Source organism: Gigantopelta aegis, chromosome 14 (genome assembly GCF_016097555.1).
Source record: "Gigantopelta aegis isolate Gae_Host chromosome 14, Gae_host_genome, whole genome shotgun sequence".
NCBI lineage: Eukaryota > Metazoa > Mollusca > Gastropoda > Neomphalida > Peltospiridae > Gigantopelta > Gigantopelta aegis.
Window position 1 is genome coordinate 47770930 of NC_054712.1, and position 279044 is coordinate 48049973.

Here is a 279044-nt window from a genome sequence, read left to right on the forward strand (position 1 = left end):
TAAACACCATAAGCGTCGGATACACATACACTTGATAGGTGAATTAGTATATACCTGGGGCCTAATTCACAAAGATCTCTTAGGTTCTGCTTAACAAAGCATCCTCTTTGTAAGTCTTTTAGCATTGCACTGCGAGATCGCATAGTTGCGAGAGTTTAGTGAATTGGACGTCTGGCCCCTCCAGTTACTGACATCTTCCGACGCCTATTAAAACCTGTATTGGTTTATTGCCTATATCATAAATCATATATTATATGACATTGGTTATCTACCGATCAACATTGAGAGGCGACCTGTATGAGAGTGTGTCTTTGAATAAGTTCACGCTGCTCACATGGGGATGTATGTGCGCTTCGGATGTGATACTTTAATCAGTGTGTTTGGAGCCCAGTGCAACAGTGCAAGTAAAACAAAATTTAACATCAAAAGAATAATAACATACCAAAACGAGAGCGGGAAATACACGGTTCTAAGGAAGGGGTGTATCGCTTAAATAGGGCGCCTACTAAGACGGGGGCTACTGTACTCAAAAGTATACCAGCATGCTTACCATATTCCTAAGAAATACCATGCCTACTAGGATATCATTCTTAGTCCCACTAAAACCAAATAAAATAATGCATTTTATTAATCTGCCTAACCTTGGATTTTTCAGAGCACTTCGAAATTTGGGGTAGGGGTGTGGGGGTCGGGGTGTGGATGCACATCCAGCATCATTCCATAGACCGCGCTGTTTAATTAACTTCCACTGAAGTTTTAAAGGTGTTTTATTCACTAATGATTTTCGACACTTCTAATTCACAATTATGTTCAGTGTTATGTTATAATATGCATAAACAATTTATCAATTTACTGGTCAAGGCAATTTATAATAGCCAAGTGTCAGCAAAAAAACCCCACAAAAAACTATTATTATTAGTAGTAGTAGTAGTAGTAGTAGTAGTAGTAGTAGTAGTAGTAGTATATACACTACATATATACTCTTCAAAAAAAAAGTAGGGGAACCTGAAATATTAATGTTAATATCAACTATTAGACCGGACATACGTTTTGACCACAGACATCCTAGTAAAGAACGTTCAGGTCTGTTTATCAACACACCGAAACACATTCCATAGTTTGCACATGCATCACGCAGTTGCCCCGTACACGTGCGTGGGGTGTCATTCTCGATTTTGACAATTTCCAGGAAGGTCCATTAATCACTGTGGAACATTATTTCTGTCAATCTTTTTCATTGATCATACAGTTGTTATTGTGTTGTTTGTGACTTACTGATAAAAAAAAAACACGTCAATTTTAAATTTCACTTCTGACCCCAATCGTCCTTCAAGATCTTTGGTGGTCATAAAACCTACTGTAATACTGAACTACCGGTTGTAATGTTTGCCCAGTTAATTCACTATTATCATATAACCATTCTCCACAGCTAATATACCTTACAATTTTGGCAACTGTAAATTCTTATTAGAGTTCCCCTACTTTTTTGAAGAGTATATATTATCTCAATACATATACTAAAATTGTTACAGAACCTAAAAATTCAAAGAACATCCCGAATATATGAATGATATGTGAAAGGAGAGATGGGGTGGGGGTGGGGGGAAGGGGCACGTTATATTGTGAGGGATACACCCATATAAAGTGGCAAAAAAGTAAATATTTGTGCTTCAAGTACCCCAATACCCCCCCCCCCCCCCCCCACCACCACCACCACCACACACACACGCGCGCACGCACCGATCCCATCATCACAGAAAGAGGTAGGTAATGCTGCAGTAATGGAGTCGGACAGCATGATGTAAGGTTACCTTAACTTACACACTATATAATTAGTTAACTTGTATCACTTACACCTGTTTTGTTTAACGACACCACTAGAGAACATTGATTTATTAATCATCAGCTAATACATTTTACAGTTATTGCAAAATTTAACAATGTTTGCGATTTCTGTTACAACACAGAAACAAATAGCCACACAAACATGACTAGTCAAACCTGAGAATGTGGTCATCTCTACTAAGCAGTCACCTGTATTGAGAGGCCACTTTACTGTTCGTTCACAGTATTTAATATTCAGTGAAACACCTCAAAACCGGACACTCAGTAAACCAGAAGTCTCTCTCTATCTCTATCTCTATCTCTCTCTCTATATATATATATATTAAAAATTCATGGTCCTTTTTCAAATATCAGTACATAAAAGAACCTCTTTAAACCACACACCTTACTTTTTACTTCGTAGAGAGTTTCACTGTACAGGCCCGTAGGAACGACTTTGGGGGGGGGGGGGGGGGGGGCACTGACGGATCGGGTACAAACTACATCAGATTTTGGTTACAATAGCAAACATTAATGTAATAATAAAATAAAAATAATTTTTTTTTTTTTAAAAGGCTAACAAGTGTGCGTGTGTGGGGGGGGGGGGGGGGCACTTTGTCCCACCCTCCACCACCCCAGTTCCCACGGGCCTGCTGTATTACAATTTGTAACTACCTGGGTTTTTTTAAGACAACTTACCTTTGGTCCATCAAATTTAATGTATTACAATTTAACCTGTATTGAGAAGCCACCTGTCTTCAGAGGCCACCTGACTATTGGTCCAGTATTCAACATAGCAGCCACTTGTCTGTCTACTGTTTGATACACTCAAGGATTGCTGCCCAACACTAGTTTGACTATACATGTTGATACTTGCGATCTAACTAATCACTCAGTTATACATACAATAAAACCCCTCTAAACTGGACAAGAATTCCATTAAAACCTGACATTTTTCATGATCCCTTTTTAAATATCAGTAGAAAACAGAACCTCTTTAAACCAGATATCCCTTAAAACGAGACGTTTTGTTAGGTCTCATGGGTGACTGGTTTAGAGGTGTTTCACTGTATAACATTTCACAAGCATTAAATGCCATATTGCACTGCATATTAGGCTCTATACTTTTAGCAGGGGTTGAAATACTGCCATTCCAACCAATTTTTGCCTGTCAATATCACAGGTACACCCATACAGAAACCCCTAATACAAATACCATAGTTACATATATAAATATACTCTTTATTATATAACGTTACTATAACATATCTGACGTTATTGTTTGGGAATACCGGTGGTCAACATCAGGAGACTTTTTTCCTTTTTTCAATTATTTTACGTTTACATTCGCACATTAGTTTGAGTTAATCACGTTTGGTCGGGCATGTTTTCATTCAGGCCAGCAGAATTTGTAGTTTTCCAGACCAAATATCAAACAAGAATTTCAGATAATTTCGATCCCTGACTTTTAGTCTTTTATTTCATTGATATGTTTTTAAAATTTACCCTTTTCAATGATCTAACAAACAGGGCAAGAACTTAATATTATCTTCCTTACAAAACAAATCTACATCCACACACAGGTCCAAAACACGCCAAAGCTGGCTCTGGGTCTGGGGAGTATGGTACCATGGGTTGAAAACGAAACACACTGAATCAAACTGGACAAAACATACAGCAGCTTGGCTGCTGCCAACTACAGATCTGGCCTGGTGTTTTAATTTTTTTTAGAGTCTGGACTCAAGATACTAATGGGGTCCGAGAAAATGTCATGATAACGCCATACAAATTGTATGCGTGTGACGTCATTAAAGATTGAGTCTGGACTCTAAAAAAGTTTTATAAGCATGGGCCCAGACAGGAAATGACAGAATATGTGCTATATTTTAACAGCTGACGCCATATAACCGTACATAAAATGTGTTGAGTGCATCGTTAAATAAAACATTTCCTTCCTTCCTAATATTTTAACAGTGCCAGATTCACAAAAAGTTTGTTTTGTTTAATGACACCACTTGAGTCACACTGATTTATTAATCATCAGCTATTGGATGTCAAACATTTGGTAATGTTTTACTATAGTCTTAGTGAGGAAACCTGTTACATTTTTCCATTAGTAGCAAGGGATCTTTCATATGCACCATCCTACAAACAGGATAGCACATACCACGGCCTTTGATATATCAATCATAGTGCACTGGCTGGAACGGTAAATAATCCCAGCAGGCTCACCGAAGGGGATCTATCCCAGATTGACCGTGCATTAAGCAAACGCTTTACCACTGGGCTACGTCCTGCTCCCCAAAACCAAGACCTAAACTTGCTGTGTTTTGTGTCTAACATGTAAAAACAAATAAAACACACACACACACACACACACACACACACACACACACACACACAGACCTAGACTTGCTGTGTTTTGTGTCTAACATGTAAAAACAAACAAAACACACACACACACACAGACCTAGACTTGCTGTTTTGTGTCTAACATGTAAAAACAAACAAAACACACACACACACACACACACACAGACCTAGACTTGCTGTGTTTTGTGTCTAACATGTAAAAACAAACAAAACCAAGACCTAGACTTGCTGTGTTTTGTGTCTAACATGTAAAAACAAACAAAACCAAGACCTAGACTTACTGTGTTTTGTGTCTAACATGTAAAAACAAACAAAACACACACACACACACACAGACCTAGACTTGCTGTGTTTTGTGTCTAACATGTAAAAACAAACAAAACCAAGACCTAGACTTGCTGTGTTTTGTGTCCAACATGTAAAAACAAACAAAACACACACACACACACACACACAGACCTAGACTTGCTGTGTTTTGTGTCTAACATGTAAAAACAAACAAAACCAAGACCTAGACTTGCTGTGTTTTGTGTCTAACATGTAAAAACAAACAAAACACACACACACACACACACAGACCTAGACTTGCTGTGTTTTGTGTCCAACATGTAAAAACAAACAAAACCAAGACCTAGACTTGCTGTGTTTTGTGTCTAACATGTAAAAACAAAACACACACACAGACCTAGACTTGCTGTGTTTTGTGTCTAACATGTAAAAACAAACAAAACCAAGACCTAGACTTGCTGTGTTTTGTGTCTAACATGTAAAAACAAACAAAAACACACACACACACACACACACACACACACACACACACACACACACACACACACACAGACCTAGACTTGCTGTGTTTTGTGTCTAACATGTAAAAACAAAACACACACACAGACCTAGACTTGCTGTGTTTTGTGTCTAACATGTAAAAACAAACAAAACCAAGACCTAGACTTGCTGTGTTTTGTGTCTAACATGTAAAAACAAACAAAACCAAGACCTAGACTTCCTGTGTTTTGTGTCTAACATGTAAAAACAAAACACACACACAGACCTAGACTTGCTGTGTTTTGTGTCTAACATGTAAAAACAAAACACACACACAGACCTAGACTTGCTGTGTTTTGTGTCTAACATGTAAAAACAAACAAAACCAAGACCTAGACTTGCTGTGTTTTGTGTCTAACATGTAAAAACAAAACACACACACAGACCTAGACTTGCTGTGTTTTGTGTCTAACATGTAAAAACAAACAAAACCAAGACCTAGACACATGTAAAAACAAACAAAACACACACACACACACACACACAGACCTAGACTTGCTGTGTTTTGTGTCTAACATGTAAAAACAAACAAAACACACACACACACACACACACACACAGACCTAGACTTGCTGTTTTTTGTGTCTAACATGTAAAAACAAACAAAACCAAGACCTAGACTTGCTGTGTTTTGTGTCTAACATGTAAAAACAAACAAAACACACACACACACACAGACCTAGACTTGCTGTGTTTTGTGTCTAACATGTAAAAACAAACAAAACCAAGACCTAGACTTGCTGTGTTTTGTGTCTAACATGTAAAAACAAAAACACACACACAGACCTAGACTTGCTGTGTTTTGTGTCTAACATGTAAAAACAAACAAAACACACACACACACACACACACACAGACCTAGACTTGCTGTGTTTTGTGTCTAACATGTAAAAACAAACAAAACCAAGACCTAGACTTGCTGTGTTTTGTGTCTAACATGTAAAAAACAAAACACACACACAGACCTAGACTTGCTGTGTTTTGTGTCTAACATGTAAAAACAAACAAAACACACACACACACACACACACAGACCTAGACTTGCTGTGTTTTGTGTCTAACATGTAAAAACAAACAAAACCAAGACCTAGACTTGCTGTGTTTTGTGTCTAACATGTAAAAACAAACAAAACACACACACACACACACACACAGACCTAGACTTGCTGTGTTTTGTGTCTAACATGTAAAAACAAACAAAACCAAGACCTAGACTTGCTGTGTTTTGTGTCTAACATGTAAAAACAAACAAAACCAAGACCTAGACTTGCTGTGTTTTGTGTCCAACATGTAAAAACAAACAAAACCAAGACCTAGACTTGCTGTGTTTTGTGTCTAACATGTAAAAACAAACAAAACCAAGACCTAGACTTACTGTGTTTTGTGTCTAACATGTAAAAACAAACAAAACACACACACACACACACAGACCTAGACTTGCTGTGTTTTGTGTCTAACATGTAAAAACAAACAAAACCAAGACCTAGACTTCCTGTGTTTTGTGTCTAACATGTAAAAACAAAACACACACACAGACCTAGACTTCCTGTGTTTTGTGTCTAACATGTAAAAACAAAACACACACACAGACCTAGACTTGCTGTGTTTTGTGTCTAACATGTAAAAACAAACAAAACCAAGACCTAGACTTGCTGTGTTTTGTGTCTAACATGTAAAAACAAACAAAACACACACACACACACACACAGACCTAGACTTGCTGTGTTTTGTGTCTAACATGTAAAAACAAACAAAACCAAGACCTAGACTTGCTGTGTTTTGTGTCTAACATGTAAAAACAAAACACACACACAGACCTAGACTTGCTGTGTTTTGTGTCTAACATGTAAAAACAAACAAAACACACACACACACACACACACACAGACCTAGACTTGCTGTGTTTTGTGTCTAACATGTAAAAACAAACAAAACACACACACACACACACACACACAGACCTAGACTTCCTGTGTTTTGTGTCCAACATGTAAAAACAAACAAAACACACACACACACACACACACAGACCTAGACTTGCTGTGTTTTGTGTCTAACATGTAAAAACAAACAAAACCAAGACCTAGACTTGCTGTGTTTTGTGTCTAACATGTAAAAACAAACAAAACCAAGACCTAGACAACATGTAAAAACACACAAAACAAGACCTAGACTTGCTGTGTTTTGTGTCTAACATGTAAAAACAAACAAAACCAAGACCTAGACTTACTGTGTTTTGTGTCTAACATGTAAAAACAAACAAAACACACACACAGACCTAGACTTGCTGTGTTTTGTGTCTAACATGTAAAAACAAACAAAACCAAGACCTAGACTTACTGTGTTTTGTGTCTAACATGTAAAAACAAACACACACACACACACACACACACAGACCTAGACTTGCTGTGTTTTGTGTCTAACATGTAAAAACAAACAAAACACACACACACACACACACAGACCTAGACTTGCTGTTTTTTGTGTCTAACATGTAAAAACAAACAAAACCAAGACCTAGACTTGCTGTGTTTTGTGTCTAACATGTAAAAACAAACAAAACACACACACACACACACACAGACCTAGACTTGCTGTGTTTTGTGTCTAACATGTAAAAACAAACAAAACCTAGACTTGCTGTGTTTTGTGTCTAACATGTAAAAACAAACAAAACACACACACACACACACACAGACCTAGACTTGCTGTGTTTTGTGTCTAACATGTAAAAACAAACAAAACACACACACACACACACACACAGACCTAGACTTGCTGTGTTTTGTGTCTAACATGTAAAAACAAACAAAACCAAGACCTAGACTTGCTGTGTTTTGTGTCTAACATGTAAAAACAAAACAAACAAACACACACACACAGACTTGCTGTGTTTTGTGTCTAACACACAAACAAGACCTAGACTTGCTGTGTTTTGTGTCTAACATGTAAAAACAAACAAAACCAAGACCTAGACATGTAAAAACAAACAAAACCAAGACCTAGACTTGCTGTGTTTTGTGTCTAACATGTAAAAACAAACAAACACACAAAAACAAACCTAGACTTGCTGTGTTTTGTGTCTAAAACAAAACCAAGACCTAGACTTGCTGTGTTTTGTGTCTAACATGTAAAAACAACACAACACACCACAGACCTAGACTTGCTGTGTTTTGTGTCTAACATGTAAAAACAAACAAAACCAAGACCTAGACTTGCTGTGTTTTATGACCTAGACTTGCTGTGTTTTGTGTCTAACATGTAAAACATGTAAAAAAAAACACACACACACACACACCACAGACCTAGACTTGCTGTGTTTTGTGTCTAACATGTAAAAACAAACAAAACCAAGACCTAGACTTGCTGTGTTTTGTGTCTAACATGTAAAAACAAACAAAACCAAACTAGACTAACATGTAAAAACAAACAAAACCAAGAAACTAACATGTAAAAACAAAACACACACAAACAACATGTAAAACCTAGACCTTGCTGTGTTTTGTGTCTAACATGTAAAAAAAACAAAACAAACCAAGACCTAGACTTGCTGTGTTTTGTGTCTAACATGTAAAAAAAACAAAACAAAAAACAAACCTAGACTTGCTGTGTTTTGTGTCTAACATGTAAAAACAAACAAAACCAAGACCTAGACTTGCTGTGTTTTGTGTCTAACATGTCTAACAAACAAAAACAACAAAACCACAGACCTAGACTTGCTGTGTTTTGTGTCTAACATGTAAAAACAAACAAAACCAAGACCTAGACTTGCTGTGTTTTGTGTCTAACAACACAACACACACACACACACACAGACCTAGACTTGCTGTGTTTTGTGTCTAACATGTAAAAACAAACAAAACCAAGACCTAGACTTGCTGTGTTTTATGTCTAACATGTAAAAACAAACAAAACCAAGACCTAGACTTGCTGTGTTTTGTGTCTAACATGTAAAAACAAACAAAACACAAATAAAACACACACACACACACACACACACACACACACAGAGAGACACACACACACACACACACACACACACACACAGACACACACACACACACACACTACCCATATACAATCATGTTTATTGTAATACAGCAAGTGATATATTCATCCAGACACACACACACACACACTACTCATGTGCTCACAATCATCTTTAGAGAGTGATATATTCACACACACACACATGCACACTACTACATGCACGCAATCATCTTTACAAAGAGTGATATATTTACACTGACATACACTACTCACATGCACACAATCATCTTTACAGTAAGTGATATTTTATTATTAATGTAATGCACTGAACATACTAGGCACAGGAACATTTGCCTAGTAGGCACTGAGGGTTAAAACAAACGGGGTTACTGGAAACCTTTTATCAAAGAACTTTTGGGGTGGTTCTATGTCCAGAATTCCCCCAAAAATCTGTCCCCCTATATCACTGCACCTGTATTGTACGCATAATCTATTAAAAGGTATCTCACTAACATGAACACTGTAGGCAAACAATTTACTTAAATGGTGTTCTATTTATGCGATTTGTCGCACTGACTTGTCATATCTGATTTGTTGTGAGAAATAGGACATATGACTACTTGTTTTTCTCACAGTACGATTAGATTGCCTGCAACAAGTCAGTGTGACTAATCACTTAATGAGAATGCCCCTTTAACCACACTACTGCTTATAAATTTTAATGGAATGCCGAAGTGAGGATGAGTAAACTAATTTACATGTAACTGGATGTCTGAATCCGCGAAATATCATCTGTGTCCGTTCTGTGATGAAGAAACGAGGCTAGTCACTTCATCGACATCATCCGACAGCGTTTCTGAATCGGCGTCCGTGCTGTTGTGGAAAACAAACTTTTTGATCGTCTTTTTGACTGCGTCGCGTGTCACAGCAGCCTGCTTCTTACGAACGTTCACATAGGCACACGTCAAATACATGTTGAGAATGAGACTCAGACATGACACGATGCTCAACACCACCACACCAACCAAACACTTGCTGAAATTTTATGGAGCAAAACAAAGTAAATTAAATATTTTACGTTTTTAAATTATCATCGAAGAGACAGAAAATGAGAGTGAACAAGACAGGGTAACCGAGACAGAGTGACAGAGAGAGTGTGTGTGTGAGAGAGAGAGAGTGTGAGTTTGACGAATGCAAATTAGCCAAGATCCCAAAGGAGCGAGGTTTGTAGGAGTAGTTTCCTGGGGTATGCTTCCCGGAACATTTTAAAATAAAGATGCTCAGAGACACCTTTTCAGGGCAGTTTAGTGTTACTAATTATGAATTCACGAGAGGAAAAAAATCTAGAGAGAGAGAGAGAGATATGCACAAAGAGGTGATGGGAGTAAAATCAAGGTGAGATGAAGACCATTCCTGAAACGGTGCTAGGTGCACAGTCATATGTGGATTCAAATAAAATGTATTAAATATTTGTATTGCAAGGTGATAAATTTCTAGCTCTCCTAAAACTTTCCAGGTGGAGGGGTAATCACTAGCCTTTCCTGGCAAAGACTGAGTGGGTAAAATGACGGGCGGTGGGATGGATAGATTGATGGATGGATGGATAGACAGATGGATGGACAGATGTATGGATGGAAGGACGTATGGTTGGATAGTAAATACATAGCAGGAGACAGAGATTATTGTACTTACTTGTACTGGTCAGCCTGATCGACAACAAGATTCCTCTTCTTAATCACCTGTCGAGTGACACACTCACTGGCTGTGTACAAAAAAATATCAATCATCAGTACTAAATATAACCTTATGTTTATTACATGTTATTCTTTGAGTAATTCTTTTGTTTGGGTTTTGATTTTGTTTCTTTATTTTAAAATTAAAAAAAAAATCCACTGGTAATGTTAGGACTTACTCACATACTTATGCCCGTCATCTCTTCTGGGGCATAGGCCATTGACTACAGTTTTCTAGAGTTGTCTGTCCTGGACTCCAGGTGTATCCTGTAATGTTAGGACTGTGGATTCCTAATTCACTACCTTACAAAACAGGTGCTCAAACACCTTTTCAGGATCCTGTAATATTTTCTGGATTCTTTGCACAATGTCTTTGTATACACCCATCTTTCACAGATCTTATTTAATATTATGGTATGGCGTTGTCCATCTATCCATCTGTCCTTACATCTGTACGTCCATCTGTAAACATTTTGTTTCTGTAGCATATCTTCCTTATATAATTATATAATTTAATTTCTGTTACAGTCATTACAACATACCGTCATCCCATTCGTCTAGACGTACATGTAGCTATGGTTTGTTCATTTTTCAATGAACGTAAAAATTAAGTCGTCAGGGAATGTCATATCTATTGACATCATTTTATATGGGCAAGTTGTCTTATTGAGCGTTATTGTTTATGAATAAAAAAATAATTCAACATTAAGTATGATGTTTTAGTGTTATTATTAGCCTGTATGATTCAAATTTAATTATAAGTACTGTCTGTTATTTCTTTTACGTTCATCTGAGTATGTTCATATGAGAATTACTTCGCCGATTCATACAGTTTGCAGATGATTTGTTTTGTTCATACCCCGATGAACATAAAAGAAATAACAGACAATCCGTAAATAATTTAACATTTAATAACAACATATCCAATACTTATTTACTGTTTAATAGTTTTATCCCAAGCATGCAATCTTATGCCACAATGGCAATACAAACACAGCCATATGACCAATTCTAACCTACAATTCGAGATCATAAGTACAAATTGTATTACATTCTATTGTAAAAAAAAATTCCACTGTGAGGAGTAAGAAGCAGAGGTGATATTATGATTTGCAATGACTTTTAATAAAAAAAATCATAGTTTTCCAGATTTTCCAGATATAAGTTTTTAAATCTCAAATTCCATGACTTTCCAAGTTTTCCAAGATGCATGCTAAAAAATCTGACAGACGTGTCTGAATGTTCAATGGCTGTCAAATGGTTGACTGATGAACCACAATGTCAAGTCAATGAAAAACTGCACTGAACTGAGTTAATTATGCTGCATATGGTAAATCTTTGAACAGAAGCTGACATAATTTGATGTAAAAGTGACATGCATATATTAGTGGAATAATTACCTTGTTTTAAAACAGCATAATGTGTACCATTGTCACATGACCCATTGACATGATCACAAAAACAGCTCTCTTCACATAAACACACACTTTTACATCTAGCGCCAAAGAAACCATATGGACAAACTGAAAGGGAACAATTACAAACAGATATTAAAATCTGAAAACAAAAATTCAATAATTCATGCCAACCAATCTACTACTACTATTAAAGGGACTATCTTTCTTTTGCTGTCATTAAAACAGACCAAGGGGTTGGACGTAACACAGTGGTAAAGCGTTCGCTCGATGCCACGTCGGTGTGGGATCGATCCTCGTCGGTGTGCCCACTGGGCTATTTCTTGTTCTAGCCAGTGCACCACAACTGGTATATCAAAGGCCGTGGTATGTACTACCCTGTCTGTTGGATGGTGCATATAAAAGATCCCTTGCTGCTAATCGAAAAGAGTAGCCCATGAAGTGGAGACAGCTGGTTTCCTCTCTCAATATCTGTGTGGTCCGTAACCATATATCTGACACCATATAACCGAAAATAAAATGTTTTGAGTGCGTCGTTAAATAAAATAGTTCCTTCTTCTTTTAAAACAGGGATAAATATACTCAAATGCAATTCATCTGGGCAATAATAATAAAATAAAAGAGTAAAAGTTTCAAATAAAAAGTATTATGTGGAATTGCCTTTGACTCATTTAAAAATTTTGTTCGACAGTTAATAAATTTGTTTATTGTTACACATAAAAGTGCAGGTAAAAATCCATATTGAGCTACAAGCATTAGGCCTTTGACATCCCTGTTATGGGGTATTGGATGGGTTGGAAAAGTTCCTTCAAGCATGTAAATCATTCCAAACATCTATTTGGTCCACAAAGGAAATGACGCCCAGTTTAACAACACCTCAGTACATTTTAAACTAAGGCCACTTGGTGTCTTAACATATTGTTATGTTGACACTTGATCAATAGAAAGAGACAAAACCTGCTGCCTCCTCAAAGGCTACTGCTATTAAAAAAGAAATAAGGCATATGTTGTTTTTGCTGATACATACATGGCCTTTGATGTACCAAGGGCTGGGAGTTAGCTCTGTCGGTCGAGTGCTTGCTTGAGTTGCTTGTGTCGCATGTTGGAACCGCCTCCATGGATCCATTCAACCAATATGATTTTTTTCTCGTTCCAACCAGTGCACAACAACTGGTCAAAGGCTGTGGTATGTGCTTTCCTGTCTTTGGAAAAGTGCATTAAAAAACATGTAGCGGGTTTCCTCTGATGACTATGTGTCAGAATTACCAAATGTTTGACATCCAATCAATAGCCGATGATCAATTAATCATTGTGGTCTAGTGGTGTTGTTGAACAAAACAAACCTTTTTTTTATATATATACCAGAAAATAAGTTCACTAAGGGTAATCAAGCCTACAATTCATCGCACTCCTGTCAACGGTTGTTACCACTGAGCTATGACCTTTAGAGATTATTATACAAGCTTGTGTGTTGTACCAATTTTACGAAACGAGTGTCAGGATTTTTGCGAGGGTAATATGTGAATCCCGGCACAAGTTTTCAGGGCTCGAACTTAAGAATTTGTCTCCCATGGCAATTTTTTTTAAAGAATTGCCATGGGTGAAACAGTCCACCGATAGCAATTTTGAGCTTGCCTATGGCAATTTTTTTAAAAGTGACATTGCAGAAAATAAACCTGACTGAAAGGCTATCTTGTTATTTGTAGACATCTTTTAAATGTGCAAATGTTAAATATTGGCAGATAATGTCCACCAGTTGTACACATTTCACCATTGTTCAGGAGCTTTATCGACGGCACAAAAGTGCTATTGGTGATACTCTCTACCCACGGCAATTTGTATCTCAACGACGGCAATTGCCGTCGGTGCCGCCGTTAAGTTCGAGCCCTGAGTTTTGTCAAATCAGTACGACTCACACACTAGTGTAATAATTTCTTTATTATCCATATTTCTATAGTTATTTTTTTATGAATAAAAAAAAAGACCATCTCAAAATGTTTCCACCACAACTAGAAGGAGACAACGAAAAGACATCATATTTCACATGAACAGTCTGAGCTAGGACAGAAGCAACGTCTCTTGCCAAAATGATGTCATTACACTTGTTATTACATGTGTGCTTTGTATGATTTTATTGACTTGGTTATGTTGAACCATGTGGGTAATAAGCCACTTTATAAAAATATCTTGGTACATAACAAAGTGATACGTCCCACTTGGCGTTATGCCAAGTGGGACATTACACTTGGACATCATCGATTGGCACACTACAACCTTACAGGAACGACAACCAAATGAATTGAGTGATATAAATTAAGATCGATTATGGGTAATAAATGGGATATTAAATGCGCTACCATTTCATATCATGTTTATGTCCCTCGTGAAATAATTTCCATTGTCACTCACTAAAACTCGTGACAACTGAAAATTATTTCACTCAGGACATAAACATGAGACTAAATGGAAGCTTGTTTAATATCCTATAAATATGGTGCACAGAGGCCAGAATGGTTTCAAAGCGCTGTATTTCCTTACTTGACTGACAGAACTGCCCCGTGTATCCCGCCCTGCACGTGCAGCTTCCACTGACAGTGTCACAGACACCTCCGTTCTGACATGCACACTGCTGGGAACAATCCTGACCGAACCTCAACACGGGACACGCGAGGGAACAGTTGTTACCATGCCAACCAGGATCACATAAACACCCATCTGAAATAAATATAAGTAAACATAAATATAACACAATCAGGGTTCATACACTTAAAGGAAGTCAAAATTCAAGGGTTTTTCAAGCACTTTCCAGGTCAACTTTACCAAAATTCCAGGACCTTACCGAGTTTCCACAGGTCGTTAAACACGCAAGTGCCAACCATCTTTGTGGGTTTACAATAGATTCATTAACTTAACACACTCCCTGAACTTGCTAAATACCCAGCGGCAAAAAGTGACAAACTTTCTTTTCCAATATGGCGACGCTGTCGCTTGGATCTCGTGGCCGCGTGATCATCGCATCGCAAGATAAAAAACAACAAACATTCACACGTCAACTGAGCCGGTAAACATTGGCATTTGATTGTGCCGCGGAAATGAAACAAATAATTTAATTACATGTTAAATAAAGTAAATAAAGCCTCCGTTTTAGGCGTTTATATTTTATTTGACATCAAATTATCATTTTCAAGGGTTTTCCAGACCGCAAGATGATTTTCAAGGGTATTCAAGCACTGGAATACATTAGTTTATTTTTAAGGGTTTTCAAGGGTTTTCCAGGCGCGTACGAACCCTGCACAATGCTGGATTACACAAAAAACAACTATTCTTTCACAGGGTTTGTATATACAAGAACACACAAAAATACAAGAATATTCAGAACTTTTAAAATTGCAAGAAAGACGGTTTGTTTCGCACATTGCTTGCACATGTCTAATTTTGCATAATCAATTTTTTGTTCTGGCATTAAATTTCGAACATCAATGACAGGTTATGGCAAATTTGTTTTTGACTTGATGGTTTACTCAGATTTTGAATTCTCAGAGGCCTGCTATTCAAGACTCTCACAATCATAAAATTCCAAACTATTTTAAGAATCCATCTCTGTGGCAGCCTCATTTAGACAGTGAACCGGCAATACTTTTCCCTTATTCCGGCAATACTTTTCACTTATTCCGGCAATACTTATCCCTTATTCAGGCAATACTTTTCCTCTATTCCGGAAATACGTTTAATTTTTAAGTGTCCTCTTGACAATGTGTCAAGTCACAAAGTTCTATTACCTAGGCTCGATAAACGTGTTTAAGTTGAACTACTTAAAATATCTAAACACTGTGTACCAAGGCCTAATTATTCATCAGTGGTTCAAATATGAGAGCCTTGAACTACACTCAAATAAACTAGGTTTACAAAGAACCATCGATCATGTCAGAAACCACGCAAAATCATTCACTTCAAAACAATTTTGAGCAGAGGTGGGGTGGGGGGTGGGTAACTATTTCACCCTCTACTGTGATAAATAGAAAACAGAAAGCTATTATAATTTTTTTAATGATTTCTGATGTGTGATGTTCAGTATATGTACAAACACACAAACAGATGAACACATGACTGACTGACTGACTGACTGACTGACTGACTGACTGAATGAATGAATGAATAAAAACAGTTAATGAAAGAATGATGAATAAATGAATACAAGAATGAGTAATTATTGGATGAATGTCAAACTATGGTTGCAACATATAGAAAAGGCAATCTATGTTTTACCAGAACAATTGAATGAACAAGAAGAAGAAAAAACAATATTATTAATTTTCTTGTGATATTTGAATAAATCATTGTCCCTGTGTGTCACAATTAACAAGGTCTCACCTTTCTTGCAGTGTCCACGTCTACTACAGTTATCAGGACAAGACAGGACATTACATTCCGGCCCCGACCAGTACCCCGAACAGACGCACTGTCCCCGCTGGCAGACGCCATGATGTGAGCAGTGTGGGGGTTCACATGCCGGTTCATGGACACACACGATGGTCGACACGTTGCGCGCACAGTTAAACATCTTGTCTTCACTAGAACAGAGTTCATGAATGAATGAATGAATGAATGAATACATTAATACAAGAGTGGTTAATTATTGGGTGTATGTTAAACTATTATGGTTGCAACATTTAAAAAGGCTATCTATGTTTTACCAGAACAATATACATGTAATGAACAAGATTTGTATAGAGCCATAGGCGGAAAAAATTACTGTTATTTGTATGTAATAATTCACAACACTGCGTAATCTTTCATGTATTCTTATCTGGGTTGATTTTCACTTGTAACAATTTTACATCTTTCTTCATTTATTACAAAAAACCCACCAAAACACTTTAAATTGCAAATGTTTACCCTCTATGATACAGCAATATTATGGTATTATTAAATTATGCAACCTTACATTAAAGAAAAAAAAGAGAGAAAGAAATGAAGAAAAAATAAATGAAATGAAGAAGGAAAGAAAAAAGTGATATTAAATTTATAATGTTTGGCACACACCTACCAATTAAAGCTGACTCAAATGTCTAGTCAGGGCAAAACTGGAGATTACACGCGATTGTCGCATCTTTGCCCTGCAAACATGTACCGATTAACGCTGACTCAACTGTTGAGTCAGCGTTAATTGGTAGGTGTGAGCCAAGCATAAATAGCTTATATAAAGAAAGAGAAAAAAAAAGAGAAAAGAAAGAAAAAAAGAAAAAAGGAAAGAAACAAAGAAATAAAAAAAAGAATGAAACAAAGAAAAAAAGAAGAAAGAAAAAAGAAAGAAAGAAAAACAAATGGAAGTTATGTGGCTGGACCCACCACTTGTCTGTGGGGTAGTTGATCACAGTCTGGTTGACGACCATGGTGGACGAACCTCCCCCATCCAGGTTGATCGCATTCACTAAACCATAGTCAAGAAGAATATCGGCAAACTCCCACAGACTGACACTGGAATAAACATAAGAGATTACTTACACTAACTTAACAAATAAAATATGAATTAAAATAGACTAGTATGACAAATAATGTAAAATCATGATGATAGACTGACACGAAAATAAAAATAAAATATTAATTAAAATAGACTAGTATGACAAATAATGTAAAATCATGATGATAGACTGACACGAAAATAAAATATATATATCAATTAAAATAGACTAGTATTATCGACAAATAATGTAAAATCGTGATTATCAACCGACACAAAAATTTAAATAAAATATTAATTAAAATAGACTAGAAGCTCAAATATGTTTTGAATTCCAATGATGCCACTTTGATTCTTCCACTTTTAGAATTACGAAAAATGTTCAAAGTAAAATTGCTATTGGAATTTTATTTCTTTAATGCATCCGACTGTGTTTAAAAACATGATGTAATTTAAAAAGTTGTAAAGTGAAATTATAGTAAGATATTTAATATTTATTGCATACAAAGTTGAAACAATAGTGTCCTGTCAATATTTATGGTTTTCATTTTGGTATTTTCACTCATACATGTACCTACAATTACATTCATGTTCATACCAACTCGGTTAATTCCACTCCATGAAATAAACATTTTATTTGACAACAATACATAAATATCTTCCATATACCATGCAGTGTTATATTTACACTGCATTAGTTACAATCTTGCCTTCAACCTGGATAATGAAAACATATCTGTATTTGTCATGACCAATGAATACAGTTTTTATTGGACAACAACACATAAATATCTTCCATATACCATGCAGTGTTATATTTACCCTGCATTAGTTCCAGTCTTGCCTTCAACCTGGATAATCAAAACATGTCCGTGTTTGTCGTGACCAATGGCAGTCCGGGATGACCTCACGTCCACAAATTGTTTCAAAGTTCCTAAAAGAACAACAAATTACATCAGTTAGACGACTGAGAGGAAAATTATATAAGTGAAAAATCTATAGTTGAATACACAATCACAAACATGCATGTATAAATAATGTGAGCATGAAAAATGTTTAAAATTTAGACTAGTTACATATTTCTATGACCGATTTGTCCTAGCACAAGGTCTTTTCACCATTAACAAGAACATTGTTACTTGATTAGGATATCACTTTATGCTAATCAGCTATATTAACAACAGTGAACAAAGCAGTATTCAACAAATGTTTTAAAATGTCACTAGACCTCACAAAAGCTTTGGCTAGTGCCCTGTGTCTTAAAGTTTGTTTTGTTTAACGACACCTCTAGAGAACATTGATTAATTAATCATTGGCTATGGAATGTCAAACTGTGATTCGTATTCATCAGAGAAAACCTCAGCAAGGGATCTTTTTATATGCACTTTCCCACAGATAGAAAAGCACATACCACAGCCTTTGGCCAGTTGTGGTGCACTGGTTGGAATGAGAAAAACTTCAATCAGTTGAATGGATCCACCGATGTGGTTCAATCCTATGATGAGAGCAACTCAAGTGAGCACTCAACTGACTGAGCTAAATCCTGCCCGCCCTATGTCTTAAAGTCATACAGTTAATAGTTTCCACTAGCCCAGAACAATCATTCACTATCCACGACCGAGGGCTATTGGACTTGTCAAACCCTGCAACCCTGTCTACACTGGATTCAAGGTGGATTGATGAAAAGTACTGGAGTACATACGGAGTTCCAGATTAGACAGAAGTCATCTAAGCTATTGTCACTGAACGGTACATTGAGATAGGGCCAGTTTACACAGAAATCCAGATTATACAGAAAGAAAGAAAGAAATGTTTTATTTAATGACGCACTCAACACATTGTATTTACAGTTATATGGCATCAGACAAATGGTTACGGACCACACAGATATTGAGAGAGGAACCCTGCTGTCGCCACTTCATGGGCTACTCTTTTCGATTAGCAGCAAGGGATCTTTTATATGTACCATCCCACAGACAGGGTAGTACATACCACAGCCTTTGATATACCAGTCATGGTGTACTGGCTGGAACGAGAAATAGCCCAATGGGCCCACCAATGGGGATCGATCCCAGACCGAATATTGTCTGTTAACATAAACAAATTAATGTTTCACGATTAGTGTAGAGAAACTATTAAAATTGTATCACCAGTCAACCATTATTCATCAATCAACGTATACAGATGGCAAGAATATATATGTATTTTAAACTTAGGAAGGATTTGAATTATTGTAACCACTGAAAGGAGCAGACCCTAGTTTCAGCCAGTAAAAATGGACACTAAGTTTAGTTAATCTACAAACCTGCAACACACATTTGGATACGGTTATAACAGAAAGAAGCTAAAGTCTGTGATGTTTAAACAGGGAAATACCATCTAGAAATAACTAGAACTCGTCTCGATAACCATTACTTCTCAGACAAACGTTCGTTATTAGAATTACGAAAAATGCATTTTTTGGCATTACAAAAACCTGGATGACCAGAACGACTTCAGGTGTATGAAAATGAAAATTCTAAATAATAAAATATAAGAACATCTAATTTAAATTATTAAAAACAGCTTTAATAGTGAAAAATAAATTGTGGTGTTTAAAAACTAGGGTCTGTCACTTTTAACTAACATGATCACTGGAAACGAACATACAAATTTCACTACTCATGCCCTGAAATCACAAGATCTATGAATGTGTTATTTAGTGTATTAAAAGTTTCTCAAACTGAAGGTAGTTGTCACTCAAAGATATAAATATCAATAAAATTACAAATCAAGTATTTCTTACCCGTCTCCTCTGTATCTGAACACTCAAACTTCAGACTCTCTTTGACATATTTCTCCCCGTCTCTTAGCAACCAGATCACTCCACCCACCAGCTGAGTAAAGTGCTGAGTCAGCAGATCTATCTCTGATAAATATCTTTAAAAATAAAATAATAATAAGCCTAATGTCGATGACAGTCACTTTTCGGACCCTTGTTTTGGCTTTGTACACAATAAATAAAACATATCCAAAGGTAATTTTTTGATATGATATATCTGATAAAAGGTACTTTTTATTTCTTTCATCTTTTAAAACTCAAATTAATATTTTGTCCAGAATTATGAAAAATAAAAAAATACCGACCTGTAAACAGCATTGTTTGCTTGTTCTAGAAATTTGCCAGGGGTCAAGGTTAATAGACCAGTTTTTATTTACATGTGGCGAAGCATTGTAATAATACAGCTAATTTGAATGACTTCAGTATTCCAATGATGTCACTTTGCATTTCCTTACAATAACCATAACTGGGTTCATGATGTTTCCATTTTAAAAATGTTGAAAAAATTTCAATGCATAATAGCTATTGAACCTTTTTTTGTTTGAACATTACTAATGCACCTGAATGTCTTTGAAGAAATCTTGTGATTAAAAAATTGTACCTTTTACAAGTGAAATTACAGTAAGATATGCTATATTTATTGTGTATGAAGCCAAAACAAGGATGTGAAAAGTGACAGCTGTCGACCTTAGTTCAGAATCTCTAGTGTTTAGAGATAAATTTACAGTTAAAGTTTGTCTTGTTTAACAACACTACTACTAGAACAGATTGGTTTATTAATCATCATCTATTGAATGTCAGTAGCAAGGGATCTTTTATATGCACTATCCAACAGACAGGATAGCACATACCATGGCCTTTGATATATCAGTTGTGGTGCACTGGATGGAATGAGAAATAGCCCAATGGGGCCACCGATAGGTTCTGATTCCAAATGGACCACGCATCAAGCGAGCGCCTTTACCACTGGGCTACATCCCGCCCCTCGTGTTTAGAGACGTGCAGTATACTGACATATGAATGAGAAGGTAAATAAAACATATTTCGATACACATTACCTATGCTTGTTGATTTCTATTATAGTCAGTTGTTAGTAGTAAACATTGCTCTCTTGGTTTCAATTAGTTTGATTTCTTTATCTATATTTGTAAGAATAAAAAATGCTTTGGTTGACATCACTTATACTTTTAGTATACTGAGGTAATTAAATAAATTTCTACAAATTATCACAATATAGATCCCTACACTAGCAACATTGAAAACTGAGCTACAATAGTATAACAGACACAACTGAACCTTCAGGTAAAAAGCATGTTAAAATAGTTTATATAAATAAAATATACTTAATCAATGTACAAGATTTAATGATATCGGATAACATATGAGAGAATTTGTTCAATACTGACGCCCAATTTGCTATCACAGTTCCATAGATTGCTACACAATATTAAAATATTTAAATTAATCAGCAACTGTCACTAATAATGCAAAATTTTAGCAAAAACATGTTCCCCTATAACATACATACGAAACTCTGTACACAATGTTTTAATAGAAACATACCCAACAAATATGTAACCATCTCTGGTAATTCCAAAATGAGCATTCTGAATTCCTCCCGAATCCTGGATGAGATGGCCGTTACTGAAGATGTTACCTGTAAATAAAAATACCTCAGTGTTATAGGTGTGTATGTGGAGGTGTAGATGAGTGGATGGATGGAGATGAGTGGATGGATGGATGGATGGATAGATGGATGGGTGGGTTGCTGGGTTTGGTTGGATGGATGGATGGCTGGCTGGCTGACTGGCTGGCTGGCTGGCTGGCTGGCTGGCTGAATCAGGTTTGAATGGCTGGCTGGCTGGCTCGCTGGATGATAGCTCGCTCGCTCGCTGGCTGGCTGGCTGGCTGGCTGGGTGGGTGGATGAATGGACGGTTTGGTGGGTTTCGATGGATGGATGAATGGCATAGATGGGTGGGTGGATGGGCGAATGGACAAATGGACAGATGGATGGATGGATGGGTGGATGGATGGGTGGGTGGATGGGTGGGTGGATGGATGGGTGGGTTGGGTTTGGATGGATGGATGGATGGATGGGTGGGTTGGGTTTTAATGGATGGATGGACGGACGGACGGACGGATGGATGGAAGGATGGAAGGATGGAAGGAAGTATGGATGGATGGATGGATGGATGGATGGATGGATGGGTGGGTTGGGTTTGAATGGATGGATGGATGGGTGGGTTGGGTTTGAATGGATGGATGGGTGGGTGGGTTGGGTTTGAATAGGTGGATGGATGGATGGATGGATGGGTGGGTTGGGTTTGAATGGATGGATGGAAGGATGGATGGATGCATGAGTTGTTGGATGGTTGAATGGAAGGATGATGGGCAGATAGATGGGTGGATAGATGGGTGGGTCGATGGGTGGATGGGCTAATGAACAATGGACAAATGGATGGATGGATGGATGGGTGGGTGGGGTTGGGTTTGAATGGATGGATGGATGGATAAGTGGGTGGGTGAGTTGGGTTTGAATGGATGGATGGATGGATGGATGGATGCGTGAGTTGTTGGATGGATGAATGGAAGGATGATGGGCAGATAGATGGGTGGATAGATGGGTGGGTGGATGGGCTAATGAACAATGGGCGAATGGACAAATGGATGGATGGATGGATGGATGGATGGATGGATGGATGGACGGACGGATGGACAGATAGACAGGTGGACAGATGGATGGATAGATGGGTGGATGAATGGATAAATTGATCAATGGATGAATGGATAAATTATATAAATGGATTGATGGATGGCTAGATGGATGGCTAGATGGATGGTTCAGGGTTTGAAATAGAAAGTAAAATATGGCCTGCTGTTATTTTGTAAAACAGCCAGTGAAACGAAAAATGTCTTGCTAATAAAAAATATGGCCTTCTGGAAATAAGGCAGCATGTGGTGAGTGGAGGGCTTGAGCCAAGAGTGTAGAAAATAAGGATCTCTGAGAGTGTTATAAAATTAAAATGTAACAGAATCACGTGCTCAGCCTCAGCTAAACAGAAGATGAGATAACCATACATGGAAAAATTACTTGCAATTTTTGGTACTTTTTGAAGGAGAATTTTGATTTCACCCGCTAGGTCCAAAAATGGCTTGTGTTTCACTTTTCACAGGCCCTATTTCGGACCACGTGGTTGGATCCAGGATGCACCAATAGATGAAAGAGAATAACAATTCAGCATTATAATGTGCAGCATCTGCTATCCCTTTCAGATTTATACTAACACGTACTACATATTTTAATAACACTTCACCAATCAATCCAACAAAAACGTATCAAGTGACAGAATCAGCTTGACAATCACAGATGTTTCAAATCCACCATTTGAAGCTCGGCACCAGCTGTGACTAAACAAATGCAGTATGAGTAAATGTAGGTAGAAACAACCAAGTGGTAGCAGTAAACCATAATGCATGAGCTGCAGTGATTAACACTCCTGTGCTGAGAACACCACTGTTGTGTAGTTCTTATGGAATTCAGACCAATTTACCTGAAATTTCATATTCTCATATTCCAGTGAATAAAGCTGTATTAAAAAAAAAAAAATATGACACCAGTTTGGAAGTATATTTATCATAACGTTTCATTTTTACTTTTCTCCTTTCAATCTTGTTTTATTTCCACTTTTGTCGCTGCTCCCTTTTTTATATATTAGTATGTAGAGTATTTGTAGATTAACATTTTGTAATGATTGTTTACAATGTACTTTGTAAGGCAGTTAATTCAGGGCCCCAACCCTGACACTATCATAACATTTCTGGGGCAATAAACTATTTATTTAAAAAAAAGATGAAGAAAAGTGTAGACATGTAAAATAATTATCACTAAATAGTTAAACACTGAAAACCGATACCAGGAATTTCTTTCTACTTGAGGAAAAAGCTTTGGTTCTCTCAAATTTTATTTGAATGCTTATTTGTTTAAAGTTGTTTGGTCTTTTGTCGAAAGTTGGTAGTTTTAGAAAAACAAACACACACATTTCATTAACATCTTGACACCAAAAATGGTGAAATTAACTAATATAATTTTGCAGGTGGTGGGTATAGTTTTCACCATGAACAAAATCCATTGCAAACTGAAGATGACTATAGTGAATATGGTGGAGAGCGGAAGTGATCACTCACCTTTCCCGGTGAATATGGTGGAGAGTGGAAGTGATCACTCACCTTTCCCAGTGAATATGGTGGAGAGCGGAAGTAATCACTCACCTTTTCAGGTGAATATGGTGGAGAGCGGAAGTGATCACTCACCTTTTCAGGTGAATATGGTGGAGAGCGGAAGTGATCACTCACCTTTTCAGGTGAATATGGTGGAGAGCGGAAGTGATCACTCACCTTTTCAGGTGAATATGGTGGAGAGCGGAAGTGATCACTCACCTTTTCAGGTGAATATGGTGGAGAGGGGAAGTGATCACTCACCTTTCCTGGTGAATATGGTGGAGAGCGGAAGTGATCACTCACCTTTTCAGGTGAATATGGTGGAGAGCAGAAGTGATCACTCACCTTTCCTGGTGAATATGATGGAGAGCGGAAGTGATCACTCACCTTTTCAGGTGAATATGGTGGAGAAAGTGGAAGTGATCACTCACCTTTCCTGGTGAATATGGTGGAGAGCGGAAGTGATCACTCACCTTTCCTGGTGAAGACTGGTACAGTGAAACCTCTCAAAACCGGACCCTCTGTAAACTGGAATTCCCTCAAAACCAGACGTTTTTCATGGTCCCATTTTAAATATCTGTACAGAAGAGAACCTCTCTAAACTGGATACCTCTTACAACCAGACTTTTTACTTGGTCCAGAGGGTGTCCGGTCTAGAGGAGTTTCACTGTATATGTTAAAAACATTACCTCCCATCTCACCTTCCCCTTGATGTGTGATCATTTCTGGAAGAGTTCTTACTGAACCCACTATGTCATTTTTGTATTACCTTGTCTCAAATTGTCTTACCATGACATTCTCCGGTGTGCGTGTTGAAAAATCCAGCATTGATAGCCAGCAGACAGTTTGCTTGTCGACTGCTCTGTTTCACAGTCGCTCTCAGCCCTTCCCCCTTTCTACACGAGCCTGGGGCCAGTGGCTCTAACACCGACAACGTCCTCAGTGGGTTCCCCACCAACTCATAATGAAGGTTCACTACCCTCTTGTTCCAGGCATCACCTATGTCATGAAGTGCGTGTTTTGAGACGATGAGTGGAAAATCAATTTTGTCCGATTTGTGCGCCGGGTGCTTGGAATGTGTCACATTGCCGTATTTAAAACTCTGACACTCTCTGATATGTCGGTTTCTTCTCAATCGTGGTCCGTGATGGCCACTGTATGGAACTAGTATGTCCATACCATCAAACGAATTATATCTGTAACAAACAACAAGAATTACAATACACTGAATTAAATGTCTTGCCTACCATAAGCATATTAGGTGTTGCTGACATTTGCCTGAATTATAGATGCATGTTTAAAAAAAAATAATAATAATAATTACACCCTTTTTTAATATTAAGAAGAAAACGGAATGAAGGTTTTATTTAACAACACACTCAACACCTTTTTAATTATGGTCATATGGTGTCGGATATATGGTTATGGATCATACCCATAATGAGAGAGGAAACCTACTGCTACTACATAACAATCTTTCCTAACTGTGATATGCAGCATCCCATAGACAGGACAGTGCATATCATGGCCTTTGTTACACAAACGTGTCAGAAACACTGTTAACTTCCTGACACAATAGGATGAGTGTTTTACTTGCAGTCATTCTTATTTACGCGATCCTTTATTTCATATTTATACTTATTTTCATGCTTAGATCCAATTAGGGTTCAAGCAGATTATCCTGGAAACATACCTCAACTATCTGAGCTGTCTGACCAAAACACAAAGCTAAAATTTGTTTAACAACATCACTAGAGCACATTGATTTATTAATCATTACCTATTGGATGTCAAACATTTAGTAATTTTGACAAATAGTCTTAGAAAGGAAACCTGCTACATTTTTCCATTAGTAGCAAGGGATATTTTATATCCACCATCCCAGACAAGATAACACATACCAATTGTGATGCACTGGCTTGAATGAGAAACTGTCGGACCACAACAGTGGGTTAGTGGTTAACTAGTGCGAGAGAAGTTGGTGTAGTGGCCTTTCACCTATAGGGAACACCTATACTTTGGAAATGACTACAAGTTATTTATTTCTGAGCCGATTGTTTTCTAAATTGGACACAAAAATATTATTATTTTGTATTATTTCCAAAAAACGTTTACTTTTTTTCTTACGTCAAACAAAACTGATATTATTTACAAAAAAAACATTTTTGTAGGAGGATGGGATGGACTAAACCTATCCATTGGAGTCAATAACTTCACTCAACTTATCATGTTATGTCTGTACCAGGTTGCGAACCCAGTATCTACCTGTCTTAAGTCTAATGGCTTAACCACTACACCAACAAGACTGGTGATGCTTATTTCTTCCATTCAGTATATTATTATTATTATTATTAATATATCATGTGAGCATTACAGTCTAATACACTCACTATAATACAGTACCTGTTTTGAATGCTGTGTACTTCGCCAGTTGCCATGGTAATTCCTATCATCAAAACTATTATTGCATTCATCTCTCCAGTAAGCTTCAACAATATACATACTAGTAGTCCTGGGTTATTCAGCGTCAAAAAAAAAAAAAAAACGTCGTTCAGTATAAAACCCAGTTATCGTCTACGTTGACATCATAATGATGATCAGACGAGAAGCAAACCAGCAAGAGGCTATTGAACAGCAGCACTATTTTAGTATTTAACTTTTAAGTTTAACATAACACTGCTTAAACCTTCAAATATGGGAACTATGTCGAACGAATATTAATAAATTGACAGTTAAATTGGCAGCTGTGATAATAAAGACAATAACTCAACCGACATCGATAAGGGTATCATGACGTGACAGCTGCATAACCCGCACGCTATTTTCAACCTGACATTTTGAGGTCATCACGAGTTATCACGCCTGTCACACATCACTTCCTGGATGGGTTGTTATAAAAGTAGTATTTTATTTTGGAACGAAAGAAAGAAAGAAGTGTTTTATTTAACGACGCACTCAACACATTTTTATTTACGGTTATATGGCGTCAGACATATGGTTAAGGACCACACAGATTTTTTTAGAGGAAACCCGCTGTCGCCACATAGGCTACTCTTTTACGACAGGCAGCAAGGGATCTTTTATTTGCGCTTCCCACAGGCAGGATAGCACAAACCATGGCCTTTGTTGAACCAGTTATGGATCACTGGTCGGTGCAAGTGGTTTACACCTACCCATTGAGCCTTGCGGAGCACTCACTCAGGGTTTGGAGTCGGTATCTGGATTAAAAATTCCATGCCTCGACTGGGATCCGAACCCAGTACCTACCAGCCTGTAGACCGATGGCCTGCCACGACGCCACCGAGGCCGGTATTTTGGAACGAAACCAAGCGTAAAAGACTGAACCAATGTAGATTCTAATAGACCAAATCAATTCCTATTGCCGATAATGTTGACGTTTACTAATAAAACTGATATAAGCAGCGTATCAACACACCTAGGAAGTACAGCTAAAAAAGTGTGGCACCTCACATCTAATCTACCTTCAAGAAAATGGGGAGGGTCACATACCATTTTAGGGGTGTGGGACGTAGCCCAGTGGTAAAGCGCTCGCTTGATGCGCGGTCGGTCTAGGATACTTAAGGGGCGAGACGTAGCAAAGTGGCACAGCGCTCGCTCGATGCGTGGTCGGTGTGGGATCAATCCCCGTCGGTGGGCCCATTGGGCTATTTCTCGTTCCAGCCAGTGCTCCACAGCTGGTGTAACAAGGGCCGTGGTATGTGCTATCCTATCTGTGGGATGGTGCATATAAAAGATCCCTTGCTGCTAATCGAAAAGAGTAGCCCATGAAGTGGCGACAGCGGGTTTCCTCTCTCAATATCTATGTGGTCTTACGCCATATAATCGTAAATAAAATGTGTTGAGTGCGTCGTTAAATAAAACATTTCCTTCCTTCCATACCATTTAAAAGATTTAATTAATGTTTTTAAAGGGACATTCCCGAGTTTGCTGCAATTTTTAAGATGATATCGACTAACAGAGACGTTTTAACAATTGTAATTACATATTAAATATATTTTTCTGCATCAAATGTTATTGGCTGTATATTAAATGTGTTTCTGATCGTTCTAATATTTGTAGTAGGTTAAATTTCATTTTATTTCCTAAAATATTGTTTTTTCGTACGTACGAAATTATTTGAAGACAAATTCCAGTTTGGGCTTCTTGCAAATATTAAGATGACCAGAAAAACATTGAATATACAGACACTAATATTCTAAACAAGAAAATATATTTAATATGTAAGTTTAATCGTAGAAATATTTTATTAGTCGGAAACATCTTACAATGCAGCAAACTCAGGAATGTCCCTTTAATAGCAACCGTCACTTTTGCTGAAAATTGCAGTTCCATATTTGGGGGTACCCCGCATTAGTTTCAACCTCTGGTATATACTGCATAACAACTGTATAACAAATAAAAGTGCATTTATTTATTGTCAGTGAATAATAGTGTTTGCACAAATAATCAATGTCATATATTACTACCAATCACACCCACAGCTGACACGGAACTCTCTTCTTTGGTACTATGCAACCAATTTAGCGTGATACTTTTAATCTATAGTCCGTCCCACAGGAAACACCCTTTTTCATACTATGAAATTTACTACAAGTTATTTATTTCTGAACAGATTGATTTGTAAATTGCACACAAAAATAATATTTATTAGTTATTTACAAAACTTTTTTACATTTCTTCTTATGTCAAACCAAACTGAAGTTATTTACAAAACACATTTTATAAAATGATGGGACAGACTATAGATAGTCCGTTCCACAGGGAACGCCTTCTTTTTTTTTTTCATACTATGGAATTTACTGCAAGTTGTTTATTTCTAAGCTGATTGTTTTCTAAATTGCACACAGAAATAGTATTTGTTTGTCATTTCCAAAACACTTTTACTTTTCTTTCTACGTCAAACCAAACTGAAATTTAAAAAAAAATTAAAAAAAATTGTAGGAGGATGGGACAGACCTTTTTGTTTAGATGAAGAATACTTTAAGCTCTTGCCTGAGAACTCAATGTACATTGTCACGCCCCTGTGTGATATGTTGTTGAACCTTGCTGCGCACCGCCTACGCTGTAGCATAGGCCACAATGCCAGAACACTAGCCACTAATCCATGCACCCACTGCTCTGGATACACAACGCATATATATATACATACATATATATATTGAGTATCCTGTGAATAACGTGTTGGAACCTTGATTGAATATAGCCACGGGGGGGGGGGGGGGGGGGGGGGGGGGGGGGGTGGGTGGGGGGGGGGTGGGGGGGGGGGGGGGGGTCGAATAGTAAAATTTTATGTCTACTATAAACTAACAGTGCATATATTTACATACATAAATAACACGTGTTACATTTTATACATATCACACGCAAATAAGGTTAGGTATCTTTTGGCTTTCTTTCTAGTGGTTTGTTTGATTGTTGTTGGGTTTTGTTGTTGTTGTTGTTGTTGTTGTTGTTTTTTAAATACATTTTTACTGTTTTTAGCTACATATTATTGTTTAAAAATCGGAAAACAAAAATATGTTTGAAAAACAAATGTATGGTCGTCCCTTGTTTCTAGGTAGGGTCGGGTTACTGGAAACACATCTTTACTCCCTATTAATATAATTATGTTTTTTACACACCCGTTGGTGAAAACACCATGTGTTATTGATGATAATACAAACCCTGTTTACATATGTACGTTTGTTAGACATACGACTGGCTGCTCCTAAGTGATGACCAAGTCACCAGTGAAACAACACGATGGAAATCGATTACAGTTAACCTGACAATCATGTGTCTGTGACACGTAAGTCAGCTACAAGTGCAAAGGGTTGTCAAAAAAGATGTAATTTTTTTCTTAAAACCGGGTTTTTGAGGATATGTAAGAAATAGAATAATACATTCGTGTCCGTTAGATATCATTTATCTCACAACTCGTGAGATAAATGGTAGCTAACGACCACTCGTGTATTATTCTCTATTTAATACGCACACTAGAACACATAAACACGCTTGATAAACTCACATAATTTTGTTTAGCATCATATTTCCAGGCGCGTGTGCGGAATATTGTGCAAGGTGTCTTGACTGGCGAGTACGAAGGAAGGAAGGAAATGTTTTATTTAACGACGCACTCAACACATTTTATTTACGGTTATATGGCGTCGGTCATATGGTTAAGGACCACACAGAATTTGAGAGAGGAAACCCACTGTCGCCACTTCATGGGCAAAGCGGTCGGTTTGGGATCGATCCCCGTCGGTGGGCTCATTGGGCTATTTCTTGCTCCAGCCAGTGCACCACGACTGGTACATCAAAGGCAGTGGCATGTGCTATTCTGTCTGTGGGATGGTGCATATAAAAGCTCCCTTGCTGCTAATCGAAAAGAGTAACCCATGAAGTGGCGACAGTGGGTTTCCTCCCTTAATATCTGTGTGGTCCTTAAACATATGTCCGACGCCATATAACCGTAAATAAAAATGTGTTGAGTGCGTCGTTAAATAAAACATTTTCTTCTTCTTTCGCTATCTAGGGGTGAGCGGGTATGGTCACTGGTGGGTGTCTGGGGTGGCTCAATATGGTCATTAACACCTCCCTTCGAATCCGCCACCGCGAGGTGTTCTATGCGGGTCGTAAAAAGAAAGTGATTTATGCCCAGAACGGTATCGACTTTGCCACTCTCAATAAGTGATGTGAAAATAATGAATAACTTAACGTGTCGGCTCTCTCCTGTTCCATTCATGGTTGATAAAAGAACCGTGACATGTTCCACAGGAGATCGAACTGTTTTTCAAATTCAAATAAAGAGTCAAAGTAGTCACAAATAGTTACTTTAGAAAACCGCGTGCACGTTGGAAACTACGGCGATAAACGTCGTTGTCATGCTTTACACCTAGTACGTCTGGGTGGGTTTTTTCTCTACCTGTCGTGTGAAAAGATTAAAGAAAAGCCGTCATACTGCTTATCTTCGAAGTCTACAATGTTGTTACGCTGGATTTAGATTTTCTCTAAGAACTTAATTTTTCAATGTATAAACGTCGTCAGTTTTTATTGTAGTTTCAGGTAAGTGTCAATAAGACTTGTTTCATTCTTCGATATATAATTGTTTAATTTTAATGTTAATATTTAATTAATTTATGTTATTTTATATTTATAATAGTTTGGGGAAAAGGTCTAAGTATAACCCGAGCAATGGTTGTGAGGTATGTTTTATTAATATTATAAACAAACAAAAGCAACTAAAAATAACCCTGTTTAGTGTTATGGTTAATGGACCGGGAGATAAAGAGAGGAAACGGAAAGTATATTATATAACAGATTTTTTCTTTGCCAAATCCCCAAATCACTCAGAAATATGCAATTATGTTTGTATATTAAATTATTAATTTGGTAATAAAATATTATTAGAAATACTAATTTAATCGTAAAGCCATGGAATCAAAGTTCCCTAACCTTGACTTTATCATATTGTGCTAATAATAATTGTTATTGGGTTGTTTTGTGGGGGGTTTTGTTGTTGGGTTGGGGGTTTTGTTGGGGGGGGGGGGGGGGGGGGGGGGGGTTGTTGGGTTGTTGTTTTTTTTTTGGGGGGGGGGGGGGAGAGATAAAAATTGCTAACCTTTCTGTTTAAACACATTTTTTGTTTTTGTTGCAGAATTTGAGAATCCATAAATAAATAGAGAATAATAAACGAGTTAGCAGGTATAATCAAATTTATGTCCCTCGTAAAATATTGTTCAGTTGTCACGAGCTTTCACGAACTGAAAAAACATTTCATGAGGGACATAAATTTGATAATAACTGGAACTGAATTTATATTATATTTATTTGCATTAACAACCTTACACACTATTCTGAGTATTGCTATGATGTTGTATTTTATCCATGGTCACAGTTAATTTCTCTTAGCATTCCGCCTCATGTCATAGGGGTCACCCCCTAAATGGATTTTCTGGATTCGCCACTGAATGCAAATGCAAACCTTTAAAGTACGTGACGTCATTGTGTATGTTTGCAAAATCGATGACATCATATTTAGTACCGGCAAAATCATTCGTTTGTAAGCATCAAATCGTCCAATAATATTGTACGTTATCACTGTGTGTCTGTGTGTGGGGGACCCATATTTGGGGGAAGGGGACCCACACTATGTATGTGTGTGTATATGTTTGTATGTATGTAGGGTAAACTGACTATATCTCGACCAATTCCTAATTACGACCACAATTTGAAGGGATGATATGGTGAGAATATATTAGAAATCATAATTCAAATCCGCCACTGTCAAAACTACACGATTGGTGGTTTGTTTTGATATGCTCGTTCAACTGACAAACTGGTCTAATACTGGAAGAGATGCCTGCATTTTAGTCAGCTGAATAATGTGGTAAATTTGCTTACAAAATCGGTTTTATGTTTACTGTGGTATCCTATAACCCATGGTTTTAATCATAGAATAGCCGTTCAATTAACTTTCACTCATAAAACGATAAACACACACACAGTGACACACGCACGCACAAAACGCACGCGCACGCACACACACAGTGACACACACACACAGTGACACACACACACACACACACACCTGTATCGTACGCTTATGAAATATAAATATACCAAGTATTTTGGTCAAGTAGGCTACCTGTGATAAACAGCTAGTCGGGATTAGTTTGAAGTAGTCAGGATTAGGCCAATGTGGTCGGGAAATGGTCGAACTGACATCTTTAATAAAAGGCATTCATTACACCTAGTTATATCAACATGTCTTATTTTTAACCACTAAAGGCCCTGGTTGTGTTGTGGGTAGCAATAGTAGAGACATCATTACGTTTATAACGTTTGCATACGTCACAGACTACTTTGAAAAAAAAAGATGTCGAAATATGGTAAGTTTGCCCTATGTATATATGTATGTTTGTATACATGTATGTATCGTGTGTGTGTGTGTGTGTGTGTGTGTGTGTGTGTGTGTGTGTGTGTGTGTGTGTGTGTGTGTGCGTGTGTGTGCGTGTGTGTGTGTGTGTGATGTTATTAAAAAAAAAAAGTTTAAAAAAAAAAAAAGTTTGATTGGGGGATGGCCCCTGTCCCTCCCTCCCCCTGGTTACGCCACTGTATGTTACACCGGTGAGCAAATTATAATTTAGGTTTTCCCGGTTATGAGTGCCTGTTGGCGTAATAAATTATATTATAGTATACATTTAGTGGATTGTGTCAATATTACGTACCTGGTTTGTTATACATAACTTGACATCCAATAGCCGATGGGTTAATTAATCAATGTGCTCTAGTGGTGTCGTTAAACAAAAGAATTTTTGTTTTTATACATAACATTTTGTTTCCATTTTCGCAGAGCATGTCATCTAGGAAGAACAAGATTGCTTCTGGGGCTCAAACTAAGGTCAACGCATATAGTAAGTTAACAATATAATATTCCATCATAGTTGTTAGTCCAAACGAAATTTCATCACTTCTCCTTGCACATCTATACCTCATCAAGTTGCCCTACTATTACAAGACAGTTCATAATAACAGTATATATATATATATATATATATATATATATATATTGAAATCATAGTTGCTTAGTTTTTGGAATGCGGGAAATTCTTAATTGTTTTGAAAAAAATCTTTAAAGATGTGTAGCCTATAATACTCTGTTTTACTTTAAAACATGATAGTAATGTAAACGAACGCTTGTCATTATAAATAGCAATAGGCAAAACATTGATGCGAATTTTATAGACGAAGACATTGCACTTGTGAACTTACGAAATGTATGCATGCGCGTTTCTTTACGAACTGCACATCTTACGAAAACAGTGCGCCTGAAGTGGACCCAAATATTTTTGCCAAAATAAACGAAAATGGAGTCTCGCGAGAGTCTGTTGCTAGGAAGCAACATGGCTGCTTTTTAGGAATGTTTTTGATTTATCAACGATTAAAAAACAAATAATAGTTACTGCAAGGTTTATTGTCTAACGACAGTATACAGATATTAAAATGAGTAGTAAGCTGAATCCAAAAGCATCAAAAAAGGATCGCCCACGATCCACTGGTTAGTATTAAACCGATAAATTAACCGTTGTAACCTAAGCCTTAGGTCGACGATAGTCACTTTTCCGTTTTCAGACTCTTGTTTTGGCTTCGTACACAATAAATAAAACATATCCAACGGTAATTTTTTTTATATGATATATTTGACAAAAGGTACTTTTTAATCCTTTCATCTTTTAAAACATAAAATTAATATTTTGTCCAGAATTATGACCCCCCCCCCCCAAAAAAAAAAAACCCAAAAAAACAAACACCACCCAGCATTGTCTGCTTGTTATAGAAATTTGACAGGGGTCAAGGTTAGTAGACCAGTTTTTATTTAAGAATTGAACGTGAAATATTTTTAGTTTCATGCTAGTATGAAACGCAAAACCACTTTACACACTGTATGAATGGCGTGATTCTTGTGATTAAAAAATGGTACTTTTTGCGAAATATGGATTTCAAGTGAAATGTCAGGAAGATATGCTATATATATTATTTATCGTTTACAAAGCCAAAACAAGGGTGCGAAAAGTGACTGTTGTCGACCTTAGTGCAGGGCACATATTGTCAATACTTTTCTTAATGTGCAGGGCGAGTTGCTTCGCTCTATTTAGCAAATTTAAAAGAATCCATGACGTTTTGCCCCCAGCCAGTTTGCCCCCAGTCAATTCGCCCCCAGTCAGTTCGCCCCCAAATAGGATGTCAGTTTGCCCCCAAGTACATAACCAGTTTGCCCCCACAAAGGTACCAGTTCGGGTCATGGAAATCCTGGAAAGTCATGAAATATGTATGTACCTCTTACGCCTGAGTGTAATAAAGTTCTGTTCTGATATACGTGTTTGTTCTGTGTTACACTAAACACTGTTAGAACAAAAGACCAATCAGAAAGCACATGACTTGTTCAAGTCGGTGAGACATTTCCGGTAGAACAATATCAAGAGTTTACTGTTAAAACATTTAATCAGTACTAGCGAAAGTTTTCAAAATGACGGTAATAAAACATATTTTGTTACAATGCTAGGAAAGTGTAAAGATGGTTGGATTCAACATGAAAATTATGTATAAAAATATTTACTCCCAAGTACTTCGTTTCGGCCTGAGCCATGTTTTCTATCAACAGACGACATGTGTTGTTTTAGCGGCAATTAATGTTTCTGTCTAAATCCGTTCGTGTATCATTGTTTTTACATGATAGATTCAAAACAATAAAAGGGTTACTACAAAACACGCCTGCATAAAATATTAATCAACTAGTTTATTACACTGTAACGTGAGCGTGGGACTGTTACTTTATGTCGCACATGCGTTGATGTGACTATGTGAAATGGAGTACAGGTATTTAATTTTTTCGTGTGACAAAAAGTGTTTTTCTTTCTTTTTTCTCACTTCCACCCTGTGTTGAATAGTTAGAAATCACTACCATGGGATGATAATACAAATCAAGTAATTACATTTTGCTTTTGGAAGGCAGTTTATTCTTTTTTAGTCATAACAATTTCCTGCTGGCATAAACCTAAAATAAACACACACACACACACACACACACTTTAACATCCCTCTAAAGAAACAGTACAATAATTGTTTAAAAGTAACAAATCATTGGGGGCAAACTGACTAAAAGTTGGGGTGAACTGACAAATATTTGGGGGTGAACTGACAAATATTTGGGGGTGAACAGGCAAACAGTTGGGGGCGAATCATCTTGGAGGCGAACTGGTACACGGGACGAACAGGTCAAACTGGGGGCGAACTGGCTGGGGGGAGAAATGCCTGGTACCCATTTAAAATGGCGGGGAAATGTTTTATGTTGTTGGAAGATTTATTTTGTTAATAATGATGCAATTACTTCAATCGGGATTTAGTGAGTATACTCTTACCCTGTTGAGTAGTTGTCTCTGTTATCATCTGTGAACCTGTTTCAGTGAGGGACCTATTTCAGTGGTTGTGTTGTTTGTACGCAACAGTACGTATATTTGAAGATTTCTGATGTCATTGACTTTTGCATGGGGAAAGTAACAAATTTATGTCACATTCACAGACATGTTCGTAAAAATAAAGTTAAAACGAGCAAAGAATGCAAGAGTGGACTTTACCCACTCATAAACACGATACATTTCTTAATACCTTTTTTCTGTGATTTTCAAAGACTGTCATTTGAAAGAAAACTTAATTTTAAAAACTATTTTTGTCTATTTTCAACTGTACTGATATCTAGGTATTGAAGTTATATGACTGTCTGCTGGCAAAACTATTTTTACAGATACTTGCCCAAAATATATGGTCCTTATATGTTTTAAAATAAATATCTTTCTGGATGTCTGTTTATATATTTGATATATATACTTTAGAACCGAATGCTTATGTTCACATACATATACATCAATTGTTTTTCTATGGAAGTAAATAAGGGCACTAAAATTTGAAAATGTTAACTAAGGATGTAGATCAATAGCGTTTTACTTTTAAAATATGACTATTAACTACAATATATATAGTCAGTATTATATTTGAATAAATATTAAAATAAAATTTCAATAAAAAATAAAAATAGAAATAACCAAAGCTATTTTTTTTAAAAAGAAGAAGTTTTTCCCACCTCATGTTCCGAGAAGTATTTTAAACACCATGCAGCAATCTGTTGACCGATGAATCAATAAAAATAATTATAAAAACAGTTTCTGTTTTATTGATTGCTTCAAGACATAAATTCAACCAGTTACAGTTATATACTTTGTTTTTATGACACTTTGTGCTTCTATATTTGAAAATAGTCAATAACATGACTCAGTAGAGTTACATTTTTTGGTTCAGTGAGTGGGGGTAGGACGATTGTAAGTTCGTGTTACTTTTGATTGCATGAAATATGTAGATTTTCTGCATTCTTGGTTCAAGTAACAATTAAAACGTTTCTTCAACTAATACATGTGTAATTATAATAAAATTACAAAGCAGTTTTAAAATATACAAATACAATTATTAAAAGCAGAGTAAACTCAAACATGAGCTTTATGTGTTAGAAAGATGCATATCCGGACCACCAACACATACAGACACTTTAGCAAATGAAAAACGCGTAATTTTAGAGTTAATAAAAACCGTGATTATTCCTGCTAACTGGGGGCAGCCATTTTCTTTTTGTTTTCAATGAGTCCGGAATTCTAGCTTGGGGCGAAGTGACGTCAGCTTCAACCAACTCCTGTATGCACAGTATAAACAAAGGCAGTCATTTACGACAAGACGCTTCGCTTTTATCAACCTGACTTGTAAAACAACATAAATGACTTGATAGTATAATAAACTATTTAACTAAATGTATTTCAGTTTGCATTAATAGAATGAAATGGGGTTATAATATTTTTCTCTCTTAAAAAATCTAAAGAAAAAATGCATATTATTAGGCCTATTGGTAGGGTACGCTGGAGAAAAAAACAACCACTCATGATACCCAAGTGATAATTTTCTTTTCTTTGGGACTACATAATTGGTCAGTTTTGTGATTTTAGCTGGGAAAGTCTAATGAATCAAGGGTTTTATAGAATTATTTACAGTAATAAAACAGGACAGCTGATAATGTCCATTACGATTTATGGGGTGTCCACACGGTTATCCCACAATACCCTGTGATCTTAATAAAACAGTCATTTATTTGTTGTGTCTAGACACCTTGACTAGTGACCATCCAAATTATAAACCTGCCAGTCCGGAACCACAGGTACAGGCCACGGAAAAAAACCACCCAGTTAACGAAAAAACCCACTCTGATTATCATTTCAGTACGTGGGTTAATGTATGGACAAAACATAATACAGTTATTTCGACACTTTGACAATGGTGGTTTATTTTGTATTGAAAAATAATATATACTTATTGCTGGCTTACTAGGATGGATATGATTACAGAACATTGCGATGCATCTGTGAAAATCAGGTACGTTTTGTTTCATCAGTTCTAAGACTAATTCCAGATGTGACAAGTTAAGTATTACGTAACCACTGGCTCGCCAGAGGGTGTATTTACTGGGATGGTACAAAATGACTACACCTGTTATATATAATAGCCATCACATTTAACTGTTTTATTAATTAACTATACAGTTATGCTTGTTGATATTAAGCAATAATGTGCATCATATATTGTTGAATATGCATACAAGTCCAAAAGCCTTGGGCGAGCATTCCTTTAAGTACCTCGAATTACCAGGGTCCCATGCTATGGTAGGTCATACATTTTTGGTTTGTTTGTCCATTTGTTGTACTATTTCGGTTGAGAAACGGTTGAAACATGGTGCCACAAGTTTTGAATATCAGCTGTATATAGGGTATGTAACATTATCCGGACATAAAAAGAACCACACTTTCTATGTCCCTTCGGACTAGTTGTAACCCACTCAGGGCCACCCATTAGCCCACCGTGTCAGTCATCAATGGTCAAGATGAAATTAATGGCTCACTGTCCTAATTTACATAGTCAGATTATGTACTGTTTCATACACCGTTTTTTGGCATAAATATTTATGTCATGTCAAGGGCGAATGCAGACATTTTCTAGGGAGGGGATGCAACATTTAAAAAGGGCACCTACAGTATTGAAAAGTATGCCAACATGCATTATGTGTTTTATACAAATATTATATAAAACACCACGACCAACAGTTCAGTAGTTTAATAACATGTTTCGTAATTTTTGCCTTTTTCAAATTGACACTAAGATAATAATATGGCAATCTTTCTTTTAAAAACCTAGCCAACCAAAATATTACATATCCACCAATTAAAAATAGATTCAATGTATTCTTTTGATAAATTCTGGAAATTAGGGGTAGGGGTGCACTCTCTGGAATGCTGGATCCATGCCTGTATTTTGCATTAATTTTAAATAAAAGTGATGACACATTTGGTAAATTACAGTCGTGTCTGGTGTATTAGCACACCCAGTGATTTGGTACTCAGTATTTCACATTTAGAAGGTTAATTTCTCGCTCCAGCGCACCACAACTGGTATATAAAATTTTGAAGTATGTGCTATCCTGTCTGTAGGATAATGCATATAAAAGATCCCTTGCTACTAATGGAAAAATGTAGCAGGTTTCCTGAGACAATATGTCAAAATTACCAACTGTAAAAGCCGATGATTAATAAATCAGTGTGCTCTAGTAGTGTCGATAAACAAAACAAACTTTTAACTTTAGAAAGTTATGTCACTGGGAAGCCTTTTATAGCAAATTAAAAGCTCCATTCATTTTAGTGTTTAATCTCAAGACGACAATTAAGCACAACCCAGTGCACCTTTTTTTATCCAACAAGGCCATAAAAGTACTCTCTTTACATATACAGGACTTTAGATTGCATCAAAGCTGAGGTGATAACGAGTGTTCCCAAAATAAGTATGTCTAAAATAATCACGTCTTAATTAAGTACAGACATGCTGACCTCAAAACATTTCACCTCAAAATCAAGCTGTAATTAGATTAGAATAACTTCAAAATGCATTTGTGAATATGTACAACTGGACCAAAAACTTATGGTGCCCAAATTAGTGAGATCTAAAGCCCTGATATATAGTGAGACCAGTGTAACAGCCCAAAATATACTCCCTGCCAAACTATACCCGGGGTTAAAGTGGGCTAGCCTGTTTTATATCCCTAACCCTAACCCTCATTTTTTATTACTAAACTGTATACAAAATAAATAAATAAATAATAATAATAAACGCTTTAAAAGAAAAGCAACTATTGCTTTCATAAAAATAAAACTATCACAGATTAGTCATTTTAGAAGATATTTCGATATTCTCCAGCCCAAAATATATCAATTATGATGGAAAAAACCATCTGGACATCGAAATACAGACGAGAGGTATATTCTGGGCTAGTCCAGTTTATACCCCAGGTATAGTCTGGTGGGGGGTATATTTTGGGCACCAATCCGTTGAGACCTAAAAACATGCAACATATAAAAAATACTGGTAATGGTTTACATTTTAATTTTAGCTTGCAACCTTTGACAATTAGTTTCATAAGAACGATTGAATAAAAATGCATATTATAATGGAAAAAATGCCATTCCTTTATACATTTAGCTCACTGAACTGTTGTTGGTATTTTATATTGGTATAGAACATGTTTTCTTTGATGATGACGAATGTTCCTTTTATTAACACTGGATCTGTAGTGAAATTACATTGCGATATTGAATATTTACTGTAAAAACTAATATTTACATACAAATCAGAAACATTGGTGCCAAAAAGGGCTGTTGTTGACATAGGAGGTCCAACTTGGGAAATATACAACTATTTTGATTGATGTTTTACAGTTCTGTATGTTAGTGTTTTGCATTCATCAGGATCCGTATACAGAGAAAGTGGTCAAGGTTATGCGAGGAGCATCATGCAATCTGATTGACAAAACCGTTATTAGTGATCAAGACCACATCTCTGCATAAAGCAGAGTCAAATGGGCATTTGGCAAAATAGTGATTGATTCCATGAATCTTTATCCAGTGCCTTGTCAATAGGCAGACAGGAAGGAAATTCTTTACTGGACAATACATCCTTCCTGTACTGCCACAAAGAGGACTGCCACTTCAAACTAGTTTACTAAATCAGAACTAGCTCACTGAAATATTAATGTTTTTAGCTATGGGAACTCCTTAACCATTCCTCTTTGAGTTTTTAGTCCCATACTGGTCCAACCATAGGGTGACTATAAGTTTCATATTTATCCTTTCTGTCTGTCCACCTGTCCATCTGTCTATCTGTTCCACATATAGTTTTCCAGATGTTTTTTCTACAATGCCTTAAGATATTGATCTGAATGTTTGTGTATAGCTTTATCAAGTACTGTTACAGATCAAGTTTGACTTTCATGGCGATTTACCAATTTTTAATAGTTATTGCCCTTGAATTTTGGAGATACAAAAGTTTGTTTTCCACAAATAGTTTTCAAAAGGCCTTAAGATATTGAGCTCAAGTTTTATCATGTACTGGGACAGATCAAGTTTGAATTTTTATGCTAATATCCTCATTTTGGCAGAGTTATGGCCCTTGAACTTATAAGATACGGGGGAAAAAATTGGGACTGATATGGGACATACTTGTATTGCTTAAGTAGTATACTTAGAATGCTTGTTGAATTCTTAAATACATTAGGTCTCACAACACGGTTCACTTTTGGGTGAGAGTTTATTCATCACGGTCCACTATTGTTACTATTTGTGACATATGTTATGGTTCACATATTCAGTTAACAAATGGAAAACTTGCGTCTTGTTATCATTTGTTTTATTTTGGACAAAGGACTAAGGATATAATTCACCAAAGACACTTGAGAAAACATCTTGGCTTTTTCAGTGGACAACATAATTTGACAACACTACAAAAATATTCTCAGTTTTATTTATTTATTATTATTTTTTAAATATTTTTGTTTGTACTTTGAACAATAAAACAGGTATGTACAATATTATTTTTAATTAATATTTATATACCTTTTTATAATAAATAAAAATTTTATGCGATTCGTTTTTCCTTGAGGATCTCTACATTTTCAGTTATTTGTAAATGCAACAAACCTATTTAGCCTGAGTCATAGGGTGACAAATTACATTTACTCTATAATACCGGTAAGAAGTTTGTAGAAGAATTGTTTATTATATTATATACTTATATGAGCTGAATTACAATACTATATAGGAAATGTACATGAAAGACACAAATGAATGAAACAGGTATTATAATGGTTTATATCATTAGTGACTAACAATAAACTTATTTGTACATCTCTCATCAATATTAATTACAACTTTTACATATTACTGCTATTATATTAATAGAAGGCAAAATATATTTTTATTCCAGTTGGTTTTGTTAGAATTTTGTTGTTGAGGTAGTAAAATATTCTCTCATTTCTACTATTAAAATCTACAAGTTTTTGTGGAGTTTTAATCTGGTTTAAAATAATTATAAAACATTAATTGTGCTATACATAGTTTTGAAGTCTTTTTGTTTTAATAAGAAAGAAAGAAATGTTTTATTTATCGATGCACTCAACACATTTTACTTACGGTTATATGGTGTCAGACATATGGTTAAGGACCACACAGATTTTGAGAGGAAACCCGCTGTCGCCACTACATGGGCTACTCTTTCCGATTAGCAGCAAGGGATCTTTTATTTGCACTTCCCACAGGCAGGATAGCACAAACCATGGCCTTTGTTGAACCAGTTATGGATCACTGGTTGGTGCAAGTTGTTTACACCTACCCATTGAGCCTTGCGGAGCACTCAGGGTTTGGAGTCGGTATCTGGATTAAAAATCCCATGCCTCGACTGGGATCCGAACCCAGTACCTACCAGCCTGTAGACTGATTGCCTAACCATGATGCCACCGAGGCCGGTTTGTTTTAATAGTGCATCTGTAAAGAAAGCATCATGGATTCAAATATTATGTGACATTCGAGGGAGTGGGTGGGTATAGGTCCAACCATTATGTAGTGTTACATGGGGTGGGTGGGATTGTACTATTTAGCAGCGTTATGTAACACACTTTTTTTATCAGTAAAAACTGGTTTTTTCCTTCTTGTTTTTTTTTCATTTTTTTTTTTCATAAACACTTTTAATGTCACAGCAACAGTATTTAATGTAGATAAGACTTATAAATCAAGTTGAAATGCATATCTGTGCTCTCCCAAATCACAGTTTCTGATTGGTGAAAAACAGCTGAAACTCAACATCTTATAAAAAAAACAAAAAAACAAGACAGAAGAAACCAAAAGTAACTCAGTTCCTTTTGGGGTTTTTCTGTCTTTGGTTTTTTCTTCTACATTTACTCTTTGCGAACTCAGATCTTGTACATTGTACATGTATATGATACACCCATTAGCCTAAGTTTGTTTTGTTTAACGATACCACTAGAGCCACATCGGTGGGCCCATTGAGCTATTTCTTGTTCCAACCAGTATTCCATAACTGGTGTAACAAAGGCCATGGTACTAACTTGCTTGTGGAGTAGAGACTTCACATACGTTGTTTTCGCTTCCTATTTATTGCACACGGTTGGGGTTTTTTTGTTGTGTTTTTTAAATTTTTTGTCCCAAAGTTTATTTTTCACAAAAATATATACTACGAGACTGCATAGTGGTCGAGTGGTATGTTCTTGCACAAAATAAACAAGTACAATAAATAGGAGCCGAAAAAACATATGTGAACTTCTGTATTTATTACATACCTTCTTTTATGCTTTACCAAAACAGTGTTTAATTTAACGTCATGCATAACAACACTTTCTTAAATCTATGATTAATACTTCTTTCAGGGGTGTAACAATTCGTCCACTCGATGACTGCATTTTTGTCAAACATATTAATAGTTATTTCTTTGACATTGTAATCGTTTCTTAACATTACTTTGTGCTATACTATAACCAAAAAAGTAAAATAGAGTTAGAATTCTACATTACTATCCAGTTTTTATTAACTGTTTGTATTCATTATCATGTGGATGATTCGTCCACGGACGATTCGTCCACTCTCTCGTACACGATGTGGTAAATAGGTAATGCAAGCCTCCGCGTCGGAAGACTTTATTACCCCCCCCCCCCCCCTGTTCTCCTTCAATGGCGTAAATTCTATCCACTGTACCCTCCCTCGTCACATTATCCCCATATGCCTAATAACCTCGAAATAAAATAAAAACTTGTCTTCAATTCCAATTTAATTAAATGTACATTAAAAAACAATTCAACAAAACAACAAATGTCATTCAAAAGTTAACATATTTGACAGTAGTAGAAATGCACAAGTGAATGTTTTTGGTCAATTAAATCAGTGTAGAATCGATGAATGGTATTTTGTCGTTGTTAACTGCACAAATCACTGTAGGAGATTATCCATTCAAATATCACTGGAAGAGAAATGCCCAACAGTCAGCCGACTAATGAATGAATAATCTCGCAACAGCACGAATCAATTCTTTGGCAGTAATTTCGTCATTGGTGTAGCGTCTTCAAATGGCAAAGAATTCTCCCTCCCGGGTCCTATGCTTTAGCCGTTGCATCCGTCCATATACCCCTGAGCGTGCTGTAACCTCACCGTGGTGCAGGGGTGTAACATTCTCTTTGAGAATGGTCAATACAGCACAAATTGAAATTTTGAGTAAAAGTCAGTATATATCTGTGATATTTGTATTTTTGCACAATTCTTTACACTGTTTTTATTTAAATCTTGAATTTTTATATTGATGTTGGTCATCACCTTATTTGTTTTTATTACCATAGTTTGACACCCAATAGCCGATGTATTTTTCGTGCTGGGGTGTCGTTAAACATTCATTCATTCATTCATTCATTCATTCCGTCCATACAGGTAGTTAGCGGTGCAGCTTTGAAATAAGGCGTGTTGTTTTAGACGCTACTGGATCCAACTTGGTGAAACAAGCTTAAGCAGTAATGAGCCTGCATTGCTAATTACTTCACGATATCACAATAGAGTACACCTGTACACTTAATTGGTAAAGCAAACAGAAACCAAACAAGTTGAAAGGGAAGGGCTAAAGATTATCTTTACTGGGCATAATTGTACTAAAAACATCCTACGACATGTAGCGTGAAAGGCGTACATTATAGAAACAAATAATAACCGAATAAATAGAAACACCAAAGAATTATGTCTGCAGAGCATTGTTACAAAAACATCTACCAAGCGTAATCTAATGCAATATAATTTATTTTCACCTTTGTAAATTTATGACACAGCAAAAAAAATATGGGGTAAAATATATCTAATAATTTATTTAGCCCCCATGTACATGTAGTACACATTATTTAGGCTATGGACGAAATGTACTGGGGAAATAAAAACCCAGTGGACGAATCGTCCGGAACTGATTTTGTGTAGTGGACAAATCGTCTCGAGTTCCTCAATGGACGAATTTTCAGTAGACAAATCGTCTGTGGACGAATTGTCCAATGGACGAATCGACTGCATCCCGATTTACGTAACGTGAAAATCACACTCTGCACCAGTCTTGTGTAATGTTTCAAATACGATGTGACGTAATTTGTAAATCATATATGATGTTTGTAACAAAAAGGCGCTAACTCCAGTAAAGATATAAAGGGAATTCACCATTTAAAAGTTCTGGTCAAGATCGCAAATACATGTTTGTGTGATACAAGGTAAATTTATTACATGGTTTGAAAATGTCTTTATCACTATAGTAAGATTGAATAGGTATGTAATAAAAAAATATCCCTTGCTGCTAATGAAAAGAATAGCTCATGGTAGGAAGGAAATGTTTTATTTATTTAACGACACACTCAACGCATTTTATTTACAGTTATATGGCGTCGAACATATGATTAAGGACCACACAGATATTAAGAAAGGAATCCCACTGTTGCCATTTCACGGGCTACTCTTTTCAGTTAGCAGCAAGGGATCTTTTATATGCACCATCCCACAGACAGGATAGCACATACCACAGCCTTTGATATACCAGTCATGGTGCACTACCTGAAAAGAGAAATAGCCCAATGGGCCGGCCCACCAACGGGGATCAATCCCACACCGACTGCGAATCAAGCGAGTGCATTACCACTGGGCTACATCTCACCCCAGATAGCTCATGGAGTGACAACAGCAGGTTTCCTTTCTCATTATCTGTATTGTAGATGAACGTTACATAATTTTAGAGGGGTTGAGAGTCATCTAAGCATTACAAAACATTACATGGGGCTGTAAATAGGTCATTTATAAAGTTAAAAGCTAAAGTTGATTTATTAATCATCAGCTATTGGATGTCAAACATTTGGTAATTCGGACATATTGTCTTAGAGAAGAAACCAACTACATTTTTTCCATTAGTAGCAAGAGATCTTTTGTATACAACATCCCAGACAGGATAGCACATACCATGGCCTTTGATATACCAGTTGTGGTACACTGGCTGGAATGAGAAATAACCCAATGGGGATCAATCCTAGATCAAGCATGCATCAAGCGAGCGCTTTACCACTGGGCTATGTCATAACCATTTTATTATGAACTATGTGAACCCAATTGAACTTCAGTTTGTAGTTTTTGATTGGTGCAAAACAGCTGAAACTCAGCTTCTTATGCATTGTTTGATGCTGACAACTGCTGCTAAATTGCTCAGAACAGTCAACAATCCATATCATTATAAGACCATTTTATTATCGCAATAAAATCTTATTGGACTTTCTAGTGGTAATCTGCATATTTACTTTGTGGTCTTAGGGCAAAATGCAATTACACTTTCCTTTGATTTAGTTTCACTGATTATAAGCACTCGGTTTATCCGGTGTATGGCCAGCTAGGTGTAAGTTAAGTCCTGACTATGAGAGTTGCGTGTCACGACTGATACCCAGTATAGTAGAGGATTATGTACTGTCCTTTTTATCGGAATGTGCATATATATAACAGGGCTAACTCTGGGTGAACACAAAGTTTCACCAAATTATCTATTAAACTTCAAAAATGGCAGAAAACCAGTTATTTTCTAATAAAATGTAGTAAAATTATTTTGCCAACTCAAAATAAAATTTGGTAGTTGTTTTCAAAATTCGCAATTGGTAAATTTGGCGACTGCCAGAGCTAGCCCTGTATAAAAACACAACCTTGCTGCTAATTTAAAGGAATAGCTTATGTTGTGCCTGCTGTTTTCTTCTTTCATTCTCTAGATAATATGTCATAGTTATTATATAGTTAATAATTAATGGGGGTTTTTAAAAATATACTGTGGTACACATCTTAAACAAATTCATTCTCTTCTTTCGAAGATTTTAATCTTATTTAATTTTAAATACTTGCTTTTCTGTAATCTGACCTTCAGCCATATACAGGTACTGGTAGGTTATTTCGTCAGATGCTTCCCACCCCTTCTTCCCTTCCATTCTCTTACTTTCCGTTCTCTTCCTTTCCGTTCTCTTCCTTTCCATTCTCTTCCATTCCATTCTCTTCTCTCCCTTTCCTTCCTTTTTCTTTCATTGTTTCTTGCAATTTTCATGATCCTCTGGCCCCTGCGCGTGCTGTATCCTCACCGTGGTGCAGGGGTGTAACATTCTCTTTGAGAATGGCCAATACAGCACAAATTGAAGTTTAGAGTAAAATTCTGTGATATTTGTATTTGTATTTTTGGCACAGTTCTTTACACTGTTTTTGTTTAAACCTTGAATTTTTATATTGATGTTGATCATCACTTTATTTATTTGCATTACCATAGTTTGACACCCAATAGCCGATGTATTTTTCGTGCTGGGGTGTCGTTAAACATTCATTCATTCATTCATTCATTTGATCCTCTGGTTACAATAAAGAACACTTGTTTAATGATGGCCTGAGGTACACCCATTTGTTCTATACACTATACCATTACATTCAACACCAAATCCATTCATATGTTGTTGTTTTTTCTTTTCTCAGTGTCTTGCATGCTTTGTATCAAATGTTGGTTTGTTTATTGTGATTTTATGGACATAAATTATAGAAAGTAAAAGAGTATCAAGTTGAAAACGACCGTGTCAAGAACACTTGAGTATTTCAGTGATGTCCACATTATTGTTTTAGTGGTCGTTTCCTACCATGTTGTCAGGCAATAAATTTGTCCAAACATGTTATATCTTACTAGAGTTACTTTCATTGTCCACACGACCTTTTATTCGCTGAAATGAGTGTTTAAGTGTTGCTGTGTATGCAGATATAACAAGTCTTTTGATGCTGAGGACGTTTTGTAATGAATAGGCTACAGATTCATTAGATTTGAGTTTTCTGAACATAGCCGCAGTTTGATTGTTTCTTTGTTTGTTTTTGTATTGCATCAGCAGCTGTGAGGTAATAAAGAGTGGTTTTATATGTTGATTTGTCTGCCAAATGTATTATGTTCCAGCCTGCAATGAAACATGTCATGGAATAATAATACTGCTTTCGTTTGGCCGTGATGAATTACTTTTATAAGGTTTTTTAATTGGTTACTTTTGACAGATTCATAATTTTACTTCTGTTTTGTATATTGTGGTTAGTTTGTATTTATGGTTGTTGTTGTTGTTGTTTTCAAAGGTTATTCAAAGTTCACGGATACTAGTAAAAATAGTTCTAATGCTTTTGTGAAGATTTATTCATGTTTCTGTTGGTTTTTGAAATCTGGACCATTCTTTTGTTTCAACTTTTCCATGACACTCCGTTGTAGAGAGCTATATAAGGTGGAATATATTAATGGTTTTGAAGTTTTGTTTTGTATAGAAGTTTTAAGGTTTCGTTCATTTGGAAGAGACCTTAAGAAAGGTTATAGAGTTTGAAAAAAAAAAAAACTTCAAGAGGAAAGGGTTTCTTACATGTTATTGGATTTGTGGATCTTTTCACATGAAATGGAATTCTTTTCATGATACTGTAACACTTCCTTCAATGTCAATTGAATCTTGGTAAGTAATAATGAAATTGTGAGGCAGATTGACATGTCTAGTCAAAAAAAAAGTAATCTAAAATTGCATAGCAAAGGATTTGCTTTCATAAAATGCAGTATATATGAACAGAAATATTTATCTGTGCAATACAGAATTGAAACATTTGCCTTTCTTTGTCAAATATGTCATCTTCATGAAACAGTGTCATTATCTACTTGTTGACAGTAGAAGGTGGTCATGAAAAGGTATAGGAGTTTGTATTAAACCTCTTAGTTGGTGATCTTTGCCAGCGATTGCTATGGGAAAGACCTATTGGATTGGCTGTATTGTATAAATAATAAACTCTACTCCGTGTTTATGTTCTGTTGACAAATGTTTGATCAAATCACTCCTCATATCATGTGTATTATGGGCATAGTCTGTAACTTGGTTTCCATGGATTTTTACATGCATGAAGTGATTAATAATATTGTGTAAACTTGATTTCATGGAATATGATAAATTGGTAATTATTTGAATTGTTGTGTTGTCATGCTTAAGTTGAGCATTGGATGAAGAATGATGTATTATAACTGTTTTAAAAACCCAGTTTCATTCCAATTGGTTTTGAGGATCATTCATATATTATAGTGTTGCATTTATTATTCCGTCTCTGCAGGAATGTGATTCTTGGAGCTAGTTTATGAGATTTTACTTGTTGTAACTATCATTATATGATTCAGAAACAAATGTGAGTGTTTTTGTTTTCTGGTTGTAATGTTTATTTCAACGACTTAACATTTATTGTTAATCATGGAATCCAGTAACTACTCACAAAATACGAAGAATAAAACCAGTGAGAAGCAGTTAAAACATTCCAAAAGCCTGAGTGTTAAAAAACCAGGATCTAGTGCAAAACACAAGTGTGACACAATGACTTCAAAATCCAGTGATGCTTCGAATCGCAGTCGATCACACTCTAAGCCGAGAGCGGTGTTGCGACTGAAGAAATCAGTCAGAATTCTGACTGTTTTACGTACGTACCTTGTTGTATTTTAACATGATTGTTTTGTCTTTTTATATTAAAAATAAACCCTTTCCTTTTAGTTTTATTAGTCATACATACATATCCGGGACATGTGTATACTCCAGGGAACATTTTGGGCTGAATTTACAAAGCCTGTTTTTCTTAAATGCAGATGTTTAAAGGGACATTCCCGAGTTTGCTGCATTGTAAGATGTTTCCAACTAATAAAATATTTTTTACAATTAAACTTACATATTAAATATATTTTCTTGTTTAGAATATCAGTGTCTGTGTATTCAATGTGTTTCTGGTCGTCTTAATATTTGTAAGAAGCTCAAAATGGATTTTGTCTTCAAATAAGTTTGTACGTACGAAAAAAAAAATGTTTTAAGGAAATAAAATGAAAATTAACCTAGTACAACTGTTAGAATGATCAGAAACATGTTTAATATACAGCCACTAATATTTTATGCAGAAAAATATATTTTATATTTAATTGGTCCTCAAAAAGTCTTTGTTGGTCAATAATATCTTAAAAATTGCAGCAAACTCAGGAATGTCCCTTTAAACATTGTATTTGTATGTAGTTACACACGTGTAAGGCTTGAACAGGCATCGTAAATTTGGACCTTTGTTTTCAAAATTTTGACAAGCAACTTATCTGGTCATTTGAATATTTATTAGCAACTACTGTTTAATGTTTTATGTTTAAACCAAGCAGCATACCCCACTTTTTTTTCTGATTTACTTTAAAGATTAGAGGTTGTAGAATTTATATTCAGTGATATTAAAATGCTGTATATCAGTTTTACAGCCACATTTTACTATTGTTGTCTATAGATTTTGAGTTGATGGTGTACAGCCTATATAAAGAAGTAAATAAAGTTTGTGTTATGTTTAAAGACACCTCTAGAGCAAATAGATTAATTAATCACTAGCTATTGGATGTTAAACATTTGGTAATACTAACACAGTCTTCAGAGGAAACCCAGTACATTTTTTTTCCATCGACAGAAAATGATATTTTATATCATACAGAAGAGCACATAACATGGGCTTTGATATGCAAGTTGTGGGGCACTGGTTCCCTATATAAAGATGCTGTTGATATCTTGTTGCCAGTTGAACAGTAGTGCCAGGATTCGATATAGCGGCCTGCGAAAAGCAGTCTGTTTTTTAGACCTAGCAGTTGAAAAAGACATTTATCTGCTTTAGAGCTACCAAAATATTGCAGGTAGTTTTTCAAGAGAGAGGTGTATGTACGATAATATCATCTGCCTAATTTGGCTTGTAAATCGGTTATATTTGAATTCCATAATGCACTAAAATATAGGTCCTAATTTTCCACACACTGTCCCAAACCCTCCCCTCACCCCATATTGTCTTCTCTTTCTTTTCTTTTTCTTAACAGGACATTTTTCTTTTGGCCCACCACTTTTGAAAAACAACAGCAGGACATGTTTTCCTTCCTATTTCCATGGGTTTCTTTTGTAGGACATCAAACTATAGGTGTTATTGAATTCTGGTGTGCAGAGATATATATTGTTGAACATTCCTTTGCCTTATGGATGTTAAGAGTTATTAATAACTGACTGTACTTAAATATATTGTCTACTTGAACGTGTCCCCAGCTCTTTTCAAACTGAAGAGGAATGATAAACATTTACTAAATGATTTAGGTTGAAGTCGAGATGTTGTATAAATCACTTTCTAATTTAACTGTAACAGAGTTCATTTGTTATTAAGGGACGGGATTTAGCTCAGTCGGTTGAGTGCTTGCTTGAGGTGCTTGCATCACAGGATCGAACCACCACTGTGGTATGTGCTTTCATGTCTGGGAAAGTGCATATAAAAGATACCTTGCTGCTAATGGAAAAATGTAGCATGTTTCCTCTGATGACTGTGTCAGAATTACCATATGTCTGACATCCAATAGCTGATGATTAATTAATCAATATGCTCTACTGGTGTTGTTAAACAATACAAACTGTATTTCCAGTTGAGAAAGAGGATCTGAGATAGCAGAATCAAAAAGTCAACCCAGACTGAATTACCAATAACAAAGAAAAACAATTGCTTTGTTTAATGATACCACTAGAATACATTAACTTACAAATCCTCAGCTATTGGATGTCAAACATTTGGTAATTTCCACATTAAGTCTTAGAGAGGAAATCCACTACATTTTTCAATAATTAGCAAGGGATCTTTTATATGCACCATCCCACAGAGAAGATAGCACACACCACAATCAGTCGTAGCGCACTGGTTGAAATGAGAAATAGCCCAATGGGCCCACCGACAGGGATCAATCCCAAACTGACTGCGCATCAAACTACGTCCAGCCCCGCAATAACAAAGAATATCAAATAAAGATACTTGCACACAAGAAAGAAAAGTGTAAAATATACTAATTGCAATGAGTAACCTATAGAAATAGAAATGTTTCTTTTAACGACACTCAGTACATTTTAATTATGATTACCAGGTATATGGCATCAGACATATGGCTAAATATATAACAACACAACTAGAGCATCGATTTATTAATAATCACTGGCATAAGAAGTGGGGGGTCCCCCCCCCCCCCACACTTTTCAGATATTTTGCTTTATAAAATTTTTAAAATTTTGATGAACCGCTCCAAATTATGCGTCAAATTTACCTCACAAAATTTCATAACGTTTTCTTTTTGGACCTAATACCAAGGGACATTTGCAAATTCAATAACACCAAAACCAAAACTTACCCTCTACCAACCCTGGTCGGGCTGCTTGTGCTTCCTTGCACATGCCAGCGTGGTCAACCCCATCTAAAACCCCACCCCCAAACCCATTCCTGTCCTGGAAGGAGCTGGCAAAAGTTGACACCTGCGCCCATGACAGACATGTGCTACAACCTGCTTGCTATGAATGTGCATGTTAAACCATGAACTCAGTTGATGGACGAAGGAAGGAAATATTTTATTTAACAATGCACTCAACACATTTTATTTATGGACATATGGTTAAGGACCACACAGATATTGAGGGAGGAAACCCACTGTCGCCACTTCATGGGCTACTCTTTTCGATTAGCAGCAAGGGATCTTTTATATGTACCATCCCATAGACAGGATAACACATACCACAGTCTTTGATATTCCAGTCGTGGTGCACTGGCTGGAGCGAGAAATAGCCCACTGGGCCCACTGACGGGGATCGATCCTAGACCGACAGTGCATTAAGCGAACGCTTTACCACAGGGCTACGTCCCACCCCTGGTTATCAAATATGAATACAGATGGTTGTAGGTTTCTGTCCCAATCTGGGCACTGAAAATTTACAAATCCAGTCAGCAAAGTGACTTTAAAAAAAAAAAAAAAATTATATAACACACTAACTTCACAACTGGGAAAAGAAATGCTGGTCTGAAAAGAACACACACACACACACACAAAAAGAGGATAAATTTCATGTGTCAGCTTGACACTGTATGTTGATTGTTACGGGCAATTGTTGACTATATGCATTGAAATCTTAAGCCTGAATGTAGGTAAAAATTTAAATTTCAATGTGTTGTCTGTACAGTATTCATGGTCCATTGTTCACAATACTAAATTCAAATCCTGAACCTAACATATATATTAAATTCCAATGTGCAGTGTGTGTATAGTGACATTCATGGCACATTGTTCGCAGTCGTGAATATGTGAAAAATAATTCCCAGTCAATACAATAGGTGACAGCACAGGAATGGACTGATGTATAGAAGCAGAGTAAAACTTGATTTAATACAATTAACCAACGGTTCACTCACTCACTACCCAGAGGACAAAGCTGTCTTTCAACATATTGTACTGTGTGTCAGGGTTAATGAAGTAGCTTTCAGTATCTGCGTATTAACAATGATATAACAGACTCTATTTCTAGGCTGTGTGGCATGGTGAACTCTACAAGGAGACTTCATATCAGTTAATATACTTTATAGCTCATTGAAAATGTCACCACTAATTAACTACACAGACTCTGGAGCATTTTGAAAGAGGAGGTTGTTTATTCCACCGGTGCTGTTATTCAGTGGGGTAAATATTTATCTCCGCTGTCATGGATACAAGACTCGTTGTTGGTATGATAATAAAAGCATAAAAGAATGAACACCTACACCCATTAAAGGATGGTGCTTATTGTAGAACTGTCACTGTGTGGACATTATTTCAATTTGTGTATGCTTTCAGCATTAGGATTATCTCAAAGAAGATGGTCGTAAAAATCTTTTCATCAGAATATTGTGATTTTTTTTTTTTATTTGCTGCTCATTTTATTGAAGTGTGTTGCTGAACCCCAAGAGCTTTCTACACCACACTCCTACCAACACCTTATTATTATGATGGAACTCACCAATTTATTTTATGGATGTATCCAATTACATTTTTAATTACTGCGGATAAAGTTGTGTTCGTTTGTAGTGTTCTGTCAAGCATCAGTTGAGTAGTACAGTACAAAAACGTTAATTATAGGAACATGTCATGTTTTAACAGGTAACACTGCACACTTCTAGTATATAATATCACAAGGAGAACTGTTTAAATTTATGATCTATTTGTACCATGTGATTGTACCTCAACACTATTAATACAATCAACAGTTTCACAATGCCAGGCTTGCATATTATGGAAACGAGAGAAAACAAGTGAATAGAGTCTAAGACAGGATGAATATCAAGGCTAAAGCTCTAGTTACTAGTCTTCTTCTTATTATATTAACCAGCTATTAACTTTTATTCAGATTGGCTAAGTCAGAAATGTATTAATTAGCCAATTGCTATATGTAAATAATTAAAATGACCAAATCGTCTTCAGCAATAAAATTTTGAATTAACCATCAACTTCAACAGTTTGCTAAGAAGGTAATTATCAGTTTGGTTCCTGTGTGTGAAACAACTACACTGCAGTTTGTAACTGTTCACCCCCCCCCCCCCCCCCCCCCCCCCCCCCCCCCCCCAGTATCAGTCTACCAGTAATTGACTTGCTTCATGCCCTGTGGCAGCTGACTGAACAGTGTTCAGAGGTGTCACTCCTTCCTTTCCCTTGCCCACTGTCAACAAAGTGAAGAATGAAGTACTACAATGAGGAGACTTCCTCGGACCAGGAAAGAGGATTACACTGAAAAGCTGATTAACAGCTGGACCTCCATCTTTGTTGTGGGCAGACGTCGGTGTCAGGAGAGTTTTGTTTGATTTGGTCAGTCTGTGATGCTTGCTACAGAGAAGTGCTGCAGCCCAGGTAACAGAGAAGAGGAGATTCATGTGTGAAGGACATTTATACTGCTACACAAAACAACCAAATGCATGACGGCCGCGAGGAAATGAGAAAATCTCTTTATGTCGATATATCTAGTTGGTCCATTGAAATGGAAAGCATTCTGTGAAATACCCACTGGCAAGCTATTCAGCAAAGGATAATGTTTGTACACTAAAAGTATCTTTAAAAAAAAAAAAAAAACATTTATGATATACATATACATATATATATAGAGAGAGATGACTGTAAATTGGTGAAATGAGGAAAATTAATTAACAGACCTGGCGTGTTTACTCATGGTTGCAGGTGCTTGGGATAATTGGTCTCAAGGGAGCTGATTGTAGACTGGGTGTACATATTTTATCAGCTCCTTTACATATGCAGAGGTTTTTTTCTGCTTGAAATCTTTTAGGAAAGAAAAAACCATTAGGGGGTCATTATTCTGAAGAGGCTGAAGAGGATAGGCCGAGTTGCAAATGACTTTGTTGAGAGTTGGATGGAGTTACTAATTGCAGGAAAAAGTTGTTTTAGATTGGATCATTTCAAATGAATATTGGGAGGTAGATGAAGTTACGGTTACTAATTGCTAATGTGTTGGATTTTAGATCACTTAACATGAATGTGTGAAACGGCACTGGAATATTTCTAACATCTTATGCAACTTACTTTGCAATAAGACTATGTAAAGTTAGTTGAAACAATTTTTTTTGTTTTTAAAAGGACACACTTTGTCAACAGTAAATCCAAGTACTGGGCACTAAAATTAAACATTTCCAAGGACACAAGTGATACGACATCTTTGGATGTTCTAAATTTATCTTCTCAAAACATACAGTTAGTGATAATGGCAGATAAAAGTTCTAAGAGAAGTATGTCTGTACAGCTGTGTCCAGAAATTCTTATGGCGGCAACTGCTTCTCGCTTGAAGACCAACTTGGAGGCACCATCGAAAAGACATTCACTTTTTCCAGGATCAGTGAGCCGCAAACCTTCTCTGACCAATTCTCACATTGATGCAGATTATAATCCTGGCCGGAGAAAGTCAACACGTAGGTTCTGTTTGTATTATTTCTGTTATCATTTAATAGGAGCCATTAGCTGCAAAATGTAGTTGACAGAAAATGTACTATCACCATTTCAATGCTAAAAAGGTGGCATAATACACTTCTACACTATGTAGTGGTGCGTCGACCATGTGTTGAACTAAACCATATAATTATTAGACTCCAAATAGATTGAAATGTGCTTTAGTGTCATTAAACAAATATTCATATCCTTGGTAGTGCACTATATTATTTTACAGTCAACATATGCTCAGTCAGTAGAGAGATCATCTGAGGTGAACCACATATTGCTTTTTCCCTGTCCCAATCAGTACCTCATGACTGGTACATCAAAGGTCATGTAATGTGCTGTCCTGTCTTTGGGAAAATAAAAAGATTGCTTTTTGCTAATGGAAAAATATAATGTCTTTTCTTTAAGACATACTCTATATTAGAATTACCCAATGTTTCACATCCAATAGCCAAAGATTTTATTAGTATGAATCATAATGGTAGCAAATTCAGGACAGTCGCTTTAATATTATTTTTACAATTGCAACAGATTTGCTGGCTGTATCAAAGCAGTTGACTATATCCAGTAATTGATGTTTTGCTTCTGTGGAAAGTGCATATAAAAGATCTTTTGCTGCTTATAGAAAAATGTAACAGGTTTCCTCAGAGCTCTAATAACAGTCAGAACATTTTATGACATGTATGACATCCAATAGCTAATGGTTGATAATCATTGTGCTCTAGTGGTGTCGTTAAAAAAAAAAAAAAAAAAACTTTCAACATTGTTTCATTAACAGGCTTTCTATCAGAAAATAATTTGATGTTATGTAATATATGTACTTCAACAAATTGTAAACAGTTCTTTTACAATAATCTGTCTAAAAATTATAAAAATATAAAAATTAATTTCAAAGAATTTAGCATACATTATTTTATCCTCTGTACCCTCTGGCAGAAATCCTAATTAGTGGTCATTATAGGGTCTAACATGCTAAATGTGACCATTCCACAAACAGCACAGTATGTATTAGTTGGAATGGGATATAACCCAGTGGGCTGTTTCACTGAGTGTTGTATTATGTGATTATGGTGGTGTGTGGTATGTGATAAAGTTATTCTATGATCAGCTATCATCAAAGAAATTGATTGGTTGGGTTCCAGTGATGTGATGTTTGATTGTAAAATACATAAAGTAGGCATAACTAATTATTCATATATTTTATTTGATGAAACGTGAACTTTTCTGGTATTAAGGTTCGTTTTCATGCATACATAAATATTTATTAATAATTAATTTTACTCAAATTTGTAGGGTGCATCCTGGTGAAAATATAATATAGTCCTAATTCAAATCCTTCTTTAAGTAAGTTCATACATGTATATATTCTGATTGTGTAATCAAAAGTTGATTGGTTGGTGCAAACTGACTATAACTAATGAAGTTGCAACCTATGACTAACTATAGTGAATGATGATGTTCAGGTGATGTTTTGTTGTTGTTTTGGTTTTTGATAAAACTACCGTATTTGTATTTATATTGCATATTAAATTTTCATTTAAATATTATTCACACAGAAATGTTTCCATTGTTTGGTAATGCTGTGGATGTTGTTAGTTTCCATCAACAAGGGACAGCCATTCTGCTTGAATAAACAAGGCTTAAAATGCACCACAGTTTCAAATAAGCCTATTTGTTCTGTCAGTGGCACTTGTTAATTAAGTGGAAAACCATGAACAAGATTTCTACTAAGATCAATATGTCTAACAGTGTTATTGTTACTCCTGATGGCTGTGGACAGTATCTGTTGTTTGTTGGTAATATAACTAATATTGATCAGATCGTGGCATGAAAATAAATCACTAGCATCAACATCAGTTGTGATCATTAGTAACTGCTCTTGACATCATCAATGGCAGCTTTGTAAATAATTAATAACTGCTTTAATATAACTTTAAAGGGACATACCATAGTTTTTAAACACTAAGACATATTTTTGACTATTAAAGCCATTTTTGTCAACTGAAATCATACTTTACTTCGATTTTATTGTTTAGATTATCCATTTCCGTATATTCGAAGTGTTTTTGGTCATCCTGGTGTTTTTAATATCACAAAATATATTTCTATTTTTAAAAACGCACGTGCGTCTGAGAAGCAACAGTTATAGAGTTGAGTTTTAGTTTATTTTTAGAGGGTATTTCACCATTTCAAAGTCACAGACTCGGGTTTCACTCAATTGTAACTTTATTCAAATGTATTACAGGTTTCTAGATTAACTAAACTTACTGTTAATTTTCATGGACTGAAACTATGGTCTGTCCCTTTAAAATAAAATAGAGGATAATAAACGAGTTACCAGTTATTATCAAATTTATGTCCCGAGTGAAATAATTTTCAGTTGTCAAGAGCTTTAGCGAGTGACAAATGAAAATTATTTCATGAGTTATTTTTGACTGAGTTATGGCCCTTGAACTTAGTAGATGTACAAATTTGTTTTCCCGACATTCTTTTTTCCTTGCAATGCCACAAGATATTGAGCTGAAATTTTGTGTATAGCTTTATCACATTCTATTACAAAACAAGTTTGTGTGTCATGACGATTTACACATTTTGACAGAGTTATGGCCCTTGAACTTGTATGTATACAAAAATGTGTTTTCCAGACTTATTTTACAATGTCAACTCACTTTATGTATAGGTTTATCACATTCCGTTACAGATCAAGTTTGACTTTCATGGCGATTTACTCATTTTTGACAGTTATGGCACTTGAACTTAAGATATATGAAAATTTGTTTTCCAGATTTATTTTTGGGAATGCCTCAACATATTGAACAAAAATTGTGTATAGCCATCTCACAACTCGTTTAAAAATGTATCAAACTCGCTTTCGCTTGTTAAATACATTTTAAAACAACTTGAGATAAATGATATCTAACGGCCACTCATTTATTATTCTCTATTTATCAAGTATAACTGCCATGGCAATTTACGCATTTTTCACAGTTATGGCCCTTCAGTTTAGGAGATATGACAATTTGTTGGGCCGAGTAGGGGACATGTATTGCTTTAGCAGTACTCTCAGAATGCATGTTTTAATGTGTACGGGTTTTCTACATCTCACTATAAGTCGTGTTAACATCCACAAACTTAATGGATGTTAAAAACGCTTTAGCACCAAATCCCTGCATGGTCTTTGTTGCACACCTGAATCAGATGAGGGTTGGTAATGTTGACAGCATTTACTGGGACCAAGTTGTCACGGACAGTGCTATATGTCATTGCACCAGTATCTAATGTAATAAAAAAAAAAGTCAAATAAAACCCTGCCCCATCTTGGTTAAAACATAAAATTTATCATCCAGTTCATGGGCGTAGGAAGGTGCCAAAAAGTGGGGCACACACATGGCCAAGTATAAATATATGTCCCACAAAGGGCACATGCCGCCCTTGTCACTGCCCCCCCCTCCCCCCCCTCCCCCCCCACAAAGGGCACATGCCGCCCTTGTCACTGCCCCCCCCCCCCCCCCCCCCCCCCCCCCCCCCCCACACACACACACACACACACACACACTTCCTACGCCAGTGCAGTTCACAGACGTTAGCGAAAAACGGCTTGTTTTTGCGAACTATTTGGACTGGTTCCAAGAGCGGCCATTCATAAATAAATGTATAGTGTAAAAATCAGTCTAGCAAACAGCGACAAACGGCTGCCAGAACTTGCAGACAGAACGTAAAAACGTGTGCATGACAGGTTCAAGCGCGCTGAGCTTTAAATGGAATGACCAAATCGGTAACCAATAAAATATTTCACGTTAGCATCGCTCTGTCACTAAAAACTGGGCAGGTATTCAGTACTATTCATCAGAGTCTGTATGACGTTGTTCAGGGGGACGTGCGATCACGTTTCTCGTTAGACTTGGTCCATATTTTTGAAGCAATCTTAATCTACGAAATTGTAAAACAGTCGTAAGCTATGACGTCACTATATCGTGTGGTGTAGTAATGTCACAACCTACGATGGTTTTTCGATTTCGTAGCGCTAAGATATCTTTGAAAATCCCTAGTCAGGTTTCTGCGCCTAACGTTAGATGAATAATGCTAGAACATAAAAGATGTGTCTTCTGGTCTGCGTTCAGCCAAATAGAGCGAAAAATATTCGCTAGACTGGTTTATGCGCTTCATGTTAAACCAAATGACCACATAAGACACCAGTTATATATTTTGCGAACGTTAGCGTCGCGCGATCATTGTTGAACACACTACAGTCTGTCGATCATCTTGAATATTTTTAAGGATCTTCTTTTTTTTTGGGGGGGGGGGGGGTATATATATTTATCTACCCTGTGTAATGTTACATTAAGACCAATCGATCCTCCCTGTAAGCCAACAAAATAAAAATTTCCGACGGCAACTCGATGGTGCGTTATTACAGTAGCGGAACGATATAAAGAAGAAAGCAGTAGCAGACGATTTTGAGTTGAGAGGGTTTAATTTATGCTAAAAAAAATTAAGTTTTACGAATCCGCTGTATACGAACTATTATGCGTATTGTTAAATTTAAAATTTTAGATTTATATAAGTATTGATTCGTGGTTAGTTGTATTTTGGGCCATCCAACTGTGAACGATATCGTAACGCAATCGTAGGCCCCTAACGCTTATTCAAGTTTTTGACAATGTGACATTGAATGTCATATTTTGAAAAGTTAGTTTGTTTTGTTTGATGACATCATTAGAGAATATTGATTTATTGATCAATGATTTTTGGTAAAACGATTTGCTTGACGTCTCAAGCCCGTTTTGCCGGGAGGGCAGCGCCCAGTGGTGTAGGGGGTGGGAGGGAATGGGGCCATTGTCCCCAATGAAACTTGGTTAAACAATTTTTTTTTACAGAATCATTCATACATACATACATACATACATAGTGTGGGTTGCCCCCCCCCCCCCCCAAAAAAAAAAAAAAAAAAAATTATATGGGTTGATCCCAATATAAAATCCTGCCAAAAATAATTTTTGGGGTATGATGCTATGGAATTGAATGCAACCAGTTACGGGTGTATGGGGGTCCTCCACCAGAAAGAAAATGAATTACGGTTAGGGTTGAGAAAAATCATACACTTAGGGTGGGGGGACAATATGAACTCACATTTAATAAGTCCTCCCCCCCCCCCCCCCCCCCCCCCCCCCCCAGTTACTGCCATCTTCTGACACCTATGATACAGTAATGATAAGAGTCATTAATTTTGTCAAAAGGTTAACTTAAAATAATAAAATATGCAAAAAAAATAGTGTATGACGCCATACCCATTTTACCCTCTGGCAGAAACCTTTCCACTTCATTTTTCCATTAGCAGTAGCTGCAAGGGATCTTTTATATGCATTTTCCTGCACACAAGCCAGCACAAACTACAGCCTTTGATGTACCAGTCATGTGGCATTGGTTGTGGTATGGGGGAAAAATTTGAGAATTGGCCAACTGAGGTGGTTTGTTCCAATGAACCAAGCACCTTACCGGTAGTTGAGTGCTCTGCCAACTGAGTTCGTATCCACCCGTCATGTTTTGAATGCAAACAATACACCCCAAATTATGTATTTGTTTTTGGTTTATAAAAAATTAATATTTCTGTATACCTGGTACTAAATACACGATCAAACACTTTTAACATAAAGATATGGTTTACCTAAGAAATCTTGGCTGAAAATAGTTAAAAAATAAATTACCATGTCACTTTTTTTTCACTTTTTTGTGGTAGAATCCTTATGCTTGATAGTGTTTCCTCTCCAATGCAAAAACCAGCCAAAAGTTATTGATGACTAATACACTGGGTGAGCTCAAACCATGCTATAATGTATACAAATTAAATAACTATAGGTCTACAGTTAATGATTGTTATGCTTGACTTGTGATGCATAACAGAAACAGTTGCCTAGTTATAGACCTTTTTTACTGAAATCCACAAATCTCGACTGGAACCCACATCTGGTATATATCAAATGTCATTGTATGTACTGTCCTGTATGGGAAGTGCATATAAAATATCCTTGCTGCTTTGGTAGTAGGAGTAGCCTATGTGGAGATTGTAGGTTTTCTCTTTCTCTTGACAGTACTGTTCAAAAGAAGCATTTGGTAGGTATCAAATAAGCCATACATGTAGTTTAAAATTTGCTGATAAAAGAAATATTCTTTACCTTTTTTTGTGGAGAGTTAACATGGATGTTTCATGCCAAAAACATTAGTTATGAGAAAATTATCTACAGTAAAACGCCATAGCCACTCTCATTCTGAACTGTTACATGTGGACCGCAAGAAGAGTGCGAAGACAGTAGGAGGAATACGTATGTACCTGCATGAGTTCTTGTCTCTTTAGCATATACATTTTTATCATTTGGCAGCTTCATCTTACAATCAAATTCTGTTGTAATGCACCCTGTCCCCCCTCACACGTCCCCTTCATACAGACAAGGAAATAATTATTTAACATGGTTATTTAGAGCAAGCTGTTGTAGCATATGCCTGTCTTGAAGGCAGGTTCTGTTGTAAGGCAGTTCCTTCATCTGAGAATTGTCAGGAGGAAAATAGGGGGTTGCCACACTCAAAGCAACAAGTGCAAGGGAGCACCGGCAGCCTGATCTGAGGACCAGAAGAGCATGTAAGGACTTTGGTGGAGTGGAATTGGGAACGTTTCCCTTAGTGGGTTAGGTCAAATATAATGTGATGCGGGTGACTGGGTATTTAATTTGGAACGGTCCCATCTAATGCAGGGAGTATTTTATTCAGTATCTCGTCGCAATTTTGCTACACACTTTTCAGATATCACTACACAATACTAAAACATTAAACTAGTTGTTAAATCAATTTTCAATTGACTAGAAATATCTAGATCTGCATTTCATTGCAGACTACCCATGTGGCTTACTTTTCTTGGTGTCAAAGTACAATCCTTTTGTATTTCTGTCTGAATGTAACAAAGTCAAAAGGTGAACTTGGGCATTACTTTTCGGACAGTGGTGATGGCATCAATGTTTGCATTTAACTCATCATGTTTTCTACATTTAACTCCGTATCTTGAATACTGCAAGTCCTAGAACACTGAATCCTGGTTTGTAATTTCATTTATAAATGTTCATTTCAATGCATGTTAATTTTCTTTTTTTACTTTCGTTTTTTTTTTTTTTTTCGGGGGGGGGGGGTTAATTAAACAGAATTTCTTTTTTTTTCTTTTTTTTAAAGAGTTATTTTAATCATGAAATTGTGAATGTTCATGTTACATCACAAATTGTTTCTTTTATAAAATTAATAAAATATTTAATGAATTATGTTGTCTTTTTTTAGCATACATTAAGATGAACATCTAAGAATGCAACTACATATATGCATGTAGAAACTTGACCGAATCAGTTTATTGTAGAATAATTCTTGGTATGTTTCTAAATCTTTGTTGTGAGAGAATGCTCCAAATTCAGTCCACTGGTAATATTGATATTCACTATACTTTGTCAATTATCATCAAACAATCATATATTCTGACTAGAGAATAATCATTCTCAACTTTACGTGATATATGATCTTAATAATCACACAAAAATCAATTGGTCAATTACTGCTTAAGAAGATTGCTGGTCAGGTAATATGCTTTCTGCCCAGGTAAAGATTAATGGTCACATTTAAAATCTCTTGGCAAAATCAATAATACATCATTAAGTTAGAAATTATTCTAACTTGAAGGTCAAATTGTACCCATAGTAATCCATGTTCTTCAATAGAAACCTGTTAATTAGGTACTGTATTCTGGACATGGGTTTTTTCTTAAATGTTTTGAGGTATATGCATTAAAAAGAAATAATTGTGTACTTGTCTGCATTAAATGGGGAAAACATTACTTTCCATCCTATGCATAACATACAGAACATTATTGGTACTGCTTGAAAATGTTTAGCTATCTCTTCACATTTGAGATAGGTATACACAATGTGGCAAATGTGATGACACATCCAAAAAGTCTGACAACTATAGTTACTCATTATTACAGGTTTATAAAAGGGGTTTTTTTGGGGGGAGGGGGGGGGTGTTTTTGTTTTTACTTTCAGATCAAAATCAGGAAATATGATGGCACACTTGAAATGTCTTGCATCCTTTTACTTATTTGTTATTACTAGTGTCTTACTACAGCTTTTTCAATATGCAGATCGACTGCGGAAAGGTAAACGTGATGGTACACCTGAAAAGTCTCGTACCCCGTCCCAAGAGGCTGCACTGGATGAAAATAGATCACCATCAAGAACCTATATATGGAATGAAGAGATTGAGAAATTGCAGATCAAAGAAGATGAACTTAAAAAGGTTTAACTTTATGGTTGTACTTAGATGTTCAGTGGAATTTTATTGCTGATTCAGATAGGTCTTAAAAAAGTTTTCTGAGATAAATTTAACAAATTAAAGACTTGTATTTAAGACCAGGAATCTACTTTGAGTTACGTATCTTTACTCTTTAATATTATATTTGTCCATTCAACTCTCTTTCTACCTTTTTGTGTTATTTTTGCAAGATTGTCAGCCTTTTATGTTTACAAATAATATTCTGTCTTAAGTTTCTTTTCTCAGATATTATTTGTTCTTGGATAAGCAAACTTCATGTAGTTAGTGACTACATATAATAGTACACAGACCTAACAACCTTTAGTAAAGAGAAAGCAGGAGGTGCATTGAAAAAGCAGGAGATTTTTTAAATGTACATGATTTGACACAAAATCGCAAGTTTAAAAAAATTATTACAATAAGTTATATGAAAACTACATAATGGCGTGTACCAACCTAATATTTGACATCATTTTTTTTTCAATTAATTTATTCATTTTTTTAAAATTAAAAAAATATGTGTGTGTGTGTGTGTGTATGTATGTGTATATATATATATATATATATATATATTATTTGTTAAAGTTTAAATATTATGATTTAATACATATTTTAAAAAATAACTCTTTTATTCAAAAATGTTAAGAACATGAACAAGAAATTTAAACATTAATTAGTATATTTACGGTATTACACTTACAGACTGCATTACATCATCGTTTGTGTACCTAAGTATATAAGACAAATTTATATAAATCTTATAAATTAATGTTCAGTTTTTACTAAAATGATGAACAGTGGTGTGGTACTTATTGAAAATCATCATATTGATGCAATAAACTTTGTATTTCCACTAATCATATCCCACAATTCTCACTTCGGCAAACATTAAGCAGTCAGGACAGTTCAGCCTGTTACATTGTCGGAAACTGAAATTAACCGAAGGTTTCCGAATTTAAAAAAAAAAAGATACTTTCCTTATGTTAATTTAGCGAAAGTAGATCTTTTTCTCTTTTTTTTATGCTTCCAAAAATGTTATTTACTGGGAGGATTTTTCTCCCGCGCAGGGTTTCAGGAGGTTTGATCAAATACCGGGGAATCCGGGAGGGTTGACAGGTCTGTAGATCATAACTAATCACATCCATTTATATATTTTAATTTTTCTGTCAAAGTTTGTCCTTGAGTTTTCAGTCCTATGACATGTATATGACAGACAAGACATGTATGTTGTTATGGATTGTTTTGAAATTTTATGCAACAAATTGTTTTGGTAGTACATGATCCTGTTAGGTGACCTTTCACTTTTATGCTTTGTATTTTTTTTTTCATTTGTAGTCAAACAATCAACAAGATTTTCTTCAGTTTGAGGTGGTATAGCACATCAAACAGAAATAGCTGAATAGTGTTATATTTATTAATGTACGTTTGATAGCCAAATTAATTGGCATGTCTTTGCATATTTGGATTTGTTGTACCTTTATTTACCTGTCTTGCAAATGAAATGCCTGAGATTGTTTGCTAATGTAGTATTTAATTTAGCTGTTCAGTTGATAGTTTTTGCTACAATAATATAAGAACAAAAGGCATATATTCTGTACATTTAGAAAATGACTTCTCTTGTTATTTATATTTCAGCTGTATGATCCAAAGCCTCCATCTGAGAGCCGGAAGACTCCAGTTGTTGCCAGTGTCGTGGTGCGAAAAATGAAGCCAGCCACAGAGTGGGACAAACCTAAACCAAAAATGTAAGAATAGTCCTGTCATTTTGTATCAACATAATTTTGTAAACTTGGATATTGCACAAAAAGCATTCAGAAATGATGTTTGTTTTTGTTTTCATTTTTATTGTTTAAATTTTTTTATAACTTTAAAAATCTTATCAAACTATGCCATACCTATTACAATGGTGTTTTAATATGATGCCAAATTAGTAGGTTTTCTAATTTATTATTCCCTAATGATTTTTAAACAAGCAAAAACAATGTGGAGATCACTAAATAAATGATAAATCACTTCTATTTTTCAGAGTAACAGTTGCCAAACCTGCTCCTCCTAATGCCCCTGTAAAACCTCTGGATTATTCTGGTATGTTTCTGAGCTTTATATTTTGTTTTCACATCAATAATTTAAATAAGTTTCACTGTTTTCATGGCATTAACTGATCACAGTTTTAACATTTTAAAAAACATTAAAAATTTTCCCATAAATCAGACTGGAATTGTTTATCATTCTTCAAAGGAACAGTCTGCAAAGTGTTCGTTGGTTGGTAGCAATTTTTGGCACTTATTATTGCTTCCACTGTGTCATACATTTTATGGCTCCACTGTGTCATACATTTTATGGCTCCACTGTGTCATACATTTTATGGCTCCACTGTGTCATACATTTTATGGCTTCAGTTATAAATATCATTGAATCTTGGTAGATATAGCTACCTAGTTTCTTAAACAGCCACCTACTTCTAAATACAATGAACTACCTGTACCACCTAGATGGATTCTATTACACCAAAAATGTGTGATGTTTTGTGTTTAGATTACTAGTTGGAATACATCTGGTTGATTCTGATTGGAAACATCCAGTGTCTTGTTTATGTATTTCTTTGTATTCCAGGTTATGCTGGGCCGCGATACCACCACGATGGTTCTGTTGTTCCACACAGTATTTTAGGTTCATACAAAGACTTTCACAGAGAAGCTGTTAAACGTGGAGATTTGATGGTAAGGCTGATATATTTAGAATGTTTATGTTTGGGTTGTTTTTGCTAAACCTTTTTTTGGGTGGATGTCGATTTTTTTTTTTTTAGCAATTGGTGCCTGCAGACTAATAGAATGACTACAAATGCCCTATTTTCTAAGTAAGACATGATTCATTTCTTTTCTCAAGTATTTGTGGCCTGTTCTGTCTGAATTATTCTCAGTTACACTTGATTGAACCAATTCTGTTTTCATCTCGCTTTTACAAAGTAAAAAGGCAAGATATACTATTACTTTTCCAACTGCAGAAATGGTCTCAACTTGTGTGGCGAACTTCCACAAACTATAAGACCTAGGACAATGAAACTTGGTTTAGGCCACACAAAAAAATAGGTGTGTTTCCGGTCGACCGACCATCCCTAGTTTTACCCCCCGGACCCTAATTTTTTTCTTCTCTTAAACTGAAAAAAAAAAATGAAAAAAAAAAGTAAAAATAAAAGAGGACAACATCACCAAACAAGAGTATTTCTTTCCTTGTACATTGTTTACGTACTATTATACGATACATTTTGCACATGTAATTCCCTTCCGAAAAACATCGAGAAATTATGGAAAAGCTTTTGTAATAGAGTTCCTTCCCCTGATTAGCTACCACCGAACAGCTTGGTCGGTCATGGAAGTAACCGAATGTACGAACATAGCCTTGGTACAGGTTATTTCGATTAAATATAATCGTATCAATTCAGCTTAATTCTCGTCTTCACTTAAATCAACAGGTCTTATTATTAATGCATCTCAAATGTTTGCATAAAGTATTTAAATTAAGAACAACGAAATTAATACAAATGTCCTATTTTTTTAAGGAAATACACAAACAGTGCATACCAATACTACTACTACTACTACTACAACAATGACAACAACAATAACAATAATGATAATGATGATAAATAATAATAATAATTATTATTATTATTATTATGATAGTATTCAATTTAAAAAAAAAAACCCCACCTACCTACCTACCCTAATTTTTTGGAGGATGCAATCGGAAACACACCTATTTTTTGGGGGGGCCTTACAGTTGCACCTATGGATGTTCATCACAGTACACCGAAAACGTTTATGGTAGGCAAGACATCTTAATTCCACAGAATTCTTGTTTGTTGTTTATTTCCTGCAGTAATATCTTCCAACATTTTTACAGATTTAAGTTCCCCAAAGGGCCATGTTCATTGATCAGGAGTGGGAATTCTCTTCAGATCCGTGGTTTTCCATTCATGGAACATTGCGTTTCCTCGCATTTTAATTATTTTTGCCTCCAAAATGTGTCCGATGGCACGGATTTTAACCTAGGATTTCAAGAATTTCCCGGACCCCTATAGATTTCCTTTTTTTTTTTTACAGTTCACCAATTCCCACCCCTGACTGATTAGTTATTGATTGATCACTGACTGGTGATCTGTAACAAAATGTCATCTCAGGCCTCTGAAAATTGTGAGAACAGTTTAGTTTTATTCATGCAACATTTGTACACGTCCAGTTTTGCATAACCCATTTTTCATTCTTGCATTATATGTAAGACATCATTTACATAGTCATAATGGGTTAAGCAGAAACAAAATGGGTTGTCTGAATGTGTTCCAGTTTGCAGTTCTCAGAGGCCTCTATCTGATCCTCATCACTACATGTCACGACACAGAGAGGTACTCGACCATCGGAAAACACTGCTCTTTTTGATAGCAGGATCAGTGTTACACATTTTATAGCCATTCAGTAGGAATAGGCTGTAAAGTCCCCTAACTGAAGCGACATTTATTGTTTTTTTAGGATTTGCCATTTCCAAGACCTGATGATGCTGAAGATGAGGTTCCCACTGTTAAATACGAGAAGAAACCGAAACAGCAGAAAACTGGTCAAATGAAGGCAAATGAAAACAATGCCTTAATAAACTGGCAGATGAAAATGAGGGAGAGAAAACAGGGATATATATCCAGTTTAGTATGGTTAAAGTTAAACATAGAAACTTATAACATATAATGTGTACTAAATTTGCATTGTGTTTTGTCAACACATGCTCCTTGAATAGAGTGATTTAGATCCTAATGCAATCAACATGAACCTCTTTTTTTTCTACTGATACCTATTTTCAGTTAAGAACCTGCAAATAAAAAATTATATATTATTCAGTGTTCTCGTTGCTCCATTTAAGCGAGGCGGCCCGCCCTGCTATTGCATTTTGCCGCCCTCCTTTCACGTTATCCGCCCTCCTTTATTTTCCTGAGCCATCTTTATTTTCCAGCACCTATCTCTGCTATTTCCAAATGCACACTTTTTTCTGCACATAAAACCCCCCCACAACGATCAGTCTGCACACTGGACATCAAAGGAAACAAGCCGCGTTGTGTACGAAAAAGCAACTGACGAAACATTTTGACAGTTACCGTAATGTGATTTAATAGTATTTTTAACAGCGTCTATTTTGTCCCATACTTTTATCCATTTGTATGTTTAATACACACAATAAAAGTTATATTTTATTTGAGCAATGAAATCATTTTAATTTTTTATGGATTCGGCAATCTCCGACTGAAAAAAACCCCTTATTTGGCGCCAAATTTGTCACGTGATCAGAACGGTCACTCTATCTTTTGTTTCCACTAACTGTCGTCTGATATTTTGTCCTCGGTTACAAATATAATTGATTGTAACTGACAATTTTTACTTTCTGCCATTTCCGTCATTCTGTTTATTCAGCAGTTCTTATGACATATTGTAAACTTTTCATTTTGGGGGGATATCACCGCTTATAAAATCAACGGAAGTGGTAGTTTTTAGCATTAAAATCATTCATCTTGGGTGCCAAATAATATATACACTGCCACTACAAAAACGAAACAGCGATCGATTCATTTGATGAAGATGGGAATAACAAAACATGTTTTCGACATTAGGGGATCACACAAACATCTTTTTAGTTTTTTGGTATGTCTTGAAATCTTTATTAAAATAATAATATTAAAACTTTGATCGGTTCAGCAAAACCGGAACTGCCAGTGAATATCAGACCGATAACATCTTCGGTTCAATTAAAAGACGAGTTTGCTTGTATTTCGTATAAACTTTTTGTAATTAAAATAAGGAGTATGTATTTCCACAAAGTTTATCAACACACAACAACATGGTAACCACCAAGCTCCTCCCCCCCCCCCCCCCCCCTTTTTTTTTTTTTTTTTTTTTTTACTTTTTTTTTTTTTTTTTAAGGGTGTGGTGCTGCGTGGCTGCCCTCCTTTAATTTTCACCCAGCGAGAACACTGTTATTGAAAATCAAATTAACCTGAAACGTTATATTTCGGAAAGTAATTGAAATTATAAATAGCAGCAAAACATTGTGAAGGCAACATTACAGTGTTACTTTTTAACAGGATTTTTTTTTAGTGTCTTCATGAGCTATAGTAGGTAAACAAAGTTAAAACATGTACTAACTATGGATTAAAAACGGAAAAAAGACATCAGTATTTAAAGTAATGTGACAGATGGGTGACAGGTGAGAGCTATTGCTGCATAGTGCACTTACAATTTTATTTCATTGTTTTTTTCTCTCATTTCAGAACTTTTACAAAAGAACCCAGAAGACCTTGCCATGAACCAAGCAGACAACTTCCGCAACATTCAAGAGAAAAGATACATCATAGACCGAACCATTCCCTTGATGGATTATGGAAAAGGATGTTAGTATTTATTTTAATAAACTGTTAATTAACTTTCTAGTCAACTGATTTTGCATGGAATTAATGGGTGGGTGGGTGGGGGGGGGGGGGGGGGGGGGAGTAATGTTTTGTTAACGACAACCCAGTGAATATTTTAATCAGGTTCATTTAAGTGTCTAACAAATGGTAATTATAACACTTGAATAAATTATGACTATTGTGTTTTTTATTTATGGAATTTTGTGTAATAAAAACAATGTTAAACATATTGACAGATCGTGTTGGCAGTGAGTTTTGGAATCAACAAGAACAGTTTGGTGATGACATCAAAGGAATACAGTGAGTATTGAAATGTTTATTTTGCAATCATGTACTAAGGAGGGAGAAATTATTTTGTTAACAAATATGTAGCCAATTATTATTTTTTAAAACAGAATACAACAAAATAATAGTGCTACTTTTTGAACTAAATCTTTAACAAATATATTCACCAACTTGCATTTCATTGAGTAATTAAATAATTTTGTTCTCAAGTATTCATAATCACGTCACATGTCTCAAAGTTTTACCTGACACTTAAACCTGTACCAGCTCAACAGTATACTTAATATTACCACATAAACTAATTATCTTAATGGTTATTGTGGACAAAAAAGAGCCTTTGTAGACCTCACCATTTATGGGGAGCTATCACTCTTGCTCTCCATCCACTCCCCTAAGACTAGTTCAAGGAGATAAATTTTAGCTCCCCTTAGGATGTGAATTTATATGATAATATGTCAAATGGCTTTCCATAAGTTAGAGGAGCAGTTAACCACTTCCCTCAATTTTTTCTCATGGCGAGGTTTGCCTTTGAAATGGATAAAGGACTTGCTTATTTATTTATTGTTTTTAAATTTTTGCAGCATGACCCTTTCACAAACACAGAGAGGTTATCCACCACCTGTTGAGCATGTTGGCATTCCCCAGTCAGTCAGAAAGGAAAAAGGTAACCTATTTTTTTCTTTAATAAAATAGGTTTTCGTAGTGCTTGCCTGCAGACTTAACCTTACCCACCATTTGATTGACATTGAAGTTTATTTACAGTTTCTCTTTGTTGGATTAATTTGAATGTAAAATCTTGTAAAATCAAATTTGGTGTTAAATGTTCTCTGTTTTATATCCTATACATCCCATTTAAGACTTTTGTGTTTGATTCTTCTAACAGGTTTCAGTAGATAGTTTTGTACTTTAACCTTTTGACTACTGCAGGCGAAATATCTTGCCCGACGTCATGCAAGTAGACATACTATACACTGTATACAGTGCATTCCCAAATTCATATTTCCTGTCGTAAATTCTGGTCAAAAAACCAGTTATTGGGGATAATAGACATAAATACTGGACAGCTGGCCACAAATGCCTGTAAATAAACGTGACTTTTTCAAATTTTTTACCTAACTTTAATATAAATTAACTGATCTAAAATATAGAAATAAAAAAAAGCCATGAAAATAATACTTACCGATTCATTATATGTGAGTAAAAATTATAAACTTGTACCCACTCGACAGGTCAAAAATTAATCCAGTAGTCTAAAGGTTAATTAGCTAATTCAGTAGCTGTCCCATCTTTGCAAGCCAAGGGTCCTCCTCCGTACTTTAATTTTAAAGACACAGGAAGCTGAGTTGTCTTTTGTTTCCTGTTAATAAATCGCTTCCGGTGAGTGTTGTGTGCAAAACGGCAGGAAATATGAATTGAGGAATGCACTGTATACAGTGTACAGTATGTAGACTGGCGTGACGTTGGGCGAGATATCTCGCCTGCAGTAGTCAGAAGGTTAACTGCAGTTTTTTCTTCTAATTTTTTTAATGTTTTGATATTTTAACCATTTCTTAAAGTATGCCAACAGTCAGGATAAGTTGAGAAATGTTGTTTAACACTAGTTATAAATAAGATCAGTTATTTATGACGCTTTACTTAAATGTTTTGCCATTGTAGGATGGACTTGGTCTCCTAACTACTCGGCACCTGTTCACTATCCTTGGCACAAAGCTCCCTATTATGAAACACGAAGGAAACAGCTTCAGAAAGTCATTGATGACCTGGACAACCACGAGCCAGTGAGTGAGCTTTCTTCCACTGTATAAATAGTCACTGAGCAATATACATTTATGTTGTCATCATTGAAACTTATAATGACTTTAAAAGTTATATATTAATTTTTTATTTTTGTATAAAAATTATCATCACATAAAAGCATAAATAAATATCAGTTACTAAAATTTGCATTACTATTCTATGACTTGCAGTATTAGTTAATTACTTTGTGGAAAACTGTACAATGAATAATGGTCTTTAGATGATGAACATTTATCATTCAGGATTTTGATGGACTGGAAGTTATTGGGCAGAATCCCTCCAGAGATGTCTGTTCCGAAAGTTTTAACTCCCAGTTTGGAGAAGAAAAAAGGATGCAAGGAACACCACCAGCTGAACAGTATGTATTCATTTATTCTCCCACCCCTAGATATGTAAGACTGACATTCCATGTTCAGAGTTCAAGTGGATAAATCTGTCGTGTTTAACCACATGACCAAGTCCAGCGAAACCGAGTTATGACTTCACTGTAGATTAATCAAACAGATTTGTTTCAATGATCTTGAATGTCTAGACATAATAATATTTCGAATCAAGGTTTACACTATTCTTGTACATGTAATATAAACCATACCAAATGCTATGGTTCATGGGCTGTCCTGTCTGTGGGAAAGTGCATACAAAAGATCTCTTGCTGCTAATTAAAAAAGTGTAGCTGGTTTCCTCTGAAGACTATGTCTGAATTACCAAATGTTTAAAATGTGCATGTTTTAGAGAATTGTTTGGTACCATTACATTTGATAATTAGTGTTCTTTAATTATTAATTATCAATAGTGATAAATGTATTTGGGTTTCTGTCTTGAATTTTTTTTTTTCCTGCATTGAATGAAACTGAATTTTATTTATATTGCAGAGACCCATTACGCGACTACCCTGATGTTCACACACCTCCAATTTTCGGTCCCTCTCTTCTGTTTGCTGGACAGCCAGCCCGATGGGTAGGAAACAGCCATAGTTTCCGTGGTGAGATTGGGATCGAGGCTAGAGTGACATTCGAGTCGTATACAGGTGACAGAGTGATGTCGTACCTGGAAATCGTCAACGATGGAACCACATCTGTGTATTATGATTGGAAGGTATGTACATAAAGACCGAATACAGTTACTTTTACTGTAATGCTTTTTAAATGTGATACAACTGTATTCATAAACTCTTTGATCATGTCTAATGTGTGAAGTCTCCTGAGGAGTGGGATTAGTTTTGGTTTTATTTTGCAGGGAAGTGAAGAAACTGATTGTGAATAGCAATTTAAGTTAAAATTTGCAAAAGATTTAGATTTAATTTAGTAAAAATGTATTTATTGATTTCAGCAAATACCAAGAGAAAATCCCTTTGATTTGGTGCAGGCTAGAATTCAAAGGTTTTACTTCAATAACAGCAGTGGTGAGTACATAAGTATCATTGTACAAGGTTGTAACAAATGACATTAACAAATTTTGATACTCCATATTATTACAAAATGATCAAATATATTTATTTATTTATTTTATTATATAGATATTTTTTTTAATTATTAAACTAAATACAAAATAAATAGTAGTCAATACTGTCTCAACATAAGAATAAATATTTAAAAAAAAATAAACTACAGATTTGGGATCTCGTAGGTCTGGGGTAGATAAGATATTTAATACTAACAGGTTTACAAGACAAGGGGGTCTGTGAAATGCAAATAACCTGCAAATCCCCCTCTTCCTAACAATTCCCCAAAATACAGGATACTATTCTTTTACATAGCTGGTTATGTAATAATAATTGAGGAAAACGATAGTAAAACATCATCCCTAAAAATTGTTCCAAAAATGTTTTTGCACCTCAACCCCCAAACCTCCCTCCAAAAAAAAAAAACCCTGACAAAAACAAAACCCACAAACGAACTCAATATGGATATGAATTGATTAAGCTAGTTTGTTGCAGGTGTCATTCTACCTGGTGAGACAATGAAGTTTCCATTCGTATTCAAGTCTCCCAATGCTGGTGTCTTCACCGAGCAATGGAAGTTTGAGACCCGCCCCGTCATTATTGGTGGAGCTGACCTGATCGTGACACTGAGGGGGGTGGCCCTGCAGGAGGACGTATACCAGCCAGACAGGATCCTACTCGAGGTACCCAACTGATCGATTAGTAGCAACATGTGTCAATAGATTTTTTAAAAGCATTTAGGGCCGAATTTACAAAGCATGTTTACATCTTACATGCATGTAACTACATACATTTACAATGCTTAAACATCTGCGCTTACGATAAACAGGTTCATTAAATTCAGCTCTTAATGTTTCAATTGTAAAATTTATTATTTTCAATAATATTTTTTGAATATTTCTTGACCAGTTCACCCAATCAATAGCTGATGTGTAATTTTGTGCTGGGTGTCGTTAAATATTCATTCATTCTTGACCAGTCAAATCACTGATGTTTCGTGAGTTTTAATACAATAAATGTTATCCATTCCTTCTTCCGCCTTTGTGAACTCATAATCTTAGTGCAATTAGTTTTGGTTGTTGTGTCAGATATTTGTAATTGTATTGCTTTTCAAGCAGTACAGACATGATAATTATCTGGATTTTTTCTGAATTTCAGAATTTAGTGTTGCACCAAAACTGTTCTTGTCTTTTATTCTTTGTCGAAAAGTTCACAGTAACAGTAATATATTTTTCAAGACTGCAAAAGTTTTCCAATTTTTAGCACTGGCATTAATTTAGTGTCAATTTGAATACTATTAATTTTGGAAGTGTAAAGGGTTATATTACACCCTTTTTTACTAAACCAGAAGTAATTCTGATCACTTGTTTTAACATTTATCTTTGCAGCAAGAACTATTTAAAAAGCAGGCATATCAAATTTCTCAAGAGATTCTCATGGAATTGGTGAACAGCATTCAGATACCAGTGAGACCGCCTTCTCCCATTGACGCATACATCACAGAGGAAGAGATATTTACGAGAAATAATTACGGGGTGTGTATTTAATAACAATTTGTATTTTACAGTGTCAAATTTATGTTGTGAATTTATGCTAGCCAGATTCATTGTGGTTTATTCGAATAAAATGAAACAAAATAAAGTTATTTAATTAAATATGCTTAACATATTCAGAGGAGGGAATACAAAGATGATTATTTCTTCAGTTAGGTAATTACTGAACAGCCGTTAATCTAAAAATGTCAATACTGAGTTTATTGGTTACGTTTGTCAATCTGTTATGTAGCTGTACTACCACCACGAGACTGTGGAGAGTCTGAAGGAGATGTACATACAGCTGTATCCGGAAGAGGAGAGGGATGGCAAGTTCTGGGATCTGTGTATACAAGACTTGAAAGAAGTAAGTCCTGTGATAGCCCTTTAGTTAGACCCACTTTATAATGTTTTTTTGTATTTAGCAACCAGACAGATCTAATGTTTCAAGAGGTACTTATTATCAGTTTACAAAGCTCATAGCACAATGTTTTAAAAATATGCTCTAATATGATTGTCTGATTCTTAATGATGAATATATTTTTGTCTATATTTTTTTATTACGGTACGTTATAATGGTGTAATAAACAAGTCATTTTATCTTTAAAATTTCTTCTACATGATTGCAACATACTAATTGTGGTTCAGCTTTATACAACATGTTTTAGTTGCACTGTAGAATTTTAATATAAATTGTCCATTCTTTGATTTACTTACTAGATCTGTGCTATAGTTTGTGCTAGGGTATTGTTAAACATTCATTTATTCAAACAATCATTCATTGATTCATTTTATTCTAAAAAATTTCTCAGCTTGTGGGAGAACTGGATGAAGATGATGAAAGAAAAGAAGCTTTCATCACCAAAATTAATGAGTCTGTTGCCAAAATGTCTTTCAGTCCTAAAGAACCTATCAAAGACCGGCTTTACAGTGTAGGGTGAGTATTGAAAAATATTTTTTGCTGAATGCTTGGTTGTGGTATGTGTTAGCTTGTCTGTGGGATGGTGCATATGAGAGACTCCTTGCTGCTAATCATGTGCCCATAGTTTTCCGGCAGTGGGTTTCCTCTCATTATTAGTGTGGTCCATGACCATATGTCTGACGCCATATAACCGTAATTAAAATTTGTTGTCTTATTAAACAAAACATTTCTTCCTTCTTACAAGCAGCTTGACAGGACTGTTAAAACAGGGAACACAGGATGCACCATAACTATTCTTTCGTACTTTCTCCCTCCTCAGGTTCTTTTTTCTTTTAACCAGTAAAACAGTTTTAATGCAAGATTTTCACTAATCTTTATAAAATTGAAATAGTGTTTATTGAAAAAGAAAACAGACTTCATGTTATCTGATTTTTTACTAAAACTTGTCAAAATCTTTAATTTTCTTCAGGTTTTCACTTTATGATAAATTTAACCTTTAACATTTGTGTTACTGATTGAACTTGCAGGTACCAGTTGCTGGTGGAAACAGTTGATGAGATTGTTGGACAGTCCATGTTACTTCGTCAAGTGCTGGGATTACCAGAGAAGGAATGGGACGATATGCTAGAGAGTGATTTAAGTAAGGACATTATCTGTCACAGTGTACATTCCAGTTTATTGTGGAATCCGATGTTGGCCACGGCACTCTAAAACCTGAGTTGAATTGAATAGTATTTTAGTGTGTTAAAAACACAATAATACCTTAATAATTATAATAATAATAATTTTATTTGAAGAGCTTTTGGATAGAAAGAAAAGTCAGTGATTAAGGTTAGTAATAATTCAGCTGATTCTCTAGTTTTAATCCTATCTTTTTTTAAATATTTGTGTTCTTAATGTTGTTTCTGAGATTTGAGAGGGAGAGAGTATCTTTAATATGCCCATGTACCACTAAGGTTTCATGCATGTCTGTTATGGGCCACGTCTCTGGATAGCCAGTGGCTTGGTCCGGGACAGAATACTAGTGGACAATTTAAATCAAAAATGGGGAGGGGACTTTAGTTTAGTTTAGCGCAGGTCCTAAAAACATAACATTAATTTCTACCATAATACAGCCCTACATTAATTTATTTATTAATTATCTTTAGAAGCAGTTTTTGACAGGCAGTTCAAAACCACATTTTAATAACTCAAGACTTGAACTGACAGTCATGAATGGATAACGCTCAGGGAAATAACGTCTGCTAGGACATGTTTGGTGTTTTCAAAAGTTATATCCCCATGAGATATAATATTGTAATCACTGGCAGTGAGTTTTGAACATTACATACTTACATATTTGAGTAAATAACATCTTTTTTCGTTCATTATGTTACATTTACATACTAGCTTTGAAGTGGATAGGTTTCATATCCATGTATCAGTTTGTACAACCAGTTAAAACTTTCCGAACTACCGTGCACTGAAACAATAATAACACTTGTGCCAGGCTTTTTGTTTCAGTGACAGTATAATTTTTCCTTTTTGTCGGTAGATGTACGTTTTACAGCTTTGTTATAACTATATTTGACTGCAGAGTATATATTAATAAATAATTACATTTACCAGGTTCGACAGATACGTTATCTGTAACGTCAGACTCATCACAACCAGCCGGTAATCATGACATATTCATGGGATATTTTCTGCTGCAATATTTTTAGATTGTTAATTGTTGTTTTCAGTTGAGGTTTTTTTTTTACGTTTTCCAATCAGTGTTTACTCAGTGTTCGAGATCAAAAATTTGGGGCAGTATCTCAGTTGGATACTAACATTTCAAAATCTGGTATCCCACCTGAGAATTTAGTATCCCACTTAAATGAAATTCATAAATAACATTGTAACAAACATGGACGACACTGTCCTCGTTCCCAATCTATTGCTACGTCACAATTGAAATCGTGAAATTCGCAATCAAACAGATTTTTGAGTAATACTGACATAAATTAATATTTAGCAGTAATCTATAAGTGTTTCTGACATTACTAATGATGAACCTACCTGTATCAATTTTCTGTAGATGTGGAATCAATATTTAAAATAAAATTTGAAGGGAGAAAACATACAACAAAAACGATAGTGACTTAGGGGTTCCCATTCTATTGCTACATGTATGCTGCTATTGCTCCAGTGTAGCATTAGACTGGGTATGAGTTGGGGAGATATTGTTACAGCATAGCATTAGACTGGGTACGAGCTTGAAAATGCTGTTACCTAACTTCACCAGTAAATGACGACTTTCATTGTTTCAGCAAAAAATAAAAACGCAGGATTAAAACAAAACAAAAAAACATTATATGGTATTCAGGTGGGATACTGGGTTCTTGAATTCTGGTATCCAAAATTAAATTCTGGTATCCCCAGGATGTTGGGATACCGTTAATCTCGAACACTGTTACTATATATACTCTTCAAAAGAAGAAACGCAAAACCACATTGTCGTAACATTTGGAGAATTGATTTAATTATTGAATGGTGAGTCCGATAATTACCAAATGTTGCAGGATTGTTCACAATTCACTCTAGTCCATTGTGAGTAAGTGATAGGACACGCCACCAAGGTCAAGGTCATCTGGAGTCAATACCGGGTGTGGCCTCCGCGTGTGTTGACAACTGCCTGGCACCGCCTGCCCATTGAAGCAACCAGAGTACGGATGACGTCCCGGGGGATGGTGGCCACTCGGCCTGCAAGGCTGCTGCCAGCTCGGGCAGGGTCTGGGGCTGTGGTTGTCGCTGTCGGAGGCGTCGGTCCAACTCGTCCCATAGATGCTCAATTGGGTTCAAATCCGGTGATATCGATGGCCAAGGAAGGACATTAATGTTGTTGTTCTGTAGGAAAGCCATTGTGAGACGTGCTGTGTGAGGCCTGGCGTTGTCATGTTGGAACACTGCGTTGGCGTTGGCCATAACTGGAACGATGTGTGGCCGGAGGATCTGGTCAATGTAGCCCTGTGCATTCAGGTTGCCCTGCACGTGGACCAGGTCAGTTCTGCCAGTGTGTGAGATGGCTGCCCACACCATGACACTACCCCCGCCGAATCTGTCCACTTCCTGCACGCAGTTTGCCGCATAACGTTCACCACGACGCCTATACACGCGACATCTTCCATCATGACGTCGGAGCAGAAATCGGGACTCGTCACTGAACCACACCTGTCTCCATCGCAGTTGAGGCCATTGTCGATGAATCTGGCACCACTGCAGTCGGAGTCGACGGTGTTGTGGTGTTAAGATGACACCTCGAACTGGACGTCTGGCACGAATTCCTACCTCACGTAGGCGGTTCCGTACGGTCTGGTCGGATATCCTGCGCAAACCTGGTATTGCTGCGGCTGTGGAGGTGGCAGTAGTCAATCGTTCCCGAAGGTGGCGTACCCGGATGTAGCCGTCCTGCCCGGGGGTAGTGACCCGTGGTCGACCGGATCTAGGGAGGTCACGTGTTGATCCATGTTGTTGGTAACGGTCCCACAGTCTGGAGATGGTGCTTGGGGACACATGGAATGCCCTGGCAACGGCCGTTCTGGATTCGCCTGAGTCTAGTCGGCCGATGGCATTGTTTCTCTGCGGTTCACTGAGACGTGGCATGTCCTGGATTGTCAACTGTCGGCCAGATACAGAGGCCAGGCAAGCGAACACCCTGCACTTTTATACTGTCGGTGTTCATGTTGCACGTGCAGACAACGCACGTGCAGTGGTGACATGGTTTGCACGTGGCTGCGTTTTTGCAAATATTCACATTTTGGAACTTTATTGTACAGTAGCTGCGTTTTATCGAATGTAACCGTGGGAATGTGTTTGGGACATGCAATGACCTTATATTCACAAAGCATGAACCGGTAGGAAACATAAAACGGAGTTATAACCCATTTGTACCCTTTTGCGTTTCTTTTTTTGAAGAGTATATGTTTGCCTATAAGTTGGGGTTGATTTTGTTTTTTATCAAATTTTATGAACTGGATTTTCTTTAGTACAGTAGTTCTCAGTTGATGTGCCATGATGCCAACCACAGTAAACCATGATGTAACCCACGTTTTGTTTATGCAGTATACTCGGACTAGAGTAGCTTTGAGTGCCGTAATGAACAGTATGCAGTATTCGACCAGATGACCCAGTATTTGACCACTTTCTAATTAACTAATAAACTGAAGTTTATTTTATGGTAAATGCAACATATATACCAAATAACTAAATCCAAAAACAACTGTAACACATATTCATGCATTTACGCATGCACACATGCATACACATGCTTGTATATATATTCATACACACACACATACTTTCTGATGAACAGTCTCTTTGGTCCTATCTCAATTTATAGATAATGATATTAGACTGAAAATAAAGAAAATATAATTCTATATGTCCTGATAAACAGCACCAAAAGACATAAAGGTAGTACATTTGTGGTTCTTGGGAATTTATTTTGGGAATGTGTCCTCAAGCTTTTCTATTGGTCAGCTTGGCATGATGGGTCACCTAATTCGTTATGGAGTAACACAGATGGAGACCAATAAGTAAAGTAGATATGTCAGAAGCAGCAACCTAAACAATGTACACCCATTCATACTACAAAAAAAAAAAAAAAAAAAAAATTGGAAAAAAGTACTCGTAGAGGTGTCCGTTGAGATGAGAAAATCATCATGCATGTACACATGAGTAAGCATCGCATCATCAATGGATGTGTGTGCAGGATATTCGTTATCTCCTGATTGCAGTGAGAACTGTAAGCACGACAGGTAGGCGGCGGAGGCAGCAGCAGTTAGCACAGAAAATACCCACCTGCTGTCTACTATTAGTGTTTCTGCTAGAAAGACATTTTTGGGTATGGCGCTATGGAATTGAATGCAACCACAGTCAACGGTGTATGTGGGGCCTTCCCCAGAAAACAAAATGGGTTACGTTTAGGGTGGCGGTTATGAAAATCATACAGTATTGATAACAGTAATTAATTTTGTCAAAACGTTAACTTAGAAAAATAAAGTATGCACAAATATTTGGGTATGGCGCTATACCCATGTTATCCTCTGGCAGAAACCCAGACTAATGAACATGCTGAGTGTGACTTTCATATGTTAAGATCCTACAACATCATGTGGTCCAGTTCACACAAAATTACCAAAATTCATGTCTACTTCCAAGGATTTATCCAGGATATTTTTTCAGGATCCTATGACTGATGGGGTTGGGAAACTTAGTGCAATGTAATCATAATTGAGATTTTAATTTTTTTTGTTTTTTTTTGTTTTTTTTAGGCCATTGAATAATTCAGTGCACCATTATTAAATTAATGTTTTAGATCAGACATAATTTAAAAAATATTTACACTTGCTTTTTGGAAGGGGCCTATGTTCTGTACTGCAGAATGTCTGGATAAATCCCTGACTTTCCAAAGAGTTTGGCATGATTCACTAAAATTATGTTTGTGTTATCATTTCATTTTGTTGGAGGGTTTTTTTCTGTTTACTACATTTTTTTCGTTGACCTGTTTTACATTCTAGTTAAAAAAAACTAATGATTTCGATCTTTAGGTTTACAAATAAGTTGAATTTTCCAACAGTCTCAATCTATGCATTAAAAATTACTTGTTATTGTTACTCAATTTGATTTCATTGAGTTTTTTGCCTTTCATTATTTTAAATGCATGATTGATCCACTTAGCAAAAAGATACCCAAAACCCATTCAATTTGACATGATGGTGAGGTAAAGATTCATTAGCTGAACCTTATTATTATTTTAATTTACCTCTCGACTACATTTTGTGTTATCAAATTGTGGTTAATGTAAGAAGTAAATCTGCAGAAGAATCGGATAGAACAAAAGAGCAAACAGTCAGAATGTGGCACATTTGATTCTTCATAATAATTTATATATTTTGTAGAAAATTAAAATTAGTAAAATTCGAGAATTAAATAGTTTTTATTTATGTGAAATAATTAAACATGACTATTCAAGAAACAAAATATTAATAATTTAATTAACAATATGTTACTGTTTTCTATTATACATCTATATAATCGATTTCAATCAAATTGGTTCAATTGTAACACTTGATCAAACAATAGTTACCAATCTTGTACCCAAAAATCTCCAAAAAGTGTTATTGGATGTTCCATATTGAATGGTAAAAGCTCTATTGGACACACATGCTCATTACCAAAACAAAGGGACATCACTTTCGTTTGTCTGTGATTTAACACTGCCTGAGCTACTGAGTCACAATGTTATCCGATGAAACAATACAGGAATTTATTGAAAATCAAGTGCCAGAAAATGCAAAGAAAAAACCTAAGTCAGATAATTAGTAGTGGAGTATTCCTCATTTTTCTCCATTACGTTGCATCAGTTTAATATGACGTCATGCAATTCAAGATGACGTCAAAGTTGATGCGTTGTCAAGATAAATAACATATTAAGAGTAACTGACATAAAAATGTCAGCTAAGTGACACAATGTGATATTTCAGTTACTATTTTAAAATGAATAAATTACCGTAACTGAACAATGAATAATAATAAGGTTATTATACAATTTTGTTTACAATATGGAATTTCATTGCACTCGTCCAATACGAATTTTCACCACAACGTGAACTCATACAAAAAAGTTCCATATTGTAAACAATTGTATAATAACCTTATAATACTACCATTTAATAATACTTTAAGTTTGGCTATTTCTCTTTACAAATAGTTAATAAATTCATTTAGTTTGTATTAAAGTTCACAATATAAAATGGTCACAACAGAATGTACATGTAGTGTATAATTATATTCAGGATTATATTGTAAAATTATTGTATTGGCATATATCGTCCATATTTAAATAATTTTCATCTGACGCAGACACTAGAGCTTCCAAGGGAGCCACGGCTCCTCGCAAGCAGATTCCCAGTGTTGGGGAAAGTGACAGTGAGTGAAGTATTTCCTAGGACACATTTTCCTTTTAGGACGGCTACCAACGTAACTTCGCTGCTGCAGCTAGACTTATTAATGTTTTTTAAACATCTAATCTATATAGGGTTTTACAACATTGTAGTTTTTAGGATTTATGCTAGAAGCTTCTTGCTGAAGCTAGAAGGTACTAGTGTTCTAAAGACTTGATATATTTCCTGAGAGAAACTTTTATTTTATGAGGCATATAAGTTAGGAAATAATGTATTGTTGAAGCTACATGTAGAAGGTTGTATTATTGTAAAGATTAACTAGTGTTTTAAAAGCTTAATGGATTCCATAAGATACACTAGTAAATAACATGAATGATAAAGCTAGACAGTACTGGTAACATACTAGCTTCTAAAGACTTTTTTTCCCACACATATTGCATAACTTTTAGAACCTATTTGCTAGAAATAATTTTCTTGCAGTTCTAAGCTATTCCCTAGGACAAATTAAGATGCATGTGTTATGAACTAACTTGTTGCTGAGGTTAAAAGATATTATTAGCTAGTTATTATAAATGGTTGCTTGTGACAGAAACTTAGGAGACTGACAGAAAAAGAAGCATCTGGCAAAAGCCATGGAAATATTTGTTCCATACTATATTAGAGTTGATAGAAGCAAGCTGGAACAGCTTCTCATGTTTTTCACAGTTTAGTATGATACTAACATTATTTTTATTTATTTTTAAATCATTATTTTTGCAGCTTATACACTTTACGTTAGTAAGACTACTAGTAAGTAATTTGGTCTTTAATGAAACAGTCCTGGGTTCTGGATTGATTGATTGGAAACATATTTTATTGTATAAACAACAAAAGGATTGGGCACAAGTTTGTTCAACTTACAAGGCCCTCTCCTATAGACATACAATATAATGGCGACAATTACTTAATTATAATATAATAGTAATGTATACATATAAAATTTGTATACAAATGTATTTTAATAACAATCAAGTTGAGGAATAGAGGGTCTTATGTACAACAGGATTTTGAAAGAAACTAGAAAAAACCCCCAAAGAAATGCATGTGCCTTTAAACCATTCAGGTCATGTATATGCATTGCCACACATCCTAAATTGAGCATACAAATTTCCAATTTATTTGCATCTTACTGTAATGTATGTTCATAAAGAAAATATTTTGATGTAATTTTAACATATTAAATGTTTTTCCTGACCCACCCGTTGGTGAGAACATGTTATTTTGATAGCACATAACACTTTAAAGACATACGACTGACTGTTCCTAGGTGATGACCAGGCTAGGCATTTTTGAAGCTATCTTAGTACTTTGAAATCGTAAAACCATCGTATGCTATGACATCACTACAGCATACACCATAGTGACATTATAGCTTACAATTTCGATAGCTTCGAAAATATAGGCCCAGGTTGCCAATGTCATATCATCCAATCAAAAAAAGTACAAACCAAATGGATCACTCAATGACATACAAGTTCACCTGAAATTGACTTTCACTTGTTAGATGTTTTAAAACAAGTTGTAAGATAAATGGTATCTATCGGCCACTCCTATAGTATTCTATTTCTTACATATCCTAAAACAAAACAAAAACAGTTTTAAAATAAATTGAAACACCTTTGTATTGTATTTTTTCACCATTTGTTGTGGTGGTGGGGGGGGGGGGGGGGGGGGGTGAGCTGTTATTTCTTTAATACTTGGCTTTAATTAGTTACCAGTAGGCAAGCAAATCCTGTTTTTATTTTAATTTATGATTTTCATACAGAGGTTAAAAAACCCAAACCAGAACCTGTTCCTGCACCCAGTAAGTGTTATTAGTTTGATATATATATATAAATACCAGTTTGAACATTCGAGTTGTTTAATTTGCTTCTGATTATCATGTTACGGCCAACCTTTAAAAATAGACATTATATTTGGAAACCCAACTGACTCATAAATACTTTTATTTCCTTTTATTCCTAGCCATAAGTTTTCTTCTTCTTTTTTTTCCGTTTTATTTTTCCTTTATGTTCATGGTTACGGTAATTTTAAAAACATTGTTTGCTTTAATCGAAGCCCTAAATACTCCTTTATTCCTTTATTTCATCAACATCAAAATAAAATAAAAAATATATATATATATATATATATATATATAGTACCTGATGACCTACAAAAATGCTGAGTCCATTTACAGAAAACTTTCTTTTTTAAAGGATGGCATAATCCAAATTTGATTATGATGCAAGGTTCACACAGACGTTAAAAAAGAACTTGAATTTCCGAGTAGTGCTTAAAATGGACTTGGATTTTGTAAATATGAATTTTACTCTTAATAAATGCATGGATTTTATTTTAAAGCATTTGATTTTTGTGGAAACTTGAATTTATAAAAATGAAAAGAGATCAACTACATTTAACACATTTCTGTCAAATAGACAAACGTTGGGTTTTAAATTTAAATTATTTGTTTTATAAACTATGTCTGAGTCAAATAAAAAATTTATACGGTGGCATTTTATTTGAACATGTGATATGTCACATTTAGTTTTTCTTGTCAGTGAATCATTGAATACATATGACAGAATTAGTCCTTGAAACTATTGTAAATGTGCTCTAAAAGTCCTTGAAATTATTTTAATCTGATTGAACCTTGTAATGTAAAAGCTAGTTTGAATTTGGGACTTGTTTTATTTGCTTCTGATCATCATGTTAATGCTAGTTTGAAAATGAGAGTGGTTCAATCTGCTTCTGGTTGTCATGTTCACTCTTGTTTGAAAATGAAAGCCGTTTAATTTGCTTCTGATTGTGATTTGTTAATGCTAGTTTGAAATAGGGAGTTATTAATCAACTTGCTGTTTGTTTAACTGGTAATGTGATGATAATGCCAGGTTAGTACATATGCCTAATACGAGAGAACTAAAACCGTTTGTGATCAGGATTTAAACCACAATGGTTTGAAGTTTATTAACAGTTTTGCTGAATGGTTTTGAGTTTGGTGGTGGTTTTTGGTAGGTTTTCTAATGCTTTGGTTTGATGGTTAAGGTAAATATGAATAATTGTTTTCTAGTTTAATGACACCACTACAGCACATTGATTTATTTTTGATTGGCTATTGAATGTCAAACATTTGATAATTCTGACATTTTCTAATAGAAAACTAGCTACATTTTTACATTAGTAGCAAGGGATATTTTATATGCACTTTCCCATAAACAGGACAGCACATACCAAAGCCTAGTTGTGAATAAATATCATTTAGAAAACAAAGTCGTATTCTTCTTCTTAAAGTTATTCTTTTAAAAAAAGAAGTTTTATTTATAAAAGGTTTGAAATAAAAAGTTTCATTGTGTTACATTGATTGATTGCAATCATTTTATTGCATATACTTTACAAATGTAAATTATCACAAGGTAATTTTAAAGTAAACAGGAACGATGGTACATTGTTAGAAATAACCTGGCTTATTAAAGAAAATATGAAATCTTTAATTTTGTAATTTTCTGTGTGTCTGTCCGTGTGTGTTTTGTATAATTCAATGGTATTTAAGCGAATGATACTAAATGCTGATCAGTCACATACATCTGTCTGTTAGAACAGGTAACCGATATATTGTAGGCTAAAACATGAAACAACTCGATGGTTTTTCAGTTGCTTTTCTATCTTTTTCTATTTTGAGTTTTTATGTTATTTTAGTATATCTGACATAGAAAGGTTTACATGGCTTATATTTTATTACACTAATATTATAACACTAATATTGTAATTGTTTTGTGTGTGTCTTGCAAAGGTGAGAGTAAACGTGGAAAGCCACTTGACAAATCAAAGCCAGACCCTAAGGATAAAAAAGGAGCACCAGGCAAAGACCCTAAGGCAGCTAAAGGTGGAAAGGAGGTATTAATATTTTATACAGTTTCTTACCTGGGCATGTGCTGTACAATCCTTAGAGAATTTCATACAGTCTTTATTACCATTATGATAGGTGGATTATTTTTTATTAGATACATGTTTTCAAGCTTCAGGTGAGTAATTGTTAAGAAGAAAGAGAAATGCTGTTATGTTGGCTTCACTTAAAAAAATGCTTGCAAAGAATTTATTCTTAATAATATTTCATCAAGTTTGAATACAATAATAATAAAAAATAGTGCAATTACGACAACGTATCTAAGACTAATGATGACACAATGTCCTGTCGTTAAGTGTACATTTTTAAACTTGCCAGTCGATTAATTTTGTATTTGTGGATTTTTTGGGAGGATAATTTTATCAGGTATGTTTGCACAGCAGTATTATCAAGTAATTATTAATTAAATAAAGATACTTTTTATTTGTATTTCTTTCAAAAATACCATGGTCAAGTAAATTTTAAACTAAAGTTTAACCAGAAGAAATTTATCATGGTGTTACATGTTTTCGATAGGATCAGTGAAAGACATTAACAAAAAAAGCAAAAGATATTGCCAAACACTAGGAAACATGTATATAATAAATAGACCATTTCATGGTGTTTTTTTCGAATACAATTTTTATGTCAACTCGTTGACATAAAAATCTATTTGAACCCCCCCCATGAAATAGCCTCTATTTATTTTTTATTTATAATACTGATGATACTGAAACACTAGTATAACGATCTCCATATGTTATATTCAGAGATTGGTCAGTGTTAGATGATGCTGGGCACTGTATCAAATTTAGTGTTATTCACTGGCACTCTTTGTTTTCAATGGTGATTCTTTAACTTAGTTTAAGTTACCACAGTTAGCCCAGTTTGATACTGAAGAGGTCCTCCACCTTTTTAAAACTAAAACGAGTGTAATCATAGTTGGATCTGGTATGTCTGTGGAGATAATTTGTTGGGTTTTTTCTGACGCAGACACCAAAAGGTGATTCTAAAGTAAAGACGGGATCTGCGATGAAGAAGACGCCGACTCGTGGAACAAGCATAACTCCGGCACCAGTAGTGACACCAACAGGAGAGCTGACATCGAGCCCTGACAGTCCGCCACCAAGTCCCATATTGGACGTTGATCCCCTGGTAGAGAAGAAATATAAAGAAAAACTTTACACTCAGGTATGTTGGTGTTTATTTTTATGTTCAGTTTCAATTCATGTCTCACCACTAACAAAAGTCAGTGAAGGTGACAGGTTTTGCTCAGTGGTATAAAACGTGTTCAGTAGGGGCCTAATTCACAAGGCTCTCTTGAACATCATCTCAGCATCTTTGAAAGTCTTCTTTTTTTTTCAATGAACTGTGAGCTTAGTTAAGTATGCACCAGGTCTACTGAGGGGGATCAAACCTGTGATCCATTGCACATCAAGAAAGTGCTACACCTGCAAATCATTCTGTGTAAATGAGGATACTTTTTTTAATGTCCAAAGAAATGTGAGCGTTTAAAGAATTTTATTGCTGAACCCAGTTTATGTAGTATATTTGCACTGTGGTGAGATTTTTAACATTTAGAATGTTCTGAGACTGAATTGTCAAACAAGTATATTTTATTTTGTTATGTATGATATTTATTGTATAAATATGTTATATTTGATCAATTGCAGATGTTAATGCTGGTTTTACTGTCACAAATTGATTTTTCCCTGGCGATGTAAAGCCGAGACTATAAAACCAATATATGCAACTGGAAAACTATCATTAATATCTGTAAATGGTCAAAGACAACATAGTTTACCTCGTTCTAATTCAATAAATGCATTTTTTTTGTTTTTGTTAATGCTGTTTAAATAATTTTTGAGAAAGAATGTGGTATTAACTAAAGCCTGGTCATAATATATCATATTTTAAATTATCCCCCATATACAGTATAAGAACATTTTTAAAAAATAAAAATTATGTGTTGCTCCTAATTTTAGTTTTGTATTTTACTGTTTTAATAATGACGTCAACCATTAGTGCCGATTTTACTTGTTCTGAATACTTATTGCAACAACTGTTGCCTGATATTGCATACATAGCAATGATTCATCATTTGGTATAGTTGCCATTATTTACTTTAGCATTCATGTCAGCATCACATACATGGCACCACACAAACCCGTATAAACAGCATTTAGGTCATAAAGTTAGAGAAAGTGGTAACATTGATATTTTTAAAGTAAGTACATCCATTCAAATAGCGAGAGGTAGCATATGATTATGTAAATAGGCTTCTTGGGGAATCCCCTGTATTTCAGACATGTTAATACTGGTTTTAGTGCCGCCAGTGGATTTGATTAGTTAATATAAAAATGTGTTAAATGCAGATTGAAATAGAATATTGTTTTTAGTGACTATAAACTTGAATATATGGTTGAGTCAAATATTATTTGTCCATATAACCACATAATCCGAATAATACCTAATACACACACAGATTCACACATTCACAAAGATGCACTTTCACACCCATACATGCAACATGCACATAAATAGAACACAAAATAATTTTACCATTGTCAATACATTGCTATACATTTATTATCTTTTTTCAATTGCAGGCTTATTTAATTGTATCTGAAACTATGGAAAAGATGGATTCTGCCTTGGGTGGAATTCTTGACAAAAGTGATCAAAAAGAATTAAAACTGAAGAGCTGTAGCAACGACTGACTGTCGTCAAGCCTGCTCAAACGGCCACCTGTCTTAAACAGACACCTGACTTGAACAGTCATTTCTTGATTCTCTTACAGCAGGTGGACACATGCTGATGCAGGTTTTACTGCTGACTTCATCTGTGATATTAAAATGCGTTGTGGCAATGACTGTATTTACTGCTTGCTAAATCTGTGATACTTAAACATTTACTGTACTGACGCTTAAGCTGACTTTTTTTATATAATTATGTAACACAACAACACTTCTTTTCTCCACTCAGATAATTGCAATATGTTTTGGACAGTTGACTCGACAACTATGTAAATTTTATTTTATTCAATATTATTTGTATCAGATGTCTGTATTTGGTTGGTTTTTAAACAACAGCACAAAGAAAGCAGCTAGGATGGAATAATAAATTTGTATTATGTAACACAACAAACTCTTCTTTTCCTCACCCTGATAAATGCAATTAGGTTTGTTTTGTTTTATTTTTGTTTGTGTTTTCTCCTCCGACAGTTTACTCAATATCTATTTACCTGTTAATTTTATTCAGTATTTATATTATCATTTGTTTGCACTTTTATGATATTTTAACAATAGCACAAAGAAAGCAAGCTGTAATAATAAATAGAATAATGAAATGTTATCAGCTTTAGAGTTTTTCATTGAGGATATAAAACCTTTTATTTCTATGATTCAAAAATATATTTGCTCATATCAAAGTGTTACATGTTGCCAAGGAATGATATGTCTCACACTATCATTGGAGTCTATTCATGATGTCTCACTATCAATGGATTTGAACATAAATGTTGTCCTTTTTCATATCTTACAATAATTTTACTGTGCCACTTTGTTTAAAGTACAATTAGGACATTAAACTTGCAGTAAATTTTTTTTGTAAAGATTGTCTATTGTGAAATAATTGTTTCATGTCACTTGCTAAGCTCCTGACAAATGGAATTTATTGCAGAATATCCTACAATTGATAACTGGTAGTATGTGTATTTGTCAGTCAATAAGATTGTGTCAATAATAAGAATTCATGGATGAATGAAAATTAAAAGTCAACTGTAGTTTGAAAAAAAAGAAATGTAATGTAATTAAGAGCTTTAATTGAGACCAACTTGAGCGACAGTGATCTGCAGTAACAATGCTATCTGCAGTAACTGCATTTAGCATTGCAGTTGCTGCCACTATATACTGTTATAAAAATTACAAAATGTTGTAGCCTTGATGCAGATAATATCTTGCAATCTGTAGTACTGCAGTTAGCATTTTGGGGATTTTTGTTCATTGACTGAAATATCACATTTTTGCAACTCAACTGTTATAAACTGAAAGATTCAAAATAAAAAATACACATACATTCTCCCCCTTCTCTCCCCTCCTTCCCTCTATCCTTTTCTCCCTCTACCTCGCTCTCTCTCTCTGTCTGTATCTCTGTGTGTGTCAAGAAAATGGTACAAATGTATAATTGCAACTGTCCACACAAACCTCGCTAACTCCATTGCCAGAAAATCATTAGAAACTGTAAAACAATGTACACTGCAGATGATGCTGAGTTGTGATTTAGTTGATCTTTGTTAACCTTTTAATATTTAGAACGACGGACGTGTCTTATATGGTTAAATAAAACAAATTATTTCTCACGTGTTCAGTATACTACATGTTATTAAAAAAGGTAATATTTCATTATAATTGCAGTATTGCACAGAAATAATAAAAATAACCATTGAAGAAATAGTGTGGTGGTGTCTTTTAAACATGCATTTCTGTTTCAAATCCTTCACAATTCGTTCAAGAGTTTGGTGTGCTCTCTTCCATATCCATCCTTAACCATAGGTCCGATGCCATATAAAATGTGTCGAGTGTGTCGTTAAATAAACCATTTACTTCCTTCCTCTTCCATATCCCTACTGTTTCCTCTTTTTTTTAATGGTTTGTACAAACACAGGTTATCAGATGTGAAGAAAACATTTTTATACATTATATGTTAAATAAGCACTACGTAAAATTACACAAAAAAACTACGACCAAGTCATATGCATATGTACATGTTTGTTAGCGACGAGAGCAATAATTAGTGGCACTGGTTTCATGAAAAAATACCCTATCAACGTCCATCAACCGAGTACCTGTCATCAATAAAACTAACAGCTTAACCATCACGTCAGCAGTGCCAGCCTATATAACCAGCCTCGATGGCACAGTGGTCTAAGCCATCGGACTTATGGCTAGTAGGTACTGAGTTTTTAAAGACTCAATGGGCAGATGTAAGGCCACCACTCTACTTGCTCTCTTACTAGCACTTTTACTAAAAAAAAATAATAAAAAACTAACACTAACCACTGTTCTGGGCAGACATATCACATAGCTGAGGTGTGTGCCCATGATAGTGCTTGTGAACTTTCATTGGATATAAACACGGAAATAAATTAAAATGAACGAGATACTGTGAGTATATTTAATCTGTGAAAGTTCACCATAGTTATATCAACCAAATGAATTAACCAGTATGTCGAGTATTGGTCAAACTTAGCTATCGGGTTTCATGTTGTCAGGTATGGATTTTATTTCCCAATACACATACCCTAACCCAGAATGAGTGCACCGCTATCTTTAGTGGTAAGTATATGTAAGCCAAATACACCGACTGGTTCTTCATGACTAGTACATGCTTTTCAACTACTGTGGTATGAGCTGTCCTGTATGTGTGGAAATGTATAATTTATAAAGGTTAACATGGTAATAAAAGTAGCAGTGATTTTTCTTTCAATCTAATTGGTTTTTGACACGATATCCTAGTAAGAGTTTCATGCTCATGACGGTATGTTTAAACCTTAATAGAATTTCATCATTAAAATGCATTACATCCTCATCTGATTCAGATGCAGGCAAAGCAATTTTCTTATAAACTTATTTGCTTGTTTGAATGCTATTTTCGTTCTTATGTTCACTTAAGGTTCAGGCACGCTAACCTGGGCACATACCTCAGCTGTTAATGTAGCAATCTTACATTTTCCCACACAGCTGTTAAAGCCTGTTACGTAATAGTATGTGATTATCTAATGATCCTTACAACACATGGCAGGTTGATGTCCCATATACACTTGTACAACAGATAGCGACAAACATAACAGATGGCGGTTCGAAATCCCTTTTTCAGCTACTACATATGTCGAACCCTATAACAGATAGCGGCAGCAACTGCAATGCTAAATGTAATTACTGCAGATAACGTTGTTACTGCAGATCGCTGTAGCTCACATCTTAACTTTTTTTACCTCCTTTCTTAACACTTAATCCATTCTGTTCTATAAATTACGGAATATTTGTACAGGTTTTACAATAATGATCAGTATTACTGAAACATTTTAAATCCATTTAAAAACACTAATAAACTATTTAATCATGTTTTAGCAAAGAGATGTGTGATGTGTACATTGTGGCTTTGATCCTCCATGTCATAAAAAAAAAATTCAATCATGACAGCATCACTATTTAATCCTGAAATGTTATTTTTAATTGTTCTCACTGGTATTGTGTTCAAGTCAAGTACCATTTTACTGTTGTCTATTCATGTTCTTCATATGCAGGCAACTGGTTTGGCACACTCTGTACTACTTTATCTTCAGACTAACATGTAAACCACCCATGTAGCTTTCAACTAACTTGTTTGTAACAGTGTAAATCCTCTGTTATTTTCTTCATCATATTGTTTCAGTTAGAATAAACAAGTACAAACATATATGAAGTGCTACAAGTTATCAGATCGGAGAGGTGGAGAACACCAGAATATTTTTGTTACACTTCATTGGGTCAGCTTTAATTCTAACAAAATAAAGTTAAAGGTACAATGTTTAATTTTGGGGGTAGATAATACAATGTTTTAGGAAAATGTCCTCTTGTATGATTATTTCTAACAGCACTTGTTCCACTAAACCAAATATCACATCAGTGTTGTAATAATGCTCTTTACTATCCACATGGTTCAACATAACCGAGTTAATAATAAACATACGAAGCACTCATGTAATAACATATGTAATGACGTAATTTTGGGAAGCAATGTCATAACATGAAGTTGCTTCTCCAGTCCTAGATCAGACTGTGTATTTCAAATATGACGTCATTTCGTTGTCTCCTTCTAGTTGTGGCTGAAACATTTTGAGTTGGGTCTTGTTATTCATAAAGATAACAACAATAATAATATGGATAATAAAGAAATTATTACAATCGTGTGTGAGTTGTACTGATTTTATGAAACTCGTGTCAGGATTCATGTATTACCCTCGCTCTCATTTGGGCAATACAATCGTTTCTGGTGAAAACACACACATCCCCCCACCCCCCCTGTCAAAACCACTGTAATATGCATTTATTTAATATATCGCATTTGTTTAATTACTTTTTGTCAATTGTTGGAAGATTTTAAAAATTAAATATCGATATTTTTGTTGCTTTAAATGTATTAAAATAATGTAATAAAATTAATTTTAATTCAAATTACACATTTTGACTGAGGGATTTGAACCAGGAGAGATTTTGACCAATTACCTTTCAAAGTAATTTCAAGTTGCTATCGGACTGTTTGTGATTTACTGCTGTAAAATGTTTTAAGCCTGAAACTTTGCTAGCCAATCCATTGTTGAACATTACAATACATGTTGACAATTGACCTTCTTGATGGAGGATATGTTTGTTACACTTCATGGCCCCAGACGACTGTTTAACAATAGTAAAATATTTCTCTCCTGCTTGTTTCTAACACGTCCTTATTTAATGTGTTGACAGCCTATTTTAAGAATGCTATTCATTTGTTTTCTTATTGTTTATGACACTTGGTACACAATCGGTAGCTGGGATTTTCCGACAGGTTTATTAGTTCATATGATTAAGGCGATCTTAAAAAACATATATTGTTTTCCAACTCACACATAGAAATCTACCAGACTCCCTTTCTGTTGATGCTATTGCCTATATTGTTACTGTTATATATGTTATCTTTTTTTTTCTTCACAATACTATAAGCAAAAAATAATAAAATATTACTTATCTATTGCTAGATGGTGAGACAGACCTTTTGCTTAGTGACAGCAAACCAACAATTAGCAAGAACTGCTTTTCAAATATTGTATGATTAACTTTATCTTGTGGTGTTTTAATTACCTCTTGAAAATATTTTGTAATTATACAATGATAAGCATGGTATACAAACGCATATTTACGTTTTGTGATTTTTCTGTTTTTCTTTTTGAAAATTACTTAGCTGGAAGTGGAATCTCCTGCTGCATGTATAAAAACCCCCCACCATTTTATCATTAATTTATCTCCCAAGATTTTGACATAAACACAATTTTACTCAAGTTTATTAATACAATATATGCATAATATACATGTCATGTAACAGGTAATTGTCAAAATCTGTTGGACTAATTTTTACAGAAACGACAGTATTGGAGGATTATGAATCCTATAGAACAAGATGTTTACAAATTTGCTAGAGAGGAATCAACTTCTTTATAACGTTAAAGTTTGTTTTGTTTAATGACACCACTAGAGCACACTGCATGTCAAACATCTGATAATTATGATGTATAGTCTTGAAAAAAAAAACCCACTACATTTTTCCATTAGTGGCAAGGGAGATTTTTATATGCATCATAGACAGGATATCACATACGACGACCTTCGATATACCAGTCATGGTGTACTGGCTGGAACGAGAAATAATGCAAAAAAAACACACCGATGGGGATTGATCCTAAACCGACCATGCATAAGTCGAGGGCTTTTAATTACCACTAGGCTTTATGTCCCACCCCTCATAATGTGCCCTGAAATAAAATTATAATAACCAACACATTTAAGAGCATTTCTGGGAAAGTGCCAGAGAGGGTCTTGTTTGTAAGTATCTAGTATAATAGGTATTCTTAAGCCATGGTAAATCAACGGAAACAAAGTAAGGTGTGTATGGGAATCTGTGACAATACAGATATGCAAATGTAGGCCTACATGCAAATTTGCATTAATGGAAAGCAGGCCATGAGTAACTGATAAGAAATGTATCCAGAAATTCTTTCAAAGTCCCATTAATTCCACAAGCATTACATGCTGCATAAACTGCTAGCTTGAGTTAATGCAAAGTTTCGCTAAATTATCTACTGAACTTAAAAAATACAGAGCTTTGTTTTAAATTGAAATATTTACACTTTGTGCCTTTTTTATGAAGGATCATATATGAAATTTGTTAGGGTTTGGGTTTGTTTTCATTAGGCTCTAAATATTTGAACAGGACAATAGTATGTATACAACATGCAAATAGCAGAAGAAAGATTGCCTATAGATGAGATGACAGCACTGTGGGGGATCTAGCTCACTCTTAGAACAGCCACCAGAGATGCTTTGATCGAAGGATCGAGCCCTCTCGGTGGACCCATTCTCTGATTAGGGTGGGGTTTTTTCATTCTAACAGTGACTTTGACTGGCGTTTAAAAAATAATGGTATGTGCTGTCAGTGGAAACTGCTACTTTGTCATTCAAAAACAAATGTTTCACATCCAATAGCTGAATATTAATAAATCAATATGCCAGTGCTAAACAAATTTTAACTTTATAGGACGGGGGCAATTGTGAAGGTGGCATAATATGTACGTTTTACACTATAAGGCTGCTTAATCATTAGAAAAACAACAAACAAAATCAACCATTAATTTATCATGCCTCATGTGGCATATTGTACATTATAACCTAAACTGAAGATGGTCGCTTTAAGAAGGAAGCAAATGTTTTATTTAATGACACACTCAACACATTTTATTTACGGTTATATGGCGTCAGACATATGGTTAAGGACCACACAGATATTGAAAGAGTAAACCCGCTTCATAGGCTATTCTTTTCAATTAGCAGCAAGGGATCTTTTATATGCACCATCCCACAGACAGGATAGTACATACCACGGCCTTTGATATGCCAGTCATGGTGCATTAGCTGGAACGAGAAATAGGCTAATGGGCCCACCGACAGGGATCGATCCCAGACCGACTGCACATCAAGCAAATGCTTTACCACTGGGTTACGTCCCGCCCCATGGTAACTTTTGGTTCGATCTGCATTGATAGGCCCATTGGGCTATTTCTGACTCTATCCAGTGCACTCCGACTGGTATACCAAAGACTGTGGTATATGCTATCCTGTCTGTGGGATGTTAACATGTAACAGATCACTTGAAACATGTAGCGGGTTTCCTCTCTAAGACTATATGCAATTTTTTTTTACAAAATGTTTGACATCCAATTGCCGATTATTAGTAAATTAATATGCTCTAGTGGTGTGGTTAAACAACAAACTAACTTTTTATTTCTATCCATCTAACAAGAATAGTATTTCACTTACACTGCCATCAAACAAGCAGACAAAAGTTCTGTGTCAGAATATCAAATTGCATATTCTTTGCAGAATGGAACTGGCTTGTTTATATAAAGTGGCCAGCATGCAGTGGTGAACTTGTCATAACACTCCCTGGACATCTTAATCGGTTTCGTGGCTTTCCGACAAGTGTCTTTATGTTCGAATAATACCTGTGATGTTCCGAATGAGGCGATAGTATACGGAAACTGGCGAAAATTCTGGTTCGTCCAATCAAAAGGTAAGCTTCTAAAAATAGATTTCGCGGTCATGCTGAAGGAGTAAACATTGATTTGATGGTCACTACAAACGGGACTTCTAATTTTGTTGCAACCATTTGACAGATTTTTTTACTGTGTTTTAAGGTAAGCTAAGATTTGTCAGTTTTATTAACACGAAAAGTAATGCTAGTAGCAGGTAAACTGTCGACAACAGTTACTATGTGCAACAAGACTGAACATTTTATGCGGTTTGCCTGTACGTTGATCTCGCAGCCACTGGCGCAGTCGCTTTGACAGTTGAACGGACATTCAAGCTACCGGTTAAGTAGGTCTTCGTTCGGCAGGAGCATTTTGATTATTGAAATTAATAGGTTATTTAGGCCTAATAGGTAATCATTTTAGCTTCTGATTGTTGATAAAAATTGATAGTTACGGTACATGGGTACATAATGGGTTCTCTTGGTCCAAATCAATCCCCATTTTCGATTGTGTTAACATTTTATAAATAAAACTTGTGAGCCGGCTATCAACACACCCAGGCTGCTGGTATTAGTATAGAATTGTACCCACTCCATGGACTTGTTGGTTGTTTACCTGTCCCAACCAAAGCCCTACTACTGCCAGTTCTGGTATATCAAATGCCAATGTATGTGCTGTCCTGTTTGGGAAAGTGCTATCCCGAGTACTCAGTCAGGGTAAGGAGCTATAGTCTGTCTCACTGGGAACACCTTTTTTCATACTATGGAATTTACTACAAGTTATTTATTTCCAAGGCGATTGATTTCTAAATTGCACACAAAAATAGTTTATTATTATTATTATTTACAAAAACCCCAACAGTTTAGTAGGAGGATGGGACAGATTATAGACCGACAATTGGACAGTTATCAATGCTCTTACAGTCGGAGACCAGTCTATATCAATTCTGTGCAATCGCCGCCTACCAAAGTTGAAATGGTAGTCAAAAATTCCCGCTCTAATACAACAATGCTATATTTGATGTTAAATACTTAGTTACAACTTACATCAATAATTTTCAAGCTCGCTGATTAATGTATCATTTTGCTCTAGTGGTGTTGTTGAACAAAACAAACTTTAACTTTTAACTATAGATATTATCAGGGTGGGAATTCTCTTTGGATCAGCTGTTTTTCTCTCATGGAACATTGCATTTCATCACATTTTAATTGACCTTAATTTCCTCCAAAATTTGTCAGATAGCACAGGTTTTAACCTAGGATTTCAAGAATTTAAGAGATCCCTCTAGATTTCCTCTTTTTTTTACAGTAAACTAATTCCCACCCCTGATTATAGAAAGTGACACTGTCACATGGCATTTAAGAATTAAGAGATTTAAAGCCACCATCTCTAGCAACCACTACAATTGCCCATGGCAATTGGCAATGCCATGAAGATTGCCATGGAGTTTGTCATTCTCCACAGCACATTCTTTACTGTGGACTGTATTTGAATTTTTTCCCACTGCTTGTTTTTTGCTGTGGAAGTCATCTTAATTGCAGGGGTTGTCTAGAATATTTTAAATATTTAATAATTTAGAATAGATAATTCAGGGCCTGGTTTAATAGGCATGGTTATAAGCTGTCTTATCCACAGCGATGTTACACTTGTGTGCATGTAATAAAGTCATGACAACTCTGCGATTTTGCAGCCATGATACCCATACTGCCCAATGTCTCATGGCTAAAGGCTAAAAGGACTTTACATGCACAGTCAGAGCAAGCTGTTGTAGCCCACGCCTATACTGGGCACAGGGAGCGGCCTTGGCCGGATCTCTCTGTCCAGGACAGGAAATGTCTCAAGTGGGTTGGTGCATATTTATGTATATTTAGCAAAGATAGATAACTCCAGGATTTCCCTGTACATCTGATGCAAACTTCTGCTTTGTTTTCACTGATACCCAAGCACTGGTGTAGCCAGAATTTTGTGTTTGTTGGAGTGGTGGTCATATTGGTGCAGCTAGAAGGAGTGTGATTGTTCTCTTTATTCCCCCCCCCACCCCACCCCCCAAGTAACTATGATTGTTATGATCCTATCTAACACTTGCTCTCGTGAGATTTGAACTATGATTTTATTCAGTGACTTATTTAAATATTACATTGTCACACCTCAGCCCTGTACATTTCGACAATTTGTTTTCATTTGGCAACTAAATAATTTTATACTATCTATATAAAAAAAAATACAAACAGGCACCATCTAACTCCTCTAGATGAAAATAATAATGTAGAAGCCTGCACCTGTAGGCTATATTAATTATATCCATTCAGGGCTTCTAGAATTTTTACAAACTCCACAAGCCATGAGATCAGTGATTTTTAAAATTTACTAGCCATGATTATAAATTCACTAGCCCTACTTTACTTAACATAATTTTACTAATAGTAATAATCAGAAATGTTACCTAAAGAGGAAGATAGCAATTAAAACCACTGTGGCTGGGGGCAGGATATTCATATAAAATTTACAAAATAAATTTAAATGCAGCATTTGTCAACTTTTTTTTACTAGCCATTGGGCATGGCAGTAGTAGTTATTTACTAGCCCAACACTGAATATCACCAGTAATGGGAGTAGGGCTACCATAATCTAGAAGCCCTATCCATTAATTGCCAACATTTTAGGGTACTTAATTTGATTCCTCTGCTGTACTCTCCAGCAAACACCTTGGGGCTGGCTGAGTTTAAAATGTCTTCTGTTTAAAAACAACAACGGTGAAAGGCGCACTGTTGTCATATTTTAGATAGACGATAAAGCAAATGCTCCTGGGATGAGAATAAGATTCAGAAGTGCTTGGGCGCGCAAGAGTGATCGCACACTTCAGATATGAAGGACTAAAGTAATTGCTTGTTGATGGTTTGTGTTGTTCAGATGGATGATGGAAATACCTGTATGTTGTTGGTTTTTCAACAGGAATACACCACAACCGACTGTAACATAATAAATTAATCATATGTACATGGTTTGTTGACTGCCGGCCGCATATTGTGGAAGGTCACCTGTCGTTGGTGGTATGTCATTTTAATGATGAAGTATATTATTTAAATATGGGGCCCCTGTTGTTGGTGGTATGTCATTTTAATGATGACATATATTACTTAAATATGGGGCCCCCTGCCTTTGGTGGTAAGTCATTTTAATGATAAAGTATATTACTTAATTATGGGGCCTCTGTCATTGTCGGGCCATCAGCAGTTAAGGTGTCACATACACTAAAATCTTTCTGTGAAAGAAAAACCTTGAGGGGATCAAGTGATTATTTGCTCCACTAACTTACATTATGGAGAGGCATTTAAGATATTACCTTATTTTTCCACCAGTGTAAGATATTGCTCATGTCATAATAATCACTCAGTATCTAACTAGTGTAATAGGGGACAATATTTCAAAATCTTAGGTAACCGAAAATCGGTTCACATGAGTTTTACTTAGGTAACCGATTGTTTGGTTACGTGAATATAGTTCTAGTAAGTGATGAGTCAGACCTACCTAACTTTAAAACACTTGACTTCTGATAGGGTACTTTTAATTTTAGAAATTAGTTGTAACCAATTGGCGGTTCACATGCTTTTAAAGTTGCGTAACCAACACATGAACAGAACAACTGTGTAAGATATTGCTCATGTCATAACAATCACTCGGTATCTAACTAGTGTAAGATATTGCTCGTCATAACAATCACTTGGTATCTAACTAGTGTAAGATATTGCTCATCATAACAATCACTCGGTATCTAACTAGTGTAATATATTGCTCATGTCATAACAATCACTTGGTATCTAACTAGTGTAATATATTGCTCGTCATAATAATCACTCGGTATCTAACTAGTGTAAGATATTGCTCATGTCATAACAATCACTTGGTATCTAACTAGTGTAAGATACTGCTCATGACATAACAATCACTCGGTATCTAACTAGTGTAAGATACTGCTCATGGCATAACAATCACTCGGTATCTAACTAGTGTAAGATACTGCTCATGACAACAATCACTCGGTATCTAACTAGTGTAAGATACTGCTCATGACATAACAATCAACCGGTATCTAACTAGTGTAAGATACTGCCCATGGCATAACAATCACTCGGTATCTAACTAGTGTAAGATACTGCTCATGACAACAATCACTCGGTATCTAACTAGTGTAAGATACTGCTCATGACATAACAATCACTCGGTATCTAACTAGTGTAAGATACTGCTCATGGCATAACAATCACTCGGTATCTAACTAGTGTAAGATACTGCTCATGACAACAATCACTCTGTATCTAACTAGTGTAAGATACTGCTCATGACATAACAATCACTCGGTATCTAACTAGTGTAAGATACTGCTCATGGCATAACAATCACTCGGTATCTAACTAGTGTAAGATACTGCTCATGACATAACAATCACTCGGTATCTAACTAGTGTAAGATACTGCTCATGTCATAACAATCACTCGGTATCTATCTAGTGTAATATATTGCTCATGTAATAACAATCACTCGGTATCTAACTAATGTAAGATACTGCTCATGTCATAACAATCACTTGGTATCTAACTAGTGTAAGATACTGCTCATGACAACAATCACTCGGTATCTAACTAATGTAAGATACTGCTCATGACATAACAATCACTCGGTATCTAACTAATGTAAGATACTGCTCATGTCATAACAATCACTCGGTATCTAACTAGTGTAATATATTGCTCATGTCATAACAATCACTCGGTATCTAACTAGTGTAATATATTGCTCATGTCATAACAATCACTCAGTATCTAACTAGTGTAAGATATTACTCATGTTATAACAATCACTGAATATCTAACTAGTGTAATATTGGTGTGATATGAGCGTCACGTAGATCAATTGCTGACCTAATTCGTAGAACAATAACTGGTAGTAGGTCTTAACATCTTCTTACTTCTGCATTTCGGCTTGTTTGCAGGTGGTTTGTAATAAATAAAATACTAAACTAGCTTGCCTGTCATACCATTTATTATGAAACTTGTGAACAATGTTGGTATCTGATTCAATTTCGCTCGTCAAATACCAAAACAGTTCACTCATTTCATAAAAATGGTATGACAGGCAAGCTTGTTTAGCATTCTATATATATATATTGAGCATTGATATTTAATCCTTTTGCATTATTATTTTAAAAAACCAACAACATGCACATTATTACACCAGATTAATCCACAGACCCCACTTTAGGTGGAAAATGAGTGTAGTGAACAGGAGCCTATTTCACAAACCACTCTGTCTGCAACTAGCGGTTATACCTGTCGCACGATGTGTGGCATATATTTCACACAAAAAATTATATTATTACAAAGATGGAGCATTTGAAGGACAAAAGAAAATGAAATAATATGTGTACTTCAAAGTATATTTGTTGTACTGTTACTGGTGATAAGAAGTATGTTTTAGTTGTAGATTTACATTTACCTATACATGCAAAACTAGCAACGTTCGAGATTATAAAAAATTTGGGCAGTATCCCAGTTGGATACTAACATTTCAAAATCTGGTATCCCACCTGATAATTTAGTATCCCACTTAAATGAAATTCATAAATAACATTGTAACAAACTTGGATGAAACACTTGCTTAACTTCACCAGTAAATGACGACTTTTGTTTCAGCAAAAAATAAAAACGCAGGATTAAAAACAACAACGTTATATGGTATCCCAGTGGGATACTGGGTTATTGAAGTCTGTTATCCAAAATTAAATTCTGGTATCCCCAGGATATCGGGATACCATTAATCTCGAACACTGACTAGGCTAACAGCTAATTGGGTCCATTTCACTAACTATGCTGCATTTAAGTCAGCTGTGCATCAGGCAAGCGCTTGACTACTGGGCTGCATCCTGCCCTCTGGTCATCCATGTAAGTCCGAGGAGACAATATTTCAAAATCTTAGCTAATCGGAAGCCAGTTCACGTGAGTTTTACTATAAGACTATATGCAAAAAATTACCAAATGTTTGACTTCCAATAGCCAATGGTTAATAAATCAATGTGCTGTGGTGGTGCCATAAAACATAACTTTAACTTTTGATTCGTAGACCAGTAAAAGATTTTCATGAATCAGATTCCACAACTCCCCATAAAACAAAACTTTAACTTTTGATTCGTAGACCAGTAAAAGATTTCCTTGAATCAGATTCCACAACTCCCCATAAAACAAAACTTTAACTTTTGATTCGTAGACCAGTAAAAGATTTCCGTGAATCGGATTCCACAACTCCCCATAAAACAAAACTTTAACTTTTGATTCGTAGACCAGTAAAAGATTTTCATGAATCAGATTCCACAACTCCCCATAAAACAAAACTTTAACTTTTGATTCGTAGACCAGTAAAAGATTTCCTTGAATCAGATTCCACAACTCCCCATAAAACAAAACTTTAACTTTTGATTTGTAGACCAGTAAAAGATTTCCGTGAATCAGATTCCACAACTCCCCATAAAAAAAAACTTTAACTTTTGATTCGTAGACCAGTAAAAGATTTCCGTGAATCAGATTCCACAACTCCCCATAAAACAAAACTTTAACTTTTGATTCGTAGACCAGTAAAAGATTTCCGTGAATCAGATTCCACAACTCCCCATAAAACAAAACTTTAACTTGATTCGTAGACCAGTAAAAGATTTCCTTGAATCAGATTCCACAACTCCCCATAAAACAAAACTTTAACTTTTGATTCGTAGACCAGTAAAAGATTTCCTTGAATCAGATTCCACAACTCCCCATAAAACAAAACTTTAACTTTTGATTCGTAGACCAGTAAAAGATTTCCGTGAATCAGATTCCACAACTCCCCATAAAACAAAACTAACTTTTGATTCGTAGACCAGTAAAAGATTTTCATGAATCAGATTCCTCAATTCCCCATAAAACAAAACTTTAACTTTTGATTTGTAGACCAGTAAAAGATTTTCATGAATCAGATTCCACAACTCCCCAATGAGCTGTGCATACACTCTGATTTGAAGTCCATACCAGAATTGGAACCCAGTACACTCTGGTCATATCCTGTGGCCTGTCTGTGTCACCATCAAGGCCCACTTAAGAATTTATGTATGGTGTTTACTTGACATATATAGATCATTCATGACTGTGTAGCTGACCAAGTGTGGAGAGGAACTTGTTGATCACACAGGACGAGTTAGGTATTCTATTGGTATTTGGTGGTGTCACTGCCCATCTCTAGTGTTGGTGTGCAGTGACTGTCACAGTCTGTTAACTTCTCTAGAGCACAGCTGCCCATCTCTAGTATTGGTGTGCGGTGACTGTCAGTCTGTTAACTAGAGCATGGCCTGCCCGGGAGTTATGATTGTATTGCCACATCTGCTGACAACTAAACATGATTGTATTTCAACTGGTACAGTAGGTACCAGGCTCTGCCTAACTTTTTTCTTTGTACGTTTCACTGGCTCAGTACAAAGAGCACATATATGTACATTACTGGGTGTGTATATATGGGTGTACCTCACTGGGTATATATACGTACCTGTATGTAACTTGTGCTTAGGGACACTGCCAGAGCTGTTCTGTTTGTTCACATCTTATGATGTGAGTATGGACTCTTTTTTTTTGTTGTATGTGCTTGTTGTAGATGTTTGACTCCTCATTTGTAATTTGTTTGTTCATGCAATGCTGTGCCATACCCCACATTCAGTTGATCATGCAAGCACTCTGGGATTTATGAAATGCTGACTAGCATGGTTTTGGTACTCAATATTTCTATGTTTGACTATGACGTGGTGCAAACCTGTTAAATCGTTAGAAGGTGCTCAGTACAAGTGATATATTTATTTAAATGTACAAATACAGGCCTCTAGGTTTCATGAAAATGATTGTCTTGGCAAAATGATGGAACCAATATTTTTTTGCTCATTAGGCCTACCAGATCTCGCCTTTATGGGGAGCTGTCACCCTTCCTCTCCATCAATCTCTAGAAACGAGTTCAAGGAAAGTCCAGAGCTAGCTCTGGGTCAGCAGACAATTTTGCTAAATTATCTATCAAACTTCAAAATTAAAAAAATCCAGTTGTTTTCCAACAAAATATCAGTTATTTCATGAAATTATTTCGCCAAATTAAAACAAAATTCCACCAATTGTTTTTGAAATTCAGAATTTGGCGAGTGGCAGAGCTAGCCCTGTGTAAGTAATTTTTAGCTCCATGTGAATTTCAAAAATAAAAGTGCTTCAAAACGATAAAATTTCTATGGTAATATTTTAAATGGTCACACCTCTTAATTTTTTGCATGGTGAGGTCTGCTTTATCATGTAACATAATGTGCCATTATCATGATTACATTGGGCAGAGGGTAGCTCTTATTGTTCACTGAAGTCAGGGTGTGTGATGACTCCTATTGTTCACTGAAGTAGAGACAGGAGGGTAGCTCTTATTCATTGAAGTCAGGGTGTGTGACGACTCCTATTGTTCAATGAAGTAGAGACAGGAGGATAGCTGTTATTTTTCACTGAAGTTGGGGTGTGTGATGACTTCTATTGTTCACTGAAGTAGAGACAGGACGATAGCTGTTATTGTTCACTGAAGTCAGGGTGTGTGATGACTTCTATTGTTCATTGAAGTAGAGACAGGAGGATAGCTGTTATTGTTCACTGAAGTCAGGGTGTATGCTGACTATTATTGTTGACTGAAGTCAGGGTGTATGCTGACTCCTATTGTTCACGGAAGTCATGATGTATACTGACTCTTATTGTTCACGTAAATCAGGGTGTATGCTGACTATTATTGTTCACTGAAGTCAGGGTGTATGCTGACTCCTATTGTTCACTGAAGTCAGGGTGTATGCTGACTTATTGTCTAGTGAAAAGGAGCCACTGTGCTTTAACATGTTGAGAAACAATATAGGGTGTGTACTACCAAATCAAATCCCATAGACGATAATAGTAACATGTGTGGCTAAAACTCCTACCTGCAGCATATCAGGCAACATAAACACCACGGATATAAATACAACCACCCCTCACCCTTTAAAGTGAATCAGAAAACATTGGGGGTAAAGCTGCTCATTTCAGAGATAACAGGTAGCATCTATGACTACCCTAGTTCCACACAAAAAATTTACTACTTTTTTTTACAGGTACCCCAAACATGTTTCAAGCACCACAGTTGTTTTTGGACAAAAATCTGATTCCATTTGTGGAGGAGACCAAATTTCTTAGGGTTATATTTGACAGGAAGGTATCTTTTCTGCCCCATCTTAAATATGTTAAAAAGAAGGGCTTAAAAGCTCTTAATATTTTAAAAGTTATTGGTAACACAGAATGGGGAGCAGACCGAAAGGTTATGATCTGTCTGTATTGATCTTTAGTTAGATCATAACTTGACTATGGATGCATTGTGTATGGATCGGCACATAAGTCTTACTAGCAGATGCTAAATCCTATACATAACCAGGGATTTAGGCTTTGTCTTGGTGCATTTAGAACATCACCTGTTGAGAGCTTATAATTGTACGTTGATGCACATGTTGTTTGGGTGCTAGACATGCAAAGTTTCCTCTGCAGTATGCCAGCAAGATTAAATCATTACTGAAACATCCAACACATAAAACAGTGTTTGATAACAAATATATGAAGTTGTTTGATGCAAGACCGAATGCTATTCGTACATTTGGTCTTTGCATTAAACATTTTTCGTCGATTTCCAACATTGATTTCGCAGACACTTTGGAAAATCCATCATATTTTGTTTTACCACTTTGGTGTATTACACCACCTAAAATTGTGTTTGTTCTTGCGCATCTGAAGAAAGATTGTAAAGATGCTGTTGTGTATAAACAGTTTTTCATGGAAATTCAAGACAGGTACCGTGATTACATTCCTGTTTATACAGACAGATCACGGGATGAGAATTCTGTGGCTTGTGCTACAGTTTTTCCATCAGACACAATCATTTCCATAAGATTGTCTGATTAGGCATCAATTTTTAGTGCTGAAGTTTGGGCAGTCATTAAATTTTCACAGATTTACTTTTGTGTCTCCAAGCTTTACGAAATATCAAGCTGGACCATCTCTTAATTAGAATGGTGATATGAAAGTGTGTCTTTTTATCCATTGCCAATAAAGATATTGTCTTTTGTTGAGTGCCTAGCCATGTTGGCATCAGGGGTAATGAAAAGGCAGATTCAGCTGCCAAGTCTACTTTGGATTTGCCTCATGCCTTAAATACTGATTTTAAACATCATATCAACCAATTTATCTATTCGACGTGGCAAAATTATTGGGACAGTGCAGTTTCAAACAAGCTTCATGCTATCAAGCCAGTGTTGGGAGAGTGGCAGTCCTCCTATAGGCAGTGGCTTACAACATGTTATATTCTTTAGATAATGCAGGAAGATATACGTGGGCTACTACTATCAAGAAAATTATGTTTTCTTTAGGTTTTGGATATGTGTATTTATCTCAAGATGTTGGGGATAAGTCATTATTTTTAGCCACATTCAAACAAAGAGTAAAAGATATTCAAACACAACACTGGATTACAAAAATTAATTATAGTAGTAGGTATGATATATATTGTAAATATAAATTAAATCTAGAACCTGAATTATATCTTACATCTACACTTGACGTATAAAAAGGATATAGCACTGATCAGAATGGGAGGAGTGGGTCTAGCAGTGGACAAAGGTAGAAATATAGGTTTAAATAAAAGAGATAGGATTTGTAAATTATGTAATAAAAGAGAAGTAGAAAACGAATTCCATTTTATTATAAATTGTCCACTATATGAAACTTTAAGAGAAATGTATATACCTAGAAAGTTTTTGATAAATAAATCCTTGTATACTTTTAATGAATTGATGTCTACAAAAAATGAAAATATACTAAAAGGTTTAGGTATTTATTTAGCTAAAACATTGCAGTTAAGAAAGGAAAGAAGTGGTGTAAGTTACAGATCTGGTGTGTAATGTAAATGAAGGAAGATTATAACTATGATGTTCATATAGTTGTACTTTGGAATAATGTCATCTGCATAAAGGTCCAGTTGTTCATCAATCATAAGCTGACTACACGTTGATAAAGAGTGTGTATGTGGGTGAGGGTGGGGTATGGTAATAAAGGAAAATAATAAATATGAGAATAAATTATATGAATTAAAACTATAATAGTGGGATATACGTTAATTTGTAGACCTATATGAGATAATGTACACCAAAAATAATTGTTAGAAAATACAAATATTGTTATTCTTCCTAAAATCTATATAAATAATATTTAGTTTGCTATATGAATTGTTGAATAATGGGTCCTTCAAATGTCACCTTTTGTTGTCTGTAAATGGGCTATGGCCTAAAAACGGAATGAAGAATTGAATTGAATTGAATTGAATTGAATTGAATTGAATTGAATTGAATTGAATATAGGCAGTACAGGAAGGATGAAATAGTCTTTGTGTCATGCTTGCATCAGTCATACTTACTTGACCCATTCATTTATCTTGAAGAAAGATCCTCCACCTCAGTGTGAGCACTGTCAGTGTTTTCTGACGGTACGCCACATTTTGGTGGAGTGTAAGCATGTCAAGGAAACTAGGAAAGATATATTTGGACAATGAACTTTGATGGAATCCTTTCAATTCCATCCGGAACTTTTATTACAGTTTCTACGTGATACTGACTTTTATTCTAAATTTTAATTGTATCTATCTGTGATATTTGTATGTTTTCCACAGTTCTTTGCACTGTGTTTTAATTTAACTGTTGAATTTTTATATTGATGTTGATCATCACTTTATTTGTTTGCATTTACCATAGTTTGACACTCGATAGCCGATGTACGATATTTTTCATGCTGGGGTGTCGTTAAACATTCATTAATTTATTCTTCTTCAATTAATTATGGAAAACGTGTGCACAGGAATTTTGTCTTATGTGTAACATTACGGCAATAATTGAATTAATGTGTATCTAGAGTTATCATGGTAATGCTGAATTATTAATATTGAAATCGATCCCATGAAATATAATCTTGAGCATATATATTAAAACTTCAGTCTTTACGTATGGGGTACTCCAGTGTTTTATAATCTTGAGCATATATATTAAAACTTCCGTCTTTATGTATGGCGTACTCCAGTGTTTTATAATCTTGAGCTTATATAGTAAAACTTCACTCTTTACGTATGACGTACTCCAGTGTTTTATAATCTTGAGCATATATATTAAAACTTCAATCTTTACGTATGGCTTACTCCAGTGTTTTATAATCTTGAGCGTATATATTAAAACTTCAGTCTTTACGTATGGCGTATTCCAGTGTTCTATAATATATATATGTTAAAACTTTAGTTGACCAAATTGATTATTTATGAGCTATTAATGTACATGTATAGTGTATAACATCGGAGTTTCAATTTAAGTAAACTGAAAAATTATTTTAATTTATCCAGGCTAGGGAATTGTTAAACATTAAATATCTGTATGTATACATGTACTTTGGACAAGCAAGGGATTTCGTCAGATATAAGCAAATCATGTTTCAGCTCTCCTAAAAGGAAGGAAATGTTTTAGTTAACGACGCACTCAACACATTTTATTTACAGTTATATGGCGTCGGACATATGGTTAAAGACCACACAGGTATTGAGAGAGGAAACCTGCTGTCGCCACTTCGTGGGCTACTCTTTTTGATTAGCAGGAAGGGATCTTTTATATGCACCATCCCACAGACAGGATAACACATACCACGGCCTTTGATATACCAGTCGTGCACTGGCTGGAATGAGAAATAGCCCAACTCACCTAAAAGTTAATTCTTGGGGTATAAAACTCTTCAAACTAACCCTTAGAAAACATTTTGAAATTGGCTACATTATTGTTTAGATGCCAGGAAATCATACATCTTACTTGTAATTAAAACACCACCACACCAAGTTTCAAGTGATCTAAATACTACTACTACATATACATGCCAAACATTCTCTTTATCTTAATATAAAAAAAACCTTTTCACCATTTTCCCTTTCCACATTGTCACCCCGATCGCTTCGGCAGTTTTTCGTTTCTGTTTTGTCACCCCGAAGTTGTCTGAATGACTAAAAAAATTACATTGCCTGATCCCGAAAACCCCCCCTGAAATTTCAATCACAACATTTTACTTTTGTTAACAGCCATGCACCTGTACATTCATTGGATTGCATGTAGCATGTAATCTTTTTGTAATTTATAGGCTGCTTTATGACATCTTTTAAATACATGTACAGATTGATAAGATGTATTAGAAAGAAATTGATGTTATTTAGAGTAACAAACCACAAGTGGTGCTCTTTGTACTAGCTCTCCTATAGAAAAAAAAAAATGCTTGTTCATTCAACCTGTAATTTAATAGCTGTGTTTAGCAATACTCGTTGTTTGATGCTCACAAATAGCTCAACAAGTATAATCTTTTGGAAACTGTTGGTACCGAGTACGAAATATTGAGGTTACACGGAGTATAAAAATATACGTCAGATTTATCGTTTCTTTACGAGCACAGTGTACAATGGTTTTTGTCTCGTGTTGCTAAAAAATTACCGGTTTAGTGTCAGAATGGCTCGCTGTACCAGTCCTTCACTTCTCGTGTTGTTGCAGAATTACTGTTTCAATTTCAAAATGACTTTGCGTACCATTGTACCATTGTGTACATTGGTACATCAATCTTTGGAGTGGCTCTGAAAGGGGAAGGAAAGGAATGAGGCATTGATGACTCACGTGTTGAGTACCTGACTTAATTAGCACCTGTCAGGTGTTACATACACTGTATATACGTCCCAGCACATTGATGACTCACGTGTTGAGTACCTGACTTAATTAGCACCTGTCAGGTGTTACATACACTGTATATACGTCCCAGCACATTGATGACTCACGTGTTGAGTACCTGACTTAATTAGCACCTGTCAGGTGTTACATACACTGTATATACGTCCCAGCACATTGATGACTCACGTGTTGAGTACCTGACTTAATTAGCACCTGTCAGGTGTTACATACACTGTATATACGTCCCAGCACATTGATGACTCACGTGTTGAGTACCTGACTTAATTAGCACCTGTCAGGTGTTACATACACTGTATATACGTCCCAGCACATTGATGACTCACGTGTTGAGTACCTGACTTAATTAGCACCTGTCAGGTGTTACATACACTGTATATACGTCCCAGCACATTGATGACTCACGTGTTGAGTACCTGACTTAATTAGCACCTGTCAGGTGTTACATACACTGTATATACGTCCCAGCACATTGATGACTCACGTGTTGAGTACCTGACTTAATTAGCACCTGTCAGGTGTTACATACACTGTATATACGTCCCAGCACATTGATGACTCACGTGTTGAGTACCTGACTTAATTAGCACCTGTCAGGTGTTACATACACTGTATATACGTCCCAGCACATTGATGACTCACGTGTTGAGTACCTGACTTAATTAGCACCTGTCAGGTGTTACATACACTGTATATACGTCCCAGCACATTGATGACTCACGTGTTGAGTACCTGACTTAATTAGCACCTGTCAGGTGTTACATACACTGTATATACGTCCCAGCACATTGATGACTCACGTGAGTTGAGCACCTGTCAGGTGTTACATACACTGTATATACGTCCCAGCACATTGATGACTCACGTGTTGAGTACCTGACTTAATTAGCACCTGTCAGGTGTTACATACACTGTATATACGTCCCAGCACATTGATGACTCACGTGTTGAGTACCTGACTTAATTAGCACCTGTCAGGTGTTACATACACTGTATATACGTCCCAGCACATTGATGACTCACGTGTTGAGTACCTGACTTAATTAGCACCTGTCAGGTGTTACATACACTGTATATACGTCCCAGCACATTGATGACTCACGTGTTGAGTACCTGACTTAATTAGCACCTGTCAGGTGTTACATACACTGTATATACGTCCCAGCACATTGTTTAATCACGTGTTGAGTACCTGAGTAGTAGCACCTGTCAGGTGTTACATACACTGTATATACGTCCCAGCACATTGTTTAATCGGGTAGTAGGTGGTAGGTGTGTGTGTTTGTGTTAGATGTTGATAACACCCCAGCACATCATTTAATCAGTTAGTGTTAAATGTTGATAACACCCCAGCATATCATTTAATCAGTTAGTGTTAAATGTTGATAACACCCCCAGCATATCATGTAATCAGTTAGTGTTAAATGTTGATAACACCCCAGCATATCATTTAATCGGCAGGTATTACATATTGATAACATCCCAGCATATCATGTAATCAGCAAGTGTTAGATATTAATACTCCAGCACATAATTTTATCAGCAGGTAATATTATAAATTGTATAAGTATATATTCTTCTCATGCTGCTGTGCAAGGCCCAAATTCTTGTCTTGTCTTGGTAACCAGGGTTAGTGCTGATGGTAACCAAATTAGCCATTCGCTAATTTTTACAAAAAAATGGCTAATAAAATGTGCAAGTGGCTAAGTTTGGCTCAGCCATTTTCTATCTTCTGATATGAACAAACGGTTACATAATCCATCTAAAACCTTGGACATACTAATAATACCTAATATTCAATTAGCATAATAGCGATTTTGCAGCCAGTAATACTCTAGCACATCATTTAAAGGGACATTCCTGAGTTTGCTGCAATTTTTAAGATGTTATCGACTAACAGAGACTTTTTTAACGATTTTAATTACATATCAAATATATTTTTCTGCATAAAATGTTAGTGGCTGTATATTAAAAGTGTTTCTGATCGTTCTAATATTTGTAATAGGTTATATTTCCTTTTATTTCCTAAAATATAGTTTTTTCGTATGTACGAAATTATTTGAACACAAAATCCAGTTTGGGCTTTTTAGAAATATCAAGATGACCAAAAACACATTGATTATACAGACACTGATATTCTAAACAAGAAAATTTATTTAATATGTAAGTTTAGTCGTAGAAATATTTTATTAGTTGGAAACATCTTACAATGCAGCAAACTCAGGAATGTCCATTTAATCAGCCGATATTAGATGTTGATAACACCCCTCACATCATTTAATCAGCAGGTATTAGATGTTGGTAACACCCCTCACATCATTTAATCAGCATGTATTAGATGTTGATAACACCCCTCACATCATTTAATCAGCAGGTATTAGATGTTGATCACACCCCAGCACATCATTTAATCAGCAGGTATTAGATGTTGGTAACACCCCAGCACATGATTTAATCAGCAGGTATTAGATGTTGGTAACACCCCAGCACATGATTTAATCAGCAGGTATTAGATGTTGGTAACACCCCAGCACATGATTTAATCAGCCGGTATTAGATGTTGGTAACACCCCAGCACATGATTTAATCAGCCGGTATTAGATGTTGGTAACACCCCAGCACATTATTTAATCAGCATGTATTAGATGTTGGTAACACCCCAGCACATTATTTAATCAGCAGGTATTAGATGTTGGTAACACCCCAGCACATCATTTAATCAGCAGGTATTAGATGTTGGTAACACCCCAGCACATCATTTAATCAGCAGGTATTAGATGTTGGTAACACCCCAGCACATCATTTAATCAGCAGGTATTAGATGTTGGCAACACCCCTCACATCATTTAATCAGCAGGTATTAGATGTTGGTAACACCCCAGCACATTATTTAATCAGCCGGTATTAGAGGTTGGTAACACCCCAGCACATTATTTAATCAGCATGTATTAGATGTTGGTAACACCCCAGCACATGATTTAATCAGCCGGTATTAGATGTTGGTAACACCCCAGCACATCATTTAATCAGCAGGTATTAGATGTTGGTAACACCCCTCACATCATTTAATCAGCAGGTGTTAGATGTTCATAACACCCCAGCACATCATTTAATCAACAGGTATTAGATGTTCATAACACCCCAGCACATCATTTAATCAGCAGGTATTAGATGTTGGTAACACCCCAGCACATTATTTAATCAGCAGATATTAGATGTTGATCACACCCTAGCACACCATTTAATCAGCAGGTGTTAGATGTTGGTAACACCCCAGCACATCATTTAATCAGCAGGTGTTAGATGTTGGTAACACCCTAGCACATCATTTAATCAGCAGGTGTTAGATGTTGGTAACACCCTAGCACATCATTTAATCAGCAGGTGTTAGATGTTGGTAACACCCCAGCACATTATTTAATCAGCAGATATTAGATGTTGGTAACACCCCTCACATCATTAAATCAGCAGGTGTTAGATGTTGGTAACACCCCAGCACATTATTTAATCAGCAGGTGTTAGATGTTGGTAACACCCCAGCACATTATTTAATCAGCAGGTTTTAGATGTTGGTAACACCCCTCACATCATTTGATCAGCAGGTATTACACTTAGGTGTCTGACTACAACACCTCATATTAATTAATTAATTAGTACTTGTGTTTGACATTTGGCTTTAAAAAAGAGAAGAAACCTGCTTCTACCTCATTCAGTGGCTCATTGTGGTTATCCACGACTGGTATATCAAAGGCTGTGATATGTGCTGTCCTGTGTGGGATGGTGAATGGTCAATATATAAGATCTCTTACTACTAGTGAAAAAATATAGTGAATTACTAAATGTTTGACATCCAATATCTGATGATTAACAATTCAATCTGCTCTAAAGGTGTCGTTAAACAAACAAACGAACAGTCACTTGAATATGTTTCACAGTATTTGCATTTTTTATTTTCACACCTGTGTATTTGTTAGTAAAACTTTCTATCACACCAATACAATTACACACGTACACAAACTGTTTACAGTCTAAATCTGCTTTGCTAGTCTGGGTTTCCATTGTTCAGTGGTGTGTGTTGAGTGAAATTGTCCATTTGAGCTTGCACCGTTTGACAGCTAGCTATACATATAGCTACACCTACAATTGTAGTGTGGGCCTCACCCACATGTACACTAGTCAGCTGTTTGACTGTACTTGACACATACAGACTCTGTACACATGCCCACATTGTCCAAGTACTCATTGAAATTCAGGTGTGCTGGACTTTGAGTACCTACCACAACATATTTTTTAGTCATCATCCCAGGTAGGTGGCGGGATTTAGCTTAGTCGGTTGAGTGCTTGCTTGAGTACTGCCTTGAGATACTTGTGTCGCAGGATCAAACCATCTCGGATCTATTCAACTGATTGGGGTTTTTTTCTCGTTCCAACCAGTGCACCACAACTGGTTAAAGGCTGTGGTATGTGCTTTCCTGTCTGGTTTGTTTTAAATAACTGAAAAAGATTAATTACCAATGTTTTAAAGTAAGCATATAAAATATGCATCAATAAAGTAATATTGATTTGAAGAACCATTCCTAGATAGCAAAGATATCAGCAAGGATGTTAGTCAAGTGAGATGTTTATAAATGTAGTTAGGCAAGTTATGGTAAGCCGATGCGTTCAGTTTTGTGAAATGTGAGGGAGATTGTAATGTGGAATAAATTCATGTATATGTTAAATACAATTAGTAATAGTGGTTCATATGTTATAGAGAGACTAACGCCATTATTTTTTAATATTTAAAGTCACCCAAACAGGACTTTGTTTGCATTTGGCAACCTGATGACTGTCAGTTTTGGGCTCTATACAAAAGGAAATATGCCTTTATGAAACTTAAAAGTTTGTTCTGTTTAACAACATTGCTCTATAGAGCACATGGATTTATTTATCATTGTGTATGGGATGTAAAATATTTGGTAATTTTCTACCCATAGTTTACACAAAACAACCTAGTTACATTTTCCCTTTAGCATCCTTTATGCACTTTCTCAAAGATAAAACTATACATATGTGTGTGTAGCATGGCCTTTGATATACCAGTTGTGGGACATTGGTTGAGTATGCCTTAAAGGGACAGACCCTAGTTTCAACCCGTGAAAATTAACACTAAGTTTAATTAATCTACAAACCTGTAACATGTTTGGAGAAAGTTGTAGTTGAGTAAAACATGAGTCTGTGACTTTGAAATGGTGAAATACCCTCTAAAAATAGACTAAAACTCAACTCCAGACACACATGCTTTTTAAAAAAATATGAGAAATGTATTTTGTTATGACCAAAAAACACCAGAAATTGATAATCTAAACCATAAAATCTAAGTAAAGTATGATTTCAGTTACCAAAAACAGCTCTAATAGTCAAACCGGCCTCGGTGGCGTCGTGGCAGGCCATCGGTCTACAGGCTGGTAGGTACTGGGTTCGGATCCCAGTCGAGGCATGGGATTTTTAATCCAGATACCGACTCCAAACCCTGAGTGAGTGCTCCGCAAGGCTCAGTGGGTAGGTGTAAACCACTTGCACCGACCAGTGATCCATAACTGGTTCAACAAAGGCCATGGTTTGTGCTATCCTGCCTGTGGGAAGTGCAAATAAAAGATCCCTTGCTGCTAATCAGAAGAGTAGCCCATGTAGTGGCGACAGCGGGTTTCCTCTCAAAATCTGTGTGGTCCTTAACCATATGTCTGACGCCATATAACCGTAAATAAAATGTGTTGAGTGCGTCATTAAATAAAACATTTCTTTCTTTCTTTCTAATAGTCAAAAATATACCTTAGTGTTTAAAAACTAGGGTATGTCCATTTAATGAATGTCATTAACTATAACATTTCATGAAAAATAATTGTGTATTATCTACATATCTGTGTACATGTATATATTGACAAAATTGTATGTTTGATCCATACATACATCAGGGTTTCTTCCAGAGGGTAAAACTTGTATGGTGCCATACCCATATTTTGCAGATTTTATTTTTTTAAGTTAACCTTTTGACAAAAGTAATGACTCTTTATCATTACTGTATGATTTTCTTAACCCTAACACTAAACCTAACCGATTTTGTTTCTGGGGGAGATCCTTTTGACTGGACCTGGTTACATTCAATTCCATAGCATCAAACTCAAATTATGTCTTTTTGGCAGAAACACTGTACATGTACATTGATATTTTTAGTTCCCTACTGGTCCATCCGGAGAGGACTATAGGTTTCATCTCTGTCTGTCCGTCTGTCTGTCTGTCCATCCGTCCATCCGTCTGTCTGTCCATCCGTCCATCTGTCTGTCTGTCCATCCGTCTGTCTATGTTTTCCGGATGTTTTTTGCAGAAGGCTTTGAGATATTGAGCTGAAATTTTGTGTATAGTTTCATCATGTACTAGTACAGATAAAATCGTGTTCCATATTTTCAGGAGAAATAGTTTATTTTGGGGGGTTTATTTATTTATTTATTTATTTTTATTATTATTTTTTACAAATATATATTAATGTTACAGTGTGTGTCATGGTTGGGTTAACATTTTTGCGAGTTAAACATTAAACAATTTTCAATGTCTTGTATTTCTAAAGAATATAATTTGTCATCACAATTACAGGTAAGGATACATCCATGGGTGTGTCTAGGGGCGGGATGTAGCCCAGTGGTAAAGTGTTTGCTTGATGTGCAGTCGGTCTGGGATCGATCCCCGTTGGTGGGCCCATTGGCTATTTCTTGTTCCAGCCAGTGCATCGCGACTGGTATATCAAAGGCTGTGGTATGTGCTATCCTATCAGTGGGATGGTGCATATAAAAGATCCCTTGCTGGTAATTGAAAAGAGTAGCCCGTGAACTGTCGACAGTGTGTGTGGTCCTTAAAAAATTTCCGATGCTATATCACTGTAAATAAAATGTGTTGAGTGTGTCATTAAATAAACCATTTTCCTTCCTTGCTTCTATAGGTGTGTCTGTAAACAACCAAAAGGAACATAAAACTCCATGAATGGGTGTGTTTTAAATTTCTTTGAATAATGTTGTGCTTTATAAACAGTTTGTGGTAACAAGTAAAACCTGTTATGGAAGTTCCAAAACATTTGGAGGTGTCCATTTATATTCAGGCAGCCTTACTAATGAAAAACTAACTTGTCAAAGTCCTGCTGGTTAATGATACAAAGTAATGTATACCAGGACTACATGTATGCATAATTCCACAGAGTATGTACATTTATCATTATTATTACACCAATACAATAACATCTGTATTACGTAGCTACTCCAGTAACCACACAGTGTCTGCAGCGGGCATAAAAATAAGCATGGTGTTGTTACGTGAGTTGCTCAGGGGTAGGAATTCTCCTTGGATCAGCTGTTTTCCTCTCGTGGAACATTGCGTTTCCTCACATTTTAATCGTCCTTTTCCTCCAAAATGTGTCTGATGGCACAGATTTTAACCTAGGATTTCAAGAATTTATAGTCCATGAAGTGGCGACAACGGGTTTCCTTTCCCAATATCTGTATGGTCTTTAACCATACGTCCAATGCCATATAACCGTAAATAAAATGTTGAGTCTTTTGTTAAATAAAACATTTCCTTCCTTCCGTCAATCATACAGGCCATCAGACTTGAGGCGAGTACATGTACAGGCGTATCTGCCATGAGTTATGGCCCACCCAATTTAAAATAAAATAGTTTTTTTTCCAATGCATTTCAATTTATTGTCATGCTTACCCGGTATGTTAATTAAGGCTCAAGCATGCTGTCCTGGGCACACACACTTTGGCTACCTGGACTTTATCAGGATGGGTTATCTGTTAGTAAGAGAGAAGTTGGTGTAGTGGTCTTACACCTACCCAAGGGATGAACGTAGTCCAGTGGTAAAGCATTCGCCTGATGCATGGTCGGTCTAGGATCGATACCCGTCAGTGGACCCATTGGGCTATTTGATGATTTCTCATTCTTATGCTACCCAATGCACCACAACTGGTATGTACTGTCTTGGTAAAGATTGTTGTATGTACTGTCTTGTCTATGGAATGGTGCATATAAAACATCTTTTGCTGTTAATCAGAAAGACTAGCCCATTGCATGACGGTAACAGGTTTACTCTCTCATTACCTGTGTGTTCCTTAACTATATGTCTGATGCCATATATTACTGCAATTAAAATGTGCTGAGTGTGTCGTTAAATAAAACATTCCATCCTTCCTTACATCTCCCAAAAGAGATAACAAAACTTGCTCTGGGTGGGAGCGAAACATGATGGCTTGACCACTATACACCACTGATGCTGGCAATGATCGTTTTGTTATAGTCGAGGTTTCATTCAGTTGACCACTATACACCACTGATGCTGGCAATGATCGTTTTGTTATAGTCGAGATTTCATTCATTTGATCAATGGGAAGGATGTAGCCCAGTGGTAAGGTGCTCGCTCAATGCATGGTAGGTGTGGGATCGATCCCTGTCGGTGGGCCCATTGGGCTATGTTTCGTTCCAGCCAGTGCACCACGACTGGTATAGCAACTGCTGTAACAAAGGCCATGGTATGTACTATCCATAACTGGTTCAACAAAGGCCATGGTTTGTGCTATCCTGCCTGTGGGAAGCGCATATAAAAGATCCCTTGCTGCTAATCGAATAAGAGTAGCCCATGAAGTGGCGACAGCAGGTTTCCTCTCAATGTCTGTGTGGTCCTTAACCATATGTCCAACGCCATATAACCGAAAATAAAATGTGTTGAGTGTGCCGTTAAATAAACCATTTCCTTCATTCAGTTATACTTATTTTTGTGCTTATATCCAATTAAGGTTCAACACACTGTCCTGGGCAGAAACCTCAGCTATCTGGGCTGTCTGTCCAGGAGAGTGGCTTAGTTGTTAGTGGTTAGTGAGAGAAGTCCGTGTAGTGGTCATACACCTAACCAATGGGTTGTTAAAACTCGTTCTGGGTGGGAGCCAGTACTGGTGTGCAAACCTCCCAGTACCTAGGTATGTGCTATCCTGTCTGTGGGATGGTGCATATAAAAGATCCCTTGCTGCTAATTGAAAAGAGTAGCCCATGAAGTGGCAACCGTGGTTTTCCTCCCTCAATATCTGTGTGGTCCTTAACTGTTACCATAGGGACCTAGAAGCCTTATGTCCGATGGCTTGACCACTCCATCACTGAGGCTGGGAATGATGCTTTTGTTATAAACAAGGTTTAGCGGTCATGACCTTTTGGTCACCTGCTTTATCATCGCTATGCTATTCCCTGTTTTAGGTGTTACTGATCCTAAACCGACCCATCACCAATGAAAATTAATGACCCATGACATATCTGAATTGATCCACTGATACATACCATACTAACAGTAATCTTTATTATAGTTGACAGTGTTTCTGCCAGAAAGAAAGTTTTGGGTATGGCACTCTGGAATTGAATGTAACCACAGTCAACAGGATATTGGGGGTGCCTCCCTCAGAAAGAAAATGGGTTATGTTTATGGTTAGGGTTAAGAAAATCATACAGTTAATTAATTTTATCAAAAGGTTAACTTAGAAAAGCAAAATCTGCAAAACAATTTGGGTATGGCACCATTCCCGTTTTACCCTCTGGAAGAAACACTAGTGGAGAAAGGAAGGAAGGAAATGTTTTATTTAATGACGCACTCAACGCACTTTATTTACAGTTATATGGTGTCGGACATATGGTTAAGGACCACACAGATATTGAGAGAGGAAACCCGCTGTCGCCACTTCATAAGCTTCTATTTTCAATTATTAGCAAGGAATCTTTTATATGCACCATCCCACAGACAGGATAGTACATACCACAGTCTTTGTTACACCAGTTGTGAAGCACTGACTGCATACTTTGTGAAATAATTATGTAGAATCTCTTTGTGAGGGAGAAATAGCCCAATGGGTCCTTTGTGAGGGTTAATATATGTAGCTGCATTCTCTTTGTGAGGGTTATATATATGTAGCTGCATATCTCTTTGTGAGGGTTAATATATGTAGCTGCATATCTCTTTGTGAGGGTTAATATATGTAGCTGCATATCTCTTTGTGAGGGTTAATATATGTAGCTGCATATCTCTTTGTGAGGGTTAATATATGTAGCTGCATATCTCTTTGTGAGGGTTAATATATGTAGCTGCATATGGGCATATCTCGATCCCAGTAGCTGCAACCGCACATCAAGCAAACACTTTACCATTGGTCTAGGTCCCGCTGCTCCCTAGTTGAGGGTTAATATATGTAGCTGCATATCTCTTTGTGAGGGTTAATATATGTAGCTGCATATCTCTTTGTGAGGGTTAATATATGTAGCTGCATATCTCTTTGTGAGGGTTAATATATGTAGCTGCATATCTCTTTGTGAGGGTTAATATATGTAGCTGCATATCTCTTTGTGAGGGTTAATATATGTAGCTGCATATCTCTTTGTGAGGGCAGGATTTAGCTCCACTGAGTGCTCGCTTGAGGTGCTTGCATTGCAGGATCGAACCACCTCAGTGGATCAATTCAAGTGATTGTGTTTTCTCTCGTTCCAACCAGTGCACCACAACTGGTCAAAGGCCGTGGTATATGCTTTCCTGTCTATGGGAAAGTTCAAAATGTTGCAGGTTTTCTCTGATGAATTTGAGTGGGAATTACCAAAATTACAAAGTCAATGTGCTCTAGTGGTGTTATCAAAGAAAACAAACTTAAACTTTATCTCTTTATGTACATTCTGGATATGTCAAATGTTTTATTTATTAAATATGTATGTAGTAGTCCTTGCAATTAAAAAAATACTGCTTCAGCAGTTCTAAAGAAATTCTGAGGTAAAAGTAGGTGGAAATTTATTCAATACTCTGTGAATGTGAATGATAGGAAAACATTACTTCGGTTACCCCACCCATCCTTATATTGTCAGTTTTTTAATGTCTTGTAGGTGTAGTCCTAGAGGCCATTGTGATCCACACCCATTACCCAAAATGTGCATGTAAATGTAAAAAGGTGTTCCCAATGTATTCTGTCCACCCAAACGTTTCCTTAATTTACCAGCAGGAAGGAAATAATACCTGTAGTTGTACCATGTGTGAATTCTTAGTCATAAGCGTAAACTGGTATTCTTCATCATGAGTGTAAATCGGTTTTCTTAGTCAGTAACTGCATTAGAATAAATTATTTAAAAAACACTCAACACCCAGGTAAACTGTGTACATGTAATTATTCAATTTCACTCGGGTCTTTAGATGAGAATAATACATACACACAGTACATGTGAAGAGATCTCATTTCATGTGGAGGTCTGGAGTTTTGTGCATGTGAGGAAGATTTGGTTTTTAAAAGTAGGTGTAGGATATATTTGCTGTTCCAGTATATAGGGTGTAGGATATATTTGCTGTTTCAGTATATAGGGTGTAAGATATATTTGCTGTACCAGTATATAGGGTATGGGATATATTTGCTGTACCAGTATATAGGGTGTAGGATTATTTGCTGTTCCAGTATATAGGGTGTAAGATATATTTGCTGTTCCAGTATATAGGGTGTAGGATATATTTGCGGTTCCAGTATATAGGGTGTAGGATATATTTGCTGTTCCAGTATATAGGGTGTAGGATATATTTGCTGTTCCAGTATATAGGGTGTAGGGTATTTTTCCAGTATATAGGGTGTAGGATATATTTGCGGTTCCAATATATAGGGTGTAGGATATATTTGCGGTTCCAGTATATAGGGTGTAGGATATATTTGCAGTTCCAATATATAGGGTCTGGGATATATTTGCGGTTCCAGTATATAGGGTGTAGGATATATTTTCGGTTCCAGTATATAGGATGTAGTATATATTTGCAGTTCCAGTATATAGGGTGTAGGATATATTTGCTGTTCCAGTATTTAGGGTGTAGGATATGTTTGCTGTTCCCATGTTACAGATTCCACCAGAGGTGTAATCAGGGAACATTTTGTTTGTAAAATTTTAATGGTGACAGTTGGTGTGGTAAATTTCTATTTTATGTCTTAAAATTGTGTAGTGCATGATCTCTGAAATTTGTGTAGCTGATCGCAACTTGTAGTGTTAGACGAGACCTACATTTTTTTCATTAGCAACTGGTGTAACAAAGGCCATGGTATGTACTATCCTGTCTGTAGGATAGTGCATATAAAAGATTCCTTGCTGCTAATCGAAAAGAGTAGCCCATGAAGTGGCGACAGCAGGTTTCCTCTTTCAATATGTGTTGTCCGTAACCATATGTCTGATGCCATATAACCATAAATAAAATGTGTTGAGTGCGTCCTTCCTTCCTTTCCTAATCAGGATTTTGAACACAAAATGTTCCCTGCTGATGATCAATCACCCACAATGTGACAGTGTCCCAATCCCCTATTCTAACTTTCCTTTCAATGTGCTGGCAGCAGGTTTCTTTTCTTTTTTGCATCAGACATCGTAGCTAAGCTACTAGTACTACAAAATGTACAGCAATGCAGTGCATAGAGATATCAATACACATACAAATCAGGCTTTACATGTCAATATTGGCCTTTCATTACATACATGTTTTCAGGTCTATATATGCAACTCACCTTGGAAAGAACTGTTAAGATATTATATGTAAGCTGACACCTGAACAAATACATGTACCTGTGTGAACAATAAAATCAATGGTGTTTTTTTTTTTTTTTTTTTCAGATCTAGCTGAACAACATTCCTATCACGATGTCCCTGGGTTGGACGTGGATTCTTGCCCTGACTGTCACCTGCATCAGTCAGGCTTATGGGTGTGTATTCTATTAGACCAGGCAAAATTAACTGAAGACCAGAAGATATTTTTGGCATTTTACTTTATATAAATTATGATTAAATTATGAAAAACCTACAGTGTGCATGATTTTCGTGTGCATCACTGGTTATAAATGTACTCAAGCAACGTTTAGAAATATTGCTAAAATACATGTAATACAATACCAGTGTTTCTGCCAGAAAGAAATGTTTGGGTATGGCGCTATGGAATTGAATATTTACAATGTGTGTGCTGAATGCTACCGCAGTCGATAGGAGATATAAAATAAATAAAATGGATTAGGGTTAGGGTTAAGAAAATCAGACAGTAATGATAAAGAGTTCTTAATTTTGTCAAAAGGTCAACCTAAAAAAATTAAATCTGCAAATATATATGGGTATGGTGCCATACCCGTTTTACCCTCTGGCAGAAACCCTGAATACTGGGAAAAACTTACAAAAAGTCTACTGGCCCGTATCTAGTTTTGTTGAGTATACATTCTCTGTCACGTTATTAAATTTATTTAAGGATTGTCTTTTCATGAATCGGTGTATGAAAAAAAAAAAAAATCATCCACAAACTGTGTGAATCGGTGAACTTGTTTTCACATAAGTTTGGCATTGCGGATGATTATTTTTGTTTATACCCAGATGAACGTAAAAGAAATAACAGACAATACTTATAATTATATTTGAATCATACTTGCTAATAATAATGGTAAAACTTCATACTTTATTTTGAATTATTTTTGGCCCATAAACAGTAACGCTCAATAAGACAACTTGCCGATATAAAATGACGTCGTCAGATACGATGTTCCCTGACGACATAATTTTTACAGTCATCGAAAAATTAACAAACTCCCGTTTCTGTGGCTGGACCATTGGGATGACGTTATGTTGTAATGAAAGTAATGGATATTTAATTATTATCTTTTACTTCAATCATAAACTTTTTTCAAGTGATATTCTAACATGTTTGTGGCTGACAGAGCTTTTTTAACAATACAATTACTAGTAGTTAAATTATTATGCTTTCGATATACTATATCTGATGACACAGGCATAGGAAGGTGTCAAAAAGGGGGGGGGGGGGCACACACATATAAATACATTTATAAATATATAAACAACATTGTTGCTCCCACAAAGTGGGGGGCACATGCCCCCCCCCCCCCCCTTGCCCCCCACTTCTTACACAAATTGTGGATGTCTTAATGTTTGTGGTAACTCAAAATGGACTTTATCTCCTACATATATATCTCTAAGTACTTTTTAACTAGTAAATACACAAGCATACTGGTAGACAATTTATTGCAAATGGATGCTTTCTTTGTTATTATTTCAGCAACACACCACTTTGGCCTTGACCTTGCATTGCATTTTATTCTGTTTACATGGTCCAAGAAACTGGTTTTATGATAACATTTGCATAGATGTACATGATCTGTATAAAACATTTATAACATTTAGAGCAGTGGCTACAGGCCACAGTCAGCTTTATTGTTTGTTTTCTAAATTATTATTGCTTCAGTAATATTGATATTAATACTCTCTGTGTATCCTGAGGGGGGAGGGGGCATAGCCCAGTGGTAAAGCGTTCGCTTGGTGCGTGGTCGGTTTCGCTTCGATCCCCATCGGTGGGTCCATTAGGCTATTTCTCGCTCCAGACAGTACACCACGACTGGTATATCAAAGACCGTGGTATGTGTTATCCTGTCTGTGGGATGGTGCCTATACAAGATTCCTTGCTACTAATGAAAAACAAGATAGTGGGTTTCCTAGACTATGTCAACTTTACCAAACGTTTAACACCCAATAGCCAATGATTAATAAATCAATGTGCTCTAGTGGTGTCGTTAAACAAAAAAACTTTAAACTTTAACTGTATCCTTGGCATAAGTGTCTTCTGGACATCTTTAAAATGATTGGTCGGTCCATTTTGAAGACTGGAATCTGGTTGGTGTAGGCCTATTGAGCCAGTCCAGTCATAAAAAAAATGTAATTTTGGAGAAACAAGATCTTTGGAAAAGGGATAACTCTTTTTTTTTAAAAACAATTATTATACTACATGTATTTCTATTATTAAGTTTGATGACATGGAGTCAAGGCTCCCCAACTTTGACATAGTAAGACTAAAAAAGGTTTGAATTGTTAATGTGGCCATTGTTCTCAACAGATAGATAACAACAAATGACACCAATATAATCACTAAAACAACCCAATCCTACCTTAGTTGACAGTTATGATGAACTTCACCATTAAAGGGACATTCCTGAGTTTGCTGCATTGTAAGATGTTTTCGACTAATAAAATATTTCTACGATTAAACTTACATATTAAAAATATTTTCTTGTTTAGAATATCAGTGTGTGTATATTCAGTGTATTTACTTGTCATCTTAATATTTGCAAGAAGCCCAAACTGGATTTTGTCTCCAAATAATTTTGTACGTACGAAAAAAAATTTTTTTAGGAAATAAAAAGAAATTTAACCTAGTACAAATATTAGAATGATCAAAAACATGTTTAATATACAGCCACTAATATTTTATATAGAAAAATATATTTGATATGTAATTACAATCATTAAAAAGTCTTTGTTAGTTAAAAATTGCAGCAAACTCAAGAACGTCCCTTTAATATATTTTATACTTCAATTAAGTATTGTCTGTTATTTCTTTTACATTGATCTGGGTATGAAAAAAATAAATCATCTGCAAACTGTGAATCAGCAAAGCCATTTATGCAACAGTTTCCGGATGACTGTTTTTGTTCAGACCCAGATGAACGTAACAGAAATAACAGACAGTACTTATCAACGGTTTCTATTAGCTGATTGTGATTGAAGCAAAGTCATAAATGTATACTAATGGTTCATCATTTGTGATGACGTATACACATGGATGTCATATCGACAGATATGACACAAAACCATTCACTTGACATTGGTAATTGTACAGTGTCACTGAAATAAACAGGAATAATAGTTCTTTTTCTCTCAATGTTTGATGGATTACAGGATAAAGATGGTAACCAGTTAACAGTGTTGGATATCGACTTTATCCTGTTCAGGCCAAATAGGGAATTGTACTCAGCAAGCTTCGTTGCATCGTTAAATAAAACATTACATGTACTTCCTTCGGAATGGGGTGGGACATAGCTCTATGGTAAAGCGTTAGCTTGATGCGCAGTCAGTCTGGGATCAATCCCTGTTGGTGGACGCATTGGGCTATTTCTCATTCCAGCCAGTGCACCACGACTGGTATAGCAATGGCTGTGGGATGGTGCATATAAAAGATCTCTTGCTACTAATGGAAAAATTTAGCAGATTTCCTCGCAAAGACTATATGTCCAAAATTACCAAATGTTTGACATCCAATAGCGGATGATTAATGAAATCAATGTGCTCTAGTGGTGGTGTTAAACAAAACAAAGTTTACTTTACTTTTCCTTTGGAAAGCCAAGCCTCACAGAATTACCCATTCTTGTCTTCACAGCATAAAGTTGATATCCTATTCCAATAACCAGTTTATTACCCATATGGTTAAAAATATCTTGGTACATATCAAAGTGATACTTCCCACTAGAACGCCAAGTGGGACATAACACTTTTGACGTCATCAATTGGTGCACAACCTTACAGGAATGTCAACAAAATGAAATGAGTGGTATAAATTAAGATCGATTATAGGTAATAAATAGAATATTAAACTCGCTTCCATTTTGTATTTATGTCTATGTCCCTCATGAAATCATTTTTAGTGTCACTCGCTAAAGCTCGTGACAATTGAAAATTATTTCACTCAGGACATAAACATGATACAAAATGGAAGCTCGTTTAATGTCCTATAATTATCAAGTCCTTTCCATGACCTCTTTTACGTAATGCCATCTCATTTAACCTAATGATGTAATTTTCTGATGTTTATCGAAGGATAACATTCAGTTTTTAAATGACGACATCCAATCAGAATGTAGTAAATCAAATAACAGCGGGAAGTTTGTAATTATATTTAAAATAACACCCTTTTTATGGGATCACCCACAACATCTCAAAATATGAATTTGGATTCAGTTTTTGAGTGAGACATGCTTAAAAATTGATAACCGACCTTTGTGGCTTCGTGGTTAAGCCATTAGACTACAGGCTGGTAGGTACAGGGTTCGTTGCCTAGTACCGGCTCCAAATCAGAGCGAGCTCTTAAGGGCTCAATGGGTAGGTGTAAGGCCACTACACCCTCTTTTCTTTCACTAACCACTAACCAACTAACAACTAACCCACTGTCCTGGACAGACAGCCCAGATAGCTGAAGTGTGTGCTCGGGACAGCGTGCTTGAACCTTAATTGGATATAAACATGAAAATAAGTTGAACTGGAAATAAAAATTGATATAGTCCTAAATATAATGTCCAGACACTATTACTACGTACATGTGTACTCCTTTTTAAACATCTGTTGGGTTTTTTTTACTCTTTGTGAAAGTGTGTCATGGTTTTTGTTCATCAGTTTAATTAATGACAGAGCCTCAGGCAGATTTTAGCTGCGGATACCTGTACAGACCTGACACAGGGAACAGACTTGTTGGTTTGGCTACTGACAAGAACAGGCTATCAGACAAATTAACACTGCAATGACCCAGTTTCAGAAAGAAAAAAAACCTAAGTCATGTAATAAAATACATTTTCGATTTTCATCTGTGCCTGCCTCCAGGATAAAAGTTTGATTTGTTGGCCAATTTTTTTAAAAAAAAAAATTGTCCTTTAAACATATAAATACAGCATTTCTACAGGAAATAAATTTTTAGGTATGGCACTATGAAATTGAATATTTACATATGTGTATGCTGAATGCAACCGCAGTCAATAGGGATTATGGGGGGCCTCCTCCAGAAAGAAAATGGGTTAGGTTTAGGGCTAAGGTTAAGAAAATCATACACTAAAGATAAGACTCATTAATTTTTGCAAAAGGTCAACTTAAAAAAATAAAATCTGCAAAACAATTTGAGTATGGCGCCATACCCATTTTACCTCTGGTAGAAACCCTGAAATATTGTAATGCTTCAGTATTTCCAATGTTTTGAAAATCTTGCATAAAAAAAATAAAATTTCCTGAACAAAATTAAACATTCAGTATTCACTAGGACAGGCAAGTGATCACTCACGCTCCCCTCCACACTCGTCAGGAGAGTTTTAGGAGAGTGACAAATTGATCACCTTGCAATTAAAAATGTTAATGCATTTTAATTGAAACTTCATGTGATTGCTCACCTAGCACCATTTCAGGAGAGTGATCTTCAGCTCACCTTGATTTTACTCACAGCAAAGACTGAACATTTTTAGCTATGGCCTGAACAAAAAAACAATAATCCTTGATTTTGCTTATGGCAGAGATGGAACATTTATTTAGCTATGGCCTAAAGAAAAAAAAAATCCTTGATTTTGCTCATGGCAATTAAAGACGGAACGTTTATTTAGCTATGGCCTGAACAAAAACAATAATCCTTGATTTTGCCCATGAAGTGGCGACAGCGGGTTTCTTCTCTCAATATCTGTGTGGTCCTTAACCATATGTCTGACACCATATAACCGTAAATAAAATTTTGTTGAGTGCATCGTTAAATAAAACATTTCCTTCCTTCCTTTCCAGTTTTCAGTTCTCAGAGGCCTGGTGAGATTAGTAAATGTTTGTTATTATCCACATAGTTCAAGATATCCAGGGAAATATAACTAGTATGACCTGTGTGTGTCATAATGATTTCACATGCACAACAAATGACATAATTTTGTAAAGCGATGTCATAACTTAATGCGTTTTCTCCAGTGTAAACGCTTATCAAAATGACATCATTTCTGAAAATGACGGCATTTCGTTGTCTCTTTTTAGCTATGTTTGAAACGTTTTGACACTGTCCCAGCTTGTTATTCATGAAAATAATATTTTGGGTAATGTTGATAATAAAGAAATTATTAGTATTACACTCATGTGTGAATCGTACTGATTTTATGAAACTTGTGTCAGGATTCATGTATTACCTTTGTTCTTGATTGGTTAATATAAAAATCCTGACACTCGTTTCCTAAAATCAGTACGACACACAAGCTCGTATAATAAGCTCTATTTATATATTGCATTTGTTTTTGTTAAATTAATATTTGTTCTATTTCAGGAACTACCTGGTTTTGGGGCCCACGGTTTTCCGTCCCGATTCTGATTACAGCGTGGAAGTGAGCATTGTAGGGGCATCAGGCCCAGTTAATGTGCAAGTGTCGCTCGGACAAAAGGGAATGACTCCTGTTGCCTCCAAAACTGTCAACATAGCAAACGGTAAGCATAAAGTACTTATTCAGTACAAATATACAGGCTTTGATTTTTGTCTCACTGTTACATAATAAAAAGGGAAAAGCTATTATTTCTCTTATTTCAATCACATTTTACGATGACTTGGACATTAAATGAGCAATTTTGTAATGCGGCTATGCATGTGATGTCACACGAGTGACGTCAAAAGTCATATCCTGCTAGTAGCAGGATATCACTTTGCTTTATTTCAATCACATTTTACGATGACTTGGACATTAAATGAGCAATTTTGTAATGCGGCTATGCATGTGATGTCACACGAGTGACGTCAAAAGTCATATCCTGCTAGTAGCAGGATATCACTTTGCTTTATCAGTCATCATATTCTGTCAATAGAAATGTTCATTGCAGGATAAAATAATATTATAGAATAATTGTGCACAATTTACTGTGCCATGCCTGTGTTTTGCTTTGTCTAAACCTCAAAGTTTTAAATCAGTTGGTTTTGACATCATAATGTCAGTTTTTGACAATGCAGATATTATCATATCTGAATGGAAGAAATCATTAAGTTGAAAAACAATAGTGGTATAAAAATCAATTTATTAGTAATGACTATCTTTGTATTTTCAGATGATGCTAACATGGTGACCTTAGCGGTATGTATAGCTGATGTTATTTTGAATCAATGACATGTGTAACATCCTTTAAAATTTTTTTAGTTTGATGTAAATATTTTTTGTAGTACCGTATATTGCCGTGTATTAGCCGACTTTTGAAGTCTAGAAATACTTTCCAAAAGAAGAGAGTCGGCTTATGCACGGAGGCAACAAATTGGTTCATAAAATTCTGATCGAAAACACTCCCAACCCCGACATACAAATTTTGATCAGACCTTTGCAGCCTTTTACAGCTTATGTAACAATAATTTGTACAAAGTAGTTCCTTGGTACATGTATTTTGGGTTGTTGGGGGAGGGGGGGGTTGGTATGTGGGGTGTGTATGTGTTTTCTTTTTTCTGTCTTTAAACTTGCAATATATTTTTAGTATGACACCAAATAAAATGGAAGAAAAAAATAAAGGGGAACCCCCACCCCCCCACCCCCAAATTGTGTTTATTATTTTAATTTGTTTGAGACATTGTTTTGATGATACACCTATTTCTTCTGAAAGTATGACGAATGGGGAATATTTTTAAAATAATTATTACAAGGCTCTTTTGGAGGCCACTCAACTGTTAAAGTACTTGGAAGCAAATAATTAAAATGAAACTGAAATTAAAATTATTTGTACGTATTCACTTATTAATAAATGAAAAAACCGAACCCTAAAACAAATCTTCCACTGACAGGGTTTGAACTGGAGACCATTAGTCTACTGATTGATCTAATTGGTGAAATGCTACAAGCAGCTGAAGACAGTAAACGTGTGCTATGTCAGTGCAACTGTGACAGTATCATATTTCTTTGGATTGATGAATTCTCTGACGGGTTTTTTTGTAGTTACATCATAATGACCAACCATTGACAAAACAAACAGGTACAAGACAGCCAGAATGTGCGATACCAATGCAGATTTGAAAGTGTCATGTTTCTTTGGGTTAATGAATTTTTAATGATTATTTTCAGATTGGTTCCAGTGTGCCAGATGGTACTTACGAACTGACGGTGACAGGCTCTGGTGGGTTGACTTTCACAAACTCCACTCTCGTGGCACTGAAGAAGATGACTCATATGATTCTTATCCAGTTCGACAAAGCCATCTACAAACCAAACCAGATGGGTATGAGCTTTCTTAGAATCCTTATTGTGCCCAGTTGTTCAAACCAGATTGATCCTTATTGTGCCCAGTTGTTTAAACTAGATGGATCCTTATTGTGCCCAGTTGTTCAAACCAGATGGGTATGAGCTTTCTTAGACTCCTTATTGTGCCCAGTTGTTAAAACCAGATAGGTATGAGCTTTCTTAGAATCCTTATTGTTCCCAGTTTTTTAAACTAGATGGGTATGAGCTTTCTTAGAATCCTTATTGTGCCCAGTTGTTAAAACCGGATGGGTCCTTATTGTGCCCAGTTGTCGAAACCAGATGGGTCCTTATTGTGCCCAGTTGTTCAAACCGGATGGGTACGAGCTTTCTTGGAATCCTTATTGTGCCCAGTTATTCAAACCGGATGGGTATGAGCTTTCTTAGAATCATTATTGTGCCCAGTTGTCCAAACCAGATCGGTTTGTGCTTTTTTATTCTGTTGTTTAGAATCGTTATTGTGTCCAATTGTGCAAACCAGAGCACTTGTCAAGTTCGATGTAGTCCAATGGTTAGAGCACTTGTCAAGTTCGATGTCGTCCAGTGGTTAGAGCACTTGTCAAGTTCGATGTAGTCCAGTGGTTAGAGCACTTGTCAAGTTCGATGTCGTCCAGTGGTTAGAGCACTTGTCAAGTTCGATGTAGTCCAGTGGTTAGAGCACTTGTCAAGTTCGATGTAGTCCAGTGGTTAGAGCACTTGTCAAGTTCGATGTAGTCCAGTGGTTAGAGCACTTGTCAAGTTCGATGTCATCCAGTGGTTAGAGCACTTGTCAAGTTCGATGTAGTCCAGTGGTTAGAGCACTTGTCAAGTTCGATGTAGTCCAGTGGTTAGAGCACTTGTCAAGTTCGATGTAGTCCAGTGGTTAGAGCACTTGTCAAGTTCGATGTAGTCCAGTGGTTAGAGCACTTGTCAAGTTCGATGTCGTCCAGTGGTTAGAGCACTTGTCAAGTTCGATGTCGTCCAGTGGTTAGAGCACTTGTCAACTTTGATGTCGTCCAGTGGTTAGAGCACTTGTCAAGTTCGATGTAGTCCAGTGGTTAGAGCACTTGTCAAGTTCGTTGTAGTCCAATTGTTAGAGCACTTGACATGTGTGATGTGTCCAGTAGTTAGAGCACTTGACAGGTGTGATGTAGTCCAGTGGTTTGAGCACTTGACAGGTGTGATGTGTCCAATAGTTAGAGCACTTGACAGGTATAATGTAATCCATTGGTTAGAGCACTTGACAGGTGTGATGTAGTCTAATGGTTAGAGCACTTGTCAGGTGTGATGTGTCCAATAGTTAAAGCACTTGTCAAGTTCGATGTAGTCCAGTGGTTAGAGCACTTGACATGTGTGATGTGTCCAATAGTTAGAGCACTTGTCAAGTTCGATGTAGTCTAATGGTTAGAGCACTTGACATGTGTGTGATGTAGTCCATTGGTTAGAGAACTTGTCAGATTTGATGTAGTCTATTGGTTAGAGCACTTGTCAGGTTTGATGTAGTCCACTGGTTAGAATACTTGTCGGGGGTGATGTAGTCCACTGGTTAGAGCACTTGACAGGTTCAATGTAGTCCAATGGTTACAGAACTTGACAGGTGTAATGTAGTCCATTGGTTAGAGCACTTGACAGGTGTAATGTAGTTGAATGGTTAGAGCACTTGACAGGTGTGATGTCATCCAATGGTTAGAGCACTTGACAGGTGTGTGATGTAGTCCATTGGTTAGAGCACTTGTTGGGTGTGATGTAGTCCATTGGTTTGAACACTTGACAGATGTAATGTAGTCGAATGGTTAGAGCACTTGACAGGTATGATGTGGTCCAGTGGTTAGAGCACTTGACAGGTGTGTGATGTAGTCCATTCGTTAGAACACTTGTCGTGTGTAATGTAGTCCATTGGTTAGAGCACTTGACAGGTGTGATGAAGTCCATCTTGTTTCAGTTCGTTCCTCTGTGTATTCCAGTGTGAATTTCTTGTTTCAGTTCATGCCTCGATGTATTCCAGTATGATTTTCTTGTTTCAGTTCGTACCTCAATGTATTCCAGTATGAATTTCTTGTTTCAGTTCATGCCTCAATGTATTCCAGTATGATTTTCTTGTTTCAGTTCATTCCTCAATGTATTCCAGTATTATTTTCTTGTTTCAGTTCGTTCCACAATGTATTCCAGTATAAATTTCATGTTTCAGTTTGTTCCTCAATGTATTCCAGTATGATTTTTCTTGTTTTAGTTCGTATCCGAGTTCTGTCTGTTGATCCTGAGAATCTGTCACTGAAGAAAATATCAACCTACCTCTCCATAAGTGTAAGACATTTATTACAGAACAATCCTCATCCTGTTAGTACTAAAACAGAAATATAAGCTGGCTATTTAGCTATACAACCTAGTCACCTTCTACACTGCAGAATTGTCTTCCCTTACCGGATGTATATATCCATATCTGCGCATGGGATGACCATCGTTCTCAATTCTGCAATCCTCCATTGCGGACATACTTTTAACGAGCTCTGCAAAACTTTTCGGTTTTTCATTTTGTGTACAACATGAAACTTTTTATTAAAGTGTAATTTTGTTTCTCTTTTCCATAGCCCTTAACAAGATATACTTTGTTTTGGGGATAATTGGGGTTACACATTTATCGGAATGTCTGACACGGCCTCATCGGGCTCAACCGCGAGGTTGACCATGTGTGCCAAAGCCGGCTGTGGCAAGTGCCTTCCCAGGTTCGACTTGCACTGACTGTGCGATGGTCTGTCCATGCGCGGATATGGATATACATCTAGCAAGGGAAGACAATCCTGCAGTGGAGGAGATGACTCAGGTTGTATAGCATTGTTGTTGTGCTAGTACTAGGTAAGCATGAACAATAATGAAAATTTAAAAAAAAAGCGATATTTATGCAGTATTTTAAAGTACAGTGAAACCTCTTTAAACTTACACCTACAGGACCAAGTAAACAGTCTGGTTTTAAGGGGTATTTGGTTTAGAGAGGTTCTGTTCAGTACTGATATTTGAAAAACAAAATGAAGGAAATGTTTTATTTAACGACACACTCAGCACATTTTATTTACGGTTATATGGCGTCAGACATATGGTTAAAGACCACACAGATATTGAGAGAGGAAACCCGTTGTCGCCACTTCATGGGCTACTCTTTTTCGATTAGCAGCAAGGTATCTTTTATATGCATCATCCCACAGACAGGATAGTATATACCATGGCGAGAAATGGGTCCACTGACGGGGATCGATCCCAGACTGACCGCGTATCAAGCGGGTGCTTTACCACTGGGCTACTAAAAAACAAAAAGAGACCGTGAAAAATGTGTGGTTTTCAGGGGCTTCACTGGTCTTCCAGTTTTGCGGGATTTCACTGTAGTTTCAAGTTTGTGTAGTGACTTTAACCCCTCCATCTGTGAAGTCCACATTCACCGTGTGGAAGCCAATACTGGGATGACAAACCTAGTGCTTAACCATTAATGTTATTTAATTAAAGAAGGGGCGAGATCTAGGTGAGTGGGTAGAGTGCTCGCCTTGGGTTCCTGGGTCTTAGGATCGAACCTTGGTGGATCCATTCTTTGATTGTGTTTTCCCCCATTTCAACGAGTGCACCATGACTGGTATGTCAATGGCCATGGTATATGCTGTCCTGCCTGCAGGACAATTTATAGTTTGACATCCAGTAGCCAATGATTAATAAATCAATGTATTCTAGTGATGTTAGACAAAACAAACATTTTCCAACAGTCATTAATTAATAAATCAGTGTGCTCTAGTGATGTTGTTAGACAAAACAAACATTTTCCAACAGTCATTAATTAATAAATCAGTGTGCTCTAGTGCTGTTGTTAAACAAAACAAACTATAAATTTAAATTGAGGAAAATTGACTGCTGTCTGTATGACTATCTATATCACTGATAAATGCAAATCTAAATATCTGATTAAAGTATCATTAACAAAATTATGCTTTTAATAATATAGTCCCTTAAGACAGAAACTTGTCTGCTTAATAGAGCTATAAATACAAAAATCACTTCAGAAAATGACTATTTATTACACTTTAAGTTCAGAATGATGTTGACAGTTGTCTCTCTTTGTTGACTTTCAGGATGAAAGCGGTAACAAGCTAGACGAATTGAAGAATGCCACCAGTGATACAGGTATTCATAAGATGACTGACCCTGTCTTTCCTCTCTCTCTCTCTCTCTCTCTCTCTCTCTCTCTCTCTCTCTCTCTCTCTCTCTCTCTCTCTCTCTCTCTCTCTCGCTCTATATATATATATATATATATATATATATATATATATATATATATATATATGTGTGTGTGTGTGTGTGTCAGTTCTCAGTCTGCATCTCTCTCTCTCTCTCTCTCTCTCTCTCTCTCTCTCTCTCTCTCTCTCTCTCTCTCTCTCTCTCTCTCTCTCTCTCTCTCTCTCTCTCTCCCCCCCTCTCTCCCTCTCCCTCTCCATCTCTATTTCTCTCTGTCTCTGTCTGTCTGTTTCTGTCTTCTCTTGATGTCTTGACCAAGTATACCACATTATCCCTACTCACCCAGTTGTGAAACTAGACCTGGCCAAAAGGACCAACTCTGAAGACAAAACAGCCGGAGACCTGAGGAGGACATCCTAATTCACAGCATCAGCAGGAACACGACTGACACAACTGTCGGACACAGAAGTACTGTATTATGTTAAACGTCTAACTGGATGTTCAGAGGTTCGAGTGTTGTTTTTCATTTGTTGTCTGTCATCTTCTTACTCTCATTAGTGTTGTTGTTGTTGCAGGTGTAATTTCCTGGGATTACCAGCTATCTGATCAACCACCTCTTGGAACTTGGAAAGTCTTAGCCAAAAATGAGGTACGTTATTGGTTTGTTTATACCAAATTGGAGGCCAGCCAGAAGTCATGTATGTTGTTGGTTGTCTTGCAACAATTGCAGGCCAGCCAAATATCAAGTCTGGCACCAAATTGAGGATTAGCTCAAAATCAGGTATTTTATTAGTTGTCTTGCACCAAATTGGGGACCAGCCAAAAATCAGGTACATTATTGGTTTGCTTATACCAAATTGGAGACCAGCCAAATATCAGGTACGTTATTGGTTGTCTTGCACCAAATTGGGGGCCAGCCAAATATCAGGTATGTTATTGGTTGTCTTGCACCAAATTGGGGACCAGCTAAATATCAAGTCTTGCACCAAATTGGGGGCCAGCCAAATATCAGGTGCGTTATTGGTTGACTTGCACTAAATTGGGGCCAGCCAAAAATCAGGTATATTATTGGTTATCTTGTACCAAATTGGGGGCCAGCCAAAAATCAGGTGTGTTATTGGTTAACTTGTTCCAAATTGGGGGCCAGCCAAAAATCAGGTGTGTTATTGGTTAACTTGTTCCAAATTGGGGGCCAGCCAAAAATCAGGTACGTTATTGGTTAACTTGCACCAAATTGGGGGCCAGCCAAAAATCCTGTACGTTATTGGTTAACTTGCACTAAGTTGGGGGCCAGCCAAAAATCAGGTGTGTTATTGGTTAACTTGTACCAAATTGGGGGCCAGCCAAAAATCATGTACGTTTTTGGTTAACTTGCACCAAATTGGGGGCCAGCCAAAAATCAGGTACATTATTGGTTAACTTGCACCAAGTTGGGGGCCAGCCAAAAATCAGGTGTGTTATTGGTTAACTTGCATCAAATTGGGGGCCAGCCAAAAATCAGGTACATTATTGGTTAACTTGCACCAAGTTGGGGGCCAGCCAAAAATCAGGTGTGTTATTGGTTAACTTGCATCAAATTGGGGGCCAGCCAAAAATCAGGTACATTATTGGTTAACTTGCACCAAGTTGGGGGCCAGCCAAAAATCAGGTACATTATTGGTTAACTTGCACCAACTTGGGGGCCAGCCAAAAATCAGGTGTGTTATTGGTTAACTTGCACCAAATTGGGGGCCAGCCAAAAGTCAGGTGTGTTATTTGTTGGGCTTGGGAGGGGACATGTATTGCTTTAGCACTACTCTCAGAATGATTGTTTGTTATATTTTGTAGGGTGGAGAGTTTGAGAAGACATTCAAGGTTGACAAATATGGTAAGTTGTAGACAGGATAACATTATCTCATATATAATTGGATTCAGTGGATTGGATAACATCTCATATATAATTGGATTGAACAGATTGGATAACATCTCATATATAATTGGATTGAGTGGATTGGATAACATTATCTCATATATAATTGGATTGAGTGGATTGGATAACATTATCTCATATATAATTGGATTGAACGGATTGGATAACATCTCATGTAATTGGATTGAGTGGATTGGATAAAGTTATCTCATATATAATTGGATTGAGTGAATTGGATAACGTTATCTCATATATAATTGTATTCAGTGGATTGGATAACATTATCTCGTATATAATTGGATTGAATGGATTGAATAACATCTCATATATAATTGGATTGAGTGGCTTGGATAACTTTATCTCATATATAATTGGATTCAGTGGATTGGATAACATTATCCAGAGTATGACAAATATTTTGAAAAGTCACTAGCCACAGGGCTAGTGGGTTTGTGAAAACCACTAGCCCACCAAGATAAAGCACTAGCCCAAATTCCTGATCAATTATAACTGGATTTTTATATAATTTTTGTAACATTACACATTTACGAGTATAACAGTAAAATAAAACAAACACTTAAATCATGTTGTAACTTTCAGTTTTTTGTCGTGTCGTACGTTTTGTCTTTTGTCAAGTGTGATCCATCGTCATTGTCCCGTTTTTGTTTTTGCCCCCCCCCCCCCGGGAAAATTAATTGAGCAAACTCTTGGTTGGTATCTAAAAACACTATCAAAATAATTAAATTTAAATGAGGGTACGACAGTGTCGCCAGGAACGGTGATGCCAAATACAGGGCATTATCCCGTGTCAGACCGATATCAAAAGAATATAACGGCAACATCTAATCTGTTGTTAATTGATGAACAAAAAAGGTATTATCTTGTATCGGCAGCTATGACGTTTTATCCAAACCGCTACACGTAATAGGCCAAGCCGAGTCATTGCATATGCGGTTACCATTAAAGTAAATTGTTTTCCTGATTGCCGATAACCACATGTTAGTGAAGTGTTAAATTAAAAAACAATAGGTAAATAAAACAAACACTGAAATTCAAAGCATGGCTGGGGTTTACTGGATTGAGATTAACCTGTCGTCGCGATTGATGATTTCCAAGTTCTTAGCCTAAAACATGTGCGAGATTAACGACCACGTGACGTGTCTAACCAATCAAAACACGCATGTCATTAGACTTTATTTCCTGTGCCAGAAACTTGAAAGGGAAAGGTAAACAATGCATGCTGTAACTGTGACGATGTAGAGATAGCATGTTACTGCAGTTTGCAGACCTAGCTCAAGTGGATTATTATTATATACTGGTAAATTTATTAAACGAAATTTCAGCCGAGAGAAAAAGAATGAAAGAAAACAAAAAACCCACGATCGAGCGATGACGAGAGGAGGGGGGAAACCACTAGCCCGCAGGGGCTAGTGGTTTTGCGTTTCTCACTAGCCCGAACTTAAAAACCACTAGCCACGGGCGTCGGGCTAGCGGATTTGTCGAACTCTGCATTATCTCATATAACTGGATTCAATGGATTGGATAATATTATCTCATATATAATTGTATCGAGTGGATCGGATAACATCTGATATATAATTGGATTGAGTGGCTGGGATAACATTATGTCATATATAATTGGATTGAGTGGATTAGATAACATTATCTCATATATAATTGGATTGAGTGGATTGGATAACATTATCTCATATATAACTGGATTGAGTGGATCGGATAACATTAACTCATATAAGAATTGTTTCTCATTTTTTAGGAATTTATCGATGTATAAAAGTCACAAATGGTATAAAATCGCGTAGCGTAGCGAATCGATTTTATATCTCCAATCGAGATAACATTATTATGTTTGACATCCAATAGCCGATGAATAATAAATCAATGTGCTCTAGTGGTGTCGTTAAACAAAACAAACTTCTTCTTTTATTGAATGTCAAACATTTGGTAATTCTGACTTTTATTAGAGAAGATATTCGCTACATTTCCCAATTAGTAGCAATGGATCTTTTATATGCATCATCCCACAGACAGGATAGCACATACCACAGCCTTTGATATACCAGTCATTGTGCACTGGCTAGAACAAGAAATAGCCCAATGTGCTGACTGAATAAATAGTTTAACATGTGCTGGGGTGTTAATCAAACATTCCTTTCTTTTATGTTTGTACCCGGGTGTTAATCATACCTTCCTTTCTTTTATGTTTTAGTGCTGCCAAGGTTTGAGGTGACGGTGACTGCTATCCCAGCATTCATAGTGCGCAGTAATCCTCAGGTTACATTCCAGGTTAATGCCAAGTGAGTACTGAGTTTATAGTCGGCAGCATGCCTCAGGTTACATTCCCGGTTAATGCCAAGTGAGTACTGAGTTTATAGTCCGCAGCATGCCTCGGGTTACATTCCAGGTTAATGCCAAGTGAGTACTGAGTTTATAGTGAGCAGCATGCCTCGGGTTAAATTCCAGGTTAATACCAAGTGAGTACTGAGTTTATAGTGAGCAGCATGCCTCGGGTTACATTCCAGGTTAATGCCGCGTGAGTACTGAGTTTATAGTGCGCAGCAAGCCTCGGGTTACATTCCAGGTTAATGCCAAGTGAGTACTGAGTTTATAGTGCACAGCATGCCTCCGGTTACATTCCAGGTTAATGCCAAGTGAGTAGTGAGTTTATAGTGCACAGCATGTCTCCGGTTACATTCCAGGTTAATGCCAAGTGAGTACTGAGTTTATTGCGAGCAGCATGCCTCAGGTTACATTCCAGGTTAATGCCAAGTGAGTACTGAGTTTATAGTGCACAGCATGCCTCCGGTTACATTCCAGGTTAATGCCAAGTGAGTACTGAGTTTATTGCGAGCAGCAGGCCTCTGGTTACATTCCAGGTTAATGCCAAGTGAGTACTGAGTTTATTGCGAGCAGCATGCCTTGGGTTCACTTTGTTTTGTTAGATACGGTATTCTTTAAAACAACTAGTTGATAAATGGTATCTAATGGCCACTCATATAGTATTGTCTATAACTAGGCTGTGTAATGTTTCTTCGACAGCGGGCCTTGGTGGTGTAGTGGTTAAGCCATCGGACATAAGGCTGGTGGGTACTGGGTTCATAACTCAGTACCGGCTTCAGTGGTGTAGTGGTTAAGCCATCGGACATAAGGCTGGTGGGTACTGGGTTCGTAGCCCGGTACCGGCCTCAGTGGTGTAGTGGTTAAGACATCGGACATAAGGCTGGTAGGTACTGGGTTCATAGCCCGGTACCGGCCTCATTAGTTCGTAGCCTGGTCCCGGCCTCAGTGGTGTAGTGGTTAAGCCACCAGACATAAGGCTGGTAGGTACTGGGTTCATAGCTTGGTACCAGCCTCAGTGGTGTAGTGGTTAAGCCATTGGACATAAGGCTGGTAGGTACTGGGTTCATAGCTCGGTACAGGCCTCAGTGGTTAAGCCATCAGACATAAGGCTGGTAGGTACTGGGTTCGTAGCCCAGTACTGGCTCCCACCCAGAGCGAGTTTAACGACTTGGTGAGTAGGTGTAAGGCTACTGCACCGACTAACCACTAACAACTGTCCACTAACCAACTGTCCTGGACAGACAGTCCAGATAGCTGATGTGTATGCCCAGGACAGTGTGCTTGAACCTTACTTGGATATAAGTGTAGTAGTGTTGGTATATAGAGCGCTGGACTGTCGTACTGAGAGTCTGTGGTTCGTAGGCTTCACTTTAGTGGGGAGTATCTAGTAGTGTTGGTATAAAGTGCTCCTACTGGCAGTAACTAGTGGGAATTTCCATATTAGCTCAGTGGAGGTTGATTTTTTTCTGTTACATAAACTAAATAACACGAAATGAATGAATGAATTGCTCAGCTCCGTGTTGTATATATTCAACAGGTACACATACGGAAAGGCTGTTCAAGGCTTGTACAAGATCACTGTAGCCGGCTCCTCCAAGACAGCCATGGTGAGTACGGAACATGTTTCTATTGCGTCTGTTGTCATGGTAATATAGACATTTCAATCCATTTTGTCTAGAATGAATGTTGGCGAATTACGTAGACGGATTTATCCAGGAGTTCTGTGGGTCTGAACATTGGCCCTTTTTCTAAAAGTTGTAAAGAAAATTCCCAATTTCTGTACTAAATATAAAATCAGGGCTGCAAAAAGTGCTCGGCCGCTTGCCGAATGCAGGTAAAAATTCCTATGAAAAAATGCAACTACCAGTCCGACGGTCTATTTGTCTTTTTGATTTTCTTTGACATGTGATGTTGATCACTTACCAAGTACTATTAATGTTTTGTCAGTATATCTATATATTTCCCTTGAAGCAAAGACACTGTATATTATAATATTATTAATAATATATTGTTCTATAGACTGGCAGACTAGTCAAAATTCTGGTGGCTAGTAAAATGTAGTTGGTTTTGGTCCGGTGGGCTAGTTTAATATTTTCCATTTTTGCATCCCTGTAAAATTATATGTGTTGTAATAAATTAATTTAACACTGGTGGCCTGCAGCATTGATTGGTCTGAAAAAAATATCCCAAGTATGATGTACTCGTGCTAAATTTTCCCAATCCTATGAGTCACGGGACCATGGCAAATAATCCTGGGTAAATTCCTTGTTGAAGTTTACTCAAAACTGATTATAAATTATATAATTATTGCTTAATTTCTGACAACTTAATTTTTGGACATTTCCATCGATTGGAGCTATAATAAATATTTGTGAATTACATAGATATTTGAGTCAAAACTGATTTATAATTATTGCTTAATTAAAGCAACTTAATTTTTGGACATTTCCATCCATTTTGTCTGTGATGAATGTTGTTGAATTATGTAGATATTTTACTCAAAACTGATTGTAATCTTATTCAACTTATCGTACTAGCACAACAACAATGCTATACGACCCTGAGTTATAACCTCCACTGCATAATTATCTCCCCTTGCCGGATGTATAACCTACACCCGCACATGGGTAGACCGTATATCCTCGTTTTTGGTTCTGCAGTCCTCCATTGCAGTCGTGTTCGAGTTCTGTAGTAAAATTTTTGTCAAATTGTTAAATTGTTTATTAATGTGTAATTTTGTTTTACTCTGTCATATGAGGTCTTTTGGGTGATTTACACAGGGGGTTAATGTCTGACACGGTTTCCTCGGGCTCCAACCGGTTGGTTGTGTGTGCCGAGGGGGGGTGTCTTAAATGACTGCCCCAGTTTGATCAGCATTTGTTATGTCGTTCTTGTTGTTTTGAATGCCAGTGTCATATCTGTGTAAATTGGTCCTCCTCCACGTGGGGGAAGGCAGAGTATGACAAATATTTTGAAAAGTCACTAGCCACAGGGCTAGTGGGTTTGTGAAAACCACTAGCCCACCAAGATAAAGCACTAGCCCAAATTCTTGATCAATTATAACAGGATTTTTATAATTTTTTTGTTAGATTACACATTTACGAGTATAACAGTAAAATGAAACAAACACTTAAATTATGTTGTAACTTTCAGTTTTGTCGTGTTGTACGTTTGGTCTTTTGTCCAATGTGATCCATCGTTATTGTCCCGTTTTCGCTTTTGCCCACTCCCGGGGTTGGTATCTAAAACCACTATCAAAATAATTAAATTTAAATGAGGGTACGGCAGTGTGACACACGGTAATAGATGGTTGAGTGTATTTGGTAGTGGGTTATGCTTTTAGGGCCTACTGTTCATGTCGCCAGGAACGGTACTGCCAATTGCTCAAATACAGGGCATTATCCCATGTCAGACCGATATCAAAAGAATAGAACGGCGACATCTAATCCGTTGTTAATTGATGAACAAAAAAGGTATTATCTTGTATCGGCAGATGTGAGACATTATCCAAACGTAATAGCCCAAGCCGAGTCATTGCATGTGCGGTTACCATTAAAGTAACTTGTTTTCCTGGTTGCCGATAACCATATGTAAGAGAAGTGTTAAATTAGAAAACAATAGGTAAATAAAACAAACACTGAAATTCAAAGCATGACTGGGGTTTGATTGAGATTAACCTGTTGTCGCGATTGGTCATTTCCAATTTAGCCTAAAACATAATTATGTGCGAGATTAACTACCACGTGATGTGTCCAACCAATCAAAACACGCATGTCATTAGACTTGATTTCCTGTGCCAGAAACTTGAAACGGAAAAGTAAACAATGCATGCTGTAACTGTAACGATGTAAAGATAGCATGTTACTGCAGTTTGCAGACCTATTTCAAGTGGATTATTATTATATACTGATGATGTTGTTGATATTATTCTATGACAAACGTCACAATCAAATTTATTAAACGAAATTTCAGCCGAGAGAAAAAGAAAAAACCCACAAAAAAACAACACGATCGAGCGATAAGGAGAGGGGGTGAGAAACCACTAGCCCGCAGGGCCACGGGCGTCGGGCTAGCGGATTTGTCGAACTCTGGGGAAGGCTAAGAAGCTGTCAAAAGACTCCGAGCGTAAGAGGATGATTAGACGTGAACGGGACGGGCGGAGCACAGTGGCAACCTCCGGGGTTGTGCTCCATACCGATTTGCCGTCGGTCGGCAAGTCGGTGTCCAGTTCAAAGAGCTCGTAAACAAGTGGTAGGCGCAAGGGCGCCTCCTCGTCTGTTCGCCATCTTCATGGTGATACCAGTAAACCCGAAGCGTCGCTTGGCGCAGAGGGGGCGCTGTTGCTCCTTGCTTCGGCTGAAGCAGGGAAGGTTTCTTCCAGGTCGGGCGCCGTTCCACCTGAGGATTTGCTTTTGCCTCCATCGGTGGAGGCGGCGCCTGTTACGGTTGTAACAGGGGCGTCAGTCGGAGGGAGTGCAGTCGTGGCTCGTAAGCACCAGGCGGCGTCTACTTTTAAGCCTCCACCTGTTAAGAAATCAACTTTTCTTGACAGTTATCAGATCCCTGTGGTGTCTGATTCGGGCATGCAGTCGGGTAATGCCCGTGGTTCATCGAAACAGGGACGTTTTCGGGTGAAGCCGGCATGTTTTCGTGGTTCCGCTCGGGGCAAGGCGCCCTGGGGTGGGAAGCAGCCGGGATGAGGGTGCGAAGACAATTTACATCTGCTTACGGAGGTTCCGTTAGCAGATCTTCCTGTGGGGGGCAGATTGTGCCATTTTGTTCAAAGTTGGTGCGAACTGCCAGATCTGGACCCATGGGTTTTGTCGGTTGTCCGCAATAGATACAGAATTCCATTTTCAACACCCCCTCCACTGACGTCCTCCCCCCGGTTACCTGCGGTACCGTGTGTCGACAAACGAGTACTGGTGGAGAAGATGGTTGTCGAGTTTCTCGACAAGAAAACCATCCAGGAGGTAGATTTTCGCCCAGAAGAAGAATGGCGAGTGGCGACCAATTCTAAATCTGAAGCCGCTGAATTCTTACATCGTTATTCCATCTATGAAGATGGAGACGGTTCAGTCTGTTCGCGCTTTACTTCAGGTGGGGGAATGGGTAGCGTCCATCGATTTGAAGGACGTTTACCTGCATGTTCCAATCCATCGGGATTTTTGGAAATACTTGCGGTTCCTCTACGACGGCAGAGCTTACGAGTTTCAAGTTCTGCCGTTCGGATTGGCCATAAGCCCTCACGTCTTTACTCGGGTAGTAAAGGCAGTGGTGGGGCGTGTACATCTGTTGGGTATACGGATGCACAATTACCTGGACGATTGGTTAATTCCGGCGGCGTCACAAACGGCATGTCTCGTGGGCGTGGAGTTCGTGATCGACATGATTCTCCGATTGGGGTTTATTCCCAATTGGGTCAAGTCGGAATTAGTGCCAACGCAGGTTTTCACTTATCTCGGGGTGGTTTTTAACCTTGTGGAGGCGTCCGTTCTTCCGACGGATTCGCGACTTCACAATTTCATGACGTTGGCGCAACATCTAACTGGTGGAGCAAAGTGCATCGGTGCGCACGCTCCATCTTGAATTGCTGGCAGCACTGAATGTGGGGTTCAGACGGTTCAAGAGACCGCTTCAATGGCATTTGTCCCGAGTGTGGGATGGTCTCAGCTGGGATTTGGTGATACCATTGGGGCCTTGGTTCATTCTTCCGATCCAAGAGTGTCTAGTGGACAAGTGTATGTCCCAGGCCGTTCCTTTACACCCACTTTCTCCAGAGTTCGTCCTGTTTACCGATGCTTCCCTCGAGGGGTTCGGTGCACACCTTTTGGATCAACATCTGTCATGGGTGTGGACTCCTTCAGAGAGGAGTCGTCACATCAACCTGTTGGAGATGGAAGCAGTGTGTCGTGCTTGTCTCCATTTCAGGACTGTTATTCGATATCGTCGAATTTTGTTGAGGTCGAACAACACGTCGGTTGTTGCATACCTCAATCGGTGGGGAGGCACCAAATCCCTGTCATTGAGTCTTGCAGCTTTGGAGATTCTGGAATGGTGCGACGATTGGGGAGTGGTGTTATCAGCCAAACACATTCCTTCGTCCGTGAACATCTTGGCGGACGCTTTGAGTCGTCGTTCCCCAGTTCAGACGGAGTGGATGTTGCACCAGACGGTGGCTTATCGAGTTCTTCAGTTGTGGGGGAGTCCTCAACTCAATATGTTTGCCACTTGCCTGAACAGTCAGTTGCCAGTGTTTGTATCGCCGGTACCAGACCCACTGGCACTGGAGTACGATGCATTGAGCATGGACTGGACGGGACTGGATTTTTACGCCCTTCCCCCTCCGGTTCTGCTTGGCAATTTCTGGTAAAGATCAGACAGCAACCTTGTCGTGTCACGCTCGTAGCCCCGAGTTGGGCAGCTCAAGCCTGGTTTCCTCCGCTCCTGTCACTTTTAGTGCAGGAGCCGGTGCGGTTGCTGTTGATACCCGATCGGCTCAGTCAGTGACTGTGTCGGACAGAGTGGCATCCGAAACCGAGGCTTTTCTAAATGAGTTGCTGAGATCGTCTCCTCTTCGAAGCGCCAGCCTACGGAGAGGGTCTACCAGTGTCACTGGCAGGCTTGGGTTCATTGGGCGACTGAGAGAGACGTGGATCCCTTGTCGCCTACTGTTAATGACTTAGCTGAGTACTTTCTGGCTCTTGTCCAAGAAAGACAGCTGAAGGTTCAAACAGTGAGAAGTCACCGGTCGTCCATTTTCACTACTCTGAGGCAGTGTGGACGTCAAGATTTCTCAACGAATCTCGTGTTGCATGACTTGATTAAATCATTGCAAAACACGGTTGAGAAGCCTTCCATTTTGCCTAAATGGAATGTTTTTCTGATTCTGCATGCACTCAAAGGCAAGCCCTACGAGCCTTTGAAATTCACCAGTCTTCGTCATTTGACGTGGAAAACTTTGTTTCTGGTCTCACTAGCGGCTTGCCGTCGTATTAGTGAGATTCATGCTTTTTTGCATGATTTGGTGGATTACAATACGGACAGGTCAGTTATGTTACGTACTGATCCTGTTTTCGTGGCTAAGAACCAGGTGCCAGGGGAAGAGTTTCCTCCGGCCATCATTCAGTGTTTATCTCGTACGCTTTCTGTGGATAATTCTGATAGACTTCTTTGTCCGGTGTGGGCTTTGAAATTCTATTTGGAGCGTACTAGAAATCTCCGCCAAAACACTAAGAGACTGTTTATCTCTTTCACATGCCAACCAGGAGACATTACGAAGAATGCTTTGTCGAGATGGATTGCTGCAACCATCAAAGTGGCATATGAGAAGGCGGGTGATCATGTTCTGCAGAATTTCTCCGTTCGACCTCATGAGATTCGGGTGATTTCTGGTCCGGACGGAACTCGGCAGATTCAATCAGTCATTGCAGGGCAGCAAGTAATTTCGGTGCGCAGGGCCACGAGTAGGGGGTGACCCTTATTCGTCTGGTCGCTAGCGGCAGTCTTTCTGGGAGATAGTTCTCCACCTCCTGTTTGGAGAGTGGGGGGGGGGGGTGGATGGTTGACTATCTGGGGCAGTCGAGTGTCTTTTACCATTACTTGGTGTGCGGGTTTCGTCACCTTGTTAACTTGGTTTACTTTTAATTAGGGTTGTAGTTCTTCAATTTAAAAGTCACTTTGACATTTTATACCTCTTATGATGTGGGTTGCTTTTTCACTGTATCATTACTTGAGACGAACACTACTGGTTGAATGGGCAAGTCCTCCTTCTTTTCTTACCTCCCTTTAAGAAAATTTGTTTCTAATTTTCATTATTATTCATACTTACCTAGTACTAGCACAACAACCGTTACCTCCCACCCGCCCCGAGGGAGGTCTTTTTTGATTCAGTCATTCCGGACTTTGAATCGATAAGAGGATATACGGTCTACCCATGCGCGGGTGTAGGTTATACATCTGGCAAGGGGAGATAATTCTGTAGTGGAGGTTATAATTCAGGGTCGTATAGCATTGTTGTTGTGCTAGTACTAGGTAAGTATGAATAATAATGAAAATTAGAAACAAATTTTCTAATTATTGCTTAACTGCTGACAAATTAATTTTTGGCTTTTATGTAATCCATAAAATAAAATGGTGAATTGATAACGTTTGCACTAGTCTTTTAGCTTTCACTGTATTTTCCGGCCTGTATTAAATACACTGTTATATAAACCACACCCTTTGGTTTTAGGCAAAGTTCTGAATTATGTCTTTACATGAAGCTCACATTTAAATAAGCTGCAGTTAAAACCAAGCACCCACCTGGCATCCTCGTCCTCTGCTGCTAATAAAGCTGGTCTGACCCATGGCACTAACTAATGACCGCCAGTAGTAGGGGTGCATAGTAGGTGGTTACAAGTGCCTCTTAACAATGCCAAAAGTAACTACTGAACACTCCCCGAAGTGGTCAGACTAAGCCCACAGCTAAAAGCTGATGGGGAACAGGTGTGTGGCACAGATAGCCACAAGAGACCTGTCGCGGTCAGAGAGATAAGGACTGGGATGTGGAGATGAACATCGAAAGAAGTTGAAAGATATGAGGAGTCGCCAGATCGGGAAGAAATGCGATGGAATTCAAAGGAGAGAAAGGAAAGAGGGCACTGGGATAAAAAAAACAAAAACAAAAAAACAAGCGACATACTTAATTTAATTACAGTTAATTATTGTGTGTATTTAATAATAATAAAGAGATCCATTCTCCCTTAAATGCAAACTATAAATAATGGTTGGTTGGCTTTCAGTTTCATGTCGGATAAATGGATCAGTTTTGTAAACAAAACACATTGACAAAGCCCGCTATTTCCTCAAAAATATAAACAAGAACATAGTATCATCATCAGGTTAAATGTCCTCTATCATAACTTTTCCACTAGTTTTTTTAGCCTTTATATTCAAAGGCATTCTGGGCCCTGCTTAAAAAACTAGACTAGTATCTAATAAAAAATTGTGTGTGGGGGGTGGTGCGGGACGTAGCCCAGTGGTAAAGTGCTTGCTTGATACACAGTCGCTCGGGGATCGATCCCCGTCGGTGGGCCCATTGGGCTATTTCTCATTCCAGCCAGTGTACCACAACTGGTATATTAAAGGTCATGATGTGTGCTATCTTGTTTGTGGGATGGTGCATATAAAAGACCACTTGCTACTAATGGAAAAAATGTCACGGGTTTCCTCTCTAAGACTATATGTCAAAATTACCAAATGTTTGACATCCAATAGCCGATGATGAATAAATCAATTGCTCTAGTGGTATCGTTAAACAAAATAAACTTCTTTTTCCTAATAACATTTTGAGACTCCTCATACATAGAGTTACAAATTGTGTGCATGTGATGACATTAAATAGTTGAATCTAAACTCTAAATTCTATAAGCATAGGTCCCTGACATCTGTTAGTTGTATTTTCTGATGCATTCTTTTGGTATTCTTTCTAAAATGTTTCACCAGGGCAAGGTCAAGGTCATTTGAAACTTGATTTGTTTTACTGAATGATTATTAACTAATATTTTTGGTTCTTCCCTGATATCTGTTAGTTGTATTTTCTGATGCATTCTTTTGGTATTCGTTCTAAAATGTTTCACCAGGGCAAGGTCAAGGTCATTTGAAACTTGATTTGTTTTACTGATTGATTATTAACTAATATTTTTGGTTCTTGAAGTAAAATTAGTAATAATTAAAATATAAGTTTGATTAGTATATTGGCAGGTTACAGTAAATTTTATCTTTATATAAATCATAATTGAAAACAAAACAACAATTTTATTTTTAAAAACTAGATTTTTGAAATATTTTTGTTGCCAGGTCACTGGAACAGAAGGATCCCATAGTTTTGTCTTCAATACAGTTGACCTGATCGGCAAGACTGACTCCAATACACATTACTATGGTTACAATTCACTGCAAGCAGTTGCTGAGGTCAAGGAAACGACCTCTGATGTCACGCTGAAAGCAGACCCATTGACCTTGAAGATTTTCACGCACCCTATCAAGATATCGTTCAGCGAAATGACATCTCAAGTGTTCAGACCAGGTCTTCCCGTCACTGTTCATGTGAGTATAAATCTTTGTTTAGATGTGAGTTTTTGGCTCATTCAAGTGTCGCTCATTCAAGTGTGAGTTTTTGTCTATGTAGGTGTGTTTTTATATTTCTGTATGTGTGAGATTTTATGTTTATGTAAGTATGATGTTTTTTTATGTTTATGCAAGTTTATTTATTTTCTACGTTTATGTAAGTTTGATTTTTTTTTTTGATTTTTTTTTATGTAAGTTTGAATTTTTTTTTTTGTATATGTAAGTATGATTTTTTTATGTTTATGTACATGTAAGACCAAAACCAAAATAAATTTCTGGTCTTTGGTCAGTTAATTTAACACTCGCAAGTCAACATTTGTTTTTTGTTTTTTTCCTCGATATGACATCGATTTTTGACAGGCTTTTCTTGCTATGATGTAAAACTGCACTTGGAGACAAAATGCCATCGCGCATGAACTAGGATGTGCATTCTGATTTCAATTTAAATATGCCCCTTATTTCAGTAACAAATATACCCACCTTTTCTGTGCAATCCATGCTTTTAAAAAAAAAGCCGCATCAATTCTGGAACTTTGGTCTGATCAAAGACCAAATTTTTTTGGGGTGGGGGTGGGGCTGAGTTTGGGGTTTTTGTTTACGCTTATGTAGTGTGAATTTTTTACTTTTATGTAAGTGTGAGTTTTTATGTTTAACCAAATGAGTATTTATGTTTAACTGAGTTTTTAAGTTTATTCAAGTGTCAGTCTTTATAGTTGAGTTTTTCTTTCCTTCAATATCTTGAGTGTTTGTGTTCATGTAAATATTAGTTATACACATGATGTAAATATTAGTTATACACATCATGTAAATATTAGTTATACACATGACATATTGGTATCAAAGTCTCACATTGTCCACTAAACATGCTTCTTGCTTGTTACTACTTCAGGTCAAGGTTACCGATGCTGGCGAAACGAGACCTGCTACAGAATACGTGGGTAAAATGGTTACCCTGACGATGACAATATCGGACAAATCTGTTAAAAAGTCTAAACCCATTCAGAGCGATGGTACTGTGAGCACAGAGTTTGACATTCCTGCCGGTACAAACAAGGACTTGTACATCGAACTGAAGGTAATTTGTAAAGATCATACAGTGAAACCGGTCTAAACCAGATCATGCCAAGGACCTAATATTTATCCAATGTAAACAGCATTCGGTGTTTAGAGGGTCGCATTTTAGAATTTAGGAAATTCTGGACCTTGAAACTTGGCCAGTTTTGACAGGATTCCGGGTTATTCAGGGTCCGGTTTAGACAGGTTTCACAATACCTTCAGGGCTTCTAGATTATGGTAGCCCCACTCCCATGACTAGTGATATTCAATGTTGGGCTAGTTAATAACTACTATCACCATGTCAGACAGGGCGTCTAGATTATGGTAGCCCCACTCCAATGACTAGTGATATTCAATGTTGGGCTAGTTAATAACTACTATCACCATGTCAGACAGGGCTTCTAGATTATGGTAGCCCCACTCCCATGACTAGTGATATTCAATGTTGGGCTAGTTAATAACTACTATCACCATGCCAGACAGGGCTTCTAGATTATGGTAGCCCCACTCCAATGACTAGTGATATTCAATGTTGGGCTAGTTAATAACTACTATCACCATGCCAGACAGGGCTTCTAGATTATGGTAGCCCCACTCCCATGACTAGTTATATTCAATGTTGGGCTAGTTAATAACTACTATCACCATGCCAGACAGGGCTTCTAGATTATGGTAGCCCCACTCCCATGACTAGTGATATTCAGTGTTGGGCTAGTAAATAACTACTATCACCATGCCAGACAGGGCTTCTAGATTATGGTAGCCCCACTCCCATGACTAAGTGATATTCAATGTTGGGCTAGTAAATAACCCAAACAATTGGTTTCCTAGGTGAAATCACTGGAACCAAGATGTGGCTACCCTCTTCAGATTTTCTAATAAAATTGTTATCTTTCCACATGAAAAATAAATAACTTGGTTTCAATTTTTATTGGCATGTTGTTCAAGGTCAGGGCTTCTAGAAAAAAAATTTCACTAGCCGTCGGGCATGGCAATTTTATTACACAAATTAAAATTTCATAGGGAATAAAATTCTGATGTTTGTATATTGTAATTTTAGAATGTAAAGTTTACTATGTACTCGTAACTGATTGACAGTTTTGCATGAATGTAAAGTTACATAACCATCGAGTGAACAGAACAACGGTTCATGTGATATATTGTACCCTGTTCAGAGCTCACACTAGAAAGAGTTTCGTTTTAGCCTATTTTCAAATAAAAATAGTAAATGACTAATTTAAAGGGACAGACCCTAGTTTCTACCCATAAAAATGGACACTAGGTTTTGTTAATTTACAAACCTGTAACAAATTTGGATACAACAGAGTAATACAAAGAGTCTGTGACGTTGAAATACCCTTAAAAATAGACTACAATGTGACTCCAAATAACCGTTACGTCTCATACACATGTGCATTTTTATAAATATGAAAAATGCATTTTGTGGTGTTTGAAACACCAGGATGACCAGAAATACTTTGGTTGTCTGGAAATGGACAATCTAAACAATAAAATATAAGTTATGTTTGATTTCTGTGATCATAAACGGCTCTAATAGTGAAACAATATACCTTAGTGTTTAAAAACTAGGGTCCGTCCCTTTAAAGAACATTTTGGGATTCTAAAACTAAATGTTGTAACCACGTTGTATAAAATTGGATAATTGGATAATTTGTTAATAGGTCAGGTAGATTAATTTGTATAAATCAGTATGAAAATAAAGTATGGAACTTGCAAAATATTGTTAAAATGCATAATTAAAAGGTGGGTTTTTTTTAATCTGTTTTTAGGCACAGATTGACGGGGAGGCTGATTTGAAGGTCACCACAAGGTTGACTGGATACAAGACGTTACTTGACGCTGCCATTGTAGTTAGTCTTGGAGATAATTCTGTGCAGGTTTGTATATTTTCATCTCGATATTTTGTGATATTTTTCACAGAATTTATTCTGACATAGAAATGTCCTGAAAGGCATGCAAAAGTAAATGGCGGTGTGTAACCGTTATTAATCCATACCCGTGATGTCACACTATTGTTGTAACTATAGCAACCCTTACCACTGCGCAATGCCGTGTAGATTGCTGTGGAGTTTATAATTCTCAACAGCACTTTTTTGCCTTGGACTATATTATATATATGTTTTTTTCAATGGTATCTTTTTTTTGCCGTGGACATTTTCTTAATTGCAGACATTGCAACAGACTGTTTTTCAACAAATCTACACCTGCGAACAATGCAATTTGAACTTTTTGTGCGTTCCGGTTCTGGGATTCGAACGTACTACTGACAGAACTTGTACACTGTAGATAAGTACAATGTTTTTAGCGCAGGGGTCAAAATAATGCTGTCCTGACCTGTTTTTTGCCAGTCAGTGTCACCACGGGCCAGGAGATATTTTTTGCCAATCAATGTCACCACGGGCCAGGAGATATTTTTGCCTGCCGTTCCGTCGGACTGGCAATTATTTTTGCATTTATAGTTTATGATCATGTTTTGATTGGGTCCGGTAAATTACTGGGCCGAATGTCCGGCAGGAATTTCAGCCAATTTCAACCCCTGCTTTAGCCCACGAGGTAACACATCTGAATCATTGAATGAACATGTAACTTAAGATTTAAAAACTTGATACTAGTGATATAGAGGCTATTTCATGTTTGGGTTTTTTCGAATATAATTTTTATGTCAACTTGTTATGTGTGAAAACCATATTTTCATGAATTGCGAATGTGTATAATAAAGTAATGTATTGAGACAGAATACACAGAATACTAAATGAGAAATTATAGATGACATGTTTAGCACATGTACTCTGTTTAATACCGTCCATCCACTGCTGAGAATTTACTGACCAAATTAGTCAAGTTAGATCTGATTGGAACGTGCCATTTTGGGTTATTACTTTTGTCATTATTCCTTGCCATTTTGGGTTATTACTTTTGTCATTATTCCTTGCCATTTTGGGTTATTACTTTTGTCATTATTCCTTGCCATTTTGGGTTATTACTTTTGTCATTATTCCTTGCCATTTTGGGTTATTACTTTTGTCATTATTCCTTGCCATTTTGGGTTATTACTTTTGTCATTATTCCTTGCCATTTTGGGTTATTACTTTTGTCATTATTCCTTGCCATTTTGGGGCGCGACGTAGCCCAGTGGTAAAGCGCTCGCTTGATGCATGGTCGGTTTGGGATCGATCCCCGTCGGTGGGCCCATTGGGCTATTTCTCATTCCAGCCAGTGCACCACAACTGGTATATCAAAGGCCGTGGTATGTGCTATTCTGTCTGTGGGGATGGTACATATAAAAGAACCCTTGCTGCTAATCAAAAAGAGTAGCCCATGATGTGGCGACAGCGGGATTCCTCTCATTATATCTGTGTGGTCCTTAACTATATGTCTGACGCCATATAATTGTAAATAAAATGTTTTGACTGCATCCTCAAATAAAACATTTCCTTCCTTTCTTGCCATTTTAAAAAAAAAAATTGTATTAAAAATATAAAAGAGTTAATTTGGCAGGTAGGTTAAATTATTTGTTTTATAAATAATGGATTAATTTGGGAGAATGCACTCGCAAGTGTGAATTCATGAAAAATAATCAACTCACCCCTTCAGGACTCGTGAATCATTTTTTCATTACATATTTTAATTGATTCATAACATGATGTATTCACTACTTACTGACCTATTTTAGTCTCTTAACTGGTTTTTCATAACATGCTGTTGAAAATCTGTTCACTATATTCCATTTTTATTTGTTTTCAGCCTTTTGTTGTTGGAAACCAGTTTACAATCATAGTTGAGACGACGAAATTGATACCACACGTGGCCTACATCGTAAGTTGTTATGGTTTCTCTCCTTGCGAGGACGGAGCGGGTTGTAGCCAGACCTGTTAAAACTCTTCCCGGATTCCACGGGAGACTCACGGTATTTGATCAAATCTCCTGTTCACCTGCCCGGGAGGACATTTCTCCAGGGAAATCTTTATTTTCTAAGCATAAAACAATTCAAGCTACAGAGACTGTGTATTGACATTCAGTGTTGCCATATATCTTCTTCTTTTCATTCGCTTGTAAATGTAGTCATAATAGCTGTTGATGCATGGTATTGTGGTCTATTAGAGTGCGCCGTGCGGCCCAATACCTCTGACTTCAGCACTCGAGGTTTCTGTTAGGGTTTTCTCACTCTTAGTCCATATCAGTCTAGTCTCTACCCATTGACCAGTCCAGCTTGGGTATCCCTAACAGAAGCCAAAGCTCCTGCTGGCGTAGCTCTCTGGGCCACTGAGACATACAAGCCCCCTCACCACGTCAAGGAATGGACTATGAAGTGGGTTGCCATATATAAAACTAAACTTGATCAATTCAATTTAAGCCTTATAACACATCTGACTTGTAAAACGTATCTACACTGGAATACTTAATGCAAATATGACATGTATTCTTTTGATCCCTGCTGATTGAAGTCCCAGCCTGGTGAATGCATGAATATGCACAAGTCAAAACATAATGACATGTCAAGGCAAGTCATCGAAAGTATCAAGAGTACATTTAAAGAGAATATTTTTTTATATTAATAAATGTTGTGTTTTACATAACGTTACTCATGGAAATGGGTACATAATTCAGGTATATTTCACACGATGTCAGTAATGAGGTTTTACTAATGATTAGTGGAAATACAATGTTTATTGCATCGTTATGAAGATTTGAAATAAGTACCACACTACTAGCCCTCATTATAGTAAAAACTGAATGTTAATTTATAAACCAGAGGGGACTATATGTTTCATCTCCATCCTTCTGTCTGTCGGTCTGTCCCACATATAGTTTTCTGGATATTTTTTTTTAGAATGCCTTGAGATATATTAGCTGAAATTTTCTGTGGAGCTTTATCGTGTACTGTCAGTGATCAAGTTTAACTTTCATGGCGATTTACCCACTTAGGAGATACGAAAAATTGTTGGGCCTGGTATGGGACATGTATTGTTTTAGCAGTATCCTGAGAATGTTTGTTGTAACCTGACAGTCGTTTGTTTGCAGATGATCTCACAGGGTAAAATAGTGGACAGCATGAGACTGAACATGCAGAACTCGCAGAGAAAGACTCACCTGATAACAGCCACTCGGTCAATGGCGCCAAAAGCCAAGCTCATCGTGTATGCAATATACAACAATGGAAAGGAACAGGAAGTGCTGGCCGATAGCCTTGACCTTGACATTAACGGAATTTTCCAGAATACGGTAAAACTTATTATTCAAATAACATAAATATTTTCAAAGCTCATCGTATATGCAATACACAACAATGGAAAGGAACAGGAAGTGCTGGCCGATAGCCTTGACCTTGACATTAATGGAATTTTCCAGAATACAGTAAAATTATTATTTGAATAATATAAATATTTTATCACGTTTTATGTATGACAGTAATTAATATGTTCATAAAGTATTAAAAATATTCAAGAGTAAAATATTTTGTTTAAAGTTGCATCATTTTAATGAAAACTGACAAAGTTATATCAATAAAGTGTTGTTTTTTCAATTGTGATTTTCTCATGTAGATAAAACTCCAGTTCTCTTTCAGTGAAAAACGTGTGGCTGGTTGTAAAGTGTATGTCTCTTGTAGATAAAACTTCAGTTATTTGAAAGTGAAAAGTATGTATGAGTGGAGTTCTTTTTCCTTTTTTTTTTCTTTTTGTTTTTTTCTCTTGTAGATAAAACTCCAGTTGACTGAGAATGAAAAATATGTAGGTAATTCAGGGACATAGTGTGATCTGGACCTGGGGTGGTGGGGGGGGGGGGGGGGGGGGGGGGGTCGAATATGAACCAAGTGGACCCTTTTCTATTTTGTTTTTGCACCACCAGAAACTCCATATGTATGTTTTAGTTCTGAAAGCGGACCATTTGCTTCAGTGGGGGGTTTCGTCCGAACCCCTCCAGCCTACGCCCCTGTAATTATAAAGTTTATTTTTCTGTTTTCCTGTTGTAGATAAGACTCCAGTTCTCGGAGCGTGAGAAGCGTGTCAAGGAGAACGTGGACATGACGATTACATCTGACGCATCATCCGACTTCTTTGTCCTTGCCGTCGACCAAAGTGTGCTGCTGCTCGAAACAGGAAATGACCTCACCAAGCAAGGCGTAAGATTTCTTGTAGAAGAATGGGGTGTTTTTTTTTTGTGTGTGTGAATTTACCGATGTATAAAAGTCACAAATTGTATAAAATTGTGTAACATAGCGAAGCAATTTTATACTAAATTTGTTTATTGTTTCTTTGTGTGAATTTATCGATGTATAAAAGTCACAAATTGTATAAAATCACGAAACATAGCGAAGTAATTTTATACTAAATTTGTGACTGCTTATACATCGATAAACTAACCAAAAATTACAAACAGTTTTTATAATTACAAACAACACTTCTTTTGAGTTAAAAATACACAAAAGATCAGCTTCTAGCGTCCTTTCCATCACTTGTTTTATGTAATGACGTCCCAGCTGGCGTAATGATGTCATTTTCTGAGGTTTATCGAAGGATAACATTAAATGTTTTAGTGACGTCATCCATTCAGTATAGAGTACAGTGTATAATGGTTGGAATTTTTGTAATTGTATATAGATGATCACTAATATGTAACCTACTTTCAAAACCCTGCAAAGTCTCCTTGTTTTGTATTACCTTGATGTTTGTATTGTATTATACTTTTACCCACAGCTCTTTACACTGTGGTTTTACATAATTATATACATTTTATTCTTAATGTAAATAATATTTCCATATAATTACCTATTTTGAGACCCAAATGCTAAAAGGTTCTGTGCAGTTGAATAATATGCAAATAACCGAGTTATTCTATAAACTGATTTATGCTATAAACCGATATGCAATAAAGTGGATTCGACTGTACTTACTTTTTTTGACACCCAATAGCAGGTGTGTATTTTTGTGCTAGGTTGTCGTTAAACATTAATTCATTAATTCCTTGTCATATTTATCCGTGAACTTTTATGTATATAGAAATTTATTGGTCCAAATACTAAAAAAAACCTTAAATGTAACAATAATAATTTTAAAATTCCAAAAGGTCCAAACAAAAATTATAAAATGTCAGTTAAAAAAATGTGGTTATTGTTTATAGGTGAAGAAAGAAATTGAGAAATTTGGTATTGAGGAGAAAATGGATAATGATGGTCCCTTTCCAATGCCAATGATGGGTTTCCGCGGTGGCTTTATTCCATGGCCGACCCCAAATCCAACCGGCCCAAAGAGCACAGGAGCTCTTCTCAAGGTCAGAAAGTTTCTCTTACTTACTTAGTTAGCTGCTGACCATAATTATTTATTGAAGCACAATTTTCCTGCTTTCATTCGCAAGTGACAATATACTGTGTTGGTATTGGACGGTGTGTTACTGCAGGATTCGAAATTAGAAGTATAATATGGCCTGTTATATTTTTATAAAATTAAAATGAAACAGAATCACGAGCCAAGTCTAGAAATAGAAGATGAGATGATCATACACACAGCTGTCTCGTGAAAAATGGCCTGCAATTTCAGGACTTATAGATTATGGTAGCCCCACTCCTATGGCTAGTGATAGTCAGTGTTGGGCTAGTAAATAACTACTATTACTATTGCCCAACAGCTAGTGAAAACAAAAGTTCTCAAATGCTGCATTTTATTTTTATTTTTTAAATATGAATATCCTGTAACCCACTCCCACCCCCACACTCCCCCAGTCTTAGTGTGTTTAAATCGTGGCTAGTAAATTTCTTAAATTACTGATCCCATGGCTAGTGAATTTTATACAAATTCTAGAAGCCCTGAATTTTTGTTATAATTTTAGCAGGTGAATTTTTATTTCACCTGGTAGGTCTCAAAAATGAACTGCTTTTAACAGGCCGCTATTTGAAGCCCTGTACTGTTGTTTGAGTGGTTGCTAATGTGTTATTATGGGAGTGCATGGTAGCAGGGCTTCTAGAATTTCTGTAAAATCCACTAGCTCCACTGGGATCAGTGTTTTTGTAAATTTACTAGCCACAATTAAAAATTCACTAGCCCTACTTTTAGTTAATACAATTTTACTAATAGTAATAATCAGATGTGTCACCTAAAGAGGAATGTAGAACTTAAAAACACTAAGATTGGGAGGGTGGGGCTAAGGGTTGGGGCAGGATATTCGTATTTACAAAATAGACTTAAATGCAGCATTTGACAATATTTTTTCACTAGCGGTCGGGCATGGCAATAGTACCTATTTACTAGCCCAACATTAAATATCATTAGCCATGGGAGTGGGGCTAGCATAATCTAGAAACCCTGGGTAGGCATAGTCGTTGTCTTAAATGTGTTAGCTAGGCTTTATTGTGTTGTCCACGGTTAATATAGGAATGTTGTTGGGCATGTTGACGTTATCTTTGGTGATCATGGGAGTTGATATGTTATACTCTGTTAGCATAGGGGCGGCATTTAGCTCAGTCGGTTGAGTGCTCACCTGAGGTGCTTGTGTCGCAGGATCGAACCACCTCAGTGGATTCATTCAACTGATTGGGGTTTTTTCTCGTTCCAATCAGTACATCACAACTGGTCAAAGGCCGTGGTATGTGCTTTCCTGTCTGTGGGAAAGTGCATATAAATGATCCCTTGCTGCATTAGGAAAAATGTAGCGGGTTTCCTCTGATGACTACGAGTTAGAATTATCAAATGTTTGATATCCAATAGCCGATGATTAATTAATAAATGTGCTCCAGTGGTGGTGTTAAACAAAACAAACCTTCTTCTTCTGTTAGCATAGGGGTTGGAATGGAGTAGTTTTAGCATGGGGATTATTGTATTGTTGGTATAGGAGTCAATATTATACTGTTAGCGTGGGAGTTGATATGTTATACTGGTGTAACATGGGGATTATTATGTAATACTGTGTTGTCATGAAAGTTAATATTAGTATAGTGTTATTGTGGGAGTTAATATGTTATACTGTTCTTGCATGGGAAGTTAAAATGTAATACTGTTACCATGGAAGTTAATGTTATGTTGTGTTAGCAAGAGAGTTAATATACATGGGAGTTAATATGATATTGTGGGTGTTAATATGTTATGCCCTGTTATCACGGGAGTTAATATGGTGTTGTGGGTGTTAATATGTTATGCCCTGTTATCATGGGAGTTAATATGATGTTGTGGGTGTTAATATGTTATGCCCTGTTATCATGGGAGTTAATATGATGTTGTGGGTGTTAATGTTATGCCCTGTTATCACGGGAGTTAATATGATATGGGTCTTAATATGTTATGCCCTGTTATCACGGGAGTTAATATGATGTGGGTGTTAATGTGTTATGCCCTGTTATCATGGGAGTTAATGTGTTACAATGTATTAACACTGGTGTTAATTTGTTATACTGTGCTTGCAAGGGTGTTAATAATTTACAGTTTTATTGTGTTGGAATGGGCATTTATTATACTGTGTTGTCATTGCAGTTAATTTGTGAGGAAAATTTTGCTTGATAAATATTATGGTCATCCATTTTGATAAGAAAAATACTGTTAACAGTGTTATCACTTTGGTACTGGTGCAATGTTTTCATTGGGTTTTGAAATCTTTTGTGAGATTCTTTCTAAATTGTATCGCTATGCCACAGTGAGTTCAGTAGTTTTTATTTTTATAATTAGTGAATTTTAAATAAATAATTTGTTTGTGTTTATGTTTATTATATTTTTTAATATGTATTATGAAAGTAATTGTTGTTAATGCTTTTCATTTGTTGTGTGTTTTGTAACTGTAATTTTAATGTTTTGCAATAATTATTTAATGATGGTTTAAATGAGAGAATTTTTTTTTATTATTGCTAGCATAGATCTAGAAAGTTTTGCAAGCAACAAAGTACTGTCAAATTGCGAGTGGTCATTGATTGCAATGCTTTCTTCACACAATGATATGTTTAGGGTGGGGGGTTTTTTTGTGGATGTTTTTGTTTAATTTTTTGTTTAATTTTTCTGTACAATTATATATACAAACACGATTCTGCACATTTGCTTCATTTCAATGTTAAATTATCACTGGATACGAAATAACATATACTGATGGAAAGAAATAAAGGATCACACAGATAGTAACAAAAAATAATGACTGCATCAAAAATCAATTCATATTGTCAGAAGTTGACTGGGAACATATAGGCAGCACATTCAACACTACAGACATTCAATCCCACATTACAACTTGGTATGAAATACAGACATTACTATGCTAGTTGTGAATTAAATTTGGTCTAGAATTTGATGTGTTCCCTTATTTCTTTTCATCAGTATATATTCAGTGACTGTTAATGTGCTAATTTTACACATTTCCAATAAACACACCATGATTGGTGATGTTTGGATTAAGTCATCGGCTTTAAGTCTGGATGGTGCCAGATTCATATCCCGGTATCGACTCAGACTCACTGTGAGTGCACGTGTCAGTGGAAAGGTGTACGGTCACTACCCCATTGGCAGGTCTTGAAGGGAGTCACAGGGGTCCCCCTATCACCGCCTTTTTTTTTTTTTTAATTCATTATCCAATATATCAATATACCACACTAAATTTCCCTGAAAACATGTCATTGAGCATTTTTATTTCAAGGGCGAGACGTAGCCCAATGGTAAAATGCACGCTCAATGCGAAGTTGGTCTGGGATCAATTCCTGTCGGTGGACCCATTGGGCTATTTCTCGTTCCAGCCAGTAATCCACAACTGGTGTTACAAAGGCCGTGGTATGTACTATCCTGTCTGTGGGATGGTGCATATAAAAGATCCCTTGCTGCTAATCGAAAAAGAGTAGCCCATGAAGTGGCAACAGCAGGTTTCCTCTCTCAATATCTGTGTGGTCCTTAACCATATGTCCGACGCCATATTACAGTAAATAAAATGTGTTGAGTGCATCGTTAAATAAAACATTTCCTTCCTTTCTTCCTTTTATTTCAAAAATTGCTGGGGAGAATGCCCCCTAACACCCCAACAAATTTCACCCCCCTTTGAGAGCTTGGCTCATTTGCCCTTAGCAAACCCAAACTTGCCCTTTTTAGAATTGTGTGACCTCCCCCTCCCCTCCCCCACCCCTTTGAAAAATCATGGATCCACCCAATTACCCCAACTTCTCTCTTGCTAAGTGTTAACTTCTACACGAGACCGATAGTCCATAAAGCTGAGGTGTGTGCCAAGGACAGTGTGCTTAAACCATGACTGGATATAAACATAAAAATATTTAAAACAATGAGCCGAATTCACAAAGCCCGTTTTTCTTAAACGCCGGTATTTAAGCACTGTAAATGTTTGTAGTTACACGCATGTAAGACGTAAACAGACGTTGTAAATTTGGGCCATAATGCTTGCTAAAACAGCGAAGTTTATTGTGATCTATCTAGCATTTTAAATGTATGTAGTTACAAACAGGTAAGATATAAACAGGTTTTGTAATTTCGGCCCAAAGTCTCTAACTGGTATGGGGAAAAGATGGTGCTAAATTTACACCTATGATGATGCAACCCATCGACTAGGACCTTTCATTGTGTACAAAACAAGCATTTTGACACAAATTTTTAACATGCTGGCTTTTTAGCTTATTTGCTCTCTTTTTTTTGCATATTTAAACCCTGAATTAAAATGGAACATTGCTTTTTAAAAGAATGCTTTTTGAAACATACCACTGAATAGTTGAAGACTTTTGGGGTTTTTTTTACATTTAGTTTAGTCTATTGATGACCACTCACAGTGCTTTGATATGCAAAATATATAAAGTAAATCTACAGTGTAAGCAGTGTTCGAGATTAACGGTATCCCGATATCCTGGGGATACCAGAATTTAATTTTGAATACCAGACTTCAATACCCCAGTATCCCACCGGGATACCATATAATGGTGTTGGGTTTTTTTTTTAATCTTGCATTTTTATTTTTCACTGAAACAATGAAAGTCGTCATTTACTGGTGAAGTTAAGTAACAGTGTCATCAAACTTTATTATGATGTTATTTATTAATTTCATTTAAGTGGGATACTAAATTCTCAGGTGGGATACCAGATTTTGAAATGTTAGTAGCCAACTGGGATACTGCCCCAAATTGTTAATCTCGAACACTGGTAAGCATTTTAAATTTACTGATTGAAGAATTATTTTTATAAAAGGAATACAGCCCATGAGTGTGTATTGTGTACACAAATATATAACATTAAACAAATAGTAAGCAGACTGTTAAATTTATTTGTTTGTTTATATGTCAATCTTCTATAAATAATGTTTACATATATATGTGTGATTTTGAATAATTTATTATTAGACTTTAATTTTTTAATTTATTTACTTTTGTTTCTTTATAAGTACTTACATAATAGTGTAATTGGTATAGAAATCTTTTTACAGATAATTCCATATTTTGGGGCCGTATTCCTTTAACATGTGTTAATGCTGCTTTGTATTTTATACATAATTATTGTTCTGTTGCCATGGTTAAGCACTTGTTAAGTAGATAATATTTTTACAAACAGTTTATACTATTGTTGACTATTTGACTATTCAAAATTCTGTTTTAATGCGTTGTATATACATTGAGTGACAATAGAAACACATGAGTAATTACAAATACCCTGTTTATAATTCCCATAATTTAACTTGATGGATTCATCACAAGTTTTTTTTAATGAAAATAACAGCAACCGAGTCTTTGGTAATCGTTTTTTGTCGAGGCTCTGCTGAGACAGATACCAGTTAACTAGATGAGGTTATGACTTGAAAATTTTGAGTAAGTTATCGAACAAATTATTATATATAATACATGTATTAATTAACACACAAAATCTCTTAAATATCTTAACTTGAAATATTTTTTTTTTTTTTTTTTATGTTTTTCTATTTTACATTGTCACCTAAAACTATATATATTATTATTATTTTGCAACTTGTGTTTCTTTGTCACTTAGTATATTATTGCTTATATGAAAACTGCTAGAAAACGCTAGATAAATAATGTAATAGAAAGCGGTTTCGTGTTTGGTCAACCTTTTATCTTATCATGCCAGACCCTAGCATAGAGTTTAACATTTACTTGTGGTTCAAAATTCAAAAACAGGTTTGGGATGAGGATTTTATATATGTTAAACAATAACGGTTTAGTAACCAACCACAGCCTCTTTTTCCTTTTCTTTTTCTTTTGCACAAAGCTTCATTTTGGAAAGTAAATACATTTCAAGATATTTGTTTCATTTACAACAATGTAATCCAGTATGAAACTAATTACCTATAATTTTTTTTAATTCTGTTTGATTTTTTTAAAGTGACTATCTCGAGTTTGTAGCCATTTTAAAAAGTTGAAATTATTAAAATTACCTTTTACTTTCATTTTGTTTGCTTAGAATATGAATATCTTCATAATCTATACATGAACATTTCTGGACATTGTATTGTTGTTGTTTTTCTAAAATAATTCTGTATGTACAAATTTATTGTTTTTTCTAACAGCCAAACAAAATTTAAAATAATTTGGGTGAAGGTCATTCCAAATGTATTTATGTATTTTTTTTTTTTTAACATGTTAAGGTAGGATAGTGTGGGGGTTTTTTAAACTGAGGAAAAAGCAGGATGTGTGTTTATTTTGTTGGGGTGGTTGAAACAAACGGAAGTTTTGCCAGGGTTGAAAACTCAGGATAGGCCCGTTTAAAAAAAGTTCTTTGTCACTTACAGTAAATGAATTAATTCTTACTAACAAGCATGTTTCTTTAGAAAATCTGTTCTTAATTTGTAGAGCACTAATCCACATTTTGACACCCATTGTGATTGACGTGGTTCGATTTTGATTCATTAGAGATTCAGTCCACCTGACTTGTAAAGTTCTTGTGTCCGAATGTTTTGCTCTCTCCGTCTTTGATTTAGTCATAAAAGCTGCTGGTATGAAAGAAACTAATAATTTTTCTTCTCCCTGACACTATTCATGTTCAGCAGCATTGGGTGGAGTTAATATTTTGATGGGTGACCCAGGGTGTTGGTTATGTTTCAGGGCTCAACCTGTGCATTGCCAAATTAGCCAATTGCTAATCTTTATACAAAGTGGCTAAACATGTTAGCCTTTGGCTAATAAAGTGTGCTTTAAATTAGCCACGTTTTAACCATTTTCAAGAAAATTCTCTACATATCTGAAAATTGGCTACAAAAAAAAAGTTCCAGTCTGAGTCCTGTGTTTCAAAGTAGAAAGCTACACATTCAAAGCAGCAGCCATGTTATATAAAGACATTCAAAAACAATAATTAATGTATACTCAACAAGATTAATTAAGAACCAGTAGACCTGTTGGTCAGTGTTTGTTAGTGTTATGTTATAATGTGAGCAAGGTTTGATCATCGATAATTTCTAAACATTGAGTTTAAATTTTGACTGGTGACACACACAAGCTTTGTATGCTTCATGAAACCAAAAATAAAATAATTTTGTTGAATATATAATTCAGTCTTCAAAAATGTAGCTGGCATTAAGCTACAATAGCCATTGCAAATTTGCTGGTTGCAGACTTATTTTGACAGGCTTGGTGAGTGCCATCTAAGATAGGTTGCTGTGCAGTGTGCACTTTGCTAGTTCTTCCTCAGTAGTCTAACAAAAGCCTTGGTATGTGATGTCCTTTCTGTTGAAAAGGTTGTTTAAAAGATGTTACTACTTACCAGTCAGAGTAAATATATTAACTTCAGTTAAAAAAACAACAACAAAAAACCTAGTTTTAAACTAACATCACAGTTACATACCACGTACAGCGTGCTTGATCTTCAGTTGGATATAAACATAACATTAAATCATCATCATCATCATCATCAATTGCTAGAGAATATAGAACAGCTATGACGCTTCGCTTGTGCTCAAACTCTGCAGGCTATTTCAGAAAACAAACTCTCGAAGCATAATAATAAAATTAATCTCAACAGTTATTGCCCTTTAGGCGAGAGGTCTTTTATCAATGACGGACGCAAACATCAGGCCAGATGACCGCCGCAAGTACTGGTTGCGAAAAAACATACTGATGGCTGCACCAATGGAAAAGGGTGAGTTTGATGATTTGTCAGAGGTGGCATGAAGGATGCGGTGGTGTTGGATAAATAGTTTGAAAAACAAACTGGCACGTGTATCTAAACATTGTTTTTGGCTAATTTAGCATTGTGGGAAGGTATGGTAGCTTGCTTGAAGCTGAACAAGGCACTGGAATATTGGAGAATTTAGGAAGAAATTGTAAGTTCAAAACAATCAAATACCCAATCTTCATCAGTTTGGTGAAATGTATTTTGAAATGTCTTTGAAAATGTCCATGTCCTTCCAAACCAGGTTGTGGATGTTTAGAATTGTGGCTGCTTTGTCTCTAGCATTGTGTAGGTTAGTGAGCTAATTTGTAAACTTATCTCATAGATGTTTATGTATAACTGAATAGTTGGATATTTTGCCTGCAAATCTATACGGTCAGCATGAATATATTTGTGTAGTGGTAGTCCATTAACTACATAATTGTAAGAGTTGGAAGCTCAAATATAAATGACATTTGTTTGGCCTCAAAGGTTTTGGTGTTGATGCTTTACGAAACCAAACTAATGTTTTATTCTAAATAGGGTCATCAATTTTGTTGGATTTGATAGCTATAGTTGATGTTCTGCTGTTTAAAAATCATCATGGGTGTCATATACTAGTCGTAACCATTCAACAACTGTCATATAGGACTTCAACATAGTGTAATATATTTAGTATCTTGTCACTTTATGGTAACCTAGTGTAATATAATTAATATCTGTCACTTTGTGGTTGAAGGCCTCTTGTCTCTGGTATGAAAGCACAAAACAGTTCTCAATTTATAATATTTTTCTGTTATGTTTGTAATTTTATACCTTTATTAACATACAGAAAACAATAACAACCTCCATTTTTAATCATTTTCTACTAATACTATTTGAAATACTATCTCCTTACTGACAAAATTGTGGGATTTTTTGCTGGTGGGATTTTTTTGCTGGTTGGAATGGTTACACTAAATTCTTATTTACTTAACCAACAAGTAATGAACTATTGGCAATACCTACGTTCTGTTGGTAATGAGTTGTTGCCCTTTAGGCGAGAGGTCTTTTGTCAATGACAGACATCAAGTTGAAGTTCAATGCTCTGGTTTACTACAAAGGGGGAGAAGTTGAGGATGATATGCCTGTCATGGCTGGTAATGGTAAGTCTTGGACAAGGGACACATGTGTGGGTTGCATCTATAAGAACAGTGTTAGGTGGGGGCCCCAACTCTGTGTTTGTTTAGGTGGAGGCCCCAACTCTGTGTTTGTTTAAAGTGAGGAGTATAGTTTACCAATACCACTAACCCAAATTATATAATGTTAAAAAATCGGAGATCCACACCTGTTCTATGCTGTATGTATGCTGTGCACATACACATTCATCTGTCCGAAGCTGTTTTAAAGTACCAGTGATCGAAAATACAGGTAGCCGTCCATGCAGAAAACTTAACGTCTTTCTAAACATTAGGGGCAATCCATTTTTAGATGACTACACGAATTTGATGTTCTGCTGTTAAAGTAACATCATAAGTGTGGCATATTAGTTTAACGTTTCAAGGATTGTCGTAAAAGACTTAACAAATGAATATGATTAAGAATCTGTCACTTTATGACTAAAGGCCTCTTGCCTGGTATATACAATATTACCAGAAAACAACTCTTATGTACCTCTTAATTTTGTCAACAACTGTTTCTTTATTAATAAATCTTGTATATATCGTCATAAAACTACATAATTCTCCACTTAATATCCTTCTGCTAATAATATCAATAATATTGTTTTTGTTATTGATCAATCCAAAATTTTAGTGTTATTTTTAAACACAAAATTTTCAAAAGTTATATATATTTAACCAATAAGTAGTGACCATTGGCAACAAATCTCTTGGAGGATTTTGTTTTAGATTATTTGTAAATAAATGAGAGAGTTGTTGCCCTTTAGGCAAGAGGTCTTTTATCAATGACAGACGCCAAATTGAAGGCCGTTAGTGGATCTATTACAAAGGACCAGTGGCAATAGAAGGTAAGTCATGCAGGTCTCACACCACTGTTCATATATATGAATGTCTTAATGATGTTATTAACCTTCTGACTGCTGGATTCAGTTTTGACAACAACAACAAAATGCTTTGAGGGGATACAAATTATAACTTTTACTCACATAGTTTTACTTAAAATTTGAATGTGAATTGGTAAGTATTATTTTCGTAGATTTGTTTTCTTATTTTTATGATATTTTAGATCAGTTAATGTTGATTAACATGAGGCACAAAATCAATAAAGTTGTGTTTACTTTGCTGCTTTATGGCTAAGTGTCCAGTATTTACAGCCCTTATTCCCACTAACTGTTTTTGTTACCTTTTTTTTTTTCTTTTCTTTTTTTGAAACTAACTACGATTCATATCATCATATTTCGTGATATACCTTGTTGGTAAAACAGTGAAATTTATTATCAAATTAGCTGTCACAACCAGCTATCACTTCCTGAAAATGATCGCAACGTTCTGCCATTGTTGTCTACTCACTAAAAACCAGTATTTTTTAACTAAAAATTCCGATATATTTCTCACACAAAAAACCAGCAACTAAAGTGGCCATAATCATGATCACCGGTAGTCGCTATTATTTCCAATCAGTGCCAGGTGCAAAACAGCGAGAAATATGAATGAATGCATAATACAATCCTGCATAATTAAAAAAAAGAAAAATAATTTCCCAAGAAGGACTTCTATATGGATCATAAAATTTGGTACACATAAACTACATACCATTAGCTATAAAATGAGACCAATAATATTATAATATACAATAATGTTAAATATAAATGTGTAAAATCGGAAAATGACGATGGGTCAGACTTTGACGTTTGCTAGTTTTCGGTTACTCTCTGGGTGAAGATGTTTTGTCACATTGTCATAAATTCAGTATGTTTATATCCAGCTGATGTTGAAGCACACTGTCATTGGTCTGCATCTCTCCTGCCTGTTTATCACAGCAAGTTAATGGGTTAACTAGTCTTAGAGGAATTAACCTTGACCACATGGGTTACGTTTATTACCAGTTAGCAGTGGGTGATCTTTTATCCTGTAACCACTGTTTTTATTGGCCAATTACGATAACGGATTAAAGCAAAGTCATAAATGTAAACTAGCAGATTATGACTTTTGACTTCACATGCATGACGTCACATGCATAGATACAGTACAAAATCGCTCATTTGATCTCTAGGTCATCGTACAATGTAGCTGAAATAACAGAAATAGTAACTGTTTTCCTTAATTTTTATGGACTGCAGAATAAAATAATAACTAGTTAATGACATGGGATATCAGCTTTATTCTTTTCAGAATAGAGCTGATATCCTATGTTATAAACTAGTTATTCTCTCTGTAAACCCACATTCTTACAGAAGCATATCATGAGCATTGATAAGCATTGGATATCTTTGCAACAATCTAGTCGTTACCAGGTGGTCACCCATCTAAGTATTAATTAGCCAACTGTACCAATATTTCTTTACTTCGGCACAAGGACTAGTGTTAAAAACATGTTATACCTACCTACCTACCTGTATAGCTACTTAAAGACTAAACATGTTTTTATTCATAGTTAACCCATGTTTAATAACAGGTCATTCGTAATATGCTAAAGAGTTATTGCCCTTTAGGCAAAAGGACTTCTGACAATGACAGATTCGAGTATGATGAAGTCACGTGACCGCCTAATCTACGAAGAATTTATGGAATTGAGTCCTGTGATGGCCGACGGTGCTTTCCGTAAGTTGAATTACATGCATGTGTCAACTCTGAATTGTAGGAGACCATAGCCAGGCTGGGCGGGATGTAGCCCAGTGGTAAAGCTCTCGTCTGTTATGCGGTATGTCTAGGATCGATCCCGGGTGGTGGACCCATTGGGCGATCTCTCATTACAGCCAGTGCACCACGACTGGTATATCAGAGGCTGTGGTGTGTGCTCTCCTTTCTATGGGTTGGGGCATATGAAATGTAGCTGGTTTCCTCTTTAAGACTATATGTCAAAAATTACCAAATTTACCAAATTACCGGTCATATAACCATAATTAAAATCTGTTGAAAAAGTTTGTTAAACTTTGTTTTGTTTAACAAAATGGAAGCAAGAAATGTAGTGACTAATTTACCATCCACTGACAGGATTTGAACTACTGACCCTATGTGTAAGAGATTGTGTGGCACACAGACTGACATAATATAGTACATTCATACTAACATTAACATACCATCTGAAGCATGTTCTATAAGTTCCACTATATAGATAGATTTGTATAGATATGTATCTGTTAAGTTCCACTATATAGATATCTATCATGTGCTGGGGTGTCATCAAACAAATATTCCTTTCCTTTCTTGTAATATAGATCTTTTACACTGTAATATCTAGTGCGGGATGTAGCCCAGTGGTAAAGTGCCCGCTTGATGCGCGGTCGGTCTAGGATCGATCTCCGTCAGTGGACCCATTGGGTTACCGTATTTCTCATTCCAGTCAGTGCTCCACAACTGGTGTAACAAAGGTATGTTTGTAGTAAAGATGTGGGTTCTGGTATTGTCAGTTTAGGGTTGACTATATTTACACCACTAGAGGTTTATTTTGTTTTACTTTTAATGTGTGACAAGAGTTATTGCCCTTTAGGCGGGAGGTCTCCTGTCACTAACGGACACAGATTTGATGCCAGCTCCGCTGGTATTGCACTACATTGAGGAAAAAGAGCAAGAAATATTTTTCTCAAAATCGGTTTCTGATGATGGTAAGTGGATGGAAATGAAAAAGAGACATGATAAAAACCCTTTGTGGCAGTGATTTACAAATTAAATGGGGGAAAAAGGAAAAGGCTGGTGCTTTTGTAATCCGACCTGAAATTAGCCTGTACAGGGCACAGATACCCCCAAACAGAAATCCCTAATACAAATACGATAGTTACATATATAATGAAAATGTTTTTATTAGTAGCAAGTAATCTTTATTATATTACATTACAATAACATATCTGACGTTATTGTTTGAGGAGACTTGTAGTATAGGGATATAAAAAACCAACCAAAAAAACCCAACACGGTTGTACAGGGATGTGAGTTTTTAGCTTTGTATATAATTTTACCTCCCACGTTTCTTTCTTCTTTTTTTTCCCCACTTCTTTTTTTTCTTCTTTTCTTTCTATTTTTTCTTTATTTATTTTTAAAATAATTTTTGGCATCAAATATTTTTCACAAAGCTGTCCTTATTTTTTAAAATCTGAACAGCTGAGAAATGGTGTTTATTTAACCTTTGGACTGCTGGATTAATTTTTGACAAAAATAAATTTTACTCACATATATTCACTTAAATAATTTATTGTATACAGGCTACATCCTGCCTCTAAAATGTGTTGAATGTGTCATTAAATAAACTATTTCTTCCTAATACTATTATAGTCTAAGACTTTACCACCATGGCAATGCCAAACAAATTGTATGCATCACAACTGGTCAAAGGTCGTGGTATGTGCTTTCCTGTCTGTGGGAAAGTGCTTATAAAAGATACTGTGCTGCTAATAAAAAAATGTAGTGTGTTTCCTCTTGATGAATATACATCAGAATTACTAAATGTTTGACATCCACTAGCCGACAATTAATTAATCAATGTGCTCTAGGTAGTACTAGACCAAATATCTTCCAGCTGGGTCAAAGTTCGAGGTTCACCCAAGTTTTGATAGAGAAGTGAACACCACAAGTCCTGTGATTGGTGATAAATGTGAGTGTGTTGTTTCATCTGGGTAAAAAATGTATGTAATTTTATTTCATCTAGTACCACTGTGTCAAGTAGCCTTGTGCTTGCAAGCCTTGAAATAAGCGGCCGGTCACGGTCATTGTCCGGTACAAATTTGTAACTTGTCAGTAACAATGTCGATTGCGCAGGTCATCATGTCCGAAGCTCGCGTTGTAGTAAAAGCCGGCTGTTTTGGAGTCAAATACACTTAATGCACCGATTAAAAAAAATATTGATTACGAATGAAAAAACACAAATGTGTACCAGTGGGATGTTATACCTGTCAAAAAAAGTGCTCAAATTTTGTGTGGAACTAGGGTAGTCATAGACGCTACCCGTTATCTAAGAAATGAGCAGCTTGACCCCCAATTTTTTTCTGATTGACTTTAAAGGAGACCGGACACCAAAAGACATGCAGTGTGTAATGGATTAAGTTAGCGTCAAAGACCGCATTACTCTAACGCCCGGCTTGCTGCGAGGCACCGGTCAGCTGCGCGTCTTAGGTTTGGGGTAAAAACAGAAGTGGGCGGGATTATGCATAGATCTGAACGAAAGCGAGGCAATATGTCATCGGTGAGAGTTACCAAGCAATACCGGTACACGTGTTGATTCTTTGATTGTGCCTTTTAGTCGTCTTTCTTTTCTTTTTTTGTCTCCAGGTTTATCGGAAATTTAATTTACAAGATAATTAGTGTTATTATATACTGTCGACGTAATAATATGATGGTTAACTGCGCAGTGTTTAACTGCAACAGTAACAGCAATGCATCCCAAGAAACGGCCAACATCATGGTTTCGATTTAAAAAAAACCGAAAGTTGTTTTAAAACATGGACGCATTATTGTCGTCGAACGGGCTTTACACCAACTAAATACAGCAGGTTATGGTACATTTACAATGTGAAAATTAAAACAAGTATGTACTTAAGATATACATTAAATAAAGGTATTTCAATTTGTTCACATACGAATATTTAAACTTCACATTTATTTACCTATAATTACCACATTAATTTTCACCGACAGCCCATAACGACTCCATACTAACGTCTCTTGATCTAGTTGGTTTGTTAACCTTATAACCAAACACCTTCAAAACATGAATTATTACGTTAGTTAACAATGTTTATAGTCAGTTCAGTATATTGTCATTAAAATTAAAATGCTAACACTTTGGCAGGAACAACATATGTACTGTGGCCAGAAGGAATTAGTTTTAATGCTAATGTCAATTATTAAAGCATAATAAAATTGTACTTTTCAATGCTTTATGTATGTCATATTAAAAATACTCTACACCAAATAATTATTTTAATACCTACCCTGGGTTTCTGCCAGAGGGTGCGGAGGGTAAACTTACATGTATGTACTAAAAAATCTCAGAAATGAATGTGTATATATATATTATATTTTATTTTTTCGATAGATTATAGTAACATAATTGCTGTTTAAAATTTATAAAAGTGCATGAACTAAAATGTTCAATAAAAAACCCATTTCAAACCTATAACCACCCAATATACTCCAATTTAGTTTTTACAGGCCCGCAGGAACGACTTGGGCACTGACGGACCGGGTATAAACTCTACATCAGATTTTGGTTGCAATGGCAAAAATTAATGTGATAAAGAAAAGCTCACAAGTGGAGGTTTGAAATCATGATTACAAAATCCTAAAGATAAAAGGAACTGGTTCCTAACCTCACCCTCTACATAGTATCTACATTTGTATAGGCCTGTAGGAACGATATTTGAAGTGGGGGGAGGGGGGAGGGGGAATACAGTCTCTAATGAGGGATACAAACTAGATTTTTATCTTTATATCATCTTTATTTATGCAAAATAGTGTAAACTTAAAACATACATTTTCATCATAGAGTGTGTGGTGGAGAACAAGCACCTAGGCCTGCCCAGTTCCTACGGGTCTGTTGTATTTTATATTAATAAATGCAAAGACTACATAATAATATTGTCGATAAGACATATTAGTTGTAAAGTGATTGTCAGTATGTGGCAACAGTATAATATTTTCCAACATTTCTGTGTTTCTGTACCCGGCTGTGGACAGTTTCGGCAGACTGGTAACACATTTTCTTAATAATTAAAAATACACGGTTTAACCAAACACATTAAAACTTGGAGGGTAAGTAGTTAAGAGAACAAAGTTTTTTGTTAAATTATTATATCTTGCTTTGGTGAGGAGGGGACGCTTTTTGCAAATTTGCGAAATCGGCCTATGGAATATCCACTGACGTGTCATATTTACATCTATGCTGAACAAGATTTATGATGAAATATTATTAAATTTTGTGTGCTTTTCTTCTAATTAGGTCCATTTGCTTCAGTTTAGATTAAAAATGTCATAAAAAATTATGTTTAAAAAAATGCTTGTATGCTAGTCTATGACCGTGTGGCTTCCTCGTCTTCGTCGGCAGTTGATTCATCCGAATTTTCGTCTAAGACAACATTTCCAGGATTAGGGACAAAGTCTCTGATAAGTGGTTCAAACTGATACGGTTTGATGCCATTAGCACAAGCTGGACACAATTCTTCGTCACTCGACTCGCTAAGTTCGTCCATGCTGCTTGGTAGTTTCTTCAGTTTTCCTCTCATTGATGACGTCACGGGTCTAGCTCATCAATTGTCGACAGTTTCCGGCAAACATCGGAAATCGGCAAAAGAAAAACCCAACCAAGACTGGCACACTTAACTTAGTCAATAGTTGCGTGTTGTGGTTTATGATGGCAAACAATTCATTATGCCGTATATATGGTTTGGTGTCCGGTCTCCTTTAAGGGTGAGGGGTGGTAGTATTTATATCCGTGGCATTTATGTTGATTGATACGCTGCAGGTAGGAGTTTTAGTCACTGTTGTCTAAGGATTTGATTTAGTAGTATACACCCTATAGATGTATCATTAAACAAAAACAAACTTTAAACTGAACTTTTGTTGGACATCATCGCCACCATTAGTTTCCTACAAGTGCACATAGACATGGCAACAGTCACTGTTTTAAGTGTAGTTGTTTTTCTACGTTCTGTGTATGACAGAGTTATTGCCCTTTAGGTGCGAGGTCTCCTGTTAATGACGGACACAGATGTGAAGTCAGGAGGTAGAAGAAAAATTTATTATAGCATGGCTGGGGGTCGCAATCCACCCCCCAGAGGGCACAATGGTGAGTTTACAGTAGTTCTCCTGAAAATCAAGTTTCTTTTTTCTAATGTTGGACAAAAGATATGTGTTTTTATGCTTCTTCATCTGACTCTTCCTGGTGTGCATGTGTTTAAGACATGTCCTTTTTGGGCTTTCTGCCTGAAAAATATTTGACGGTATGTAATAAAAACAAAACGGACCATAAATGCCTGTACTCATTCCAGCCAGTGCACCACAACTGGTATATCAAAGGACAAGGTATGTACTGTCCTCTTGGTGGGAAAAATGCATAAAAAAGATCAATTACTACTTTTCAAATGAAGCTAGTTTTCTGCCTGTTGGCAACAGGTTTCGACTAAACCAAGTTTAAAAAATAACTGCATTAGACATAAATTAGCTTTCTATATGTAAATTGGTCGTATGATTGCAAAAAGGTGGGGGTAAGCAGCCATAGGTCATCTCTAAACAAACGACAGTGTAAAAAGATAAAAGTGCACCTGTGATTAGCTTCCAGTCGGCATACACAATGAATTTGTTACCAAGTGGAGTGGGATGTAGTCCAGTGGTACGGTGCTCGCCTGTTGTACAGTCAGTCTAGGATGAATGCCCGTTGGTGGCCCATTGAGCTATTTCTTGTTTCAGCCAGTGCACCACGACTGGTTTATCAAAGGCCGTGGTATGTGCTGTCCTGTGTGGGATGGTGCATATAAAAGACCCCTTGCTACAAATGAAAACAATGTAGCAGGTTTCCTCTCTAATCCTATATGTCAGAACTACAAAATGTTTGATGTCCAATAGCCGATGATTAATAAATCAATGTGCTCTAGTGGTGTCATTAAACAGAATAAACTTTTTGTTTCCAAGTGTACCTTTAGGATAGCACAAACTAAAACAGTCACCATGTTTCTTTGATGTTATTATAATAGGTTAACACTGTTACATGGGCTATGGGTAAGAACTTAATTCCTGGAAGGGGACTATAAATACTGTTTCCATGTTGCATGGGCTATGGGTAAGAACTTAATTCCTGGAAGGGGACTACAAATACTGTTTCCATTTAAAAAATAAATAATTCAAGCCTGTGTATATTCAGCAAATCCAATTGTGTTCGAGTATTTTCTTATAAATTTGATGATGTAGCATGTTTACAGTCCTCCGCCTGTTACCGGCCCCGGTCGGACTGCTGGTGCTCCATTGCACCTGCCAGTGCAGCCAGTCCCCCATCCCTTTCCTGTCCTGAGCAGAGGAGCCGGCACTTGTGCCCAGGACAGGCGTGTGCTACAACAGCTTGCTTTGAATATGCACGTTAAACACTGACCTGACCTGTGTTTACAATTGTGCTGATGAGGTTTCTAGTGTCAAATGGAACCTGTTTGTACTATCTTATTTTATTTTTGTCCATGAGCATTAGTTATATCAAAACTGTTATACTTATAAAATATGACATTTATTTTATTTTTTTTAAAAGAAGAAAAAAGCTTGCTCTGTGGTAGAAAAAGAGGTAGGAAACCATGGCCTCAGTAATGTAAGCCTCTCTGCAGTCACTGACAGACAGTTCTGAAGGGAGGATATGACGTCCTCTGTGGCCTCAGTAATGTAAGCCAGTCTGCAGTCACTGACAGACAGTTCTGAAGGGAGGATATGACGTCCTCTGTGGCCTCAGTAATGTCAGCCTGTCTGCAGTCACTGACAGACAGTTCTGAAGGGAGGATATGACGTCCTCTGTGGCCTCAGTAACGTCAGCCTGTCTGCAGTCACTGACAGACAGTTCTGAAGGGAGGATATGACGTCCTCTGTGGCCTCAGTAACGTAAGCCTGTCTGCAGTCACTGACAGACAGTTCTGAAGGGAGGATATGACGTCCTCTGTGGCCTCAGTAATGTCAGCCTGTCTGCAGCCACTGACAGACAGTTCTGAAGGGAGGATATGACGTCCTCTTTGGCCTCAGTAATGTCAGCCTGTCTGCAGTCACTGACAGACAGTTCTGAAGGGAGGATATGACGTCCTCTGTGGCCTCAGTAATGTAAGCCAGTCTGCAGTCACTGACAGACAGTTCTGAAGGGAGGATATGATGTCCTCTGTGGCCTCAGTAACGTAAGCCTGTCTGCAGTCACTGACAGACAGTTCTGAAGGGAGGATATGACGTCCTCTGTGGCCTCAGTAATGTCAGCCTGTCTGCAGCCACTGACAGACAGTTCTGAAGGGAGGATATGACGTCCTCTTTGGCCTCAGTAATGTCAGCCTGTCTGCAGTCACTGACAGACAGTTCTGAAGGGAGGATATGACGTCCTCTGTGGCCTCAGTAATGTAAGCCAGTCTGCAGTCACTGACAGACAGTTCTGAAGGGAGGATATGATGTCCTCTGTGGCCTCAGTAATGTCAACCTGTCTGCAGTCACTGACAGACAGTTCTGAAGGGAGGATATGACGTCCTCTGTGGCCTCAGTAACGTAAGCCTGTCTGCAGTCACTGACAGACAGTTCTGAAGGGAGGATATGACGTCCTCTGTGGCCTCAGTAATGTCAGCCTGTCTGCAGCCACTGACAGACAGTTCTGAAGGGAGGATATGACGTCCTCTTTGGCCTCAGTAATGTCAGCCTGTCTGCAGTCACTGACAGACAGTTCTGAAGGGAGGATATGACGTCCTCTGTGGCCTCAGTAATGTAAGCCAGTCTGCAGTCACTGACAGACAGTTCTGAAGGGAGGATATGATGTCCTCTGTGGCCTCAGTAATGTCAACCTGTCTGCAGTCACTGACAGACAGTTCTGAAGGGAGGATATGACGTCCTCTGTGGCCTCAGTAATGTCAGCCTGTCTGCAGTCACTGACAGACAGTTCTGAAGGGAGGATATGACGTCCTCTGTGGCCTCAGTAATGTCAGCCAGTCTGCAGTCACTGACAGACAGTTCTGAAGGGAGGATATGACGTCCTCTGTGGCCTCAGTAATGTCAACCTGTCTGCAATCACTGACAGACAGTTCTGAAGGGAGAATATGACGTCCTCTGTGGCCTCAGTAATGTCAGCCTGTCTGCAGTCACTGACAGACAGTTCTGAAGGGAGGATATGACGTCCTCTGTGGCCTCAGTAATGTCAACCTGTCTGCAGTCACTGACAGACAGTTCTGAAGGGAGGATATGACGTCCTCTGTGGCCTCAGTAATGTAAGCCAACCTGCAGTGACTGACACATTCAAATTCCTACATTGAAACGTACAAGACAATGGTTAGTAAAAATGACATTATTGTGGGTTGAAGAATCACTATATAGTATTAATGTATGTTTAATGACACCCCAGCGCGCACACACAAATTTGACTATAGGGTTTCAAACAAAGGTAAGTATCAACATAAAAATTCAACAACTGAATCACTGTATAGTTAGTGACTGACAGATGTCGTTTGTGGAATCTCCATATAATTCACAGCTGATGTGGTTTGTGGAATCTCCATATAATTCACAATTGATGTGGTTTGTGGAATCTCCATATAATTCACAACTGATGTGGTTTGTGAAATCTCCATATAATTCTTAACTGATGTGGTTTGAGGAATCTTCATTTTTTAATTCACAACTGATGTGGTTTGTGAAATCTCCATATAATTCACAACTGATGCGGTTTGTGAAATCTCCATATAATTCACAACTGATGTGGTTTGAGGTATCTCTATATAATTCACAACTGATGTGGTTTGAGGTATCTCTATATAATTCACAACTGATGTGGTTTGTGGAATCTCCATATAATTCACAACTGATGTGGTTTGTGGAATCTCCATATAATTCACAACTGATGTGGTTTGTGGAATCTCCATAGATTCAGTGTCTGATACAAATATGATTAGATAAATCTCCATACAGACAGTTAGTGATTGACATAGATGTGGTCTGTCGGGTAGGATTTTATTGTTCGTGTCTTTCATCTTTTACTTCACAATTATTCACATCTAGCCTTGGGTCTCTGGGTTGCTTGTAGAAGACATGTGAGAATCTGAGTTACAATATGAGTGTGAATGTTGTGTCTGGCCATACCAGCACATTTACCTGTTTTATGCTTCATACCCAATCAACGTTATTGCTATGACACACCACAGTGTATACATATAGATGTAAACTACACACTGACAGGTTCTTTACTAACCTTAGCACAAGACTCGCTGTTTTTTAATGCTTATTATATTGGTTTTATTCTTGAAGACTGATCCGGTTATTAGGCAGTGTAAAATATTTCTGGCTGTCACAGCTTTTCTTAATGTTAAATCATAACATATTACTTTATAATACCTGGCTTAAATCTGGACTGGTGCTTATAAACCTTTCATAGTCTAGACTAAAGACTGGAACAGAGTCTGAGGTTTCAACATCATGGATGTGCTACACAAACCGTATGAATATGACATCATTAGATATTGGAGTCTAGACTCTAAAATGTTTATAAGCCTAGGCCCTGATATACTTCATCCTGGTTTTTGAAGTAGCTCGCGATACATTGTATGTGAAAGAGCAGAGATACCGGTACATACATTGGGATATAGAGTCAGTGGTGTTAATCATATCTCCAATCCACACAGGTTTTGTTTATTAATTTACTCACCATTTTCATGCAAGTGATCCATGGCAATAGATAGTTGTTATATAATACAGAGCAGAACGTTTCCCTATGTGTGACGGAGTTATTGCCCTTTAGGCTAGAGGTCTCCTCTCAATGACAGACGCAGGCTTGAAGCAGTATGAACAACACCTATTGTGGAGAAATGATGTTATGTTCAAGAATGTACAAGATGATGGTAAGTCGGAATTAATCAAGTTCATTTACAGGGATGTGGTTCGTTGTTTTCAGACTGAATGATTTTCACCATGTCAGTCGGTACCGAGCAACTGGTACATCAATGGTCATGGGATGTAATGTCCTGTCTGTCTGTGCATATAGAAGGTACATGTGTACGTTGCTTAGAGAACAGTTTCATTCACACAACACTAGCACAAATCTGGTTTTGGCTTGTTATAGCCAATTCACCACGACTGGTATATAAAGGGTGATGGTAGGTGCTTTCCTGTATGTGGGATGGTGAGTATAAAAGATCTTTTGCTACTACTGAAAAAAGTAGGTTGTTTCTCTAAGGCTCTATGTCAAAATTACCACATTTTTGACATTCAGTGGTTGATGATTAAGAAATCAAGTTGCTCTATTGGTTTCATTAAACAAAACAAATATGGTTTTGCATAACCTGTTTTTCATTCTGAATAAACCAGTGCATTTCACTATCAAACATTTGGTAAAATGAAAGTGTTCAGAAAATAATTTACAGCATATGAGGAATATAAATCTATTTGGCTTTTAACGTCATCAAAGTACTTGTCACTGGAGACATTGAATACTGGTATGCATGTGCCAGCTACAGCCTACCACCTATCATCACGTGTTAAGACGACAGCATTGTCAAAGAGGTGTTAGCTGCCTATGTCCCTGTTGTATCTGAAGTTGATGCAAAGATTTTCGAGGAAAATGATGAGACATCCGATCTTCCACTGTCACCAATAACCAGAGCTGTTGATGTAAGTCCTTGCAATTGGAGAATTAAAATTTTTGGCTCTGCAGTTTTGATGTCACGACCCAATGCGTGACAAATGTTATTACTAGACTGTGAATTAGGTTGTTGGATTTTTTATTTGTCCTTCCACAAATCATTTGGTGTAAGTGTATTTTGTTATTAAAACTTTTTTATAAATTCATGTTTGTTAAAAATAAAATTTAGGTTCTCCTAACATTCACAGTGATTTTATTTCCACAATTTGTAGAAATTTTTAAAGTAAGGCAGGAAATGTTTTATTTAACGACGCACTCAACACATTTTATTTATGGTATGTGGCGTTGGACATATGGTTATGGACCACACAGATATTGAGAGAGGAAACCCACTGTCACTACTTCATGGGCTACTCTTTTCCATTAGCAGCAAGGGATCTTTTGTATGCACCATCCCACAGAAAGGATAGTACATACCACAGCCTTTGTTACACCAGTTGTGAAGCACTGGCTGGAACGAGAAATAAGCCAATGGGCCCACCGACGGGATTCGATCCCAGATCGATCGTGCATCAGGCAAGTGCTGTATCACTGATCTACATCCCGCCCGCCCCTTTGTTCAGAATCTGCACAGCAGTGGTACGATTCATTGGTTGATTGATAAATAGAATCACTTTGTTCAGAACCTGCACAGCAGTGGTACGATTCATTGGTTGATTGATAAATAGAATCACTTTGTTCAGAACCTGCACAGCAGTGGTACGATTCATTGGTTGATTGATAAATAGAATCACTTTGTTCAGAACCTGCACAGCAGTGGTACGATTCATTGGTTGATTGATAAATAGAATCACTTTGTTCAGAACCTGCACAGCAGTGGTACGATTCATTGGTTGATTGATAAATAGAATCACTTTGTTCAGAACCTGCACAGCAGTGGTACGATTCATTGGTTGATTGATAAATAAATTGATTTTTTCCATAACATAACAATTTTCATAGAGTTAAATTAATTTTAAAATGTTTGATTCGATAAAAATACATTTATAAATCATATATATATATATATATATATATATATATATATATATGCACATTTTCTATTGGTACCTTTATTTACTTAACATTTGAGTCGATATTTGGTTAACTCGATATTTTTATGATCGACACAACAGCACTTGACTAGTTCACAACTGATGTGGTTTGACAAATCTCCATATAATTCACAACTGATGAATGTTTAATGACACCCCAGCACATACAAAAAACAAATAAACTATAGGGTGTCAAACAAAGGTAAGTCTGTGAATTAATAACTTGACAATAAGTATCAACATAAAACTTCAACACCTGAATCTCTGTATAGTTTGTTAGTGACTGACAGATGTCGTTTGTGGAATCTTCGTTTAATTCACAACTGATGTGGTTTGTGGAATCTCCATATATTTTGACAACTGGTGTGGTTTGTGAAATCTCCATATAATTCACAACTGATGTGGTTTGTAGAATCTCCATATGTTTTAACAACTGATATTATTTGTGAAATCTCCACATAATTCACAACTGATGTGGTTTGTGAAATCTCCATGTAATTCACAACTGATGTGGTTTGTAAAATCTCCATATTATTCACAACTGATGTTGTTTGTGAAATCTCCATGTAATTCAAAACTGATGTGGTTTGCGAAATCTCCATATTATTCACAACTGATGTTTGTGAAATCTCCATGTAATTCACAACTGATGTTTGTGAAATCTCCATATTATTCACAAGGATGTGGTTTGAGGAATCTCCATATGTTTTAACAACTATGTTGTTTGTGAAATCTCCACATAATTCACAACTGATATTGTTTCTGGAATCTCCATATAATTCACAACTGATGTTGTTTGTGAAATCTCCATGTAATTCACAACTGATGATTGTAAAATCTCCATATTATTCACAACTGATGTGGTTTGCGAAATCTCCATATTATTCACAACTGATGTTTGTGAAATCTCCATGTAATTCACAACTGATGTTTGTGAAATCTCCATGTAATTCACAACTGATGTTTGTGAAATCTCCATATTATTCACAAGGATGTGGTTTGAGGAATCTCCATATGTTTTAACAACTATGTTGTTTGTGAAATCTCCACATAATTCACAACTGATATTGTTTCTGGAATCTCCATATAATTCACAACTGATGTTGTTTGTGAAATCTCCATGTAATTCACAACTGATGATTGTAAAATCTCCATATTATTCACAACTGATGTTGTTTGTGAAATCTCCATGTAATTCACAACTGATGTGGTTTGTAGAATCTCCATATTATTCACAACTGATGTTGTTTGTGAAATCTCCATATTATTCACAACTGATGTTGTTTGTGAAATCTCCATGTAATTCACAACTGATGCTGTTTGTAAAATCTCCATGTAATTCACAACTGATGTGGTTTGTAGAATCTCTATACGTTTTAACAATTGATGTGGTTTGTAGAATCTCCATACGTTTTAACAACTGATGTGGTTTGTGGAATCTCCATGTAATTCACAACTGATGTTGTTTGTAAAATCTCCATGTAATTCACAACTGATGTGGTTTGTAGAATCTCCATACGTTTTAACAACTGATGTTGTTTATAGAATCTCCATACGTTTTAACAACTGATGTGGTTTGTGGAATCTCCATGTAATTCACAACTGATGTTGTTTGTGAAATCTCCATATAATTTACAACTGATGTTGTTTGTGAAATCTCCATGTAATTCACAACTGATGTGGTTTGTGAAATCTCCATATAATTCACAACTGATGTGGTTTGTGAAATCTCCATATAATTCACAACCGATGTGGTATGTGGAATCTCCATAGATTCTGTGGCTGATACAAATATCATTAGAGAAATCTCCATACATACAAAAACAAATCTTACACCAAAACGACAGATAACATCTATGTCAATCATAGATGTTATCTGTCGTTTTGGTGTAAGATTTGTTTTTGTTTTTGTTGTCTTTCATCTTTGACTTCTCAATTATTGACATCTAGCCTCGGTTCCTGGCTTCCTTGTAAAAGGCATCTTGTGAGGATGTGATTTAAAAATGAGTATGAATGTTGTACTTTACATACTAACTCATTTACTCTTCAATTTTGTCTATACTTCATATCCGTTCAAGGTTATTGCTATGACACACCACAGTGTATAAATATAGATGTAAACTATACAGATTCTTTACTAATCTTAGTACAAGACCCGCTGTTTTTTAATGCTTATTATATTGGTCTTATTCTTAAATACACCGACACTCAGGAGTGTAAAATATATTTGGCTGTTAAGGCTTTTCTTAATGTTAACATGTCATCCATGTTTTTGAAGCAGCTGACAGTATATTGTATGAGAAACAGAAGAGATACATACATCGGGATATAGAGTCAGTGACGTTAATCATATCTCCAATCCACACAGGTTTTGTTTATTAATTCACTCACCATTTTCATACAAGTGATCCATGGCAGTAGATAGTTGCGATATAATACAGAGCAGCACGTTTCCCTATGCGTGACGGAGTTATTACCCTTTAGGCTAGAGGTCTGCTATCAATGACAGACGCAGGCTTGAAGCAGTATGAACGACACCTATACTGGGAGGATCAAATCATGATGAAGAGTGAAGCTGCAGCGGGTGGTAAGTCCCAGTTCTGTAACATCACTCACATGGCTGTGGTGTTATTTAAAAACTTTTGTGGGTCTTCCACCACCAACACCACCATCCACCCATCCTCTCTTTTTGGACAGTTAGCCTGGGCTCTTGATTTGTGTGTGCGTTAATTGCATATAAAGACATGAATTTGTTTTACTTTGTGGCAGTTACATACAGTGGTATGATGCACAGTTGGAGTAGTCCATGTCGAATCATGTGGTAAAGCGCTCGCTTGATGCGCTGTCAGTTTGGGATCGATTCCCGATGGGCTGTTTCTCACTCCAGCCAGTTCTCCATGACTGGTACATCAATGGCCATGGTATGTGCTATCTTACCAATGGGATGTCCCTTGCTGCTAATCGAAAAGAGTAGCCAACGAAGTGGCGACAGCAGGTTCCCTCCCTCAATATCTGTGGTTCATAACCATATGTCCAACGCCATATAACCGTAAATAAAATGTGTTGAGTGTGTCATTAAATATACCATTTCCTTCTTCCATGTCAAATCAGTCACTTTTAAACCCGATTCAAATAAAAAAGGGGGGGGGGGTGGGGGATTTTTTTTTTTTTTTTTACATAATTTCAGGGCTTGAACTTAAGAACTTTAAAAAAAAAAAATTGCCTTGGGTGAAATTTCCCACTGACAGCAATTTTGAGCCTTCTTAAGGACTTTAAGAAAAAGAAAAAAGAAAACGTTTGCAACAAATAAACATGACAAGTGATCCATGGCAATGATCAGTAATTATAATAAATAGCAGCACATTTCCCTATGTGTGATGGAGTTATTGCCCTTTAGGCTAGCACTCTCCTGTCAATGACAGACGCAGGCTTGAGGCCACCACCCACATGGCCAGATGATATGTATTTCATGTCGATTCAGGGTGATGATGATGGTGGAAAGTCGGAATTAATCAACTTCATTTACAGAGATGCCGTTCATTGTTTTCATACCTTTTTGGGGGGGTGGGGGGAGGGGGGAGGGGGTGACTGTTGTAGGGTTTTGAGGTGTTTTTTTGGCCTCTGTTTTATTTGTCTGTTTTGAACAACTAACCATGGCTCCTGGTTTGATATGGCTTAATTAAATTAAGATTTTTGGCTGAGGTGTGATGAGTCGTTACAGCGATTGCCCTCAGTGGCCTCACCATGCCAACCAGTACCCAGCAACTGGTACATCAAAGGTCATGGGATATACTGTCCAGTGTCCTGTCTAAAAAAGTGCATATATATATAGAAGATACCTTGCTTAGACAATAGTTTCATTGACACAATGCTTGCAGAAATCTGGTTCTAGTCAGTGCACCCTGACTGGTATATCAAAGGTCATGGTATGTGCTATCCTGTCTGTGGGACGGTGCCTATAAAAGATCTCTTGCTACTAAAATGTATTTTGTTTAACAACACCACTGGAACACCTTTGATATACCAGTCATGGTACACTAAATCAATGTGCTCTAGTGGTGTCATTAAACAAAACAAATCTGCTTTTGCATAACCCAGTTTTCATTCGCGCATTATATTTAGGCCATCATTTACATGGTCCTAGTTGGTTATGCAGAAATGAAATTGGTTACCCGAATTTTCATTATCCCAGGGTTTTATTTCTAAAATTTGACTTGACATCCATGGCTATGAAATTGGGAATTTTAGTATTGTTTTACCAACAATTGGGAACTTTGTTTCATTTCAAAAACATCTTATTAAGCCAAGTTATAATTTAAAATGTATTGCTATATATATGTATATCAATGTACTTGTGTATATTAAAATAAATATATCTATTGTGCATTGCAAAACGTTATTGCTGAGGGAAGGTTTGTCAATTGAATGAGATTTACATTCAGATTGGGAATGTTTTACTCCAAAATTGGGAATAAAAAACGACATAGCCTCTGTAGAATGGTGGGGAATGATGGCCGTTATCAGTCTAGAAACATAGGTGATTAAACCCTGTATCCGTAAATGGGTTATCTCAATGTTCAGCTCTCAGAGGCCTGTTTGATGCTTTTCTATGTAGCGGTATTGGGTTTCTTCTCGTACTCTAGACCAAATATCAAAATAACTGTATGTGAGATGCCATATAGCTGTATACATGTGTATACGTGTCTTTTAGTCACACTTTCCATTCCTTTCCAGTAATTAACACATGTATCTTTAATTCCTTTATTATCCCAAAGGAATGTTTGACCTGCATGTTATGGTGATCAACATGAATCACCAATAGATGATACTAACTACACTTCTAGTACTAACAAGAATAAAGGATACCTTAAAGGGACAAAGCCTAGTTTTTAAACACTAGGGCATATTTATTACTATTAGAGCCGTTTATGATGGCTGAAATCAAACATTACTTACATTTTATTGTTTAGGTTATCCATTTCTGTATAACCGAAGTGATTCTGGTCATCCTGGTGTTTCTAATACCACAAAATGCATTTTTCATATTTTTAAAAACGCACGTGCGTCTGAGAAGTAACTGTTATAGAGTCGTGTTTTATTTTATTTTTAAGGGCGTTTCAATGTCGCAGACTCTTGATTCACTCTGTTTTATCCTAGTTGAAACTAGAGTCTACGTGAAAAATATGTCTCAAAGTTTTAAAAAACTAGGGTCTGTCCCTTTAACACGTGTATTTTAGATGCACTGGTGGATTCATTTACTAACCCTAACCCGCTCAAAATTGAGGTAAAAATCCACATTAAGTTTATAATTTTTTTTATACAAGTACTGCTTGGCAACAGTAACTGTTGATTTATTGCATACCCCATGTATGTGTGTGACAGAGTTATTGCCCTTTAGACTAGAGGTCTCCTGTCAATGACAGACACGAAAGTGATGCAAGATCAGCCTCCTAGATATCCAGAAATTGATGAGATATTTCACGATGATGTTGATAAATTTCCACGTCAAGACATTGGTAAGTCAATACTAATCAAACTGGTCTATTGGGCTATTTTCCCATCCCAACCAATGCACCACAACTGGTATTTCAAAGGCAGTGGCATGTGCTATCCTGTCTGTGGCATTGTGCGTATTTAAGATCCCTTGCTGCTAATTGGAAAATGTAGCAGGTTTTCTCTCTAAGACAATATGTCAGAATTACCAAATGTTTGACATCCAATAGTCGATGGTTAATAAATCAATGTGCTCTAGTGGTGTCATTAAATAAAAACAAACTTTAACTTTGTAATACAGTGTAACCCATTTTTAGAAAAGACGACACTTGCCAGACATTGGTTCAATCTTCAAAGTTGTTGTTTTTTCTCCCTGGCTTATTTTCACATGCACGACCGTCCGTCACAATTCGCCTTTACAAAATGAGACAAAATGGCTTTGATTGATGACACTTATCATTTGCATATAACAAAGTTCAAATTATGTTTTCATAATATTTTAACCAATGTTCTACAAAAATTGGTTTGGGTCGTGACATCATTTGCATATGATAGAGTTCAAATTTTATTTTTATAATATTTCAACCAATAGAGTGAGCCATCTAATTACACATGCACACTTATTCACAGTAGTTTCCACAAGAGATTTATAGCACGATACGTCTGTTAAAAAGCATGCAGAGTGCGGAGTAAATTCTAGTAAATTCCTTTTTTTTTTTTTATAATAATCATTAAATATTATTTCTAGTTCTATATATCATGAATGGTGTTTTAGGCGATTTAAACATACAAAATGTTGTCGGAGATAGTTTACTTCTTAATTCCTCCACACTGTTCCCATCCCTAGAAAATATAACTACAGGTATGTCCCTGAGTTTTAATACATTCCGATACCAGTACAGCCTTATAACGCACAATGATAAAACAGCATCAAATTTCATTTGCATGTGCGACACGGACAACTGTGTAACAGACAGTTTTAATACTCGAGAACAAAATGTGAGGGTCACGACGTCTGGTACACGTTATTTTCATTTAATTTTTTTACTTTCTAGTTATTGATCATGATATTATTAGCCATAGAACTGATACAATAATAATTAACTTGACTTAAAGTGGGATATACGTCAGTTATACCCACACTTACTTGGTGTATCGGTGAATATCTCAACAGTTTTGATCGTGAGAAGAGGTTCTCACAATCAAAACTGTTGGGATATTCACCGATATATCGAGTAAGTGTGGGTATAACTATTACATATCCAACAAATGACGTCTAAACCAACTCAAACTGAAACATATTCGCCATTGTACCGTTGACACACCACAATCGAAAACTAAACTCACATACATATGTGTGTGGAGACTAAAGTGGATTGATTGAGTTTGGTAATCCTATCTGGACGAAGGGTGGGACGTAGCCCAGTGGTAAAGCATTCGCTCAATGTGCGGTCGGTCTGGGATCGATCCCCGTCGGTGGCCCCATTGGGCTATTTCTCTTTCCTCAGTGCACCACGGCTGGTATGTCAAAGGCTGTGGTATGTGTTATCCTGTCTGTGGGATGGTGCATATAAAAGATCCCTTGGTGCTAATCGAAAAGAGTAGTCCATGAAGTGGCGACAGTGGGTTTCCTCTCTTAATATCTGTGTGGTCCTTAACCATATGTTCGATGCCATATAACTGTAAATAAAATGTGTTGAGTGCATCGTTAAATAAAATATTCCTTCCTTCCTATCTGGATGAATGTGCACTGATGCGATTTAAAACTTGATGTGTCAGTGGTATAAGGTTGAAAAAGTATGACGGGTGACTTCTTCCTTCCCTGAAAAAATGCAAAAAAAGAAAGAAGAAAAAAGGGCAATGTGAACATTATCTGTACATTTTGTAACTTATCATGTTCCCGTTCATTTGGAAAGGTTTCAAATTATGCACATCGTCCGAATCATAATATTTTGAGAACCAGTACTCTGTGACCAGTGTATCAAAAGCTGTGGTATGTGCTGTCTGTTCTGGAACCATGCTTGTAAGAGTGGACCAGTTGAGTTATTTCCCTTGTCAACCAGTACTCTGTGACCTGTCTATCAAAAGCTTTGGTATGTGCTGTCTGGTATGTGAACCATGCTGGTAAGAGACCCATTACTGCTGACCTGTAGTAAACAGTACAGTTAAACCTGCTCTTGCAACAACCTGTATTAACAGGCCACATGTTTATTCTCCCAAATAATCAAATATTTAATAACCTGACCTGTATGAAGCAGCCCCTGTATCAATTGCATATAAAAGATCCCTTGTTGCTAATTGAAAAGAGTGGCCCATGAAGTGGCGACAGTGGGTTTCCTCTCTCTATATCTGTGTGGTCGTTAACCATATGTCTGACGCCATATAACCGTAAATAAAATGTGTTGAGTTGCATCGTTAAATAAAACATTTTCTCCACAACTTGGTAGTTCAGTTGCCATGGTATGTACTGTCCTACTTACCAGAAAGTGCATATAAAATATCACCCTCCATAGACTTGGGGGTTTTTTGCTGCCCCAACCATTTCTCCACGACTTGGTACTTCAATTTCTATAGTATGTACTGTCCTGTATACCAGAAAGTGCATATTAAAGATAAAAAAAAATCCCTTGCTGCTTTTCAAAAAGAGTAACATGCAGCCGGTTGCCTCTCTTACTCAACGAAATGCTGAAATGACTGGGTATATATCAGACCGAAATTGCCATAGTCAGATTTGGGCTACCACTAACTTAAACCAGTTGTTTGGTATATAGTTTATGTTTGTCACATTTTTCTTCAGGAGGCAACGTCGATGAAGCATCTAGTTCTAACACCGGAGGGATGGCTGACCTGGGCAAGGCACGTACGTTCTTCCCTGAAGCCTGGCTCTGGTTGGAAGGCAAAACGGAGTAAGAGGATTATTATTTATTATTACCCATATGGGCTCAAATATACAGGGTAAGATTTGTTCGATCTCTGCACAGTGTGCAGATTGCTTCTACAGCCACTGATTGGCTGGCTTAAAAATCACGACATTTGGTTGGTTGGTTGCTTGCCATGGCTAGAACTTCACTTTTATTCATATAATGTTTCCATTCATAAGTCAGATTAAACATACGTTACACGATCTACAAAGATTTACAAAAAAACAAAAGGACTCATTTGTTTCGTAAACATGAAATGGTATATTTTCATAAGCAGCGGCTTTAGTAATATATAAAAATAATTATTTTCAAATGCAAATACAGTTACATTATTTTGTACTGTAAACATTTGGCTGTAAAAAGAATGCCGTTATGCTATGACGTCACTTATATTACGTCATGTAATGCGTGTAAGATTATATGACATAATGGCTGATGGCTTTGTTGTAGACTGCAGAGGAATTTTTACATTGAAAAGGCTCGGGTTTACAACATTCATTCACTCGGGACAGATAATTCATAATTCCTCGTAGCTCGTTAGTTATTCTCTAACTCATTATTATCTTTACTATATGTTAATATAATGCTAATAAATTGTTTACTCAATATTATGTTTACCATATTTTAATATAACAGGGGTGCAGAAATGGGAAATATCTCAATAGTCCTCTGGACCAGAACCAACTAAAATGTACTAGATCGCCAGTATTTCTACTAGTCCGACAGCCCACAGATCAAAATATTATTGTTTAACAATATTATACTATACACTTCAAATGATAGTCTGACGCCATATAACCGTAAATAAAAGAAATAAAAATGTGTTTAGTGTGTCGTTAAATAAAACATTTCCTTCCTTCAAATGATAGATATAAATTTGACAAAAAAATATTATTAATAACTTGGTTGGCCAAGTGATCAACATCACATGGCAAACGAAAAAAAAAAGACACACACCCTCCCTGCAACCTTGATTAACAATACCAGATCGCCTGTCGGACTAGTAGTTATATTGTTTAACTCGTCCGTCAGAATTTTTACTCGCATTTGGCAAGCAGGCAAGTACTTTCTGCACCCCTGTATAATACTAATAAATTGTTGTTTACTCAATATTATGTTTACCATATGTTAATATAATAATTATAAATTTTTATCTACTAAATATTATTATTTACCAAATGTTAATATGATAATTATAAATCGTTATTTACTAAATATTATTGTTTAAAGGCTGGTAATTACTAAAATACATCACTTTTTTATTTGTTCATGGCTAATATTTACTCATTTTTTCAAGGCAAGGAACTCACAAAAACTCACCCAAAAAACATGGATGGATATTTAGTCTTTGTTATTATTATTATTAAACATCTCTTGGACAGTTTGAATCAATACAAGACAAAAACTCACCCAAAAAACATGGATGGATATTTAGTCTTTGTTATTATTATTATTAAACATCTCTTGGACAGTTTGAATCAATACAAGACAAAAACATTAAATAATTATTAAATTATCTTGTACTAATTACGGTAATAAGATATTAAAATCAAGGTAACTGTCATGTTTTTCATGTTTAAATAAAACCAGAATTAAATATATGACCTCTCTTACAGTGTATCTGGAAAGAAGACTTTGTCACAGGTTGTACCAGACACAATCACAACATGGGTGGCCACCGCTTTCTCCATCAGCCCAAAGAAGGGACTGGCCATCACAGATACTGCAACAAAGGTGAGTGATTCAGTCTTTTAAAGATATTTTGTTACCATCAGAACCTTTTTAAATTTGATTTTGTGATTTTTATCTCCCAATCGGTTACAATCTAATCTTTCCATTCTGATGACCCTAGCATAATTTAATTTATTTTATGATATATATATTTTTTTCTTTTTCAGTTGACTGCATTCAAGCCTTTCTTCATTACGATGACTCTGCCGTATTCGATAACGAAGACTGAGATTTTCCAGCTTCGAGTCACTGTGTACAACTACATGAAGATGAGAACAAAGGTACGTATGACGTAGCACATCCTCCTTAATTACATTTACACAGTGCAGACACTTTCTCCCAGTTAGGGTGGAATGTAGTATAATCCCTCAATTACATTTACAAGGGGCAGACACTTTGTCCCAGTTAGGGTGGAATGTAGTATAATCCCTCAGTTACGTTTACACGGTGCAGGCACAATGTCCCAGTTAGGGTGGAATGTATACTCATGTCCATTACGTTTACAAGGTGCAGACACTTTGTCCCAGTTAGGGTGGAATGTATACGCCTGTCCATTACGTTTACAAGCTGCAGACACTTTGTCCCAGTTAGGGTGGAATGTATACTCCTGTCCATTACATTTACAAGGTGCAGACACTTTGTCCCAGCTAGGGTGGAATGTAGCACACCTCTCTCCATTATGTTTACAAGCTGCAGACACTTTGTCCCAGTTAGGGTGGGATGTAGCACACCTCTCTGCATTATGTTTACAAGCTGCAGACACTTTGTCCCAGTTAGGGTGGGATGTAGCACACCTCTCTCCATTATGTTTACAAGCTGCAGACATTTTGTCCCAGCAAGGGTGGGATGTAGCACACTCTCTCCATTACGTTTACAAGGTGCAGACACTTTGTCCCAGCTAGGGTGGAATGTTTACTCCTGTCCATTACGTTTACAAGGTGCATACACTTTGTCTCAGTTAGGGTGGAATGTATACTCCTGTCCATTACGTTTACAAGCTGCAGACACTTTGTCCCAGCTAGGGTGGGATGTAGCACACCTCTCTCCATTATGTTTACAAGGTGCAGACACTTTCTCCCAGCTTGGGTAGAATGTACCACACCTCTCTCCATTACGTTTACAAGGTGGGATGTAGCACACCTCTCTCCATTACATTTACAAGGTGCAGACACTTTGTCCCAGCTAGGGTGGGATGTAGCACACCCTCTCCATTACGTTTACAAGGTGCAGACACTTTGTCCCAGCTAGGGTGGGATGTAGCACACCTCTCTCCATTACGTTTACAAGCTGCAGACACTTTGTCCCAGCTAGGGTGGAATGTATACTCCTCTCTCCATTACGTTTACAAGGTGCAGACACTTTGTCCCAGCTAGGGTGGGATGTATACTCCTGTCCATTACGTTTACAAGCTGCAGACACTTTGTCCCAGCTAGGGTGGGATGTAGCACACCTCTCTCCATTATGTTTACAAGGTGCAGACACTTTCTCCCAGCTTGGGTAGAATGTACCACACCTCTCTCCATTACGTTTACAAGGTGCAGACACTTTGTCCCAGTTAGGGTGGGATGTAGCACACCTCTCTCCATTACATTTACAAGGTGCAGACACTTTGTCCCAGCTAGGGTGGGATGTAGCACACCCTCTCCATTACGTTTACAAGGTGCAGACACTTTGTCCCAGCTAGGGTGGGATGTAGCACACCTCTCTCCATTACGTTTACAAGCTGCAGACACTTTGTCCCAGCTAGGGTGGAATGTATACTCCTCTCTCCATTACGTTTACAAGGTGCAAACACTTTGTCCCAGCTAGGGTGGAATATAGCTCAATGATGATGATATTGCATATTGAGTACTGATATTTAAAGGGACATTCCTGAGTTTGCAGCAATTTGTAAGATGTTATTGACTAACAGAGAGTTTTTAATAATTGTAATTACATATCAAATCTATTTTTCTGCATAAAATATTAGTGGCTGTATATCAAACGTGTTTCTGATCATTTTAATATTTGTACTAGGTTAATTTCATTTTATTTCCTAAAATATATTTTTTTGTACTTAAAGAAATTATTTGGAAACAAAATCCAGTTTGGGCTTCTTACAAATATTAAGATGACCAGAAACACATTGAATATACAGACACTGATATTCCAAACAAGAAAATATATTTAATATATAAGTTTAATTGTAGAAATATTTTATTAGTCAGAAACATCTTACAATGCAGCAAAGTCAGGAATGCCCCTTTAATCCTTTTGTAGAGTACATGTACGGGGTTTTTTAATTCACGTCGCTGTGGAAAAATTGAGGGGAGTCAGGGTTTCTAGAATGTTTACAAACTCCACAAGCCATGGGATCAGTGATTTTGAAAATTTACTAGCCATAATTAAAAATTCCCTAACTCTACTTTACTTAATACCAGTTTTTTAATAGTATGTTACCTAAAGATGGAGATAGAGATTATAAACACTAAGATTGTGGGGTGGGGGTTGGGGCAGGATATTCATATTTACGAAAGATTTAAATTCAGCATTTAACAACTGTTTTTTCACTAGCCGTCGGGCATTACAATAGTATTTATTTACTAGCCCAACATTGAATATCACTAGCCATGGGAGTGGGGCTACCATAATCTAGAAGCCCTGAGAGAGTTATTACTTGCTCCCGAACTTAGATTACAGGTAGCCATTTAAGAAATTACCACATTGATGACATAAATTCACAGGCTAAGAGGAGCTAAAAATCACTCCTTGAACTTGTCTCAGGGAAGTGGTGGAGAACGAGAATGTAGTGTAGTAGTGTTGGTGTTATATGCCCCTACTGGCAGTATTTACGATAGTGGGAATTTCCTTATTAACTCAGTTGGTAGAGCCTTGGATTCTCATACTGAGGGTTCGTGGTTCCAATCCCTTCAGTGGAGGTTGATGCATCTGTTACATTTGGAGCCGACGTAGGGACTGGGTGTGTTTTTAACACAAGTATATAATTATAACCCAGTCAGGACCCGTAACAGTTCAACTGCCAATGGTACACAGCTCAAGGACATAGTTTCACTTGAGGGAGGGGGAGTATGTAGTAGTGTTGGTATAAATAGAGAATAGCTTGTCAGATATCTGCTTTATCCTGTGAAGGTAAGAATGGGAAATTCCGCGAGGCACATTCGGCCTATTCGGAAGATATCCGACGTCATTAACTAGTTATTAGTCACCTGCTGGTCCAACCGGAGGGGACTATAGGTTTCATCTCCATCCTTCTGTCTGTCTGACTGTATGTCCGACTGTATGTCTGTCCGTCCGTCTGTCCCACATATAGTTTTCCGGATGGTTATTTTTAGAAAGCCTTGAGAAACTGACCTGAAATTTTGTGTATAGCTTTATCATGTACCGTTACGGGTCAAGTTTGACGTTCATGGCGATTCAGACATTTTTGACGGAGTTATGGCCGTTGTACTTAGAAGAAGTGAAAATTTGTTTTCCACACTTTTTTCAGAAGGCCTTGAGATATTGAGCTGAAATTATGTGTATAGCTTTGTCATATACTGTTACAGATTAACTTTTACTTTCATTGCACTTTACCTATTTTTGATGGAGTTATATCCCTTGAACTTAGGAGATGTGAAAATTTGTTTTCCAGAATAACTTTTCCCAAAGACTTGAGATATTAAGCTGAAATTTTGTTTATTTGATTAGCTATATCATTTGTTGTGTTGGGTTTGTCTAGAGTTATATCCCTTGTTATTGGGTTTGCTTAGAGTTCTATCCCTTATGTTGAATTTGCCTGGTTATCTCCCTTGTGTTGGGTTTGTCTAGTTATATCCCTTATATTTGGTTTGCCTCAAGTTATCTCCCTTGTGTTGGGTTTGCCTAGAGTCATCTCCCATGTTATCATTGGTTACTGTTGTTGCAGGTCACTGTGACACTGCAGCAGTCGGATGAGTTTGAGAGGATCCAGTCGTTGGCTGATGGAGTACAGCATATCCTCACGGGAGACGGAGTCGTGGACATTGAGGTATGTTAACAGTCTCACTGGAGACAGGGTCGTGGACATTGAGGCATGTTAACAGTCTCACGGGAGACGGAGTCATGGACATTGAGGTATGATAACAGTCTCACTGAAGACAGAGTCGTGGACATTGAGGTATGTTAACAGTCTCACAGATGACGGAGTCATGGACATTGAGGCATGTTAACAGTCTCACTGGAGACAGAGTCATGGACATTGAGGCATGTTAACAGTCTCACTGGAGACAGAGTCATGGACATTGAGGCATGTTAACAGTCTCATAATTCATATTTCCAGCCATTTTGCACATGACGCTCACCGGAAATACAAAATGGGAAACACTTACTGATAAGTGGCTGCTTTGGGTTTTCATTTTTTAATGGAAAATACCTTGGTTTTCCAACAATGGCGGCACATTGTGGTAATTTTCAGGGATCGATAGCTGATTGTAACAGCTAATTTGATAATAAATTTGATTGTTTTATCAACAACGAAAATCACCAAATATTTGGATATGCATCCTAGTTCTTTTTTTCTTAAACTCTGGTCAGAAAACCACTGTTATTGGGAATAATGGACATAAATACTGGACTGCCCGTAAGTAAATGCAACTTTTTCTATTTTTTGCCTAATTTTAATCAACATTAACTGATCTAAAATATAAAAATTTGAAAACCCACAAAAATAATACAATGTACTTACTGATTCAAATTTGAGTGAATATATGTGAGTAAAAATTATAAACTTGTACCCTCTCAACATGGTTTTTGTCAAAAAATAATCCAGTAGTGTAAAGGTTAACCTTCTCTCTACTGGAGTGATTTTTGACTAAAACCACATTAAGGTATGTTAACCTCACTACTGGAATGAATTTTGACTAAAACCACATTGAGGTATGTTAACCTTCTCACTACTAGAGTGATGTTTTACTAAAACCACATTGAGGTATGTTAACTTTCTCACTACTGGAATGAATTTTGACTAAAACCACTTTGAGGTATGTTAACTTTCTCACTACTGGAATGATTTGTGACTAAAACCACATTGAGGTATGTTAACTTTCTCACTACTAGAGTGATTTTTGACTAAAACCACTTTGAGGTATGTTAACTTTCTCACTACTAGAGTGATTTTTGACTAAAACCACTTTGGGGTATATTAACCTTCTCACTACTAGAGTGATTTTTAACTAAAACTACATTGAAGTATGTTAACCTTTCACTACTGGAGTGATTTTTTTACTAAAACCACATTGAGGTATGTTAACCTTCTCACTATGGAATGATTTTTGTCAAAAACCACATTGAGGTATGTTAACGTCACTACTAGAGTGATTTTTTACTAAAACCACAGTGAGCTATGTTAACTTTCTCATTACTAGAATGAATTTTGATTAAAACCACAGTGAGGTATGTTAACCTTTCACTACTGGAGTGATTTTTGACTAAACCACTTTGGGGTATGTTAACCTTTCACTACTGGAATGATTTTTGACAAAAACCACATTGAGGTATGTTAACCTTTTCACCACTGGAGTGATTTTTGACTAAAACCACTGAGGTATGTTAACCTTCTCACTGCTAGAATGAATTTTGACTAAAACCACATTGAGGTATGTTAACTTTCTCACTACTGGAATGAATTTTGACTAAAATCACTTTGAGGTATGTTAACCTTTCACTACTGGAATGATTTTTGACAAAAACCACTTTGAAGTATGTTAATCTTCTCACTACTAGAGTGATTTTTGACTAAAACCACATTGAGGTATGTTAACTTTCTCACTGCTAGAGTGATTTTTGGGTTTTTCTAATTTGTATACGCATGTCTATGATGGGTCGTATTATGGTATGGCATTGTTCGTCCATCTGTATGTACGTCCGTCTGTTAACTTTTCTTATCCGGACAATATCTTGCATACAGATGCAGACAGGACCATCATATCTCACATGTAGGGACAACTTGGGATGGTGGTGTGTCACGTACTATTACTAGGTCACTGTGACCTACTTTCCACTGTCTACTGCACATAACAGTAAATCCTTGTGTGGACAATATCTTGCATATAGATGCATACAGGACCATCAAACCTCACACGTAGAAACAACTTGGGATGGTGGTGTGTCACATACAATTACTAGGTCTCTGTGATACAAATAAATCAAGTAATTTGTCTATATTCTGAACATCATAAGAAAATCACTTTCTCCAATGGATACAGTATCATCAGTAGTTGGTCCAAAACAAATTGTTCATCCATCCCATTGCAAAAATTTCACATAATTAGACTTGAATCATACCCGTAACATATTCATTAATAGCTATTGTTTTCCATCAAACTCCTGATGGGCGTATCCTGTACCTCACCAGTACTCTTGTTATGCTTTATTTTAGATGAGTTAAAGGGACAGACCCTTGTTTTTTATAACACTAAAGCATAGTTTTCACCTAGACCCTAGTTTCAACCCATAAAAATGGACACTAAGTTTAGTTAATTTACAAACCTGTAACAAATTTGGATACAACAGAGTGAAATAAGATTCTGTGACATTGAAATACCTTTAAAAGTAGACTAAAACATGACAGCCTTTACATCTCAGAGACACGTGCATTTTTTAAAATATGAAAAAAATCATTTTGTGCTATTAGACACACCAGGATGATAAACACTTCGGTTGTACAGAAATGGATAATGTAAACAATAAAATATAAGCAATGTTTGATTTCAGTGATCATGAACGGTTCTAATAGTGGGAAATGTGCCTTAGTGTTTAAAGACTAGAGTCTGTCCCTTTAATATTGATTAAAATTAGACACAAAAAAATATCAATAATGTTGTGTTTACTTATGAGCATTTGTGACCAGATGTTCAGTAGTTAAGTCAATTATTCCCAATAACTGGAATTTTTTCTGCCAACTTCCAAGTGAGCTTATGTCTTTTGTTATTCACTTACATTTAAAATGTACACAAAAGGAATGTGTCAAAGTTACTGGAAGATGCCAGCAGCTAGGGGTGGTGTGAATTGCCTTTTATATATTAATTCACCTTTCAACAGGAAATGTAAAATGTTCAGTGTTTGCAGGGCTCGAAATTAACGACGGCACCTATGGCAATTGCCGTCGTTGAGATGTAAATTGCCGTAGGCCGGGAACATCACCGGCGGAACAAACGTGCCATCGGTAAAGCTCCTCAATGATAGCAAAATGTTTACACATCGTATACATTAGCTGCCAGTATATAACATTAGTACATTTAAAATATGTCTACGAACAGCAAATAACCTTTCAGTCTTATTTATTTGCTGCAAAAGTCTTCTTCTTTTTTTCGGTTGCCATGGGCAGGCTTTAAATTGCCATCGGTGGGCCGTTTCACCCACGGCAATTTTTAAATTTTTTTTTTGCTTTGGGAGATAAATTGTTAAGTTCGAGCCCTGAGTTTGGAAGGGGGCAGTGCACCACACATTTCTTGCTATATCAAACAAAGTCATCCATCTGCAGTGCCATTTCAGTTCTGAAGTGTGCTATACAAATTTTGAAAACTCAAACTATTTCATGATCCCCTTCATGTTCAAGTTATATATATGAATGATTTCAATGTAAATCTTAAAATCCTTCTTCATTTGGTTAATTAAATTTATTGATAATGCTCTATTTGCATAAAACTGTTGCATTTTATGTTGATGTTGATCATCACTTACTGTTTGCATTTACCATAGTTCGACACCCAATGTATGTATTTTTTGTGCTGGGGTGTCGTTAAACATTCTTTCTTTCATTCATTCCTACTTGCATTAATATATTGAATGCTTTTTTTTTGTTGGGTTTTTAAAAATTGTTTCGTGTAAGTCACCTCCCCTCTTGTTAACTGTTCAAAAAAATGTAAATGGGGGGAAAAAGATATCTTTTTTAAGATTGGTTTACTATTGTTTTTCTAGGTAGATCCAAATGTTCCGAAGGCTGTCATATTTGACATACGACCAATCAAACTTGGACTTGTTTCGCTGAACGTGACGGCTCGACCAGAAAAAACAACTGGAGAGCTTGGCGATGTTGTGACCAGGGATGTTCTTGTGAAGGTGAGATACTGAGTATTACATAAACATGAATAAAAAGGTGAGATATGGAGTTTATTACATAAACATGAATAAAAAATAGCCTTGCCACTGTTTGAAAGGAGCAACCCATGTGGGAATAGTGGTTTCTTACTAGACCCAACAGATAAGACATATAACAGTGTGCTGGGGTGTCTAACACCAACAATTAGACATGTAACAGTTGATAGCAGTGTGCTGGGGTGTTAACACCAAGAATTAGACATATAACAGTGTCTTGGGGTGTTGTCTAACACCAAGAATTAGACATATAACATTGTGCTGGGGTGTTGTATAACACCAAGAATTAGACACATAACAATGTGCTGGGGTGTTGTCTAACACCAAGAATTAGACATATAACAGTATGCTGGGGTGTTGTCTAACACCAACAATTAGACATATAGCAGTGTGCTGGGGTGTTGTCTAACACCACGAATTAGACATATAACTGTGCTGGGGTTTTGTATAACACCAACAATTAGACATGTATCAGCTGATAGCAGTGTGATGGGGTGTTGTTTAACACCAAGAATTAGACATGTAACAGCTGATAGTGTGCTGGGGTGTTGTCTAACACCAAGAATTAGACATATAAGTGTATTGGGGTGTTGTCTAACATCAAGAATTAGACATGTAACAGCTGATAGCAATGTGCTGGGGTGTTGTCTAACACCAAGAATTAGACATATAACAGTGTGCTGGGGTGTTGTTTAACACCAAGAATTAGACATATAACGGTGTGTTGGGGTGTTGTCTAACACCAAGAATTAGACATGTAACAGTGTGCTGGGGTGTTGTCTAACACCAAGAATTAGACATGTAACAGCTGATAGCAATGTGCTGGGGTGTTGTCTAACACCAAGAATTAGACATATAACAGTGTGTTGGGGTGTTATCTAACACCAAGAATTAGACATGTAACAGCTGATAGCAGTGTGCTGGGGTGTCGACACCAAGAATTAGACATATAACAGTGTGTTGGGGTGTTGTCTAACACTAAGAATTACACATGTAACAGTGTGCTGGGGTGTTGTCTAACACCAAGAATTAGACATATAACAGTGTGCTGGGGTGTTGTCTAACACCAAGAATTAGACATATAACAGTGTGCTGGGGTGTTCTATAACACCAAGAATTAGACATGTAACAGGTGATAGCAATGTGCTGGGGTGTTGTCTAACACCAAGAATTAGACATATAACAGTGTGCTGGGGTGTTGTCTAACACCAAGAATTAGACATATAACAGTGTATTGGGGTGTTGTCTCACACCAAGAATTAGACATATAACAGTGTATTGGGGTGTTGTCTAATACCAAGAATTAGACATGTAACAGCTGATAGCAATGTGCTGGGGTGTTGTCTAACACCAAGAATTAGACATGTAACAGTGTGCTGGGGTGTTGTCTAACACCAAGAATTAGACATGTAACAGCTGATAGCAGTGTGCTGGGGTGTTGTCTAACACCACGAATTAGACATATAACAGTGTGTTTGGGTGTTGTCTAACACCAAGAATTAGACATGTAACAGTGTGCTGGGGTGTTGTCTAACACCAAGAATTAGACATATAACAGTGTGCTGGGGTGTTGTTTAACACCAAGAATTAGACATGTATCAGCCGATAGCAGTGTGCTGGGGTGTTATCTAACACCACGAATTAGACATATAACAGTGTATTGGGGTGTTGTCTAACACCAAGAATTAGACATATAACAGTGTGCTGGGGTGTTGTTTAACACCAAGAATTAGACATGTATCAGCCGATAGCAGTGTGCTGGGGTGTTGTCTAACACCAAGAATTAGACATATAAGTGTATTGGGGTGTTGTCTAATACCAAGAATTAGACATGTAACAGCTGATAGCAATGTGCTGGGGTGTTGTCTAACACCAAGAATTAGACATGTAACAGTGTGCTAGGGTGTTGTCTAACACCAAGAATTAGACATGTAACAGCTGATAGCAGTGTGCTGGGGTGTTGTCTATCACCACGAATTAGACATATAACAGTGTGTTTGGGTGTTGTCTAACACCAAGAATTAGACATGTAACAGTGTGCTGGGGTGTTGTCTAACACCAAGAATTAGACATATAACAGTGTGCTGGGGTGTTGTCTAACACCAAGAATTAGACATGTAACAGTGTGCTGGGGTGTTGTCTAACAACAAGAATTAGACATGTAACAGCTGACAGCAATGTGCTGGGGTGTTGTCTAACACCAAGAATTAGACATATAACAGTGTGCTGGGGTGTTGTCTAACACCAAGAATTAGACATGTTAGGTGTTAGAACAGCTGATAGCAATGTGCTGGGGTGTTGTTAACACACACACACACACACACTATTGGATATTCTGTCTTATGCTAAAACAAGTCTTTCATTTCACATGTTAGAGAAGCCACAGATAAAACAATGTACTGGGGTGTTGTTAACACGCACATTCCTTTCTTCTGTTTGCAGCCAGAAGGCATCGTGAACATGCGGACGTCTGGACAAACGGTGGAGCTTGATGCTACGACACGCTCGTTCGACGAGACCATCTATCTGGCGTTTCCACCCGCGGACCAGGTTGTGCCTGGATCACGCAGAATTGAAGTCAAAGTGACTGGTGAGTTTGTGAACTGTTCCGTCCTTCTTTCTTTGTCCATCTATTGCATCTATAGCGATGTTCTCATTACACTTATCGCATGCGATATGTCAGTCCTACACACTCGGTTACAGTAAAGTTTGTTTTATTTAACGACGCCACTAGAGCACATTGATTTTTTATCTTATCATTGGCTATTGGACGTCAAACATATGATCATTCTGACACTGTTTTTTTTAGAGGAAACCTGCTGTTGCCACATAGACTACTCTTTTACGATAGGCAGCAAGGGATCTTTTATTTGCGCTTCCCACAAGCAGGATAGCACAAACCATGGCCTTTGTTGAACCAGTTTATGGATCACTGGTTGGTGCAAGTGGTTTACACCAACCCATTGAGCCATGCGGAGCACTCACTCAGGGTTTGGAGTCAGTATCTGGATTAAAAATCCCATGCCTCGACTGGGATCCGAACCCAGTACCTATCAGCCTGGAGACCGATGGCTTAACCTCTGTGCCACCGAGGCCGGTCGGTTACAGAGACATGTAGTGTACAATTAATGTCTTTGCGATTTATAGTCAGTCCCACAGCTGAACGCCTTTTTTCATGTTTTGGAATTAGTCGTTTGTTGTTATTTCCAAAACACTTTTACTTTTCTTCTTACATTAAACAAAACTGAAATTATTTTTGTAAGAGGATGGAACAGACTTTAGATGTTCTCACATTACGATTCAGTCGTATGCGACAAGTCGTTGCAACAGATCGCATAATGCGAACGCTGCTTAACTGCTGCATCAGAGGCTGTGGTATGTACTGTCCAGCATAAACTGTCTGTGAAAAGATGAATATAAAAGATCTCTTGCTGTTATGTCAGCAAACTACAGCTGGCTTCCTTCTTCTGCGTTCAAGCTATAGTTGATCATGCTTTAGATTTGGAGCCCGGTTGTGGTGATAAAAAGTGCTGTCTCTGTCAAGTCTTCTTTGGAACCTCAAAGCTTGACAGCCAGTGTTGCTCCGTTCGGCCAGTGCTTTATCATTTATCAGTGTACATATGAGATCTGAGATGGCAGTAACCGGTTCTTAGCCTGAAAATGGTTGTCTCTTGGTATCTCTTCAGATGATGGATTGGATCCTTGATTGTAGTGTGGATGCATCAGAACTTTCTCTTAATTATGCTGGCTTCCTCTTCCCCGTCTTTTGATCAGGGGAGGGGGGATCAGGGGATTCGACCCCTAAATATATTCAAGTGTCAATTTTTTAATATTTGTTTTTTAATTTCATTATGTTGCCCTTTTCACAAGTTGGTCCATGTACCTTTTTTTTTTCTTATTGTCTCCACCCCAAAAAACACCCCCTATACTTTTTCTGGATCCTGATCAAGCATTCCTTTCCTTTACAACCAGTTTTTTGCCACTGTTGTAGCAAAGGTAACAGTGTTTACCGTCGGTAATGTGGAGAAAGTCTAGGTCAAACATCACTTGTTGCTAGACAGGACTAGTGTATATGACAGCATAGGATTTCATGTGTTATTTTTCCAGTGTCAAAATTACCATATGTTGAACATATAGCCACATTGGTGGCAGCAGGTTTCCTCTCATTATATCTGTGTGGTCCATAACTATAAGTCTGATGTCCTATAACTCGGGTGGGAATTCTCCTCAGATCCGCGGTTTTCCTCTCATGGAACATTGCGTTTCTTCGCATTTTAATCGTCCTTTCTGCGGGGGGGGGATCGGTCATGTAAACTTCTGGGCCCAGATTTTCGAAGCTATCTTAGCACTACTATATCGTAAAACTGTCCTAAATGATGACATGACACATCAAATTATGTTGTGACATCATTATGAATCTAAATGTGGCCGCGTTTCTTACTTGGTTTCATTTGCAAAGGGAGCAGGTAAGCTTTAGCCGGCGTCGTGATGCAGCGTGCCCCCGGACCCCTCTAGATTTCCTCTTTTTTACAGTTCACCATTTCCCACCCCTGATAACTGTAATTAAAATGCATTGAGTGCGGCGTTAAATAAAACATTCCTTCCTTCCTTCTTCCTTCCTTATTTTCAGGAGACATCATGGGACCAGCCATATCTGGTCTGGACAACTTGTTACAAGTGCCCACCGGGTGTGGTGAGCAGAACATGATTGGCATGACACCAAACATCTATGTGACGAAGTATCTCAAGTCAGTGAATCGTCTTTCGTCGGACCAGAAGGAAAAGGCAGTCAAAAACATGAAGACCGGTGAGTACAGAGTTACCAAACGTTTACATGGGCAGGGTGTATCCGGGACAAGGCTGGTGTATCAGGGACAGGGACAAGGCTGGGTGTATCAGGGACAAGGCTGGGTGTATCAGGGACAAGGCAGGGTGTATTGGGGACAAGGCTGGGTGTATTGGGGACAAGGCTGGGTGTATTGGGGACAAGGCTGGGTGTATCGGGGACAGGGCAGGGTGTATCGGGGACAAGGCTGGGTGTATCAGGGACAAGGTTGGGTGTATCAGGGACAAGGCAGGGTGTATTGGGGACAAGGCTGGGTGTATCAGGGACAGGGCAGGGTGTATAAGGGACAAGGCAGGATGTATCGGGAACAAGGCTGGGTGTATCAGGGACAAGGCAGGGTGTATCAGGGACAGGGCAGGGTGTATCAGGGACAAAGCAGGGTGTATCGGGGACAGGGCAGGGTGTATCGGGGACAGGGCAGGGTGTATCGGGGACAAGACTGGGTGTGTCGGGGACAAGGCTGGTGTATCAGGGACAAGGTTGGTGTATCAGGGACAGGGCAGGGTGTATCAGGGACAGGGTAGGGTGTATCAGAGACAAGGCAGGGTGTATCAGAGACAGGGCAGGTGTATCAGGGACAGGGCAGGGTGTATCAAGAGACAAGGCAGGGTGTATCAGAGACAGGGCAGGTGTATCAGGGACAGGGCAGGGTGTATCAGGGACAGGGCAGGGTGTATCAGAAACAGGGCAGGGTATATCAGGGACAGGGCAGGTGTATCAGGGACAGGGCAGGGTGTATCAGGGACAGGGCAGGGTGTATAAGGGACAGGGCAGGTGTATCAGGGACAGGGCAGGTGTATCAGGGACAGGGCAGGGTGTATCAGGCAGAGATGCCAACCGTTATGAATTTGGCAGAATTATTACGAATTTAAAGCATAGATTACGCTATTACGATTGTCTTGTTAGAAATTCCTATTTTTAGAAAGAAAATCATAATTTCGCATATTTGGTGTCGAATCGTATTTTGGAAGGCACAAATGTTAACACTGGAGAAATGGACCTTTTTCCCCCTTCACCTTGTTCTTTAAACTTATGGATTCCGAATAGCGAGCATGGCAAGCGTGGCGATATAGATATAGTCAAATGGTTGAACAATTGTCCCATCTACTTTTTATATGCCCATCTATGGGTTGTATTATAGTATGGCATTGTCCATTCGTATGTCCATCGTCTGTTAACGTTTTCTTGTCCGGACCATATCTTGCATACAGATGCATACAGGACCATCAAACCTCACATGTAGGCACAACTTAGGATGGTGGTGTGTCGCGTGCTATTACTAGGTCACTGTGACCTACTTTTCACAGTCTACTGCACATAACAGTAAATCCTTGTCTGGAGCATATCTTGCATACAGAGGCATATAGATGTATACAGGACCATCAAACCTTACATGTAGGAACAACTTGGGATGGTGGTGTGTTGCGTACTATTACTAGGTCACTGTGACCTACTTTTCACAGTCTACTGCACATAACAGTAAATCCTTGTCTGGAGCATATCTTGCATACAGAGGCATATAGATGTATACAGGACCATCAAACCTTACATGTACGAACAACTTGGGATGGTGGTGTGTTGCGTACTATTACTAGGTCACTGTGACCTACTTTTCACAGTCTACTGCACATAACAGTAAATCCTTGTCTGGAGCATATCTTGCATACAGAGGCATATAGATGTATACAGGACCATCAAACCTTACATGTAGGAACAACTTGAGATGGTGGTGTGTTGCGTACTATTACTAGGTCACTGTGACCTACTTTTCACAGTCTACTGCACATAACAGTAAATCCTTGTCTGGAGCATATCTTGCATACAGAGGCATATAGATGTATACAGGACCATCAAACCTTACATGTAGGAACAACTTGGGATGGTGGTGTGTTGCGTACCATTACTAGGTCACTGTGACCTACTTTTCACAGTCTACTACACATACCAGTAAATCCTTGTCTGGACCATATCTTGCATGCAGAGGCATATAGATGTATACAGGACCATCAAACCTTACATGTAGGAACAACTTGGGATGGTGGTGTGTTGCGTACTATTACTAGGTCACTGTGACCTACTTTTCACAGTCTACTACACATACCAGTAAATCCTTGTCTGGACCATATCTTGCATACAGAGGCATATAGATGTATACAGGACCATCAAACCTTACATGTAGGAACAACTTGGGATGGTGGTGTGTTGCGTACTATTACTAGGTCACTGTGACCTACATTTCACGGTCTACTGCACATAACAGTAAATCCTTGTCCGGATCATATTTTGCATACAAGATCATTGAACTTCACATGTAGGAACAACTTGGGATGGTGGTTGGTCAAAAACAAACTGTTCATCCATCCCATTGCAAAAATTTCACATAATTAGAATTGAATCATACCCGTAACAGATTCATTAATATGGATATGGTTTTCCATCAAACTCCTGATGGGCGTATCATGTACCTCACCAGTACTCTTGTTAACAACTTGGCCAAGTAATGACCTAATGCCATGATCTAATACCTTGACTTAACCACTTACAAATTGACCTTGACCTAACAACTTGACCTACCTAACCTTTTGAGTTTGTTGTGACAGGATACCAGAGAGAGCTGCAGTTCCAGAGGAAGGATGGATCGTTTAGTGCTTTCGGAGACAACGACAAGTCGGGCAGTACTTGGTACGTCCAGTTACCATGACAGTGATTGTTTATTATTGATTAACACTAAACAGTACTCGTTTAGTATCTAAATAATTAGAAATTAATACTTTAAAAGGAAAGAAAGAAATGTTTTATTTAACAACGCACTCAACACATTTTTATTTATGGTTATATGGTGTCAGACATATAGTTAAGTACCACACAGATATTGAGAGAGGAAACCCGCTGTCGCCACTTCATAAGCTACTCTTTTCGATTAGCAGCAAGGGATCTTTTATATGCACCACCCCAGAGACAGGGTAGTACATACCATGGCCTTTGATAAACCAGTCTCGTGGTGCACTGGCTTGAACGAGAAATAACCCAATGGGTCCACCGACGGGGATCGATCCCACACCAACCGCGCATCGAGCAAGCGTTGTACCACTGGGCTCCTTCCCGCCCCCAGATTAAAAGGAATTAAGTCACCCATCACTGTCAGTTGTAGTGAGTTAAGCAGGCCTTCGGATTTCACGGTAACCATCATTTCCAGTACTGTGTCGGTAAAATCACAGAAACCAAAATTTTGTTTTCCATGATTATTATATTGAGTACAACTATTCAACAAAAATAATATATGTATAATTATTTTTTTTAAAACAGTTTCCGATGGTTTCCATAATCACAAGGCATGGAACCGAAAGTGTGTCGTATAACATTTGAAATCCAGGGCTAGCTCTGCCACTCGCCAAATTCGCCAATTGCGAACTTCAGGAACAATTGGCTAATTTTATTTTGATTTGGCGAAAACATTTCATGTAATAATTGGTATTTTGTTAAAAATAACAGAGTGGATTTTTCATATTTAAAGATAATTTGGCAAATTATTTTGCTCACCCAGAGCTAGCCCTGCTATGGCCTGTTAATAATTGACCGCATTTATTTTTTGGTTCATGCAAGTTTGAATCGAAGATGCAGTGTGTACACTGTATGACTCCATATAGCTTTGGAAGTTTCTGACTTGAACATTTCCTACATTTTTTTGGCCATCAAGTGTGGTTATCCTCTACCGGTGCAACCGGAGGGCACTATAGGTTTCATCGCTTTCCTTCTGTCAGTCTGTCTGTCTGTCTGTCTGACTGACTACCTGTCCTGTCTGTCCTTCTGTCTGTCCATCTGTCCCACAGTTTTCCAGATATGTTTTTAACAATGCCTTGAGATACGGAGCTGAAATTGTGTGTATAGGTTTATTATGTAGTTACAGATCGAGTTTGACTGTCATGGAGATTTAGCAATGTTTGACAGAGTAATGGCCTTTGAAATTGGGAAATATGAAAAAAGAAATTCCAGACTTTTTTATGCAATTTCTTAAAATATTGAGCCGACATTTTTGTATAGCTTTATCATGTTTGAATGTTGTATAATAATAGTTTTAAAATTAATTGTATTTCGAGTAAGCATTGCAGTAATTATTTTCAAGTTGTCAGTGTTCTAAAATGTTATACAGTCAAGACTGGTCTAATGTATGTAACGGTTACCTGCCCATAACAGCCACCATAAACCCACCCAGTTCAGTTCCTTTATTTTACCTGTATATAACAGCCACCTGTTCAATGTGATAAACTGACTTTTTTTTAATGTTAAATGATTTCTTACCTGCAACCTTTTGGACTAATTTAATAGGTAACAGAATGCAGTGGAAAGCAATCAACGATAAATGACTTTTTCAAAAAGCATGTTATAGTGTCTTTCAACAAAACATATTAAATTTATTCTTTGTATAACTTTTTTTTTTCATACTATCTTTATGTAATAAAAAAAAAAAAATTCTCTCTATGTTAGATTTTTGTGATGATTGTCGATACTTTGTGCATTCCAGTTTAGTACTGTTTTATTATACAGGGGTGGGAATTCTCCTCGGATCAGCTGTTTTCCTCTCATGGAACATTGCGTTTCCTCGCATTTTAATCGTCCTTTCATCCAAAATGTGCCAGATGGCACAGATTTTAACCTAGGATTTCAAGACACCTCTAGATTTCCTCTTTTTTACAGTTCACCAATTCCCACCCCTGATTTTAGTAAATTATTTTATATGTATTTTCCTTTACCTTAATATAACAGCCACCTGTCCATGACGAAAACTTAATTGTATTTTGAGTAATCATATCATTGTTTATTTCCAGGTTGTCAGTGTTCTAAAGTGTTATATAATAATAGTTTAAAAATTAATTGTATTTCGAGTAATCATTGCAGTATTTATTTCCAGGTTGTCTGCCTTTGTATTGAAGTCATTCGCGCAGGCTCGCAACTTCCTGTCGGGTGACGTGGTCATTGACCCTAACGTGATGCACCGTGCGTTCCGCTGGGTGTACAAGAGACAGAACACCACCGGCCTGTTCCGCTCTGAGGGATTCGTCTGTCACGCAGAACTCATGGTGAGTCACAAACATACAAACCTTTCCTGTTGAAGTTGGCATGTAGCCCAGTGCTATTACGTTCGCTTGATGTGCGGTCAGTTTGGGATCGATCCCCGTCGGTGGGCCCATTGGGCTATTTCTCGCTCCAGCCAGTGCACCACGACTGGTATATCAAAGGCTGTAGTATGTGTTATCCTGTTTGTGGGATGGTGCATATAAAAGATCCCTTGCTGCTAATCGAAAAGAGTAGCCCATGAAGTGGTGACAGCAGGTTTCCTCTCTCAGTATCTGTGTGGTCCTTAACCATATAACCGTAAATAAAATGTGTTGAATGCGTTGTTAAATAAAACATTTCCTTCCTTCCTTTCCTGTTGCTTATTAGCCTTTAGACTACTGGATTAATTTTTCGACAAAAACCATGTTGAGTGGATACAAGTTTGTAATTTTTACTCACATATATTCACTTAAGTGTTTTATAAATACATAAAAAAATGTATAATTTTTACTCTAATGTTTTTAAAATGTATAAAATAAAGTTCATATTTGAATCGGTAAGTATTATTTTTGTGGATTTTTTTTTTTTATATACGAACTACGATTCATATCCCAATATTTGGGGATTTTCGTTGTTGGTAACCAGGGGTGTAGCGTGATCTGGACGTGGTGGTGGGGGGGGGGGTCAAATATGAACCAAGCGGACCCTTTTTCTATTTTGTTATTGCACCACCAGAAACTCCATATGTATAAACCTGTATGTTTTAGTTTTGAAAGCGGACCATTTGCTTCAGCGGTGGGGGAGGGTTCGTCAACCCGGTCCCCCCCCCCCCCCCCCCCCCAGCCTACACCCATGGTCACAATCAATTTTATTATCAAATTAACTGTCACAATCAGCTATCGATCCCTGAAAATGACCGCAATGTGCCACCATTGTTGTCAAACAAAAATACTTGCCGAAAACTAAAAATTCCAAAGTATTTTCTATTGAAAAATGAAAACCTAAATCTGTCATAGTGTTAGTCCATCTATTTCCTGTCTGCTGTTATTATTTCTGGTGAGTGCCGTGTGCAAAACGGCGGGAAATATGAATTGGGGAATGCACTGTATACAGTGTACAGTACGTCAACTGGTGTGATGTTGGGTGATCAGATGGTTAAGAAAAATGCAACAGTAAGACTTGAACAATGCAGGGCTTCTAGATTATGGTAGCCCCACTCCCATGGCTAGTGATATGCAATGTTGGGCTAGTAAATAACTACTATTGCCATGCCAGATGGCTAGTGAATCTTTTTTGGTCAAATGTTGCAGTTAAGTCTATTTTGTAAATATAAATATCCTGACCACACCCCAACCTCCAATGTTAGTGTTTTTAAGCTCTATCTCCCTCTTTAGGTGACATATCTGATTATTACTATTATTTAGTAAAATTGTATTAACTTAGAGTAAAGTAGGGCTAATGAATTTTTAATCGTGGCTAGTAAAAAATAAATAAATCACTGATCCCATGGCTAGTGGATTTAAAAACCATTCTAGAAGCCCTGACATTGTGTAGCTTCCAATCTGGCAGGGTGAAGATATAGCGCAATGTTCTATGCCGTCTGTCGCAGACACATTGTCACATTCAGTTCAGGCTGTATATTTATCATCAGCTACCATAACACGCCAGACCCAGATTCAGCTTCAGTGTCTTTTTGACCTAACATGCTTGTTTAAAAAAGTTAAAGTTCGTTTTGTTTAACGACACCACTAGAGCACATTGATTTATTAATCATTGGCTATTGGATGTCAAAACATGAGTCTTAGAGAAGAATCCCGCTACATTTTTCCATTAATAGCAATTGATCTTTTATATGCACCATTCCTCAGACAGGATAGCACATACCACAGCCTTTGATATGCCAGTCATGGTGCACTGGCTGGAATAACAAATAGTCCAATGAGACCACCAACGGGGATCGATCCCAGACCAACCACACATCAAGTAAGCATTTTACCACTGAGCTACATCCTGCCCCCGATATCTTAAAGTCCCAGACCCCAATCAGTGTGTTCTAGTGGTGTCGTTGAAGAAAACAAATTTTAACTTTTTAACTTTAAAACAGTATTAAAGCCATTAAAATCAAAGGTCTGTGACGTTGAAATGGGGAAATACTCTTTAAAAAACAACAAGAGCTTGTCCCCATAAGTGTTATTTCTAAGAAGAATGCACATTGGGGTTTTTTAATATGAAAAATGCATTGCATGGTATTAGAAACTTTATGACAAAATTAATAAAGATTACAGCAATAATACAGCATAAACTGATAAATGTTTTGATAATACATATTGTATTCTGTTTTAATTCTTTCCTTTTCCACGGAGGAGCTGCAGATAATATATATTTTATTCTGTTTTAATTCCCTCCTCTTACAGGGAGGAGCTGCAGATAATATATATTTTATTGTTTTAATTCTCTCCTCTTCCAGGGAGGAACCGCAGATAATATATATTATATTCTGTTTTAATTCCCTCCTCTTCCAGGGAGGAGCTGCAGCCGGTGAGGCTTTGACTGCCTTTGTGTTGATCGCCATGAAAGATGCCGAATACTTCCTGCAGGGGGAACAATCCATGCCAAATATCAAGACAGTAAGTGAATTTTATTACATCATTCATTATTTTATATAACACATACTAATAATACATATACATGTGATAACAATTTAAAGACACACAACTCTGGCTGCTTCAAGGTGATGACCAGGGCCCTTTTCCACGAAGCGTTCTTAGCGCTAAGATCACCTGAAGTGCAGAAGGTAGTCATGCACTTACATTGATCTAAGGGCTAAGATTGCTTCATGGAACGGGTCCCTGGTAGCCAATGCCATACAATGAAATGAAAAAAAAGCAAAATCGAAATTGATTGCTTTGAGATGTACAAGTTAACCTGAAATTTATTTTTCTGTGACACATACATTGACTACAAGTGCAGGGGACAATATTTCAAAATCTTAAGTAACCGGAAGTAAGTTTTCGTGAGTTTTACTAGGCAACCGATTGTTCGGTTACGTGAATATAGTTCTTGTAACCGATGAGTTAGGCCTACCTAATCCTAAAACACGTGAACTATGTTCTGTGCTACATTGGTGGTTCAAATGTATTTAAATATATAAACTGATTTTCACTTTCATTACTGACATATGGTAATTTTAATTTTAGAATGTAATTGTTCACCACGTAACCAATTGGTGGTTTGTGATTTTAAAGTTGCATAACCGACATGCAAACAGAACAATGGTGCTTGTGAAATAATGTGCCCTGCAAGCGCTAGGGCCATAAATAGGTTTTAGTTGGAAAAGAAGTCATTAATGTTTTTTGAGAGTATGTAAGAAGTAGAATACTTCATTCATGTCCATTAGATACAGTTTATCTTACAACTTATTTAATAATGTATCCAACTTTTTTTTTTGCTCGGTAGATATGTTTTTAAAACAACTCGTAATAAAAATGGTATCTTAACGGCCACATATGTAATATTCTTTATTTAAAGACCCAACCCTGTATGTATTCAAGTATTATTAAGCATTTAGACTATAGTCCATCCCATCCTCCTATGTGTTTTAGAAATAACAAAAAATAAAAATTTTATGTGCAGTTTAGAAACATTCTGCTCAGAATAAATAATTTGTAGTAAATTCCATAGTGGGAAGGACTGTAGATTGTTTTGTTAATATTCTTCAATATCTATCTCTCATTATGTGTAACTTTACTATGTTGATGCTGATTCAAAGTTTGTTATTTTGATGCCGATTCAAAGTTTGTTATATTGACGCTGATTCAAAGTTTGTTATATTGACGCTGATTCAAATTTCAGATGGCTGATTCGGCAATCGCTAAGGCTCAAAAGAAACTTGAAGATCAGGTAGATGCTAATGCGATTACGAAACCATACGATATTGCCATCGTGGCCTACGCTCTGACTCGAGTTAATAGTGCAAAAGTTGGCGTTCTGCTCAACAAAATAAATGGTGAGTATGTTCGTTACAAACAGAACAAGAACAGGTGTGTGCACAGGAATTTTAGCAGGGGGTGAGGGGGTCTAGACTGTTAATTTTAGCAGGGGGTGAGGGGGTTTAGACTTAACTTTAGCAGGGGGTGAGGGGTTTAGACTGTTCATTTTAGCAGGGGGTGAGAGGGTCTAGACTTCATTTTAGCAGGGGGTGAGGGTCTAGACTGTTCATTTTAGCAGGGGGTGAGGGGGTCTAGACTGTTAATTTTAGCAGGAGGTGAGGGGGTCTAGACTGTTAATTTTAGCAGGGGGTGAGGAGGTCTAGACTGTTAATTTTAGCAGGGGGTGAGGGGGTCTAGACTTCATTTTAGCAGGGGGTGAGCGTCTAGACTGTTCATTTCAGCAGGAGGTGAGGGGGTCTAGACTGTTCATTTTAGCAGGGGGTGAGGGGGTCTAGACTGTTAATTTTAGCAGGGGGTGAGGGGTCTAGACTGTTAATTTTAGCAGGGGGTGAGGGACTGTTAGAAACAAAGTTTAGGGGTCGAGTCATGCTTTCCCAGAAAATGTGTTGGAAAACATTTTGTTTGCACGGGAGAGGGGAGTTTGACCCCACTGGACACGCAGGGTTTCTGCCAGTGGGTAAAACGTGTATGGCGCCATACCCAATTCTGTTTTGCAAATCTTATCATTGCTGTATGATTCTCTTAGCCCTAAACCTAACCCTTTTTTCTTTCTGGGGAACTGAGGTTGCATTCAGCACACACTTTGGAAATATTCAATTCCATAGCGTCGGTGGGCTCGTTAAGCTATTTCTCGTTAAGGCCAAAATTACCAAATGTTTGACATCCAATAGCTGATGAGTAATAAATGAATGTGCTCTAGTGGTGTCAATAAACAAAACAAAACTTTTACTTTTTTAAACAATTGTGTGAGGCTCAAAACACACTGAAGCAGAGTCTGGGTGAATTGAATGTGACAAAATAGACCTTGAGCGACATAGAATATTGCGTTATTTTCACACAATGTTTCAACCTTACTTTATCATTTTTCTTAATAAACAACCGGAAAGGTGTATATTAATCAGTGCGGAATTCTCATATTTATTTTTGGCGTTTATAGAAGAAAATATATGTGTCTAACTATATGAATAGAGTTAAAGGCATACTGTCACAGATTTAAGGACCTTATTTCTCAAAAAATTAATAATAAATCAAAATTACATTAATTTTTACAGACCAAATCTAGCTATCGCATCACTTTAGCTACACTATGATGGAGTGAAATCAATGTCAACCCTCTCAGCAATGTTAGTTTTTGAATTATGGACCATTGCCATAATTCAATTATTTTTACAAAATATTATTAATAAGTGTTGTATGGTGGTTACGTAGATGGTTGAATAAAGTATATTTAGGGACAAATCAAATATATATATATTTTTAAGTAATACTTTGTTATAGGTCAGTGGTCTGTAACAATATGCCTTTAATATATATTGATAACACGCAACAAGCATAGATCAAGATGTCAAAATACACCAGACATGGTTTCTTTGTCACACTCTCCTGACCCAAACCCAGTTTTAGTGTGTTTTGGGCTTTAAACACCAAATAGTTGAACATGTGCTGAGGTGTTGTTAAACAAACATTCCTTTCCTTTCCTAGACACTGAGTAACAGATTCTGTTCATCTCAAACTACTTAGTAAACAAACATGACCCCCAAGTTGTTGGGGGGGGGGGGGGGGTATGGGTTTTTTTAGGTGTCGTTAAACAAACATTCCTTTCCTTTCCTATCATAGATGTTGAGTATCAGATTCTATTCATCTCAAACTGGGGCGAGATGTAGCCCAGTGGTAAAGCGCTCGCTTGATGTACAGTCAGTTTGAGATCGATCCCTGTCAGTGGGCCCATTGGGCTATTTCTCGCTCCAGCCAGTGCACCACGACTGGTACATCAAAGGTTGTGTATGTACTATCCTGTCTGTGGGATAGTGCATATAAAAGACCCCTTGCTGCTAATCGAAAAGAGTAGCCCATGAAGTGGCGACAGCAGGTTTCCTCTCTCAATATCTGTGTGGTCCTTAACCATGTGTCCAATGCCATATAACCGTAAATAAAATGTGTTGAGTGCGTCGTTAAATAAAACATTTCCTTCATCTCAAACTGCTATGGTAAACGAACATGTCCCCGATGTTGTTGGAGGTGGAAGGGGGTTCTTTCTATGATAGCTGTTGAATTTTTATACTGATGTGGTTCATCACTTCATTTTTGCATTTACTGTAGTTTAACACCCATTGTAAACTGATGGCGAGTGTGTTCTTTTTCTGGGATCAAATGCAGATAACACCCGGAAAGCTAATGACATCATTAGAAAGTGACGTCATTAGCAACTGGAACAGGCCAAGTTGACTGTTCAAGAGTCTACACTACAGTTAACTTGTAGCCAGGTATTTTTTTCAAGAAATACCAAATATACAGTTAGTTCCATTGAAAAACGATTAAGTTTACAATGGACATAACGATATGGAGTTTTTAGATTTGCTGGTGTTATTGTCTATTTGATCCTGCACATTTTTAATTTTTAACCTCAGGCTAACGCCTTCGGTGAAAAATGACATTTGCAGGATCAAAGATTAATTCATTTGCATTTACATGTACCATAGTTTAGTACCAAATAGCCGATGTATTTTTTGTGCTGGGGTGTCGTTAAACATTCAGTCATTCTTCTTTTCCAGGTCTAAAGAAGCCTTGGGAGAAGAAGGACGAGACAAAGAAGCCGATCCCCGAAGAAGGTGACGTCGTAGCGTTCGGCCACCATTGCTGTGGACCGAATCGCGCTGAGTCAACCGACGTTGAACTCTGGTCGTACATCTTGCTGACGTACACAGAAAAGAACGACATCGGCAATGGACGGCTTATCATGAAGTGGCTCTCCAAACAGCAGAATGGAAATGGAGGGTTTATGTCGACACAGGTAACTGAACTTCTTGCACATCAGTGTGTGTGTGTAACTTTTCCCATGCTCATATACCACGAATGTTTCGAGCATGTCTGTCACGGGTTCGGCATCTGGATAGCCAGATACCCAGATACCCAACCCAGGACAGATGCACATCAGTGTGAGATTTTTGGTGTCACAAAAAAATATCACATCTGTCGGAGATCGATGTAAAGACATCTGATTGGCTGCACCATGGTGATGACCTAGCTATGCTGTCCCAATGAAATTAACAGCACTGAAACTGATTACACATGATTGCAAGTTAACTGTGCATGCACAAATGTGCAATAAATTAGTTACAGTTGGGAATATATATTTCTTTTGAACCTATGTTTTTGAAAATATTTATAAGAAATAGATAATTACACTTGTGTCCATTAGATTCCATTTATTTAAAATTGATCTACATTACTTTCACTTATTAGATATGTTTTAAAACAGTTTGTTGTGATATCTTTAATGGCTACTCATGTAGTGTGATCTCATATCAGGACACAGTATTGTGAATATTGGTGTGATCTTGTTTCAGGACACAGTGTTGTGAATATTGTTGTGACCTTGTTTCAGGACACAGTGTTGTGAATAGTGATGTGACCTTGTTTCAGGACAGAGTATTGTGAATATTGTTGTGATCTTGTTTCAGGACACAGTATTGTGAATATTGTTGTGACCTTGTTTTAGGACGCAGTGTTGTGAACATTGTTGTGACCTTGTTTCAGGACACAGTGTTGTGAATATTGTTGTGACCTTGTTTCAGGACACAGTGCTAGGCCTGCAGGCTCTCTCTGAGTATGCCATCCTGGCTGGATCATCAGGGCAGAGCGACATCACACTGAAACTGACCATAGGGGATGCCCCGGAGGAGCAAATCAGGGTTACCGATGACAACAAACTCATACTGCAGTCCACTGTGTACGCAGATTCTGAGATTAAAGGAGCTATCAAGGTGAATGTATTAGGGTCTTGTGCTAGTTTTGATATAGTAAACTAGTCTGGGAGCTATTGAGCTTTCTTTTTTAATCTATTGAGCTTTCTTTTTTATAATTTTCTACTCTTGAAGAATTTGTACTCTATGCATTTACACAACCAGCGATAGTTTTATTTCATTGTAAATTAATATCTGTATACTGAATTGTATTCTTTTCTCTGTTGTACTGGGGGTTTTTTTTGGGGGGGGGGGGTTGGGGTTTTTTTGTATTGCTTCTAAAGTTATTCCTCAAGTTACACTAGAATTTATTGAAAACCTGTTATATGTAATATGTCAAGGTCATGTTGACCACCTATCCTTTATATTCACCCTGGTCGGGGACAGGTCTTACTGTAACAGGGTTTCTGTGAATAATTTTTTAAAATTTAAATCAATAAATAAAACAACAACAATTAAGGTCAAGGCCTGTTATCAATTTAAAAAAAAAAGAAAAAAAGTCTGGGAGTGGCAGTCCTCTTTGTGGCAATGCATGAAGGATGCAATCTTCAGTAAAGGATTCCTCGGGAGTGGCTGTCCTATAGATGAGACACTAGATAGAGATTCATGGAATGAACCAGTCTTTTGCCAAATGCCCATTTGACTCTGCATAGTGCAGAGATACGGTCTTGAATGCAGATTATGGTTTTGTCATTCAGATTTATTAGAAATTAAAACCCATTTATTCCTAGTGATTAACTCTTTCCCATCCATTCTCAACTGTAGTTGAGACACAATCGGCTGTCGGCTTGATGTGCCATTGGTCTAGGATCGATCCCCGTCATTGGGCCTATTGACCTAGTTTTCGTTCTAGCCAGTGCTCCGCACTGGTGTATCAAAGGCTGTGGTCTATACTATCCTGTCTGGGGGATGCTGCATATAAAAGATCCCTTTAAAGAGTAGCCCAGTGTGTAGTGGCAGTGGGTTTCCTCTCTCAAGTTGTGTGTGGTCCTTAATTAAAATGTAAGGGAGCAGGACATAACCCAGTGGTAAAGCGCTCATTTGATCCCCGCTGGTGGGCTCAGTTTGGGATTGATCCCCGTCGGTGGGCTCAGTTTGGGATTGATCACCTTCGGTGGGCTCAGTTTGGGATTGATCCCCGTCGGTGGGCTTAGTTTGGGATTGATTCCCGTCGGTGGGCTCAGTTTGGGATTGATTCCCGTCGGTGGACTCAGTTTGGGATTGATCCCCGTCGGTGGGCTCAGTTTGGGATTGATCCCCGTCGGTGGACTCAGTTTGGGATTGATCCCCGTCGGTGGACTCAGTTTGGGATTGATCCCCGTCGGTGGGCTCAGTTTGGGATTGATCCCCGTCGGTGGGCTCAGTTTGGGATTGATCCCCGTCGGTGGGCTCAGTTTGGGATTGATCCCCGTCGGTGGGCTCAGTTTGGGATTGATCCCCGTCGGTGGGCTCAGTTTGGGATTGATCCCCGTCGGTGGGCTCAGTTTGGGATTGATCCCCGTCGGTGGGTTCAGTTTGGGATTGATCCCCATCGGTGGGCCCATTGGGCTATTTCTCATTCCAGCCAGTGCACCACGACTGGTGTATCGAAGGCCTTGGTATGTGCTATCCTGTCTGTGGGATGTTACATATAAAAGATCCCTTGTTACTAATGGAAATATGTAGTGGGTTTCCTCTCTAAGACTTTATGTCAAAATGACCATATGTTTGAGATCATCCAATAGCCAATGATTAATAAATCAATGTGCTCTAGTGGTGTCGTTAAATAAAACCCTCCTTCCTTTCTTTGTTTCAGGTTTCCTCCAGTGTCAGCTCCGTAAGAATTGTTGGAGAAGGCACCGGTTTGGCTATCGTAAAGGTATGTTGTTGACACACGCGGAACACTTGACATTTTGTTTTTAGAGTGTTCGAACAGCTTGTGAAATGAAAACACAACAATATTGGCAATTTGTGGATTTGATCAGAAAAGGTGAAGCCAGATTCAGGTTTCAGTTAGCCAGATAAAACACAACACAATTTTAGAACTCTTTAATGAATTTAATTTTTAGGTTAGTTTTTTTGTGATTTAATACAAAATATATAATTACAAAACTTTAAATAAAATTTGATGAATGACAGCTTGAATCCCGATACAGTAGGTACTTCATTGAATCTAACACCCAGGATGGAAGTCACATGATACTTTCTAGATCTTAACGTAACAAATAATTTAAATGTGTAGACCTCTGATTAACCTTTTTCTTATTATTGTCCCACTTCCCCCTTTCTTTTATCTCCTTTGAATTCCATCTCATTTCTTCCCAATCTGGCAGCTCCTCCTATCTTTCAACTTCTTTCGCTGTCCACCTCCACATCCCAGTCCTTGTCTCTCCAACCGCAACAGGTGCTTGTCTCTTGTGGACACATACTTGCCATTTCTCATCAGCTGTAGCTGTGGGCTTAGACTGTCTTCTGTCAAACTCAATGTGAATATGTTTACACACTGACATAACATTAAGAAATCAACATAACATTAAAAGGACAGACCCTAGTTTCAACCCGTGAAAATTAACACAAAGTTAATCTACAAACCTGTAACATATTTGGATAAAGTTACAATTGAGTGAAACACAAGTCTGTGACTTTGAAATGGTGAAATACTCTCTAAAAATAGACTGAAACTTGACTATATAACTGTTACTTCTCAGCCGCACGTGCGTGTTTAAAAAATACGATAAATGCATTTTGTGATATTAAAAATAGCAGGAAGACCAAAAAACACTTCGAATGTACAGAAATTGATAATCTAAACCATAGCATAAGTATAGTATGATTTGAGTTATCAAAAACGGCTCTAATAGTCAAACATATGCTTTAGTGTTTAAAAACTAGGGTATGTCCCTTTAAGGAATCATCCAGTCAGCAGTGATAATCGTAACAAAATACCGTTAATAAGAGTGAATATAAATATGTTACAGTTACTGCATAAACTTATGAGTTATGTACATGGTTATTTGCACACTTTCAATGTTTCAATTGACATCCAGGACAATATTTCATAAGAACTGTTCGTGTGTCGGTTACGCAACTTCAGAATAACGTGAACCGCCAGTTGGTTATGTGGTGAACAATTAATTTCTAAAATTAAAAGTACACCTTCAGAAGTCAAATAGAAAATCAGTTTATTTTTTTAATACATCTGAACCACCAATGTAGCATAGAACTGTAGTTCAGGTGTTTTGCAATTAGGTAGGACTAACTCATCGGTTACTAGAACTATATTCACGTAACCGAACAATCGGTTACCTAAGTAAAACTCACGTGAACTGACTTCCAGTTACCTAAGATTTTGAAATATTGTTCCCTGGACATCTGATAGTCCCGAGCGACCAGAGTAAGTTTATGCGACAGTGCATGACTCTAAAAGGAAATTTGGCTCAGTGAGAAGTGGGGTTTAGATTGACCGGCCTCGGTGGCATCGTGGTTAGGTACTGGGTTCAGATCCCAGTCGAGGCATGGGATTTTTAATCCAGATACCGACTCCAAACCCTGAGTGAGTGCTCCGCAAGGCTCAATGGGTAGGTGTAAACCACTTGCACCGACCAGTGATCCATAAGTGGTTCAACAAAGGCCATGGTTTGTGCTATCCTGCCTGTGGAAAGTGCAAATAAAAGATCCCTTGCTGCTAATCGGAAAGAGTAGCCCATGTAGTGGCGACAGCGGGTTTCCTCTCAAAATCTGTGTGGTCCTTAACCATATGTCTGATGCTATATAACCGTAAATAAAATGTGTTGAGTGCATCGTTAAATAAAACATTTCTTTCCTTTATATAGATTGGATGCATACTCATAAGAGTGTAACTTAATACTATATATATTTAAGAGTATAACTTAATACTATAGATATTTAAGAGTATAGACGTAATACTGTAGATATTTAAGAGTATAACTTAATACTATAGATATTTAAGAGTATAGACGTAATACTGTAGATATTTAAGGGTATAACTTAATACTATAGATATTTAAGAGTATAACTTAATATTATAGATATTTAAGGGTATAGACGTAATACTGTAGATATTTAAGAGTATAACTTAATACTATAGATATTTAAGAGTATAGACGTAATACTGTAGATATTTAAGAGTGTAACTTAATACTATAGATATTTAAGAGTATAGACGTAATACTATAGATATTTAAGAGTGTAACTTAATACTATAGATATTTAAGAGTATAGACGTAATACTATAGATATTTAAGAGTGTAACTTAATACTATAGATATTTAAGTTTATAGGCGTAATACTATAGATATTTAAGAGTGTAACTTAATACTATAGATATTTAAGAGTATAACTTAATATTATAGATATTTAAGAGTATAGACGTAATACTGCAGATATTTAAGAGTGTAACTTAATACTATAGATATTTAAGAGTGTAACTTAATACTTTAGCGCTCCAGTCAGTGCTCCACAACTGGTATAACAAAGGCCGTGGTATGTACTATCCTGTCTGTGGGATGGTGCATATAAAAGATCCCTTGCTGCATTAGGAAAAATGTAGTGGGTTTCATCTAATCATAATGATTACGAGTCATAATTACTACATGTTTGACATCAAATAGCCGATGATTAATTAAAAATATAAAAGATCCCTTGCTGCTAATCAAAAAGAGTAGCCCATGAAGTGGCGACAGCGGGTTTCCTCTTTCAATATCTGTGTGGTCCTTTACCATATGTCTGACACCATATAACCGTAAATAAAATGTGTTGAGCGCGTCGTTAAATAAAATATTTCCTTCCTTCCTTAATACTTTAGATATTTAAGAATGTAGCTTAATACTATAGATATTTAAGAGTATAGATGTAATACTATAGATATTTAAGCGTATAGATGTAATACTATAGATATTTAAGAGTATAGATGTAATACTATAGATATTTAAGAGTATAGATGTAATACTATAGATATTTAAGAGTATAGATGTAATACTATAGATATTTAAGGGTATAGACGTAATACTATAGATATTTAAGAGTAACTTAATACTATAGATATTTATGAGTATAGACGTAATACTGCAGATATTTAAGAGTGTAATTTAATACTGTAGATATTTAAGAGTATGGACGTAATACTGGAGATATTTAAGAGTGTAACTTAATACTGTAGATATTTAAGGGTATAGATGTAATACTGGAGATATTTAAGAGTGTAACTTAATACTGTAGATATTTAAGGGTATAGACGTAATACTGTAGATATTTAAGAGTGTAACTTAATACTGTAGATATTTACGGGTATAGACGTAATACTGTAGATATTTAAGAGTATAGATTTAATACTGTAGATATTTAAGAGTATAGACTTAATACTGCATATATTTAAGAGTATAGACGTAATACTGCATATATTTAAGAGTATAGACGTAATACTGCAGATATTTAAGAGTATAGACTTAATACTATAGATATTTAAGAGTATAGACATACTACTATAGATATTTAAGGGTATAGACTTAATACTATAGATATTTAAGAGTATAGACTTAATACTATAGATATTTAAGAGTATAGACATACTACTATAGATATTTAAGGGTATAGACTTAATACTATAGATATTTAAGAGTATAGACATACTACTATAGATATTTAAGGGTATAGACTTAATACTATAGATATTTAAGGGTATATACTTAATACTATAGATATTTAAGGGTATATACTTAATACTATAGATATTTAAGAGTATAGACGTAATACTGTAGATATTTAAGAGTATGGACGTGCCAATATCTTGATGTGACGGTTTCCAGATTGATTACCAGTACAACACGAAGAAGTCGTACAGTTCACCGGGTACCGATCCCAACTTCAAGTGTGAGATCGAGAGTGTCAAGACTTTACCACTCAACTCGGATACGGCCAAATTGACTCTCTGTGTCAAGTGAGTTTCTTTCCTTTTTTAGTCGACAGTAGATTTCATCACCGTTCTTACGTCTGTCCGTCCATCTGTCCCACATATAGTTTTCCAGATGAGTTTTTTTTAGAAGGCCTTGAGATATTGAACTGAAATTTTGGGTGTACCTTTATCTTGTACTGTTTTAGATCACGTTTGACTTTTCACAGAGTTATGGCCCTTGAACTTAAGAAAATAAGTTTTTTACAGTTTGTTTTTTCAATGTCTCAAGATATATAAAATATAAAAAAATCTGGATGGGTTGTTTTTCACAGTGCCTTGAGATATTAAGCTGGAATTTTGGCTGTAGCGTTTTTATGTACAGTTACAGATTAAAGTTTAACTTTCATGGCAAATTACACATTTTTTACAGAGTTATGGCCCATTATTAACAATGCCCCATTGGGCTATTTGTAAACGGCAAGAAAAGTGATATGGTGCCCTACCTGATTTGCCACTATGCTCTTCTCATACATTATGTGTTGTACATGCAAGAAAGAGTAATATGATAAAAGACATTTGTATCCACCTAATTGCATAGGCTAGATAGAGCCCAAGGCATCATGGTGAAATCATTTTTGTTTGATAGAAAGTAAGTTGCCTTCATGCCTCGCGGTGGGGGGTGGAGGGTGAGCTGAGCGTGTCATTTAAATAAAATCTTCCTTCCTTGTGCCCCTCTTTTGAAAAAAAAAAATGTTTTGTCTTGGTGCTCTGTCGGTGGGCCCATTGGGCTATTTCTCATACCAGCCAGTACACGACGACTGGCATATCAAAGGTCATGGTATGTTCTGTTTGTGGTACTAATGGAAATATGTAGCAGGTTTCCTCTCTAAGACTATATGTCAAAATTACCAAATGTTTGACATCCAATAGCTGATGATTAATAAATCAGTGTGCTCTAGTGGTGTCGTTAAACAAAAACCTTTTTCCCCCTCCATCTTGCCTTTGTGCAGTAATTTCTGTTATTACACTTTCTGTGCATGTCAAAAGTTGAAATTCGAATTTGCTTTAATAAAAGAAAGAAAGAAATGTTTTATTTAACGATGCACTCAACACATTTTATTTACGGTTATATGGCATCAGACATATGGTTAAGGACCACATAAATATTGAGAGGGGAAAACAGCTGTCGCCACTTCATGGGCTACTCTTTTCGATTAGCAGCAAGGGATCTTTTATATGCACCATCCCACAGACAGGGTAGTACATACCACAGCCTTTGATAGACCAGTCGTGGTGCACTGGCTGGAACAAGAAATAGCCCAATGGGCCCACTGGCAGGGATCGATCCCAGACCGACCACACATCGAGCGAGCGCTGTACCACTGGGCCACGTCCCGCCCCTCTGCTTTAATAGCGCTGATTCTAAACAATGTGTAACAATTCTGCTCCCCCCCCCCCCCCCCCCATCCAATTTCTTTCATTTCATTTCAACTTATTCTTCGTAATTATATCCAATTAAGGTTCAAGCATGCTACCCTGGGCACACACTGCAGCTATCTGGGCTGTCAGTCCAGGACAATGGTGGGTTAGTTGTTAGTGATTAATGAGAGAGAAGTTGGTGTAGTGGTCTTACACCTACCCACTGAGTTGTTAAAACTTGCTCTGGGTGGGAGCCGGTACCGGGCTGCGAACCATGTACCTACCAGCCTTATGTCCAATGGCTTAACCACGACACCGCCAAGGTAGTTGAGGAAACATTACACTTTTGTTTTCTCCAGGTGTGCTAGTGGTGTTGGCATGACTCTGTTGTCTATAAATGAACCGACAGCGTTCACCGTGGCAAACATAGAGGCTCTGCAGACGTCCACCGGAGTGAAGAAAGTCGAGTTGAATCAAGGCGTCGTCGTTTTATACATGGACGAAGTAAGCTGTAGTTGCTCCTTTAAACCTGCTTGGTGTATCTCAGTCAGGCAGTCAGTCACCATTCATTTACGGATTGTCTGTTATTTCTTTTACATTCATCTGGGTGTGAACAAAACAAAATCATCTGCAACTTGAATTGGCAAAGCCGTTCTCACATAAGTTTGCGGATGAATTTTTTTTTTTTTTAAAACCCAGATGAACGTAAAAGAAATATCAGACACTACTTATAATTAAATTTGAATCATACTTGCTAACACTAAAACTTCATACTTTAATTTGAATCATATTTGTTAACACTAAAACTTCATACTTTAATTTGAATCATATTTGCTAACACTAAAACTTCATACTTTAATTTGAATCATACTTGCTAACACTAAAACTTCATACTTTAATTTGAATCATATTTGCTAACACTAAAACTTCATACTTTAATTTGAATCATACTTGCTAACACTAAAACTTCATACTTTATTTTGAATTATTTTTGGTCCATAAACAATAATGCTCAATAAGAAAAATGATGACGTAACTTTTACGTTCATCGAGAAATAAACAAACTCCCCTTGCTATGTCTGGACCAATAGGATGACATTATGTTGTAATGAATGTAACGGAAATATAATAATTTAATATTGCTTATTTATTGCTTCTAAAGCAAATATCAATTACATTTGTTTTTGTTTAAAATTGTATAACAATATTTAGCTGATCTTATCGACATTAAATGCAAAAAATAAGCTCTTTTAAGTTATTACAAAATATATTTCTAAATTCTCATATAATTAAAAACATTTATTGAGTAACTTGCATATACAAATGTTGAATGTAGTTCGATAGTTGAATAATAACAGTTAAAACACAGTCACATGTTTTCAAGAAAACAGATGCCAGACGATACTTTAATTATTTGTTTTGTTTTCAGCCAACGGTTGCCGTCTGCCCGGAGATTCACCTGATGAGGACTCAGATCGTGATGAACGTGCAACCGGCCGCTCTCAAACTGAGCTCGTACTACAAACCAGGTGACGTGTCCCCTCGTATACTCTCAAACTGAGCTCGTACTACAAACCAGGTGACCTGTCCCCTCTTATACTCTCAAACTGAGCTCGTACTACAAACCAGGTGACCTGTCCCCTCTTATACTCTCAAACTGAGCTCGTACTACAAACCAGGTGACCTGTCCCCTCTTATACTCTCAAACTGAGCTCGTACTACAAACCAGGTGACCTGTCCCCTGTTATACTCTCAAACTGAGCTCATACTACAAACTAGGTGACGTGTCCCTTCGTATACTCTCAAACTGAGCTCCTACTACAAACCAGGTGACCTGTCCCCTCTTATACTCTCAAACCAGGTGACCTGTCCCCTCTTATACTCTCAAACTGAGCTCGTACTACAAACCAGGTGACCTGTCCCCTCTTATACTCTCAAACCAGGTGACGTGTCCCCTCGTATACTCTCAAACTGAGCTCGTACTACAAACCAGGTGACCTGTCCCCTCTTAGACTCTCAAACTGAGCTCGTACTACAAACCAGGTGACCTGTCCCCTCTTATACTCTCAAACTGAGCTCGTACTACAAACCAGGTGACCTGTCCCCTCGTATACTCTCAAACTGAGCTCGTACTACAAACCAGGTGACCTGTCCCCTCGTATACACTCAAACTGAGCTCCTACTACAAACCAGGTGACCTGTCCCCTCTTATACTCTCAAACTGAGCTCGTACTACAAACCAGGTGACCTGTCCCCTCTTATACTCTCAAACTGAGCTCGTACTACAAACCAGGTGACCTGTCCCCTCTTATACTCTCAAACTGAGCTCGTACTACAAACCAGGTGACCTGTCCCCTCTTATACTCTCAAACTGAGCTCGTACTACAAACCAGGTGACCTGTCCCCTCTTATACTCTCAAACTGAGCTCGTACTACAAACCAGGTGACCTGTCCCCTCTTATACTCTCAAACTGAGCTCGTACTACAAACCAGGTGACCTGTCCCCTCTTATACTCTCAAACTGAGCTCTTACTACAAACCAGGTGACCTGTCCCCTCTTAGACTCTCAAACTGAGCTCGTACTACAAACCAGGTGACCTGTCCCCTCGTATACTCTCAAACTGAGCTCGTACTACAAACCAGGTGACGTGTCCCCTCGTATACTCTCAAACTGAGCTCGTACTACAAACCAGGTGACCTGTCCCCTCTTATACTCTCAAACTGAGCTCGTACTACAAACCAGGTGACCTGTCCCCTCTTATACTCTCAAACTGAGCTCGTACTACAAACCAGGTGACGTGTCCCCTCTTATACTCTCAAACTGAGCTCGTACTACAAACCAGGTGACCTGTCCTCTCTTATACTCTCAAACTGAGCTCGTACTACAAACCAGGTGACCTGTCCTCTCTTATACTCTCAAACTGAGCAAGGGAGCACCAGCCGCTCGAATGATCGGTAGCAGGCGGAGGGTGTGGTGGTGCTATGGAATTTGGATGATGGCCAAAATGAGTGCCAAAGGGAATAATTACGCATTTTAGATGAAGGAAATTTGGCGCATTTTTGAACGGTCGGTCTAAAGAGTAAAATAAGGAAGCTATGTATAGGTTTGGAATTAGTGCGTCAAGAGTAGCTCGTTACAAACCAGTTGATGTGTCCCCTCTTATACTCTTAAACCAGGTGACGAGGCCCTTCTTATTCTCTCGAACTGAGCTTGTACTACAAACCATTTATAGACGTATTTCCTTTTTGTCCACATTATTTCTTGCAGGCGTTGTCCAGGATTCCATTTATAAACATATTTCCTAATTGTCTATGTTATATCCTGCAGGCGTTGTCCAGGATTCGATGTACGAGCTGCCGATGGAGCTGCAAGGAGCCAACATCTGCGACGTGTGCACGAAGGGCGAGTGTCCCGACAACTGTCCGACGAGCGGCTTTGTGCCGCGCAGACTCGACGCGTTTCTCCTCGCGGGCTGTATCTGTGCCTTGCTCAGCCTCCTGTTCGCCATCTAACCTTTGACCTTCTTTCTCGTGTTGTCATCTTATAGTGGCCATTGTCCGGTGCTGATATTACCTTGAACCCACACATTCAAGAGTTGTGATTTTACTGTGACGGTGGTCATCTCCAAAATTCTGATATTTATCTATCTGGAATTGGCACACCAGTGTTTTTTAGAATTGTGTTTTGACCTTGAACTTGCTCTTCAGATGGTTTAACCTTGATCTTAATTTTAAAAAAAACAAAAAAAACAAATTGGAATTGGAATTGTTTTCACCTGGAAAAAACTTTTTAATTTTTATCCTTGAATCCACTTTCTAAAATAGTATACACCTTGAACCACCTCAAATGTTGATTTAAGCTCAACTCAAATGTTATGATTAAGCTCAACTCAAATCTTATGATTTTAACCTTGTACTGACTATCCAGAAGTTTCATTGTACTGTCGGTTTTATGAATTTTAACCATTGATTATGTTCTTTTAAAGTAATATATTTCTAATCCAATTAATATTGTTGGGTAATTTTAGTTTTTAAATTGTCTTATATTACTTTAATATTTTAACATTTATTTTAAATGAATTATATTATTGAAATATGTTTATTAAAATATAATAAAAGATATTATTTATTTACAAGGAACCATTATTAAAATATAATAAAAGATATTATTGATTTACGAGGAACCATTACCATTTGAATACCTTCTAAGATGGTGGTTTTTTTCTTCTGAAACTAGTAACATAAATCTCATGGAGGAGTCTGGTAAAATTATTTTTGATTGTATTTTGTTTTCACTGTCAACATTCCTGTAATATTTTCTTGGTTTATTAACCTTCAGATGGGTGTTTTTACCCATTGTTTTAATAACAAATTGTTGCAGTGTTATATATTGAAATTTGTATATGTATATTTTGGTTCGACATGGCTGGTATAACACGCTATGAATGTTCAAGATTTCTTGCTGTTACCTGGTTACAGTTTGTTGCCTGGTTACAGTTTGTTGCATATTGTACAGATTTTATATCATTGTTTCAAGGTCACACATATTTTTTTACAAATTGAAAAATCATTTTAATAAACAGTGCTCAATTTCCCAAATATCCCCCACAAACACAACATTTGTTTTGGTGTAAATAATTAAATAGTAAAAGTTTTAATGAATTTGTTTTGGGGTTTTCCAAGTTCATAAAGGCATTGAATTTTAGCAGAATTTGTTTTGTTGAAAGCTGGATTTCTGTTTTTGTGCCTTCTAAAAAGTGTCTTAAATCTGTTGTTGATGTTCCAACCTCTACTATTATTAGACTTACAACCATGTACTTAGACATAGCACATAATATTTAGTTTTACTTGCAGACATAACATAGCACTAGATAAAACACTGGTATCTGTACCATTACATAGTTGTATTAGTATAATATTTGTAAGTAAAATTTCATTAAGTTTGTGAACTATTCCCCCGCAACTAATTCACTTTCCATATTTGATTGGGATTTTTTTTTTTAATTCAATTTTCACAAACATTTGTTTTAAATTGGATAGTCAATAATAATTATTATTATTCAAAAAATTAGTTAAATGCTATACAAATGTTATAACTCACTAGTGAAAATAAAACCATTTTCACCTGAAAAATATAATCAATGCACAAAGAACCAACCAGTTAAATAACAACTGAGAGTTTTTAATAATTTTGTTGGTTCTTTAAAAACAGTTTAATTTTGTGCTCATTTTAATATTTCACAACTCAGTTTGTTGTTTTTAACTCGGGGAGAATTATCAAACTTTTGACATCATATAAATGGCAGACGGCCATTTTAGTTTTGATTTATTCATAACCTAGTTGCTTTCTGTTAACGATATCTGACATAGATTGAAGTTATAGGGTTTTTCTATGCTTGTTAATGTTTAGTTTCATGTCACACAAACACAACTTACGTTTCGATTGTAGACTTCTTTTCATGAGATATAAATTTCCTATTATGTATTCACTTTCTAATTTTTGACAATGAATCCAAAACAGTCAACTTTAAAACATTTATCACATTATTGTAACGTTTGCAAGATAATTATCTTGATTTATTTTTATGTACTAGATTGTGTAAAAAAAATAAAATGAAGAAGAAAATGGCCGACTAGGTCGTGAAATAAATCATGGTTTGTTATGTATGTTTTGTCCTTGGATGTTGATTATGCCTACAGTTACAATGCTTTACAGTTGTTAAATTTGTTCCTATGCACAATTGTTGCGTTTCAGACTTCATGTCAGAATTTTTTAAATGTTATCTACAAACAGCTGAATTCAGGACCCAGTTTTTACAAGCACAAACTCACCTTGTTTTAACCAACTTGAACAAATACTAATTTACTCCAGACTTGTAAATCATGTGGTCGTCATTTGAAGGCAGCATAAGTTTACTGTTGTATCATATGTCATAATAGTGTAAACAATATTGTCACGTTTTTCATGTCATTTCAGATGGTTCCGAAAATATTAAAGAATTCGAAAGTATATCACTTTTTGTTTGTTTTCATGAATTAAGTCCCCTGTTATTACTTTTAATCCAATACTCTTAGCATTAGAACTCCAAGTCCTACTCTTAATATTAAAACTCTAAAGCCCACACTTTATCCTCAAATTTTACAAAGTTTTAAAATATATATATTATATATGAAAATTGTGTATTGCTGATGTATTTATTTTTTAACATGATTATGATGTAGGCGTATTCATTTTTACAAGTAACTTAAAAGTTTTTATTATTACTGTGTATCTTCGGGATTTGGTCTGGGTTTGTACTGAAAATAATATTGTATATATTGGAAAATTTTGTAAAATATATTCGTGTTCGCAAAAGATTATATTCTATAGTTTGCATTAACATAACTTTTTATCATGTAATTTTATTGAGATGGTTCACGTATGAAAATTTTTAATGTTTTAAATTATTTTTATTGTGTAACAAACATTTTTGCATGAAATCTTGCTGTTGGCATCCTGCATTAAGTAAAACAATGCTACTGATGGAAAATGTAGCAGGTTTCCTCTCTAAGACTAACTGTCAGAATTACCAAATGTTTGACGCCTAACAGCCAATGATTAATAAATCAACATGCTCTAGTAGTGTCATTAAAAAATTACTAGTAAATAGATTTTTAGCTGTGATAATGATTCATTTTAAGTGTTTTTTGTGGTTGCCCCCTGACATGGATTAAACAGATTTCACCCGGTAATTTTTACGTTAAGTTGTGGATGCATTTTGTGGTATTTTATTGTTGAGCTTTTAAATGTTTTCATATGCAGTGATGCCTAAAAAAGGGTTTAGTGCCTTTGTGTTCCATCTGTTTTTAATAAATGAATATTGTACCAAACATATATGTTTGTGTTGTTGTTTTTGCACTGAATATATAAATGATCATTTAAATTAATTTTATATCTAAAATCACATTAGACTATAGCAACCCCTGCAATTGTTCACAGCAATCGGCAGTGTCGTAGAGTTTTCACTTTTCCATAGCTCTTTTTTTGTTTTTGCCTTGGGACTATATTCATTGGTTTTATCAATGGCATGTATTTTGCTGTGGACATTTTGTTAATTGCAGGGGTTGCTATAGTTGGGTTTTTTTACCTGCTTCCCACAGCCATAGTACCATCAGATAATTTGCTGGAGACTGGAATAATTTTGTGGAAATATTTTCAGGAGGTTCTAAATGTTTTCATAAAATTTTAAATGCCCTCTTCCCTCAAAAATATTACTTGGTTATTGAATGGCCCCTATGACTCTGAAAGCATCTGACCTTAAGGTAGTACTAAACCAAATAACTTCCAGCTGGGTCAAAGTTCAAACTGCACCCAACTTTTGATAGTGCAGTTAATACCACAAGTCCTGTGATTGGTGATAAATGTGTATTGGTTGTAAAAAAAAATTGTTTCATCTGGGCAATAAAATGTATGCAATTTTATTTTCATCTAGTATCGCTGTGTCAATTAGCCGTGTGCTTGAAACATGTATGGTATGGGGAAAAAAAGGTACTAAAATTTTGTGCGGAACAATGGTAGTCATAGACACTACCCGTTATCTCTAAAATGAGGAGCTTGACCCCAAATTTTTTTCGATTCGCTTTAAGGGTGAGGGGTGGTAGTATTTATAACTGGTGTTTATGTTGATTTATACGCTGCAGGTAGGAGTTTTAACCACATGTTACTATTACCATCTATGCATAAGTGTATGAGACGGGGGGGGGGGGGGGGCAGTGGGGAAACTGCCCCCCCCGTGCTGGAGCAAAACCTCCAATTTGGGCAACAATTATAGAGAGATTCAGGTAAAATTGATACCTTCTTACCATGCATTTCCATCATTCTACTCTCAAAATATGTAAATATGCGTAGTGATTCGTTTGCAACCCAATATAGCTGTTTGGCAGTAATGCTAATATGATTAAATGTTGTTATCCACATTCGTGCATTTTGATTTAATTCTGGCAAAAACCAGCCTGCCCCCCTACAAAAATGTGTATGGGATTTGATTTGGTGGTATACACCTGTAAGGATCGCCATGGTAATGTGCTGATGCCTTTGTGTGACATTTTATATCTGTTTTGAGATTTGTACCACATTAAATGTCAGGCTTTGTGCAGAGATACAATTTTGTCATTCAGATTTATATCTAAAATCAAGTATCTCATACGGGTTTTTTCGACCGGCGTCATGGCAGGCCATCGGTCTACAGGCTGGTAGGTACTGGGTTCGGATCCCAGTCGAGGCATGGGATTTTTAATCCAGATACCGACTCCAAACCCCGAGTGAGTGCTCCGCAAGGCTCAATGGGTAGGTGTAAACCACTTGCACCGACCAGTGATCCATAACTGGTTCAACAAAGGCCATGGTTTGTGCTATCCTGCCTGTGGGAAGTGCAAATAAAAGATCCCTTGCTGCTAATCGGAAGAGTAGCCCATGTAATGGCGACAGCGGGTTTCCTCTCAAAATCTGTGGTCCGTAACCATATGTCTGACGCCATATAACCGTAAATAAAATGTGTTGAGTGAGTCGTTAAATAAAACACTTCTTTCTTTCTTTCTCATACGGTTTTGAAAACTATTGCAATAACAAAACAAAAAGGCAAATAATATAAATTTTTATTAAAAATATTTATTATACTCATTTAAATATTTGATTTTCATGGAACATCAAAGTGAAGTGTTAGGATGCACTCCCACATCACCCACCCCTTGGATCTGCACCGTATATCTGTGATAAGCAAATTTTAGTCTTTAATTTCTGGTGCTACAAGAGGCGTGCCTCATGACCTGAGGATGTATGCCTCACAGCGAAAGGAGGAATGCCTCATCGTCAAGAGAAGAGTGTCTCCAGCTACGGCATGGATGTGTTTGGTAGTCTTACATGTATACATCCAAGAATAAGTTCTTAACTGCTATTGATAAACAATAGTATATATGAAGAAGAAGAAGGAAATGTGTTATTTAACGACGCATTCAATACATTTTTTTTTACGGATATATGGCGTCTGACATATGGTAAAGGACCACACAGGTATGGAGAGAGGAAACCCGCTGTCGGCACTTCACGGGCTACTCTTTTCGATTATCAGCAAGGGAACTTTTATATGCACCATCCCACAGACCGGGTAGTACATACCACGGCCTTTGATATACCAGTCGTGCACTGGCTGGAACGAGAAATATCCCAATGGGTCCACCAACGGGGATCGATCCCAGACCGACCACGCATCGAGTGGGCCCTTTACCACTGGGCTATGTCTTGCCCCTTAGTATATATGATGACAGGAGGTGAAATTGAATTTATTAAAGTTACAAGATCTACCGTAGTTTCAACCCGTGAAAATGGACGCGACGATTAGTTAATCAACAAACCTGTAACACATGGATTTAGTTACAATATAAAGTGACACAAAGAGTGTGACATTGAAATGGGGAAATACCCTTTAAACAATAGACTTGTGTCTTGGAGGTACATGCGTTTAAAAAAAGAAAGAAAAAAAAAGCATTTTGAGGTATTAGAAATACCAGGATGATGAGAAACTCTAAGTCGTACGGAAATGGATAATGTAAACAATAAAATCTTTAAAATGTTTTGATTTTAATAATGAAAAACGTCTCAAATAGTGATAAATATGCAGTAATGTTTAAAAATTAGGGTCTGTCACTTTTAAAAACAACCACGTTTCAATCTTTTATTTTTATCCATCCTTTATCAAAGAATGTTTTTCTAAAATGTAAGGTAAACCAAAAAACTGCTGGCTGAACTGTGAAATACTTTTCTTTTTTTTTAACATGAAAATTAGAAAATATGTTTGCTTAAAAAATATTGGCTGGATTTGTTTTTATTCTTTTGCAATCACAAGGGTTATCCAATCGTCTGTTGAAGAATATTGTCATGCAGTACTTAAATTTGTAGATAAGTCTTCATTTGACAACACTGAATTTTACATCTGGTGACATTCAAAAATCAAGTTCTTAATACCGTAGGCCTGTGCTATAGACTGGGAAAATTATACCATATAATCAATCATATGATCACTATGAACTGATGTGAAGTTTATTTCACTAGATTAGTATCATTGTTAAGTGTGATATACTCTTGTTATTCACAGATGTAACACCAAAGTCAACACAACTCTGTGCTGTCTATAGCCGTGCTTGCATTCCACCAGTTATTAGAATTGTCTCCCCTGTGATGTAGGAGGCATCATCGGAAGCGAGGAAGGAAACGATACCATCACACTCTTCAGGTGTTCCGATCCTGAAAAACAAATACTTCAAACTGTAGTACATGATAATAAAACTGTGATTTTCAATTCATTCATTCATTTCAACTTATTTGTGTGCTTATATCTAATAAAGGTTCGAGCACGCTGTCCTGGGAACACACCTCAACTGTCTGGGCTGTGTGTCCAGGACAGTGAGTTAGTGGTTAGTGGTTAAAACTCGCTCTGGGTGGGAGCTGGTACCAGGCTACGAACCCAGTACCTACCAACCTTATGTCTGATGGCTTAACCACGACACCACCGAGGCCGGTTTCAATTGATTTTCAATATACACAAGAAATACTTTATTGTATGCATTAATCAGGATTGGTTTCAAAACACATACACATAACTTTTCTATTTATTTACCTATTTATAAACAAGTACATCACATTCAGTAAAAATGTGTGTGAAAATGTATCCCAATGCTATAAAACCTGATATACCTCCACCTCTAAATCAGCAGTAAATAGTGCCCCCAATACCCCTCGCACTGCCGCCAAAAGGAAGTGCGAGTTAAACCTCAGTAAGGAAGATTCAGACGTTGAGGACACAGAGGACAGAGCCAACGAAATAGACAAAATCCACCCCGAGGTGCTATTAACCCACAGATTTGAGTTACTATCAAACACGCGCATACACAAAAAAAAAAACCCACAGGCACACAAACAAGCACCACACCCAGGCATTCGGCAGATATTAATCAAGGGGCAGAACCCAACACTCTACGAATACATCTTTTGGCAGAAAACAATAACGAACATGACAAGCACTACAGCCATTTTTAACCATAGACAAACAAACACCGGAGACACATTTATCAAAGGGGACGAATCCGCCCTCAAAGCACTAGGCAGCACCTTCCACATTTATACAAGCCCGAGCTCGGACACAATATCAGTGGTGCAGCTTGTACCAGTGTCCGCAGCGCCGGGCAAACAAACCATGTTTACAAATACAAGAACCGAGACACAAACCAAACCCGGCAAACCGGATCACAAACAGACGAAAGCAGCCAGTGCCACAATAGTACACAGCATAAAAAAACATCTTAAATTGCCTACAAAGAAAAGCTAAAAAAAAGTTGTTTTTTTCCTCTGGTCCACCAAACAAACCTCAGCTAAAACAACGGACCAACAAGAAGGCACCAAAGCTACGACGTCCGCCGCAGGAAAAAGGACGTCCAAAATTAAATAAGAAAAAGAAGAGAGGATCGGACTATTTAATAATAATTAAAAAAAAAGAGAGTAATTTCGACATAATCTTTTGAACGCAGATCTAAAAGTTTAAAGTCCGATCGATATGTCCACGTGAGTGGCCTCGTTAAGGCCGTTTGGGTGCACAGCTTATAGGGACGAGATGGGTTGCATCCCGTCAAGAAAACCCCTAGATTGAGTCGATAGACATTGAAGGTGTAGTGCTGTGCTGAAATACAGATCTTGAGAAGCCGGATCCGTCTGAACGAGAAAGAGTATCAGACTAGGGTATAGTCCAGTCGTCATGGGTTGGTATAGTGGTGCGGACGGGCCCGACTCCGGAGGATACGAGATGGTATCACTATAAAGCAAGGTAACGTCTAGAAAAAGAGTAGTAGGGGCAATTTGAAAAGCCAGCCCAACATCCAGAGCCAAACCCCCACCCCCACCGATAAGACCACCCCCCCCCCACCCCCACCAGTACTAACAAATGGCTTGCAAAGCTCCACCCACTACCAGCCCTAGCCACCTCACTCCAAACTTTGAAAGAGGACAACCCCAACCTCGAAATCAAAGAGGTAACAACCTGGACAAACGGGTACCTCTTAACAACAACCACCCGTCCCTGCGATCACCAAATCATAATTCAAGGGCGCAGATATTCCCTCCTCCCCTATGAAAAGAAACCAGTAAGTGCCACCACTGTCAACAGTGGGGGCACGGAGCTGCAAAATGCCGCCATTATAGAAACCCACCCACTTGCGGGTGCGGCCAAAATCATGCTAGAGCCTCCCTTAACTCACCTTGCACCAAGCCCATCCAATGCCCCAATTGCTTGGATAGGCACATGGCACACGACACTCGGTGCAACCACTATCAAAGGGCGATGCGCCAAATGAACCTCCTGGAAAAACATGAAAAAAACAAAATCCAACCAAAAATAACCAGAGATAATCTAGTCACAAAATCAATCACCTATGCGGAAAAAGTTAAAGCCACTGAGCAGACACAAGTCAGTGAAGTTAAAGCCTTAATAGAGAAACTAGCCATCGAAATCTCCACCATTAAAGCCGACATAAGACAAAAAAAAAAAAATAACTTTAAAATAATAAAACTAAATTAATTAAAAATAAAAATAATTAAAACAAAATAAAAATAAATAAAACTAACGGATAAAATCAATAACGATCAGGATAAATCATGGGAGATCCACCTCCACACGCCAGTAAACAAAGTACTCTGAAGCAAAATGGCCTTAGCGTTCTCCAATGGAACGCTAAAGGCCTCCACTCAATGGGACATGGTGCCGAACTCATTCAACTCATTAGCACCAACAACACCAAGCCAGATATTATATGCATACAAGAAACTTGGCTAGGAACTGGCTCAAAAAAATGTAATAATAAAATAACAACTAAAAAATTCAAAATCCCAGGCTATACAACTTACTATAAAAATAGAGAAAATAGCACTAGAGGTGGAATAGCCACACTCATTAAAAGTACCATCCCGCATAGCGAAATTAAATACGAAGCCTTAAATACCAATCTGGAAGTCCTAGGACTTACTGTATTAAATAAAAAGATGCCTATAGACGTCATCAATGTATATAGCCCACCGGGAGCAGCCCATAAACAGCTAACTATAAACGATTACAATAAACTTATTAAACCAAATAATAACCTAATCCTAGTAGGAGACTTCAACAGCCATTGCCCACTGTGGGGAGGTCAGCACTCCGACACACAAGGAGACATACTAGAAAACTTCATTAACATAAACAACCTAGTATGTCTCAACGATGGCAGCCCCACCTACAATCACGACCAACTAGCAACCTCATCTGCCATCGATCTTACCATAACCTCTAATAATATAGGGGCAAACGCCCAATGGGAGGTACTTGATACTCTAAATAGCGACCACCTACCCATACTAACCAACTATAAAAGTAATATAGAATATACCGAACAAGAAAAATTCTTACCATAATTCAAATTTAGTAAAGCCAACTGGGCAGGCTTTACAAGCGAATGCAGCCAAATTAAACTAGAAACTAATATAGATATCGATGAAGCGACCACTAAATTTACCAACGAAATAATTAAAATAGCGGAAAATAATATACCGAAAACCAAACAACCAACAAAAAATTCACCTGTCAGTTGGTGGACGGACGAAATTAAAACAAAATGCGGCTTCAGAAACAGGATGCGAAAACTCTTTAAAAAAAACAGGTAAACCAGAATACCACACTAAATATAAAATAGCAAAAAACGAAATAGGCAAACTAATCATTGATGCTAAACAGACCAGCTGGCAGACATTCTGTGTTGAAATTAATAACAGAACATCTATTAGAGAAATGTGGAAAAAAGTTCAAGCTATACAAGGACAACGCACGATCGCTACAGTCCTCCAAAAAAATAAAATAGCTACCACAAATAAACAAAAAGCAGATCTCCTAAGTCAAACATTTAGTAAAAACAGCAGCAACGAAAACTTCCCTAAATAATTCTTTGATAAACTTAAGAAAGATAACAACTTACCAACAAATGATACTATGATGGATAATCAACCTAACACGGATAATTTAGAATTTAATAAACCACTAACATTAATAGAACTAAAAGCGGCCATTAAAGCAAAAAAAAGCACTGCCACAGGGCCAGATCAAATCAGCTATACTCTACTAAAACATATGCCAGATGTAACCCTAGAGGTAGTGTTATCGCTCTATAACAGAATCTGGGAGGAGGGCCAAATGCCCACAGCATAGAAGCATGCAGAGTGTTTCAGCCTCCCAAAGGCGGGAAAAGACCACTCCCTCCCGGGGAGTTATAGACCGATAACACTCACATCGCACATCTGCAAAACGCTAGAAACTATTATCAATAAAAGACTAAATAACTACTTACTAGAGAATAAACTAATTACAAATGTACAAAGCGGATTTAGAACTAAGCACTCAACAATAGACCAGATAGTTAGACTCCAAAATAGCATAAATGACGCCTTCCGCAAATCCAACAAAGTATTAGCAATCTTTATAGATATTAAAAAAGCTTTCGATATGGTATGGCGCCAGGGACTACTCAATAAACTAAAAACTAACGGTATTAAAGGCAACATGTTCAACTTTATTAATAACTTTATTCACAACAGATCAATATCAGTCAGAGTAAATGGACATTACTCACATAAAACCGAAATAATCAATGGTATCCCACAAGGCTCGGTCCTATCACCAACCATATTCAATATATTTATCAACGACATAAATAAAGCACTCAATGCTAAAAGTAAAATTAAATCAACCACTCCACTAAATACAGCACTATTCGCCGATGACTGCGCCATTTGGCGCACAGGCAGAGTAATCAAAAATCTATTTAGCCTAATGCAAAACGATATGAATAAACTAAATAAGTGGGCCCAGGACTGGGGCATTAAACTATCGGAAAACAAAACAGTCTGTATGCTATTCAATAAAGTCAACTCAGCCGATAATCTCGAAATAACTTCAAACAATAAACCAATCTCAAGAGTCAAAAAATTTAAATTCCTAGGAGTCACGTTCGACTCAAAACTAAATGTCTGTCCCGGATTGGGCCCCTGGCCTCCAGAGACCGAACCCGGGGTGGACATGCTCGAAGCCTTAGTGGTATAGGAGCATGGGAAAGTCTTCACACACTCAAAACTAACTTTTAGTGACCATATACTCAGATGTCAGATAACCTATCAGTCTATACAGCAGAACTGACAGCGATCTATGAAGCCCTAATCTGGATTAAAACTAAACAATACTCTAAAAGCGTTATTTTTTCAGATAGTCTTAGCTCTATCCAATCACTTCAAACTAATAAATCTACCAGGCCAGATATCCTCACAGCCATCCACAATAAACTTCATGAACTAAACCAGCTTAATTTAACAGTAGTATTCGAATGGGTCCCAGCTCACGTAGGTATAATTGGCAATGAAATAGCTGACTATGGAGCCAAAACTGCACTTTCAATCACTAGTAAAATTACAGCACTACCTTTAGGAATATCAGAACTAATGTCAAAAGCAAGAAAACACTACATTAATCAATGGCAGGCCAACTGGGACCTAACAACCAATACATGGCACTATAACATCAAACCACTAGTCAACTCTATCAGACCTAAACAGTTAAACACTTATGTGGATAAAATAATTACTAAATTGCACATAGGTAAATCTTCGCACCTCAACAGCTGCTCTTTTACCAATAAAACTCCTGACTGCGAGTGTGGCACCCGAGAAGATATGAAACACTATCTCCTGGATTGCACGCTACACAACAGCCAGAGAAAACTAATGATAGAATCAATAATCGAAGCCAACCACAATAAACCAATTACACCTAACTTTTTACTTAACCCTGATAAATATCTAAAACATAAAACCTTCAAAGCAGTATATCAATTCGTCCAGTCCACCAAACCAAAACTATAAGTGCCACGTACTGCCCACCTTGCCAGCGTTCGGTCGACGCAGACCACCAACCCGACTGATCGCAGGCAGGATGGGAAACCGTAGCACACCCATCGGGCTCCTGACAGTCAAAATGTTAAAAACTAAAATTAGAAAATGATCACAACCACCCGCCTGTACGTCTCCCAGAGAGAAGAGCGACCTTCTGCACTCGACCGACATGCACTCCAATCTGGGGGACCAACGGAGGGAAGGTGGCGATCTATAATTAAGTAAAGTAATTAATACGCTGCTTAACTCGTGACACCCGTGACTCCCTGGATGGAACATCCACCCTACGCACCACGTATTCCAACCCGAGGAGAGAATGGTGAAACGACCACTAATTATCGCCTATTTTTTGCAGCACTCTCGTTGGTCCAATCCAGTCAATCACGGATCAAGAACCCCACTACACCTAACTGTAAATAAACTGCACGAATTTGTCTTTGCACCCGCACCATTTTTATTTTAATTTTTTTAATTTTTTATTACTGATGCATTCCATCCTAGCTAACTAAGGTAAGTCAGCTAGTGTTCCAGAAGCAGAGACATGCAGGAAAACCGATACCCAACTATCCAGATAGCCTGAAGGCAAATCAAGTAAGCCTACTAAAATCCTATATTTAGGGGGCGGGAATCAAAATTCTTCAAACTAAGTACCTAGATTGGTGCATATATGTATACAATTGCTACTTGCCAACATTAGTTTCGTTTTATTGCATTGGTAATAAAGTTAAGTATGCCAAGCACTAGGCTTTTTAAACCAATACCTACACTATAAGGGTTTAACCCTTTAATTAAATTAGACAGCTAGGCTAGTTTAACTTCCCCTCCGTCATTGTATTCAATGCTATACAAGGATGGAGGGGGATGGCTGGCCATGAATGACCGTTGAACTCACTAGAATAGGGACTTAAGACAATAGGTACAACCTTAAGACAAAACTAGGATTCACACACAGACTACACTCTCACTGCATCAGTACACAGGGTGCATTGACTAATGATAACAATGCACCCGCCCCCATTTAATGGCTCAGCACGTACTCTAATAAGGAACCGGACAAAAGAATACCGGTTCCGAGTACACAATTGCAATGCACCCGGGGGAAGCTGAACAAAAGAATATCGGCCTCCCCCACCCAAACCCCCAATACTTGCTGCTAATAATAACTTGGTATTTGGTGATGCCTCGACCAGAAGCGGTCAGGCCCTTTATAGGGAGACACCACAGCATCGTAGAGGTCTAAAATTAACGAGCTACTCTCGATTCACTAATATCAAAACCTATATTAGCTCGGCCATTTACCTTTCGACCGACCGTTAAAAATTGCGCCAAATTCCCTCGATCAAAATTGCGCACTATTTTCCTTTGACATTTAACTGCTCCATTCAAATTCCATAGCACCACCACCCGCCTGCTACCGATTTGATCGGGCTGCTGGTGCTTCCTTGCACCTGCCAGTGCAGGCGGTCCCTCCTCTCCCCTCCCCCCACCTTTCCTGCCATGGCGTGCGCTACAACAGCTTGTTCTGAATGTGCACACAAAACCCTATGACATGACATGACATGACATGACCTGTGGGGTACTGAATAGTGATGATTTAAGACGGGCAACTGCATAATACAGGTGCGCAATCTTTTACTTTTTGATTTAATCCTATAGGATATTTAAAATTCAATGGCTCCAAAAATGCCCCCTCCCACTGCCGATCCTGGTCGGGCTGCTGGTGCTCTCTTGCCAGCGCGGGCAGTCCCCTCCTCTCACCCACCACAGACCCTTTTCCTGTCCTGGACAGAGGCGCACGCTGGTCTCCTCCTCTCACCCACCACAGACCCTTTTCCTGTCCTGGACAGAGGCGCAGGCGGTCCCCTCCTCTCACCCACCACAGACCTTTTCCCTGTCCTGGACAGAGGCGCAGGCGGCCCCCTCCTCTCACCCACCACACACCCTTTTGCTGTCCTGGACAGAGGCGCAGGCGGTCCCCTTCTCTCACCCACCACAAACCCTTTTTCTGTCCTGGACGGTAACACATGCGTCCATGACAGGCATGCGCTACAACAGCTTGTTCCGAATGTGCACGTAAAACCCTATGACCTGACCTGACCAATAATATCATTAGAATGTGGGACAGGCCAAGTTAAAGGGACATACCCTAGTTTCAACCCGTGAAAATTAACACTTAGTTTAGTTAATCTACAAACCTATAACACATTTGGATAAAGTTACAATAAAATGAATCATAAGTTTGCGACTTTGAAATGGTGAAATACTCTCTAAAAATAGACTAAAACTTAACTCCATAAGTGTTACTTCTCAGACGCACGTGCGTTTTTAAAAATATGAGAAATGCATTTTGTGATATTAAAAACACCAGAATGACCAATAACACTTCGAATATACGGAATTGATCATCTAAACAATAAAATCTAAGTAAAGTATGATTTCAGTTATGAAAAACGGTTATAATAGTAAAAAATATGCGTTAGTGTTTAAAAACTAGGGTATGTCCCTTTAACTGTTCGAGGGTCTCAGGTTAGGTGGTAGCCAGGTATTTCTTTTATAAAATACGAGACATACAGCTGATTCTGTGGAAAACAAAAATTCAATTTACAATGAATATGACCATATGGAGTTTTTAGATTTGCTGGTGTTATTGTCTATGAAATACTGTATTTGTGTATTTGATACTGGCAAATGATTAATTTTTTACCTCGGGTTAATGCCATCAGCAAAAAAAGAGACATTTGTGCCCATCAAATAGACTGTAACGCCAGCAAATTTTAAAATGGAGGCAGGGATGTGTACAGGAATTTTAATCCGGGGGGGGGGGGGGGTCTAGACTGGCGAGCAGAGTTTATAGGAGGGTCTAGATGTGCTGCCCTGAAACTAGCCCGAGTACTCTGACTGTAAGAGAGCTAGACGGACATTTGGACATAAACACGCTCTCATTACAGTCAGAGACCAACCTATGTCTTTTTTTGGCAATTCCTGACTACCAGACGGTAGGCAACGAGTCCCGCTCTAATACCACAACAATCCTATGTTTGACGTCAAATACCTTTACATCAATCATTTTCGAGTTAAGTGATACAAAAAAATCCACATATTAATCACTAATACACTTACTACAGAAAGAAACCCGACAGCACCCACATTCAGCTACGCTTCGTGACACTCCGTCGCAACAATTGTAAAGCTCGGCGATCTATTTCGAGACGTAGACCACGTGATCGCGCACTGGGCGATTCCGCCTTGTGCAGCAGTTACAGGGGCCGTCTCATATCAAGCGAAGTTACAACATGGAAGAGTTGGCTAATGCCGTTTTGGATGAATTTGGATTTCATTACGTCATTAAACCAAAACAATTACACATTATTGATTCCATTTTGAATTTGAAGGATACATTTGGGTGTTATCGACAGGATACGGCAAAAGTATGTGCTACGTACTGCCTCCTCTTATGAAAGATAAAGTAAGTAGTAATTTAATTTGATTATTTTATGTTTTATGAATTAGTCATTAGTACAGTAGTAGAGTGTGTGTGGGTGTGTGTTTTTTTTCAACAATTACGTAACGCTCTTGAGGGGATGGGGTATCATAAGATGTATTCCGAGGCGTTAAGGGGAAGGATGGCAATGCTTGTTACTGCAAAATCAAAATTGAATCGGTGCATAGCTCATTCGATCTTTAAAACTTATCTTATAGTTGTTTTGCTATTCAGATCAAACTAAAAAATATTGAAATTTGTTTTGTTCAACGACACCACTAGAGTACATTGATTAATTAATCACTAGCTATTGGATGTCAAACATTTGGTAACTCTGATATGAGTATTGGAGAAGAAACCCGCTACATTAGCAATGGATCTTTTATATGTATTTTCCCACAGGCCACTGACCAGTTCTGGTGCATTAGTTGGAACGACAAAGAAATCAATTGGTTGAATGGATCCATCGAGGTTGTTCGATCCTGCGACGCGAACACTCAAACGACTGAGCTGAAACCCACTCCCTAAGAAATATGCGGAAATGACTCAAATGTGAAACTGTGGTGTAATATCTCATTAAAAAGCAAAAAGAAAAATAAAGAAGAAAAAGGCGGTAGGATACTAGTAAATTAAGTAATAAAAAGTTCAAATTTTGTTTTGGGTTGGTTGTAAGTATTCTGTTTGCTTAATAACTAATTTCATATGAACGATCGTTTTATCCAAGCAAATGTAAATCACATATATGTATGGTAGTTAATAATTATTGACAATGAATTAACCTACGTAGAACACAGCCCAATTGTTTTCAACAACTGAACAAAGACCGATTCTGTAACACAATACTCAATGATCAGTTGTAGACAGGAGTTCCGTCATAGTAGACAAGCTGACGCCTAGGGACCGATGGCGATGAGTTTCGCCGTATGCATGTATGGCCACAAATGACTGCCAGGTCCGATGTCGGGAATTAACCTGCTTATATCAGTTTGATGTTCAAGTACGCTACCACGATTTCTGATCAGGGCCACAAACTGTACTCAGAACGAGAGGGTGTGTGGGAGTTTTAAAAAAAGGTTTAGAACTTTTTTCAGCGTAGAATGTAGCCACAATTAATGAGATTACCCATCGATACGCATTGGCAGTTAACAGTACGACAATGATATTTGTCGCTGATTTACAAGTTCTTTTTTGACTGACGATTTGTTTATGAAAATAATAACCGCTTGATATGAGACGGCCCCTGTAACTGCTGCACAAGGCGGAATCGCCCAGTGCGCGATCACGTGGTCTACGTCTCGAAATAGATCGCCGAGCTTTGCAATTGTTGCGACGGAGTGTCACGAAGCGTAGCTGAATGTGGGTGCTGTCGGGTTTCTTTCTGTAGTAAGTGTATTAGTGATTAATATGTGGATTTTTTTGTATCACTTAACTCGAAAATGATTGATGTAAAGGTATTTGACGTCAAACATAGGATTGTTGTGGTATTAGAGCGGGACTCGTTGCCTACCGTCTGGTAGTCAGGAATTGCCAAAAAAAGACATAGGTTGGTCTCTGACTGTAATGAGAGCGTGTTTATGTCCAAATGTCCGTCTAGCTCTCTTACAGTCAGAGTACTCGGGCTACCCTGAAACTTGCTTGCCACATATAATAATCTAAATAACATTTATTTACTTTCACATAAAATGAAAATAAAAAAAAGTGGGAGGTGCAGGTTACGCTGTAATGGAAGTTTTCCAGGCTAGTGGCATGTGTTGGTTTACGCTGTTATCAATCGTCTGGGTTTCAAACTCACCTCTTCATCAGTACGGTACTTTCTGCCAGTTCCCGGGTCGTCTCATTCTTCCACAGCTGAAAGGAGAAAAGGGATTTAATTCTCAGCTCAAAGAAAAAAAAAGAAAGACATGTTTTATTTAACGACATACTCAACACATTTGATTTACGGTTATATAGCGTCAGACATATGGTTACGGACCACACAGATATTGAGAGAGGAAACCCGCTGTCACAACTTCATGGGCTACTCTTTTCAATTAGCAGCAAGGGATCTTTTATATGCACCATCCCACAGACAGGGTGGTGCACTGGCTGGAACGACAAATAGCCCAATGGGCCCACCGACTGGATCGATCCCACACCAACCGCGCGCTGTACCACTAGGCTACATCCCGCCCCTCCTCAATGAAAAAGGTTTTATTAACGACACCACTAGAGCACACTAGGATTAATTAATCACCGGATGTCAGATATTTAGTAATTGAGACAGGTAGTCTTCATAGGAAACCCGTTATATTTTTTCTTTATCATCACGGGATCATTTGTGTGCAGACAGGACAGCACATACCATAGTCTGATATACATGGGACATTGGTTGGAACAAGAAAACCAATGGGTCCAATGTGAAGGTTGGATCTTGCTGACATAACACAGCTCAATGATAGGACATTTGTATATTATATCAACTAGGAAACACTGGGCAAGATAGCACATACACAACTTTATGCTACACCACTCATAAAAAAAAGAAGAAGAATGAAATGTTTTATTTAACGACAAACTCAACACATTTTATTTACAGTTATATGGCGTAGGACATATGGTTAAGGACCACACAGATATTGAGGGAGGAAACCAGCTGTCGCCACTTCATGGGCTACTCTTTTCAATTACCAGCAAGAGATCTTTTATATGCATCATCCCACAGACAGGGTAGTACATACCACAGCCTTTGATATACCAGTGGTGGTGCACTGGCTGGAATGAGAAATAGCCCAATGGGCCCACCAACAGGGATAGATCCCACACTGACCGCGCATCGAGTGAGCGCCGTCTCACTTGGATACGTCCCGGCCCCATACCACTCATAAAGACTTGATCGGAATGGGAAACAAAACAATGGATTCTTTGATGGATATCACTGTACTAGTGGATTGTTAGTTGGGTTGCAGAATAAGAAGGTTTCTCACCGCTTCACTGAATTTGGTTTTGATGATTCCAGGAGCAATGACATTTATCCGAATGTTAAGATCTGCAAGGCTTGGAGCTAGTGCCTTTCTGAGTCCTATCAACGCAGTTTTACTCACTGAATATGCCCCTAATAACTTTTAATTTTTTTTAATAATAATTATATATATATATATATATATCACAATGCAATTGCAATTATTATAATCAAATTTAAATATTAATATAATAAAATATAAGACCAATAAAATATATGCAGTTAACTTTAACAGTCAACTAAGATCATATTTTATTAAATCAAAACTTATAAAACAATTTTTTAAAAGAGCCCAAAATTTTATATTTAAAGTATTTTCACTTGCATTTCTTTTCTTCTTCTTTTTATTAATTACTTCAGTACTTACTTGATTTTTTTGGATGTAACAATTGCAATATTTTTCATTATCTTAATAATCTTATGTTTTATTTTATTTAATTTAATGATCAATAGTTTTTATATTCAATTGTATTAATAAATAGTAATTGTAGCCATTAACAAACTAAATTACAGTGTAAATTAATAACCATTCGCTAATGAAACAAAAATAAATATAATGTGCATCTATTGTAAACGAATTTGGCAAAAATATTTCAAAACAAAAGTGTCAAATGTCTATTGCTACAGGTTTCCATATAAAAGTTACACATACCTGTTTTTACAAAGTATAATGCTGTTGTAAATAAACTTTGCAGACATCAAGTCAAAATCACTTACATGCATCGGGGCATAGGCTGCAATCGAACTGATCAGTATAACTGACCCAGATCTGGAAGGTAAACAGTTTTTATAATAACCTGCTGTTGACAAAAGTAGATCATGGTGGCCTATATTTCATGTCCGAATATAGTTAGGAACAAAATAGAATGAAAAGGGTGAGCGGGAAGAGGATGCAAGGGATTTGATATGGGGAGCAGGACCTCCACGTGTCCAAAAATATTGGACTCGGAGTACTCAAGGGTCAAACTCGACTAGGACCAGAGTACCCGACACTTACACTAGATGATGAGATTAAGGAATAAAGTTAAATAGCACCATGCATCTTAATTTCAGCGCTGAAGTTGGAGGGGTAAGAATGAAATACTTAAAGGGAATATTACTATTAAACCAGACAGCGGACCAGTCTACTCGCATGTAATACATGTGGCTAATAAGATCTATTAAAGACACAGACCCTAGTTTCAACCCGTAACAAATGAACACTAGGTTTAGTTAATCTACAAACCTTTACCTCATTTGAATAAAGTTACAACAGAGTGAAAGAAGAGGGTGTGACGTTAAAACCAGAAAATATACTTTAAAATAGACTAGAACTCTAATCAATAACCGCTACTTCTTAGAAACGTTTTTAAAAATATGAAAAATGCATTTTGTGGTATTAGAAACACCAGGATGACCAGACACACTTCGGAAATTGATAATCTAAACAATAAAATATAAGTGATGTTTGATTTCAGTGATAATCATAAACGGCTCTAATAGTGAAAAATATGCTGTAGTGTTTAAAAACTAGAGTATGTCCTTTTAAAATATTTGAAATATAAAGCATGATATCGATAAATGCATTTGGGATTCAGTTTTTTTTTAAATTATCAATTTTGCCAAATGTGTTTCTGGTCATCTTGGTGTTTGTAGTAGTTAAAAAAGAAATGGGGAAAATACCTTTTTAATAGACCAGCCTCGGTGGCGCAGTGGTTAAGCCATCGGACTACAGACTGGTAGGTACAGGGTTCGCTTCCCTGTACTGGCTCCCACCCAGAGCGAGTTCTTAAGCGCTCAATGGGTAGATGTAAGACCACTACACCCTCTTCTTTCTCACTAACCACTAACAATTAACAACTAACCCACTGTCCTGGACAGTCAACCCAGATACCTGAGGTGTGTCCCCAGGATAGTGTGCTTGAAGCTTAATTGGATATAAGCACGAAAATGAAGTTGAAACAAACTTTTAAACAATAGACAAGTAGCAAGGGATCTTGTATATGCACAATCCCACAGACAGGATAGCACATACCACGGCCTTTAAAATGCCAGTCGTGGTGCACTAGCTGGAACGAGAAATAGCTCAATGGGCTCACCGACGGGGGACGATCCTAGACCGATAGCGCACCAGGCAAACGCTTTACCCCTGGGCTACGTCCTGCCCCTTCAATGGTAGGATAACCCAGTGAGTTCACTGAGAGGAATCGATCCCTTGACCACTCGTACCTCAAGCAAACATTATACCCACGGAACTATGTCCAAGTTCTCAGACATTGTTACAAAGACAGAACAGCTGTATTATTGCTATTACCCTCTCGCCTCCATGTGAGGAACAACTTCTTTACATAACAAGAACGAGCTTTTCACATTGATCTCAAATATCTGGAAAATTAATAACACATAATGGCTGCAAGCATTCAAAACAATTCAAGTGGGAAATAATAAAATATCTTTTTCAAAATGAAGAAATAAATAAAAGTAAATATATGTTTCAGAAAGTTCATCCATTTGTATATCTCTCCATTCATCATTCATCTTTCCTTCCTTCCTTCCATCCATCGATCGATCTTTTCCATTCATCCATACATCCTATTTCCGGGCTGGTAGGTACAGGGTTCGCAGCTCGTTACAGGCTCCCACCCAGAACGAGTTTTAATGACTCAATGGGTGGGGGTGGGAGGAGGTGGGACATAGCCCAATGGTAAAGCGTTTGATTGATGCACGGTTGGTCTAAGATCGATCCCTGTCGGTGGACCCATTGGGCTATTTCTTGTTCCAGCCAGTGCTCCACAACTGGTGTAACAAAGGCCGTGGTATGCACTATCCTGTCTGTGGGATGGTGCATATAAAAGATCCCTTGATGCTCATCGAAAAGAGTGGCGATAGCGGGTTTCCTCTCTCAATATCTGTGTGTTCCTTAGCCATATGTCTGACGCCATAAAACCGTAAATAAAATGTGTTGAGTGTCATTAAATAAAACATTTCCTCCTTCTTCTATGGGTAGGTGTAAGACCATTACACCCTCTTCTCTCTCACTAACCACTTACAATTCTCCCACTGTCCTGGAAAGAAAGCCCAGATTGCTGAGGTGTGTGCCCAGGACAGTGTGCTTGCATCCTAATTGGATATAAGCATGAAAATAAGTTGAAATGAAATGACATCCAGCAGCTGGTGATGGATTGGTCAGTGTGTTCTATGGTGGTGTTCTAACTCTTTTACTCGGGATTGTTCCGTATTTTTCATACAGAATTGGATTTGCGGCTGCAAGAAGACTGGCACAAGATGGCGCTAAGGTGATGATTAGCAGCAGGAAGCAGAAAAACGTTCACGCGGCCGTTAGGAAACTGAAAGACGAACATCTGAACGTAGCTGGTGTGACGTGTCAGTGGGGCATGCGGAGGACAGATCAAACTTATTTAAAGAGGTGCTTTCTCATTTATACATAGCGGCCATTGGACATACGGCTGGTAGGTACAGGGTTCACATCCTGTTACCGGCTCCCACCCAGAGCGAGTTTTAACAACTCAATGGGTAGGTGTAAGATCACTATATCCTCTTCTCTCTCACTAATCACTAACACACTATCAACTAACCCACTGTCCTGGACAGACAGCCCAGATACCTGAGGGATGTGCCCAGGACAGCATGCATGAACCTTAATTGGATATAAGCACGAAAATAAAATTGAAATGAAAAATGATTTATGCATTGATAATACAGGATACTTGCTTGATTGATTGATTCAAAACTAGCACTGCACTTAACTTTCATAATACATTTATAAGAAAGATGCTTGTGTTATTTTCTGTTCCAATTAGTGTACCATAACTGGTATGCAAACATATTTTGGTATGTGCTGTCCTGTGTGAGAAGTTATGTACAGACTTTAGGTTTTGAGGGGCTTCAGTGCAGTTGTACCCCTAAATTCTATTTGAGCAGTGTGAAATATTGCGCCCCTTGTTTGAACAAGTAGCACACTAACTTTGATTATTTTAAGCAGTGTGAGTTTTCTGTATGTATAAAATATTTCATGTTGCTACTCAGTAAGAATAATCAAAGTAGTGTAATATTAAACCATTAACATGACCAAGTTAAAATCCCTTCGTTAGACATAAAAAAGTATCATCAAATCAGGGGCGTAGGCTGGGGAGGGGGGGGGGATTCGGGGGGTTTGGACTAACCACCCACCAGCTGAAGCAAATGGTCCGCTTTCAGAACTAAAACATACAGGTTTATACATAGGGAGTTTTTGTTGGTGCAAAAACAAAATAGAAAAAGGGTCCACTTGGTTCATATTCGGGGAAATTGGGGGAAAAAATTAAAGAGGGGGGGGGGGGCTACTTGAACATGTTATGGGGAAATAGGTCCACTTTGGATCTACCTATGTAATCATTCATTGTACTTCTTACTATGAAAACAATTCCTGGCTATAATCACAGGCTATGTCCACAGTAAGCGTGTTTGAACCCTCTGGATATATACATGTTATATATGTACAGTGTACCCTCGATTTATTGCCCCCTGATTTAACGCCAACCTCGCATACCGCCAACTTTCTTTAAAGAACGTTTTCATTCATGTTTATTTCCCTCGATATAACGCCACCCTCGGTATTCGCCATCCGCCAACGTTTTTGAACCGAACTCCATTTAGCCATTATAATTCCCTCGATTTTGCCGCCAATGGTCTGGTCACAAAGTTGATTATAGTGACATAATTACTAGCGATCTGTTGATTGGGGAAATCCTAAAACCGTTGTACACTGGCAGTACATACTGAATCTGTTTTTGTTTATTGTGTAGCAATTAACGGATGTAAGTGCTAGAATTGTTTAGGCAGGCGCGGTGTTTATGTCCAATCAACACTCGGTATAGAAAGAACAGCCACTAGAAAGAGGGGTGCATTAGATTCATTATTTCACATTCCCAGTTTGGAGCTCCACGCGGTAAGACGTGTTTGTTTCGCGTATGCACACTGCACGTGCTTTCGTGTTCTCGACTTGGGGGTCCTTCATTTCGTTGTTTTTGTCAGCGAAATGAAGTTTTCTACTGGGATGTATGCGGCCATTGGAACTGATTGAACGCTGGAACGCTTCTCGTTTCGACAGCCTGCACCACCAGGTTGGATTCTGTTTTTAGCGAGATTCCTTGCCTCCACGTCATTTCTCCATCTGACTGTCGACTAGGTTTTTTTCGTGACTCGTATGACGGCCATTCTGCAGAACGCCACGGATGTTCGCGTTTAGTCTCTACATGTCCGAGCCTGTCCTAGCAGCACTGGAAGATTGAACGCCCCACTCTAAGAAGAAATAGGAAGCGGAGTCGGCCCCTACTACTCTTTTTCTAGACTTTATCTTGCTTTATAGTGATACCATCTCGTATCCTCCGGAGTCGGGCCCGTCCGCACCACTATACCAAACCATGACGACTGGACTATACCCTAGTCTGATACTCTCTCTCGTTCAGACAGATCTGGCTTCTCAAGATCTGTATTTCAGCACAGCACTACACCTTCAACGTCTATCGACTGTCAATCTAGGGATTTTCTTGACGGGATGCAACCCATCTCGTCCCTTTAAGCTGTGCACCCAAACGGCCTTAACGAGGCCACTCGCGTGGACATATCGATCGGACTTTAAACTTTTAGATCTGCGTTCAAAATTTTATGTCGAAATTACTTCTTTTAAAAAAAATTTTTATTAAATAGTCCGATCCTCTCTTCTCTTATTTAGTTTTGAACTGTCCTTCTAAAATGCTCCAAATTATATAAATATTCGGCCGAGCAGTCAGTTCTTTTTATTTTTGGCTTGTAACCTTTTTTTATTTTTTTTATTTATTCTATTAACTTTTTTACTAATTGCTATTTTCCCTTCTGCGACGCCGCCCCCAGCCCAGCCTGAGTCGAGGAAACCTGCTACGCCAGAACCGTCGACCACCGAGAGGGACAGACTCAACACCGCGGTGTGTGAGACGCCCCGTAAAGGCCCTCCATCGCCGCACTACGTGGCTCAGACAGTCGTCAAGCCACCGGCCCGATCAGCCGCCATTGAAAGAGGAAGGCCGTCGCTCAGCCGAGCGACCAACCTGACGAGGCCCGGCCTCCACCTTCACAAGCACCGTCCCCCTCCGACTCGGAAGCCGTCTGGAAAGTTCAGATCGGGAAAATCAGGTCCGGCTAGCTGAAGTTCGTGCAGAGGGACACCTCGGATCTGGCATCACTGATGGGCGGACTAGTGAAACCAGAACCAGAACTGAAACAACTGCCTGATGGAAGCGGTTACGAGCTACACACCATCAAATCTACAGCCGGCAAGACGGGGTTGGTAGTAACTCAGCGCCGAGGAGTCTACCGACAAGCGGTCCTGGTTAGAGAGATGGATACCCACACCATCCACAAGATCGTCAAGGCCCTTTTCGGCAACGACTACCGGAGTATCAATGTGTCATAACCATCCTCGCCGACCAGAGATGGAAGCACTTATCCCCGCCTTTGCCGGTTCTCCACTCATCGGTTCGCCGTAGGCCAACCTCCAACGGCCTTAATGAGGCCACTCACGTGGACATATATATCGGACGTTAAACATTTAGACCTTCGTTCAAAATTTTATGTTGAAATTACTTCTTCTTTTTTTAAATATTATTAAATAGTCCGATCCTCTCTTCTTTCTCTTATTTATTTTTGGACTGTCCTTCTAAAATGCTCCAAATTATATAAATATTCGACCGAGCAGTCAATTCTTCTTATTTTCGGCTTGTAATTTTTTTTATATATATATTCTATTAACTTTTTACTAATTGCTATTTTCAAAATTCTGCCCATTTTTAACACTACACCCCCCCCCCCCCCCCCCCCCCCCCCCAACACACACACATCCCGAGTCCGGCCACCGATCTTATCGGAGGTCAGACTCGGGATGGGCGTGTTCGAAACCTTAGTGGTATATGGGCACGTTAAACTATTATCCTGTTCATTTATTTAGACCCAAAGTTTTTTGCAAATGTTACGTTTATTTCCTATTCGATATTTGTTTTCTTTGCATTTACATGAAAACAAACCCAAACCCCGACAGGTTTTATATACAAATCATCATATAAAATGCACGAAGTTGACTTAATTCCACTTTTTAAAAATCTCTGTGTGTTCGGAATGCACGTTATTTCTCCTATAAATAACTAAGGTCATTTGCATATCAAAAGATTGGGATCTGAGGCTACGTGAAGGCCATTATAGCTTGTTTCACTAAATCAAGGTTATTATTGTTTTGCAGTGTGAAACAGCATTGTCTAATCTTTCCGTTAAACATAGATGTAAACAAACAGAACATGTAACCCTTTCTTGTAGGTGCATTATATTTAATCAATTTAGCTAATGTATTATGTATTTTTATTTTATTATATCAATTATATATTAGCATACCATACCTAACCTAACACAACTGAGGTGTAGCACAGTAATAAACACAAATCACCTCACACACCGCAGGAATGTGCTTTCCAAATTTATAAATAAATTTAATGCAGGGCCGGACCCAGAAGACCAGGTAGGGGGGATAAAATGTCAAAGGCCACCAACATCAAATAATAATAAAAAATGTTATTTAATTTGCCTCTAAATTGGGAACTCATACGTATATATATATATAGTATTTATGGTGGTGCTAGGGGCTGGGGTTTGGGGGTTGGGTGTTACATTTGTAATGCGAAAAACCAAAGGGCTATTGTTCGGACTCGTATGGGTTCAACCACTTTTTCATCCCGCAGACACAGCCCTGAATGTCCAAAATACGATAGCATTGCTTGGTCAATAACATCATTATTTCGATCTATGACTGCACGTGCTATTGTAGCAATGTGTAAACCACGTAAAATACAAGTTAGGTAGGGTATATAAATTCATTGAAAATGTATTAGTCGACATTCTTGTTATTGTTATTTGAGGAAAAATATGGGTAAATCGAAAAACACTTCAGTTGATGTAAAATCGTGTATTAAGAACGTTTTCGATTATTGTGAAGATGAAGATCAGCGCGGTAGACCTAGGTATGCTTCTTATCGAATTGTCGATCGAGTTGCCGCTGCACTTAAAGTTTCGGTTTCAACAGTAAAAAGAACTGTGAAAAATCTAAGCTCTACGAATCCAAGCACAGAAATCACTGTTAAAAAACGCGACCAAAAACTCATCGATTTATTTGATAAAGATGTTATTAGACGACGAGTATACAGATTTTATAGAGAGGGCGAATTACCTACATTACATAAGATTAACGTGGCTTTAAAGGGAGGAATGTGGAATCAACATATCCATATCAACTTTACGCACAAAAGAACACTCCATGACCTCGATTTTAAATACCAACATATGTCTACAACCGGAAAAGTGATTTTTGAGGACGCCAATATATCAGACAGGAGACTGTCTTATCTCCATGAAATATCCAGTTTACGAGAACAGGGGTATTTAATAGTGTATCAAGATGAGACCTGGGTGAATGTCAACCACACAACATCCCACCACTGGACAGATATCCACCCGGGCACAAGTACCGCCAATCACCTGCCGAAATCAGACGCTGCTGATAGAGTTCCTAAACTCTGTTCGGTGACTGGGAAGGGAAAAAGACTTATTATTTGTGATAAATATGGATTGATAGATGGCTGTGAATTGATCTTCGAGGCTAAAAAACACAGACGGAGACTATCATGGTGAGATGAATCATGACAATTTCATCAAATGGTTTGAAGAACAACTTATGCCTTCTCTACCAGAACCTTCTGTTATCGTCATGGATAACGCAAGCTACCACAACAAATTAACTGAGATTACACGATGTCCTGCACTAAACGCTAAAAAGGAAGAAATTCAGTCGTGGCTACGAAACGAAAATATACCTTTTGAGAGTAACATGACTAAGCCAGTTCTTTATGAAATTGTGAAAAGTAACAAATGTGCACAGCAATTTGTTACTGATGATATTGCTGAACGCCATGGGCACTTGTGTCTAAGACTGCCGCCAAGACATTCTAAACTCAATCCGATAGAACTGATATGGAGTCAAGTCAAAGGGCACATAGCTCGTCATAATGATGGTAAAATGACCACGGTGCGGAGAGAACTTGCACATGCATTGAACTCTGTCACACCTACACACTTCTCTGACGCAGTTAAACATGTAATAAAGATCGAAGAAGATTTTTAGAAAACAAATAGTTTTATAAGAAATAAAATACCCCCTGTGATAGTCCCCATTAACGAAGATAGTGATGAAGAAATGAGTTTGTCGACTGATTAAGTTATTTCTCCATACCCATCAGGAGTATTACTTTAATGTATGCATGAACTCTTTAACACCAAAAAAACTATTTATTTCCATATCATTCACTATCAAACAACCTAACAACCTATAAACTAATCGACTAGAAATGCATATAGACTACACATACATACGAGAGAATGTTTATTTTAACGACACCCTCAACGCATTTGATATACGTTTATGTGGCGTCAGACAAAACGGTTAAGGAGCATTATGACAGTGAGAAAGAAACTCGCTACCGCCACATGGGCCACTGTTTTTCCGATAAGCAATTTTGATAAGCAATAAGGGACGTTTTATATGCACCATCCCATAGACAGGATAGCACATACCACAGCCTTTATACATCAGTTGTGGTGCATAGGCTGGAACTAGACACAACCCAATGGGTCCACCATGTGGGATCGATCAGTCGACCCTACCATGAGCGAACGCTTTACCTCTGAGCTACGTCCCGCTCCATATACAAAAGAAGCCTTAAGTGGGGTTGGGGTTGTGCAGAGGGTCACACCTCCACCAATCGCATGCATACCATATTCTTCTCTCTCTCTCCCTATAACCATATAACCATAGATTACAATATGTTGAGTGCGTCGTTACATAAATGACGTCTCTCTCTCTCTCTCTCTCTCTCTCTCTCTCTCTCTCTCTCTCTCTCTCTGTATGTATGTCTCTCCCTTCAGCGCGCGCGCTTGTGTATTCCCCACAATATAATTATAATATTTGATACATTTTTTTTTTTCAAACTGAGGTTTTGTCACTTGAACTCCCCACCTGAATCCGCGCCTGCTTCATGTTTACAGATATTTTCTTAAATATAGGTCATACTACGATTTGTGCGGATAGGACGATAGAACCGAACATTAGTTTGAAACGCACTATAGAATGATGCTTTTGATATGCAAATGACCTTAGTTATTTATAGGAGAAATAACATGCATTCCGAACACACAGAGATTTTTAAAAAGTGGAATTAAGTCAACTTCGTGCATTTTATATGATGATTTGTATATAAAACCTGTCGAGGTTTGGGTTTGTTTTCATGTAAATGAAAAGAAAACAAATATCGAATAGGAAATAAACGTAACATTTGCAAAAAACGTTGGGTCTAAATAATTGAACAGGATAATAGTTATCATCATCATCATCAAAAGGAAAAGTGGGAAGATGAAAATGTCGAACCGGCCCGAAAAAAACTGAAATTGACAAAACACACCATTTCATGGTTCGCACGGTCTTGAAAAGTGCTTGAATTTAGAAGCTTGAAATGAAAGTGCTTATTTTCACTTTTTGGGGAAAAAGTGCTTGAAAAGTGCTTGAAAAGTGCTTGAAAAGTGCTTGAATTTCATGTTATTTTAACCAGAAATTACGGAACAAACTCGAAAGAAATTTAGCATTTTTACTTCCGTGTTCGCACTTTCATTCCAGCACTCGCGACGTTCCGCGACCCGAATGTACTCTGCCCATTCCGGGACAAATGCTATGTTCCGAATGCCTCAGCCGAGATTTACCGATTATTGACGAGCGTAATAGCCTCGTTTTGAGAACTGCAAACAATAGTCAGGCGAGACGACACGGAATCACTTAGATTTTGAAGTTTTTGCAAGCACATGTTCAAATTTAAACATGCCTAGTGGAAAGTGTGTTTTTAACAAAACGTGGTGTCGAAAATATGCGTGGATCAGAGAGAGTAAGGACGTGTCAAAGGCCGCGTATTCCTGTTGTCACAAGGATATTAACTTTGGCGCCATGGTCGAGCGTGCACTCAAATCGCACGAAAACAGTGAAAAGCACAGAAAAAACAAAGCGGATACTGAAGGCTTCAGCATAGCTCAGTTATTCAAGTCTGAGAAAGTACTGTCTATATAAACATACATTTTCTATTAAAAAACATTGTTCGAAAAGGCTGGTTAAGGTTTGTATTTATGGTTCTTGAAAACATAAGGTAGGTCCTTGAAAAGTGCTTGAATTTTATGGGTCCTTGCCTGTATGAACCATGGTTTTGGAAGAAGCATTATTCTTATGGTTCAGCAATGCCCGTGCTCAAAATGTCCCTATTACAGATGAAATTCTGAGAGTTAATGCCCGGTCCTTTGGTGATGAACTAAACATTTCCGACTTCGCGTATTATAAAAAAATTAAGTTTGGTAGTAAACCCAAGGCTCCCTCACTATACCGCCAAAATTATTTTGGAACATTGGTTGGCGTTAAATCGAGGTTATACTGTATGTTATATATGCATGTTAATGCCTACCAAACAAACAAAATCATGGTACTTTGTCCTGTAACCACTGTGTGGCATTTCTCAGTGAAACTTTGTTCCTTGTTTGAAATGCAGTGAAACCCCTCTTAACTGGACACCCATGGGACCAAGTAAAAAGAAAGGTCCAGTTTTAAGGGGTATCTGGTTTAGAGAGGTTTTTTGCTGTACTGATATTTAAAAAGGGACCGTGAAAAATGCCCGGTTTTGAAGGAATTCCAGTTTACAGAGGGTCCAGTGTTTTCCCTAGAAATGAAGTAAGGCATGGTAAAGTGTAGGGGTGCAACGATACGGTCAAAACCGTATTGCGATATATTAGTTTCAGCTGTCGGGCTAAATGTTTTAGGTCATATTTTTATTTTTGTAACACAATACTAGTCTACTAGAACACTGGCGTGACGGTGTCAAACTATTGATGATGATGATGATGATGATGATGATGATAACTAATTTAACGTGTCCATATACCACTAGGGTTTCGAACACGCCCATCCCGAGTCCGACCTCCGATAAGATCGGTGGCCTGACTCGGGATGGAGGGGGGGGGGGGGGGATGAAAATGGGCAGAATTTTGAAAATAGCAATTAGTAAAAAAGTTAATAGAATAAAAAAAGAAAAAAAAAAAAAAAAAAAGGTTACAATCCAAAAATAAAAAAGAATTGACTGCTCGGCCGAATATTTATATAATTTGGAGCATTTTAGAAGGAAAGTCCAAAATTAAATAAGAGAAAGAAGAGAGGATTGGACTATTTAATAATATTTAAAAAAAAAAAAAAAAAGTAATTTCGACATAAAATTTTGAACGCAGATCTAAAAGTTTAAAGTCCGATCGATATGTCCACGCGAGTGGCCTCGTTAAGGCTGTTGGGTGCCACAGCTTAAAGGGACGAGATGGGATGCATCCCGTCAAGAAAAAGAAAACCCCTAGATTGACATTCGATAGACGATGAAGGTGTACTGCTGTGCTGAAAATACAGATCTTGAGAAGCCGGATCTGTCTGAACGAGAGAGAGTATCAGACTAGGGTATAGTCCAGTCGTCATGGGTTGGTATAGTGGTGCGGACGGGCCCGACTCCGGAGGATACGAGATGGTATCACTATAAAGCAAGGTAAAGTCTAGAAAAAGAGTAGTAGGGGCCGACCCCGCTTCCTATTTCTTCTTAGAGTGGGGCGGTCAATCTTCCAGTACTGCTAGGACAGGCTCGGACATGTAGAGACTAAACGCGAACAACCGTGGCGTTCTGCAGAATGGCCGTCATACGAGTCACGAAAAAAACTTGTCGACAGTCAGACGGAGAAATGACGTGGAAGCAAGGAATCTCGATAAAAAAGAATCCAACCTGGTGGTGCAGGCTGTCGAAACACGCGATGTATCTGTTGGCTTTTGATAGGATAGCCAAAGACCCTGCAATCATCACGCGTGGCTGGCATCTTGTTAGATTATTGTAGTTAGTATGTCTCGTCTACAATGAATTGTGCTCCAGTTGTTTTATAAATGTATTAGAATTTTAATCTTTGTTTTAAAAGAGTGTGACACATAGCTTGCTGGACTAGTCAACGATTAGTCAGACTTGCCTACAATGAATTTATTTCCAGTTGTGTTATATGTTAGAATGTTAATCTTTGTTTGTTTTGTTTTAATAACGTGAGACACATACACAAAACATAGAAATAAATGCGTCATATTATTAATGCGAATAACACGAACTCGCAGTTTTCGCATTAATATTATGATCGCATTAATTTCAGGATCTACAGTATGTTCTGCTACAAGGTTTATTATATCTAAACTAAAACATCTTTTATAAGAATACAGTTGATAATATTTATGCTTTGTTAAGTGAACTCGGAAATTATAAACTTGCTTTACGCCCTCGTTCATTTGCAAAGAGCAGATTCCGGAACCACGTTAACGTCTAATTTAATTTGAATATGACAGTTGTAAACTGTATCCCACCTCATATACCATGTTTGCAAGGATTAAACATTTTGATTGCACACAAAGGCATGTATAGTTTATTTTTATATAACTTGTAAAGCGTATTGGACGTTATTTCCAAGTTTGAAGACAATCGAACCGATTACTTGTACGAATTCAGTCGAACGTTCAGTGGCGGAAATTACCGATCTTGGTCGATAGTAAAAGGGGAATAACTCTAAAGTTGTTATCGAACTTTTCAACAAATTGATTTCCGTTTTGGTGTGTTCCGATCATTCCAACATTTACGGTTAGGGTTAGTTCTCTTTAAAGCTATGTAAATGCTCGGACGATCGGAACTCTTTCCAAAAGCCTTACCGGGATTTGTAACAAAATCTAAAAAAAAGGTTTTAGGTGTTACATTAGTCACTTGTCATCGGGCATATGCAGTTAACATAATTACTTGCCCGGCATGAAACTTCCACTTGGCATGGGCGTACGGCGATGGGATTTTTGATCCCCTGCCATAAGGTTTTTGTCCTTTTGAAAATTGTATAATGGAAAAAAAAGCCCTTATATTTAAAACTGCACATAAAATATGCCCCCAAAACGTCACTTTACCATGTCTTACTTCATTTCTAGGGAAAACACTGTGATGAATGGTATTGTTGGTTTGCATAATGCATTTCTATACATGCAGAGGTTATTTTGGATACCGGAAGTCAACACCTTTATTTAATATCCATAAATAAAATTATTTTCCAAAATAAAATGGTTTTCCTACCTACCTACCCTATATTTTTCCAGCATGTAATAGGAAAGAAGTACTTTTTTTTTTTCGGCCTAATATCCAATTAAATTGCTAAGTTCAGTTCTGAACACTTCAGCTTATTACAGATATACTAAGCCTTTTCTTGCTTCCAGATAACATCGAGAATTCTTGAATGTGAAGTTATGGACAAATATGAAGTTGATTAATGATAATACACTAAGATAAAAGAAATGCCAATGGACTATAGATGTGAAAAAAAGTACTCGGTGAAACTCCTCTAAAGTGGACCCTCTGTAAACTGGAATTCCTTCAAAACCAGACATTTTTCACGGTCCCTTTTTAAATATCAGTACAGCAAAAAACCTCTTTAAACCAGATACCCCTTAAAACTGGACCTTTTTTTTACTTGGTCCCATGGGTGTCCAATTAAGAGGGGTTTCACTACATTCCAAACAAGGAACAAAGTTTCACTGAGAAATGCCACACACTGTGGTTACAGGACAAAGTACCATGATTTTGTTTGTTTGGTAGGCATTAACATGCATATATAACATACAGTATAACCTCGATTTAATGCCAACCAATGTTCCAAAATAATTTTGGCGTTATATCGAGTTGGCGGTATAGTGAGGGTGCCTTGGGTTTACTACCAAACTTAAATTTTTTATAATACGCGAAGTCGGAAATCACCAAAGGCCCGGGCTTTAACTCTCAGAATTTCATCTGTAATAGGGACATTTTGAGCACGGGCATTGCTGAACCATAAGAATAATGCTTGTTCCAAATCCATGGTTCATACAGGCAAGGACCTATAAAATTCAAGGACCTACCTTATGTTTTCAAGAACCATAAATACAAACCTTAACCAGCCTTTTCGAACAATATTTTTTAATAGAAAATGTATGTTTATATAGACAGTACTTTCTCAGACTTGAATAACTGAGCTATGCTGAAGCCTGCAGTATCAGCTTTGTTTTTTCTGTGCTTTTCGCTGTTTTCGTGCGATTTGAGTGCGTGCTCGACCATGGCGCCAATGTTAATATCCTTGCGACAACAGGAATACGCGGCCTTTGACACGTTCTTACTCTCTCTGATCCACACATATTTTCGACACCACGTTTTGTTAAAAACACACTTTCCACTAGGCATGTTTAAATTTGAACATGTGCTTGCAAAAACTTCAAAATCTAAGTGATTCCGTGTCGTCTCCCTGGCTATTGTTTGCAGTTCTCAAAACGAGGCTATTACGCTCGTCAATAATCGGTAAATCTCGGCTGAGGCATTCGGAACATAGCATTTGTCCCTGAATGGGCCGAGTACATTCGGGTCGCGGAACGTCGCGAGTGCTGGAATGAAAGTGCGAACACGGAAGTAAAAATGCTAAATTTCTTTCGAGTTTGTTCCGTAATTTCTGGTTAAAATGACATGAAATTCAAGCACTTTTCAAGCACTTTTTCCCCAAAAAGTGAAAATAAGCACTTTCATTTCAAGCTTCTAAATTCAAGCACTTTTCAAGACAGTGCGAACCATGAAATGGTGTGTTTTGTCAATTTCAGTTTTTTTCGGGCAGGTTCGACATTTTCATCTTCCCACTTTTCCTTTTGATGATGATGATAACTAGTTTAACGTGCCCATATACCACTAAGGTTTTGAAAACGCCCATCCCGAGTCTGACCTCCGATAAGATCGATGGCCGGACTCGGGATGTGTGTGTTTTGGGGGGGGGGGGGGGGGGGGGGGGGTAGTGTAAAAAATGGGCAGAATTTTGAAAATATCAATTAGTAAAAAGTTACTAGAATATATATAAAAAAAAAATTTACAAGCCAAAAATAAAAAGAATTGACTACTCGGCTGAATATTTATATAATTTGGAGCATTTTAGAAGGACAGTCCAAAAATAAATAAGAGAAAGAAGAGAGGATCGGACTATTTAATAATATTTAAAAAAAGAAGTAATTTCGACATAAAAGTTTGAACGAAGGTCTAAATGTTTAAAGTCCGATATATATGTCCACGTGAGTGGCCTCGTCAAGGCCGTTGGAGGTCGGCCTACGGCGAACCGATGAGCGGAGAACCGGCAAAGGCGGGGATGAAGTGCTTCCATCTCTGGTCGGCGAGGATGGTTATGACACATTGATACTCCGGTAGTCGTTGCCGAAAAGGGCCATGACGATCCTGTGGATGGTGTGGGTATCCATCTCTCTAACCAGGACCGCTTGTTGGTAGACTCCTCGGCGCTGAGTTAGTACCAACCCCGTCTTGCCGGCTGTAGATTTGATGGTGTGTAGCTCGTAACCGCTTCCATCAGGCAGTTGTTTCAGTTCTGGTTTCACTAGTCCGCCCATCAGTGATGCCAGATCCGAGGTGTCCCTCTGCACGAACTTCAGGAAGCCGGACCTGATTTTCCCGATCTGAACTTTCCAGACGCTTCCGAGTCGGAGGGGGACGGTGCTTGTGAAGGTGGAGGCTGGGCCTTGTCAGGTTGGTCGCTCGGCTGAGCGACGGCCTTCCTCTTTCCAACGGCGGCTGATCGGGCAGGTGGCTTGACGACTGGCAGTACCGGGGATACCTGCCAGTTCTGTCTGAGCCACGTAGTGGTCGGCGATGGAGGGCTTTTACGGGGCGTCTCACACACCGCGGTGTTGAGTCTGTCCCTCTCGGTGGTCGACGGTTCCGGCATAGCAGGTTTCCTCGACTCAGGCTGGGCTGGGGGCGGCGTCGCAGAAGGCCGTGACTCGGTGTAAGTGACGCAATATTCAAGTAGCTTCCCGTAACTCAGTAAGAGTGGGGGGGGGGGGGGGGTAACTCGAGAGTACATGGCGATACGTCTGTCCTCATCGCAAGTTAGCTTGGAAGTGTTTCCTTTTGATGATGATGATGATGGTAACTAGTTTAACTTGCCCATATTATACCACTAGGGTTTCGAACACGCCCATCCCGAGTCCGACCTCCGACAAGATCGGTGGCCTGACTCGGGATGGGGGGGGGGGGGGGGGGGGGATGAAAATGGGCAGAATTTTGAAAATAGCAATTAGTAAAAAAGTTAATATAATAAATAAATAAAATAAAAAGGTTACAAGCCAAAAAAAAAAAAAATTGACTGCTCGGCCCATCAGTGATGCCAGATCCGAGGTGTCCTTCTGCACGAACTTCAGCTAGCCGGACCTGATTTTCCCGATCTGAACTTTCCAGACGGCTTCCGAGTCGGAGGGGGACGGTGCTTGTGAAGGTGGAGGCCGGGCCTTGTCAGGTTGGTCGCTCGGCTGAGCGACGGCCTTCCTCTTTCCAACGGCGGCTGATCGGGCCAGTGGCTTGACGACTGTCTGAGCCACGTAGTGGACGGCGATGGAGGGCCTTTACGGGGCGTCTCACACACCGCGGTGTTGAGTCTGTCCCTCTCGGTGGTCGACGGTTGTGGCGTAGCAGGTTTCCTCGACTCGGGCTGGGCTGGGGGCGGCGTCGCAGAAGGGAAAATAGCAATTAGTAAAAAAGTTAATAGAATAAATAAAAAAAATAAAAAGGTTACAAGCCAAAAATAAAAAGAATTGACTGCTCGGCCGAATATTTATATAATTTGGAGCATTTTAGAAGGTCAGTTCAAAATTAAATAAGAGAAAGAAGAGAGGATCGGACTATTTAATAATATTTTTTAAAAAAAGAAGTAATTTCGACATAAAATTTTGAACGCAGATCTAAAAGTTTGAAGTCCGATCGATATGTCCACGCGAGTGGCCTCGTTAAGGCCGTTTGGGTGCACAGCTTAAAGGGACGAGATGGGTTGCATCCCGTCAAGAAAACCCCTAGATTGACAGTCGATAGACGTTGAAGGTGTAGTGCTGTGCTGAAATACAGATCTTGAGAAGCCGGATCAGACTAGGGTATAGTCCAGTCGTCATGGTTTGGTATAGTGGTGCGGACGGGCCCGACTCCGGAGGATACGAGATGGTATCACTATAAAGCAAGGTAAAGTCTAGAAAAAGAGTAGTAGGGGCCGACTCCGCTTCCTATTTCTTCTTAGGGTGGGGCGGTCAATCTTCCAGTGTTGCTAGGACAGGCTCGGACATGCAGAGACTAAACGCGAACAACCGTGGCGTTCTGCAGAATGGCCATCATACGAGTCACGAAAAAAAACAAGTCGACAGTCAGACGGAGAAATGACGTGGAGGCAAGGAATCTCGCTAAAAACAGAATCCAACCTGGTGGTGCAGGCTGTCGAAACGAGAAACGTTCCAGCGTTCAATCAGTTCCAATGGCTGCATACATCCCAGTAGAAAACTTCATTTCGCTGACAAAAACAACGAAATGAAGGACCCCCAGGTCGAGCACACGAAAGCACGTGCAGTGTGCACACGCGAAACAAACACGTCTTACCGCGTGGAGCTCCAGACTGGGAATGTGAAATAATGAATCTAATGCACCCCTCTGTCACGTGATCACTATAGTGGCTGTTCTTTCTATACCGAGTGTTGATTGGACATAAACACCGCGCCTGCCTAAACAATTCTAGCACTTACATCCGTTAATTGCTACACAATAAACAAAAATAGATTCAGTATGTACTGCCAGTGTACAACGGTTTTAGGATTTCCCCAATCAACAGATCGCTAGTAATTATGTCACTATAATCAACTTTGTGACCAGACCATTGGCGGCAAAATCGAGGGAATTATAATGGCTAAATGGAGTTCGGTTCAAAAACGTTGGCAGATGGCGGATACCGAGGGTGGCGTTATATCGAGGGAAATAAACATGAATGAAAACGTTCTTTAAAGAAAGTTGGCGGTATGCGAGGTTGGCGTTAAATCGGTGGGCAATAAATCGAGGGTACACTGTACATATATAACATGTATATATCCAGAGGGTTCAAACACGCTTACTGTGGACATAGCCTGTGATTATAGCCAGGAATTGTTTTCATAGTAAGAAGTACAATGAATGATTACAGAGTGTCACGGGGATCCTATAATACCTGTAACTCAATGAAACACGATTATCCAAATATCTCTCCCAATTGTATATCTATTAGATCTCTCTGTAACGGGCAGTTATACCCTAATGGCTCGTCTAGGTATGATCAGAGATAAGATCTTATATAAAGTATATATTATTAGAGCACGTTTAGTTCACCAGAACTGATCACTTAATTAGTTAATCTCTAGGTGTCTAGTTTACACAATATGCTAATCACTTCACCGTGACACAACACCCACACGTGTGATAATTGAGAAACGCTTCCAGGAGAACTTAATTAATAAAGGAATTACAACTCTATTCCTAACTGGTTAATTTTTAATTAACCCTTACTACTCGTTCAGTAACGTGTGATAATTGAGGAACGCTTCCAGGAGAACTTAATTAATAAAGGAATTACAACTCTATTCCTAACTGGTTAATTTTTAATTAACCCTTAACTACTCATTCAGTAACCTTGTAACACAGAATTAATACTGGTACCTATCACAATAAAGACAATAACCTACAGTTTACCTAGGTCCTCTAGGATGACTGGCTAAGCCTTAATAATTATTTAGGACAGTGAACCTACAGATTACTGCGTCAGATGACCGGCAGCACCGTCTAAATAATATAGGTATAATACAGTATAAAAATATTTAAAGTCACATCAATCACATCAAGGTTATACACAGAGCAGAAATAAAATTATTTACCAGCCCGGACGGACAGCGATCCCTGGAAGCCTTCCTATGTTTCTCCCCGATATCTCTAAAACCCTAGCTATTTATTCCAAACTCTCAGAGACAGCGAATATAGCCTGGGGGTACAAGGCGGTACCTCACGTATCATGTGGATTTTCCACAACCACCCCGCCGGCATATTTTTCTCTGATCGTCAGACTGGTTGTCGCCATTCCGCGAGCAATCCCCTGGTCATAAACAGCACTAGCGGAGTTATTACGTAACTACTGGCCACATGGCCTCCACATCTGCGCTAGGTGTGTATTAGAAAAGCTCGACGACCGTCGCGCAAAGGTATCACGTAACAAGTTGCCCATCTGGGCTAAGTGCATTTGGAACTGCACACGGTCCTCTAAAACAATTAATATCGCCAAAGGCGAAAAGAAATTAAGAGCATGTACCGTCACACAGAGGTAGATCCAAAGTGTGTATAGGGGGGGGGGGGACCTATTTCCCCTAAACATGTTCAAGTACCCCCTCCCCCCCCCCTTTAGACATTTTCCCCCATTTTTCCATTTAGATGCCTTTTTGACAAGTTGGTTTATATGCCTTTTTTCTATTAGTCTCCCCCAACCCCCGTAAAAATATATTCCCTGGATTATGTGTTATTATTACTTACATCTAAAATTGGTCCAAACACGGGATTCACTGCAGCGTTTGACACTAAAATATCTATACCACCAAACTGCTCGAGTGTCTGTGAAAATAAAATATTTGAAAATATCTCATCATGTCACTGTACATGTGTACTAAAAATTATTAGCCATTAAAATATCTCAGTTGTAGTGATAATTAGGTAATGTTTTAAATATAGCAAGTACATTGTTAAATTAAGTACCTGTATATAAAATTTACCCAAAAAATATTTTTGTGTTTGTAAAATGCAAACGTAAATTAAGCAACAACCAGTCTAAACCTGGAATGTTATTTGCAGGGGCGTAGCGTGATCTGGACCGGGGGGGGGGGGGATATGATCCAAGTGGACCCTTTTTCTATTTTGTTTTTGCACCAACAAAAACTCCCTATGTATAAACCTGTATGTTTTAGTTCTGAAAGCGGACCATTTGCTTCAGCTGGGGGGTGGTTAGTCCAAACCCCCCGAACCCCCCCCCCCCCCCCCCCCCCCCCCGCCTACGCCCCTGATTTGATGATACTTTTTTATGTCTAACTAAGGGTTTTTAACTTGGTCATGTTAATGGTTTAATATTACACTATTTTGATTATTCTTACTGAGTAGCAACATGAAATATTTTATACATACAGAAAACTCACACTGCTTAAAATAATCAAAGTTAGAGTGCTACTTGTTCAAACAAGGGGCGCAATATTTCACACTGCTCAAATAGAATTTAGGGGTACAACTGCACTGAAGCCCCTCAAAACCTAAAGTCTGTACATAACTTCTCACACAGGACAGCACATACCAAAATATGTTTGCATACCAGTTATGGTACACTAATTGGAACAGAAAATAACCAAAGGAAAAATAACATTTAATTATTTGATTCTCGTCATTGAAAATGTATAAAATATTGTGATGTTATGATCCTTTTTCTAACACAAGCATCTTTCTTATAAATGTATTATGAAAGTTAAGTGCAGTGCTAGTTTTGAATCAATCAATCAAGCAAATATCCTGTATTATCAATGCATAAATAATTTTTCATTTCAATTTTATTTTCGTGCTTATATCCAATTAAGGTTCATGCATGCTGTCCTGGGCACATCCCTCAGGTATCTGGGCTGTCTGTCCAGGACAGTGGGTTAGTTGATAGTGTGTTAGTGATTAGTGAGAGAGAAGAGGATGTAGTGGTCTTACACCTACCCATTGAGTTGTTAAAACTCGCTCTGGGTGGGAGCCGGTAACAGGATGTGAACCCTGTACCTACCAGCCGTATGTCCAATGGCCGCTATGTATAAATGAGAAAGCACCTCTTTAAATAAGGTTGATCTGTCCTCCGCATGCCCCACGTGACACGTCACACCAGCTACGTTCAGATGTTCGTTTTTCAGTTTCCTAACGGCCGCGTGAACGTTTTTCTGCTTCCTGCTGCTAATCATCACCTTAGCGCCATCTTGTGCCAGTCTTCTTGCAGCCGCAAATCCAATTCTGTATGAAAAATACGGAACAATCCCGAGTAAAAGAGTTAGAACACCACCATAGAACACACTGACTGATCCATCACCAGCTGCTGGATGTCATTTCATTTCAACTTATTTTCATGCTTATATCCAATTAGGATGCAAGCACACTGTCCTGGGCACACACCTCAGCAATCTGGGCTTTCTGTCCAGGACAGTGGGAGAGAGAAGAGGGTGTAATGGTCTTACACCTACCCATAGAAGAAGGAGGAAATGTTTTATTTAACGACACACTCAACACATTTTATTTACGGTTTTATGGCGTCAGACATATGGCTAAGGAACACACAGATATTGAGAGAGGAAACCCGCTATCGCCACTCTTTTCGATTAGCATCAAGGGATCTTTTAAATGCACCATCCCACAGACAGGATAGTGCATGCCACGGCCTTTGTTACACCAGTTGTGGAGCACTGGCTGGAACAAGAAATAGCCCAATGGGTCCACCGACAGGGATCGATCTTAGACCTACCGTGCATCAATCAAACGCTTTACCATTGGACTATGTCCCACCCCCTCCCACCCCCACCCATTGAGTCATTAAAACTCGTTCTGGGTGGGAGCCTGTAACGGGCTGCGAACCCTGTACCTTCCAGCCTTATGTCCAATGGCTTAACCACGACACCACCAAGGCCGTTCTAGATGTCAAACATTTGATAATTCTGACACGTAGAGTTCAGTTAAAAGTTTGTTTTGTTTAATGACACCACCAGAGCACATTCATTGATTAATCGTCAGCTATTAGATGTCAAACATTTGGTAATTTTGACATATAGTCTTAGAGAGGAAACCTGCTGCATGTTATCATTAGTAGCAAGGGATCTTTTATATGAACCATCCAACAGAAAGGATAGCACATGCCATAGTTAAAAGTGTTTATTAAACAAATGTTTCTTTAATTTCCTTATCCACACTAGGAGATCTTTTATGTGTACATTTCCACATTTTACCACAGAGCATACCAACTGTAGAGTAATGGCTGAACCTGGAAATAATTCAATGGATCCACCAATGAGCATTGAGCCCACAACCCATCAGATCTCAGGTTAGTACACTAAGTAGTAGTTATAAGTTATATCAATGTTCTGCAACCAACAGACCTCATCTGAGCATGGTAATCTACATTTACTAATTGTATTTATCCACCCACTTATCCTTCCATCCATCCATTCACTCATAAATCCTTCCATCGATATATCCATATATTAATTCAGTCACCCACTATCCATCCATCCTTTCATCCATCCCCCATCCTTCCATCCATTCACTCACCCACCCATCCATCAATCAATCAATCCACCTCCACCAACCCATCCTTCCCTCCACTCACCTACCCATCCTTCCATCCATCAATCCACCCCTACCCACCAACCCATCCATCCACTCACTCGCTCACACACCCACCCACCCATCCTTCCATCCATGCATCCAATCACTCATCCAAACCCACCCATACACTCACTCACTCACTCACCCAACACCCACCTTCCACTCACCCATCCATTCATTTCCAACTACCCACTCACTCATCCACCCACCATTAAATACAGCACTTTACTGGACAAATTCACTGTATATGTTTTCAGGCAATATATTGTTTGGCCATTTAGTAAGTCAGCTTTATGTGCTACGATGTCTTTAGGAATGTTTAGTTTTGTAAGTATCTAACCTAAAATAAGTGTGTGTTTGTAGGGGGGGGGGGGGGGGTAGTCAATTTTAAGCCTTGACTGGGAGGGGGAATGCATAATCTTCAGACTTAGAGGGCCACTGTTCACCTGAAACCCGCACCCGACACCCACCATTATACATCTTCCCACTCAATGTAGTGGGTTTCCTCTCTTAGACTGTATATCAAAATCAATCTAATTAAAATTAGCTCCACTAACACATGTAATAGTGGAGCTAATTTTAATTAGATTGTATCAAAACAATCTAATTAAAATTAGCTCCACTATTACATGTGGATCTAACACCAGCCAGTTGGAGCTCATGTCCACCAATCAAAACCTTACTTGCAGAATTAAAAATATATGAAAACATTCCGAATTATCCTGAGGGTATACGACATGTTTCGTGTGAATTACGAATGCCGTAAAACATGTTTTATTTTATAAAATAAATAATTTGTAATGTAAAACTGAAGACTGATTTAGTTATTTTATTTTATAAATAAATAATTTTTAATGTAAAGTTGAAGACTGATAACCCACCCCGTACGTATTGGTATGGTTCGCTGTACTGCGGCCACTAAAATAGACTCGCCCGATATTTTTAGAATTTGTATGCTCCCAAATAACGTTATAAAAGGCGAAGTGTGATTGGTCAATATTTAAATTATTATTCCCTCCTGCTTCGGAGTTGGTCACTGGCGATGTCAGAGGCTAAATCCGAAGTGGGCGTGCCTGAACCCTTGTGGATAAGGGCACGTTAAATCTAGTTTCCATTCCATTCCATAAATTATTATTTACAGACGAAATGTTACCTGGACATTGGGGACTACGCAGTGTTGTTAGTTTTAAATCACTGGCAGGATTTTGCAAGTAAGGTTTTGATTGGTGGACATGAGTTCCAACTGGCTGGTGTTAGATCCACATGTAATAGTGGAGCTAATTTTAATTAGATTGTATCAAAATTACCAAATGTTTGACATCCAATGGCTGATGATTAATGAATGAATGTGCTCTTGTTCTAGCCAGTGCACCATGACTGGTATATCAAAGGCCATGGTATGTGCTATCCTGTCTGTGGGATGGTGCATATAAAAGATCCCTTGCTACCACTGGCGTAGGAGGGGGGCAAAGGGGCATGTTCCCCCCACTTTACTGATATTTTGCTTTATATTTGCTTTATAATAGTGTAAAAGTGTGTAAATATAAAAGTGTGCATTCGGAAATCCTCGGTCGAATACGAATGACTTAACGAACATGTTCGAGGGTTTCCGAAAGTGTATTCCCTTGATATGAACTATATCTATTTATAGCAATGAGGCAATTCCTGGGGGGGGGGGGGGGTCAGTTTATATAGAAATGCTGATATGTGACATCATTTCCGTAAACACATGCCTCCCCTATTATGAAAAAAAAAAAAATACGTTCATTCTTAGAGATTCCCAGTCTGAAGCTCCCTTTAGGTAGGACGTGTTTGTTTCGCTTGTGCACACTGCACGTGCTTTCGTGTGCCCGACTTGGGGGTCCTTTATTTCGTTGTTTTTGTCAGCGAAATGAAGTTTTCTACTGGGATGTATGCGGCCATTGGAACTGATTGAACGCCGGAACGCTTCTCGTTTCGACAGCCAGCACCACCAGGTTGGATTCTTTTTTAGCGAGATTCCTTGCCTCCACGTCATTTCTCCGTCTGACTGTCGACTTGTTTTTTTCGTGACTTGTATGACGGCCATTCTGCAGAACGCCACGGTTGTTCGGGTTTAGTCTGTACATGTCTGAGCCTGTCCTAGCAGCACTGGAAGATTGACCGCCCCACTCTAAGAAGAAATAGGAAGGGGGGTCGGCCCCTACTACTCTTTTTCTAGACATTACCTTGCTTTATAGTGATACCATCTCGTATCCTCCGGAGTCAGGCCCGTCTGCACCACTATACCAACCCATGACGACTGGACTATACCCTAGTCTGATACTCTTTCTCGTTCAGACGGATCCGGCTTCTCAAGATCTGTATTTCAGCACAGCACTACACCTTCAACATCTATCGACTGTCAGTCTAGGGGTTTTCTTGACGGGATGCAACCCATCTCATCCCTTTAAGCTGTGCACCCAAACGGCCTTAACGAGGCCACTCGCATGCACATGTCGATCGGACTTTAAACTTTTAGATCTGCGTTCAAAATTTTATGTCGAAATTACTTCTTTTTTGTAAATATTATTAAATAGTCCGATCCTCTCTTCTTTCTCTTATTTAATTTTGGACTGTCCTTCTAAAATGCTCCAAATTATATAAATATTCGGCCGAGCAGTCAATTCTTTTTATTTTTGGCTTGTAACCTTTTTTTTTTTTTTTTTTTTTTTTTTTTTTATTAACTTTTTTACTAATTGCTATTTTCAAAATTCTGCCCATTTTCAAACCATTTTCACAGATTTTGAGATACTGCTTCTATGCACATTGTTTTTTAAAAATAATTTCAATTTCATTTGATGGAAAAACAAAAGTAGAAGTGTTTTCGAAATAACAAAAAAAAAAAAAAATTGTGTGTGCAATATAAAAAACAATAAATATATTGTAGTGCATATTCTATGGTAACACTGCTGGGAAGGACTATAGGTATAAAATGAAAATAGAGAGAAAATTAAAACATCATTCATATGTAGTTTCCTGCGTTAAAGAATATGTCATTGTGATTTTAATATATATATATAAGGCTATTCAACGATTACATAATGAAGGGGGTATCACCATTTCCATTATCAAATGTTATGGGGAGGAAGACTTGTCAGTAGATGCATAACATTTTCAAAATGTTTAATTTTTATTCATAAAGTAAAATGCAGCAAGTCATTGCTATTTTGTTTTTTAATGGGACGGGGTAGTGACAAGTATTTCGTAATTTTAGAGAGGGTGTTAATGTTACAAAATGTTACAGGTGAGGTATGTAAAAATGCCAACTATTGCATTATGGAATTGTAGAATGGCCATATGCAGTATGGTATATTTTAAAATTTTGCATAGAAGGAAGAAAATGTTTTATTTAACGATGCACTCAACACATTTTATTTACGGTTATATGGTGTCGGACATATGGTTAAGGACCACACAGATATTGAGGGAGGAAACCTGCTGTTGCCACTTCATGGGCTACTCTTTTCGATTAGCAGCAAGGGATCTTTTATATGCACCATTCCATAGACAGGATAGCACATACCACTGCCTTTGATGTATCAGTCGTGATGCACTGGCTGGAATGAGAAATAGCCCAGTGGGGATCGATCCCAAACCGACCGTGCATCAAGCGAGCACTTTACCACTGGGCTACGCCTCACCCCAAAAATGTTTGCATAGATTCAGGCACGGCGGGTGGGGGAGGGGGGGGGGGGTGGCTGAATCAGAAATATTATTGGTAGTAAATGTTAAGGCAGAGGTAAATTTTACTTGGAGAATGCAGGAATTTGCATTTCAGGACATCTAGTTTTCAAAATATTTAGAGGAAGCATACCCCTATTCCCCTAGAAACTTTACTTTGCACCCGCAATATCAGTCAGCCCCTCCTCCCCCAATTTCTACATGCTTCTGCCGTGCCTGTGTAATACTAATTAATGGTGATGCTATATTTTTATTATTAGTAATCTGCAGTTTTAAAATTTTACATAGATTCTATGCCTGTAATTATGAATCTTATTACATTTCAGATGGTGTTACAAGATCTGTATCAAGTGGAAAAACAAATGAATACCTCACTGTAAGTTTAAATAGTTTAGGCTAATACAAATGCAGCACAGTGTGAAAAAAACAGTGGTACGACTCGAGGTTGCCAGACTCTCCTTTCAAATTCACCTGTGAAGAACATTTTCACAGATACAACAAATATAACACACAAAAAAAAAAAAAAAAGTGGTTATTTTCAGGCAGATTATTTAGGGTAGATAGGCATTGTGTAAACTTTTTTTAAAGACTGGAATATTTTATATTCAAATAGATGTAGCAAGAGAGTAAAACTAATATTTGATTTTAAATTTGGCCATAATATTAATATAGATGTGATCTATGTGTGCATGTGATATAAAGCAAAACAATTAAACACCATGAAAAACAAACGGTTTTTAAAAATATTATAATAATATGTTTTGTTAGATTGGCTAGTAATGGTAAGTACTACTCCATAAACATTTTCTTCTTAGAAATTTCTACTTTCTGTTTCAGTATTTTTTCCTGGAATTTCAAAACATGGCTGTTTTATAAACCAAAACTGAAAGCAGTTTAATTCTTGATTGAATATTGTGTCAAAGTGAAACCAACAAAATCCTTGGTCATATCAATTTAGACTTGATTGTTTTTGGGGGGGGGGGGGGGGATTTTCTTTAAAAACGTCAGGGTCACACAGATTTTCTAGGGATGGTCAGGTAGAACCACAACTATTATTTTGTTTAGCCTAACTCACCAAAATCTGAATTTTAGCAGTCAAGGGATGTAACTCCATTTGGTTAAAAATTGACACTAGACCTATCCAGAGACGGGCCCCGGGACGGACATGCTCAAAACTCTAGTGGTATATGAGCATGTTAAATTTTTTCGCACTCACACTAGACCTAAACGAATTAGCATGATGAAAATTACCGGCCTCGATGGAGTCGTGGTTAAGCCATTGGACATAAAGCTGGTAGGTACAGGGTTCGCAGCCTGGTACCGGCTCCCAGCCAGAACGAGGTTTAACGACTCGGTGGGTATGTGTAAGACCACTACACCCTCTTCTCACTCACTAATCACTTACCAACTAACAACTAACTCACTGTCCTGGACAGACAGCCCAGATGGCTGAGATGTGTGCCCAGGACAGCGTGCTTGAACCTTAATTGGATATAAGCACGAAAATAAGTTCAAATTAATGAATGAATGAATGAATGATGCAAATTAATTATTTAACTTAGTACTTTATTTTGTTTAAACTACAATAATAACCATTAAACCCAGGGCCAGCTCTGGGTAATCAGGACATTTCGCCAAATCATCTTAAAAACGCAAAATCTATACCTATTTTCCAACTAAATATTAAGTATTACACACATTTTTTTCGCCAAATTAAAATAAAATTTGCCACGTGTTATTAAAATTTGCATTTGGCGAGTGCCAGAGCTAGTTCTGAAACCTATCCATATTTGTACTAATTTGTAATCAGAATAAGAAAAATAAAAATAAACTGAGTAAAAGTGTTGTTAACTAAGGTATTACACTTATGGTATTACCCCATAAAAAAGAGATTTGACATGAATGTCACTATACATGTGTAATGCATAATGGAGACTGGTGTACAGGTATGTGATGCTAATTTCAGTCTATGAGTGAAAAAATTCTGGTGTTTTGGTGGATAAACAAATATTTTAATACAAGACAATGTGTAAACTTTCAAACTTCGAATGTTTCTAAGCAACATCTCCATAAAATGATAAAACTAGTGGTAAATATACAAATTTTCCTTTAAAATGTGTAACTTCTGTTGTATCTGTTGCGAAAATCAGTTTGTAAACACAATAATTTAGTTTGAAGAAAAGTTAAATAATAAATAATAATTAGCCCGCCCGCTAGTGAATTAGGCCCCTGGTGTACATTATCTGCCAATATTTTACATTTGCACAATTAAAAGATGTCTACATATATCAAGATAGCCTTTCAGTCAGGTTTATTTGCTGCAAATGTCACTTTAAAAAAAAATTGCCACAGGCAGGCTCAACAGTGTTTTTAATTATACTTGCAGGTGTGTGTGGAGGGAAATATTGGAAGTGGAAAGACTACAATGTTAAACTATTTCCAACAAGATTCAGACATTGAGGTAATTTACTTCAATCAAGATTTTAACCTTCTTCAGAGATCTATTTGGTATTTAACAATATCTTTATTTATTTAGATTAAATCATTAGCTTTTGTTTAGTTTTTCTGTAACATGACATTGTCATTCTTCTTGGATAAAAATTATGAACATTTTCAGTTTGCCTAGGGTCTCACTACACAAATCACTTCCGGGTGAGAGTTCATTGATGACGGTCCACTATAGTTCCTAATTGGGACACATGTTATGGTTCACATATTCACTTTTAGGAAATGG

General features: G+C 37.3%; 4 protein-coding genes and 1 long non-coding RNA gene across 19 annotated transcripts in view; 2 read left to right on the plus strand and 3 right to left on the minus strand.

Moving 5' to 3' along the window:
• Positions 1-5565: 5565 nt before the first annotated feature.
• LOC121389569 lies at positions 5566-7154 on the minus strand. Of its 2 annotated transcripts, XR_005960089.1 has the most exons (5): positions 7057-7154; positions 6113-6842; positions 6039-6060; positions 5641-5704; positions 5566-5588 (listed from the first exon to the last, which is right to left on the minus strand). It is a non-coding gene; the product is annotated as an uncharacterized LOC121389569 (long non-coding RNA). The 2 variants fall into 2 exon arrangements; XR_005960088.1 differs by having other exon boundaries at positions 6113-7149.
• Positions 7155-8854: 1700 nt separating this feature from the next.
• Positions 8855-27480, minus strand: LOC121389573 (N-acetylglucosamine-1-phosphodiester alpha-N-acetylglucosaminidase-like). The gene is made up of 11 exons (XM_041521248.1): positions 27068-27480; positions 25454-25860; positions 22009-22102; positions 20410-20543; positions 18447-18558; positions 17513-17641; positions 16535-16734; positions 14702-14878; positions 12149-12271; positions 10708-10777; positions 8855-10050 (listed from the first exon to the last, which is right to left on the minus strand). The coding sequence occupies exons 1-11, from the start codon at positions 27136-27138 to the stop codon at positions 9804-9806; spliced, it is 1764 nt and encodes a 587-aa protein (XP_041377182.1). The 5' UTR covers positions 27139-27480; the 3' UTR covers positions 8855-9803.
• A 5331-nt stretch (positions 27481-32811) lies between these two features.
• LOC121389033 (MYCBP-associated protein-like) lies at positions 32812-94536 on the plus strand. 9 transcript variants are annotated; one of them, XM_041520638.1, is made up of 24 exons: positions 32812-33053; positions 34020-34080; positions 64656-64810; positions 66461-66570; positions 66852-66910; positions 67439-67545; positions 69352-69517; positions 71133-71252; positions 71507-71570; positions 72137-72219; positions 73212-73333; positions 73595-73710; positions 74225-74447; positions 74682-74754; positions 75289-75476; positions 76182-76328; positions 76579-76692; positions 77138-77262; positions 77775-77887; positions 78856-78903; positions 85978-86016; positions 87985-88088; positions 89071-89268; positions 90687-94536. In XM_041520638.1, the coding sequence occupies exons 2-24, from the start codon at positions 34023-34025 to the stop codon at positions 90795-90797; spliced, it is 2643 nt and encodes an 880-aa protein (XP_041376572.1). In that variant the 5' UTR covers positions 32812-33053; positions 34020-34022; the 3' UTR covers positions 90798-94536. The 9 variants fall into 9 exon arrangements, with proteins under 9 accessions (XP_041376572.1, XP_041376573.1, XP_041376565.1 ...); XM_041520637.1 differs by lacking the exons at positions 32812-33053; positions 34020-34080 and adding exons at positions 60925-61174; positions 62673-62805; XM_041520639.1 differs by lacking the exons at positions 32812-33053; positions 34020-34080 and adding an exon at positions 34565-34724.
• Positions 94537-98460: 3924 nt separating this feature from the next.
• Positions 98461-233598, plus strand: LOC121388637 (CD109 antigen-like). Of its 6 annotated transcripts, none has more exons than XM_041520063.1 (37): positions 98461-98563; positions 124926-125014; positions 131185-131342; positions 131952-131977; positions 132947-133100; positions 135330-135403; positions 137209-137260; positions 137887-137960; positions 139139-139178; positions 141448-141535; positions 143116-143185; positions 151419-151667; positions 152578-152763; positions 154535-154642; positions 156510-156581; positions 157788-157988; positions 158737-158886; positions 159885-160034; positions 167701-167803; positions 191636-191744; positions 193376-193493; positions 193658-193771; positions 197395-197496; positions 201426-201566; positions 204045-204192; positions 206233-206409; positions 209049-209130; positions 211358-211526; positions 214026-214130; positions 215356-215509; positions 218225-218463; positions 219248-219436; positions 221211-221273; positions 225220-225350; positions 227084-227228; positions 228154-228253; positions 230053-233598. In XM_041520063.1, exons 2-37 carry the CDS (start codon positions 124953-124955, stop codon positions 230235-230237), a joined length of 4488 nt encoding a protein of 1495 aa, XP_041375997.1. In that variant the 5' UTR covers positions 98461-98563; positions 124926-124952; the 3' UTR covers positions 230238-233598. The 6 variants fall into 6 exon arrangements, with proteins under 6 accessions (XP_041375997.1, XP_041375994.1, XP_041375995.1 ...); XM_041520060.1 differs by lacking the exon at positions 167701-167803 and adding an exon at positions 171468-171576; XM_041520061.1 differs by lacking the exon at positions 167701-167803 and adding an exon at positions 176644-176752.
• Positions 233599-236363: 2765 nt separating this feature from the next.
• The window catches only part of LOC121388162 (dehydrogenase/reductase SDR family member 4-like), a 75278-nt gene continuing 32597 nt past the window's right edge, over positions 236364-279044 (minus strand). The window contains exons 2-10 of the mRNA XM_041519401.1: positions 271069-271246; positions 269756-269833; positions 269015-269017; positions 266683-266703; positions 251488-251558; positions 249912-249963; positions 249160-249294; positions 247989-248044; positions 236364-237003 (exon numbers count right to left, since the gene is read on the minus strand). Coding sequence (XP_041375335.1) covers positions 236889-237003; positions 247989-248044; positions 249160-249294; positions 249912-249963; positions 251488-251558; positions 266683-266703; positions 269015-269017; positions 269756-269833; positions 271069-271246 — 709 coding nt within the window. The 3' untranslated portion in view covers positions 236364-236888. The remainder of the gene's footprint in view (positions 237004-247988; positions 248045-249159; positions 249295-249911; positions 249964-251487; positions 251559-266682; positions 266704-269014; positions 269018-269755; positions 269834-271068; positions 271247-279044) is intronic.

Bases quoted from the DNA above. Each gene is read 5' to 3' on its own strand.
- LOC121389033 (XM_041520631.1), top strand. From the start codon at position 49,917: ATGGAATCCAGTAACTACTCACAAAATACGAAGAATAAAACCAGTGAG. The intron at 67,546-69,351 runs GTAAGGCTGATA...TTGTTTTTTTAG, and splicing joins TTAAACGTGGAGATTTGATG to GATTTGCCATTTCCAAGACC. The intron at 74,755-75,288 runs GTGAGTACATAA...AGTTTGTTGCAG, and splicing joins TTACTTCAATAACAGCAGTG to GTGTCATTCTACCTGGTGAG.
- LOC121389573 (XM_041521248.1), bottom strand. From the start codon at position 27,138: ATGAATGCAATAATAGTTTTGATGATAGGAATTACCATGGCAACTGGC. The intron at 20,544-22,008 runs GTATGTTTCTAT...TTATTTTTAAAG, and splicing joins GATGGTTACATATTTGTTGG to ATATTTATCAGAGATAGATC. The intron at 10,778-12,148 runs GTAATTATTCCA...TTTTGTACACAG, and splicing joins TTATGCTGTTTTAAAACAAG to CCAGTGAGTGTGTCACTCGA.
- LOC121388637 (XM_041520058.1), top strand. From the start codon at position 124,953: ATGTCCCTGGGTTGGACGTGGATTCTTGCCCTGACTGTCACCTGCATC. The intron at 158,887-159,884 runs GTAAGATTTCTT...TATTGTTTATAG, and splicing joins ATGACCTCACCAAGCAAGGC to GTGAAGAAAGAAATTGAGAA. The intron at 219,437-221,210 runs GTGAATGTATTA...TCTTTGTTTCAG, and splicing joins AGATTAAAGGAGCTATCAAG to GTTTCCTCCAGTGTCAGCTC.